A 288,358-nucleotide genomic window follows, 5' to 3' on the forward strand; every position below is an offset into this window, starting at 1 on the left:
TGCCGCTGGGATTGTATAAGGAAGTAGTACAATGAATGATACCAACTCTTTGAAAGTACGTTTTAGCCTTGTTAGAGAGAAATTGTATGCTATTAACAGTAATAAGATGTACTGTTAAGCCCTCTTCAGTGAAAGTTTCATCCCCAAAAAATAAAACAGTGTCAGTATCTACTTTCTCTACAATTTTGATGACTGGCCATTTAGAAAATACGCCGAAAACATACAGAGTATTGGAGGGTCCTAGGGGAGATAGTTTATAGACAGAGAAGGTACCTTGTCCCCCAACTAATACAGCAAAAAAACACGAGAGGTACTCAAAGTCTGGGAAAATAGAAAACTATTGGAACCTGATTGTGTCCAATATATGTGTTCAGATCACGCCGTTGATCTTGAGTAGATGACACTATTATGTTAAAGAGGTGAGAAGATATAGAGTCTAGGAGGCTAGAAAACAGTACCCATCAGCCCACTCAAAAGTGGAGTATCGTCATCTGGGTTGTTGGAAAAAAAGGTGTCCTCTAGGCTCTTCCTCAGCGAAAGTCTGAGGTTGCCTGATAATGGACCCTTAAAATTAAGGGTCCATTATCAGGCAACCTCAGACTTTCGCTGAGGAAGAGCCTAGAGGACACCTTTTTTTCCAACAACCCAGATGACGATACTCCACTTTTGAGTGGGCTGATGGGTACTGTTTTCTAGCCTCCTAGACTCTATATCTTCTCACCTCTTTAACATAATAGTGTCATCTACTCAAGATCAACGGCGTGATCTGAACACATATATTGGACACAATCAGGTTCCAATAGTTTTCTATTTTCCCAGACTTTGAGTACCTCTCGTGTTTTTTTGCATTTAGAAAATACATCAATAGCTGCAAGGATATACTTTGAATTTGGACCAACAGGACCCATGATATCCATAGAGATGGTATGCCATGGATCATCAGGAATTACATGATCACCCAAATTAGGTTTAAGAGTGACCAACGTCTTGTCCGCATTAGCACATGTGATGCAATTCCTAACCATGCGTTCAATAAGGATGTCCATACCTGGCCACCAGAAACCATTCTTTACTTTTTGCTTGGTCCTAACAATGCCACCATGACCTTCATGACCATGGGAAACAACACTGTGTCTGGGTTTACATGGGGAAATAGCTTGGTCACCTCTCTTAAGCAAATCATTTTCACACGAAAGTTCATTTCTTAATTCCCAAAAACATGTAAGATCTGACTTGATGTTTTTTTTATGGGGCCATCCCTCAGAAATGTATTTTTCTACTTTCTTTGATAAGGGACCTTTTTCAAATTCATCATGCCACACATTTTGATCAATGGGTAAGGAATCTTCACCATGTATTAAAGCAATCTGGAAATCATCCCACTCATTGTGACTACTTTCTTTGAGTGGTAAAGGCAATCTAGACAGAAAATCAGCAGTTACATTCTCTTTGCCAAGAACATAAACAACAGTGTAAATAAAATCTTGAAGATGCAAGGACATGCACGCAATACGTGCTGAAGCTTTCAACATGCCCTCTGTGGTTAATAACTGCACTAAAGGTTTATGGTCCCTTCTAATCAAGCATTATTTGCCCCATACAAATACTCTAAAATGCTCAAGAGCCCACACGCATGCCAATGTCTCTCTAATGTAGAATATTTTTCTTCTGCTGGTGTGAGTGCTCTTGACGCATGAGCAATGATGCATTCCTTACCAGAACTGCCCCTAAACCTTTTGAACTGGCATCAGTGGTAACAATACATGAAAGTGATGGTTTAAAACCTGAAAGAGCAGTAGCTGCACAAATTGCTTTCTTGACATCCACAAATTAATTTTCACATTCTTTAGACCAAAATAATTTATTCTTAATTAATTGTCTAATATTAAAAACACGACAAGACAAATTTGGTACATACCTCGACTAAAACTCAGTAAGACCTAAAAAGGACCTTACATCATCCTTTGAGTTAGGATTGGGAGCAGATCGTATAGCCTCGACCAAATCAGTTTTGGGTTTAATTCCTTCTTCACAAAGTTCATGTTCTAGATAGGTCACAGATTTCGCTCCAAATTTGCATTTGTAGTGTTTTATTGTCAAACCATGATCTGAAAGTACCTTAAGAACATTTTCTAATGCTGATAAATGTTCTTGAGCATCACCTCCAAAAACAAGGATATCATCCTGAAAACAGATTGCATTACTTCAATTCTTCAAAATGTCTTGCATGACACGTTGAAAAATAGCAGCGGCGGAGGCCAATCGAAAGGCCTTCTATTATGCCTGAAACACCCAAAAGGGGTAATGAATGCAGTGTAGTCTTTGCTGTTTTCATGTAGCTCAATCTGGTGGTAAGCTGCAGATAAATTGATAGTTGAAAAAAATGTTGCTCCACAAACACTAGATAACATTTCAGAAATGCGTGGTAACAAGAATTGATCAATAATGATGTTATTATTCAAATGGCGTAAATCTATTCAGAATCTAATTTTGCCATTGGCACGTTTGGCTACTACAATGGATGAAACCCATTCTGAGGATTCAATCCATTCAATGATGCCTTCTTTAACTAGAGAATCAAGTTCTCTTTTGACGTCATCACGCACAGCCAATGGACTATTTCGAGCTTTGTAAATCTTGGAACAAGAGTCTTTTTTTAGATGTATCTCGTGCTTGAAGCAATTTAATTGACCAATTTCAGTTCTGAAAACATTTGGAAATTTCTGTAACAAAATTATGCTAAGGCCATTAGATTAAAAATTGACCATAACCGGATCAGGGCAGTTGGGATTGAGATGATATCTAACTTACCTTGCTCAAACCAGCTTAAAACAGAAGGCCCTTTCTTTGAGACATAAAGTTTAGCAGTACATTCCCGATTCTTTAACCTAAAAATTAGAGTTCTAAACCCAAAAATGTCAATCCGTTCTCCAGAATAGCCCTCTGGACTGATGTCAGGCAGTTCCAGCTCACTACCTAATTTTTGTACAAATTGGGAATTCCACACCATCTCATTTACAATAGAGTAAGGAGATCCTAAATCAGCATACATGTTTGTGCTTACACCCCCAATAACCAGGTCACATACAGGTTTCCTTTTAACAACAGAGTTGTCAATGTTCAGAATGGAAAGCTCAGCATCCTTAATATTAAGAACAAAAGAACTACCATCACCACACTCTGTGTTAAATTTTTCACCATCACTATCTTCACTTTGATCAATGCATTTGACTTTGTTACTTTTACTCTTCTTATTGCAAGCCTTAGAAAAATGGCCAACCAAACCACAATTTGAGCACTTTTGCTTAATAGCTGGATAGAATGTATAATTGGCAAGATGAGACTTACTGTTGCACCTCAAGTTTTCTTCGTGGTCTTCATTTTTACCTTTATTAGAATTGGTATATTTCTTTTTTTTAAGATCTTCCTCCTTGAAAACATTTTTGAGTTAGCCTTTGCAACAATATCATTGTTATTACTGTTTATTTCACCTTTGACTTGACATCAAGCTTAAAAAATACTGTAGCTGCATCCCGACCGGCGGTGAAGAAATTGGAGCTTTTCTGCAGTCTGGAGTATTCTTTAGCAAGGAGCAGAATGAGCTGCCACGCCCCTGTACCTGGACGCTCTAACCGTTGAGGATTGATGGCGGCGTGAGGGTCGGAGAGAACTCGGCAGTCGGAGCGAATTCGGCAGTTACGGCTTGCTTCTCGTCTCGGATGCTACAGGCTGTAAGGAGGAAGGGAGTGCGTTGTTCCGGTCTCGTCTTAGTTTTTGGCCCCCGCTTCATTTCACTCGCAGCGCTGTTAGCGCTGAAAGACCTGGGCTGTGCTGGGGGTGGGCTGTTCTGCTCTGCCTTGCTCAGGACGGCTGTCTGACCCAGGCATCTCCCTTATGAGGCTCCAGCAGAAGGGAACTAACAGCCAGATTCATCATTGTCCCGTTTTGCGAGTCCTTAATAGCGATTATTAAGGAATCGCTATTAAGGACTTGCAAAACGGGATTCATGTAGGAATCGCAAAATAAATTGCGATTCCTACAGCTTCCTTATTTGCGATTAGCAAATTGCTAATCGCAAATAAGGATGCGATTTCAAGGGTGCCAGGGGTGTCCAAAGGACACCCTGTAGCACCCCTGAAATGAAAATGTAGACTGATGTTGCGCACACACATGCCCAAAGGACATGTACTTAGTAAAATGCACTAAAGTGCATTTTTCTAAGTTTTCGCTATTTACCACGAAGTCAGACTTCGCAGTAAATAGCGGCCAAACATTGCGAATTTGCAAATAAAAAATGGTTAATGAATTGCATTTAAGGAATCTCAAATAGAGATTCCTTAAATGCAATTCCTCGCAACTTAGCGATTTTGCTATTAGCGATTTTTGCATTTGGGATGATGAATCCCAAATGCAAAAATTGCGCTCGCAAAGGGCCAGATTCTCAGAATCTGGCCCTTTGCGAGCGCAATTTTCAATGATGAATCAGGCTGTAAGTCTTGGAGAGGGTTAAAGCGGCTGCCAGCGTGATTCCATTTCTTTTTGAAATGGAGAGCTCGCTTTGCTGGAGGCGACTGGTTGACTTTGGGACGCGCCGAAAGTTGGTTCTTCTGCCGTGAGGGAAACGGCCTCTATATTCATCCTGCCACTTTGTCCAGACCTCACCTGCCTTTCCTGGGGGCCATCTGCTTCGCTGTGCTGCACCGCACCGCCGTGAGGGAAATGGCCAGGCGGGTGCAGCCTATATCATCCAGCAGGCATTGCGGGGACGCTCAATGAGGATGTCATCAGAGGGTGCCGGAGGCCCTCTTAGGCAGCGTGGCCCTCCTGCCCGTCCTTGCCTGTCAGCACCAGGCAGAGGCAGGGCAGGGCCACCCCTCTAATGACCAGGACCCCGCGTGGAAAACTGAAGCTGGGGAAATTTAATGCTTCTGTGAGTGACTGGAGTTTTGGAATCTTATATTTGTCGTACCCCAGTACTGAGCGAATATTATTTTTAAATTGCATTTTGCATTTTACCCCTATTTTTAATAAACAATACTTCTGGACTTACTATCCATGCTAACTTTTAATACTGTGTGCCCTGGAACAATTTACTGTTTAGCACGTGCCACTTTATTTAAGGTTAAACGTAATTTGTATTCTATTTCTAGAGGGCCACTGAAAGCATTCAGCTTTAGCTTAGTGAGGACTCTCCCATTGCAAACTCAACAGTTCAACAAAGAGCAGAATTTATAAACACGACGGGGAAAAGGAAACAGGCCGCAAGCTATACTCCAAAAGCACCAAGTAAACATAGGAAAGTTAATATGAGCCTATTGAACTACCTAACAGGGGCTGTTGGAGAACTAGAAAGACAGATTAACACAGTGGAAGAAACACTAAACAATGACACGATAGGCCCGTCACTATCGCAGCAATAGTCCACAGATATTATAGAGATACGTGAAGAAATTGGCGCAAGCGCGTGTGAGAAAGACCCACCCAAAAATGTCACCGGTATTCAAGCAAACAATGGATGTGCGCAGATCATTTCAGACGGCAACCCTGAAGGGGAACCAAATAGTGATCAACCTTTATTAGACAGTCAGCAAAATCCCCCTAAATCAATGGCACCTTGTTAAACCTCATTAGATATTGTCCAAATCCATCTGACCCCAGTTACTATTTCGAAAGCAACCAAAATTCAACCAAGAAAGATTACGGGGAACCAGCAGGGAGCTAAAGGCAGTACACAGAAGGAAGCGGTCACCACACACACTTCAAGGGGGAAGAAAACTGGTCCAGATTCTTTTAATGTTATGATCAACCTGCAATCTGAGCTCAATGATCTTAAGGCGCTCATGATACAGTCCAATAATACTCTAGCGAGCAGGCTTGATAAAATTGAGTTGGGTATAGATAAAATGTTAGCGGACCACCATAAATCTGTAAAAGATTGTGGAGCTCCGCATCAGGCGCCGCTAAACAATCAGACATATCAAGAAAAACCAGCTTTGAACACTATCCCAGTACCTTTAAACAGATCACATACTTCAAAGGAACAGGGTGGGAGTAAGGCTTCCGGTCAAAACACCCCTATGATATATGGGACAGCCACCTTCAAAGCAGTTAAGGGAATCAGATCTAATGAACGGGGTGGGGAAGGCCTTGCACTAAGGAACGATTGACAGTGGGGGGTAGATCATTGACTGTATTTAACAATGATACCTGATTAAAACATAACACACAAACACTTAGCCTCCCACCAGCAGCCGCTCAATACACAATCATTTTAACAAACGTCCCTCGGATACCTCCATCAGTAACGGAATCCTGGCAAGCCCTTAGAAATAAAGCTATTCATTGGTTGGGAAATAGGTCAGGCCTACCAAGCACCCTTTTTAGGGAATTTAAGATGGCGAGAAGAATAGGCTGGGTGGCTGATAATAGAAAGCTATATGAAGCTGATTGCATAGTTCTTTCGCTGGGCTCTCCAGTGTTGGTGAGGCAAACTTTAACAAGAACTCATAATTTGAACTCACCAAATGCCGGTATTCAAGTTTACCCATTGGATTTTTTCTATCAACTGGTAATCACAAATTCGGGCATGTCCAGACACACATGAGATGGTCCACGTTATAACTTACCTGTGTCAAATAGCTTTTAACTTCTAACCACTCTGGATGAGAATGATTGACAACCAAAAAGAGTGAATTTACGTGGGAGCAGTAATATTGATCCTACTGAAATTATTGATCGACCTCCCCCAAATGTTCTGACCGCCGATGAACACATAGATGTAGATGTGAGCATCTTAAATGGTCACGAAGTCGCAGAGGGGGTTTCTAGTAAAACTAACATCCAACAGCTGGGGGCATGTCAAATTTTATTCTGGAACGTCGCAGGATTAAAAAGCAAAGGGACCGACATGGCCTGGCAGAACTTTACCTGTAAATTTGACATCTTATGTCTGCAAGAGACCTGGGTCGCGAACTGCATAGACATTAATGGGTATAAAACATATCACACCCCAACAGTAAAATCACTCAGCGGGAGGCCGAAAGGGGGGCTATGCATTTATATCTCAAATCTGCTGGGGGCACATACCACTAGGATGGTTAGTTCAGAAACATATTATCAAATTGTCCTGATACATATGGGAGGTTCCTGTACTCTAGCTGTGATCAACTTTTACAATAACGCGGAAAGTGCGCAGCTGGGTGAAATATTCAAGAAATTAAGTGGGGACATTGCCAGCGTAAACTTAAATGGTCAATCGGAGATAATTCCCATCTGTGGTGGGAATTTTAACTTAAGCTTGTGCCCGCTAGCTGAAATAGGGAAGTGCGGCCTTACCTTAGATAGTGACGATCCATAAATCCACTTCCAACACACAGTAAAAAGGTAACTACTTAATGAGATCATGTTTAAACATGATCTGGGATTTACTAACTGTTTGTGTGCACCGATAGTGGAGTTTTGACCCACCTTTATTGGAAGAGGTGCTAAATCAACTATCGACTTTATTATTATGCCAAATTGCCATGCAACCCTTATAAAAGCATGTGAAATCCACCAAAATGTCATGAGTGATCACTTGGCACTAAGCGTGAGTATAGCTACTCCAAACCTAGCTCCCGGCAAACTCCCAATAAAATCATGGGGGTTAAGAATATTGAGTTGGCCAGAAAAAACGGATATACTATGCGCTGGGCGAGTCAGGTTTCGACGGAGTTAAATAAAGCCATCATTAGTAAAGCATTAGACCAAATTCTCATTTGCCTAAGCAACCACCCCACCCATGACGAAGTTTTAAACTCCTTTAATAGTATCACTGAGGCGGTTAAAACTGTATTAACTTCAGACAGTAAAGGTCCGCGTAACACTAGGAAGGGCTGGTTTAATAAAGAGTGCACTAAAAGTTACTCATATCTAAAGAAAGCCCTGCATAGGGTGCTAAGGGATAACCAGGAGATTAGGACTTGCAGGAACACATACGTAGCAAGGAAAAACAGGATGGCCGAGTTAAAAGAAAAGGCATGGAAGAACCTTACTGAAGTAGCTGAGCGTAAAGATGCAATTTTTGGATGGCAGTAAACGCCCCATTTCTTAACAGCAATACAGTTGCACCTTCAATTGAGGTGGCTATTAAGGAAAGAGTATGGGTTGACGTTTTTTAGTAGCGTTTACTCATCACAGAGGGTAAATGGACTTACAACCCAAACCAACGATACTGATGAGGGAGACCAGCCTTTTTTGCCCATCGAGTTTAATATTTCACTTCAAGATGTTAAGACTGCGGTTAATAAAAGTAAGAGTGGCAAGGCTGCTGGTCCCGATGGGATACCTATTGATCTATATAAATCCAATTTAGAGGTCTGGGGCCCAATCTTAACTAGAGTCCTACAAGCATGCTGCGCTATAGGTTTTATAAACACCTGGTCCGAATCAATCATCGTTCCTATTTTTAAAAAAAGGTGACCGTGGAAATCCTGCGTGCTACCGTCCAATATCATTGCTGGATTCCTTAATGAAGGTAGCAGGCAGGATAGTTCTAGACAGATTACAGACATGGATTAACGATGAGGGCATTTTAAGTGATGTTCAGTATGGTTTTAGAGCCGGGGTAGGAACAAACGAGCAGATTTTAAACCTTAATATTTTAATAGGTAAATATACGCAGGCCAAAAAAGGGAAAATGTATTTGGCCTTCGTAGACCTCACAGCTGCTTTTGATTGTGTTGAACATCATAAATTGTGGGGGTTCTTAACGAACTAAAGGTTGATCCTGTTTTAGTTCAGTTTTTAAAGCAGTTATATTCCGGAGCTACAGCAAAAGTCCGTTATGGAATCGAGGGCGAGTGTACAGCCCCATTCAAGGTAGAACGGGGCCTGAGGCAGGGGTGTGTCTTGGCACCTCTCCTGTTCTCATTATATACTAATGCCCTGGAGCAGGAGTTGGTGTCACACACCAGGGAACCCCCGATAGTTAATACGCAACCAATATCATCTTTATTATATGCCGACGATGAGGTATTAATGGGACGTACTCAGAGCGGCTTGCAGAGGGCGCTTACCTTCTATACCTGTTTTATGGATAAGCTGGGCTTAAAACTAAATGCTAGGAAAAGCTTTGTATTGTCATGTGGGAGGGGAAAAATAACAAACAAAAGCCATCGGGCAGGAGGGTATAAGGTGGAAACAACCGATTCGTTCAGCTACTTGGGCATTTTATTTGATAGATCCGGCTCCTGGACCCCAGCAGTTAAAGCCAGGAGCTTACTTTTTATGAAGTCTACTGGGGCCCTAGCAAACTTCTCAAAGAAACTGGGGAAAGGCCACCAGAAATTTTAATGAAAATCTATCAAGCAAAATGCGTAAACATAGCAGTGTATGGGGCTGGAATATGGGGTTTTCAAAACAGTTTTTCAATCCAGTGCATAGAAAACGCCTTTTTAAGATTTGTTTTATCAGTCCCAACAAGTGCCCCGGTTTTTAATTGTCATGCTGAATTAGGGCTGGCATATATTTCCGATTTAATTAAGGCCCAACCTCCACTGCTTTGGCACAGAATCTGATCTACAGAGAGTACGGGCCTTAATAGATAAAAAATAAAAGAAGCAATGAGCCTAGAAAATGCCCATAAAATTACATGGCTAAACTATATTAAATTTTTTCTGCACAATATTGGTTACCCGGAATATTACACATCTCCTGATATCATGAGGTCTATCAGTCGAAAAGAGTTTAAAAAGCTTTGTATGAACCATTTGGAAGAAACTAGGCATACCCTCGAGTTGGTTAAACCTACGGTGACTTTACATCAAATCATCGTCATTACGTGTGATATTCAACCCTATTTGATACACGTTACGGACAGGTATGGCAGATATCTATTGACCAGATTTAGATTCGGTACCTTCCATCGTTTGATTTCCCTCCCTGTCATAAATAATTGACTTTGACTGGGGTCACCAGGTGTCTAGATCTGCCCTGAGACTTTCACAGATTACAGGGGGGATTGGGAAATTTCATAAAACTTCACAATTTAAACCAGTCGCCCCTGTTCTTGAAACTTATAGAGCCCAGACCAGGTCAGCAGCTATGTATGGGGCAGATCTATGGGGGCACAAGAACGCACTGAGTCTTCTAAAGGTGGAGCAAGCTTTTATGAGAAACCTGGTAGGTTTACCCCAAAGTACCCCTCTCATACCGTTGCAGCTAGATATGGGCCTTGAGTCCATAAAAGATCTGATAGCCGCACGGCCCTTGCTCTACTGGAGAAGGCTCTGGACTGTACCGGAGCTTGTTGATTACAGAGTGGAATTTTCAACAGTCTGGGGGCAGCTCAAGAACAAAAATATACCCTGGCTATCCCACATCAAGGTTCTTCTTTACCAAATTGGCTTGCCTCAATTGTGGGAGTCCCCGGGGGAGAGATGTCCTAGGTTCCAGAGGTCAGAACTGTTGGCTATTTTGAGAAACCACAGCCTTAACACGCTACACAGCTCGACAACTCTGGCCAGGCTAACAACTGAATTCCTGCAGGTGAAAATTGCGCCCAAGAAGGAGGAATTTTTAGATCTAGTGCAGCCTCCTCTTGCGAGAAAACTATATATCCAACGGAGGCATGGCGGCTTGCCCATTAGGGTGCTGACCTCTAAATGGCCTACCTCAAATGAGGGAACCTGCCCAGCCTGTAATAATAGCACAGAAGATATCGTGCATGTCCTGTTCTTCTGCCCGGTGTATAGCAAAATATGGAAATGCTGGTTGGCTCCACTGTGCAGAAACTTGGGACTTAGACAATGTGTACAGGCTTGCAGAATTTTAACATATGATACCTCCCCTCCTATTGTGTTTGCTGTTTCCCGCTTCTTACATGGTATATGGCGTAGAAGGACCACCTTTCTGATAAGGACCTAATTGAAGCAATCCCCCTCTATTATTCTTTTTTCCTTTTACTCCCCCTTTTGATAATTTTTGATAACTTGTTGTTTAATAACTTTTTAACCGCTTGTATTTATGGATTTTATTACCGTGCTTGTATGTATTTTATCTGCACTTTTATGGTCAATGACCAAAATAAAGTTATCAAATGAACATAAATGATTGGTCAAAGGAACTTTGCTGCTGTCCTTGCGATAACATCTCTGTGCAGAGTACTATACACACAACTCTGTTCTGCAAGTTCTACAGCAGTGAAAGGCGCAGATGGTTAATGCCCCTATTGAAACAGGGAGGGTGGAGGCAATGCCGCCCAGCTTTTATGCACTTACAGATGCTGGATAATTTTTACTGTATTGGATCAATGGAGGGCTACTTAAAGAGTGCGATGAGGGCCAGGACATCTTTAAATAGTTAAACCAATGTATTCGAAGTGTGATGGCCCTACATATTGTGAAAATTGATTAATTAGGCTAGCTTTGGCTAAACAGGGAATTATTGCACTTGCACTTTTTAAAGGTTTGATAAATCGCCTGCAACAACTATGTACAAATGAATATTGTATGTTTTTAATGATGATGATGTATTTTTATATGTATGCTTTTATGATTTTAAATCTTAAAATCGAATAAAGCTTGTTTCTGGTTCTGACTTGTTTGGCACTTCTACATTACTTTTCAGATTTTTGCTTTCAAGGTCAGAATCGCCATTGATCCACAACCTCTCTTGGATTGTAGAATTATTAACATGCATTACAACTTGATCTCTGATAAGATATTCCTGTAAGGCACCGAACTTACAATCTAAGGACAAAGTTTTCAATGCCGAGACATAACTGTCAACAGATTCACTACTAAGTTGTTTTGTTTGAAAACATTTGTACCTCGAAATACCTATGCATACTTTAGGTGAAGAGTAGCGATCAAAATCCGAAATGGCTTTATCAAAAACATTACTATCTCTACTACTTTCAGTTCTAGGTAACTGATTAAACGCCTTGAGACCTTCTGGACCTAAAGAATGTAGAAAATTCCTTTTTTTCATGTGGTTTCATCTTTCCATTAGAATCTAATGTTTCAATATAATTCAAGAAATAGGTTTCCATTCAACCCAAGGCATACAGTGGTGAACGACCGGCAGACCGATAAGGTTGTGGAGGTGCAAGAGTATAACCTTGTGCACACATACTGAAAAGAAAGAAAGAAAAAAAAATAAAGAAAAAAATATATAACCTCTTAACAATATATTACAAATTTAAAATTATAATTAAAGTAGTCACCTCTGCCTGAGAAGATGAATTCAAGGAGAAACAGTTGAATGATGGTCAGAATGTGATGAAGCACGAAGATTCAGTACATTAACCTCATGACTGCTTCTGACGGACAACGGCCGTCGCGTGCACTACCTTTGTAGTGCTGCGAACGTCCGTTGGCCGTCGCAGCCCCGCCCGCTCAATAGAACGTTACGCACTGGCGCGGAACGTACGAAGCAGTTAAGGGGTTAAGTTTGAAAGTAATGTTTCAAAGAAGTGTACTCATGTAAACCAGCAGATGGCGCTGTTGAACAGCACTTGGCTAATGATCCTTAATGTTGCGATATGTGAGGCAAAAGCTAATAGATTTGAAAATAGTTCTTAACATTTACGTCTGAAATTAGTCTTATATTAGCCAGGAGTTGAAAAAAAGCAATAAAAAAAATACGTTACCATAAGTTTCCTTCAGAAGCTCGACACTTTAAATCAACATGGAAACATTTTTTGCGTAGGAAAGACGTGACATCTAAATAAACTAAGTGTCGGAAGAAAATGGCTGCTCAACGTGTTACGTAGGATGTAAAGGCCATAAAATTACACCACTAAAGCAGTCAGAAAGACCATACCTGCTGGAAGCTCCAATTGAGAAGTTGGAACGAAGATGATGGTTACGAGGAGAATGACGTGAGTGAAACGTTGGTTATTTTTGAAACATAACAAGTTGAAAGATGCTCACTAGTGCAAATGCTCCGCACTTCTGATACAGCTGAGTGCTCGCACTGGCAGACGCTCCGCACCTTCAAAATAGACACCAAACACTTTACATAGAAACAGTACCTCTCCTCTATGATGCGTCCAGTCTCCAAATTTCACGTTAGTAAAGCAGTTCCCAGGCAGCGAAAAACAAATAGAAACTTTACACTCCAATGAAATTGGAATAAATTGTTAAGAACCTCACCAAAGGTGAATTATAAATCACATGAAGTAGTAAGTAGAATATCCAATAGACTTAAAGGAAAACAACATTTGAGAAAATAACTTTTCAATTAAGCGTGAAAAATAATAAAAATATCAAATAAGATGAATCCAAGTTGCGGGTTCGATAATTAGATGCTTCCTTAGATCGTCGCCAAATTGTTATGAAGGATTCGAAACTCAGGATTATATTTCAAGAAGTTTAATCCAAATAAAAAGGGAACACCACCGTTACAGGACTTCAAGCTCCAGCTGGCTCCAGACAACTGCCAGTCTTGATTCCAGGACCGATCATATGTTCTGTTCTAAAACATACTGATCGTGCCATGGATCAAGACTTATAAAATAACAAACATACAAGCTTGTGCATGCAAGCACGAGAAAGACATGTGAAATGCAAACGTAACACAGTCACTTCCAAAAAAGGTTATACTTAGGCATCTTGTGATTACTAGTGTTGGGGTGAGAGGTCCTACTCTGCACCGCTAGACCACCCACTCACTTCCAACAAGTATCATCCATGCCCCCCGCACTGCTCCCTGCACAGCGATCCCTCAGCTTTAATTACATTGTTTATGTGCTAATGTATTTTTGAAAAATATCATAAAATATGGTGGGGTTCTGCGGTGCCAAACTCACGATATACTGCTCCTCCTGGTGTGCAACTCTCTCCCCTGTCATCGTCCACCAGCAGGAAAGGGAAGGACTTCCTTCCTGCTCAGTCGGCACAAATACAACCAATCCTGGAGCTGCTCTCATGCTGACAGCAGCTCCAAGATTGATGGGAGCAGGCTAACCAGCATTCATTTTGAGGCTGGGGACCTGTGCCAGGAATCCCCCAGCTGTTTCACATCCTGGGGATTGCTAGGTTCACATGGCAACTCCATTCTTTTTGTTACAAATATGGTGCCTTGGTAAGTCCATTATTTGTCTAACTTGCAGCACTTTTGAAAGTTGGAGACTAACAGCAAGGAACTGCCCTGGTCTTTCAAAATCACTAAAAGGAATGTGGAGACTTCTCTTGAGACTTACAAACAACTCATTTTTGTTCCGGTCAGCACTGTATGGGTCTGATGGATTCTGGCTTTTATGGCCAACCATCTTGTTCTCACAAAACATTTGCTATGCTTTCCTATACCGGAACATGTTTGCATGCTTAACAGGCGTAAACAAGTTGTTTATTGCAGTGGAAAAAGTATCTGGTGCCTTATGATTTAAGTACTATTGAAAACATAAATAACTAAATAGTCCCTTTTCACTAATCTACATAATACAATTGTATTGAAATCAGTCACTCTGTCGTCCACGATACAGCGTTTATAAAGTTAGTGCTTTGAGAAACGTTAATTTATTAATAGTGCTGCAATGTTTATCACTGTGCATGCTTGCACTTTTAAAAGCCTCTGGTCATGTGTCACTGTGAAGAAAAAATTCAGTATGATTGCTAGCCCCTCTCAAAGTTTCGCAACAATGCAGCGGCCAATATGGGGCTGTGGAAATCGCAGATAATTGCCTTAGAATAAGCTGAAGCCATTTTAGTTGTGGCAACCATTTTATTAAGCCATGTGATTCTGCCGTCTTCACTGTTGCCTGCCTTTCTATTTTGCTTGAGTCATCAGCTTTAGTTAACTCCTTCTATTCTAAGCCAGAGCAAGGTATGAGCTCAGAAAGGCCTGTAGCTGCTAGAATGCACCTGTTTTAGAATGTAACTGTCAGGCTGTTCCAACTGAAGTAAGCAGTTCTGTTTCCCCTCCCACTCTGCTGACAAAGTGGTTTCTACCTGTCCATGTTAATCAGTATCTATTCCTGTGTAGGCCTGTACCTTCTATTTGAGTCTCCATGCTTACTGTGCAACAAACAGGGTATCTGTATTCCTTGAACTACCTCCTACAGTGCCTGAGGGTGTTGTATTGATGTAGTCCCACTCATGAGTGATTAATAAACTTGTTATTTGATATTCTAGCTTCAGTGCCAATCTCTATTTTGTTGGTTTAAGGACCAGTGGACAGATACGGGTGAACCCCTGCACCAGTGAGACCCTAAAAAGGCTAATTTCCACAAATTGGCGCCCGACTCGTGGGACTCATCGGAGACGCGGCCATCCGAAGGAGCGGTCTTGATGGAGGAATGGAATCTACTGAGGAGGTACCCTGCCCGAGGAGACCCTTTGTCTTTGCAGACCAATGTGTTTTCCGGTTTTCCTAATCTGACCCTCCGGGTGGTGGCAGGTCCCCGACTGAGATCTCTTTTGGCATAAGTATTACAGTGACCATTAGGTCAACCCAGAGCTTGGCAGGCGGGGGCTGGATACTTTTGTCATTTAGTAAACTTTATAAGTAGAGATACAGAGCGCTCTTGAGTGTTCCGCCAGCCCACTCGGTAATTCGGTCTCTTCTTGCAAAGGCTTGGGGGTTTTACCCTATCTTGTTTTGGGTGGGTCTGCAGACCCCTGTAATAGGCATGTCTTATGATTTGGTAAAGTCACAAAGTGTTTGCAAACACTCTGCCAGACCAACTGGTGATTCCGCGTATTTTGGAAGAGATCTGGGCCTAGAGCCTGTCTTCTTTGGTAAGGTCACTGAAGCGGCACTCTTGATTTTGGTTTTGCTTGGCCAAGATTTTAGTTTTGTTTGTTTCTTTGTTGCAGTAGACAAAGGCAGGTAATGAGGATATTTTTGTCTCTACTGTTGATACACTTGAAACAAGCATTGGCAAAGCCAATAGTTCTCGCCTAAGCGAAACCTATTGGCTTTGTCTATGTGTTTTAGCTATGTTAAAGGAAAAGAAGTCCCTGAGTTTAAGGATATTCCTTATGCCGTCATACAACCAACCAAAAGTTATTATGGATGGCTGTACTCGACTCAAAGAATAACCATGTAGTCCCGTTAGAACTAGGATTGCTCACTAAATAGTGATAAACGTCAGTTTAGGAACTCTGTGAAAACCATACAACAATTAAAAATCAACTACTAAAAATAAACAGTTAAAAACATCAATTTATTTCATAAAAATTAATAACATATCTGAAAATCACAGTACATGATTCAAAACATTTCATAATTACATAACACTAAAAAAAACAAGAGTCGACGCGGCGTTTCGGTGTCTTTTGTGGATAGGTACACCTTCTTCAGGACATTTTTTTTTATAAAAATCACTCGAAATTTGAGAGATTTTAGGTAATTGAATGCACACAGATGATAATGCTTCTTATTCTTTAATTGAAGTATTTTACAGTTTTGGTAGTGGATTTTGTTAAATTTTCCACCTGAATCCAAGTATTGCACTAGCAGGATATTTGCTGTACCAAGGGTGACCACTGTATAAGTTCAGACACAATTTTACTTTTTGTAAAATAAAAATTGGATGCAATCCCATCCCGGAGTCACTTTATAAATGAAGTCTTGCGACTGTGGGATCGATAAAGTTGGGAAACGTCTTAATAATTGCTTCCTTCTGCCGTTTTATTAATGTCCATATCGCGGCTTTGAATCTTCTTTAAAAACAGCGGCCTCCCTGTCACCGGGTCTTGGTACAGCTTACTGGTGTACCAAGCTGTACCAAGACCCGGTGGCAGGGAGGCCGCTGTTTTTAAAGAAGATTCAAAGCCGCAGAGTCTGCAGAGAGAGGGTAGCAGCAACCGAACTATGAAAGCAAGATTTCTGCCCGGTTAAAGGAGGGCCAGAAGTTGTTGCCATCTCGTTGGCAGGATCAAAATAAGGGAGGTCGGCCGAGCTGGCGCGCAGTGCACGCGCACGTGCGCATGGCGGCGTGCTTTCACTTTAAACTGCATTTAAAGTGAAAGCATGCTGTGTTTAAAGTGAATATATTTACAACAAGGGGTGGTGAGGGACAGAGTCTCTGAATTAAGCAGAAAGCTCTCACCCAGTCAAGAGATCAGGGCTAGATCCAACACCGTGTTTTAGCTCACTGCACCATCCCAGTTTCAGAACCTGGCTGTATGCAAATTAGTCTGTTCCTGTCCCAGTGCATGATGGGAACAGGGCAAACCAAACTACAAAAGCCAATTCTTACACTGGGAAGGAAACAAGCTCCCGGGGACCGGTTTCTGGCATTACAGCCGTCTTCGGCCCGGTTTGCTTGAATCCTGATGGTGCAATGAGCAAGGGTCTCACATCTGAAAATACCCTTCCACGCTTAGGGTGGACAAAAATATTTACAACAAGGGGTGGTGAGGGACAGAGTCTCTGAATTAAGCAGAAAGCTCTCACCCCCTTTTCTGAATCGTTTTTGGCCACTATAGGTGTGGCAGGGTATACTCAGACATGAGTCCCTTTCTCACTACACCATCAGGATTCAAGCAAGCCGGGCCGAAGACGGCTGAAATGCCAGAAACCGGTCCCCGGTAGCTTGTCTCCTTTCTGGTGAAGAATTGGCTTGGTAGTTTAGTCTGCCCTGTTCCCATGATGCACTGGGCCAGGGACAGACTGATTTGCATATAGCCAGGTTCTGAGCTGGGATGGTGCAGTGAGATAAATAATGGTGATGGATCAAGCCCTGATCTTTGGACTGGGTAAGAGTGGTCTGCTTAATTCAGACACTCTGTTCATCACCACCCCCTTTTCTGAATCGTTTTTGGCCACTATAGATGTGGCAGGGTATACTCAGACATGAGTCCCTTTCTCACTGCACCATCAGGATTCAAGCAAGCCGGGCCGAAGACGGCTGAAATGCCAGAAACCGGTCCCCGGTAGCTTGTCTCCTTTCTGGTGAAGAATTGGCTTGGTAGTTTAGTCTGCCCTGTTCCCATGATGCACTGGGCCAGGGACAGATTGATTTGCATATAGCCAGGTTCTGAGCTGGGATGGTGCAGTGAGATAAATAATGGTGATGGATCAAGCCCTGATCTTTGGACTGGGTAAGAGTGGTCTGCTTAATTCAGACACTCTGTTCATCACCACCCCCTTTTCTGAATCGTGTTTAAAGTGAAAGCACGCATGTTTAACAAGATGGCGGTGGACTGTCTACTGTCCTAACATTCACGCGCATGCTGTTAGGTTTGGACAAATGGCGAGAGCAGCCATCTTTGTCCATCCCTACGCGTGCATGTAAGGCTTTGGGAGAATCAATCGCAAAAGGTCCTCTCCTAGGCGAGAGCAGCGCATACGCTGCTTTCGCCAGGCGAGACCTAATAAAAACTATTTGATTATAATATTATACTGTATTATATTATTTTTGGCATACCTGTTCCTAGCACGTAGAATGTGTTGCTGTCTTAGAGGTACCGATATGGATCTGGAAAGTAATCAGCCGGCTCCCCCAGAGGGGACACCTAATAAGTTTATGTATATTAAATATGATATTTCTTCCATAAATGTATTGAAAACACTGTGGAACATATATACGAAAAAGGATCCGGACCTACAATGGCCAGTAAATGGGTCATTTGATTTAACAAGGATTCAGAGTGCTTATGTATGACATTTCCGTAATATTAGTGTAATTAGAAGTGATATTCGGGAACTATGACTGACACTTTTCCACCAGCAAAACCAAGAAATAAAGACGAGGGAAACCTGTAAATACGAGACATTAAACCCTCATTGCTGCCAAGGTTTCAGTGTACTTATGAGCGACATTGAACTACCAAAGCCGGCAGCAATTATTTAAAAAGGTACTCCTTGACTGGACTAAAATCATTATACCCTGAGCGTTTGGTTAAGATCCCCCCACCCCTGCCGACCAGCAGTAAGTGCGACTTCAGCTATGTCGTACAGCTCCTGAAAAGTAACTGTACACCACAGACTGAGACTGTGTGTGAACTCCAGCTGAGAGCACAGTAATAAAATATGCACAATTCAGGGCACCGGCACACTTACTTTTTCTGGCGAGCAGAGTGGCATTTCAGTTACTCCCGCGACAAATGTCCTATGGCTACACAATGGTGTTCTGAGCGCCCCGAGCAGCCGTGGTCCTTGGGATTGGTTCCAGGTCCATCCCGCAGTCACGGGTCTCAACACAGATTGTAAAAGTTTGTTTACTGTGCAGTGATGCGAAATTACACAGCCAGCCTCTTAACCCTGCAAACTTATTATGCATTGCATAATGCCACTGTGTTTGTTGAAGAGCGTGATACATAGCAGAATCCGTGGTACTGAGCCCCATCAAGTGTAGTTAAGCACTAGAACCTCCCATATTTGTTGGCACACAAACACAAACAAGAATTGTGTAGTCAGGCGGGTGCTGCTTGTGCTGTCTCTGCCCCCCATCATCAATTAGGTACGCCACTGTTTTGTTGCGCCTGCGTATGATGCAAGGCATGGCGCGCATGCAACATAAAGAGTGCGAATTACGCTACCAATCACTAGGCAAACCAACATTGAAAATGCAATAGGACTCAGATTTACCCGAGCCCTATTACATTTTAAATGGAAGAGCGGGCATGAATGAAGTCAGGAACGAGAGGGGTGGAGGGGTGGTTGTGACACAAGAAGTTACAGACTGCAGGAGGGAACGGGGAGAGACAGGGAAACCAAACGTTTTTCGAAGTAGAGGGGCTGATAGCCTCGGAAGTGCAAAAATGACGTCAGGGCAGTCAGGAGGCGGGACTAAAATGCCGAAAACCAATCAAAATGCATAATTTTTAATTGTAGCCAATCAAAGTCATGCCTGCAAAGTGGGCGGAGCTTCCCTCGCTATACTGGATACATCATCTCTCGTCGAGACAGCGCATGCGGGCCTAGGCAAAACCTAAAAGATGATATGTTTGATTGTGTACAAATGTGGGGATTTTTCTCCTTATGATATTCAGAACATGGACCAGTCTTTGGGCTGTTTACTTGTCTTAGTGCAGTCTCTGGACTACTTTTGAGAGCTCTTTTGTTTGTAAATATGATTTACAATTGGTTTGTTTGAGTACAGTCTGTGGGCTGCCTCTTGTTTTTGTCCTAGTGTTGATTTGTGGGTTGATTGTGTGTTTGAGTGTCTATGAGGTTTGTGGACTGACACCGGTGGTAATGCTTGTGAAGTACTTGTTTGAGTGAGTAGTCTGTGCTGTTTGTGTAAGGATGGCTTGCCTTTGCAAACTGTGTTGTGTGTTATGAGTGTGGGGCCCATTCTTGAAAATGTCTGGAATGAGCTCAATTTGGTTTGTTGTTGTCATTGTGTTCTGCAGATGCCATTGGAAGAATTATACTTTAAATTTCAAAGAATTAATTATATACAATATGTTAAGTAACTGCAGGCTACTATGGAAAGTAAAAGCAGTAACTAAGTATAGATGTGTGAACATTCAATTAATATATTGCCACAATCAAAAAAATGAGAATTAAAACTTGAAGCAGAATTGCCTAGCATTCCATATAAAAAGAGAAAATATTATCTCACAACAAATAAAGTGCTTTGAGACCTTTGGGTATAGCAAGAGCTATATAATCTTAAAACTAACTTTACCTAGAAAAAAGTACTCAATAGGAAAAAGTAGGCCTCACAGAGAAAAACAAATGTGTGTGTGTTATAGAACTAAATCTTTAAAAAATTAGAAATAGATGCCCAACATTTTGTTAGTACTGCCTATCAGCTGTGCAAAATGTTACAGCACTATCCTTAGATACATCATATTAAATATTAAAAGGCTTTCAAATTATATTAGTAATTGATTACTGCTAAAATAAAAGTGTCTTCCTTTTACCACACTGCAAACAATAGATTTTGACTGGCTTGGAATACCTAGTTTTTAGAATGAACTGAGCCTCAAGAGAAAGAGAGCTTTTAACAGCTGCTCAAGCTGTCTGTCCGAAGGAAGCAGTCTGTCAGAGCAGAGGGAGGTAATGAGTGTTTTTGGGGTTTCTGTGAGGACATTATAGTACAGCACATTGCTGTCATATTGGAAACAGATAGCATTATAAGGGGCCCTCTGCCAATAAATGTCAGACAGGATTTATCAGTCCTAGAGCACAAGGCCTTCTCGCCTGAAAAAGTGTAGAAGCTAACACCTGCTGGTCATAAAAACACAGCTAAGTAAATAAGATAGGCTTTACCCAGGCACAAGCTACAAATAAACACTGTGGCAACTAGGTTTTAGGTTAGTACAAAATGGCATAAAAGCACGTGCATTAAAGACTACTAATTTTGAAAGTTAGAAATACAGCTTCATTATTGTGGATAAAAGAGAAACGATAAAAGTAAGGACTTTCTTTCTTGTTGTTTTCCTAAGAAGCACAGCTGTGGATCTGATGGTAAATAATTACCTATTTTGAAAAAGTGAAACAAACTTTCTATGTTTCATTAAAGCGTCTGTGCTTAGCTTCAAAAGAAGTTTTGTAAGTGTTATAAATAAATGCATTTAAAGACAAAAGGAAAAGAATGAGGCTTGCTTTTCATATGTAGAAACAACAAAAGGGTTAGTGATCATTTTTCCAGAAGTGACTACATGAAAACAATTATTAAAAGTCATTGCACTAAAATTGTTTTTGCATTATTATAATCTTTATAATGCCTAATAACACTATTGTGAAAATTCACTAATATTTAGCACTGTAGAAAATTACCCTGTACAAATTGTGCATTAAGATTTCAATGTTTAAATGCTTCAATATATTGTGCATCCAAATAAAAAAAGGTGAGTATTAGTTTCTCTAACAATGACGATATTACTGTATCTTAGTGACAAAATTAAAATATGATTTCTAGTATGGCTGCAGTCTCAAATACAATTAAAAGTTATATAAGAAGAGTATCTCTAGAGACATGTGAATTATATTGCATGTCTTAATGCACAATAGTTCTGGGCGCATTATGGCATTCTGAAAACTAAAATTTTGAGCCAGATCTTTAGGTGCTAGAACGCACAGTGCATAAGGAAAAAAATAGAGAGAGTAAAAGTTACATGCCACCCTTAAATTATCAGCATACTGGCATGGAGCAGGGATGCCTTTAGTCATGCTTCTGGAAGAGTTACTTTGAATTGTAATGGCCACATGGGAATAGCTTTGCTTAGACGAGGGATAACAGGTTTAAGGCTCAGAGGCCAAGTTCTGTATTTGGCAAACTAGCACGGCTGAGAGTGTTTTTACTGACAGGCTTGCTCTGGCACTTCGACCCTGGAAGATTATCCGAAGGAGGGGGCCAGAGCGTAGAGAGAGAGAGAAGCTTTGCTTAATATTTTTGGCAAAAGCCCAGCCAGGTTCTATGACGCCACAAGAGAGAAGGAGGGGCAGCAGCACCTGTGGCCATGTGCAGAGAACAGATCTGCCATGCATACAGAAATAATGGTTTCAACTTAAGGTTGCTGTGCCAGGGCTAAGATAAGTATGCAATGAAATTAAGCTTGCATTCATGTGCCATTATGTTAAACAGTGCAATAGCTAAAGGAATTGGTAGTTAGTTATTGGATTAATGTTTTTAGTTAGCTTAATGTGCTTGTATAGCAAAATTCACAAAGTGGTACAGTCCAATAGTATTGGATATGGTCTCCTTGATATGGATTCTCCTAGCTATTTACCTACTACAAGTCTGTACGTGCCCAACTGCCAAAATGGGTAAATATTGTCGACAGAAGGTCACCTGCTTAGGTAACCTATTGTCGAAGGGGGGTAGGAGACCAGTTCCTGGGCAAATTAAGGGTAAGCACAATTAAGTAACAAACTGTATTTTGTTTTTTTTTGTTTGTTATTGTATCTCTCTCTCTCTATCTCTCTCTCTATTTTTCGAGCCTGTCTAAGCTGTCTAGGAACGGTCATGAGACAATTGGTTGGTTTCGCTTTAGTCATTCATTTCACAGGATGCTGTGAATATGTTCTTAAATAAATAGAAACAAAGCACCTCACCAGTGCATGTCTAATTGGCTATTAAGAAATACTTTATGAACAAATTGTTAGAATTAACAAAATTAATACGCCATGTTACTGTCCATCCTGTCCGTACACTGATGAAATTGGAATTAGATAAGGATGAAAGGATGGGTAGAATAGACTGATTTTCCCTTATTTGATCTTTAAGGGGAACTATATGTAAGGGTGTTTTTGTTCCACATTCCCAGGTGGCAACACCATTATTGTTGATGTTATTACAGCACTACATAAGTCACAGAGGCATCACAAGTCCCTCATTAGTTAGTCCATATAATTGAGCTGACAACCCTTGCAAGAGCTGGTGAATAGGTTTCTCCCCTGAATATGATATTACATGGCCGAGATCGTGAAAATTATGATGCATATGGTTCACAATGCTAGGAAAGATGCCCATATACCCGTAGCACACATTTTTAAGAACAAAATATTATTTTGCTTATTTTCTTGTCTGCCACAAACAAGTCCTGATGGAAAATCCATGTACCTACTAGGTTATGTTTAATTTATCAGTTATTCATGTAATATGGATCTCTGTTACATTCCCAGTTTTAGAGTTTCCCGCTACACCTATAATATGAGAGCATGGTCATAAGAGCAAAACATGGTTGTTGTTATGCGAGGAAAATAATTTTAGAGGTGTCTGCAGTTTTGCACAATAGTGAAGGTTCACAATATTAAATACAAGTTTGCTAAAAAGAATAGTTGTTTTGAAATTCCTTTTTTTAGGTGTAGGAGAATAGGGTCTGCTTCCTATGGTTACCCCCACTTTTTGCTGTGATTCTCTGTTTTTTTTTACTTTAGTGTGGCTGTGGACCTGCTAATCAGGCCCACAGCCCAGCTGTTCTCTCTCTAAATTGATACCATGTACTTTAGGTACATACCAGATTGGTTACTGGGTCACCCCTGTGAGGCCCTGTATAGTGTACCATAGGTAGCCAGGGCATAGGTGCACACTAGACCTACCAGGGGCTGCAGCATGTATTGTGCCACCCCTGGTTAGCCTTCCAAACTGACACCACATGGCTGTTCTTACAGCCTGGGCAAGGTGGTGTAATCACCCCTTACTTAGATATAGTATACCTATATCTATATACATATATAGACACATATACACATATAAGCCACTCCTAAGGCAGACCTCGACAATCCTGGAGGTAGAGCACTTGGTTTTATGTGAGAGGGTGCCCTAGCATGAGCTGAGCCCCTCTGCAGCTTTCGGAACCATCTCCTTATAGCTGTTCTATGATATAGACATACCATATACTCTAACCGCGAGGATAATGATGCACTTAAATGTTAATTTTGGTTTGGCTTTATCAAAACATGTTGTGTGAGGTGTCAAACACTTTGGAATACTACCCCCACCAGTTTTGGTGGTGGGGATAGCATTCCACCCCTCTAGAGGGAGACAACTTGTAGTTACTGGGTACCCGGTTAAAGTTAAACAGAGCCCCAGCATCCCAAATGGATGCTGCTGCCACAGACACGAGTCTGCCCTCCTGCTTCTGGATGAAAGTCCGGCAGAGGAGGCTTGGACAATAGGTTTCCTGTCCAGGGAGGTGCTGGCACCTCACCAGACAGGCTTTAGTGTATTGGGGCAGGGTGGGTTGCATTCAGTGAATGCTTTTCAGACACTGCCTGGGGAACACAAGGTGCTTCATGCATTTTCCAGCTCAAACCGGTTGCTGGGGCACTAAGCCCCAGCTCTGGTGCGAAACTGGACAAAGGGGAAGGGGTGTAACCACCTACTCCCCAGGTCCACCCATAGGAGGACTTTAGCGTTAGTCCAACCCCTAAACTTACTATAAGTATAGAACCCCAGTCCCTCGGACTTTAGATTACCCTGGACGAAACTCTTCAACATATATCCTGGACCTTCAACATTCCATTTCGACTGGAAGACAGAAGAAATCTCCCTTGTAGTCAAGGAGTCACCACCCTGTTCAAACAGGCACCAATAGCATCTTTACCGGTCTACATTTTGGAGGCTCCCGCTGGATCCTGAAGAATCTGTGATATAAGACACAGACTTCCAGACATCGCTGAACCCGACCTTCGCTACCCGCAAAGCTGGGACCAGTGGTGGACATGAGAGACGTGGGACCGGAACTCCTGGACATCCTACATTTTGCTACCTGCATCGACGTCCCGAGGTATCCTGAAGTTGTGCATTGGGGTGCTTGAAGCCCCAGCCCAGAGCACCTTTTGCACTGAAGCTCAGAGGCCCCCACTCCACGAGTGTCCCGTGGGCCTGCTGTGCGCATTTTAGCTCAACGGGTCTTTGCGGTTCCTAGTCTGTTGGCTAGTGAGCCCCCAGGAAGACCATCCTTAGTTTCAACTTGCTTTCCTGGTTGCTCCAGGCTTGCTCCAACTTCCCTGCAAAGGAGAAGTTCCACAGACCTTGCTGGTCTGTACCAAGGCCAATCTCGACATCCTACGTGGGTTGCGTTTACCAAGGCTTGTTCGGTCCAATCCGGATACCTTACTGCAGTCAACTAGATGCTTCATGGGACAGCTCGAATCCAGCTCCTGGTCATCGTCGACACCTCCTGGTTGTCGTGGCTGAAGAGACCTTCATTTTCACCTGAAATCACCCGACATCTGGTGGCATCTTTCCATCACGCCCTGGTCGCTGGCTAGTGGCCCAGACTCTGTCTCCTCGGCTTTCAGGTTCTTCACACCTCTGATCCACCCTTGGATCCACCTGGACACTTTTTCTCTGGTCGCCTGCAGCACTTCTTCGCAGCTCTCCATTGGAATCGACGACGAAACCCGACACGAAAATACACCTATGCACCCGGCTTTCCTGGGTGAGGTAACACGAGTACTCCAGTGCTCCCGCGGGTATTGACTCTCCAAGTATCGTAGTCTAAAAGGGTTCCATCGCAGTTCACCTCCTTGTACCCTTTTTCTTAAAAATTGTAACTTGTTCGTTCCCCAAAGAAACTCAATGGCAACACGCGGCTGTGTTTAGACACTGCACGCGTCTCCCGTGGGCCTCCTACATCCTAACCTTTGGTTGTCCTGAGTAGCCCCAGCGATTCCACAGGCCCCAGGCCTGCTTTCTATTCCTCAAGTGGTTCTTATACCACTATTTTAGTATATGGTTTGTAAGGCCCCTAGGGCAAAACTTATACTCTGCAACTTATCGTATGCTAATTAAGTTCCTTGTATTGTACTTTTACCTCAGACCTCATAAAGAGTCCAGAGGGGTTGTGTTTAGAACAAATACATATATATTTGATATATATTTTGTGTGGCGTGCTTTCATTTGGTACTCAAGAGATTATAAATGGTAAAACAACTTGCTTAACTTGTCTCCAAGTCTTAGCCTGAAGGCTGCTCTCCAAAGCTACCACTAAGGATAGCTTTCTATAAGGTTGACTTTATAACCTACCATCAATAAGGGTCGATTAGACTGGTGAAGGTGCCCACTAGAACTAGTGGACATCATATACCAGGCTAACATCTCACATTGGTGGCAGCGGTGAGATAAGAGCTTGCATTTGTTTTACCAAATAATCTTGAGAATATCATTTGAAAAATCATATCAAGGTACCTGTAGGCACATATAAATCAAGACTTATAATACATAAGTTCTACTGAACTTAGCAGTTGTAGGTGGTAAGGGCTTAGCACACCCTGACTACAACTTCTAGAGAGGTTCTAGTAGGGAACAAGTAGTGTAGGTGGGTGCACACACCACACCTCACTAGTCATGGCTTTAAGGGCAAGAGCTAGTGCCTCTCTGCCAGATGTCAGCAAAGAGCAGACATCTAAATATGACACATTCACATTCCAAGACTTAAGGGGATTGTGTGTCACAAGAAAATTAAAGCAAGGACAGAGTCCCACCACCCAACATCTGATAGATATCTCAGTGGCAGATGACTTAGCAAAAGCATCAGATCTAGATACACAGAGACGAGTAAGAGGGATGGGGGTCATCTATCATCAGAAGAAGATCCTAGTGGGGTTCCCCAACAGGATTCTGAAGATGATGAGGATGCAGACCAGGAAGTGGTTGATGAACCAGACCTGGGAGAGACAGGACTATCTGGAGATGGAGATGGCCATGGCGGGCCTTCCTTCAGTCCCTCAGGTAGGCCTACTGGTGTACCTAGAATACAGAGATCTCACTCATGTGAATCTCAACATTCTAGTTCATCAATAGGGTCCTCTACCTCATCTCACTGGAGGAAAACATCCCCTGAGAGAAGAGAGCATGAAGCTAGAATGAAAGAAGTCAAGCTTAGGATCCAGAGGCAACAAGTTGCCCTGGAGAAGAAACCCTAGCTCTTGAAAGAGAGAGAAAATTGTGTGGGCTAGAGCCCACTGGTGGCAGCAAAATCCCTAGTGGAAGGGATAGGTCCTATGACCATAGAAACCTAAGCAAGATTGTCCCTCCCAATCAGAGTGGGGATGACATCCACAAATGGATAACTGCTTTGGAGAGGGCCTGCAAAGTACAGCAGGTGCCCCAAAGTAAGTGGGCAACAATCTTGTGGCTCTCCTTTGCAGACAAAGATAGAGACAAGCTCCTCACTGTTAGAGAAGAGGATGCTGACAACTACAATGTCCTGAAGAGTGCTCTAATAGATGGGTTTGGCCTAGCCACTGAACAGTATAGGTTGCTGTTCAGGGATACCCAGAAGACACAGACACAGGACTGGACAGACTTCGTAGATTGTGCTACTAAGGCTCTGGAAGGCTGGTTACTGGGCAGTAAAGTAAGTGACTAAATAGGATTGTATAACCTTATAATGAGAGAACAGATTCTTAATAATTGTCAGAGCCAATTATTGCATCAGCACCTGGTTGACTCTGATTTGACCTCTCCACAAGAATTGGGTAAGAGGTCAGGCAAATGGGTCAGAACCAGGGTGAAGCAGAAGATACAGAACCAAGGTGGTGACCAGAAGAAGCTAGACCAAAAGGGTGGGGAGAAAGCAAAAGACCAGAAGTCTTCTCAAGGTCCCCAAAAAGCTTCTAACGGTGGGGGTTCCCAACAATCTAAAAATAAAGAAGGTCCAAAGAAACCCTGGTGCAAGATTTGTAAAAGTAATTCTCAATGGACCAGTGATTGCACCAAGAAGGAGACAGCTCCAACCACCATTGCTCCTAGGGCAACTGTTCCCCCTAGGTCAGCTCCAAGTGGTGGTTCTCAACAGAAGGGTGTAGTGGGGTTAACCCTGGGAACTGAGATGGACTCTGGCCTAGTCAGAGTACCAACTCAAGCTGTGTTGATCTGTGATGGAGGCATGGATATGTCCTTCGCTGTGAGTCCCAATAACTTGGGCAAGTACAGACAAACTCCTTTAGTCAATGAAAAAGAGGCTCAGACCTACAGGGACAAAGGGGCTAGTGTCACCATGTCGATACCTGACTTTGTGGACCCTCAACAGATCATACTAAGTGAAACTTACCTAGTGACCATTGCTAGCAATGTCACTACCACACACAGTATGGCAGTTGTTCATTTCTCCTGGGGAGGGGTAACTGACCTTAAGAAGGTTGTTATTAGTTCAGACCTCCCTGTAGAATGTTTGCTTGACCTAGAGACTTCAGCCTGGTCTGAAGTGGAGCTTAGGACACATGCAGAAATGTTGGGCATCTCAGCACATGTTCTTGCTGTGACTAGGTCACAGGTCAAAAATGGCAACACTGAACAGGTACTGGATTCTGGAATAATGGACCAGTTGCCTTCCAGGAAAAGAAGCAGCAGGGTTAAGGCTGTGCCTTCACCCCTGCCTCAGACTGAGGATCAGCCTTCTGAGGAAGCTGATTGTGAGCCTAAAGAAGGAACTGTCCTAGAAGAGCTTGAACCTGATCAGGTTGAGTTTCTTGGGACAGGAGGACCTTCCAGGGCAGATCTGAGGCAGGCGCAGTTGGACTGCCCTTCTCTTGAACCCCTCAGACAGCAAGCTGCTGATGAGGCTGCAGGGAATGCTCATGGAACCCATGAGGTTTACTGGGATGAAGGGCTGTTGTATTCAGAGGGTAGAGACCTTTGGCATTCAGGGGCTTCCTGTCAGGTTCTCACCATGTTTTCTGCGGAAACGCCACGGAACTGAAGAAAGGTCCACGACTTCCCCATATCACTTATTGGGAATGGCGATTGCCAGTCAACAATGGTAATCCAGGGGAAGAAGGGAAACAATCAAATGGAAAATAGGGAAATCCCTCGACGTATACTGACTTCTAGTTCAGAATTGCTAAAAAGAATGAACAATGGGTTAGAAGACAGTCTGAACACGATATGACCGGTACTCAAAAATCAGGATGCATAATTACCTTACTAATCCCTTCTCTAATGTTGAACTGAAGTAAATAGATGTCATACTGCACAATTATTTGACTGTGTGGACATAAAATAAAGTTGTGAGCCCTTCAACTATCTATATCTATCTATCTATCTATCTATCTATCTATCTATCTATCTATCTATCTATCTATCTATCTATCTATCTATCTATCTATCTATCTATCTATCTATCTCTTGGTAGATAATTAGTGTCATAAATAACCAGCCTACCTGTTCCAGCACAAATATCAGGGAAATATTTATCTCTGGTAGCGTGAGGTCCTGTGGCAGATTCAACATTCAGGAAATGAATAAACCTTCTTGGTATGTTCATGAAAGAGTTTTAAAAAGAGTCTTTAACAAAATTAAGTTCATAAAATTAATAACACAAAATGCAGCGCGAAGGCGCTGGTATCGTAACCAGGGTCTGTGACTGCTTTCAGAAATCAGGAGTCCAGGGGGGTTGAGTCAGCCCAGCTGGAAGGCGGAACAACAACAACCCAGACGTCCGGCTGACCAATGGAACAGGAGACAAATGTCCGGCCAGTCAACGGAACGCTGAGTTAAATGTCCGGCCCACCAGCCAGAAGAATCCTCAATAGTCCGGGTGGCTGAAGAGAAGCAGGGACTTCAGGAGTATCCCAGTCCACGTCGTGAATAGTCCGGTCCGACCAGTGCGGGAACAGAAGGTGGCGATTCCAAAGAAGTGGAAGCAGGAAGAACAGGAGTCCTGGAGTGGCAAAGGTGAAGGCTATGGCAAAGTTCCAACACGGGAGACGGGCATTCGAACTACGGCAAAAAACCCGACGTAGGGAGTTAAGGGGCCGCGGCGAAACCGGAAGTGAAAACGACCGGAAGTAGCCAAACACTAGAACGCAAAGCCCTGTGTCAGAGGAAAGTCAGGCTTTATGCTTGCCTGACTTCCTCGCGCATGTGCAATCCTGAGACACCATTTTGACGGTCTACATGCCGGCAACCGTGACACTTCCTTTTGACACTAGCCCATGATATTCCCTTAGCAGGACATCTTGGCCAGAACAAAACTTGGGACAGGCTTGTCCCTCATTTTCACTGGCCCCACATGTCAGAAGACACCAAGGAGTTTTGCCGCTCCTGTGTATCCTGCCAAGCCAGTGGCAAAGCAGGTAGCACTACAAAGGCCCCCCTTATACCACTACCTGTGGTGGGGGTTCCCTTTGAAAGAGTTGGGATAAACATTGTTGGACCAATGGATCCCCCAACAGCCTCTGGAGACAGGTTTATTCTGGTGGTAGTGGATCATGCCACCAAATACCCAGAAGCTAGACCTCGTAGGACCACTACAGCACCTGTTGTGGAAAGAGCCCTTTTGGGAGTTTTCTCAAGAGTGGGTTTCCCTAAGGAGGTTGTATCAGACAGGGGTGCAAACATCATGTCTAGTTACCGAACTGCAATGTGGAAGGAGTGTGGAGTGAACTATAAGTTCACCACACCCTATCACCCACAGTGCAATGGTCTAGTTGAAAGGTTCAACAAGACCTTAAAGGGTATGATTAAGGGTCTCCTAGAAAAGCTCAGGCCGAGATGGGATATCCTTCTACCCTGCCTTTTGTTTTCTTACAGAGAGGTCCCACAGAAGGGGGTTGCCTACAGCCCTTTTGAACTTTTGTTCAGGCATTCTGTAAGAGGACCCCTTTGTCTGGTGAAGGAAGGATGGGAGTTACCTCTCAAACTTCCCAAACAAGACATTGTGGACTATGTACTTGGTCTCCGCTCCCGGATGGCTGAGTATATGAAAAAGGCATCCAAAAACCTTGAGGCAAGTCAGGAATTGCAAAAGGCCTGGCATCACCAAAAGGCTGTACTGACTGTTTACCAGCCAGGACAGAAAGTGTGGGTGTTGGAGCCAACGGCCCCAGCAGCTCTTCAAGACAAGTGCAGTCGACCCCACACTATTGTTGAGCAGAAGGGAGAAGTCACCCATTTGGTTGACCTTGGAACTTCCAGGATCCCCCTCAGGGTGCTTCATGTCAACAGACTGAAACCATATGTTGACAGGGAAGACATGGGCTTGCTCATGGCTACTGATGAAGGACAGGAGGAAGAGAGTGACCCTCTCCCAGAACTGCTCTCTCAGAACCCTGATGATGGTTCAGTTGATGGTGTAGCCTTGGCAGGCGGCCTCACTGACCAGCAGCAGAGTGACTGCAGACAAGTTCTGCAGGCATACAGACATATGTTTTCACTGACTCCAAGTCAGACTACCTGGTGCACTCATGAAGTGGACACTGGGGACAGTCTGTCTGTTAAAAGTAAGATTTACAGGCAACCTGATCATGTCAGGGACTGTATCAGGACAGAAGTCCAGAAAATGTTGGAATTGGGAGTTATTGAACCTTCAGATAGCCCTTGGGCTAGTCCAGAAGTCCTGGTGCCAAAACCTCACACCCAAGATGGTAAGAGAAAGATGAGGGTTTGTGTAGACTACAGAGGTCTCAATGCTGTCACTAAGACAGACGCCCATCCAATACCCAGAGCAGATGAGCTCATAAGATAAGTTGGCCTCTGCCAAATATCTGAGCACATTTGATCTGACAGCTGGCTACTGGCAAATCAGGTTAGCTGAGGAGGCCAAGCCAAAGACAGCATTTTCAACCCCTAGTGGACATTATCAGTCTGTGGTGATGCCCTTTGGTCTGAAAAATGCACCTGCCACATTTCAAAGGTTGGTGAACAAAGTCCTCTCAGGCCTGGATAACTACTGCGCTGCTTATCTTGATGATATTGATGTCTTTAGTTCCACCTGGGAAGATCACCTGATCCACCTGAAAAATGTTTTGGAGGCCCTGCAAAAGGCAGAGCTAACTCCCAAGGGTACCAAGTGCCAGATAGAGCAGAGTCAGGTTGTATACCTGGGCCACCTTGTAGGTGGAGGCCAAGTTCAACCATTGCAGAGCAAAATCCAGACCATAATGGACTGGGTGCTCTAACCATCCAGACTTGGTCAGAGCTTTCTTGGGCCTGACTGGGGACTATATGAGATTTTTCAAGGGGTACGGTTCCATTGTGACACCCCTGAATGACTTAACTTAAAAAAAATGCCTAAGAAAGTTTAGTGGACAGTCAGCTGTCAAAGGGCATTTGATGATCTGAAGCAGGCTATGTGCACTGCTCCCATTCTGCAAAGTCCTAACTACTCCAAAGAATTCATTGTCCAAACAGATGCTTCGGAGTTGGGAATAGGGGCTGTACTATCACAATTGAATGAAGAAGGTCAAGACCAGCCAGTAGCTTTTATTAGCAGAAGGCTGACCCCTAGAGAGAAACGCTGGTCAGCTATTGAGAGGGAGGCCTTTGCTGTGTTTAGGGTCCTGAAGAAGCTGAGGCCATACTCGTTTGGCACTTACTTCACAGTTCAGACAGAGCATAAGCCCCTCTTGTGGCTAAAACAGATGAAGGGTGAAAATCCCAAACTGCTCAGGTGGTCCATTTCCCTACAGGGGATGGACTATACAGTGGAACATAGACCTGGGAGTAACCATGCCAATGCAGACAGACTCTCCAGATATTTCCACTTAGAACATGAAGACTCAACTGGTCAAGGTTAGTTTAATGTCCCTGCGTATGGGGGGGGGGCGGGGTTGTGTAGGAGAGTAGGGTCTGCTTCCTATGGTTACCCCCACTTTTTGCTGTGATTTTCTGTTTTTTTCGACTTTAGTGTGGCTGTGGACCTGCTAATCAGGCCCACAGCCCAGCTGATCTCTCTCTAAATTGATACCATGTACTTTAGGTACATACCAGATTGTTCACTGGGTCACCCTTGTGAGCCCCTGTATAGTGTACCATAGGTACCCAGGGCATAGGTGCACCCTAGGCCTACCAGGGGCTGCAGCATGTATTCTGCCACCCCTGGTTAGCCTTCCAAACTGACACCATAGGGCTGTTCGTACAGCCTGGGCAAGGTGGTGTAATCACCCCTTACTTAGATATAGTATACCTATATCTATATACATATATAGACACATATACACCTATAAGCCACTCCTAAGGCAGACCTCGACAATCCTGGAGGTAGAGTGCTTGGTTTTATGTGAGAGGGTGCCCTAGCATGAGCTGAGCCCCTCTGCAGCTTTCGGAACCATCTCCTTGTAGCTGTTCTATGATATAGCCATACCATATACTCTTAAGTGCATTATAATCCTCGCAGTTAATGCTAACTTTGGTTTGGCTTTATCAAAACATGTCGTGTAAGGTGTCAAACACTAACCCCCCCCCCACCAGTTCTGGTGGCGGGGGTAGCATTCCACCCCTCTAGAGAGAGAAGACATGTAGTTACTGGGTTACCCGGTTAAAGTTAAACAGAGCCCCAGCCTTACAAAATGGATGCTGCTGCCACATACACGAGTATGCCCTCCTGCTGCTGGACGAAACTCCGGCAGGGGAGGCTTGGACAATAGGTTTCCTGCCAGGAAGGTGCTGGCACCTCCCCAGACAGGCTTTAGTGAATTGGAGTACGGTGGGTTGCATTCAGTGAATGCTTTTCAGACACTGCCTTAGGGACACAAGGTGCTTCATGCATTTCCCAGTTCAAACAGGTTGCTGGGGCACTCAGCCCCAGCTCTGGCACGAAACTGGACAAAGGGGAAGGGGTGTAACCACCCCCTCCCCAGGTCCACCCATAGGAGGGACCTTAGAGTTAGCCCAACCCCTAAACTTACTATACGTATAGAACCCCAGTCCCTAGGACTTTAGATTACCCTGGACGAAACTATGCAACATATATCCTGGACCTTTGACATTCCATTTCAACTGGAAGATGGAAGAAATCTCTCTTGTGGTCAAGAAGTGACCACCCTGTTCAAACAGGCACCAACAGCATCTTTGCCAGTCTGCCTTTTGGAGGCTCCCGCCGGATCCCGAAGAATCTGCGACACTGGACATGGACATTCCAGACATCTCGGACCCCGACCTTCGCTCCCAGCAAAGCTGGGACCCGTGGCGGACACGAGAGACGTGGGACCGGAACTCCTGGACATCCTGCATTTTGCTACCTGCATCGACTTCCCGAGGTATCCCGAAGGTGTGCATTGAGGTGCTTGAAGCCCCAGCCCGAGCACCTTTTGCACCGAAGCTAAGAGGCCCACACTCCACAAGAGTCCTGTGGGCCCACCTGTGTGAATTTCAGCTCGACGCGTCTTCGCGGTTCTTAGTCTGTTGGCTATTGAGCCCCCTGGAAGACCAACCTTTGTTCCAACTTGCTTTCCTGGTTGCTAGAGGCTTGCTCCAACTTCCCTGCAAAGGAGAAGTTCTACAGACCTTGCTGGTCTGCACCGTAGCCAATCTCGACATAATGCGTGGGGCGTTTGCCAAGGCTTGTTGGGTCCAATCCGGATACCGACACTGCAGTCAACTAGATCCTTTGTGAGACAGCTTGATTCCAGCTACTGGTCATGGTTGACACCTCCTGGTCCTCGTGGCTGAAGAGACAAACTTCACCTTTTCACCTGAAATCACCCGACATCTGGTGGCATCTTTCTATCGCCACCCTGGTCACTGGCTAATGGCCCAGACTCTATCTACTCTGCTTTCAGGTTCTTCACATCTCCGATCCACCCTTGGATCCACCCGGACACTTTTCCTCTGGTCGCCTGCAGCACTTCTTCGCAGCTCTCCATTGGAATCGATGACGAAACTCAACACGAAAAGACACCTATGCACCCGGCTTCCCTGGGTGAGGTAACACGAGTACTCCGGTGCTCCCATGGGTATTGACTCTCCAAGTGTCCTAGTCTAAAAGGGTTCCATCGCAGTTCACCTCCTTGTACCCTTTTTCTTAAAAATTGTAACTTGTTTGTTCCCCATAGAAAGTCAATGGTAACCCGCGGCTGTGTTTAGACACTGCACGCGTCTCCCGTGGGCCTCCTACATCCTAACCTTTGGTTGTCCTGATAAGCACCAGCCATTCCACAGGCCCCAGGCCTGCTTTCTATTCCACACGTGGTTCTTATACCACTATTTTAGTATATGGTTTGTGAGGCCCCTAGGGCAAAACGTATACTGTGCATCTTATCGTATGCTAATTAAGTTCCTTGTATTGTACTTTTACCTCTGACCTCATAAAGAGTCCAGATGGGTTGTGTTTAGAATAATTACATATATATTTGATATATACCTTGTGTGGCGTGCTTTCATTTGGTACTCAAGAGATTATAAATGGTAAAACAACTTGCTTAACTCGTCTCCAAGTCTTAGCCTGAAGGCTGCTCTCCACAGCTACCACCAAGGATAGCTTTCTATAAGGTTGACTTTATAACCTATAGTTAAGACTAGCCTGACGGTTAGTCCAACCATGCACTGTTCACTCAGTGTTTTCCCACACCTATTCTGCTTATAACTTTAAATTAATTCATAATACCATCAGTATTCATGCTTTTTAATTTTCTTAGTTTTCAACAAAATTCATTTTGTATAACACAAATCATAAATTCATCATAATCATTTCAAAATTGTAAATCACATATACATTTATACATTATATTGATTTTCTTGTTTCATATTTTTTCAATCAGCATTAACATTTGACACGCCCGATGTATTTCGGTACCCCAACGGTACCTTCCTCAGGGGAAATACTAGAGGGAAAAAATAAGAATGTGTGTATTAACTCATGAGCCCATGGAAGCTGGTTATGTATGTACCTCATCGGATATAAATATGCATACCTCAATTGGAATAATATCTGCGAAGTCTCCCTATAGAGTAAAGAGATATCGGTCTATTATATTTCATCTCACAATTTAATAGTGAGTTTAAACGCCGTCAATTTATATTTCTTACCTAGAGGTGCTTTGAACTGGTTTAGTTTAATGCTGTAATAAAGACCACAGAGGTAACGTATTAGAACCGTACCTATATGTACATCAACAATCACATGAGACAGACTCTATGCAATGAAATTGCATAGCCTACCTGTTTTTGACACTTTATCGGTCGGGAACCTGTTAGTTGTTTTAAAAAAGCATAACGAGATTTCGTTACATCTCTATCGTTTTCCTTCTCGTTGTTACCATTCTTGTATAAGTTAGGGAAAATCCTACCTGAAAATGTGATAAGCTGCGTGTATCTGCAAAAAAACAGACACGAGTATAAATCGATCGTTATGACCAGAACTCCGCAGTCTGTTATAGACGCCAAGTTTATAATAAATAATGGCCAGAGTAGCGCTAATAGACGGTAAACATACCTCTTGATAGTGTTCTCTCAACTTGCTCACGAACGCCAAAATTTTCCGAAAGTTGTCTCCCTGCACGGTTGGTATGTTTATGCACGCGTCTGGGTGCAAATACTAAAAACGGACTGGGGTTCATACTTCGGAATGCTAGTGACGGGCACCATCTTACAATGGTGCAATGTTGAATCGATCGATTAAACATATTAGAGGATGTGCGTTATAATTTAACACTATTCATGATAGTGTGTTCACAACTAGCTCACGGCCGCCACGGTTTTCAAAGATAGTCTCCATGAGTAGCTATTATGTTTATACACGCCTTTGGGTGCAAATACTAAAAACGGACTAAGGTTCTTACTCCAGAATGCCCGTACCGGATCGGGCTCCATCTTACAATGGTGCGATGATAGATTAATAGTTTGAACTTTTTGAAAGATATGTGTTATGATCTAACGTTATTCAATTGTATCCATTTTAAAATAAAAAGTTTTGACTCTTGGTCAATTATTGCGTATCATCTTGACCAAGCTTGCACCTATATGAAGCTATCGCTTAGTATTTGAACGCTCTCCTATTCCTTATTAAATATATATACTCTAAATGTACGGTAAAGTCGCATTCTAAGTGAGACCCACATTAACTCGTTTGGTGCTCTACTTGTTGATAGCCTTTGTGTGATTTACCAATTGTGGTGGCTCCTGAGTCTGTTGTGTGCCTCAACTATAAGACGGCTTCTGAGTCTGTTCTCTGCCTCACAGTGGAATATTTAGAATCAAGTGTAACATAGTATAGGTTGCCTAGACCTGATTGTTTATGGTTATCTCCACTAGTAGAATTATATGGGTATACATGTATCTATATACTAAATACTAAATGACTCCCCATGATGGAGACTGATCAGTATCTTTAGTTCAAGACTAGTGTTGTCTCATGTGCGTCAAATGTACATTTATACATTGAGGAAACAATAAAGTTACAATAGAATAATGATTACAATGTGTAACATTATCTCAAAATACAACATCAGTAACAGTAATTCAATATATCAGATATAGTGCTAAAGCTGCTATTATTCATTTAGTATTGCCACTATACTCCTTAAGGAAAAAGTCAAAGGTCTATTGGGTGATCTTTTCTCAGTGCCAACTGTCTTTCACAGGTAGCAAGATAGGTCATATCTGTCACTAAGCCCCTTGGGGGACATTGTTTGTAAAGTCTTAATCCAAAATAGCTCTCGCTGGAGCAATTTCTGTCTGTTATCCACGCCCTGTTGCATTGCTAGTTTCTCTATAACAAAAAAACGTAATTGGGAAATAGAGTGATTAAATTCTTTCCAATGTTGTGCTAACGGTGATGCTAGTGCTAAGTTTCTAATCTTGCTCTTATGTTCCGTCACTCTGATTTTAATTTTACGCTCCGTTTTTCCCACATACATCTTCCCACATGGGCATTTAATGCCATAGATCACATTTTGTGTGTTGCAATCACTCGTGTGCCTTAATTTAATCATTTTTCCTGTTGTGGGGTGATTGAATGTGTCTCCTGTGATAACATTATTGCAATGTATGCAATTTTGACAGCGTAATGTTCCTTTGTACACTGTTGCCTCACTTTGTGGTTTTGGATGTTTTAGAATTTACAAAACCACAAAGTGAGGCAACAGTGTACAAAGGAACATTACGCTGTCAAAATTGCATACATTGTGGGGTGTGGCTTCGAGGGCGAAGATGGCGGACGCGGCTCTGTAGAGCTCCTGCCGGCCCGTTCACTATCCGCTAACTTATCCTGGCCCTGAACCCTCTTACTTCGCCCGCTGCAGTGGAGGTGCTTGCTGGTGGCCGGTGGAGCGCAGCGGTGTGTTCGTTGGAGCTCCGGACCTCCATTTGTGCGTCAGCTGGAGGGTGAGCCTGCTGGGCCTACTTGCCGCGTTGTGAGCCGGGACTTCGATTTTTGTCCCGCCCGCCGGCAGGCCTTGGATGCCGGGCGGACGGCGGGCGTCTGGACCCGCGAACTTGGCGCGGAGTCTCTGGAGGTAGGGGGACGACGCGCCCTGCTGCTGCTTCCTGCGGAGTAGTGTCCCGACGAGACGGCGGTGCAAATCCGGAAGTCGCCCCGTTCATACTGCCCTCACGGAGTCGTGGGGCTTGCTGAGCCGACTGGAGCGGGTGGACTGGAGGCGCCATTTCGGCGGCCCCGCTCTGGTCTCGTGATTGGCGACTGCTGCGCCTTGGAGGAGTGGTGCTGCCTGGGTCCCGGCCTGTGCTTTGGCGGACTGGTGGCGTGTGGACACTGAGTGGCTTGGTGTGCTCCGGGCGCCCCGGCCGGGGCCTCGTTGGTGGACATTTGCGCGGAGCGACCCTATTGCTGGTGCGTGCCGCCTGGCTGCCTCTGCTGCCGCCATGACTAGAGGCGGGGGTGGCACGGCCGCCACTAAGACGGGGCCCATTGACAAATTCACTGGCTCTGGTGGCGGTGCCGGGGCGGCCGGTGGGGACCAGAATGCTGGACCGGATAACGCTTCAGAAAAGGGGGTGGTGATGAACAGAGTTTCTGAATAAAGCAGAATACTCTTACCCAGTCAACAGATCAGGGCTTGATCCATCACCGTTTTTTAGCTCACTGCACCATCCCAGATCAGAACCTGGCTACATGCAAATTAGTCTGTCCCTGGCACAGTGCATCATGGGAACAGGGCAGACCAAACTACCAAGCCAATTCTTTTACTGGAAAGGAAACAAGCTTCCGGGGACCGGTTTCTGGCATTACAGCCGTCTTCGGCCCGGCTTGCTTGAATCCTGATGGTACAGTGAGCAAGGGACTCATGTCTGAGTATACCCTTCCACGCTTATGGTGGACAAAACGATTCAGAAAAGGGGGTGGTGATGAACAGAGTTTCTGAATAAAGCAGAATACTCTTACCCAGTCAACAGATCAGGGCTTGATCCATCACCGTTTTTTAGCTCACTGCACCATCCCAGATCAGAACCTGGCTACATGCAAATTAGTCTGTCCCTGGCCCAGTGCATCATGGGAACAGGGCAGACCAAACTACCAAGCCAATTCTTTTACTGGAAAGGAAACAAGCTTCCGGGGACCGGTTTCTGGCATTACAGCCGTCTTCGGCCCGGCTTGCTTGAATCCTGATGGTACAGTGAGCAAGGGACTCATGGATAACGCGGCTCTGCTGACGGCCATTACGCAGTCCCGTGATATGCTGGATGCGAAGATCGGCGTGGTGGGTGCCGATGTGATGCTGCTGCGTCAGGACCTTCGCAATGCGGTCGCCCACATCACTGAGGCGGAGACCAGGGTCACGGCGGTGGAAGGAGACGTTGGCGCCCTCAAGAAGAAGGTTGCCGACCTGGAGCAGACTCAGCGGGGCCTAGCGCTTCGTGTGAAACACGCGGAAGGGCGGGCGCGACGCAACAACCTGCGCTTTGTTGGCTTTCCGGAGGACTGTGAGAAGGGGCCTATGGACGCTTTGCTGTCCCGTTGGCTGGAGAGCTGGCTGCCTCCAGACACCCTGTTGCGCTGCTTCGTGGTGGAGCGCGCACACCGCGCCTTGTCGCAGAAGCCGCCGGCCGGGGAGCGGCCCCGCCCGATCATCGCCCGGATCCTCAACTTCCATGACAGGGACGTCATTCTCCGTGAGGCGCGGTTTAAGGACACCCTGCTCTATGACAATCATAAGATCATGATTTTCCCGGACTATACCAGGCTGGTCCAGCAGCAGAGGCATTCCTTCCTGGCAGCCAAGGCCAAGCTGCGAGGCCTGAAGATTCAATACTCGCTGCTCTACCCGGCCCGCCTCCGGGTGATCTTCAACTCTAAGACCCACTTCTTCGATACTCCGGAGGCCGTCTTCAGCTGGACCGACGAAGCGGTCAGGCTTCGACCGCACGTCCAACCGGGGTTGCACTCCGGGTCATCGCGCAGCTCATCTCAAGACCGGAGCGATCAGCCGAGCAAAGGGAAACGGCAGCGCAAGTCTCGGTCGAGACGGAGGTCCCTGTCCCGGGACCCCCTTCTGGGGGACACGCAGCCTGATACCGATCATTCTGGCAAGGGCCCCTGATCGTCGTCCACTGACTGCCTGCTCCTTGCCTTTCATCTGTGGCCGTACACTGCGGCGGCTGTGCTTTGGTCGGATGGACAAACATTGGCTGGTGCAGTATTACCTTGTTCCTTGGCGCATGCTTGGGACCCTTGCGAACTGATGTTTTCTATGATGCATTGCTTCTGGCCTTAATGTATGCTTAAGGAAGGGGTTTGGGGCACGTTCTATGGGCTGCCTCCTCCTGTTGGGGCTGGGGGGTGGTTGTGGGAGTGCGTTTGGTTGGTTGTAGGGGGGCTAATTGGGATCCTTTGGCATGGCTGGCTTTCGGCGCAATGTTCTGGGCCTGAAGTACCCTATGCCGCGACAGATACTTCATTGTTCCTTGAGGTATAGGGGTGGGGGTGGGGGTTATTGGGGTGTTGGGTTGCTTATGGGGTTGGTCTGGTTGCGAGGGGTTGTGGGGGTCGGGGTTGTGTTCTGTTGGGTGCATGTGCTTTTTGTGATCTTTGCAACTGGGGTGTTGAAGGCCTGGGTCTGGAGCTGGGGATTGCGGGGATTGGCTCATCGTGACAATGGCTGATGTCCCACGGCTAGCGTCTCCTGGCGCTTCCATGCTTATTCTGAGCTGGAATGTTCGGGGTCTCCTGGACAAGATTAAGCGGGGGCTGTGCTTCGCTGGGCGAAGGGGGACCAGGCAGATGTGCTCCTTCTTCAGGAAACGCACATGTTGGGCACTAAGGCATTGAGTCTGCAGCGGTTTGGCTTTCACCAGGTCTTCCATGCCGGGTTTACTAGGGGCTCGAGGGGGGTGGCCGTTCTTATCCACAGACGGTTGGCTTACACTCACGAGCGTCAGTGGCTTGATCCTCAGGGCTGATTTGTGTTTGTGCAGGGGAGGATTGGTGTAGAGCCTGTGGTGTTTGGTAGCATGTATGCCCCTCCCCCGCTGCAGTGGACCCTTGCGGAGCGGTTTTTTGCCCTATGGACTGAGCTCCCCCGTTCCCTGGCTGTGATTGGTGGCGACTGGAATGATGTGGTGGACATGGCGTTGGACAGGCAGAGGGGACAGGGGGTTGCGACTGTAGCCTCCACTACACGGTTGGGTGCAATGATTGAGGGTCTTGGATGGGTGGATGCTTGGCGACACCTGCATGCAGGGAGGCGGGAATACACATACGTCTCGGCTGTGCATGGCTCCCTCTCGCGCCTTGATTGTGTGTTTGTACCGGGGGCCTTCCTCGACAGGGTGAAAGGGGCATCGATCCGGCCGAGCGGGCTGTCTGACCACTCCCCCGTAGCGGTCCAAATTGATCTTGGTAGGGCGCGCCAGCCGTTCCGGTGGCGGATGTCTACGTGGCATCTGCAGGGTCCGGACTACTCCCAGCATCTGCGCGGTGCGATTGCCCGCTATTGGCAGGACAACCTTACGGGGGGGTAGACGCGGTGACGGTCTGGGAGGCTATGAAGCCCACTTTGAGGAGTATAGACATCGCCTGGTGCGCTTCTGCTCGCCGGACTACACAAGACAGCATTGTTACAGCTGCGACGCGGGTGGAGGAGCTGGAGGCACAACATAGGGAAGTGGCGGATGATATGACGCTGCGGCTTCTTTTACAGGCGCAGCAGTCTTACTCCTCGATCTTATTAGATGAGGCTCGCCAGGCGTGGTTGGCTACGCGTAGCAGGGTGTACCAGTGGGGTGACAAGTCGTGCACCATGCTCCACAGGCTTTGTCAGCAGACTTTGCAGCCGCTTACTCTTCCGGGGCTTGTTGACGACGCCGGGGTGGCGATTACAGACCCTGTGCTCCTTGCGGCGAGCTTTGCCCGTTATTATGGGCGTCAGTATGCCTCTCCGGAGAACCTTCCCCCCGACGGTATCGAGGGATACCTCGCGGCGGTCCCACCACTGGCTGTCTCCGATGAGGTGCGTGATGCCTTGGATCTCCCCCTGACAGCTGAGGAGTTGGGCGACGCACTGGGGCAGCTTAATGTGGGTAAGGCGCCTGGGCCGAGCGGGTTCCCCAGCAAATTCTATAAGAAATTTCATCTGCAGCTCGGGCCACATTACAAGCGGGCGTTAGAGCAGGCGCGGAGGCATGGCAGCCTCCCCCCGGACTGGCGTCATGCCGAAATCGTGGTATTCCAGAAGCCAGGCAGACCCCCTGATCGCCACGAGTCCTATCATCCCATCTCCCTCATTAATTTTGAGGTCAAGCTCCTGGCCAAGGCGCTCGCGAACCGCCTGCTTCCACACATCTCGGCCCTCGTCCACCCGGATCAGGCGGGCTTTATGCCACGCCGGGCGATGAGACACAACATCCGGCGGGCGCAGGCCGCGGTCGACGCAATTGGGTCCTCCGGGGATCAGGCGGCGCTTCTGCTGGCAGATATTGACAGTGCCTTTGATTCGGTCAGCTGGACCTATCTCTTTGCTCTTCTGCCATTACTGAACTTGGGCCCGGTCTTTATCTCCTATGTAAAGTTGCTTTATACGGATGTCACCGCTTCGGTGCGTGTTTCTGGGGCGATCTCCGCTCGGTTTCCTGTGACCAGGGGCACTCGTCAGGGGTGTCCCCTCTCCCCGTACCTATTCGTGCTAGCTATGGAGCCGCTGGCCGCCCGGGTGCGCAGGGACGCGCTTTATCGAGGCTTTGTGTGGGGGGCAGATCACTCAGACCGCATAGCCTTGTATGCCGATGACGTGCTCTTCTTCATGACTGATTTGCAGCGTACGGGCCCCCGTATCCTTGAGTTATTGCAAGAGTTTGGTCAGGCGTCGGGGCTCTTTCTTAATCCGCGCAAGTCGACCCTATGGGTGTTGGGGGGTGACGCAGTGTGCTGCCCGTGGGCTGCGTCCCTTCAGGTGGCTGTTGATGGCGTGAAGTACTTGGGCGTTTTCCTCTCTGCCTCGGCCTCGGTGGCGTGGGATCGAAATGTTCAGCCGGTGTGGGATCGGGTCCAGATGGACGTCAAGACGTGGACACGTATGCCCCTTAATGTTTATGGCCGGTCGGCCATCTTCAAGATGGTGGCCCTGCCTCGGCTTCTTTACCAGCTGCAGAACCATCCATTCAAGATCGACCCGCAGTGGTTCCGAAGTGTTAACTCTGTGCTGGGCCGGTTTTTGTGGGCTGGGGGTGTCTCCAGGGTTGCGCTGCGCACGTGCTTTCTTTCTACGTACTGCGGCGGCTTGGCCTTTGCGGATCTATTGCCTTATTATCAGGCCTCCCACCTCCTGATGCTCAACGAGTGGTGGTATGGGGACCGTAGTGATCCGGCCTATGCTCTGGAGCATTCTCTAATGGGTGGTGCCTCCCTTCACACCTTACTGTACTCGGCCAGGCGGCGGAGCCTGCTGCCGAAAGTCACCCAGGTGGTCTTCGCGGTCTGGCGAAAAGCCCTGCACCGTATGGGTTGGTGGGGTAGACTGACGGCCGAGACTCCGTTATGACGTAATGGCTTGCTCCCGGCGCTGGCGTCTCTGTCCGGGTTTGGCGGATGGGACGCAATCGGGATTTTGTCCCTCGGCCATGTCCTCACTGGTACTACACTTAAGTCCTTTCAGGACCTTAGTTCTGAATTTAACATGCCCAGGTCCCAGTTTTTCCGGTACCTCCAGTTCCGCCATGCCCTCGCCCCTAGCCTGGTGGGCTTGGAGCAACTCCCCGACTTTAGTCCCATTGAGGCAAAACTCTTTATGGGAGACCTGGGCGACAAGAAGGTCTCTCAGATATACCGTTCCCTGGTTACCCACTGCTCCTCTTCCCTGTCGACATTGAAGGCCTCCTGGGAGAATGATGTTGGCCCCCTGGATGAAGATGATTGGCGTGAGGCCCTTGAATCTCCCCGTGGTGCCGCCATAGCCATCCGCCTTCGCTTTATCCAATTCAAATACCTTCACAGGGCATATTATACTAGGGACCGTCTGTGGCGAGCGGGTCTTATAGCTGCTCCGGAGTGTCTGAGGTGCGGTGCTGAAAGGGGGACGCTTTTCCATACCGTGTGGTCCTGTGAGAGACTGACTAGATTCTGGGCTGGGGTTTGGGACTGCCTGTCGGAGGTATTGGGGTGGGATCTGCCCCGTACCCCTAGGCTGGACCTTCTTCATGTTCTTGAAAACGTTGGAGGTAACATCTACAAACGTCACCTGTTGCTACTGGGTCTGGTGGTGGCCAAGCGGGATCTGGCCCAGGCCTGGAAGAGTGAACGTGCCCCCCCGCTTGGTGCGTGGAGGGCAGGATTGGACTTTCTCATGGGTCTGGAGCAGCCTGTATTTGAAGCCCGGGGGTGTCCTCGCAAACATTACAAAATTTGGAAACGGTGGGCGGATTACAGGGGCCTGGCCCTTGACCCTCCGTCGGACATTGACGATGTACTGCCTCCAGATGTGGATCCTGTACCCTAAGCTGCTGGCCGACACCGCCTTTGCTTTTCACCTCATGTTGCTAGGCTGTGATCACGTGCACTGGGTTAGGGTGGGATAAGGGGTGGGTAGTTTGGGTTTCGCGTTGGTGGGCGTTGTTTGGGTTGGTTGGGATGGGGGAGGTTTGGGGTTTGTCATTCTAAAACTTTGGGTTCACTGCTGTGCCTCTATATATGTGTCATTGACAGTCTCCTCCTGACTGTGGAGGGCTGTACCGAATCTTGCTTGAACTCTTAATAAAAACGGTTTTGAAAAAAAAAAAATTGCATACATTGCAATAATGTTATCACAGGAGACACATTCAATCACCCCACAACAGGAAAAATGATTAAATTAAGGCACACGAGTGATTGCAACACACAAAATGTGATCTAGGGCATTAAATGCCCATGTGGGAAGATGTATGTGGGAAAAACGGAGCGTAAAATTAAAATCAAAGTGACGGAACATAAGAGCAAGATTAGAAACTTAGCACTAGCATCACCATTAGCACAAAATTGGAAATAATTTTATCACTCTATTTCCCAATTACATTTTTTTGTTATAGAGAAACTAGCAATGCAACAGGGCGTGGATAACAGACAGAAATTGCTCCAGTGAGAGCTATTTTGGATTAAGACTTTACAAACAATGTCCCCCAAGGGGCTTAATGACAGATATGACCTATCTTGCTACCTGTGAAAGACAGTTGGCACTGAGAAAAGATCACCCAATAGACCTTTAACTTTTTCATTAGGGAGTATAGTGGCAATACTAAATGAATAATAGCAGCTTTAGCACTATATCTGATATATTGAATTACTGTTACTGATGTTGTATTTTGAGATAATGTTACACATTGTAATCATTATTCTATTGTAACTTTATTGTTTCCTCAATGTATAAATGTACATTTGACGCACATGAGACAACACTAGTCTTGAACTAAAGATACTGATCAGTCTCCATCATGGGGAGTCATTTAGTATTTAGTATATAGATACATGTATACCCATATAATTCTACTAGTGGAGATAACCATAAACCATCAGGTCTAGGCAACCTATACTATGTTACACTTGAATCTAAATATTCCATTGTGAGGCAGAGAACAGACTCAGAAGCCGTCTTATAGTTGAGGCACACAACAGACCCAGGAGCCACCACAATTGGTAAATCACACAAAGGCTATCAACAAGCAGAGCACCAAACGAGTTAACGTGGGTCTCACTTAGAATGCGACTTTACCGTACATCTAGAGTATATATATTTAATAAGGAACAGGAGAGCGTTCAAATACTAAGCGATAGCTTCATATAGGTGCAAGCTTGGTCAAGATGATACGCAATAATTGACCAAGAGTCAAAACTTTTTATTTTAAAATGGATACAATTGAATAACGTTAGATCATAACGCATATCTTTCAAAAAGTTCAAACTATTAATCTATCATCGCACCATTGTAAGATGGAGCCCAATCCGGTACGGGCATTCTGGAGTAAGAACCTTAGTCCGTTTTTAGTATTTGCACCCAAAGGCGTGTATAAACATAATAGTTACTCATGGAGACTATCTTCGAAAACCTTGGCGGCCGTGAGCTAGTTGTGAACACACTATCATGCATGGTGTTAAATTATAACGCACATCCTCTAATATGTTTAATCGATCGATTCAACATTGCACCATTGTAAGATGGCGCCCGTCACTAGCATTCCGAAGTATGAACCCCAGTCCGTTTTTAATATTTGCACCCAGACACGTGCATAAACATACCAACCGTCCAGGGAGACAACTTTCAGAAAATGTTGGCGTTCGTGAGCAAGTTGAGAGAACACTATCAAAGGTATGTTTACCGTCTATTAGCGCTACTCTGGCCATTATTTATTATAAAGTTGGCGTCTATCACAGACTGCGGAGTTCTGGTCATAACGGTCGATTTATACTCGTGTCTGTTTTTTTTGCAGATACACGCAGCTTATCACATTTTCAGGTAGGATTTTCCCTAACTTATACAAGAATGGTAACAACGAGTTGGAAAACGATAGAGATCTAACGAAATCTCGTTATGCTTTTTTAAAACAACTAACAGGTTCCCGACCGATAAATTGTCAAAAACAGGTAGGCTATGCAATTTCATTGCATAGAGTCTTTCTCATGTGATTGTTGATTTACATATAGGTACGGTTCTAATACGTTACCTCTGTGGTCTTTATTACAGCATTAAACTAAACCAGTTCAAAGCACCTCTAGGTAAGAAATATAAATTGACGGCGTTTAAACTCACTATTAAATTGTGAGATGAAATATAATAGACCGATATCTCTTTACTTTACAGGGAGACTTCGCAGATATTATTCCAATTGAGGTATGCATATTTATATCCGATGAGGTACATACATAACCAGCTTCCATGGGCTCATGAGTTAATAAACACATTCTTATTTTTTCCCTCTAGTATTGCCCCTGAGGAAGGTACCGTTGGGGTACCGAAATACATCGGGCGTGTCAAATGTTAATGCTGATTGAAAAAATATGAAACAAGAAAATCAATATAATGTATAAATGTATATGTGATTTACAATTTTGAAATGATTATGATGAATTTATGATTTGTGTTATACAAAATGAATTTTGTTGAAAACTAAGAAAATTAAAAAGCATGAATACTGATGGTATTATGAATTAATTTAAAGTTATAAGCAGAATAGGTGTGGGAAAACACCGAGTGAACAGTGCATGATTGGACTAACCGTCAGGCTAGTCTTAACTATAGTTGAACCTAGGAGTGACAACCCTTACAACCATAGCACCAATTTACAAGAAGGTTTAAACATTTACAAGCTGGGAGTGCTCCTCACGCACCCTTCATTTATTTTTCTGACTTTATAACCTACTATCAATAAGGGTCGATTAGGCTGGTGCAAGGTGCCCACTAGAACTAGTGGACATCATATACCAGGCTAACTTCTCACATGAGGTTCTTCAGAAGAATAATATAGGGCCGTTTCTGAAATAGAATATCCTCTTTTGATTGATTATTTGTATGTTGTGTCTAATGATTTCTGTTCTGTTCACTAACAGATATGTGCTGCCCTACAACCATTGCCAGAGGGGTCAGGACATCAGACCCAACCAGGGAACAAAGCGAATCTAATTTGTAGCCAAGGTGAAGGAGGAAGACCGGCAGAAGCATGTACCCCTACCACTGCCGGATAAATCTTGGGTGAAAGACGGGGTCACAAAACAGGATGGAGAGCAGATCCTTCTCTTTGTTCCTGTTTTTTGATGCCCAGCTAAGAGAGGCACAGTCTGATAACTAGAGCAAGGAATTTTTGCCTGAGTGATCCCCTCTGAAACAAGGGTTACTTCAGATACACCGGGTTCTGTGTATCAGGCCTCTGAGTTCCGGTCCCCAAGTGAATGCAAGTCTGCACCTATGTTTGTTGATAAGGAGGTGCCTAGGCACACTGGGTACAATCTGCCGCCCCGACGAAAGAGCAGTGTGCCAGCGGAGCAACGCAGGACTTAGGGAAGGACTTGAGTTTAGGGTACAGGTGCGGTGTCTCTGGTGCCGGTTAGATTAGAGTGAAGAATACTGAAACACTGCCTGAGACACTGGACAGGATCGTTGAGTGTATTTGCCCTGGAGGGTGATTGTAATGATGTAGTCGAACTCTTAAGTGATTAATAAACTTGTTATTTGGTATTCCAGCTTCAAGGCCAATCTCCATTTTGTTGGTTTAAGGACCAGTGGACAGATAAGGGTGAACCCCTGCAGTGAGCCCCTAAAAAGGCTAAGTTCCACAGGACTATAAACTAGAACACTAACTAGAGTAAAAGTGTGCTTTATTAGGACCCGCAAGCAGTTGATCCTCTTCAAACATTACATAATCCAAAAAAAAACCTCACTAATACATAGAACAATCTATCTCCCACCACTCATAAACCTCCCCAACATAAAAAAACAACTAAAAATATTCAAACATTCAGCCCCTCCCCTTTCCCCTCACTCACCATCCTTCCACACCTGACCCCAGCTAGTTCCCATGCTCTCCCTGAACCAAGGTCCCCTTCAGCAAGGCCCCAACCCTTGGGGCTCACTGCCTGAGCCCCGTGACTGTATGCTACTTGTCCTAATGAGCAACAAAAGAAGTCCAAGCTACCGCCACTGACATAAAACTTAATTATGCTTAAAGAAGTGACCAAAATCACAGTGCTCAAAGTAAAAAACTAGACCAGACCAAAATAGTAAAAAACAGCTAACAAGAAAAAAGTGGGTAGGGGTAGGGGTAGGAGGGGCAAAGAAATCAGTCTACCTACACGGACCACAGCCCACTAGCTGACATATGACCCCAGCAATGTCTCCTAACTACCACACTAGACCCCACTAAAGACCCCACTTATATTATAATGTGGCCAATCCAGTGCCCTCAAAGGGCCCTGGATTGTCCCACCGGCTGAAGCTCTCAGGGTAGAAGGATACCTATTAGGCTGCCAAACCCCCATGGAATCATCAGCCAATATGGGACAATAAACCAGGACACCAACTAGAGTTAAATCCCAGTTTTTAGGACAGGTAAGCAGTCTTTAAATATTACATAATCTAAAAAAAACGCCTCACTCTTCGGGCTCAGTCCCTGAACCGTGTGACTGTCGGCAACCCAGGAAAACTCTGCTGAGGTGTTTTCCTGCCCCCAGATGGTAATCTTTGGATGTCGCCCTAACAGCCACACCAAGTTTCTATAAGAAAATAAATATTCTTTCCCCCTTTGTGTGCATGCTACTCGAGCAGCCATAGTAATCAGCACCATAGTTCCACTGCCAACTTCCATGCCAAACTCTCCCTCAATTCCAACAAGTAGTATTCATTCCCTCAAAGAGGATTGATAAACCCCATCCTGCCTGAACAATGTGACATCTTGATTATACTCTGTTGAATAACTCCAAACCTTTCTCAGAACGAAAATGATGCATCTATTAACTTTGTTCCTTCCAACTGCTCTGTCCTTAACCGATTCCAACTAGAATTGATCCCCACAATACTCTTCTTAGTACCGATTTTATCCAGAATATATGTGTCCCTGACCAGAAACTGTTTATAACAAATAAAATCATTCTTGATGACCTAAAACAGTCATTTGAATCAAATCGATGTATTCCAGGTATATCCGGACACGGCGTCTCACACTCCAATTCCGATAACCAGAGCAAATGTTTCTCCCATTTCATCCTTCCTCTACCCCATCATTCTCATGAAAAAAATGCTGTTATGAAAACCTAAGTTCCTTCCGAAAAGCCTATTGGCAGCTTGTTTAGCCGCCCATCTTATGAAAGAACGGCAGGTGATTCACATCAAAAACACTGGCAAACACGCACCTGCTCTGCAGCCTTATAGAAAGAGAAAGGGCAACAAGTTACACTCTCAAAATGGAAAGTATCCAACTTGCCTGATGTAACACAAACAACAATCTGAAGACCACCTTCCTAACCTCATTATTTCCCTCAGTGAAAAACCTAATCTGTTTGCTTCAATTGCTGCCCCTATTCTAGAAGAATGCGTTCAAAAATGCATAGGGCCTTATTTATGGCAAAGTGACGCAGCAAGTCACCTTGCTCGGCTGTATCAAAGAGAAAGGGCATTAATGCGCCATATTCATCCCAATATGGAACAGTCCTGTCCTTTCCCCTAGCGCCAAAACAGTGATTTGCGCTGTGTTGCATTGCTCCAGATTTATGAAGCCACTCAGGGTCACGCAAAGTGGCCTTGCGTGGCTACATAGATCTCGATTTTGTGTTGTGTTGTGCATGCACCACGTTGCATGGTGCAAGTACGATGCAACTGGCCTCCTAAATATGGCCTCAAGCATCCAGACCATTTTCAGAGCCAGAGAGCTCATGGTTAAGAAGGTTTGATATTGACCCTTGTCCCAAATACTTGGAAAACGTACATTTGCTGCTACCTGTATTATAAATGTTAGAGCTAACTAGCCTTCTCTGCAAAGCCCTTGATTCAGAAGGTTTAAGGCTGGGTGCTGTCCCAGTTTCCTGGGAACACGCAACAATTGTTAACCGCAATATTAGCCCTTAGCATCTCCACTGACCGTATGGTTGGATACTTGGCTGGAAAATACCTTGAATTATGTCGTAATTTGTATTTACTGATTCATTTCATTTGAATTATGTATCCACGCAAACATTATATTGTTCTGATGATGATCCCATATGTTTACTGGACCAAAACAGTGTCCAATGATTCTGACCCGTATGAATATGCAAAATTGATTTTTGGATGCAGTAGTGTTGTCAATAAAATAAGTGTGACTTTTTTTCTATCTAATTATTAAAATGTTGTCAGTGTGTTTGTGCAATACCTGTTCTGGTGAGCCCCATGGGGGTACATACTCCTACAAACACATTTTAATTTTTATACAAATAAACTACTGGTTAACTAATTGATTGAATTCTTCCTGGGCATTATTATTGTGTACCCAGAGCATTACTAACCTTTATGTACACTTAGGGACCCTTGTCCCTTATAGACCCAGTGATTAGGGCTACACTTTAGGCATCTTGAAGGGATCCACATTTTGTATAAAATTACTGCTGTTTCTTAGGAACATTCATATATTTGTTAATGTAGTAGACAAATGCCCTGAATAAAGGCATTTATAATGTACCCACACCACTGTGGTGGTCACAACTATAGTGGTGAGTGAATTTGATGATGAACCAGGCACCACCTTGGAAGTTAGAGTACAGGGTCCTTACACAATAGCTTCTACCTAGTTAAGTTATTACATATTACACATACATTCATATTCTTAAATACTAAGTCAACAAATTTGGAAACACTTGCTGAATTTTAATCCGTGGTTACATGGTGACAATACATTTTCTGTGAGATCCGATGGCAATTAACCTTATAATGGGTCCAGCAAAAACCAGTAGCTGAGACTAGTTTAAGCATTCTACCCATCACTTTCTTCTCTGAGTGGGGTGCCCTAAGTGTGATTGTTATACTCAAACATGGGCACCATGCTTACCAGTGTTCTTACTTGGTGAGGCCCAACAAGGCTGAAATAAGTATGGTGTTGCTTTTGTTCTTGTCTAGAGGAGACTTAACCTGGGATTTCAGGCTGAACTGCCCTTAAAGAGCAGGACAAAGTCTTATTTACATATGGCTGGTCACCGTCAAAAGTGGAATAGGAAGTAAAAAATGAAATGGAAAGCAGTCACAGGTAATTATCAGTGGTTGAGATTAATTCAAGAGTTTCACCCATCATATTTATGTTTTTTTTATGACAAAACGTATATGAGCATGAAAAAAATAGATAGCGAAGAGCGTGCTAGGTCCTGGAACTTCATTTGCTTGTGTAAAGTACTACTACTGATTGGTTTAGTGTTAAAAATATTGGTTTTGGTGTTAGTTGTCAATCTCATATTGATGATTATAAGACTGAAAGTAAAGTAGGCACCAATGGGTTGGCATGCACAGTGCTAAAAGAAACTATCAATGGAGAGAGGCTACCATAGAAAAGAAACGAATCCTGATTTGATATTTATATATTTTTTAATTTATTAACTATTTTACGATACAATATTTTACATACTAATAAAACCATTAAAACAATGTGTTCATAATATGCCATTTATGTATCTGATTAACAAACATATTCCACTAATATATTAATACTAGAAGCTCCAAATTAAAAAAAATACAGTTCCTAAATTCCAACTGAACCATTGATTCAAGTTCATAGAAAGGTTCATTGGTAGTCAGCAGCTATTGTGGTCATTGGGCACAGACAGAAAGCAAGATTTCCTACATTTGCAAATCCAACTTACAAACCCATCAATCATAAATATGTTTCTCCACCCCATCCAAATGTGAGAATATATTGCATATTTTAAAAAGGTGCCCTTTCATAGCAACACTAAACATAGCTCACATACTGCAGCACTCCATTTACAAGCAATGATTTCATTTAGAATTTTATTGACGTGAGATCAGGGAAGAAATTTGAACCATACTGACGGGAAAGAGTTGAAAATATGGATGATACAATTGCATTTGCATACACACTTAGTTTACCATTAGGCTAATTTAAGTAGTAGTCCCCACATTTTAGATTATACCATTATATGTATATTTAGTTTTCAACATGAGAGGTCAGTTATTTAACAAACAGTTTAATACTCTGGCATCCCATTCAATAAACCTAATTCGTTCACTATATTTTACCTACCCTTGATTAAATTCTCATGTGTTTGCCAGTGCCCATAACGCCAATGCTCTATAATAGCATTACATATAACAGAAAGTAAATATGTTTGATGTATTAGCTTGTTTCACTGCAATAACATACAAAATATGTTATGTCAAAGCAAACACTAATCAGAAAAAATATGTTTTCTTTACTATTCCCGTGATTGTTTGAAAGAACATGTAAGAAACAATATTTAAAGTGTGACGCATATTCTAACATATCTTTTTCATCAAAATACCAACTATGTGAAATAGGGATGATTCAAATATCATATATATTCTTCATCAGTGTTCACAGTACAGCTATTCTTGAATACTAAATCCCGGAAGTTCATTCAATATGTTTTACAATGTAATTTTTGTTTGTAACAACAGTACAATGTCATCGTACAAAATAAAAATTCCATCAAGAGTTAAGTATGCACGCAGAATTGTATTCCCTGATACAGACAAAACTTTGGGCAGTTCCCCATAATAAAGATCAAATAAAGTTTGAGCTAGGATAGACCCTTGCATATTTTGAGCCAGGATAGACCCTTGCATACTTAGAGCTAGCCATTCCACCGGACTTCATTGGACTGATCACAGCTGCGTCTACTTCAACTTCAGGAGAACCACGACCCACCACCACCCGCAACAGGCTCCCGCTGACCAGCTCGCCACCTCCCTCAGCCAGAACCCTCCCGCCAGCGCAACGGACCCGAACGAAGCAGCCCGCAACTTCACACAGTGGCTCTTCACCTGCGCCGACGACCTCGCACCTCTGAAGAACCCACCCAGCAGACCCGGCAGCAAGAAAGCCTCGTGGTTCACCAACGAACTCAAAACATCCGAGAAAAACTGCCGCACCCTCGAAAAAGCCTGGCGCCACGACCAGACTACAGAAAACATGACAGCCCTCAAGAACGCCACCCGCATACACCACCAGCTGATCCGCACCACCAAAAGAACAACATTCAAAGAACGACTGGACAACAACACCCACAACAGCAAGGAACTCTTCAGCATCGTCAAAGAGCTCTCCAACCCTATCGCCAGAAACATCAACATCACACCCTCGCAGGACTTCTGCGACTCACTCGCCTCATTCTTCCACCGCAAGATCGCTGACATACACAACAGCTTCGGCGCACAGACCACGCACCCAACCACTGAACCAACGCCTCCCACCACCACCCTCTGCAACTGGACCCCGGTCAACACCGAAGCCACCAGCCGCATGATGAACACCATCCACTCCGGATCCCCTACCGACCCCTGCCCCCACCATGTCTTCAACAAGGCCGACTCCATCATCGCACCCCAACTCAGGGACATCATCAACATCTCCTTCACCACCGCCACCTTCCCAGAGAGCTGGAAGCATGCCGAGCTCAGCGCCCTCCTGAAGAAACCGACAGCGGACCCCTCCGACCTCAAGAACATCCGCCCCATCTCGCTCCTCCCTTTTCCTGCCAAAGTCATCGAGAAGACCGTCAACAAACAGCTCGACGCCTTCCTTAAAACGAACGGATCTCTCGACCCCTCACAGTCCGGTTTCCGAGCCAACCACAGCACTGAGACCGCCCTCATCGCAGCCACCGACGACATCAGATCCCTACTCGACAACGGGGAAACAGCTGCCCTCATCCTCCTGGACCTCTCTGCAGCGTTCAACACAGTTTGCCACCGCACACTAATACAGCGCCTCAGCAACACCGGAATCCAAGAGACCGCACTGGAGTGGATCATCTCATTCCTCGCCGGAAGAACCCAGAGAGTCCGCCTCCCCCCCGTTCCGATCCGCAGCCACCGTAGTCATCTGCGGCGTACCTCAAGGCTCCTCGCTCAGCCCTACCCTCTTCAACGTCTACATGAGCCCCCTCGCGGCCATCGCATGCCAACACAACCTTAACATCATTTCCTATGCCGACGACACCCAGCTGATCCTCTCCCTCACCAACGACCCGCCACCGCCAGAGCCAGCCTACACGGAGGAATGAAAGACGTCGCCGAGTGGATGAAGAACAGCCGCCTGAAACTGAACTCAGACAAGACGGAAGTCCTCATCCTGGGATCATCCCCCTCCGCCTGGGACGACTCCTGGTGGCCCCCTGCCCTGGGCATCACCCCCAACCCAACGGACCACACACGAAACCTGGGCTTCATCCTGGACTCCTCCCTCTCGATGACCAAACAAGTCAACGCCGTCTCGTCATCCTGTTTCAACACCCTGCGCATGCTCCGAAAGATCTTTCGATGGATCCCCACCGAAACCAGGAAGACGGTCCCCCAGGCACTCGTCATCAGCCGACTGGACTACGGGAACACCCTCTACGTGGGAACCACAGCCAAACTACAGAAAAGACTCCAGCGCATACAAAACGCCTCCGCGCGACTCGTCCTGGACATCCCCCGCCACAACCACATCTCCGCCCACCTCAGAGACCTGCTCTGGCTCCCCGTCAGCAAGAGGATCACGTTCAGACTCCTCACCCACGCACACAAGGCTCTCCACGACCTGGGCCCCAAGTACCTCAACAACCGCCTCACTTTCTACATGCCCACCCACCAGCTGCGACCAACCAGCCTCGCCCTCGCCACTGTACCACGCATTCGCAGAGCCACCACCGGAGGAAGATCCTTCTCCTACCTGGCCGCTAAGACATGGACCTCTCTCCCCATCCACCTACGGCTGACCCAGGACCATCTCTCCTTCAGGAAGCAACTCAAGACCTGGCTTTTCGAGCAGTAACGGACCCCTCCCTCCCCCAGCGCCTTGAGAACCTAGCGGGTGAGTAGGGCGCTATATAAATTGACTGATTGATTGATTGATTGATAGACCCTTGCATAACTTAACTTACTGTGACTATTTTGATTGTCCTTCATAGGTCTTGACAATGACATATTTTCATAAATTGTTTGTGAATCAAATTTTATTAATCATTTAATTAATTCACTTCTGTCTTGAGCTCATGGTAGTGATCCATCGCATGATAAAATATGAACTTCAACTGAACATAGCAAGTCTCGACAATCTGGCCAATTTCATATATCTGTTGTCAGGTAGGAGGAAAGAGTGCATTCAGGAGCGCATTAGCAGAGGACTGATGAGGGAATAGGGCAATTCCCAACTTCCCACCTCTAAATTAATTATTAGATGTTTTTGTCAATATCTATCTCGCTCCTACTTTGTTCCACTACATTTTGTGCATTAATAAGCATCATATTGTTAAATAAATAGGACAACTTCACGTCACAATTGTATTAAAATTATGTGGCACTATAGTACATAAGTCTTGTAGGGCTCTATTGCTTTTCCTTTGGAACACAAGAGTATTGCTTTCTCACTGGAAAAGGGAATAATGCATTCCTTTCGATTAATCAATGAACAGTAAGTGAAATACGTTTTACCACCATTCAGGATCTAATTGTTTACTGCATTTCTGATCCAAATGCATATTCTTACCCACCATGGTAAAGTTTTTCAGGGATGTGTAATTTTATAAAATATCTTCTTCTCCAAGTACAAGATGCTGTTGAAATATATTGTTCTTGTAAAAAAAAACACTTAACCCATTTGGAATTTAGTAGGGAGGTGACAAATGATGGCAGTCTTCTCATTATATTATAGTGGTAGTAGCTTCTCAGATTATGCCAGGGCTCATTTGATGTCAGAAGTGTGAGTCCAGCAAAGTTCTTATAATTACACTTTTCTTAAAATACCAGACTTTGAACATACCAGGGCTCTCTTTTGCCACATCTCTGGATATTCACAGGCTTGGTTTATGAAAGAGCTCTGTTTAGGCCAGCTTTTTTTATTTATAACTGTAGGGCTTTAAATATACCTGCATTTACATTATGCTGGAGTTCTGATTATATAAAGTTCAGGGTATAGCAGAGTTAGGTATAAACAAGGGCCAGGATGGGTGACACGCACTGGCATTTTATGTCTGCTGAGGGATACAAATAAGCTGCACCGTTGCACCTTTAACAAATCAGGATAGGCTTGTCTGGTTATTTGATCTAACGTTTAACATTTGGAGAAAATACCTGGCAGGCTTGGGGAACCTACATTGAAATTCTGCCTTGACTGAGCAAGATCCCATTCCCCTGACTAGTAGCCACATATATATATTGTTCTATGTGTGATTAGGGGGTTTTGTCCACTCATAGGCAAAGACAGTCTTCATAACTAGAGCCATTAAAGGGGGATGTAGCCCCTGTATTCAACCCCTTTCAGTAAATCGCATATATATGTAGCCCCTTGTTTAACAAAGGGTAGGCCAGATTTATCATTGAAAAAGCTGTATTTTTTTATTTTCTTAATCACTTTGGCCCCATTTGTTGAATCTGCGCAAAACCTTCCCAAAAGTAGTACATTCAATTTGGGTTTAGCAGGGCAAGTTACATTCAGATCCGTAAAATGAGGGTCTAAAAAGGGGATGTCGAAAAAGTGACATTGACCACTTTAATTCTCATAGCATTCTTTGCTTTCCGATACACTAAAAAAAGCTGAATGGATTATATACCAAAGTTTCATGAAAATAGAACTTCCTCAAGGAAGTGGCTTGCTTGGTTTGGTGTAAATCAGTTCATTAGTTTTAAAGAATTTAGCATTTAACAAAATGTTTTGAGGGGCTTGCAAGTATTAAATTAAACACATACCTGGACCATTAATCAAATGAAACCAAGCCAGAGATTTGTATCCCAGAAACTGTACAAAAATATTAATAAAAACTCATTGGATGAGGAATTGATCTCAGCCACTGATGATTACTAGGTGGCCGCATTCCAGTCCATTGTTATTTTGCACACCATGCCACCTCACTTTGGACCCAGCCATATGCAAATCGGTCTGGACCCTGCTCCAATGGGAGCAGTCCAGCTCGAAGTGCTAGGTCAGGTTCACCCTGAACTGGAACACAAATGACCTATGACCGGTTTAGCCCTAGTTGCGATTCATCAGCCTGGTATTACTTGGGTCCAGTGGCACAGTGTGCACAGGACACACGTCTAGGCCTACCCATCCCACTTAGAGCGACACACTAAAGTATACAACACGGTGTTAGATGGAACGGTTAAATTAATCTCAGCCACTGGCACCTGGTCTCCTTCCAAACACTATAGCAAACGTATGCCCTGCACGCTTCCCAGTACTACAAGTACCTCCAACTGCGGCATGCCCTAATCACCCACATCCCTAACTACACAACATTTTCTGAGTTTAGTCCAGTCGAGGTAAAACTCCTTATGGGAAGCCTCTGGAAGGGGGGAAAATCCCAGATATACAGATCCTTAATAAACAATACCCTGTCCATCCTGGACCCCCTTAGAACCCACTGGGAGCAATGAGTTGGCCCCCTAGAGGAGGAAGACTAGAGTGACGTACTGATGGCCCCAAGGTATCAACTCTTTTGGATAGGCTCCACCTCATTCAAATGTACTACCTTCATGGTGCATAGCTTACTCCTATGCAGTTGTTCAAAGCTGGGCTCCTCCTGTAGACGCGATGCCCCGGTGTGCGACAGAGCCAGCATACTTTTACCATATGGTCTGGTCCTGTGTCCCCCTCTCCGAATATTGGGCATTAATTGTAGCAGAGATGAGGGACATCCTGGGTTGTATGGTTCTCCTCAGCCCCTATCGCTCTTCTCCTGGGAGTAATGGATGGGATGGATGGCTCCCATCCTGGTGGCAAAAAAGAGACATTGTGATGGCATGGAAAACTCTGACAGGCCCATCAATTGTAAAATGGAGACAGGAGTAGATTGGTGAGCCACTCAAGAAAACTCTGTGTTCGAGATGAGTGGGTGCCCTGCGAAACACAACTGTATATGGGGCAAATGGTTTGGTTTAATGAACTGAGTCAATGTACTGGGATGGGTGGGAACAGGGTTTTTTATTATTTTAATGTATCCTCTGGGCGATCGGCCCAGGTGTTCTCACGGGTCCATATCGAAGTGTCTTATATGTTGCAGTGAAGATCAGTTTTTTTTTGCTGCAAAACCCCATTAAAATTGTTTAGCAAAAGAAATCTCAGCCAATGGGTGGCATGGTGTGCACAATAACACTGGACTGAGATGCAGCCGCAAGCAATTACCAGTTGCTGAGATTAACTCAAGCTTTCCATCGATCACTTTTTGTATACTTTAGTGTGTCACCCTAAGTGGGACGAGTATTCCCAGACGTGTGTCCCATGCACTCTGTCACTGGAATCAAGCTATACCTAGCTGATGAGTTCTAACTAGAGTGAAACAGGTCTTAGGTTGCTTGATTTCTGGTTCATGTGGGACCAGGCCTGGCAGTTTGGGCTGGAAAGTTTACATCGGAGAAGAGTCAAGATTGTTTTGCATATGGCTGGGTGCAAACTGAGGTGATCTGTTGCTCAAACAATTGATGGACTGCAATGCGGCCCAGAGTAATTACCAGTGGCTGAGGTTAATTAAAGCATTCCATCCATCACTTTTTGTATACTTAAATGTTGAAGGATGTCTCCTCCACCCCATAATGTCTATATGGGTGGATTTCCTGTCTGCAGTATTTAGAGTACACACGGGCAGAAGACCTATCCACCATATTTAGAGACTATAGATTAGTATAAAATCCAAATTGGGGAGAATGTGACAACGTTAATTGTTGGTTGATGTAACACAATTGCCAAAAGATAAATAAGCCTTTAAGACACCGAATACAAGTTGTGTGGAGCAGATTACCCATGTAGATTTCTACCCCACAGAATTATAAAATGGCCTGAGTTCCTACACTTGACCAGAAATTTTGATCTGTAAAATCTTTTTGAGGAATGGGCCACAGAGCTACCTGAGTACATTCGCCAGACCCTGCCCAAAGGTATTTGGGAAATATATAGGCTCTCCCTGCTTGGTGATACCTTACCCTTGCCTCTCTCATCCGCCTCATCCACCCCCTGGTCTGCCATGCTCAGGCCTCCTGCAGACATTTAACACCTGCCCAGAGCAGGTAATAAATGTCTTCATTAAACAACATGAAAAGGTTAATTCCATGCCGAATTCCGGACGGTAAATTCAGTTGATCTTTATTTCGACAGTACTTAGGGGGTGTCACCCCATGGTACTGGAATTTATAGGTGTGGAGTTTTCTACACTGACAATACTGTGGGAATCATAATCTGGGCCTAAGTCTGCAATCAACTAATACTACCTATGGATATATTTTATTACACTTTGCACATTTATTCACTACACTTGGTACAGTCTTTCGTACCAACATAAGCTGGGTAGCCTGGTGAAACCTTTGACATACTCAGGATATTTATGGTCTGATTCTACCATTTGCAACCTATGGAGTTCATCAAAATGAAAAATGGTGGTAAGGATTTATGGCCATCTATAAGGTACTCACAGTTGTGTTTAGGTGGGTCTGCTATAATGTTTGACAGATTTCAAAAAGCTTCCTTACATTTGGGACACTGATATCATTGCTCAGGTGAGCAGATTTCCACCTAGAACATCAGCATTGAACTCTGAGTGGGCCATCTGTTACTTTTCCTGGGGCAGTAGGAGTTTCCGCTAAGTGAAACCACTCATGTATATTTAGTTCTGTTTCATAATCAAAACACTTCTCACATACAGTACAGTGGTATGGCATCTCCTCTTTGTATATTCTCTTCTTTCCTTGAATGAAAGGTTTCTTTTGGTTCTTCTCTTTTTTTATTGTGTGTCTGACAGTGAGCTACCAGCTCAAAACTAGCCCTAAACCTCTTCCCGCAATCCTTACATTGAAACAGCCTTGCCTCTTTGTGAAAATTCTGGTGTGCCTTAAGGTCTTGCCGACTTCGGAAGCTTATCTCGCATACTGCACACCAGTGTGGATTATCTCGATGGAAGGCCCAGTGTTTCCCCAGATCATCATCACTCTGGAAGCTTTTCTCACATTCTGTACAGTGATACTGATTCTGTTCTACAGTGTCCACCTGAACACTTGAGAGAGAGTCCTTTTGAAAGACTTTAGTTCCACAGTTTGGGCAGGAAATCATATCCCTTGAAGTGTGGATGTTTTGGTGTTTAGCACGCCATTCATCAGAACTAAAACTTATACCACATTTAGCACAAATAATTGAACTTTCTAGAGTGTGCTTTTTAAAGAACTGTGATGGATTCTCCTTCATGTTAAAGTTATTGCTGCAGTAATCAGATGCAATCCCTTGATCTGTCGTAAACTTCAACTGGGTCCTAGGAGTACTCAGAACTTCACTCTCAAACTTAGTGGAAACCCTTTTCAAATTTCTTGTGGAGCATCCCTGCTTGTATTCTGGGTTGTTGAGTCCCTTAATGGGTTCTTCTCTGCCAGAGGTCTCCTGACGTTCTTTTAATGCTGTCTTCTGCAGGGGCAGTATTTCAACATGTTCTTTCTGTATTTTTTTCATGGCCTTTTCATCTGTTAGAAAATAAAATATAAACATGCACATCAAAAAAAAGAGTTTTGGAACATGATTGCCAGGCGACAACTGACAATGGCTGGGTCTAGTTCTCTGACAGAATATCGGGGAAACAAATATTGTGTGGACAGAATATTTTGTCAAAAATATTGAGAACCAAAATATCTATAAAGTAAGTGCAATGAGGCAAGTATAGATTTACTATTCTGAACTCTACATCTACGTACCTTAAAGATATACAGATCTTCAAGGTACATATATGTGGAGTAAAATATAGTTAAAGTTTGCTTACCCATAGCAACATACCTTCACAAACTTTTTGTTCTCGACATTCTTGACACAATATTTTATCCACACAGTATTTTTTTCCGACATTCTGTACAAACACCTGGGGTCCATATCTAAATTTTGATACAGAGGGAAAAAATACAAATAGCGATCAGATAAATGCATATGGGTGTCAAAGAAGTGTTGATTTCAGATTCAAAGTTGTCTTACATGTGCTAATCACATATCAAAGCCCGATGAGGGAATATTTTACTGCAAAAGTGTAAAATGACTAGTATGCACTTGATGTACTTTGAATAGTTTGTAATTTTGCTAATAACTTGTGTTACACCAAGTAGTACTTTTTTCAGATTCTTTCAGTATCTTCATTTTATTTCTAACTGTATTTCATGTTATAATCAATAGCACTTCCTACTCTTCATTCTACAAAGACGCATGCCTTAAAATATATATACATTTTAAAAAAATATGAGCATTATGGTCTGGATATGTGTGTGCAATGCATCTCAAACTTGAGTCAGCATTGTGATATGGCTCAACATTTGGGATGCATTTCAAGCCCATATGGACAGCCCATCTAACCCATGTAGCCATAATTGCAAAAATAAAACATTTTGATCTACAGAAGTAGATAGGAGCAGTTGTTGCCACAATTACACTACTCTGGTTTGCACTGTGCATACGCAGAGGGACTGCAAGGAGTGACCCAACATGTGACTAGACCAGCACTCTCTGAAAAAAAAAACATGCTAGCAGTGTAAATTGGAATACCATTCCTGTACAGCCACCACTTCCCATGCCCATGCACATGTATTATCCCACCCAGAATACTCCACATCACCCTGTCCCCACCTGAATTGTCCTCATGGCATTAAATCTCACAGAACAGTACTGGGTGCTAACAGAATCTCACCAGGCAACGCAGCATCAACGGTGACATTGGGCAATTGTTCAGAACAAGTAAAAAGAATAATAGTTATGTAGTTGCCAATCTTAATGTGGATACAATTATTAATGGGATACTGTATATGTGTATTGAACTGTGACTATGTTAAACACTCAATGAAAAGATAATAAACAAAAGAAGTGACACTGAATATCAAGCTCAACGGAAATATTGTAACCAATTTGCCACAGATGTAGATTGTAAAAGGGGCTTCATTGTGACACAGGTATGAGTATGGTTGCACAAAGATAACTGGCAAGTTCTCATATAGAAGACAGATGATGATGCTCAGTTTAGAGAGAATTCTAAACAACAACTTAATTTCCTCTAAACTTCTGAACATCTGCTGAGGGTTCATTACCTGGGACACTGACTCTGCCTAGTTCCCCAGCAGGGCCTAAGATGACATATTTTGAATTTGCAACTGATCTTTGTGAAGTACACTCAATGAAAAGATAATAAACAAAAGAAGAAGTGACACTGAATATCAAGCTCAACGGAAATATTGTAACCAATTTGCCACAGATGTAGATTGTAAAAGGGGCTTCATTGTGACACAGGTATGAGTATGGTTGCACAAAGATAACTGGCAAGTTCTCATATAGAAGACAGATGATGATGCTCAGTTTAGAGAGAATTCTAAACAACAACTTAATTTCCTCTAAACTTCTGAACATCTGCTGAGGGTTCATTACCTGGGACACTGACTCTGCCTAGTTCCCCAGCAGGGCCTAAGATGACATATTTTGAATTTGCAACTGATCTTTGTGAAGTACATATGGATTTTAATTACCCCAGCAGCCCTTTCGATTGTGTAAACTGATCAAAATATGTGCCTATTTTATTAGCAATTGATCTTGACATGTCTTAAGTTACTTTTCTGCAACGTTTGCACATTAATCTTTCCACCAAAGTTACATTTGTGAGTAATGGGTTAGAGCACAGATTTCTTTTAAGGGGGATGAGGAGTGTGGCAAGGGTCTGTCCTTGCCCCAATTCTTTTTATTTTGTACATAACTGATTTGAAAGCTCATCTTATCTCCACTTGCCAAGACATGACACAAATGGATAACAGACCAATACTCTGCTTTGCTTATACAGACAATGCTTTTTTATTTTTACACATATCTAACAGATTGAAAAAGATAGTTGACACTTTCGTCAATTTTATAGGCTATCTTGATATAAATCATTCTACATCCTATGTGATGATTTGCGTTTCCAAGTCCACCAAGACTAGAAAGATGGTTATCAAGGGCAATTGTATTGAGAAGACTGATGTTTTCTCAAATCTTAGATCCACTTTTACCTCCATAGGTTCTTGGTCCTCTGTTTGTCTGTCACAAGAAAATTGTTTTTACAATCCATAGGTGCTGTTTTTAGTTTTTCCTGTAAACTAGGAAATCTCTAAAACACAAATGAAATTTATAAATAGAAATATGTACACACTATCTGCTACAGCTCAGGTTTGCGGGGCATATTAATTGTTGGTACATACTTAGTCTTCCCTTTATTAGCTGCCATTTTTCCTTTCATGAGGAATTGGGTTTGGATTATTTAGAAGATCTTATTAAGACAGCTCCTTGATTATTTTTGCTTTCCATCTGGTCCACCCCTGCAACTTCTTTCGATTAGGCCACTATTGATGATGGTCTCAAACTGGGAGACGCTACAAATATTCACTAGCCAAATTAGGTTAACAATTTATGTGTCAACGTCAGCAGGCCTAGTTTTATTACTGACCCAAATAGCATTGTACACAATTATAGACTACGAGCTTAAACATCTCTTGCTGAAATCAGGCGCATGCAGAAGAAATTTATTGAGATTCAAAAACCCATGTATAGCATTAAGAAATTCCAATTCTCTTGAATCCATTTCTGTGTATCTGCCTTTAGTCAATACCTCTTGGGCCTGTTTACGAGTTTGGCAGTGTGGGACTCGGACCACCACGCTGTTGGCCCACTACCACACCGCTAAACCTGTGTGTGCACGGCCTACGAGATTACGACTTTTTCTGTCACTGGTGGATGGTTCTTTGGCAGTCCCACGGTGGTGCCTATGAAACAGGCACCACAATGGGAATGTTAAAACAATACCTGCACGGTATAGATTGGTGCAGTCCATGCCATGCAGGTATTGGGGTACATGCATGCAGGCGGGCAGCACCACATGTTCCCCCCTGCATGCACCCCATGGGCACGAGGCACAAGGGGCCATTTAGGTCCCCCTTTGTATCCTCTCTACCAGTTTTCATGGAGTAGGAGCTGCCATGTAAACCATGGCAGAGATAAAACTCGTAATATGCTTGGCATATTGTGGTCTCAAGAGCGATGTGCCACCGCCAGGGATCTCAGATCCCTAGTGGTTGCGGCGGTGTAATAGCAGTCCGACTGCCCTAGTTGTAATAGAGTTGTTGGACCAGGGGTACAGCGGTGGCTGATCCTCCACAGCTGCCCCCCCCCCCCCCCAGAGTATGGCAGTCCTCGGACTGCCATACTGGTAAGCAGGCCCTTGGTGTAGCTTTGATTATGTAGCTTCAGGAAGGTGATTGTTCATCAACTTTTCTTCCTCAAAGATTGGTCTTCTTCTGAATTGTCACCATGTTGCCCCTGCAATGAAATTTCCACAGAATCGTTGATGCACTTTATCTCTTTTTGTAACTTTTTTTATACTGATGTGTCACCACTATTTAGTGCCCTTACTTAAGTTTTGTTGTTTTAACAAATGTAGACCAGTGTTGATTGGTTTTGCAAATTTTACCAGATTATTTTGTCTGTTTTGCTATTGATCACTTTTTAAAACCTATTGTTAAGTTCCATGATTTGATTTTCAGATATTGTAACTGATAAGGAACTCTTTTATTATGTGCAATGTATATCTTTTATGGTTTTACATTTAAATCGATTAAAGAATGTATTGATTGATTGACTATGAAGACTCTAGTACAAAGAAAAACAGACTCAACTGATGCTAGAGGATGTTTGAGACATGCTCTCATGTAAGACGTCTGCACCACAGCCAATCTGAGGATACAGGAAAAATAATGATGATGATGATGCAGGTTTGTTTAAGATGTTCAACGTCAGTCTATTGGTTGTAAAGTGCCCGTCATTACTATCAAGTGATAGTAAGAGTTCTTGCACAATAGCTTTAAACAACAGCTTCCCCAGTGATTAAGAGATGCAAAAACCATTTTATAATACAAACCATACCACGATGAGCTTACTGTATAAATGTTAGTTATCTCATCAGCACCTTTTGGGCCTCCATTGACTGCCAGTCAGACAAGTTTAAGGGCACCACTAGTCCACCCTTTTGATACTGCACAGCAAATTTATAGTACAGAAACCAAGTGTAGCCTTTGATAAATCATGTATGCTATTGCAATGTTGTAACTTGTAACTATGCTTTGAAACAATGCTTGTCGTCCTCATGTAAAGCGCTCTGATACCTCCGGGTCTAGCCAGCACTATATAAAACTTTTCAAATAAATAAAATAAATAAATAAATTTGACTCTTATGGCATATTCTTGGCTGTATTTGTAACTGTAGATAACACTCAAGAAATATATTTCTGTTCTGTTGATTCTAAGCTATGATAAAACACCTTAGTGAATGTGAGTTACAATGGTGCTGTAGATGTAGATGGTGAGACAGGAATAGGCTGTGGGAGTGCGGAGGTAAATGCATCATTGGTGTTGGAGTTTGGATTGAGGCTGTAGGTAGATATGTAAGTTATATAGTAAAGGTGGTTTATGGTATGAGCAATTTTTGGTTTATGTGCATTTACATCCATCACTCTGCCCCTACATCCACACCCAAAGAGTGATGACAAAAACCATGGACATTGCATTTTGAAATGGTCTCCACATTCAGGATCTGCGGCCATGTAATGCATTAGCAGTTGTTACGACAACCAAAGATGACAGATATGAAACCAGAATGCTATGGTCCTGTCTGTGATGAGCTCTCTGTGGCAGTAGCAGTGGGGGGAGGCCTCAATTCTGACTGTATGCAATTCAAGGGTAGCTGGATGCAAACCTGTCAGGAACACTAATGCCTTCTCTATTGGCTAAGCACATGTCATGACTCAAAAGAGATGGACAACTGGAGTCGATGGGAAAAGAGACACGGATTTAGATGTTAGCCTTTCATATTTAGAGTGCTTGATTTTGCTTCTCTATAGCTATGTTCAGCATTTTACATGCTAAAGATACCATATACCCTAAGGTTGGACTCCTCATCGGATGCAGCTGGTTTTGCCAAGAACAGACAAATAATAAGTGCCTATATAATACAGCAAACTTGTTCCCAGAATATAAGTTGGTTTTGTGAGATCCCAAACAAGAATTGGAATAGGGGCCATCTTGGTATTTTGGTAGTTTAGAGTGCCTGTACGAGCTATCTTCACTTCTCAGTCATCGCATTAGAACTGCTCAGCATCTTACCGAGTTTTAAGTCTTTTTAGGTCTCGGCTAGCTTAAGACTGCGCTTGCGAGACTTAATGAGATAGAGGTATTTTCACTAGTGAGGTTAAGCCCCGCCCCTCTTTTCCATTGGCTGACATCACTGTTCATGCTTTACGGTGGCAAGCCATTGGAAAAGAGGTTGCCGTGACGTACTTCTTTCTCTTTAAGCCCCGTACTTTTCAGACTGGGTTCCTTGACTTACTGCTGTGGTAAAAGGTTCCTCATCTTCTTTATGGGGCGAAACAGATGGCCCCATAAAGAAGATAATTAACCTTTTACTCCAGCAGTAAGTCCGGCTCTTAAAGAGAAAGCAGAACGTCGTGGCGAGCTACTTTGACTATAATCGCGGCACCCGCGCTTTTACTTTTATTGTTACAACTAAAGCGCGGGTGCCACGATTATACCAAAAGTGAAGAAATAGATGTTTTTCCTATTTCATTAATTTTTATATAATCGCGGCACCCGCTCTTTACTTTTAATGTTAAAAGTAAAGCACGGGTGCCGGCTGCTTGGCGAGCGCTTGTCTTGTTTCTAAGACTTCCTCTTGCTGTTGGTATGCATATAGTCTGGATTGACTGGTGTAGCGTGCTGACAGTGCCCACTAGCGGCTGCCACTGCAAACTCTCGTCATTGCCCACCTGAAGGGTGTCTGCACATTACCTCTCAGCCTAGCACCACCATGTTTGTGTGTCTGCGTGTGAAAGGGGTGGAGGAGAAGCAGCAGCTGGTATCATAGTCAACTGCAGAAACCACCCCCCAGAGCGCCTTGTGTCATAAGCAAAGAGCACCAAGCAGCCCCCAGAGATAATGCAACAATGCAGAATTATTGCCTGCACAAGCGCTACTAAAAAGGCAACGCACCATTTTTTTTCTACTTTGGAGTGCGTTACAAAAAAAGATGCTCCGATGTCTGGTGCACACCATACAGCCCGGCAGTTGTGGGTTCGGACGCTGTGCAAATTGAGAGGGAAAGTTTCTTTTTGTAGCGCCAAGTCTGCTGTGAATGTGGCAGATGGTGTCATGAAGGAGTTGCGCTGCCACACACCACACTTTCACCGGGTACTGGTGTTTTCTTGTGTGAATTCAAGTTGGGCCGCTCCCACCCTCCATGGCCCATACATGCTTTGCTTTCCTATATGAGGCGAGAGTTCGACGAGGAGACACACTGAAAGCGTTGTTTCCAAGTCTACAATAGTTCCGAGTAGTTAAACTGCGTTCCAAAGCCAGCGCGTTGAAAACGTGAGTTGGTGTGTTGTCGTGTTCCGGGCACCAGTGTATGCGTTGTTTGTGTTGGTATATTTTGTCTTATGTTTTTCATTTTGGTGTAGTGTGAGGTATATGTCTGTTGTGAATTTTATGTAAATGGGAGTTGACGAGTGTGGATATGTGTGTTTGTTATTATGACCATATACATTTTTGGGGTAAGGCCGCTCGTATTTGGGTGTGTGTATTGGTGTAATTTGTGTGCATATAAGACACTGGGAGTCGTTTTTTGCCCCTCCGGGTAAGCGTTGTCCTACGGATATTGCCATGTGTGCTCATGTCTGTTCTGCGCATTTTGTACATACGAGTGTTACTCCTGTGACTGTGGGGGCTATGCTTATAAATCTATAGTTAATAGTTAGATAGCGAGTTGTCTGCTAGATTTCACATATGTACTTGTGTATCGCTGCACGCTACCCGCGTGTATTTATTTCTTTATTATGTTACTGATATGCAAATGTATAGTTCTGTTCTAGTTTTCCTTGTGTTTGTATGCCAATGTGCATGTTAAAAAGTGCATATGTGATATATGATAGCATATGCGGTGCTTGTGTTACATTTGTGCTTGGGTGTTATGCGGCACGGGCAGTACAGTGGCACAAGCTGGCGTGTGCGCGCTAGGAAATATGGCATTCTGTTAATAAACGGTGCATAATTGTAGGAGATGTTCTCAGCTTCCCCTGAAAATCACGCACATAGATGCGTAATGTTATAATATTAAGTATTATTATTATTATTATCGGCATTATAATCATCCGGATTATTATTGTTACTAATATAATAATTATTATTGTTATTTTTGCATTCTTTATTATTATTGATGTTAGCGCCAGGATACCTGTAAGGTGATAGCTGCGCTCTACAAATTCACAAAATAAATAAATAAATAATGTGTCCTGGCGAGATCCCACTGTCTGAAACCAATACCACAGCCCTCTCGTGATGCATGCCAGATTATTTCTAAAGTGCACCACACCTCCTCACTGCCCTCTCAGTGCACAATACCTCCTCCCTGCCCCCCCAATGCACAATACCTCCTCACTGCCCCCTCAGTGCACAATACCTCCTCACTGAACCCTCAGCGCACAATACCTCCTCACTGCCCCTCTCAGCGCATATGCCTCCTTACTGTCCCTCTCCATGCACAATATATTCTCGCATTTGCAAGATTAAGCTGTTGGCATTGTGAATAACAATGCTATTTATTTATCTGTTTTCAAAACCAACACATAAATAAAAATGTTGTCATTTACAATGCCAATAGCTCTAACCTTTGCAAAGGCGAGACCGTTGCATCGTAAATGCTTGTTTCGAGGTTCCCAGCAGGATTACCTGCAGCTACATTCAGCTGTGTTTCGCCTCCTGCTTATGTACCTCACTGTTGATCTGCCCTAGGATGCAATGTTGTTGGATCTTCCTTCTGGCGGCCCTCATTTCTTATAAATTCAAGAAGACTAGAAGAAGCTGATCCACAAGATGGGTCGTGGAGATAACTGCCCTTAGTACTGTAATGCCACTGTCACCACAGTTGTAAAGTAGTAACTGAAATCTTACTTGTGTCCTACTTTAGCACAATGGAATCCTTGTATCACTATTTTATATGTAAACCGATATTGAATTAAATAGATATATTGCACACAAGGGTAAAAGAGTAATAGTTAGCATATCCCAATATTGAAATACCATTATTTGTATTTGTAGAATACTATGAGCACACACCTAAACATCACTTTAAACACATGCTGAAAAATAGCTGCTTTTCTGTAAGCTACTTAGCTACAGTCTTGAGTTACCCAGATTACTGATATATATTGTTGTTCCTTAACACAGTCACGCTGTCACATTATAACGAAGTGCAGATAGGCGAAGACAGATCTGCTCAAAGAAGAAGGAGTTTACTCAACTTGTGTGTCTTTTCCCCATTCCCTTTCCCTTGATTTTGGATGCATACCCAACCCTAGAAACCCATTGCACAATTTACCCCATCTACTGTGATGCCAGAGACAGAGACTTCTTTGACTTGTGAATTGCAACAGTGAACAGTGAAAGTGAAAAATGATTTATTGTATAGTTAGTTAAAACCATTACAATATTCCGAAACATAAAATACATTCAGCTAGATTCATCACTGTCCCGTTTTGCGAGTCCTTAATAGCGATTATTAAGGAATCGCTATTAAGGACTTACAAAATAAGATTCATGTAGGAATCGCTAAATAAATTGCGATTCCTACACATTCCTTATTTGCAATTAGCAAATTGTTAATCGCATATAAGGAATAACTCCCCATTCATTCCTATGGGCCTAAAGCCCATAGGAATGAATGGGGAGTTATTCCTTATTTGCGATTAGCAATTTGCTAATCGCAAATAAGGATGCGATTTCAAGGGTGCCAGGGGTTTCCAAAGGACACCCTGTAGCACCCCTGAAATGAAAATGTAGACTGATTTTGCGCACACACATGTCCAAAGGACATGTGTGTGTGTAACATACAACTGAGAAAAATGCACAAAAGTGCATTTTTCTCAGTTTTCGCTATTTAACACGAAGTCAGACTTCGCGGTAAATAGCGGCCAAAAATAGCGATTTCGCAATTTTTAAATGCTTCTTGAATTGCATTTAAGGAATCTCTAATTGAGATTCCTTGAATGCAATTATTCGCAAATATGCGATTTCTAAAATTGCGATTTTTGCATTTGGGTTGATGAATCCCAAATGCAAAAATAGCGCTCGCAAAGGGCCAGATTCTCAGAATCTGGCCCTTTGCGAGCCGTTTTCGGCTTGATGAATTTGGCCGATTGCCTTTGCATACTAAAATCAGTTAGGTGTAAACTATTAGTATCACATATTTAAAAACATTGTTTAAAACCAAGTGGAGTTTGCTGAAATGTAAATGTGGCCTATATTATCGTTTCAATGAGGTCTCAAAGTAGGTTACACATTTGATTATTTGACAAATGAATTGTGGGTCAGCTGTGTCCATAGTTTTTTGTATTGCTGAGCGACAGGTGCGAATGCCAAGAGTGAACAGGAAATCCTCCATACACCAAAATGATAGTTTCAATTCTGAGTGGATGTTGTGCGGGCTAATCAAAAATGTGAAGGACGCTTGCATCAAGCAACAGCTACAAGAGGCTGGACCTCTGTCCTTGTTACATATAATTGATTTCATAATGACTGATAAACTAAAGGCCTACCTAAGGAGAACCAGTAATCAATCCACTGCCTCAGTATGCACGGACACATGATGCACAGCGATGGATCCACACGCCAGCAGAGCAAGAAAATTTTTAGTGGATTGCATGGAATTATATTGGTAGGCATTATTTTCCTTAGCACGATACCTAGGGGTCGGGAGCAACAAGGCACCATGCTTACCAAAACAGGAAGAATGCTAGAGAAAGTTGGGAAACATTTCAGATTGGGTACAATAGTAAGAAAGGAGCAGTAAATATTCCTGCTTCTACGTCAGGGGTTGCGGTACCGGGGACTGTGATTTCAGGTCATCCTTAATTGTACAAATGCAATAGTTCACCCCTAGTTGCACTAAAGCCCATCTTTGAGAAGGCTAAGAAGGAATTAAAAATAATGTGAAATTGCAAAAATGACCATAGTTCAATTGGTCCCTGGGGCTCTGATTTTCTAGACCGCACTTAGATACAACATGAACAGCTGCTGCAGTGCATAACGCTAATTCTTATAATAAAAATGTGACCAGCATATGTCTTTGAGCTTCTAATTTTCATTGATAAGTGAAACGAAGTATAGAGACATATAGGAATTTGACCACGATGATACAACTTGGTGAAGAGAGGGCAGGCACCAGGGTTAGGACCAAGAAAACAGCCAAAAACAACATAACTTTACAGAACAACATACATTCTACACTATAGATCTTAGTCCTTCTTGTGCTCTGATTGATTGCCATATTTGTAAAGCACCAGCACATAGTTGAGCAAATTCGAATGGCATGTGGATAGATGGACAAAAGTATAGGCTGATTGTGCAAGTTGCACAAATACAGATTTTTTAGATTCCCTGAATGTAATTTTGCTCTAGGAAACAAGATCTTTATGCAAAACATTTGTTTTTGAAGGTAAGAGCATTAGTTTTTTGGCATTATGCTTGTTTATGTTAAACCCAGTAATCACTTGTGGACTATGAGAAATTCATTAGTGTGTACAGTGTAGTAAAAGCTAGATAGTAAAGACTTTGGAACCTGTTTTATAAACAATGAATGACGCCCTGTAGTAGGTGCGTGAAAATGCCAACTGCTTTCAGAGCCTGCGGGTTATTGTTACGGATGTTCTGTACAGTTAGAATCGTGGCAGCTATGTTATGACCAATTTGCAGGCTTGAACGCTTAGAAATCACTTCCTTTACAAGCCACGTACATCTAGCAAAAAGCAAGCTAAGGCAGAAATCAAAACTGCTCCTTTAACCTTCGTAAGCAGTTCCAGGAACACTTGGGCTCATCTTTAAGTGGTGCAAGATACCTGGGGCCTCATTTATGAAAAGTGACGCATCGCTGCGTGAAAACAGCGATGCGTCACTTTTCACTGCGCACTCCTTGCGACATTCCTGATGCGTCATATTTAATGTATGACGCATCATGTTGCAAGGAGTTACAGATACGTCAGTATTTCTGACGTATCTGTAAGCGCAAAAGTGACGCATTGCTGGAGTGTGTCACAAAAGTGACGCAACTCCAGCGATGCGGCCATTCACATGGGGAAAGCCCCATGTGAAAGGGCTTGCGTCAGTCTTACGTCTGCTGTGAAGCAGGCGCAAGATTTTGATGCAACAGCGTCCTAAAAGTGACGCAGTGAAATCTCATAGATTTCACTGCGTCACTATTACGAGGCTTTTTGCCGGGGAACGCAGGTATAATGTGGCGCAGGGGTTTAAAAAGTGACGCATCTACTTAGATGCGTCACTTTTTAAATATGGCGCAACAAGGCGCATTTTTTACACCGCTGGTGCGTCACAAAAAGTGACGCACCGGCGGCGCAAAACTGATGCAAGGCCTTCATAAATAAGGTCCCTGGAAAGGCCAGCGTCAATCGGGGAAAGGGTTCTGGTATGTAGAGACAGACTGAGCCTAGCATCATACCCTGGAAGTTATAACTGGAGGGCCACAGAACAATCATATGCCTTGAAGAAGGAAGAAAATACGCCCTGCATCTTCCTGCACTAAAGGGATTGTTCTAAGGCCCGAGAGCAGAGAACACAAATGTGAGTTAACCTAATAGTGTATCCTCTTTTTATGATGGCAGTTTTTCCTGTTTACAAAAACTTGTTTTTTGTCCGGTGAATGCAATAGTCTCCTTATTGTTGTTACGGTCTTTGGAAATGTTTAGTGTCCTTTGACATTCAAATTAGTTTGAGGTATCCGATCCACTGAATATGCATGCAGCTGGTACAAACATGATTAAGTAGACCAAAGGGTTATGCCACACATACATGTGAAACATATATGGGTAACCGCTCCAAAATCAAGAAATACACAGATGTAACTAGCACCTCCTTTTACCCTAATTGATAGGTGAACCAGAAGCTCCACTACAGTAGTCTCCCTTATTCCATCAGCCTCTGTGCTTCTGTGCTCTGCTTTAAAAAAAACACTCTGGAAAACCAAGAGGGTAAGTCCATATAATGAACAGGAATCAATAGAAGGGAAGCAGTTAGAATTTGAGGGCTTAGATTATTTCGGTACCCACTGATACCAAAGCATGCAGCCATCAAGAGTGGGCTTTATAAAAAATATTCAATTATGTGATGTGCTGATACATATTATTAATTCTAATTGGATCTCACTATTCTAATATCCACTAGAAAACCTCTTGAATACAGCTAGATTTGAACCACTTTTACAGATCACATTCTTGCTGTCTGCTGAATGTAGAATTAGGTTGTCTGCATACAGTTTAACTCAGATTTACCTGTCTCACCTTAAAACTGAGCATAGAACGGATTATGTCACTTACCCTGTAAGCATCTGTTCTTGGACTGTAGAGCTGTAGATTCACATGCTTTGCATACTCCTGCCATCTAGTATTGGGTCCAGGTGTTTGCAAGTTGTTTTTCTTCGAAGAAGTCTTTTTCTATGGGCCTCTAGGCCCATAGGAATGAATGGGAAGGCATTCCTTAATAGCGAATCACAATTTGTGATTTGCTATTAAGGTATTTGTAGAAATCACAATTTGTTTTGCGATTTCTACATGCATAAGGAATTGCGATTCCTAAATAGCGATTCCCTAAAACTCGGTATTTAGGAATCGCAATTTCATTCTTTGATGCATGTGGCCCAATATCCGGCATGTGTGCTCTAAATACACATGCATTACATAGACTGTATAGCAGTATTCTCCCAAAGCGGAGGCTAACGAGTGGGTGTTGTAGTTGTTTGATAAGGTTTTTAGCACTGCTTGTCCTACATCAGTTTGTTGACATGCTAATACATCCACACTATTATGTTTGGTAAATAAGCGTGGTTGTAGAACATGTAGCTGCCTTACATATGTCAGCTATGAGAATGTTGCGTAAAAAGGCCATAAAAGCTCCCATTTCGCGAGTAGTATGTGCTCAAGGAGGTATAACAATCCATCTAGAAATAGTGGATTTAGAGATAGGATTTCCTTTATGAGGTGGAGCAAAGGCACCTAAAAGTTGTTTTATTTTGCGAACATCTTTTGTCCTTTCAATATAATATAATGGTGTTCTTTTAGCATCAAGTTTATGTAAAGCTCTTTCTGCTACTGTAACAGATGGAGAGTAGAACACAGGTAACTCAACTGATTGTTTAATATTAAAAACAGAGAGCACTTTTGGGTTTGTGCGAAGAACCACTTTATCTTTATGAAGTTGAAAGAAGTGATCTTCTTATGCCTGTAGCTCACCAACACGTCTTAGTGAAGTGATAGCAATGAGAAAGGCAACCTTTCATGAAAGAAATTGTAATGCACTGTTGTGTAAAAGTTCAAAAGCTGGACCCATAAGCCTTGTGAGAACAATGTTAAGGTGCAGGTGGTACCCTATGTGGTATTACTCTTTAAAGGCCTTCCATAAAGGCCTTAATTACTGGAACTTTGAATAGGCATAAATGTTGTCTTTTTTGAAGCTATGCAGTTACTGATGCAAGGTTTTGTCGAATGGATGTGTAGGCTAAGCCAATTTGCTGTAGATATCAAAGATAACAAATAACATTTTGTATAGATGCATCTAGCGGATCAATTGTGTTATAACAATATATCGCAAACCTTTTCCACTTTGCTGCATAACATGCTCTAGTGGTGGGTTTTCTTGCTTCTTTAAGAATTGTCATACAATCTGGTGGTACGCTAGGTTGAGTTCCTTGGGGCTTGGATCTCTGATTTCTCCATGCTTCTGTGTGTGAAAATTATGTGAAGCTTCTGGTGGTGAACCATGTTTGACGGGCCCATGTGCGATCTACCAGAATGAATGCAAGAGATGTCTGCCTGAGTTTCCGAACCAGAAATGGTAGGAGAGGGAGCGGAGGAAAAGCATAAGCAAATATCGCTGATCAGTTGATCCATAGGGCATTGCCTTTGATAGAAGGTGTTGGAACCCGGAGGAGAAGTCTGGGCATTTTGAGTTCTCTGCTGTGGCAAAGAGGTCTATTTGTGGGAATCCCCCTTTTTTGGAAGTATGGAAGGAGAACTTGTGGCTGAAGTTCCCATTCATGTACTTGTTGCCTCATTCTGCTGAGGAGATCGGCAAAGATGTTGTCTGTCCGTGGAAGGTGTTCTGCCAGGATTTGGATTTTGTGATAAATTGCACAACACCAAATGGTTTAAGAGAGGTGTGACAGCTACAAAGAGTGTGTCCCCCAGTTTTTGTACATAGTAAATTTTTTGTCATATTGGCTGAACAGATTAGGACAACTTTATCTATCAGATGAGGTAGAAATGCTTTTAATGCTACCTGAACTGCTTGCAGTTCTAGGTAGTTGATCTAATGGTTCTGTTGGATGGTGTGAGAAGGTGGCCTGGTATATGCTGTCCACTAATTAAAGTGGGCACCCAGTACAAATCCACACAACCCTTATGATGCAGGAGGTCACAGATAACCTTATTGAAAGCTATCCTAGTGGTAGCTATTTAGAACAGCCTTCAGGCTAAATCTTGAAGGAATGTGAAACAGATTGTTTAACCAGAATATCACCCCCTAAATGACTAAATGAAAGGATAACCACACAGTGTTTATATTAAAAAAAATGTATTCATCAATTTATCAATATAACACTCTCTACTAGTCTCTACACGAGACTAGGGCACTAAGCACACAAAATGAATCAATAGAACGTTTGTAAATAGCTAAATACACAGCGGGCTCCAGGGGGAGACCGAACCATATACTAAAAAAATGGTATGACAATCACAACTTGACTAGACACAGTGCCTAGAGCATGTAGAATCGCTGGGAACCAAAGGAGCCACCCAGAGAAGTGACACTGGGAGCCCACAGAGGATGGGTGCAGTGAGGAAACACAAATGTGTGCTCCGTGCAACTCTATGGGAAAGTCGCGGTTAGAAACTTACAAGTTAAGGACACTTCTAAGAGGACTTCGCACAAACCCTTTGGAACTTAGGAGGTTCTAATGCCAACCCACCAGTGAGTACCGAAGTACCCGTGTTACCTATCTCAGAGGAGCTTGGTGCATAGGGGTCAAGTGGTGTCGGAAACCTTTGTTGTTTTCAATGGAGTGCTGCAAAGAAGACCTGCTGCCAGGAGGGCGAAGAGTGTGCGGTGGAATTCAAGACTGGATTTGAGGTGAGAAGAACCTGAAAGCAGAGGGGACAGATGACCAGGGGCTCGGTAGTCGAATGCCCACTGATGTCGAGTGCTTAGGAAGTGAAGAAAGGTTGCTTGACTCTGCAGCCACCGGGACCAGGAGACGTTGAGGATGACCAGAGTCTGAAGGCGAGCTGTCCCACGCAGGATGTCGATAGCTGAGGGGTTGATGTCTGGCTGGAGCACCAACAAGCCTTGGCAAATGCAACTAACACGGTCAGAGGAAACCGGTTACGGTGTGGGGCAGCAAGGTCCACGGTACTCTCCAAGCAATGGAGAGTCAGGGGACATCTGGCGCAACCAGGTAAGCCCAAGAATTAACAAGGCGACTCTCGCCAGGACCCACAGGCCAACTGACCAGGGATCGCGAAGAGACCTCAAGCAAATTTACAAAGTATCAGCTCACAGGACACTCGTGGAGATCTTCGGTGCAAATACTGCTCGGGCCAGCACTACACGGAGTCCAATGTACAGGCTCGGGAATCGTCACTAAGCATATGCAACTACCATGGTGCACAGGGGTTCGGTTTACACGGTCCCCCGAGGGATACTGGTCTCAGAATTGCTGAGAGGGCAGATCGACCTCAGGGACCTTTGGAAACCCACCTCCCGTGTCTGCAAAATATTTGGAGTCCTCAGGAGCTCAGATGCGGTCAGGTGCGTTTAGGTGCCTGCTTTTGCAGGGGAATAACTCATTTACTCCAAGGGAGATTCTTCAGTCGTTCAGCATCATACAGGCAGTCGAAGTACTTGGTTTCTTCTTAGCAGAATCTTGTCCAGGTAAAATCTAAAGTCCTGTAGCTAGGTAACCCACTTTATACCATGGGAAGGGGTGGAAAGATTCTGTGGACCCTTCTAGGGGAGGGGCAGGACAGAGGGGTGGCTACACCCATGTCCTTTGTCCAGTTTCGCACCAGAGCAGGAGCCAATGGCCCCCAGAACTGGTCTGAGCTGGACTATGCACAGGTACACCAAATGTGCCTCCAGTGCAGACTTTCTGGCACTCTCAGAGTGCACCCACCCAGCTCCACTACTCTAAATCCTGTCTGGGAGGTGGTCAAACTTCCCTATGACAGGATGCCTATTGTCATGCCTTCCTCTGCTCGAGCTTGGCTCAGCAGCAGGAGAGCAGAATTGTGTCTGTGGCTGGCAGCGTCCATTTTGTGCTGCCCAGGTCAAGAAAGCTGGTACCAGGTAGACTGGTGACCCATGTATGTCCTTTTGAAAGGGTGGAATCATACCTCACACACCAGTTACTGATGTGGAGCTATGATTCCAAGGAGTTTGGCACCAAACACAATATATTTCTAAGCAGTCCTTTTAAAGTTAGCATTTACGGCGAGGTTATAATGCACTTAAACATGTATGTCTGGCTGCATCACAGACAACCCCGAAGAATGGTTTTCCAAAGGCTGCAGAGGGGCTCTGCTCATGCAGGGGCACCCTCTCACATAAAACCCAGCACTCTGCCTTCAGGATTGTTACGGCCTGCCATAGGGGTGACTGATAGGTATTTAAGTGTAGTGATTTAGATAGATATAGGGAACTAGATCTCAAGTAAGTGGTGCAAGCACCAGCTTACACAGTCTGCTGTAGCAGGCTTGTCGTGTCAATTTTGATGGCCTCTCAGGGGTGGCATAATACATGCTTCAGCTCATGGGAGGCCTCCGGGGTACCTATGCCCTGGGAACATGTTGTACCACATACTCAATCAATCAATCAATCAAAGACATTTATAGAGCGCACTACTTACCCGGAGGGTCTCAAGGCGCTTGGGGGGGAGGGAGGGGGGGGTGCTGCTACTGCTCGAACAGCCAGGTCTTGAGCTTCTTCCTGAAGGAGAGGTGGTCTTGGGTCAGGCGCAGGTCGTACGAGAGGGAGTTCCAGGTCTTGGCGGCCAGGTAGGAGAAGGACCTTCCTCCTGTTGTCGCTCTTCGGATGCGGGGCGTGGTTGGTCGATCGGAGGTAGCGTTTGGGAGCGTAGAAGTTGAGGCGGTTGTTGAGGTAGCTCGGGCCTTGGTCATGCAGGGCTTTGTGTGCGTGGGTGAGGAGACGGAAGGTGATTCTCTTGTTGACGGGGAGCCAGTGCAGGTCTCTTAGATGTCCGGAGATGTGGCTGCGTCGGGGGATGTCGAGGATGAGTCTGGCTGAGGCGTTCTGGATTCGCTGGAGTCTCTTCTGGAGCTTGGCGGTGGTTCCGGCGTACAGGGCGTTGCCGTAGTCCAGTCGGCTGGTGACGAGGGCCTGGGTGACCGTCTTCCTGGTCTCAGTGGGGATCCACCGGAAGATCTTCCGTAGCATGCGCAGGATGTTAAAACAGGACGCAGAGACGGCGTTGACGTCTGGTCATGGAGAGGGAGGAGTCCAGGATGAAGCCCAGGTTGCGTGCGTGGTCTGTCGGTTTGGGTGCGGTGCCCAGGGCGGGGGGCCACCAGGAGTCGTCCCAGGCGGAGGGCGAGGAGCCCAGGATGAGGACTTCCGTCTTGTCTGAGTTCAGTTTCAGGCAACTGGTTGTCATCCACTCGGCTACGTCTTTCATCCCTTCGTGAAGGTTGGCTCTGGCGGTGGCGGGGTCGTTGGTGAGGGAGAGAATCAGCTGGGTGTCGTCAGCGTAGGAGATGATGTTGAGATTGTGTTGGCGTGCGATGGCCGCGAGGGGGCTCATGTAGACGTTGAAGAGGGTGGGGCTCAGCGAGGATCCTTGAGGGACGCCGCAGATGACTTCGGTGTCCTCTGACTTGTACGTGGTAGACGGACTCTCTGTGTTCTTCCGTCGAGGAAGGAGATGATCCATTCCAGTGCCTTCTCCTGGATTCCGACGTTGCTGAGGCGCTGCACTAGGGTGCGGTGGCAGACAGTGTCGAATGCCACGGAGAGGTCTAGGAGGATGAGGGCCGCTGTTTCTCTGTTGTCCATCAGGGTTCGGATGTCATCGGTGGCAGCGATGAGGGCGGTCTCGGTGCTGTGGTTGGCTCGGAAGCCAGACTGTGAGGGGTCGAGGGATCCATTCGTCTTGAGGAAGGCGGCCAGCTGTTTGTTGACGGTCTTCTCGATGACTTTGGCTGGAAACGGGAGGAGCGAGATGGGGCGGTAATTCTTGAGTTCGGTGGGGTCCGCTGTAGGTTTCTTGAGTAGGGCGCTGAGTTTGGCGTGCTTCCAGCTCTCCGGGAAGGTGGCGGTGTCGAAGGAGGTGTTGATGATGTCCCGCAGGTGGGGTGCGATGACAGCGTCGGCCTTGTTGAAGACGTGGTGCGGGCAGGGGTCGGTTGGAGATCCGGAGTGGATGGAGTTCATCATGCGGACGGTGTCTTCGGTGCTGATCGGAGTCCAGGCACGGAGGGTGGTGGTGGGGGGCGGTGGTTCGGTCGTGGCGTGCGCCGGTTGAGTGCTGAAGCTGTTGTGTATGTCCGCGATCTTGTTGTGGAAGTAGGAGGCGAGGGAGTTGCAGAGGTCTTGCGATGGGGTGATGTCGTTGTTTCCGGCGTTGGGGTTGGAGAGCTCTTTCACGATGTTGAAGAGTTCCTTGCAGTTGTGTGCGTTGTTGTCCAGCCGGTCCTTGAATGCAGTTTTCTTACATACATACATACATACATACTGGGTGGGGACTGATTAGGGTACCCCAGAATCCAATCTGAAGTGTACTTAAAGTACATGCATATCAATTTAAGGGAGAAAGCAGATAGACTGGGTCCTGATTAGCAGGCTCCTAGTCACACTAGGCCAAAAACAGTGAGACATCAGCAAAACATGGGGGTAACCATAAGAAGCAGATACTACTTTCCTACAGATGGTATCCCAAAGACCCTGAACTGTTAAATGTTGCAAATAGGCTCCCCACCCTGTGAGAGATATGTCCGTTGTGAGCACGACTTGTGCAATAGGGTCGATCAAGGGCCGCTCTTTTGATACATTTTGTGTGTTTCAACACTGCAGAGAGAGATGAGTGCGGCAGTCTACCAACACTAGATCTGTTAGCAAACCCTGTGATTGATTCCACTGACGTACTAAACATTCTTGTAGAGGAAGCATATTTAGTCTTGCATGAGGCACATACACAGAAGGTGGGACCGCAATCAAAAACAATACCGCCTTACATGCATATGGCAACGATGGGCAGATTATAGGGGTACGGTCTTAGCACAGCTGACTGCACCCACCGCGCTCTTGGATCAAGAGATGCTGCCTCATGTATAGCCTATGTTGAGTACTAGTGGACATGGAGTTGATGAAACAGAAGAGGGCGGAGAGGGTATCCAGGGACATGAAGATACTACCTAGATTCTATCCTCTTTGCTTCAGAATTAGAGATAAGCTTGCCTTCCTGCACTATTTTCTGCCCCTTTTTCTTGTGTTCTTCTAGGAAATATTGTAATAGTTCTTACATCTCATCCCAGTGTGCCCTATAATACCTAGCCAATCGGCCTTGTGTATTGGCTATGCAACAATGGTTGGCTAATGGAGCAGTTACTCTTTACCCCGAGGCATCTAATAAATTTGATTCTTTATCAGGAGGTGGTGCCTCTCCTGATGTTTGTGAATTTGCCCTTTTCACTAGGGGTGTCTTGTGGTGGTTCATCGAACCACGGGTGATGTGGGGCGACTTGACCACAGAGATTGCGGTAGCTTGAAGTCCTCTACGTTGCAGTAGTCAGACAGCTGATGCTGCACTACTGATCATGCTGCACTATGGTTGGATGCAAACTCTTTTGTGAGAGCTGATGTCCCTTGAGTATGACAAATCCAAATTTGGACAGCACTCGTGAGTCCACCAGACTTGGGTACAGGTTTTGGCTTTTTGGGATTTTTTTTTATCGTGCTCGGCAATTGGAAACAGCAAAACTGCTGCAGTGGCTACCACTTTGTTGTTTTTGGCTCTTTCAGCTCTTGTGGTCCTAGAGCTTGTTAGGGGATCAGTCGAATGATCCTTGGAGTCATTGGTCTTGATAAAGCTGGGAAACAACTTTTCCTAGGGTTATGAGCCACAGGCACAGTCTTAATTGCACTACCCCAAAAATGCAGCAGGTGCATTATTCTGGATGTTACAGCCTTTCTTTGCATGGTTCAAGGGCAGCAGGGCAGTCCTTCTTTGGTCCTCTCTTCTTTTCCAGTGAGAACTAAGGGGTAGGGTGCCAGGGGGGCGATATTTATCCCAGAAACAAGCGCTGAGGGGACCACAGAGTCATTAGCCAATAGGCTACTGGGTCCCCTCCTCTCTAGTGACCAAGTTCCTGCAATGCATAGCACCTGGCTATCCCAGAGTACCCCATTCTTGCCCCTTTCAAGATGGCATACCCTTCCTCTGTCCTGAGGAGCAGGGTGGCCCACCTAGAGGTGTGGCTACCGCAGGGCTACACACCCACAGGAAACTGGTTTGGACACTTTTCCCTCCCTTAACTCTGTGCCCTATTTGTTTGCAGGAACAAAAGGCATCCTGCTCAGGGATGTTGTCACAAGCGGTCCTTCAAAGTCGGCTTCACCTTTGAAGTCTGCCTTTTGGGCTAACACCCCGAGTGGCCATCCTGGGGAGGAGGTGACACCTCACTCTGTAGCAAATGCCATTTTTTCCAGGCCTGGGATTCGTTCACGTCTCCCCAGGCGGTCAGAAATCCATCTATGTGGCAGTGCCTTTGTGAAGCTACTGGACTAGCTGGGCTGCAGAGTGGCAACTTTCTAAAAGTTGATAATCCTAAATAGTGACTTTATATCTTGCCTAGGCATCAGGTCGGGTTTAATGTCAAAATTAATTTGATACCTTACTTGACTTTGTTAGATGGTCCCGTTCAGAAGATAGCTAGACTAGGGCGTCAGCCGGTAACCCTGAATCAACCAATGGGGTTCCTAACCTTTCCACAGCAAAACAATTATGGAAGGGTTGCTGCTAAGACATATAGAAAATCATATGTCTTACTTAGTAATATACAGCTCCCGGTCATAGGACTCTATAGGCCTTCCTTGGGGGAAACTTACATATATTACTTAAGGAAAGTGGTGGCTTTGACATGAGGTGTAATGGCAACGTCAAACCGGCAGGGTCACACGCTACCTTGTCAGTCTGCAGTGGCAGGCTAGGGTCCATTTTGTCTCTGTCACCTGCAGAGTGGCACAAACAGTGTTGCAGCCTTGGGTGAACACTCTGTCTTACATGCCCTAGCTACCTGGGGTACCATATACTAGGGACTTATAATTAAGCCAGTACTTGCCAACTGGGTGTATTCAATTTAACATAACTTTGGTATTGTGTTAAAACACTGGCACTGAGGTCTGGTTAGCAGACCTCAGTACACTCTCAAAGTCGAAACACCGGCAGTTAATAGTTCAAATGGGGGCAAACAGTGTGGGAAAAGTTGCAAAAAGCCTGTTTCCTTTCAATACTGAAAAAAGTTAACTTACAGAAATTTTACCTTTGTGAATTTTATTTATTCCAATCAGCTCTCTAGAAGCGACAAGGTAGGTCATCAAAAAAGTTTGACAGAGGCAACATTTTGCATATGCTAGCTTCTTACAAACTCAGCAGGAAAACTAGTATGGTAACTGTAATGTAGTATCCAAAAACAGTAATATATTACCCAAAATAAACAGCCCTGGATATTGAAGTAAGCCTTTTATTGATAGTCACGATCATGGAATGCTGATTGTCCCCAGGGATACCAACACAATAGAATGGAGCGAAGGAGTTTTAAAATAAAATTCATGAAGATTATGGTGATTCAGATAAACAAAGAACTACAGAGAAATGGCATGTGTTGATATGCAATTGATGGTTTCAGTTGTGAGAGTAAGAAGTCATGGGTGTGAGTTTATCCTGAGTGCCCAGGTGGTTCCACTCTAGTCTCATTATTAAATGTACTTGCACTATAAGATCTCTAAACATCCTTCAGTGTTCAAGGTGCTCTCTGGGAGGACAAATAATGTGTGGTTGAGTGAAAATGGCCTGATGGACTTGTGCTTTTCAGTTCAGTCGTTACTTACCAGGGTTGAATCTTGAAAGTGCTTCTCCTACTTTGGGAACATAATGATCTTTCACATTAGTCTCTTCCTCTCCTTCAGAATTGATTATTATTTCATGGTTAAAGATTGAAGAATCTGATGAATTCAAAAGAAATTCTCATTATGTTTAAATGTCAAAGTTGGCAGCCCTAAAAATGAAATGTTAGCATATTCCTAACAACTCTATGAAATGTGCTTCATGTTACACTTAATGTTATTATTACGGCCTTTACAGCTACTAAACTGTTTATAACTACCATAGTAATCAAAGCAAAACATTCAACAATATTAACATAAATAATTAATCTTAATATTTTAGTTACTGAGCATTAGAAATCATTATCTGAATCATCACCATTACCTTCCAATAGAAAGCTAGACACCGATCAAATTTCCTGTCCACCACACCTTGTAATGCAGGGACAGCCATGCAGTGCAGTAAAAGAAGTGGCGTCCAAGCTGTCCCATAACATGAATGTCACGCATCTAGGGACATATGTGCACAGCTTGTGTGCTCTTTCCTCTTATTAAGATTTGAAATCAAAAATGTCTATGTAAATCAAAAAATCGTATTTTTCAATAAATAAGAGATAGGAGTCCCTGAACATTCATATTTGGTTGGGCATACTTAAAGATATTGTTTTATTAGTTGGAAGCATGGGCTTCCTTGACAAGGGCTGAAATAGTATTATTCAAGAGAAATGTAAAAACTTCCACTGGTTTAGCCCCAAATCAGAAAACAATAAGCCCTAAACCACAAGAGAACCGCACAAAGGTGCTTTACAAGCTACTTGCGCCGCCGGTGCGTTACTTTTGATATTGGAAAAAGTAATGTAGTGGCTGTGCAAAGGGCTTGTAAATAAGCCCCAAAGATTTTAATTCAGCGGGTCAAGACGGCACTAGCCTGTATGGGTTAATTTCCAGCCCCCCCTTATTTGATTCAAAATGTTAGAATACTGGGGTGCGTGGCTAGCGCCGGTGGGAGATGGCGGCGGCTCCGTAGAGCTCCCGGAGACGGCGGCGCTAACGAAGGCACCACTATGACTTCTGCGTGAAGAGAGCCGGCGAAACCTGCAGTGCAGACGTCAAAAACCAGCTGCTCCCAGAGGTGTGATTCTCATTGAGGAAGTCACGCTACGGGGCTTGAAATCACCCATTCTTTCTCGTCATCTGATGGCGCCCGCCATTTTAAAACGCTCTAGGAAACTGAGGTGACTCTTTTCTTTTCGCTCAGTTTAACCATGTGTCACTGCGTTTTTAACCACAACAGGCTGAATGATGCATAGCTCTTGAGCAGTTTTGGCCAGTTTTGACCCAGAAAGTAATTAATTGGCAAAGTATCAACGCTCAGAACCGGAATTCTGTTCTGTTCACTTCAACCATCAGCGGCCATTTTGGATTTACGTAGCCTACACGTACAGGACTTCTAATGAACACTGTTTGCTCAAATTATTATTGCATGTATTTCGGTGACATTAATTATGTACACTCCTAGCTTTTCTTTTTCTCTTTTAATGTATTGCTGAAGTGTTTCTAACTTTGGTGCTGTGTTTTCTAGCACATGTATATTATGTCAATGTCATCATGTGGGTCATTATATTCTGGCTATAAGGCTCGCTTTCCATAATTAAGGTCTCTTCATTTCTCCAAAGGCATTATAGGTGCTTATCCTCCATGTGAATTATTTATTTAATTCTTTATATCCTAATATTGCTATTTAATACAGTTTATTTTCCTCTGTCTTTGAGCAAGACAATCTTCTCAGTTCTAAGTGCATTTTTTTTCTTCTCATTAAGCTCGGGAGAGTCTCAAGTGCGGCTTCTCCTTGTTTGCAATAGGAATTGTATCTCGTTAACCTATTTTTTCCTCAGATAAGATTGTTTTTGTATCTTATTTATATGGACAGATTGAAAACAGTTAAAATATTGTTGTCACCGGCAAATCATTCATCTATTTCTCGTGCTCGTCTCTACGTTCACAGCCTCAAAATGGACGACTCTCTCGACTCTTCTCCAAAGGGTGCTTCTGCCTCTTCCGCTGCAACTACCAAGGCTTCAACCAAGCTGTTGAAAAAAAGATCGTCCAAAGCATTCTTCGTCTCTCTCAATTTACATTCTTTCGGAAGAAATACAGGCATTACGCCCATTTGTAGAGGAGACTAATTCGAAGATACAAGTCTAGACTGAGGGATGGTCAAAAATGGAAGAGAGAATCACAGCAGTTGAACAATGTGTGGACTCTTTGAGTTTGACCTACGCTCAGGTGACAGCTCTTCAATCACAGGTTGCAACTTGTCAGAAGCTGATCGAAAACCTTGAAAACAGGAATAGAAGGAATAATTTACGCATTTACGGAAGGTTCAGAGGGGTCGGATTCTATAAGTTTCTTCAAATCTTTCCTGCCGACAGTGCTCAAGTTGCCAGAAATCACAGTCTTGAACATTCAACGTGCCCACAGGCTAGGCCCCTTGCATTCTTCGCTATCTGCACCACGTAAACCACGAGGTGTGATACTATATTTTCTGGAGTACACAGATCTCCTCAAGGTACTGGCTGCAGTCCGTTCACTAAAGCGGATTTCATCCTCAGGAAACCAACTTTACTTCTCGCAGGAATATGCAAAACTTACAGCAGATAGAAGAAAGGAGTTTTTGTCTATGAGACCTGGTCTGGGTTCTATTGGCGCACAGTTTGGCTTATTCCACCCTTGTTTGTTAAAAGTAACCTTCAACAATAGCCCCGTTACTTACGATGACCCGAATAAACTCAAACGTTTCTTGAATTCTCATTGCCCTGATAGAATGGAAATTTCTAGATCCCACCTTTGATGGTTGTTCTCTTGCAGAATATCTAAGCTCAAACTTAAATGTTTACTCCGCTGATGCTGTTTTTGTAGCTCATAGACTACCCATTCATTTATATATTGTTATGCTCTAGTTATTGTGATTTTACTAGTTTGTTAAGTAGATTTATACTTATAAAGTTTTATTAGTCATTTACATGTTTATAGTATCGCAATTGGTTAATTAACTTTTTTTCCTTACAGATTCCTCTTCACGTTGTCCTTCCCTCATGTTTGTAATTGCTTTTCCCGAAGTTGTGACGTCTCATCCTGTGGAGTCCGGACGTGTGGGCCTCATCCCTCCCCACCCTCTTTATGTTTTAGACTCCTTCTAGGTATAGTTACTTTCTTCTCCTTATTCTCAAAAAAACCTCTACCATTTTGTATTCATTCGTTGCCATTTGTTTTCAACTTGTATCGGCATAATGTTTCTTCTTGTTACTCCTTATCCTTTACTCTTTATCTTTCTGATTATCTCATTTTCCTTAGCTTACTCCTAGTTCATTTTGCTTATCTTGATACTCTATACAATGTTTTTCTTTTTAGCATTTTCCATTTGTCACATGCAAGTCCTTTTTACCTTTCCTGTATTTATCTCTTCTCTATACAATGGGTTATTTTTACAGTTAGTTGGTCTGTCTTCTGGTTCATACCTCTTTCTTCTTTTTTCCTAATGGTTATTTGTTACATACTGGTCCTCATATTTCTATATATGTCTTCAAACATTGTCTCTTGGAATGTGAAAGGTCTCCACTCTCCCATTAAAAGACAACGGGTCTTGACCCACTTGGCCAAGCTTGGTGCATATATATCATGTTTACTGGAATGTCATCTAACAGCAGAGGAATCTATTAAGCTGAGGAGAGGTGGGGTTGGGGAGGTTTTCTATTCGCCAGGTGATGGCAAACGGAATGGAGTTCTCACTCTTTGTCGTAAATCACTCTCTGTTAAAGAATTATCACAAAGCTCTGATGGTAATGGTAGATGGTTATTTACTAAGCTTCTGATTGATAAAGTTCCAATTTTCCTGTTAAATGTTTATGCACGGACTACTGGGGAACCCTCCTTTTTGTCGACCTTAGCACATCAACTGGCAGATTGTATTGATGAAAACGTTATACTCACAGGCGATTGTAATCAAGTACATAACCCCTTTCTAGATCATAATTCTATGATCTGCTTTGTCCCTCACAAAGCCCACAAATCATTTGTACAAAGTATCAAACAATACAAGCTTATCGACGCCTGGCGACTATGCAACCATCCTACTAAAGAATACACTTATTATTCTCCAGCTCGCCATACCCAGTTAAGATTTGACTATTTTTTCATCTCTCATAATATATCACAGTCATTAATGGCAGCAGAGATTGGATCTATCCTACTTTCTGATCATGCTCCCATTATTATGAAATTAGACATTTTACATGGACCCAGTACCCCACAGAAGTGGTGTTTCAACAATTCCCTCCTATTGGATAAGACTTTTGTTTCTTCTTTCACTTCATTTTTCAATGAATAGTTCTCAATGAACCAGACAAATGACCTTCCCTTTCATGTGATTTGGGACACCTTCAAGGCAATAGGCAGGGATTTTATTATTGGCTATGTCTCTAAAAAATGTAAAAAGTCAAAAGAATTCCCCAACTCTCTTCTAGCTAGGATAAAAAAACTTGAACACTCTTTCTATTCATCTCGATCAAAAGAATGTTTGTCAGAACTTATTAACGTTAAATTTCAATTTAATTAATGAATCAACAAATAACGCCTCTACCTACCTTTTGAAGTCCAGTGCAAAGTTTTATGACGGGCAGAACAAAGCTGGCAAGGTCTTAGCCAATTACTTGAAAGTTAAATATAATAAATTAAATATAGAATCTATAATGAATGCTCAACAGGAATTGAAATATAAAGATGATGACATTTTAAACACATCTTTTAATTTCTATCAAACCCTCTACGCCTCAGAAGCATCTCCTACAAAACAGCACATTTCTCAGTTCTTATCTGACATAAATTGAACCTCCTTAGCTCCACCCGACCTTTCCAATTTAGAACTAGACCTTTCACAAAAAGAACTCCATGCTGCACTCTTGGCACTTAAAAAAGACAAAGCCCCTGGCCCGGATGGGTTTACAGTTTAAATTTTTTTTACACACTTTGCTTCCTTATTAATTCCAAAATTAAATTTACTGTTGAATTCCTTTCTGTCTTTGGGTAAATCTTCCTGCCCTTTCTCTGAAGCTCTCATATGCCTTATATCCAAAGAGAGGAAAGACTTGAAATACTGTAAAAACTATAGACCAATCTCTCTCGTCAATGTTGATTATAAAATTTTCTCTAAATCTTTAGCTTTCCGACTAGATTCACACCTTTCTGACTTGTTGGGACTGGAACAATCTGGTTTCGTTAAAGGACAATATATCACAGACAACACCCGTTTGTTTTTTGATATTTTATCCAAATCCTCCCATGTTACGTATTCTCTGGCTGCCACAGCATTGGACGCTGAGAAAGCAATTGATAGAGTGGAATGGCCATATCTTTTTCAAACCCTCAAGTGGTTTGGCTTTGGACCTAAGATAATCTCCTTAATTTCGCTTCTGTATTCGAACCCAAAAGTAGCAGTGAGCCCCAATGGTATGTCCTCCTCTTTTTTTACCCTAGGGAGGGACGTCCTCTGTCTCCGTTTCTATTTAACCTGGCCTTAGAACCGTTTCACTTGCGAATTGGCAGCATATGCGGATGATATATTGTTATTTATGTCCCAATCCTCTATTCCTGTATTTCTAAATGAAGTTGATTCCTTTGCAGCTGTTTCTGGGTATAAATTAAATAAAGATAAATGTGAAATATTACCCCTAACAAAGAACACCTTTAAAGATGATTTTGCCCTTTCAACCTTTGCATGGTGTCCCCATTATATTAAGTATTTGGGCCTATACTTCACTTCCTCCATCTCAAATACAGTTTCCAGATGCATGGATAACTTTATTCAGAGAATATCGACTTTAACTGCTAAATGGCATCCTTTGTACTTATCCTGGTGGGGCCGTCTTGACACTATAAAAATGATGTTGTCCCTCATAGTTCTTTATACAATATGTAACATTCCACTATCCATTCCTTTAAAAAATTAAAAAATTGAAAAACTCTTTGTTATCCTCTTTTCTTTGGTGCAATAAACAAATCTTGCATGTCTACATCCAAACTGATACGCCTAAAGTCAGAAGGGGGTGTTAAATTTCCCTAACTTCACCATATATCAAAAATCTTTTTTGCTCCGACAATGATCTAGATGGCACTCACAATCCTCTACAAATCACCCCCTGTGGACTAAACTTGAGCTCTCCTTTCAAGAGCATCTCTCTTTCTCCTGAAAACCACAACATCTGTCGACCCCATAATTAAATATACATCTAAGATTTTGCAACCTGCACGCTCTAATGTGTCCATAGATGGAACTCTTCTCTCCAATTCCACGATATGGCATAATAATTTGATATTGATACGTGATAAACCTTTTTACTGGAAAATGTGGCGACAATAGGATCTAATATGGGTTTACCAAATATATAAACAAGACCAATTCATGTCTTTTCCGCAGATTAAAAATCTATTTGGGTTACCATCCTACTTCCATTCTAAGTATATACTTCTAAAGCAAGCTATTTCCGTTGCATACACTCGCTGCACACCACCCACCTCCTTTAGTACTCCTCTTACTTCTCCGGTCGATAAATTACATTCCCTATTACAAGTCAATCCCGAAGCTTCTGCCATTTATAATTACTTACAAGTTTAATTTACTCCACGCGACAAATCCAAGATAGAACTCTCTTGGGAGCAAGACCTGGAAGTTGAATGGCCAACTACTCTTTGGAATAAAATATAGAGTAAGATTAGGAAATCCTCGGGAGCTGCTAACACCACGCAAACACTTTTTATTTACAATAGGTTATTATTCTCTCCAGTTGTTCTGCATAAACAACAAGTTTGTGTTCCGGAAGCTTGTTGGTCATGTTCCTACCCTCACGCAGACCTTCACCACTTACTTTTTACAGGTCTGCCTGTTCATATGTTTTGGGGAAAGGTATGGACCCAAATCAATTTAATTTTCAACTCTCATTTTCATTTTTCTGTGCCTAATATATTTTTAGGTAGTTTATCCCCGATATGATCAGATCAAACATCTAATATAAAAATTATAGACCTATTATTGGCAGTTGCCTTTCAACAAATTACTAAAAATTGGAAAGACCTCACCAAATATTCTTATCAACTTGGTGGCATGCTATTTGTTATAACCACAGACTAGATACAGCTTTTGTGTACCCTATTATCATGGCTAGGAAACGTCTGGGTCTGTGGCTCCTTGTTACAACTTTTATTGAAGCAAGTGCTAGGCGTTCATCCTCTCTAACTCCTGTACAACAAGAAGTTCTCAAACCTCCATCATTTTCTGCTATTGTAATTTTTTATATGCTTAGCTAATCCTCCCTATATTTTTCTGCTATTGTAATTTATTATATGCTTAGCTAATCCTCCCTTGTATTACTGTTTACACATTATGTGACTTGGTTTTTCTATTGTTACCAATCTCTTTTGCTTTGATAGACCATTTCTGATTGCTTGTACACCTAACTCTTCCTTGTATTCAAAAGGTATTTCATGTGAATATACAATGTTACTTTGTTTTTTGTATTGAGATTTGCTTTTTCTTCAATAAACATATTTTTGAACTTAAAAAATGTTAGAATACTTGCAGCCCTGGTTTGGTTGGTTGAGGGGAGGACTGCAGCCTTTCAATAAGTATCTTAATCCTGGAGAGGGAAAAAATTACTTGTTAAAACTTTGGCAGCACTGTGTATTTCCCTTTTGTGAAACCCACACTCTCGTGCCTTTGTTCATTTCTCCATAATTAAGGTCCGAAGCTCTCAAGAGGGTAAGGGGACGTGGGGTTGTTAGTGGACGGACCTATTCCACATTTTTAGCTTTACTTGATGTAGATTGGCAGGTATGTGTATAGGGTTTCAGTGGGTGCAGCCCTACAGCCAAGTTAGTAGATTGAAATCTAGGATTTCCAACACCACCGAAAGTTTCAGTTATAAGGAGACATCGCAATTCATTCGGTGTGAGAAGTATTTCCTTTTTTATCTAATTTTTTGAAAAATAGAAGACATGTTTTGCTCCAGCGGATTGGCCCGAGAGATTTCGCAAGGCTCCATTCCAGTAATTTACATTTTGAGGAAAAAGCCATAATACGAAGTTGCGGTTTGAAACAAACAATTTTTTTTTAATTCTACTGGTCACATTCATGGTTACCATCTGTCAAGTATCAAATCACAGAGTAAAGCATCATTACTGTTTCCTATTTGTCAATTCAGCAAGTAAGGGGCTTGACCAATAGCAACTCTCAACTTGTTTGTGGCTCCAGTCCGAGCTCAGTCCATCCTATGCACATGAGTTCTCTCCTCTGGTCTTACTCCGTCTCGCTAGGTATTGAGTGCCGACCTACCTGCTCCAGGGACCCTTCTGTTGTGGCAGACACCACAACTGACATCCTGCCCACAGCATACTTTGCTTTTGGCCACTCTTTCACTCGTTGTCACTTCACACATGGGCTTCTGGCAAGCCATGATATCGTTGTAATCACTGCAAACATCCAAAGGACACACATAGAGGTGAAGAAATTCACTAAGGGACATGCCTGCCAGAGAGCTGGTGACTTACTGGCAACTTTTTAATTTCTCGACCCATCATTCCAGAATGTAGAAATCTGTCTTTACCAAGAGATAGTACATTTGGTAATATAAACGTAATGATAATATTAAACTAATTTCTAAAGATTAAAGTAGTACGTAAATCAAATCCAAACTCTACATTTTAGCATTACTATCTGACAGTTAACTACTAGAAACAAGGATTTTACCGAGCTGGTCTTGTAGATGATTGCAGTCTTTGCTTGGGGCACCATGAAGTGCCTTCTGCCAGTCTTCAGAATCCTCATCCTCAGAAAAATAGAGTGTGCAGTCTCTTAGCACTACTGACACCTGAAACAAAAAAGCCCTTGATTAGATCCTTAAAAAAATCACAGATCTAGAAAATCGTAACATAAAAGATCTCAAACCCGAGACAAGAAATTGCACAAAAAAAGCAGAAAGTTTAGAGAAGCTGAAGGGTAAAGATGAAGGGATTAATTCAAATTATCAGATTGGGCCAAGCCTGTTTAACCTTCTCCTGATAAAAGTTTACCTTATGTTGTTTGATGAAAGGAAGAAAAACTCTGCCTGTTCTGTTCAACCTAAAAATGAAAAAAAGGGTGGGCAAATCAGGATGGAAATAGGCCAAATAAATATTTGTTTTAGATATGGATGCTAAATTCATAGAAAAGGAGGGAAAGCCGGTACTGCAAAAAAACATCACATGCAGGATGTGTAACAAAGTTGGGCGTTTCACCAAGGTGTGTCGAAAGCCCATGGGTCCGGTTGCTAGTTTCTTCCTGCCGTGAGGGGAATGGCATAGTGCTTTTTACCCACGCCGTGAGGGGAACGGCTGAGCTCAAACACTACAGCCTCCAGCAGACCCCTAAACCCATGACGCTGCACTCGTGCCCGGAGGCGCTAGAAAAGCACCGCCGACCTCCCGCAGTGCAGGACGCCCTGGGTCCGGTTGCTGGTTTCTTCCTGCTGTGAGGGGAACGGCATAGTTCTTTTAACCCATGCCGTGAGGGGAACGGCTGAGCCCAAACACTACAGCCCCCACCAGCCTCTGCACCCGCAAAGCTGCGCTCGTGCCCGGAGGCGCTAGAAAAGCACTGCCGACCTCCCGCAGCGCAGAACGCGCGTGGGCGTGCCCGGGCAAAGAGTGGGCCCGTCCTTACCTGTCATTGCCAGGAAGAGGCAGGGCAGGGCCACCCCCTTACTACTATGGACCAAGACCCTCCTGCTTCATCAGAGGCGGCAGAAAAGGTACTGGGAAACTTTCTTTTTCAACAGCCCTTACACTTTTAACTGCCACTCCCCCTTGCATTTCTGCTTAAAGGGTCCCAACATTGCTAGCCCTCAGCACCTTGCACTTTATGGTCCATGTTCACATTTTCTTATTGCTGCTAAACAGATAATCAAGTTGTCCTGTTTTCTCTAGGGCCCTAACATTGCTAGCCCTTTTGTATGTTGCACTTTATGGTCTAACTGCTAAACAAGGTTTTATGCTTTTGACTATTTATTAAGTGCAATGAGCATTAACTAGATTGCATATTTTAGTTTTAAATATATCTAAACCATTTTTTATAGCAGTGTTATCTGCAAGTGAGTTTCAAGTACCAGCCAGCGAGTTTGCACGTTTTTGGGCCAGTAACCAGGTAGATTGTACTTGTTTGGTTGAATTAATGTTTTGAGCTCTCATGTACTTGGTCACTTGAACTAACCATAGTTGTACCGCTATTTTGAGTTTCAATACAATTATTAGTACCTAAATTAAAGTCATCCGAAGTACCTAAGATAATCGGCCTAACCCAAATAGAATGGGGAAACGAGCATGCACAGAAAAGAAATTAAAGGCCCCTCCTATTTCTATATCTAAAACCAAGCCGACCTCCATAGATAGGATGTTGGAAAAGGCTCTAGGAGCAGTTGCCACTGAAATTGAACGGACAGAGAGACGATTATCCCTCACTCCCAACTTGGAAATTCATACAATAGATTCCCATACTTCGCAATCACTAGGAACCCCAGGAGTCCCGATAAAGGAGTCTCCTAGGGTCCAAACTTCAATTGCCGAAGTTAATATTCCTGACCAATTCAAGGTGGGATCTCCTTAACAACCCATCACAAGGGGGAGACCTAAACCTCAAGTAAAAACGATGGCAAGAAGGAAGAAAGCCGTGGTAAAAAGAAAGACAATAAGAATACTATGATGGGAGGGGTTGACAACAGTATTGAAACAATCAATTAACAGCCAGTGTGGGTTACTAAGCTAGTGGTGAATCTTCAAATCCAAGTGAGGACATAGTCAAGGACGAACTTAAATCACTCGTAGGTAGGGTTGATAAATTGACCTCGCTTATTAACTGGACAAGCTAGGGGGCAGTTTATGGGACAGTTCAAATGGATACTGGTCCCGGAGACCAGGTAACTGCGAACTCTACAAAGACCATTCCAACCCCTAAACACAATGACCGCCCCGCTACCCAACCATTAAATTTAGAGAGACAACAACTATTAGCCCCACCAAGACCCAACATAGAGAGATCTTCTACTGCCACCACTAGTAGAGCAAGCCCACGCCCTTACTTAAACAAGCCATTAGACCTTGGCAGCCGAATAATCAAAGGGTAGGGTTAGACTTACAAACAGGCACAGAGGCTTTCAAGGAATATGCCCCACCCCCAGTTATTAACATACCACTGGTCTCAACCCCATATGTCCTCATCCTGGCTGGTATCCCTGAGGTTGGATAGGGCCAACATTAATTACACCAAGAATTAAAAAAATAAATGCATGCATTGGTTAGCGAATCATAGGTACGACGATGATGAAGAGATTATAACCACACTTAGAGTGGGATGGCTAGGCTGGAGGCCAAAGGACAAGACAGGCGATTGCAGAGTGATTAATTATAGAAATCCCCACGTTGTGCAAGAAATTCTAAATAGAGAGGATGGGAGAAAAATGGGTTCAATTCTAGCCCTCCCTCTGGGCTATTTGTATCCCCCTGAGAGGGTCTGCGATGACACAAGGCAATATGGGTGTGACCGGAGACATGAAAACCATAGTTATAACAAAGCTGCTGTAGAATATTATTGGCCCAGGTAACAGATGTATAATATTCCTACAGCAAACAGATTTATTAGCCTAGAAGGAGTGGGTTGACTCGAGGCCCAAGTCATTGGCCTCGAAGTGCAGTTGGGTGAAACTCCTTTGGTAATTGAGTCCTGAGAGAACGAGGCAGGGAACTGTACGATGTTAGGGGAAGGGGAGACCTGTGAGAGCATGAGCGGCTCACCAGGGAATACCCATAAAGGCTCAAACATGACTTTGATTTCTAATCAACAACCTCCATCGTTCCGTGGGTCTCCCCCACAGTCCTCCCTACCAGTTGCCAAAAAAAACAACTCTCCTGACCGCCCAAGGCTATGTGCTTTATCCTGGAACCTAGCAGGCCTGAACAGCAAGATTGACGACCCCGAATGGGGCCACTTCATTGACCAACATGAGATCTGCATGTTCCAGGAAACGTGGGCAAGGGGGGATGTTTCAAAATTGGGTTATGCTATATTCAATATCCCTGCAATATCAGGTGGGAAAGGGAGACCTTCTGGAGGCCTGAGCACATGGGTGGCTCGGCAGAACGGATAGAATCATCCTCAAATGACATTCTCTGTGTTCTTCTGCATTTTTCCGCCCAAGATCTCCATTGCCCTTTTAAAGGTGTAGTCCAGACCAGTTAGCCAGGGCCAGGAGTGAAAAACTATTGAGGAACTAACATCGTTTCTAGCTACCATTGCAGATAACCACATGGTGATTGTAGGAGGGGTTTTTAATTGTCAGTTTGAGCCACTAGATGGCTTACAAAAGGATAGTCTCTGTGAGGAAGATGAATTCTGGGCCATCCCGGAGTCTTCATGCCTTCTAGTTAAAATTTGGTCCCCTCTGGTGATCCAGATGAATTGGCTTGTTTTAAAATACTCTTTAAGGGCATGCAATGGAAGAACACAATCTGCATGTCCTTAAAGAGTATTTTAAAACAAGGCAATTCATCTGGATCACCAGAGGGGCCACATTTTAACTAAAGGGCATGAAAACTCCGGGATGGCCCAGAATTTGTCTTCCTCTTTAAGGGAATGCAATGGAAAAACACAATCTGCCCCCGCCAGATGTGCGAAGAGGCAAGATGGCCGCTGACTGATTGCAGCGAGAAGTCGCAGTTCTCCCTCCCTCCTCCAAAGCCTTGAATATGATATACTTCGGGAATGCTGGAGATCCCCTACCTAGCAAATCCTTAGATAACGGCTTGGATTCATGATTTTTCCGATCTAAGGTGGGTGCTGCGGATCATGGCAAATTTTGAGTACTGGCTCCCTCAGCGGTGGCAGAGCTTTAGAGGCAAGGACAGCATGGCACAGAGGGGGCCGAAGCAGCCAAAAGACGCCGATGTCCAGAAGGGGCAGCAGGTGAATGCTAACGGCAAGGAGTCGTTGAAAGATACAGTAGCCTCTAACCAGCGCGGCTCAACACAACCACAGAGAGGCATTACCAAGAAGCCCGAAGACCCGCGAGGCAATGGCGGTAAAGATCCTAACGGAGCTACTTGTAAGTCGACATCTGTGAGGAGTGGCGTGGATGGGGGTAAATCTAAGGACCCCAAGGAACCTGTCCTACGGCAACCTACCTTGCAGGAATCCTTTTCTGCAAAGGTGCCGGAGACAGCAGTGATCAACTCTGGAGCTGCAGTGTCGGAGGACGCTGGAAGCACGGTTGCTGGGCAACAAGCGGAAGTGGAGATGTAGGCAATTCCCGGTGTGAAGCAAGGCAGTTCGAGCGCTGGCTCAGCTGAGCCAAGAGCAGATGTTTAGGACATACAAAGCATTGAGAAAGGCAAGTCTGGGAGCACGATCTTGGCTGAAAGCAGAGTGAGTGACTGTAGTGGTGCTAAACCTGAGCAAATTACTGGCACCGCTGGGGGGGCCACTGGGAGCAGAGAGTCTATCAAGTAGTAAACTGATTAGGCTTCAGAAAATTCCCCCTGAGATTCCTGCTGTGTCTGGAGAGGGGGGGGCCGCGGAACAGGCGCTCGTGTTACTACAAGACAGGGGGATACCTGGCATCCCGGATGGGGAATGCTTTTTCTCTCTCAATGATGATACAAACTCCCTGTTAACAAGCGAGGGAAACTTGGTTAGCAGCACCGACTTGGACTCTGCAGTAAGCTCGTCAGTTCAGAAGGTACCTGCGTTTCATAGGAGCTTTCAGGAGAAAAGAAGGTCAAAATCAAAATCTAAACTCCCTCCCAGTCCTTTAGACGCTGAAACAAATAGGAAACTTTGGTGGGATTACTCTGCGACCCCACAGCTTTATCAGGAGGGTATGCTAGTTGACTCACAGCTGGTCCAGGACAATCTAAGTAGCCCACCTCAAGCCACTTCACTGGATCTTTTGTACACCACCCTGAAGCAAATGCAGGGAGAAGCTAGATCAGAAAGATGGAGAGCCAAGCAAGCGGCAAAGAAAATCTAGAACTCCATGAGAAAGATGAATAAATGGTATCACGAGATGGCAGATAGGGTTGCACATGTCGAGGAAATAACGGGGAGGCTGGAAGACGAGGTCAGCAGATGGAAATCCTTCAAGGAGGCACAGGAGAAGATGACAGAGGAAGTCCAATGGAAATTGGAGGATTTTGAGAACCGCCAAAGACAAAATAACATAATACTCTTGGGGTGGTGGAAGGGGCCGAAAGGCAGGATGCCAGGTCATTTGTTGTCAATGTGTTTAAGGGGGCTTTTCCCGCGTTGACATACTGGGGGTGGGAGAGTGAAGTACAGAGAGCACACTGCTTCTCACTGTTTCCCAAAAAAACCTATGGGGCATCCCAGGTTGTTAAACCTCATGCAATCCTTATTTATGTCGGCAATTTTCTTTTAAGACAGGAGATTATGGCGAAGGCAAACCCAGAGGCTAGACATACGTTTGATGGGGTCACCTTCTTTGCCCGCTCGGATTTCTGCCATGCCACAGTAGAAAGAAGGTAGAGGCTTAGACAGTTGATTGCGCCCCTTCAGGCTCTAGGACACGAGGATACCTATTGTATCTGGCAAGGCTTAAGATCATTGTTAAGGGGCATGTTAGAATCTTCTTTTCTGAGATCAAGGCCCAACAGTATCTTGCAGAATTAGAGGAACAGAAGGGAGGATAGGGGGGGAGGTTCGGTTTTGTCTGCTGTTGCTTCTTTTTTTTCTGGGAGACACGCTCATAGAGGGGATCTTCTCTGGGAATCATTGGTATTAAAGGGTCACAAAGGGTGGAAGTTCTGGGAGGAGGGAGGGTTGCAACTGCTACAGTCCAAGTCATGCAGAGGTCATGAGTGACCTATTTGCCTGTAGGGGGGTGTGGGGGAGAACTGGGGGTAGTTTTAACGGGGGTTGAGGGTGGGGGTGGGACATGGGTTTACACGGTATAGCACAGCACTACGTTTGAGACGGTTGAGCAGACATAGGAGGTGTATAAACAAAAGAATGAAACAGCTCTCACTGGAGATGAGGAAAGCACGCAGTGATATATTGGCTATCTGGATGGGACAGGTATATGATGTATTCTAAATGAATTAAAGAATTGCTTCTCTCAATGTGTGCGGCTTGAATGACCACATGAAAAGACAGCGTGTTGCGGCTGCCCTGAGATTAATGCAGTTGGATTTCGTATGTCTCCAGGAGACACACGTAAAAGGGGTTAGGGGTTATCTAATAGAGTAGATGGGGTTTAGCCTACTTGCACACTCGAAACAGGGGACTAAGACCAGAGGGGTGGCTATTCTCTTAAAAAAAAGGGATGTTAAGGTTAAAAGAAAAAAGGAAGATCAATGGGGAAGATGGGTGTTGGTGGAATGTACAATAAATGATCAACTAGTCACTATAGGGTCGGTATACGGTTCAACGGAGGAGGATCCGGATGTTTTTGAATTTCTAGACTTAGTACTGGCCTTTTGGCCCAAATCGGTCATCTTGGGTGGGGATTTTAATATAAATGAGGTAGGGGGTCTGGGTACAGAGTATGGGCAGCTTTATGAAGGCCGTAAGAAAAAAAAATGTCGAGCAATTCTTAATCTGGCACGCCATAACTCCTTAACTGACGCATGGGCACGGCTGAATCCACTAGACGACGGAATTTATTTATTTATTTATTTATGAAATTTGTTAAGCGCAACAAATACCCTAAGGTGTCTCTGCGCTGTTCAGATCAGGTGCGTAGGCACTGGACTACTGGTTAAAGAGCCAAGTCTTTAATTGCCTCCGGAAGATCATCAGGGAAGGACATGATTTTATGTGTAGGGGGAGAGTGTTCCACAGCCTGGATGCAGCGACCGTGAATCGCCTGTCCCCCCAATTCACTTTTTTGGTGCGGGGAATTGGTAGCAATTTAGCAAAGGAGGAGCGCAACGCTCTTTTGGGCGTATCGGCAGAGAAGGCTTGCCTTAAGAACTCTGGGCCTGTGCTGTTCCTGGCCTTGTAGGTGATACATAAGGCCTTAAATTTGATATGGCTCCTAATCGGAAGCCAGTGCAGGTGCCGAATGATGGGAGAGATGGATGAAAATTTTGAGGTGTGAGTTAAGATTCTAGCAGCAGAGTTCTGGACGAGTTGTAGCTTATTCAGAACTTGTGCTTGAGCGTTTAATAGTAAACCATTACAGTAGTCAACCTTGGATAGGACCAAGGTTGACATCAAGGTTTTACCTGCATTGGCTGGGAGAAACGGCAATAGTTTCTTAATCATCCTCCGGGTGAAAAAGGATGCCGAGACAACCGCGTTAGCGTGGCTTACAAATGAAAGTTTATTATCAAATAGGACACCTAGGTTCCTAACTTTGTTCACCGGTGTGGGGGGAAGGCCTAAGTCAGAAGGCCACCATGATGGAGACCAAGACGGGGTCAGATTACCGAAAATCATGACCTCCGTCTTGTCTGAGTTTAACTTTAAACAGTTATGGTCCATCCAGGAGCTGATGGCCACCATACCGTCTTGGAAGTTAGCTGCAACCGCTCTTCTGTTGTTATGAACGGCCAGTACTAACTGGGTGTCATCAGCATAGGATGTTAAACCTATACCGTAGGATTTAATGACCCTCGCCAAGTCCGACACATAGATGTTAAATAGTGTCGGACTTAGCGAGGATCCCTGAGGAACACCACACGGCAAGGTAAAAGTGGGGGAGAAGAAATCACCCAGTTTGACGGACTGCTCACGGCCCGAGAGAAAGGAGGTTAGCAGTGATTTGGCCTTGTCCTGAATGCCGATCCTTCCAACACGGTCGATCAAGATGTTGTGATCAACCGTGTCGAAAGCAGCAGACAAGTCCAGTAGTATCAGGACTGCTGCCCCTCCTTGATCCATGATTACTCTGACCTCATCTGCTGCCTTTATGAGAGCGGTTTCGGTTCCATGGCCTTTCCTGAACCCGCACCTACTATTCTGCTCCACATAAGATCTGTGTTAGTTTAGAATATTTCTTCATATCAAACTATCTGCTGTCAAAAAGTCAGAAAGAGAAATTTCCTCGCATCGTCTCTGATCATAATCCACTTGTTTTAACACTGAAATTGGTAAGCGGGGACAGGCAGGTGCAAACATGGACTTTTGAAAGAAAGCTGCTAGTGGACGATGGGTACCTAAAACATATGAACGATTGGATACCAACTTTATGGGAGAATAAACGTGGTAGTACTTATTCAGGGGTTATTTGGGATGCTTTTAATGCCGGCATTTGTGGCGAGACATTAAGTTATAGTCTGCATAGACAAAAACAAGAGGAGGTTAGAGTTAATAGGTTGGTCAAAGCAGTCTCGGCGGCAGAGGAAGAGCGGACTCTGGCAATCCAGTCTGGCACGTCGCCAGACCCAGCATTTTTAAAAATCTTACATACCAAGGCCAAGGTGAATGAGGGATTTGCCATCAAGGCAGCTGCGACCTACTTAACAAAAAGGGAGCAATGCCACAAATTGAACGAGCGAGTGAGACACACCCTTGCAGTTCGCACAAGACAGAGAGCGGCTTTGGGGGAAATCAAAGAAACATCAGATGACCAAGGTGGTACAGTTGTAGATGCTGAGGGTGTTAGGGAGGTATTTAGACAGTTTTATGCTAAACTGTACAGCAAGGATCAGCCAGGAGACCCCTTAGATATCCAAAGGTACCTCAGGGATGTCTCTGCTCCTCAGCTCGCAGTAGGAGACAGAGAGGTGCTTGTTGCACCTCTCAATCTTGAGGAAATCCCTGCAGCACTTAACAGTCTTCCGCCAGGCAAGGCGGCGGGCCCGACGAGATCCCCATCAAATTTTATAAAACATTCCAAGCTGTGATTTGCCCTGAGCTAGTGGATGCAATCTTGCAGGCACAGTTTGGAAATTCTGTGCCGGATTCTTGGGCAGGTGCTGACATCGTTGTGATCCCTAAAAAAGGGAAATCACCTTTGGAACCAGGGTCATACAGACCTATCACCCTTATGAACTCGGATGTCAGGATCTTCTCCAAGGCATTGGCTCTTAGACTGTGTAAGATTATAGGGCAATTGGTTAGTCCTACCCAACATGGTTTTATTCCCGGCAGGGGTATTGCACAACACGTCCGTAAGGTTATTACACTTTTTGATGCCATGGAAGTCCCAGGAGACCCCGTGGAGCGGTTATGTTTCTGGATGCAGAAAAAGCATTCAATCGGGTCTCCTGGGACTTTCTCTGGACAGCCGTAATTTGGGCTGGTATTGTTGAAGGGTTCATCAGGGCAATCCAGGCACTTTATCAATCCCCTACAGCTAGGCTTAGACTTAACGGGGGGTATACTTCAGGAGTGCAGATCGAGCGGGGCACTCGACATGGGTGCCCTTGTTCACCTTTGTTGATTGCGGTATACATAGATCCGTTGATCCACAGGCTTGAAGCAAATGATCAGATCCTACCAATTAGGGCTCAGGGCCAAATTTTTAAAACTCTGGTTTATGCAGACGATGTGGCGATAGTGACTCCTTCTCCTGTTAGTGATATCCTGGAAGTAGAAAGGGAGGCTACGATATTTGGTAGGATCTCAGGCTATGCATTAAATGGTCCAAAGACACAGATTATTAAGAATAGCCAGGTGGTATGCGATGATGTACGGGTGGTTAAATCTGCTGTGTACTTGGGGATTAGCATTTCAGCAGATCTGGATAAGATTGTGGAGCAAAATATTGAACCCATAATGGCTAAAAGTAAGAAGGACCTTGATAGAATACACAACCTCCACCTCTCTCTGGTTGGGCAGGCTAATGTTGTAAAAATGATAATTTTGCCTAAATTTCTCTATCTATTCAGGACAATCCCATTGATTTTTTAAGGCAAATAGTTTGTCGCAATTGAGCACCTAATTAACAGATTTATTTGGGCACAAGGGAAGACCAGGAGAACCCTTCGTTTTATAACTCTCCCCAGGAACAGGGGAGGAGGGACGGTTCCCGATTTTAAGTTGTATTATTGAGCAGCAGCCTTCCAATACATGTGTGGGCTAATGGGGGGAAATATATCAGACCGGCAGGTTAAGATGGATTTGACAAATATTTACGCAATACTCATTGGTGAGAATGCAGAAAACTGTTTTTTGAAATATACTGACTCCAGTTACTTTAAAAGAACTAGGTTTAAGACACTTATGGCAGCTTATAAAATCTGGGCCGCATTTTGTAAAAAACTGGGGCTGGGAAGTAAGCATGGGCGGAAAATCCGTTACGCTCGCGGATTTTGCGGATTTCTGGGAAATTCGCAATCCGCGAGATTTGCGAATTTCCCGCAAAATCCGCAAATTCGCACGCAGTGGATTTTTTTGGCGGCGCGCGGCGTTGGTGATACAATTTTTGCGGCGCGCGGCGTTTATCATCGTTTGCCGAGTTGTTTTTCTCGATAGTTTGCGAGTGCTGCGCCATTTTGGATCTTGCTGTGTGATCCCGCGGGAATTGGCGAGCGCGATTACGTCATCGCGGCTTGCCAGCGATAGTTTGTCAACGAGAGTACGGCGAGATCACGTCTCGCGGTACTTCGCAATTGCGAGATTTGAGATGCGGCGAGCGAAAATATAAAATTTGCAATTCTGCACAAGAAATCCACCAGCAAGCAGCATAAACCTTCTAGAAATGATGATTTTTATCTGAATAACTCCTTAGTTTGACATTTGCCTGCACTTTTTTAGCGAGGAGTCCATTTTGGGGAGGGGGGCAGGGGGTGGGAGGAAGGAAGTGTCCCACAGTCTTCAACTTCCTGTTCCTGTTCAGCAGGCTCCTCCCAGTGCTTTGTCCATCTCCTGGTCACTTTTCATTTGGGTCTGGAGCTGGAAGGATTACTTTTTGTGGATGCTGCTGGATATTTGGATTTGAGGCCTTTTTGACTTTCTTTGGATCACTGTTGGATTAGAAATTTTACAAGTAAGTTTGTTTGGGGCATTACAGTTGCTGCAATTAAAATTTTGGAATTTTCGATTTTTGGGCTGTTTTGGGGCCTTTTGCCCAGGGGTACTCAGTGGTGGGTGGACTGAGTCTTTCTGTGGGTTGTCTTGAACTTAAACATCATGGAGGGCATGGATGGAATGGGATTGTGCTGATTTTTCAGTGATTTTCGTTTTTTGGGCCTGTACTTGTGGCCTTTTCACCAGGGGTATTTGAGTCTAGCATGGGCCTAGTCTTTCTGTGGGCTGTCTTGAACTTAAACATCATGGAGGGCATGGATGGAATGGGATTGTGCTGATTTTTCTGTGTTTTTCGATTTTTGACCTGTTGTTGGGGCCTTTTGACCAGGGGTAGTGAGTGGTGCATGGGCCTAGTCTTTCTGTGGGGTGTCTTGAATTTAAACATCATGGAGGGCATGGATGGCATGGGGATTGTGCTGATTTTTCTGTGTTTTTCGTTTTTTTGGATTGTTCATGGGGACAGGCCATGTGGGTGGGGGCCATTTTGAGTGCTGGTACAGGCAGGCCCTGGCCATGTGCTAGGAGGCAAGTGGCCATTTTGAATGCAGGCTTTGTTGTTAGGCCTCCAACCATTTTGCCTACTTTTCAACCTTTATTTATGCCCAGGGGTAGTGAGTCTTGCATGGGCCTAGTCTTTCTGTGGGTTGTCTTGACTTTAAACATCATGGAGGCCATGGTTGGAATGGGATTGTGCTGATTTTGCAGTGTTTTTCGATTTTTGGGGGTGTTCATGGGGAGGAACAGGCCATGTGGCTGGTGGCCATTTTGAGTGCAGCTACAGGCACTGGCCATGTGCTGGCAGGCAAGTGGCCATTTTGAATGCAGGCTTTGTTGTTAGGCCTCCAACCATTTTGCCTACTTTTCAACCTTTATTTATGCCCAGGGGTAGTGAGTCTTGCATGGGCCTAGTCTTTCTGTGGGTTGTCTTGAATTTAAACATCATGGAGGCCATGGATGGAATGGGATTGTGCAGATTTTTCAGTGATTTTCGTTTTTTGGGCCTGTACTTGTGGCCTTTTCACCAGGGGTATTTGAGTCTAGCATGGGCCTAGTCTTTCTGTGGGCTGTCTTGAACTTAAACATCATGGAGGGCATGGATGGAATGGGATTGTGCTGTTTTTTCTGTGTTTTTCGATTTTTGACCTGTTGTTGGGGCCTTTTGACCAGGGGTAGTGAGTGGTGCATGGGCCTAGTCTTTCTGTGGGGTGTCTTGAATTTAAACATCATGGAGGGCATGGATGGCATGGGGATTGTGCTGATTTTTCTGTGTTTTTCGATTTTTTGGATTGTTCATGGGGACAGGCCATGTGGGTGGGGGCCATTTTGAGTGCTGGTACAGGCATGCCCTGGCCATGTGCTAGGAGGCAAGTGGCCATTTTGAATGCAGGCTTTGTTGTTAGGCCTCCAACCATTTTGCCTACTTTTCAACCTTTATTTATGCCCAGGGGTAGTGAGTCTTGCATGGGCCTAGTCTTTCTGTGGGTTGTCTTGAATTTAAACATCATGGAGGCCATGGATGGAATGGGATTGTGCTGATTTTTCAGTGATTTTCGTTTTTTTGGGCCTGTACTTGTGGCCTTTTCACCAGGGGTATTTGAGTCTAGCATGGGCCTAGTCTTTCTGTGGGCTGTCTTGAACTTAAACATCATGGAGGGCATGGATGGAATGGGATTGTGCTGTTTTTTCTGTGTTTTTCGATTTTTGACCTGTTGTTGGGGCCTTTTGACCAGGGGTAGTGAGTGGTGCATGGGCCTAGTCTTTCTGTGGGGTGTCTTGAATTTAAACATCATGGAGGGCATGGATGGCATGGGGATTGTGCTGATTTTTCTGTGTTTTTCGATTTTTTGGATTGTTCATGGGGACAGGCCATGTGGGTGGGGGCCATTTTGAGTGCTGGTACAGGCAGGCCCTGGCCATGTGCTAGGAGGCAAGTGGCCATTTTGAATGCAGGCTTTGTTGTTAGGCCTCCAACCATTTTGCCTACTTTTCAACCTTTATTTATGCCCAGGGGTAGTGAGTCTTGCATGGGCCTAGTCTTTCTGTGGGTTGTCTTGAATTTAAACATCATGGAGGCCATGGATGGAATGGGATTGTGCTGATTTTGCAGTGTTTTTCGATTTTTGGGGGTGTTCATGGGGAGGGACAGGCCATGTGGCTGGTGGCCATTTTGAGTGCAGCTACAGGCACTGGCCATGTGCTGGCAGGCAAGTGGCCATTTTGAATGCAGGCTTTGTTGTTAGGCCTCCAACCATTTTGCCTACTTTTCAACCGTTATTTATGCCCAGGGGTAGTGAGTCTTGCATGGGCCTAGTCTTTCTGTGGGTTGTCTTGAATTTAAACATCATGGAGGCCATGGATGGAATGGGATTGTGCTGATTTTTCAGTGATTTTCGTTTTTTGGGCCTGTACTTGTGGCCTTTTCACCAGGTGTATTTGAGTCTAGCATGGGCCTAGTCTTTCTGTGGGCTGTCTTGAACTTAAACATCATGGAGGGCATGGATGGAATGGGATTGTGCTGTTGTTTCTGTGTTTTTCGATTTTTGACCTGTTGTTGGGGCCTTTTGACCAGGGGTAGTGAGTGGTGCATGGGCCTAGTCTTTCTGTGGGGTGTCTTGAATTTAAACATCATGGAGGGCATGGATGGCATGGGGATTGTGCTGATTTTTCTGTGTTTTTCGATTTTTTGGATTGTTCATGGGGACAGGCCATGTGGGTGGGGCCATTTTGAGTGCTGGTACAGGCAGGCCCTGGCCATGTGCTAGGAGGCAAGTGGCCATTTTGAATGCAGGCTTTGTTGTTAGGCCTCCAACCATTTTGCCTACTTTTCAACCTTTATTTATGTCCAGGGGTAGTGAGTCTTGCATGGGCCTAGTCTTTCTGTGGGTTGTCTTGAATTTAAACATCATGGAGGCCATGGATGGAATGGGATTGTGCTTATTTTTCAGTGATTTTCGTTTTTTGGGCCTGTACTTGTGGCCTTTTCACCAGGGGTATTTGAGTCTAGCATGGGCCTAGTCTTTCTGTGGGCTGTCTTGAACTTAAACATCATGGAGGGCATGGATGGAATGGGATTGTGCTGTTTTTTCTGTGTTTTTCGATTTTTGACCTGTTGTTGGGGCCTTTTGACCAGGGGTAGTGAGTGGTGCATGGGCCTAGTCTTTCTGTGGGGTGTCTTGAATTTAAACATCATGGAGGGCATGGATGGCATGGGGATTGTGCTGATTTTTCTGTGTTTTTCGATTTTTTGGATTGTTCATGGGGACAGGCCATGTGGGTTGGGGCCATTTTGAGTGCTGGTACAGGCAGGCCCTGGCCATGTACTAGGAGGCAAGTGGCCATTTTGAATGCAGGCTTTGTTGTTAGGCCTCCAACCATTTTGCCTACTTTTCAACCTTTATTTATGCCCAGGGGTAGTGAGTCTTGCATGGGCCTAGTCTTTCTGTGGGTTGTCTTGAATTTAAACATCATGGAGGCCATGGATGGATTGGGATTGTGCTGATTTTGCAGTGTTTTTGCGATTTGTTTGTGCTGTATAACTGAACTGATGTTCCTCTGTCTTCCATTTTTTTTAGGTGCACAAGACTCAAGAGAACCACCAGTGCCAGGAAGAAGTCCTGCAGCGGTGTGTGTGTGCAGCATAACGTCACGCGACGTCACGTCTGGCCTCAGACAACTCTACAATTCGTGCAACTGCGGCCTGCTGTCTGACCTGCTCTGAAGAAGATGGCCCCAAAGAAAGGTCTCCGTAGCTCCTCTAGCAAGAAAGTTGCTAGTAAGGAGCAGAAGAAGCAAGTTACCAAGGAGGCTGGTGTGCCACCCGCCACGTTTTTTGGGAGAAAAAAAAAAGTACGCCTGCAGCAGCAGGATCTGCTGGGGACCAAGCTGGGAGCAGCACCCCTGCTCCATTGGGTTCAGTGCCTCCACCACCACGCCAACTTAAGTCAAAGCCCTTGAGTGCTTCAGAGGCAGTCAGTGTACTTCTCCAATCACCATCGACCAGTGATGTTGGCTCATCGCAAGAAAGTAGCAGCAATGTCCCTGAATCAACACAGGTTGTTGTAACTCATCTGACAAGTGTTGAACAACCACAGCCGCAACAACAACACCATGTGCAAGTACACGCCCAAGTACATGTGGAAGGAGAGGCAGCAAAAGGAGATGCGCAAGCAAAGGTGCATGGAGGTTCACAAGTGCCCACAATAGTTGTTCCTCCCGAAGTAGGGGCACATCAGGAAATCGACAATGAAGCCGAGGTATCATTGGAAGCCACTCCTCCTGATGATCATTCATTGTCTTCCACATCCCTAGCAAGGAAATGATCAAGGGGGGTGTCTACATCTTCTTCAAGCCCACCTCGTTCTGATGCAAGTGATCTGTCTTGGGAACCACAACTGCGGTCTGACAGTGAGGCACACCATGATCTGACACCGGTACCTAAGCGTAAAAGGAAGGTCATCCAAAAACTCAAACCTATGGAGTGTGATGAGGCTCAACAAGAAGTGACAGATACTGCTGGTGATGAAGCCTCTCACGATGACGACGAGCCAGTCATCACAAAGGTCACTGCAGCCCCACCGGGCATGCAGCAAAGAGACATTTTGACCCTATCCGGAGAAGCTGCTGAGCGTGATGATGATGTCGGCGAGGAGGCAATGGAAATGGAATCATTAGATTTGGAGTTAAGTAGTACACCAAAACCTACCGCTTCCATATTTCTTCCTCGCAAGAAGGTACCCACCTCGTCCTCGACCTCAATTCGTGGTGGTGAAAGTGCAAAACGTACTGAAGTTCGGCAATCCACATCCTCCACTTCATCTGGCATTAGCAGCAGGACCACCACCACCAGTATCGCCGCCTCCTCCGGCCCCCAAAGACATTTCAAGTCTCCAGTTTGGGACTTCTTTAGTGTTTGCCCAAAAATGGAAAACGTAGCCATTTGTAGCATTTGTAAGCTTCGAGTTAGTCGTGGTAAGTTTGGTACCAACTATGGTACCGGAGGCCAGAGAGGTCATCTTAGGAGAACGCACGATGTCCAATGGTTTGCGCACCTACACGCGATCAAGGAAGCCCGAATTGCACGCAATGAAAACGTTGATTTTTCATCTGATGATGACGAGGAGGAAGAAGACGATTCAAACACTTCACTTACACCCAGTACCCCTGTCAGCAGCACACCCCATGTGAGCCACACTAAGAGTGTGGGAGAGAGTGAGACATCAATGCGGAAAAGTTCATCAGCGAGCGTAACTGGGTCGAAGATATCATCATCATCCCGTAAATCCTTGGTCCAGGGCAACATTAAAAAGATGTTGTTTACAGAAGCGCAATATGAACGCAACCACCCAATGACGCGTCTATATAACACTAAGCTGGCTAAAATGCTAGCTCTGGACCTTCTCCCTTTTTCTTTTGTAGAAGGGGTTGGTTTTCTAGAATTAATGGCAGCGCTCTGCCCTAAATGGAAGGTTCCTAGCCGGTTCTATTTTGCCCGAGTTGCGGTTCCAGCACTACATGAAGATGTTCTGAAGGTGATTGGGGCAGCTTTGCAGAAGAGTGCTGTTCACACTATACATCTGACAACAGACATGTGGACCAGTGGCGCAGGCGCTGATTACATGTGCATCACTGCACACTGGGTCTCTTTTTCAGGGGCTAAAGCAAAGCTAAACACAGGTGTTGACACGAACATTGTTTTTAAAGCTGCTCGGAAACATGCAACACTAGCCATGTTTGGTTTGGAGAAACGTCACACAGCAGAAAACATTTTGGATGTCTTTAACACAAAGGTCCTTAACTGGCTGTCCCCACTAAAACGCCGGGTTGGTTATGTTTCCACGGACAATGGCGCCAATATAGTTAAGGCCATGAGGGACGGTGACTATTTCAGAGTGCCGTGTTTGGCGCACTGTATAAACCTGGTTGTCCAAAAATTCTTGGCTAATAAAGCCAGTGCAGCGTACAGTGTATTGGACAACTGCCGAAAAATGTGCAAGCATTTCAGCCATTCTTTTAAGGCCCGGAAGCAGCTGAGGAGCCTGCTATATCAACGTAAAATGCCAGTGAAAGCACTCATCCAGGAGGTGGTAACACGTTGGAACTCAATCTTCTACATGCTTGAGCGTCTGTATGAGCAGTATACGGAACTCGATCAATATTTCCTTACAGAGGGTACAGAGGAGCTGAGGATGGGTGGGCCGCAATGGAACATAGTTCAAGGCCTGACACGCATGCTTCGTCCTTTTGAGTTCTTCACGCGTGCAGTCAGCAAGGAGGACTCTAATTTGGGAAAAGCTATCCCATTGTTGTACATGCTGGAGGACCAACTGAAGGAGGTGTGTTCTGTGTTTGAAAAAGATGACAAAAACCAAGACTCTTTGCTTCTGGCTGAGCAATTATTAGAGCTCCTACAAGGTGATGAACGTCTTAAAAAGATCCTCTCAGAACAGCATTACATTTGTGCTACTATTCTGGATCCACGCTACAAAAAGGCGCTGGCAGGCCAAGCATTCTTTCCTTTTGATGATGAACATGTTCCAAAGTACAAACGTTGGCTAGCCTTGTCAGCCAAGAGGTTTGAAAGAGAACGGCTGGAAATTGAAGGAAATGGCAGTACATCAGCAGGCCATCCCCAGTCAAAACAATCCACTTCTGCACCTGTGGCTGTGGCACAAGTGACCTCTCAGCCGTTAAAGACACCGGCAACCGGATCATCTGCACGAAACACAACAGAAACATTGGAGGCTGAAGAGGATTGGCTAGCTCTGCGTGGGTTTGGTTCTCAAAAGGTCAGAGGCACAGCAAGAGCTAAGCAAAGTGGAGGAACCTTGGATGAGGACCTTGAGTCGATGGTGAAGGACTATCTGAATGACTCAACAGAGGTCTATGTTAATTCTGACCCATTGGCGTATTGGCATGGGAAAAAAGAATTGTGGCCACAGCTCACCAACCTGGCTTTAAACTACTTGTCTTGCCCACTCGCAAGCGTGTCTTCTGAACGGGTTTTCAGTGCTGCTGGTGGCATTGTAACTCCCAAACGGAGCCGCCTCTCACCCAAAAATGTGGAGAGGTTAACAATGATCAAGATGAATCAGCACCTCATACCACCAGATTTCAGAGTACGAGAGAGCATGCCGGATGAAGAGGAGGTGGCCTGCAACATAGATGAGGGAATTTCTACTCTGTCAGGTGACACTGAGCTCACCCTGCCTGAATTCGCAGAGTATGATGACGAAGCCTTATTCTCATTCCTGGACCGTGATACCGAGCCCTGAAAATGAGACAACGAATCAATAACTTTCTTTTTCGTCCCTATTCACTTTTATTCCTGTGTGTCTGTCTTTCTTTGTTGTGCACAGTTAATATATTTCAAACTTTAATCAGATAATCACAAAATCAAGCCCACCAGCAGAACTGTCTTCGCTGGTTTGCTAATTGATTTGAAGTTGCCGCAGTCTGCATTCCTCAGGTTCACAAGTTCAGAAGAACATGCTCCTCTATCCTCCTCCTCCAGACTCCTATTTCCATCAAACCAGAGGGCTGGTTTACGCCCAATGAAGAAAGACTCAGCACTTGTGGGGGTGTTGTTGTACCTCTTTGCAGGTGAGTTGACGGCTCTGGGACCATTGTTGGGAAGCTCTAATACCGGATAAAAGTGTTTTGGACCAAATCCCAGGCGGAAAAATGTTTGTGTTTTTGATGACTTGCTTGCCTTTGAGGTGCTCTTAGGGGGGGTTCCGTCTGTTTGTGGGTGAGTTTCGTGGTCTGGGAGCACTGCTGGGACACTCTAATCTTGATTGCATTTGCTTTTCAGGAAATCCGTCGTGGCAACCCCGACTTATGGCCTAGCTACGCAGCGCGTTTGGACCGAAGGCCGAGAAATATTGCAAGTATGAGATTTTGCTTTTGGCCTGTTTGGGGGTGTTATGCTTCTTGGCGGGTGGGTTGGCGGGTCTTGGGGCATTCCTGGGAAGGTCTAATACCGGGTAGAAGTGGTCGGGACAAAATCCAGGCCGATTTTTTTTTTGGCTATTTCTGACATTTTGCTCAATGTAGCGTTTTCGGGGGCCTGTTTGGGGGGCTTCCTGGTGTTTGTGGGTGGGTTTCGGGGTCTGGGAGCACTGCTGGCTATATATACTTTACTTTGCAAGAGGTTTGAAGCAAATCCATGGTGGCAGAGGGGAGTTAGGGCCTAGCTGCAGAGCGCGCGCGGAGTGATTTGTGAAATTTGTGAAAAATTTACTAAGTCCCCATTTTTGTACTTTTGCTCTTTGGCTGTTTGGGGGTCTTCTACTCGTTTTCTCCTGGGTTGACGGCTCTGGGGCCATTGCTGGGAAGCTCTAATACCGGATAAAAGTGTTTTGGACCAAATCCCAGGCGGAAATTTTTTTGTGTTTTTGATGACTTGCTTGCCTTTGAGGTGCTCTTAGGGGGGGTTCCGTCTGTTTGTGGGGGAGTTTCGTGGTCTGGGAGCACTGCTGGTACACTCTAATCTTGATTGCATTTGCTTTTCAGGAAAACCGTCGTGGCAACCCCGACTTATGGCCTAGCTACGCAGTGCGTTTGGACCGAAGGCCGAGAAATATTGCAAGTATGAGATTTTGCTTTTGGCCTGTTTGGGGGTGTTATGCTTCTTGGCGGGTGGGTTGGCGTGTCTTGGGGCATTCCTGGGAAGGTCTAATACCGGGTAGAAGTGGTTGGGACAAAATCCAGGCCGATTTTTTTTTTGGCTATTTCTGACATTTTGCTCAATGTAGCGTTTTCGGGGGCCTGTTTGGGGGGCTTCCTGGTGTTTGTGGGTGGGTTTCGGGGTCTGGGCGCACTGCTGGCTATATATACTTTACTTTGCAAGAGGTTTGAAGCAAATCCATGGTGGCAGAGGGGAGTTAGGGCCTAGCTGCAGAGCGCGCGCGGAGTGATTTATGAAATTTGTGAAAAATTTACTAAGTCCCCATTTTTGTACTTTTGCTCTTTGGCTGTTTGGGGGTCTTCTACTCGTTTTCTCCTGGGTTGACGGCTCTGGGGCCATTGCTGGGAAGCTCTAATACCGGATAAAAGTGTTTTGGACCAAATCCCAGGCGGAACTTTTTTTGTGTTTTTGATGACTTGCTTGCCTTTGAGGTGCTCTTAGGGGGGGTTCCGTCTGTTTGTGGGTGAGTTTCGTGGTCTGGGAGCACTGCTGGGACACTCTAATCTTGATTGCATTTGCTTTTCAGGAAATCCGTCGTGGCAACCCCGACTTATGGCCTAGCTACGCAGTGCGTTTGGACCGAAGGCCGAGAAATATTGCAAGTATGAGATTTTGCTTTTGGCCTGTTTGGAGGTGTTATGCTTCTTGGCGGGTGGGTTGGCGTGTCTTGGGGCATTCCTGGGAAGGTCTAATACCGGGTAGAAGTGGTTGGGACAAAATCCAGGCCGATTTTTTTTTGGCTATTTCTGACATTTTGCTCAATGTAGCGTTTTCGGGGGCCTGTTTGGGGGGCTTCCTGGTGTTTGTGGGTGGGTTTCGGGGTCTGGGCGCACTGCTGGCTATATATACTTTACTTTGCAAGAGGTTTGAAGCAAATCCATGGTGGCAGAGGGGAGTTAGGGCCTAGCTGCAGAGCGCGCGCGGAGTGATTTGTGAAATTTGTGAAAAATTTACTAAGTCCCCATTTTTGTACTTTTGCTCTTTGGCTGTTTGGGGGTCTTCTACTCGTTTTCTCCTGGGTTGACGGCTCTGGGGCCATTGCTGGGAAGCTCTAATACCGGATAAAAGTGTTTTGGACCAAATCCCAGGCGGAAATTTTTTTGTGTTTTTGATGACTTGCTTGCCTTTGAGGTGCTCTTAGGGGGGGTTCCGTCTGTTTGTGGGTGAGTTTCGTGGTCTGGGAGCACTGCTGGGACACTCTAATCTTGATTGCATTTGCTTTTCAGGAAATCCGTCGTGGCAACCCCGACTTATGGCCTAGCTACGCAGCGCGTTTGGACCGAAGGCCGAGAAATATTGCAAGTATGAGATTATGCTTTTGGCCTGTTTGGGGGTGTTATGCTTCTTGGCGGGTGGGTTGGCGTGTCTTGGGGCATTCCTTGGAAGGTCTAATACCGGGTAGAAGTGGTTGGGACAAAATCCTCGCGGAAAAGCCTTTTGGCACTTTTTGTAACTTAGGGTTCGTTAGGGTTAGCCCTAGCAGCAGGATTGCATGTGTTTCGGGGTGTTCTAGATTTTTGCAACTGAGTTCTGGGGTCTTAGAGCACTCGTGAGAATGTGTAATTTTGGTTGCAAGTCATTTGAAGAAAATCCATGGTGGGAAAGGGGGGATTTGGCATAGTTAAAGAAAGCCTTTGCCACTATTCTTAACTTAGGGTTCGTTAGGGTTAGCAGTATTTCTATTGCATGTGTTTGAGTGGGGGGGATTTCGAGTCTTGGAGCGATGCTTGCTATGGCTACTTTTGCTTGGTTGCTTGCAAGTGGTTTGAATGCAATCCACGGTGGGTAAGGGGTAATTATTAGGAAGGGGGTACTTCGGCCTACTTTTACTTTCAAAGTAAGTTTTGTCACCAGTTTTCTGCTAGGCCTCGTTTTTTGAGATTTGATTGGGGGTCTTCTACATTTTTGCGACTGGCTTTAGTAAGGGTCTGGGTGGGAGCACTGCTAGGAAGATCTAATTTTGTTCTAAAACACAGTTTACAGTACACCTTGCTTGAGGGGCAAGATCCGCTACATTAATTTGCCCATACTTATTTATTCTTCAAAAGGTGACTCAGAGTACGCACTTTCAAAAATATTGTACTGTCTACTAGGAAAATCAAATTGTGACTTTTTGCACTCCACAGCCTACATACCTTATATTTATTTATCAGTGGTGTTGTAATAGTATATCACTTCCTGTTTTTCGTTGAATAATTACAGGCCGGGTTTAAGTCTCTGCAATGGGGAAAAAAGGATGGAGTCAGGCTTCACAGTAGCGAGCCACAATTCAGCATCAGGCAGGCAGTGGACAGGGTGTCTTCTGGTGACCAACATCGATGGACGAAGCGTCGGCTGCAATGGAGGAGTGCCGCTAATAGGAGGATTTTTTTTCTGCAGGCAACTTACTTACCGCTTCCAACAGGACCACTACAACCACATAGATACAGTATCCCTTGCCTTTTTCTCTGACTGTGACTGCATTTCTTGGATCTCTCTCTGCTTCTAAATTGATCCCTTAACACATCACTTAGTCCACTCCACTATCACATCTGCACCACACATAGTCATTTGTAAGTGCTCCTACGTAATTCGCAAGTCGCAGCACGCCCCAGGCCGTAGAGGACTGGGATGGCCCCAATGATGAAGCATGTCACCAAGGGGCAACCCTGGTGAGTGAGGGGACACCTAGAAAACAAGCAATTTCTCCTTTTCTATCTACTATACCTTCCAGACCAACCCCACTGAGTGTTGTTGTGAATGGATTTATAGTGACCAGCAAGGCTCTCGGGTATCTGGCTAAGTACAGAGACCTTATGTTGAATATCGTTATCAATAATTCCACACAGGCCCTGTACTGTCGCATTCTTTCTTCCACAGTTGTCGAATGTACTACTTACTTTTCACTGACATGCATGCAGTACTGCATGCACTTTCAAAGATTGATGGATAGGTTTGTACCCAAAGAATTGTTTATGTTCCATTGTTTGTCTATGCTGTGCTTTTTTTTACAGGGTGTCTTCTGGTGACCAACATTGATGAACGAAGCGTCGGCTGCAATGGAGGAGTGCCGCTAAAAGGAGGATTTTTTTTCTGCAGGCAACTTACTTACCACTTCCAACAGGACCACTACAACCACATAGATACAGTATCCCTTGCCTTTTTCTCTGACTGTGACTGCATTTCTTGAATCTCTCTCTGCTTCTAAATTGATCCCTTAACACATCACTTAGTCCACTCCACTATCACATCTGCACCACACATAGTCATTTGTAAGTGCTCCTACGTAATTCGCAAGTCGCAGCACGCCCCAGGCCGTAGAGGACTGGGATGGCCCCAATGATGAAGCATGTCTCCAAGGGGCAACCCTGGTGAGTGAGGGGACACCTAGAAAACAAGCAATTTCTCCTTTTCTATCTACTATACCTTCCAGACCAACCCCACTGAGTGTTGTTGTGAATGGATTTATAGTGACCAGCAAGGCTCTCGGGTATCTGGCTAAGTACAGAGACCTTATGTTGAATATCGTTATCAATAATTCCACACAGGCCCTGTACTGTCGCATTCTTTCTTCCACAGTTGTCGAATGTACTACTTACTTTTCACTGACATGCATGCAGTAGTGCATGCACTTTCAAAGATTGATGGATAGGTTTGTACCCAAAGAATTGTTTATGTTCCATTGTTTGTCTATGCTGTGCTTTTTTTTACAGGGTGTCTTCTGGTGACCAACATCGATGGACGAAGCGTCGGCTGCAATGGAGGAGTGCCGCTAAAAGGAGGATTTTTTTTCTGCAGGCAACTTACTTACCACTTCCAACAGGACCACTACAACCACATAGATACAGTATCCCTTGCCTTTTTCTCTGACTGTGACTGCATTTCTTGGATCTCTCTCTGCTTCTAAATTGATCCCTTAACACATCACTTAGTCCACTCCACTATCACATCTGCACCACACATAGTCATTTGTAAGTGCTCCTACGTAATTCGCAAGTCGCAGCACGCCCCAGGCCGTAGAGGACTGGGATGGCCCCAATGATGAAGCATGTCACCAAGGGGCAACCCTGGTGAGTGAGGGGACACCTAGAAAAAAAGCAATTTCTCCTTTTCTATCTACTATACCTTCCAGACCAACTCCATTGAGTGTTGTTGTGAATGGATTTATAGTGACCAGCAAGGCTCTCGGGTATCTGGCTAAGTACAGAGACCTTATGTTGAATATCGTTATCAATAATTCCACACAGGCCCTGTACTGTCGCATTCTTTCTTCCACAGTTGTCGAATGTACTACTTACTTTTCACTGACATGTATGCAGTAGTGCATGCACTTTCAAAGATTGATGGATAGGTTTGTACCCAAAGATTTGTTTATGTTCACAATTGTTTGTCTATGCTGTGCTATTTTTTCTTGTCTCCCAAAACCTTTCCCAAAAACCCCCGTACCCATCCATTTTTCAAACCCTAACCCTCTTCCCCCGGGCTGTGTGGTTTTGATTGATGTGTGACTAAATGACAGCAATAAATCCACACACTTGCTGGGGAGGATAAGGTGATAGCAACAGGCTGGTGAAGAAATCCGAGGATATATTCTTACTCTGCTTGACAAAGAACCATTGCTAATGTGAAAGAACTTCAACCGAATTAGTAGTTATACTTTACCATTTGTTAGGCTACAATGTGGCACTGTTCTACTGTACTTCTGTCACCTGCTATATTCTCAGTTGTACCGTTGAATTGCTCAGGAGGACAAACCAGATTTCATTTTCTTTTTTTTCATAGGCATGCAACTGCCACTGCGTCACACCACTAGTACCACCGCTATGAGGAAATTTTATCCGACCAAGATTGCCAACCATATTCGCTGTTTCCCGTGGAGCCAGCCCTGGGTCTAGCCCTACTTTCAAACACAAATTACAGGTAAGATAAGCGTTTGGTGGTTTGGGGGTATAATGGAGTATTAGTACGAGAGACGAGAGACTGAAGGTAGTACTACTAAAGTCCTAGGACTCTTGGATTCACTTCGTCTGTGAGAGGCACTTAGTGTTGAAAACATTTGGGCATTTACACTTAAAGGAAGAAAATGGAACTAAACTTTCAGGAAAACAAAGTCAACGTTAAACCCCCACCCACCAGGCAAGCAGTAAGAAACGGGTATGCTCAGATAAAGTTTGAAAAAGTATATTTATATCGCTAACAAAATAATCTCCCGCAAGACCCTCCCTAACCCCAACGACTGTCCTTCAAAAGTCCCCAAAAACCCAACTCCCAATTCCCACCCCCCAAAAGTCTCTAAAAAAGGGGCAAGGGACACTATGGGCGGATGCTGTCAACTTTTTGGGCCAGGGCATCATGCTCCTGGCGGAGCAAGGCGTGCTCTACGCGGAGCCCCTCCAACTGGTTGGAAAAGTGGTGGAGCTCCTGCTGGAGGCGGGACACCATCAGGGTACTGCGGCGCAGGCGTGCCTTCAATGCCTTGTAGGTGCAACGGCTGTGAGAGGAAGCTGTAGCTGTTGTCCTTGCTACTCGGCGGTGGCGTTTGGCTTTGGCAGCCCGGCTCTGTCTGGGTGGACCACTGTGCTGGGTGGCACTGGCAGCCCGTGGGGGAACGGAGGCCGATGCAGACGACGTAGTTGTTGTGGTCGACTGCACACTTTCTTCGTCCTCCAGGGCCACCAGCCGCCGATATTCGGCCACAGTGGCATCGATCCTCCGTTGCCGGGCCGCTCTAGCCAGCTCCTTCCTCCTTGTTCGTTTGGAAGGAGAACCTATATGAAGAAAGAAAGACATAGTCTGTAACCAATGCTCCTTAAGATTAACTCAATCATTCAGCAGAAATTTGTGTTGCACTACAACTAGCAACTTGCAAACGCATTACATAACTATTGAGGCCAGTATCTATCTAACCTCACACTTCTTCATCCTTGCTCTAACATTAGTGGGAGTTTAAGGAACAAATTCTACGAGCACTATGGACTTCCATTGGAGTCGACTATGAAAGTACACCAGTCTTATTCTTCTTCTTGTCTCTTGTTTTGGAAAATTGGTACGTTATCTTCTGCAAGCCGGCATAATGCCAGCGCAGTAAACTTGCACCCGAGAAAAAGAGACGCACGCCATGAGGAGTGACCTAGACTTGCGTTGCGTTACTGTACCCGTCCAGTACATGCAGGTGGTGAAGCTCTTACTTTTCTATTACGGGTGGCACTGAGAATACTCTGTTACAACTCAAGGGCTACTGCTTAATTAATTTAACTTTCACCCTACAGTGGAAATGAGTACTAGAAATGGAAAATTGAAGAAGATAAATAATCTGATTATCTATCACTTCACATGGGATGTTTTTGCTTATATATGGGATGACTTTAGGTGCTTTGCTTTTTATTGAGTGACCAGTGATACATCCACACATGAATGACTGAGTACTACTAAACTTATTAAGAGAGGTAGGGAGTGGCCACCGTAATAACCGGATCTATGCAGTGCTTGCAATACAAACTACTGCTACTATTGATGGTAGTATTTGGACAAAATTAAAAGTTCTTTTCCTTGCCTTTCCTACACTGGAACGGACGTGCGGGTGCAGTGTTACATGCTCTTCAAAGTTACACTTAGTTCATCCACTGACCTTCTACTCTCTCTAGATCATGGGTACTCACAAACTTTCTCTCAGGGGCTACATTTACAGTGTAGTTTGGGGCCGAGGGCCGCACTGGTGGGGGCGGAGTCAGAGGGGGCGGGGCTAAAGCAAAACGATAACTTGTGACCATGAGGTTGCACACAGGTCCCTGCAGCAGATGCCCTCACCCACTGAGCCACCAGACCCAGCATTTACATACATCTCTCTCCCTCCTGCTCTCCCTCCTGCCCTCCCTCTCCATCTCTCTCTCCCTCCTGCCCTCCCTCTACCTCCCCCTCTGTCATCTCACTGTGTGTGTGTCTATCTGTGTCAGCCTTCAGCCCGGGTTGAGACCGCTTCCTCAACGCGCACACACAGACAACAACACCAAAGTACTTAACAGGTCTTTAAAAGACCATTAACATATTATTGAGGCTTTGTTTGTTGTAGCGCCCCTGCTTCTCCACCCTGACAATCACTGCTTGCCCGGCCCCACAGAGGCTTTGTTCTATTTCACCTCTTTGTGGCCTTGCATCTCCACTCTGCTCTGTGGGGGCCGGGGGAGCAGTGATTGTCAGAGTGGAGATGCAGGGGCGCTAACAGGTGAAATACAAAAAAGCCTCTGCTCTGTGGGGGCCGGGGGAGCAGTGATTGTCTGCAAGGTCTGCGCACCGCCAAGGAAGGCTTGCCGGGCCACCACCGGCCCGCGGGCCGTACTATGAGTACCCCTGCTCTAGATACACATATGCTATCTAAGAGTCAGATAGTAGCATGATCCAGGTATATGGACACATACAGTTTCTGTGTCACCCACCCAGGCTGTTGTCCTTCCACCCATCATTGCTTCATCATTCACCCAGCCATGCATCTCATATTCTTGCCTTCCTAGCTAGTCTTCAATCTCAATAAGTAAGGAATATATAAGAGCTTACCTCTGGCCGCCACCACCACTGTCTCAACTCTCACAGCCGCCGCCTCCTCCCCTGAAGAATCGCCCTCCGCCTCCGTGTCGAGCACCACCACCTCCACACTGGCCCCGTCACCAGATGTTCCACCTACAAAGTACATTTAAGAATGTTAGAATAAAGCACTCACTAGTCTTTGGTCTAGGAATGAAGACATGTGAAAACAATGTAATTTGTGACTGTCTACGTTAAAGTTAAAAAAAATGTCCCTTTTTCCAGGGAAGGTTGTCTTGCTGCACTTTTTGGCACAACTGATGAAGGCTGTTTTTTTAACACGCACCATTTTTCTCCACACAGACAGAAGATGGACTTCTAACAACAAGATCAAGTTGAAACCAGGTGAGAGCTCGGCTCGACCACAACAAATGTCTTCAATTAATCGTCAGCACTAACCACTTTTCCATTATCAGTTAAACGTTTAGTTTTATTATGACTTCATTTTAATAAATGTGTTTACTTTTAATAAAGCTTTTAAACTTAAATACAATCTGTGTATTTTGGTCCAGACTAGAGTGACTGAGCGAGAGGTTTTGCAATTTTTGCAAGCATGAGTCCAGATAGAACACTTCAAAAGACATTATGGACAATCCCAGAGGACTGCACTAAGTTGATAGAGCTATTGCTGACTAGAATCATGGGAGTTTCGCCAACCGTGCAATCTTAGTTAGCTACACAGACAGACTAATAAGAATAATCTAGTAATACCACAGGGAGTCATAGTAGAGGCAGGATAAGAATTTAGATACAGTCTACAAGAAGAGCAAAGACAATTTTGAAAAAAGTCAAATGAGGAACGCTAGGAAAAATAGGTACTAGTCTAAAATGAAAACTTACTGGGGCCAGCAGAGGAGCCCTCGCCTGCCCGATCCTGGCCCTGTTGAACAGCATCCGCCGCCTGCTGCTCCTGTGTCCTCCTCTCGCCCCTGGGGGGAGCTGACGTACAACATGAAAGAAAGAACAGAAAACATGGATGATTGTTGCTTGTCAATGTCAACCAAATCAAACATTTCAAAAGAACAATAACAAAATATTTCCGCGAAATTATATTGATTAGGGTTAGTTTTCATTTATTTGCGGACCTGTGACTTCGAAAGTCACGTAACTCACTAAACAAAGTACTGAAACGTTCACCTAGGACTGGCAGGCAGCAGTCCGCAGGCAAGACGCAAAGTGACAGACAAACTCCATTGTGATTTCAGTCAGATCAGTGACAACACTAACAGTTGCCTGCTACATTACCAGTCATTGAAATAGTCAAACTATCAATCCACCGCCACTATTTTTCTTATTGTCAGGGGTACAAAGGAAGGGGCAGATTTAAGCCCCTTGCGGCTCTTTTGCGCCGTTCTTGCGTGACTTTTGTGACGCAGCAGCTAAACAAAAAAGGGCGCCATGGTGCGGCGTATAATATTATAACAACGTGACGCATTTGGGAGATGCATCCCGTTATAAAGCCCTGCGCCATCAGGGGGCGTTCCGGCGCAAGGGAGGGCATTCCTGCGCTGGAACACATCCTAATAGTGGCTGAGGGAAATCTACAAAATTTCAATCAGTCACCTTTAGGACAATGATGCGTCACACAAACCCTGCACCTGCTTGAAGCAGACGTACGGCTTGACCCAGCATTGGGGAGATAGGGTACCCCAGAGCATTGCTGGAGCTGCGCCATCGTTGTGACGCAACTCCAGCAGTAAAGCTTCGGTGACGTTTTGGGCCCATGGTGCGCCGCATTGCAAATACGGCGCACCATGTTTGGTGGTGGTAGCGGGCCGCACAATTAATGGCGCATCCCTGCTACTTTGCAGGGATGCGACAGTAATTGCAATTCTGCCCCTTAGGGGCATACTTACTTACGCGTTCTGGCGCATCTCCAGAGATGCGCCAGATCAAATGCGTCACACAAAACTACCCTTGCGACACGGCAGATGCGCCTCATTTACAATGCGGCGCGCCCTGGCGCAAGGGTAGGCACTTGCGTGACGCATCTCGTCACGTAAGAGCGGCGCATCGCTGGAGTCACGTCGCCAACGCAATGCAACTCCAGTAATGCTCAGGGCCACCCAATACTTAACATGCTGTGTTAGTCCTTTAGCCTGCTTCGAGCAGACATAAGGAATTGAATTGACGTAGCAGCGTCGCAGAAGTGCCTGCGTTAAATCTTGTAGATTTCACGCAGGCAATTTTGCGAGGCGCACAGCCGCCGGACCGCCCACCCTGCGTACTAGGAACGCACCCATTGTGGTGCAGGCCCATGGCTTTATAACGTGACGCATCTCCCTAGATGCGTCATGCTGTAAATGACTCGCAGGGATGCGGCATGTTTACGCCGCTGTTGCGTCACGCAAGGCAACGTAAACGTGGCGCAAGGGGCTTGTAAATGTAATCTGCCCCCTAGTGTCTAGCATTACGCAGTTCTGTAAAGTACACTCATACATAATAGTTACTCAGGCCAATGAGACCACGAAATAGAAAACAAATAAGCATAGTAGCAACGCCACTGAGAAGGAGAGCAGTGCACCTGAAATGCACAGAAGATTTTGAAATATAATTTAACTACAATGTAATCGTCATCAGCGGCATTATTGGCTTGCTCCATGTAAAAAACAAATATTTGCAATACAACAACACAGAGCAGGAGAAAACATCATAGTAGTGAGTGATTAAATGGCTACTACTACTCACCAAGCCCGGGGATCTCCAAGCCGAGCTGGTCCAGCAGGTCGCGCTCGCGGTCCAGGAGGTCCGTCCAGCGATGGGTGACCTGGCTGTAGGTGCGCTGGACCCCGTAGAGGTGGGATATGGCCCAGCACACCTTCTCCCACCGCTTCCGGCGCTCCCGCATGTTGTAGCCGCCGGCCGCGATCCTGCCGCCTCCCGCGATGGTCCTGGGCAGGCGGCGCTGGACGAAGTAGACCAGCGCGCCCACTTCCTCCGGGCTGAATATCTCCCGTCGCGTCACCTGCTCCCCCCTCAATCTCCCGCATGCTGTCCTGGCACTGGGTCCAGCACTACTCCCCGCCGCCGCTGCGGCCCTCAAGTGCCTGGGCAGCTTCACGGCGCCTGGCTTGACCATGGTCTGGGCAGGTAAGGTAGGAAGAAGTAGAAAATTAAGAAAGAATAGGATAGGGAAGAAGAAAAGAAAAGAGTTTAAAAAAGTAGTTTAAAAGTAAAGAAAAATAGCAGAAAAGACAAAAATATACAGCTAGGAAAAGAGAGGGATAGATAAGAAGCAAAATCGTAAAAAAAAAACTGAAAACAAGCAAAGGATGGCAAAGATACCAAGAGGATTAAACACCATGCCCAGACACAGGAAATGAATGAAAAACAAGATGGCCGGCGCCCGTTCACGAGCGCGAAAGTAAGTTCGCGCGAGATTTTCCTCGCGATCTCGTGCGAACCTCTAGATTTCCCGCGCGATCTCGTGCGAACCTCTACTCGCAATGCGCTTACTGCGCGAGATTATACATAGCGGGCGGAAACGGAAATACGTCACGCAAACAAAATGGCCGCGCCCGTACTCGACCTTGGGGTAAATTCGCGTGTTGCGCTGCAAGCGGCTCGCGAATACTGCAAAAAAACTCGCGAAACAACAAGCCGCAAAAAAATAAAATGCTCATTCGCACGAATTGGCGGCTTCCGCGGTCGGTTTCGCACGACGCCGCGCCCCGCGAATAGCGCGAAAAAAACCGAAAAACTATTTCAGCAAAAGCAAAAGCAATGAGCAGGTGCAAAAGGTCAACCTCATGATTTGTAACGATTCTTTGTAGTGCTTCCTGAGGGGGCCCTCCAGAATTTGGTTGCCTGCTTGCAACTATTGTGTGACCCTGCTCTGACCTTAACTGTATGCCACAAAGGTCCTGATTTACAGCTAAAGGAGCAGACAAGCAGGTGCCAGGCTGGAACTTGAAATTCTTTCAGTGACACATTAATTAGCCCCTAATTCATTATTGTCAGTTGGGGCAGGGCAGGTGTTGTTAATAAACTAACCCCAAATTAATTCATGTCAGTTCAAGCAGGGCAGGTGGGCTTGCTTTTCCCCCCCATCTTCTACAGTGATGATGAACCAGAGGGTGGCATTGATGTAACAGAGGGTGGCATGGGTCAAAGAGAGGGTGCCAGTGGTGAAACAGAGGGTGCTGGGAGGCTGTGATGATGAACCAGACGTAGAAACAACATAGTCGCGACCGTTGCGAGCCGACAAGTAAGTTCGCAATTGCGAACTAGTACCAAATACTCGCGAACTGGCAGAAACAATTGCGAACACACAAAAAAAAAATCCGCAAATTCGCGGGAATTCGCGGATTTTGCGGATTGCGAGTTCGCAAATCCGCAAAATTCGCGAACGCGAGATCCGCAAAATTCGCCCATGCTTACTGGGAAGATTTAATGCTTATACTCGGATCGATAGGAACTCTTCTCTCCCGGCAGAAATATTCGCAGGCTCTGTTATGGCCGACTGGGGGCGACGGGGAATTCGGAGGGTGGGCGACCTAATGGGTTTAACGGAGTCCTCTAGTTTGCTGATATCCAGGAGAGGTATGGCGTGGCTAGTAGTAACTTTTTCAAGTTCTTACAAGTGCTGAGTTATCTAATAAATAAACAGGGAGGCTCTGCTGGGTTTGGGAAAAATAGGGTCTTGGATGTAATCGAGGGTGGGGCAGAGTGATCCATTAGAAGGTTCTATTCAGAGCTGTCTGCCTTAAAAAGTGATGATTTGGAAAAACATGGAAGAAAATGTGCAGATAAGCTTCAGGTGGACCAGAATTGTTTCCAGGACTCTCTTGAGTTGGGGCACACTATACTCTGCTCGGCAGCATTGCAGCCCCAACACTATAAAATGATATACTCCCTGTATCATACACCTGCTAGGATTGCACAGTGGGGAACAACAGAAATCACCTGTCCTCTGTGTAATGGTAACAAAGCGAATATTATTCATGTCTTTGCATTATGTCCTCAATTACATTTGCTGCATAGAGCCATTGAATCCTTTCTGGGTCAAACTTTAGGAATCAATGTTACCCTCATCCCAGCATGGATCATTCTTGGGGTAGATGGTGACAACGAGCAAAGTAGCTTGTATTATTTTTTGTTTATGGCCATGTCAGTTTTAAGAATCTGTGTGGCAACAGCCTGGTTGGATAAGGTAGCCCCAACCTTCCATCAATGGCTGGCTAGACTGCTCTCGGTGTATAATCTGGAAAAAGGGATTTATGATAGGAAGGGGAAAAAAGGTAGAATGCTAGGGAAACGCATTTGGGATCCTATTACGAGGTGGAAGGAGAATGTCTGAAAACAAATTCTCTTTGAACCTACATTTCTTTGTTTTGTTTGATTGTCAATAATGACTGTTCTTTTCTTTTTCTCATCTGTACACCTCGGATAAGTGACTGTGCTATATGTAAAATCATTTGATTTATTGTTCGGAAATGGAAAAACTCAATAAAACATTTTTAAAAAAAGGAAGAATACAATCTGACTCATCTAGTAATTAAACTTCTACTAGAAATGAGAGAGGCTCCTTATTGGATTACATTCTACTCGACTCCAAATCCTGGCATAGGGTAATTGATTTTAAAGTTATAGCACGTCAAGATAGTGACCATAACGCCCTCGTGCTAGAACTATACGAACCCAATCCTGGGAGTGCAATAAGTGCCTATTTCCCTATTGATGATTGGCTGTCCCTCTCAAACTGTAGTCGGAGAGTACGTTGGGCAGACATAAGCCAGTCCCAGTTTAAATTAGGCTCCCTGTACGAGGCCCCTATCCCGGTGTTCTTCTCCGCAATTAATTCTGTACCTACTAATGGTGTCAGAATTGATCTCCAGATGGTCTCCCAGAATCATACCAGGCTACTGTCTATTGCAGTAGATTTTTTTTTCCTACTAAAAATTTTAGGCCCAATAGGAAATCTCCCCACCCTTGGTATAATGATGAATGTCACAAGGCCAAAACAGCCCCAATTGCCTTTATTAAAGCTAATGATCGTCCCTTAATTAAAACATCTAAAGAGGGCTATAAGGCCAGTGTTACGGAGGCAAAAAAAGGGCGGGAAAGCGACAAGTGGGACACCTTGAGAAGCTCTCTGGGTGCCCGGGACATGGGGACCTTTTGGAAAGTGGTCAATACAGGCAGTTGTGAGGCTAAATCTCCGATAGAACCAAACTTGGAGGCAGGCGTATGGCGGGAACACTTCGAGTCTCTCTATTAAAGGGTGGAAACATCGGATGAACCAGCTCTCAAAATCTGGGGATGGTCCCACGGACTACATTTACTTTGGATTTACATTCAACTTTGGATGACAGCCATGTGATATCCCTTAATGAGATAACTGGCGCTCTTTCCAAAATAGCACAAGGCAAAGCCCCCGGACTGGACAAGATCCCTGGGGACCTTTTCCATAGTGAACCCACTGTCTGGACACCATACCTCTGGGCGCTATTTAATGCTACACTCCAAGATATGGAGATCCCTGCTAGTTGGGCCGGAGCCGAAATAATTCCCATATATAAAAAGGGCTCACCGCTGTTGCCAATAAATTACAGGCCAATAACCCTTATAGATATCACACAAAATCTTGGCACGCGTGTTGCTGCTCCAGCTGCAGAGCTGAATGGAGGACTACAAGATACTCACTCCCCTGCAGGCAGAGTGAAGGGAAAAACTGTCCACAATGGACCAAATCCTCAGGCTACAAATATTACACTGGAAGATCGTGTGTCTGGAGGGTGGCAGCCTCTACCTAATATTTGTAGACCTGAGGTCTGCGTTTGATCTGGTCCCAAGAGAGAAGTTGTGGGCAGTTCTCCATGAGATGGGGGTTCCGCCTTACTTGTGCCAAGCCATTAAGCAGCTGCACGAGAGAAATTACGCCCAAATCAGATATGGGAAGGAGGGAAACCTTACAGCCCCTATCCCTGTAAATAGAGGTGTCCGCCAGGGATGCGTACTCGCGCTGACACTATTTAGCCTCTACATAAATGGCCTAGCAGATTATCTGCTCAGCGAGAAAGATTTGAACACCCCTAAGCTGGCATCACGCAAAATTCTAGCTATGATGTTTGCCGACGATACTCTACTAGTGTCTAAGTCACGCAAAATTCCAGCTATGATGTTTGCAGACGATACTCTACTAGTGTCTAAGTCACCCACGGGGATACAGAGGGTATTAAATAGGTTTGATGCGTTCTGTAGGGAAAGAGGGCTTGAAATCAACCTCCAAAAAACCCAAATACATGGTGTTCAATTCCCCCAAAAGCACTCGTCCAAATCCATCTCTGCATGGCAAACCCCTTGAAAGTGTATCCTCATTTGACTACCTAGGCGTCACTATTACAGATTCCATGGATTGGGGGCTCAAATTAAAAAATCATCCCTTAAACTATGACAATCATCTGGAGGACTGATGAAGGTTTTTCGAAAATCAAGCTACAAACCTGTGAGCCCTGACAGAAATCTACAAGATGCAAGCAAGGGGAGTGGCGTTGTACGGAGCAGAACTATGGGGACACTGCTTCTCTGAGAGTCTCACACAGTCAGAAAATATTTTCCTTAGACAATTGTTTAGTCTCCCACAGATCACCCCACTCACGCCGCTACGTCTTGACTTGGGGGTTAGGCCCATAGTGGATTAATCTAATCCTAGACCCCTCCTATTCTGGCGGCGCCTGTGGGTTACCCCTGAACTTGCAGCATATAGAGACGAATTAATAGAGATGATGAGCCTTCCAGGGGCGGGCAAATTACCCTGGCTCTCTTATGTTCGTCACACGTTAACGAGTTTGGGACGGGGCAACCTATGGGATGACCCGGAGGTTGCTTGTGCCTCAATCTCAAGGAAAATGCTAAGGGATTGCTATGGGGAATTCAAACTGGCCCAACTCCAATGCAACCCCCTAGTAGGTAAGATGACTGCAATCTTCCTAGAGTCCAAGGATAGGTAAAGCCTAGAGCCTTCCCTGAATGATATCAAGCCGGCAACTACAAGAAAGCTTTTTTTTACAGTTTAGATACAAGGTCTTGCCCCTACGCTCCTTTACAAATAACTGGGGTGGCTCACAAACTTTGGGGTGCCTGGCTTGTGATTGCCCAATAGAATCTGACCTACATGTCTTTTTTAGCTGCCCTGGTTACTATAAAGTGAGAAAACGGTGGCTGGTTCAGATTTGTAGAAATCTAGGGACCAGGCGCTGCAGCGAGGCTTTCAGGAAATTTAAACATGATACCAGCCTCCCGATAGTTTATTCGGTAGCAGGTTTCTTATTCTCCATGTGGTGCACTCGCAGAGTCTTTTAAAAAACCTAACCATAGTAACAAACAAGGGCCATTGCCATTTTACAAATGAAACCAGGAATTTAATTGGGCTAGCTATTATTTTAATTTAACTGTGATCACCTGCATTGATACACCTAACCCATATTTGTTTTCTTTTGTTACCTTGGTTTTCTGTCCCCGAATCTGTATCTTATGACCTAGACCAAATTCTGATCTTATACACCTGGCTTTGTTGCCTGTTTTATATCTCGCATCGATGCAAATGCACTTTGTATTGGCAGAATTGTCTTCAGCTAAGATCAATCAATTGTTTTACATGATTAGACTCTTTCATAGGTGAAACTAGTCGAATAGATTACTCCACATATTGGTGATAGGCCATACTTGTGTATGTTTTACCCATCTATGTTTATCTTATGTATCCAGCCTTGCTCCATCTTTTTTATTCTTTTTAACTACTATCGATTTCAAAAGTAAATGAATTGTAAGTAATTTTAGTTGTACTTTTGAGGTCAAACTGACCGAAATAAAGATATTACTGACTGACTGACTGACGAAAGCCCATGCTGGAAACAGAGTAACGATGGTAGGAGAGTGTGCTTATCCCCAACCCAAGCTAAATCAGATTGATGAAGTGCTGGATGACATTGTTTAGTTAATAAGCGCATGAAATGTGAAGGGAGGTCATCATTACTTTGTGGTCCACTATGCTGACATAAAGGTAGGGGAGAACATACTACATCTTATGGTTGACTTGGGTGCGATGATTACCTTGGTAATTGAAAAACTGATAACAACACCTTGGGAAGCGGACTGCTTCAACCACCAGAACAGGTTTTTGTTTGGAATGAAGACTGATAAAGCTATTAGGTTTCTTTGAAGACATACTTGAATTCAAGGGAAGGAAGTTTCAAAGGAAGATTTATGTAGCAGTTAAACAGTTGAAATTTTAGGGTGGTTCCCTCAGGTTTTCTTTGTAATATGATTTTAAGGCTACAGGCAAGAAAACAAGTCCTGGTTAATAAAAAGATAGAAACAGCAACAGCTCCTCCGCTAAGGCATAGGAGCATTGCCCCACTGCTTCAAAGCAGTGCAAAGGAAAAAAAAATTATAATGAGGGAGCGTTATTATCATTTTATTTTCTGTATTGTAGTTGCCACATGGTTAGGGTGGGCGGGGCAGAGCTCCACATGTCACACCCTAAAGTATTTTTTAGAAAAACTAGGGCAGGTCAAAGGATTCAAACACAGAATCAGAGTCAAGGAGGGTACCATCTCCATAAAGCATAATAAGAGGAATATACTCTTTAGTATTTATGATGATTGGAAGAGGGAACTGGACAGTATATGCGGACTGGAGATCATTGATCCAGTGAAATCCGCTTTATGGCTTTCGTCGTTGGTTGTCTCACACAAACACAATGGCGAACTCGGGATAACAGGTGACCTCCTCAGTCTAAACAGAGAGATATGGGTGCACTTGCATTCCCTTACAAACATAAGTGATTTTCAGACACATTGGGTATTGGGTGGGCCACATGTTTTTCCAAGCAAAACCTAGCTTTGGATTACCATTAAGCTGAACTGGAACAGGAATCCCAATATTACACTGCTTCAGTCTCCCCTTTTGGCCTGTTTCACTACAGTTGTATGCCTTCTGGTTTACGTTGGATGTTTTTGTTTTTCAGCGCATGGTGTAACACATGTTTAAAACATCAAGCGGTTGTGACCCTTCACGATGATGTACCTGTCTTTGCACAAGATAGGGATGAACATGTTCATAGTGGATAAGGTTTTGGACATGTTGCAGCATAGGGGTGTGGTGGTTAAGAGAGAGAAATTGGAGTTCTTCAAGACCAATGTTGAGTAGTTGGGTTATGTGGTCTCTCAAGGTGGAATCTAGCCACATCAAGCTTTGCAAAAAACTATCCAGGTTTGGCCACCACCGAAGGACAAGGTGGGCCTAAAGTCTTTCCTGGGGCTATGCAACATCTATTCACATTTCAGTCCAGAATATGCATTCTGTGTATAGTGTCTGGCCAATATGCTTAAGAGGAGTGTTGTTTTTGAGTGGGGAGTTTGAATGGGTTAAAGAATAGTTGTTAAGTGAGAAAGCGCTGATTGTTTTTGATTCTGTATTGCCATGTTCTACAACAATTTATGCTAGCAGTGTGAAATTGTGGCCAGTTCTCACACAAAGAAGGGAAACAAAGAACATATGCATACCAGATTCAAGCTAGCCTGGCTGACGAGGGGGATACCCCGAAACCGGTCCCAGGATGCTTGTTTCTGGTCCAGGGAGAACCTGGTCTGACAGTTTGGGCTGTACTTTTCCCTTGGCAAGCAGGGTCAAGACTGATTTTCACAAGGCTGGATCTAAACTGGAATGGTGTGGCATGCAAAAAACTATGGATTTAATCCAGATCTGTGACTGGAGTGAATGTTTGATTTGTTAAGCATTCGGTCCATCATTTGATCTTTTGCTTCACAGGCCCTTGGTGAATCTGAGTTGTGTTTTTCTGTGACAGAGAAAGTGCTCTTAACGTGTTTGTGGATGAAGCGTTTTGCGCATATTTGTGGGGAGAAAGGTCACCAATATGTCCGACCACAAACCATTGTTTTAAATACTCAGTGGTGGTAATGGTACGAATAACATACCGCTGATCATGAGGTTGTTCATTAGTTTGCCTCAATACTAATTTGACATTAAACATATACTTGGGAGAGGAATGGGTGGATACACTATTTGTACAGCTTTCCAATAGTTAAGGATGGGTATAGTAGAGAATGAGGTGGAATTGTAATGTTGATTTCTTGCTGTGCTGGATGTTGAGCATTTGATTGCTAGCTCAGACAGAGACAGTTGCAGGAAGAGTATGAAAAATATACGGTGTTGAAGACATTGGTGCAGTTTCTAGTGTTAGGTTGGCCAAAGGAAAGAAATTGACATTTTGCACCACAGTCATATGTCAAGGTATCTGATGAACTGATGGTGGAAAAGGGAATTCTGATGCACTATGACATTCATTTTTACAGAGAAGTTGAGGTTGGTGGGTATCAACAGTGAGCATAAGGGGAATCTAACTTAACGAAGTGCAAGGTTAGTGCCACGCTCTGGTGGCTAGTTCTGGACAAAGAGGTGGAAGACCATGTGAGCACATACTCTATTTTCCCAAGCAATGAAAAGAACCTCCTCAAAGTTTGTGCCCCTCTTGTAGAACCAGTTGATTTCCCCTCGGTACCTAGGGTAAAAGTCAATTCACCCGCCCTTCTCCTCTAACAGGTCTCACACCACAGCTAAGTCAACCTTTACCTACAGACCCACCACCTGCATCTCTTGACACGGTGCTGCAAGCAATAGCAGCCCACGCGAAGAAACCTCACAGGATGGACGAAGGGCACAAGCTGCCCTACGCAAAGTACAAGGGGTGGTTCAAAAACTAACAAAATCCCGTAGCTCTTTCGGAGACCGATTGACAGAGATGGAGTCTAGGATGCTCTCGAATGAATCAGAACTTGCTACAAACCAAGAGCGGGTTGAATCTCACGAATCAGAGCTGGCGGACGTTAGGTGGAAACTAGAGGATTTTGAAAACCGTCCAGACTTTTGCCACTCAACTGTGGAAAAAAGATGGAGGCTACGCCAGCTAATTAAGCCGTTCCAGGATAAGAAGGCACTGGCGTATTTAAACAATCCTGCACGGCCTAAAGTTGTCTATGGGGGCCAGACAAAATTCTTCCTTTCTGAGATTACAGCAAAGGAATATCTGGATGGATTTAAATAAACGTACTATCCATAGATATTGCCATTAAAATATACAATCTATGGGGATGTTGGACTATTTGACTGTAAGGAGGATAATGATATAGTAATGGTATAGGTTTAAACTTTTATCCGCACGAATCCGGGTAGGTAGGGGGTAAATCTTATATATGTTTCAAAAAAGAAAAAAAAATGTTAATGTTTCATTCTGTCTACATCGGTGTTCTCTTTTGTTTTATATACATGGTGTTAGGTGATTGGTCGGGCTCTGGTAGCGTGCTGGACGTCCTTCACTACCAGACTCTGATGGAGTCTGTTTGCCTTATTTTGGGTGCGAAGGGGGAGGGCGGTAGGGGGAGGGTGGAGGGTGGGGAGGGAGCAAAAACTTTTAAAACGAAAACAACTCCAGATTTGTAAACAAGAAAAGAAACTACAAGTGTTAGAAGTGCTAGCAAGTACAACAGAAGAGAACACAGCACATCAAACAATAAAAATCACTAGAATATTGCGGGTAATCATAGAATGAAATATAAATCCCCATGGGGAGAATAACTATATGTAGCTGGAATGTTGCAGGACTTCACAATAGGAATAAACGGGGACGGATGACTGAAATAGTTAGTCAAAACTCCTTTGATGTATTATGTCTTTCAGAAACCCACATGCCCTGGGACAAAAAAGATCTAATAAAAATCCGGGGATACAACTTGCTAGTAAGCACTACGCAAACTTCAAACACCTGCGGGGTAGCTATATTAGCTAAAAACTTTATAGGTCAGCCCATACGTAAAGCAGCAGACTCCCAGGGCAGATGGGTTATCATTGAACTGGCTCTGGGCCTAACACTTTGTTCAGTTTATGGGACAAACCATGATGACCCCTCAATTTTTGAGGGTCTGGAACTCGAGCTGGCCTCCTGGTCAGGAGCAATTATATTTTGCAGCGATTTTAACATTTCACTCGGGCCCACATTTAATAAACCAAATAAACATAAATATCTAGGCCGAAAACCCAAAGTATTTAGTGCTATTAGCCTACTTAGAGACAGCTACGACCTGGTTGATATTTGGACTCTTAAAAATCAATTAGACCCAGGATATACATACTTCTCCTACCCCTATAATAAATATGACTATATATTTACAACAAGGGAAATATAAAACCAAGCAACAGTTGCTAAACATCCTAAATTAGTCTTTGATCATAATGCTCTCGCTCTCACAATTGACCTACCCAATTTTGCCAGTCAGTGCTCCACTTGGACATTTGATAGGAAACTCTTGGTTAATAGGTACTATATTGAATACATCAAGAACTGGGCTCAGGGTTTTTTTTACATCAACCGTTATAGTGCCCCTAGATGTGTGGTATGGGATTGTTTTAAAGCTTCCCTTAGGAGGGAAACGGTTAGCTATGTAGCCAGAATTAAAAAACAACAGGCCGCCGAACATAGTCAAAGGATCGCTGAGCTCGCTAGGCTAGAAGAGGAACACACGGCACTAATAGCTCAATGGGCTGATGGGAAAGACTCAATGCGCCGAATGCTATTATTAAAAACGGACTTCATTAATGGGCTGACCCAGAAATCAGCAGAGATCCTTAGAGCCCACCAAAGAAAGGTGTACGAAAATGGTGAAAGGGTAGGTAAACAACTGGCCTTGCTTACTAGACAGAAAATCTCTTATAATGCGATCTCATCCATTAAAACAAATGACCACATATATACACAAACAGATGATATAGTTGAGGTGTTCCAGCACTACTATCAAAAACTCTATCAGAACAATAGTTCAGTCAATGGAGAGGAAGCAAAATAATTTTTAAAAGAGTTTGTCACAAATATGAGCAGGGGGTTAGATACAATTACTAAAGAAGACCTTGAGAAAGAGATTACTCTTACAGAGCTACAATTGGCCCTATCCGAGCTATCGTCTGGTAAAGCCGCAGGCCCAGACAAAATTCCCCTAGAACTTTATAAAATCCTAGGCGAGTTTATTTTGCCTCTCTTACTCAATCTATTTCTCGGGATTCAATGGAACGGTATCTCACCCGAGTCCTGGAAAGATACAAACAATTATTTTTCCCAAAAAAGGCAAACCTACCGATTTACCATCATCATATCGCCCAATCTCACTAATTAACTCAGACTCAAAACTATACGCCAAGATTATGGCTAATCGGCTCCGGAGGGTTGTTGAATATCTGGTCTCCCCGTGGCAGCACGGTTTTATCCCCGGTAAAGGTACCACGGACCACACTTGCAGAGCCATCTCATTATTTGAAATCATGTCCGTGACGGGGGGGCCGGATGTCAATGATCCAACAAGATGGCGAGAAGGCCTTCGACCGTGTGTCATGGGAGTTTTTGTGGGCAGTGCTGGAACACCACAATTTTGGGCCTAATTTTGTTAAATCTATAAAAGCAATGTAAAAAGATCCAATGGCTAAACTTCAAATTATGGGGTGCGAATCAGGTATAATTAGAATATCAAGAGGTACTAGACAAGGATGCCCTTGCTCCTCGATCTTGTTTGCTCTCTATATCAATCCCCTGATTTTGAGACTTTTAGAAAATCAAATAATTAAACCAGTGGTGGCGGGAGTATATGAAACTAAAGTATTAGCTTATGCTGATGACGTTGCAGTTTTAACATCTGATCCGGCGGAAGCTATTATAGAAATTGAGGCGATTGCACAAGTGTTTGGCTCCTACTCTGGATACTCCCTTAATAAGGAAAAAACTGTTATTCTCTGTACTGATAACATCGACCTTATAGACCCTAGGAAAGCCGAAAAAGCCACAAATTTAGGGGTATGCATAAGTCCTGATGTTCAAAGTATTTCTAAAATTAACTATGAACCTCTAATTAATACCATCAGAAAAGATCTAACCCGAATTAATAGTTTACATCTGTCAATTGTGGGAAGGGGGATTTTTTTTAAAATGAATGTACTCCCAAGGTACTATATTTATTTCGTGCCATCCCCTTGATAATCGAGGATAATCTTATTAAGGCTCTCGAATCCCAGATCTCCAAATTTATCTGGCAATATGGTAAAATTAGGAGGTCACTAAAATATCTATCCCTCCCACAGCATAGAGGCGGCCTAGCGATTCCTAATATGCTGCTGTACTTTTGGGTGGCTTTCCTTCAACAACTGACACCACTTATTTATACTACTCCATCCACCCAGAATGCAGAGGGCTTAGAAATACCTTCTATCTTCGAGCTAGCTGTGGGCAACAAGGCCAAAGGTCTCCTGCTGAGGCAATTAGAGCCTAGCTATTTTAAAAAGGTTAAATTTAAAATTATATTTAGTGCTTGGAAAGTCTGGTCGAAAATCGCTAAATATATGCTAATCCCTAAACTTAATCCTTACACTCCTCTGTGGCGCTCCTCATTGCTCCCAGAGCAGGCCAATGATGTCATTGCAAAAAAATGGGAAAGACTAGGGATTGCCACAGCCTGGGATTTTCTAGGTGAGGACATGCATGCAACCTTTCCAATGCTGATTATTTTACATTTATTCAAGTAAACACTATAGTAAGCTTAAAATTGCCTAGGATTAATTGGGAAAGGGTGCCACTTATAGAAAATATCTGTAACACTACTACTAGAATTGGTAAAATGTATGCAATGCTTCTTGAAAAACTACAGGATGATCTAGAGCGCACCGAAATACTATGGGCTGGTAAATTAGCTAATCCAAATGTTGATATTGACATGATGTTGATATTAGCTTCGCGCCTGCTTCTTTCATCTAGTTTAAAAGCAAAATTATACAAAACAATTTATGATTTATATTACACACCAGCAAAACTACATGCTTGGGGGAAAAGGTTAAGAGATGAATGCCCAAGATGTGGTAAATGCCCAGCTACGTTATTACACATGTTTCATGACTGTGAAAAACTGTTGTCATTTAAGAAGATGATATTTGAATTTTGGGAGGAGGTCTTAGGGCATAAAATACCAGATTCCCCCACACTATATATACTGGGCTATGATAGCACGCTAGAATTAAACTTGGAGGAGGAGTCTATTCTCTTTATTGGAACAGCAGTATAATGAATAATACTTGCTGCTAGCTGGAAAGACATTCACCCCCCAAGCTTTCAAATGTGGCTAACTCGCTTCTTGGGTGTATACAATCTTGAAAGAGCAATTTACGCCACCAGGGGTAGACAATCTAGACTGTGGGGTAAAAAAATCTTGTCTCCTATTACAGCTTGGAGTGCGGCATTAAGGTTAATTTAAGACTTCGTTTATCATTCTAGCTACTTTGTGTATAATGAAGAAATGTTCTTGGGTTTGTTTTCTAATTCAGTCCTAAGCATAAATTGTATGTGTTCTCTGTGTTTCATCTTTTTCTTTTTCTTTTTAATTATTGTCATATATGGTCTAAGTATGTTTTCGTATATTGATTTGTTTTGTTTTAAATTTTAATGTATTATCTGGAGGTGTTTAATAAAAAATAAAAAAAAGACCGTTAGTAATTTGGTTTAAGAATAAATGTTAAAGGTGACAGCAGTTAGTGGCCCTGTCACCAGAAACTCGACCTCACTGGACTTCATATGCCAAAGTCAATCAAATGTTATCAGTACAGATTTGCCCCGTCATGGAGTGTCTATTTTGAATCTCTATTATTAGAATTTTCGATTTTTTTTATTTAGTCCCTTTCATCTTGTCTAATTGTGAGCATTCCCAACTTCTTGTTCAGCACAAAGACACCCTTCCTCTAGTTTTGCAGCATGGATTGCCCCTGTGCTGCAATCAGTTCTTAAATATCCATATTTGCACAAGCAAATCCAGGCTTGTGCAATGAACATTGCTAAGAAGTGTGCAGAGCAGACTCAAACTGAGGCGCTAAGGCAGAAACTGATGGACATTGCTAGGGGAAAAGCAGGGAAGACATGATTTGTATTAACTTCAACAGTCTTTGGGTCAAACCCAAATATATCAGGCAAAACAAGGGTCATGTAGCCATAGGAACCAATCCTACGGGAACTATGCACAATGTAGATCCGAAATCTTAAAACCATTTTGGATTTAAACTAAGGGCAGCTGGTTGGCTTGTGAGGAAAAAGGTAAATTGATGTAGACAGCGAAGAAAGACAAGATGGCTGCTAGGTAGCTCAGAGGAACCACCCACGAAAGGACTCTGGTTGCCTCCATAAATTAAAAGTTAGGACAAACAAGTGTTCTGATGGTACAGTGAAGAAGCTGCTGGCGCAGGCCCCTTCCAGAAATAATAAAAATGCCTAGCAACACTAGCAGCAGTGGGGAGTTTTGAGGTTGCCTGGTAAGTAGTGACGATTCATACATGCCAGATCTATGTCACTTCTGTGTCTGCACTACTATGAGATTTGGACTTGGAGGTGTGAGTTTTGCTGAAATGGGAAAGTCATAGAAAGATAGCAGAGAGAACAGCTACATCTACGACAGCCTGGTAAGTATTATGTCCTCAATGGAACACACATGTTGGCCCTGATGCACAAACCTTATAGGAACACTGGAGCACTGTCAACAAAACATGGATGCGTTTACCGTGCTCACAGAAATTGAGCTGGAGAAGTGTGCAAATGAGATGAGAAAATAGAGGAGCCCACAGAGACACAGCAATGATCGCAGTAGCAAGGAACCATGACTAAAAAGGTGAGACATGGGGACAGGAAACAAATTGAGAAAATTAAGATAAGACCTCAGGAAACCCCCAGCCTCCTACAAGAGATCATTATTACAGGGGAAATTGAGATTTCAGTGAGAAGAGGTTGGAACTAGTATAGGAGATTAAAAGACTTGTGGAAAATTGAAAGCAAAAAGACTATGCTGTGTTTGATAAGGTGAGTAGAATCCAAATTATATATTAAGGTGGCTTGTGGATGCCAAGAGACTGGAAAGCACCCCATTAGTGATAAGGATCACAGAAAGGAGATACGTCAATTTATGCATTCAAGTGCACAACTTGTGCTTTAACTCCTCTTCTTGCACGGGGTCTACAGTCCATATTGCCTATAATATAGCTACCTGAAAATGTGCTCCGGAGTGGACTTTGCTCAAGAAGCTGTAGTAATCAGAGATAAAAATGTCGAACCAGACACCCCCCTGATTACTCGACGAACCAAGTATGTTGTACCCATTTCCATTCTCGTCCCTACCCAAATTGGTAGCCCATTTAGCCTGGTCCATAGTAAGTATTTCAAACCCTCAGTTATTATTTTCAACCCCAGTAAAATTCGAACAGTTCCAAGAAAATACAATATGCATACCATATTGTATTGGTAAAGTGAGCCCTTGTTAGTGATCCACAAACTATAAAGGGAGCTACAAACATACACAGTGATGACCCCAGAAAGTGTTAGCAGAGGCAAGAACTTTAATCTCAACATATTCCATAACCATCTGGCCTTCTATAAGTCTCTGAAAATGTGCCTTTCCATTTTTACCATGGTTATATAACTTCCTTTACTATTTACCACCGTTTAAGTTTCCTACTCAAGCTCTGGGACACCTTTTTAGTTCAAAGAGATTTTTAAGTTGTTGTCATTGTCATGTGCTGATTCAAAGGATGGCAAACTTTGAGAGTTCATTTCCCCATTTTCCACATCTTTGGAAACTTTTTAAACCTGGCCTATTTTGTGAAGTTTAACAAAAAAACGGAAGGAACAAAATCCTAAAAATGTACGTTGTGTGGGGAATACAACTTAGCAATAACAAGGGTAGGACCCAATTCCGAGTTTGGTGGACCAGTATGCTAGAAGGATACTGCTCCGCCCAATACCATCAGGCATGTGTTCCCACACATGAATTATCTAGATGTGGGAACACCGGTCCAATTTTACTGTCAGAAAATCCAGACATGAGTATTGGGCTGCAAGAGCAGCCTGTCATAGGGCCCTGGGTTCAGCTAACCCCAGTGGCGGCTCCTCCACTAAGGTAGAGGAGCGTTGCGCCTCTGATTTGCAACAGTGATGTAGAGGAAACATAAAATGATAATAACTGGTGTTTATTGTTCCCTTCTGCAGCAGCTTTGCATTTGGGGTAGGGCTGCTCCGAAGACAAGGAGCAGGGGAGGGATGGTTTGCCCTCTCCTAAGTGCACACGACTGTTTGGCCGGCCCTCTCGGGCCAGCCAAACATTCATACCACTTCGCATCTTCTCCATGCAGGCTGCATTACAGCCTGCATGAAGACCATGCCCAGGCCCCAATTCCCTGGCTGAGTGACGATCCACGGCATTGCAGCGTTGTGATTGGCTATTAGGAGGATGGGAGCCAGGTGCCACCTACATCCTGCTGCGGGACCGGAATCAGGAAAAAGAGGAAGAAGGAGAGGTAGTGGCCGGCCGTAGTGGCCGGCCGTCACAAGTAAGTGTTTTTAAAAACAAAATTCACTCTTCCCCCCCCCCCCACGCGCCACCTCTCTGCCCCCGGCTCATCACCCGAGTCTGGCAGCAGCCGCTACTGGCACGGGGAGAGGCAATCAATGGTCCCCACTGAACCCTGCCACACTTTCCACTCTCCTCCCACACCACTACAGTTTGCCACTTGCTCAGAGCAAAGTGAGTACCATGCATATTTTCGCCACAACACACCTGTTCTGTATGGTTATCCCCTATTCCGTGGGATAAACTCGGAACAGATGGAATTAGGAGTGAAGATACTTTCTGAAATCGTAATTCCGGCAACTCAGTACCTCCACACCGAAATTCCCTTAACTTGTAATCGAGGCTGTGGTAAAGCATTCGTGATAATATGTTTCTACTAAAATATTTTTTTCAGTTGTTTTCGCTTCAATGTGATTTTCTGTAAAGTTACCGAAACTTTTTAACTTTTGTGAAATGGAAACTTTCCATAGTAGGCAAAACATTTCATATGACATTTAAATGTTCACCTACCCAAGAGGTTAATCAGGTGTCCAGATCCCAAATAAGCAAAACCCCATATCCATTAAATTAGCCCTCTCCCCCACAAGAACCCAGAGCTGCTGATAGGCATATTCCCACCTTTTAGCTAATGATCGTTTTTTTGTCTCTGACTCTGACCTCCGACACAGCTTATACATTTTTCTATAAGAGCATGCAGGAATACCAGCATAAGGCACAGTGTTATTTGTGTGAAAATATGCTTTTTGCAGCTCCATTTTCATATGCTTTCGGTTGCATTCCAAAGATTCGTAAGGGGCATTAATGAAATATCAAAACACTTTTGTAACGTCCTGGCAAGTGTTACCTTCCCCAGATGTGTTGTAACTCACCCTCTCCAAGAAAACTTTAAAAGACCAGTGGATTCTCAACAGAATATCCTTTATCCGTTGTATGTGATATAACAGGCGGATTAGAAGCCGTGTTCATGGAAGGTAATATGGTCCAACAAAGGTTATACAAATTACAAGCCATACACATCAAAGGCAGGCAAAAACCTATTGGCCCAGGGAGCAATGCCATTACTCAAAAGATAACAGGGCCAGAGAGATTACATCTGGGCAACCATCAGACACCAGTTGTGACAATATCTTTAAAGCGTCATCAATAAATATGACAAACTGTCTCTATTGATATTATGAAATAGCCATGGCAGTGCCCTCTGATACAAATGACCTAAAATCAGATCTCCTCATACACAAAGGATCTCGGGCCTCCTTTATGAATCATGTTGCATCGCTGCGACAAAACAGCGATGCAACAGTTTTCACTGTGCCCTCCTTGCGACACAATGGATACACTGCATTTAATATACGGCGCTCCATGTCGCTAGGAGTTGGATACGTCAGCATTTCTGAAGTATCTGTAGTCTGAAAAGTGACACATTTCTGGAGTGTGTCTGAAAACAGACGCAATTCCAGGAATGTGTCCTTTCACATGAGACAAGCCCCATATGAAAAGGCCTGTGTCCGCCTTACACCTGGTATGAGGCAAGCACAATGTTTTGACTCCTAGAAGTGGGGCAGTGATCTGATAGCTTTCACTGCACCACTTCTAAGAGGCTTTTTGTGGGGGTACTTCCTCCCTGCATAAATTATACCTGACACAGGTATAATGTAGCACAGGGCTTTACAAAGTGACACATCTGCTTAGATGCATCACTTTGTAAATAGGGCGCAACATGGTCGACCTGTTAAGAGAAGAAGACAAATTCTTTTTTTGTGGTGGTCTACTTTTCAAAAACCATAGGTAAGGTGACCAGTGGTTACAGGTGTCTATCAATTTCTGCCACCTGTAACCACTGGTCACCTTACCTATGGTTTTTGAAAAGTAGACCACCACAAAAAATGTTTTGTCTTCTTCACTTAACAGGTCGACTATTAAGCGGCGTTTTGTTAGGTACATTGTTTTACCTGCACTATAGTTCTCACTTTTATTAGAAATTCTGATACAAGTTAGAGAAACGTGAGTAAGGTGGGGATTTGTGTACCCCGTCCTGAAGAAGGTGTTTTTACACCGAAACATGTTGACGCACACAGAGAGGAGGTAATGCACATTGTTTGCGTTATTAACCTCCCACACTTTATTTTAATAGCACCAGCCCGGGGGCCCATTAAAAAAAATTGTCACCCCACGAGCTAGGTACAAACTTCACTCACTTAGATCTAAACCCCACCATACACTCACATTTAAATTCCCCATCCACACCACACATAGTCATTTTGAGTGCTCCCGCGTATGCGTAGGTCGCAGCACGCCATACCCCGTAGAGGGGTACGAGGACCCCAATGATGAAGCATGACACCAAGGGGCCTGTTGGTGTGTGAGGGGACCAAAAACAACAAGGGTGTTCCCCAATTTTGGAGGACACGCCCTACACTCAAGGAGTGGATTCCTTTTGTTTATGCTAAATAATAGATATGTGTGTATTTTTGTGTAACTCGTGTTATTAACTAGCATTTGTACAACACTCAATCTACCACTGGAAAAGCAGTGTAGGGCTAAGGGTTACGCCGCATTGCACACGGGCGCTGCCTCCAGCCCCTGCCTCTCAATGGGAAGCACCATCAGCAGCGTTCCAGTCACCTGCCCCTCAGGCTTTGACATGCGCTCGAGCACCCGGGTCAGTTTAACATTGACACCCTAACAGAGAGCATGCACAGTGCAAGGCAGCCATGAAACACAAATTCACATTCCTCGGTTTCCTGCAGTATATTACTAAATACACTGTGTCAACCGATGTCAATATTTGAATTCCTTCAGGAAATTGGGAAGAACGCCTACAGGTTGCACTTCTGGAGCCATAGAATGCACTGTTTCTTTGCATGATGCATGTTACAATAGCAGAAACAGGAAGCTACGTGCATCAGATGTTCCAAAACCAATTTGCTATTGACTACATTTCCGGCTTGCAACTGTCACTGCTCCGTGCCCTGTGATAGCGTGCTCCGCAATGACCTCTTAGCGTTTGTCTCCTTCGATTTGCATATGGGTGTCAATACCGTTCGGGTTGGCTAGTTTGTACCTTGAACCCTGACCTCATGCACATCGCGAGTTCTGATTGGAGAAGAAGTCAGTAACTTGAGAAACTGGCCTGGCAGCTATGTTATGGACTTACTGCTTTTTTCAGTGCCCACCACCTCATGTAGTTGTAGATTCACATTTTAAATCATTGTAAAAAAGACAGGACTTGCCGACCTTGTCACATGAACTGCACCACAAAAGTCTTTCCAGAACTTAAGGGCAAGCAGAAACTGCTACAGTTTATCGAAATCTATTAGTTTAGTTTAGTTTAGTTAAGCTTAATTTCATATATTTGTCATATCATAAAAGCATTTACAATAAAAGTAAATAAAAATACAATACAATCTAGCAATACATTCCTCACAAACAATATACATTAAATACAATCTAACAGTTAGAAGTGTCGTAGAAAAATAGCATTATTGCCAGAATAGTAAAAACAAGCTAGGGGATTGGACATGCAAAACATATTACTGGAGCCACAATTTCTTCATAGATCTAATCCTCCATACCCAACCCAGGAATTTTGCCATGCAGCAAGCGAACAGAGGGCGAGCATCAGATCGTAGTATGCGTAGAGCCTCCAGATGTGATCTAGTGCCCAGGCTCCTGCATAATGGTTTCAGCCATCTAGACCTGGGCGCTGCATAAGCAGGGCACTCGAACATTAGATGGGCAATAGACTCAACCCTTGATTCACAGAAAGGGCAAAACGGAATGGTTTGCAGCGGTGGCTTCCAACTCGATGTTAGATGCCCTATAGGTAGAACAGAGACGATGAAGAGAGGGGCCAGGCGCACAGCGTGATAAGTTTTTTCAAAGTTGGTTTGTGATTGAGTTGAGTTTAAAGGATAGTTTTGGGATTTTTTGGGTGCTCCAACAAGTGGCGTAACCGTCCCAATACGCCGGAAATTGATGGCTGGTTGAGTGCGTTAAAAAATATGTAAACGTATCCTTGTATTTGGGCACACCGTTAGGTTCGTCGCAAAATACGACAGACTCCTTTTGAATTTTAACAGTGGTTTGCTTTTAATTAGAACTCATGTTTCAGAAAGCTCATTCAGTTGCGTTTTACAAGTTCATTTAATCAGTTCATTTTATCCATATTGATGCATATGGTGAAATGGTTCAATGCTGTTGTATTTCACATAACACAAATGCTCCAATGCATTTCGGGCGGCAGAAGCCCTTTCTCAAGGAGCGCTGAAAACGTAATATTAAACACTTTTAGCATTTCAGGACTAACTCAACAATAGGCATGCATACATTTCAAAACGATGTATCTTTAGTGAATCATAATGCAACATTGTTTGAAAAAACGGGATGTGTAACAGGTAGAAAACGTGTACCTTATAAACCGTGAGGGGATGGTTGGGGCGGCGCAGTGGTAAAACTAAGGGAGTGTCCGAAATTATGGTGAAGGGGGTGCTAAAGATCCAAGAACACTTACGTCTGGATACTCGGATTGTGAAAAAACCTAAGGAAACATGACAACAACGGGATTAGCGGTTAGCGGTATTGCTTCGAGCCGGCTGGCGAGGCAATGGTTTAGTACTGGTCGGCGTCCCGACTTACTTGTTAATTAACGCTTGAAAAACATGACGGTGGGGTCATCGGTTGTCTGGTTCTGGAGCGGAGGTGCCGCGTAGTTGAATCGGGTGTGTTCACTAGCGGAGTTAAACGGAGTTAAGCGGAGTTGAATGGCGGGTCACGTGATGGGAAAGTAAACAAAGTTAAAGGACTAAGGAAAGAGGGATAAGGGATGGCCATGTTGGAAAGGGGGAAAGTAAGAGGCGAAGATGTAAAGGTAGTGTGCAAATTCGCTTCAAAAGTATAAACATGCAAATAAATGCACAGTTGATACGGAACACTCAAGTACATATTACCAAGTTACAGTGTGCAAAGAGTACCAGAAGGGTACTATAAGAATGCGCTCAGTTCGATTCGGTCATTGAGACCATGTGGCTTCATCGCCTGAAGTCTGTAAATCCAGGCGGTTTCTCGTCTGAGGAGGGTTTTATTGTTGTCTCTACCTTCCTTTTTTTGTACAGTTTCAAGCACCATGTACTTCAGTTGGGCCACATTGTGATTGAAGTCATTGAAATGAATGGCTACATTTGACTTTTGGTTTTTAGTGCGTATATTTGATTTGTGTTCGTTAAGGCGAACTTTAATTTTCCTTGTTGTTTTTCCCACGTATATCATACCACATGGGCATTTGAGAAGGTATATGAGATTAGAAGAATCACATGTGGCGTCTACATTAAGTTTGATTCCGAAACCTCTCATGGGGTGGTTTATGCTGTTTCCAAGGATGACATTGTTACAACTATTGCAGTTGTGGCAGGGGCGTGTTCCGGTATGTGACAACTGTTTGGGTGGTGGTTTGGATAAGAGTTCTTTTAAGTTTTCCGTCCTTGTGTAGGCAAAGAGTGGGGGTTCTTTAAAAAGGTCTCCAAAGTCGGGTTCCGATGACATAATGCGCCAATGCTTTAGGATGATGCTTTTGAAGGTTTTGCTGGCTGTGGAGTACCTTGAAACAAGTACTGTTCTGTTTTGATCTTTTTTAGTGGTGGATCCTCGGAGGGCTTCTTCTCGTGTGATGTTGGAGACTTTGGTCATGGTTTTGTTACGAATTTCCTGTGGGTATCCTCTGCTTTGAAATCTTTTGCTAATTTCTTTCATTTGGTTGATACACACGTCGGGGTTAGATACTATTCTTTTGACTCTTAGCATTTGGCTGAAGGGTAAATGTCTTTTTAAAGAGTCCTGGTGGAAGCTGGTGTGATGAAGAGTGTTATTGCGGTCGGTTGTTTTGCGGAAAAGATCCGTGTCTAAACCTGTTTCAGTGATTGTAATTTTGACGTCAAGGAATGTTATTTCTTTGTCACTTATATTCCATGTGAGTATGATGCGGTTGTCTTTGGTGTTTAAGGAATTCAATGCTGTCTCCAAGGACTGTTGTGAATTCTTCCAGATGAAGAAAAGGTCATCGATGTAGCGGACGTATAATAAGATATTGTCTGTCCAGTCGGTGTCAGTGTAGATGTATTTTGATTTGAATTCGCCCATATACAGATTCGCATATGTCGGTGCTGAGCAATTGCCCATTGACATTCCGGACATTTGTAGGTACCATGCATGGTTGTACACAAAATAGCTGTGGTAGAGTGTGTATATCATGAGTTCCATGAGGAATGTTTGGAGGGATTCTGTAAAGTTGCTGTTCAGTAAGGTCTTTTCAATGGCCTCAATTCCACCGCCATGAGGGATGGAGGTGTATAGGCTTTTGACATCAGCTGTACAAAGGATCAATTGTTCAGAGTGGGTTATGTCGATTTCTGAGAGTTTTTTCAAAAACTCAGTGGTGTCTTTGATGTGGCTTTTGAGTTTGGTAACGTGTGGTTGTAGATAACGATCGAGAAATTTTCCTATAGGTTCATGAAGCGAACCTCTCGTGGAAACAATGGGTCGAAATGGGGGGTTAGTCAAGTTTTTATGGATCTTAGGTAACATGGTTATCGTTGGGCTCCTGGGGTAACCCCCCATTTCGACCCATTGTTTCCACGAGAGGTTCGCTTCATGAACCTATAGGAAAATTTCTCGATTGTTATCTACAACCACACGTTACCAAACTCAAAAGCCACATCAAAGACACCACTGAGTTTTTGAAAAAACTCTCAGAAATCGACATAACCAACTCTGAACAATTGATCCTTTGTACAGCTGATGTCAAAAGCCTATACACCTACATCCCTCATGGCGGTGGAATTGAGGCCATTGAAAAGACCTTACTGAACAGCAACTTTACAGAATCCCTCCAAACATTCCTCATGGAACTCATGATATACACACTCTACCACAGCTATTTTGTGTACAACCATGCATGGTACCTACAAATGTCCGGAATGTCAATGGGCAATTGCGCAGCACCGACATATGCAAATCTGTATATGGGCGCATTCGAATCAAAATACATCTACACTGATACCGACTGGACAGACAATATCTTATTATACGTCCGCTACATCGATGACCTTTTCTTCATCTGGAAGAATTCACAACAGTCCTTGGAGACAGCATTGAATTCCTTAAACACCAAAGACAACCGCATCATACTCACATGGAATATAAGTGACAAAGAAATAACATTCCTTGACGTCAAAATTACAATCACTGAAACAGGTTTAGACACGGATCTTTTCCGCAAAACAACCGACCGCAATAACACTCTTCATCACACCAGCTTCCACCAGGACTCTTTAAAAAGACATTTACCCTTCAGCCAAATGCTAAGAGTCAGAAGAATAGTATCTAACCCCGACGTGTGTATCAACCAAATGAAAGAAATGAGCAAAAGATTTCAAAGCAGAGGATACCCACAGGAAATTCTTAACAAAACCATGACCAAAGTCTCCAACATCACACGAGAAGAAGCCCTCCGAGGATCCACCACTAAAAAAGATCAAAACAGAACAGTACTTGTTTCAAGGTACTCCACAGCCAGCAAAACCTTCAACAGCATCATCCTAAAGCATTGGCGCATTCTGTCGTCGGAACCCGACTTTGGAGACCTTTTTAAAGAACCCCCACTCTTTGCCTACACAAGGACGGAAAACTTAAAAGAACTCTTATCCAAACCACCACCCAAACAGTTGTCACATACCGGAACACGCCCCTGCCACAACTGCAATAGTTGTAACAATGTCATCCTTGGAAACAGCATAAACCACGCCATGAGAGGTTTCGGAATCAAACTTAATGTAGACGCCACGTGTGATTCTTCTAATCTCATATACCTTCTCAAATGCCCATGTGGTATGATATACGTGGGAAAAACAACAAGGAAAATTAAAGTTCGCCTTAACGAACACAAATCAAATATACGCACTAAAAACCAAAAGTCAAATGTAGCCATTCATTTCAATGACTTCAATCACAATGTGGCCCAACTGAAGTACATGGTGCTTGAAACTGTACAAAAAATGAAGGTAGAGACAACAATAAAACCCTCCTCAGACGAGAAACCGCCTGGATTTACAGACTTCAGGCGATGAAGCCACATGGTCTCAATGACCGAATCGAACTGAGCGCATTCTTATAGTACCCTTCTGGTACTCTTTGCACATTGTAACTTGGTAATATGTACTTGAGTGTTCCGTATCAACTGTGCATTTATTTGCATGTTTATACTTTTGAAGCGAATTTGCACACTACCTTTACATCTTCGCCTCTTACTTTCCCCCTTTCCAACATGGCCATCCCTTATCCCTCTTTCCTTAGTCCTTTAACTTTGTTTACTTTCCCATCACGTGACCCGCCATTCAACTCCGCTTAACTCCGTTTAACTACGCTAGTGAACACACCCGATTCAACTACGCGGCACCTCCGCTCCAGAACCAGACAACCGATGACCCCACCGTCATGTTTTTCAAGCATTAATTAACAAGTAAGTCGGGACGCCGACCAGTACTAAACCATTGCCTCGCCAGCCGGCTCGAAGCAATACCGCTAACCGCTAATCCGTTGTTGTCATGTTTCCTTAGGTTTTTTCACAATCCGAGTATCCAGACGTAAGTGTTCTTGGATCTTTAGAACCCCCTTCACCATAATTTCGGACACTCCCTTAGTTTTACCACTGCGCCGCCCCAACCATCCCCTCACGGTTTATAAGGTACACGTTTTCTACCTGTTACACATCCCGTTTTTTCAAACAATGTTGCATTACGATTCACTAAAGATACATCGTTTTGAAATGTATGCATGCCTATTGTTGAGTTAGTCCTGAAATGCTAAAAGTGTTTAATATTACGTTTTCAGCGCTCCTTGAGAAAGGGCTTCTGTCGCCCGAAATGCATTGGAGCATTTGTGTTATGTGAAATACAACAGCGTTGAACCATTTCACCATATGCATCAATATGGATAAAATGAACTGATTAAATGAACTTGTAAAACGCAACTGAATGAGCTTTCTGAAACATGAGTTCTAATTAAAAGCAAACCACTGTTAAAATTCAAAAGGAGTCTGTCGTATTTTGCGACGAACCTAACGGTGTGCCCAAATACAAGGATACGTTTACATATTTTGTAACGCACTCAACCAACTATAGGTAGAACACCCACCCTGAATTTAAAATACAACGACCTGTCACCCGGATTAAGAATCAGGTCCAGGTAAGGTTCTCTGAAAGGGAGCTCCTTGATCGATAGAAACTCTACAAGAGATTTACATAGTTTGGAGTTGCTCGTTCTGTCATTGGCCGCCCATGTCCAATATAACTTCTTGAGTATCTGTTTGGATGGAGCTGTTCTGTTAACCCAAGCGTCTCCTAGACCCAATTTGCAAAGCAGTTGCTTGACTTCCCTAAGCCAACCGATCTTGTGCCAGCCGGGAAATGAAGGGAGTTCTCTTAGGGCATCAGCATAGCTGGACAATTCCGGTACATTCCAAATCCGAGCCCATATTAAAAGGGGGCGAAGCCTGGCTTGCTCACATATTGGGCGTGTACCTGCATCCAGTGAAACAGGGAGTGTAGGGGTGCTGTGTGGTAGCTTCATAAGATCCTTGTGGAAATTGTTTTCGAGGTGAGTTAGGGTGTCAACTCTCTGTCCACCCCACAACTCTGCACCGTACAGAGCCGCACTCACCACCCTTGCCCTTTAAATGTCTAATATTGCCACAATAGGTTTGAGGGATGAGGCACGTTGTTCTTTCAGCAGGACCCCTGTAACCCTTTTATGAGACAGAAAGACTTTTTGGTGGTGGGCCTTCCAATTCATGGAGTCACAGAGTCGAATGCCCAAATAATCAAACTCCTTTACCCTTTCAAGTTGGACTGCATCTAGAGTAGGAGGGATTACAGGTTTCCGAGGGGGGTTTAGAACAAGGAATTTGGTTTTGCCTATGTTAATAGCTAGGCCCTTGGTGTTACAAAAGTCCTTAAAGCTTGAAAGCAACTTTTGGATGCCTGCTGGAGTTTTTGAGATTAGGAGGGTGTCATCTGCAAATAGGAGGGTAGGTATTTTTCTGCCAGCCAGGGAGGGTGCATCTGATGGATGTTGGAGAAGATGCTCCACCACTCTGTTAACATCAACTGAGAACAGAGTGGGGGCTAGCACACAACCCTGGCGGACCCCCCTATCTACAGGAATGCGAGATGTTTTTTGCCCCTGGTCACCCCACCTAATCTGTGCAAAATTGCTTTCCTGAAACTTGATAAGCAATCCCAACAGATATGGAGGGATACCCAACCCCTCTAAGACATTCCACAGTTGGTCTCGTGGGACCAGGTCAAAGGCAGTCCGTAGATCTATAAAAACTAGATACAAACTACCTTTGCCCAATACGACCACTATCCAATACAGCATTAATAGGCTAAATGTCTGTTCGATGGTGCCAGTTCCTGATCTAAATCCGGCCTGGAAATCTGACAACACCTGATTCTCTTCAGCCCAGTGCAAGATCCTGCCTAGGACTACTTTGCCTGCTACCTTTTGGGTGGAATCAAGCAAACTAATTGGGCGGTAGTTAGCTGGGTCGTCACGGCAGCCTTTCTTAAAAATCGGTACGACCTCAGCACCCCTCCAGGAGTCCGGTAGACAGCCTCCCAACACAGCCTCATTCAGGAGCAAGGCAATTAGTCTGCTCCATACATATGTGTTTTCCCTCAACAGATCGCCTGGAATGCCATCTGGGCCTGCAGCCTTATTAGCAACAAGGCACCTAATTGCCCCTTCTACTTCCTTAGCACTGAAGGGGTAATCATTGATTGTGGTGGCAACCGGCAGTCTGGATGGAAAAGCCGTGTTTGGTTGTAATTCATCTGTTGGGATGGAGTAAAGCTTTGAAAAATGGGCAAACCAAGCCTCCCCCGGGATATTACAGGTCAGTTGTGTGTCAATGGGCTTGTCCCTGGCTCTCATCAGATCCCAGAACCCCTTGGAGTCCTTTTTAGAGCTCGCCTCCATTAACTCACTCCAGAAGTTGGAATCATGTGCTTCCCTTGCCACAACAAGAGTTTTTTTATATAATTTCCTGGCAAGTCTGATTTTGTCTGGGTCTTTGGATTTTACAGCCAGAATGAGTGCCCGTTTGGCTGCCCGACATTCTGAAGAATACCATTTGTCTCTGGCCTTGTGTACACCTCTTGTTGTTGCCCTTACCCTATTTTGTGAAATTATGAACAGCTCACTTAGGGCCGAAATAGTTTCTGTAAAGGCCGCAAGAACAGCATGGTCGGTGGGTTCTGGTGTGTCTAGACGCAACCTCACAGCTGTCAATATGGTCCTTGCTTGGGCCATCCTTCCCTCGTCCGCTGCTACCTTAGCCCATTTTAGCCGCCTACCACAGTTTGAGGGCACGAGCTCATGGGATGATTTCAATGTGAGAGTAGACTTGACTAAGTTCCTATCGTGCCACGGGGGTAAGGGTTATGATCACTGTCGCAGGTCGATAGGACTTCCATATCTTGGAGGAACGGCCACAAATTGTGGTTCAACAAAATGTAGTCTATTCTGGATGAATGTCCCACCCTGTTGTAAGTGTGCGCTCCCCTGGGGTCTGACTTTGAATGACCATTAGTTGCTCTGAGGTCGTGTTCCATACAGAGTGAGTTGATATCTATGGCACTTTGCGTCCATTTTTGGATCGGGTCTAGGGAGAGCATAGGAATGCCTCTCTTTGCATCATCTTCCCAGGTGTCCAGAATATCCTCGCTGGCCAGAGGCTCGAAGCAGCAATTAAAGTCGCCAGCAAGGACTATGAAGGAGTCAATGTTACAGGATTCAAGTTCCATATTTAATCCTGTTGAGGATAAAGTTGTAGCCCCTCCCCTGGCCCCCCTTAAGTAAAGATTAAACACTTCTACCTTCCTACCCCCCTGGCACTGAATTGTTATTCTCTGGAGGTCCGGTGATTGAGTAGGTTTGTGCCTTATACTTAGACCCAATGCAATACTGACCCAAATGAGAAGGCCGCCAGAAGGGCGACCTTTGCTGCCCTGATGTTGGGAGGCAGGAACAAAGTAAGTTGTATAACCTACCCTGTGCCTAGGTTCCAAGCACCAAGTTTCCTGTAATAGACAAATACCAAAGGGCTCCACGAAGGAAATCCACTCTGGATTGTCACAATTGCGTGCAAGCCCTGCCACGTTCCAACTTAGTATCTTTAGCTGCGTTTTACCTGGGGTATCCTGCTTCGGCGAGGTGACAATGATAGGGGGATCAGGCTCCAATTCTGACACCACTGTGACATCTCTATTTAGCACTTGGGGGGGCTCATTCTGGGTTCGGGTAATTGCCATGGCTGCGATAGGTCGCTTCCCATCGGACATGGCCATCTTATGGGGTGAAATGGGAGTCATTGGGGGTTTAACTAGCTCATGCACTACTGTATGGATTCCTAGATTGTTTGAGGAGTTAAACCCCCCCTTTGTTAGCGGGGCGTGTATCGTTGGTTGTAGGATTGAGATGAAGTTAGTATCGTCAGATTCAGTTGTCAGGGATGAAGAATCTGAGACCCCAAGGAGTGGAGGAGCCTTCTTAGGCGATGTAGAAACAACTTGCCTTAGGAGTCAATCAACTTCATCAAGACATCCAAACATGTTCGTGGTTGGCGCCCCACGCCAGTGTATAGTTGGAACTAGATCCTTTTTAAAATACCCCCTCCGTGTCTGTTGGTTTACCAGTGTCCATTCGCCACCCGGGATATGTGTAGAGCGCGGCGGGTAGAAAAAGGACAGTGGCCTAGGTACAATGGGTGAGCCTTCGCCATCGATGGACCATGAACAAATATGGTGGGCCGTGTATGGATCCTCGAATGTTACCACTATGCAGTCGCCAGGACTAGATTTCCTTGAAGTACCCACCCAGGGAACCCGTCTGACCATTAGGACTCTACTTCTCCGACCATTTGGAATCGGTCTGTTTACGTTGAGCCAGTGCATGATCTTGTTCTTCAGGGACCAGCTGGTCATTAGCGATCTGGGGCACACCCGTCAACACAACCACATAATCGTTGGCCTCTGGAGGAAGATCAATGTAGCCCCCTCAGAAATTGTTCTTATTGCGTTGTCCCTGGGTCGATTGGTGAACAGTTTTGCTGGTATTTGGCCTTAAGGGAACACCAGCATTGATATTTACAGGAGTTTGGTTGGTTCGTTGTTTAGGTGTCCTAGGTGGAAGATCAGGGGTGTTTCGAGCAACCCCCTTGGTTCGAGGTTTGGGGACAGGTCGTGTTATGGCAGGTGCTGGAGAGGGAGGTTGTAGGGTCTGTGGGGCTGGGTCTTTCTCTAGGAGACCTTGGTTTTCTAGACCTCTCAGGCCAAGAGTAGCTAAGGCTATAATGCTCTTTTCCATCTCTAACATATTGTTTTCAATACGTGATAGTCTCAGGTCTAGGGGAGAAAGAAGCTTCTTTAGGGTTTCCCAAACTATGCCTATAAATTCCCCATCTCTCCCTTCCTGACCCTCAGAATGTAATCCAACTTCCTCTGCACTTAAATTAGGGATAATAGATGCAGAGGATGCACCATCTTTATCTTCCTCTTGGTGTACCTGTGGTATGGAGGCGCACCCTCCTGAAGTGTTAGTCACAGGTACAAGTCCAGCGTTGAACTGGTGTGTCACAGCTATTTTGGCCTTTTTACGAGAGTAAGCGGACCTAGAATTACGTTTCCTTTGTGTAGTTTGCCTTTGGAAGTGGTGCATGCAGGTTTACCCGGTGTTGCCAGAGTAGGGGATTTGATAGTAGTGTACTGTTCGGGGATGGCCACGGGTGGATTCTGGGTATCAGACTGGGTTATAGGACACAAAGACAGAGGTAAAGCAAGTGACGCCGGAGTGTAATGGACATCTGCCTGCGTGATTACGCAGCGCGGAATGGCCAGACGCTCCGGAGTTATAGCAGATGCGATATGACCCAAGGAGGATTTTTTAGAGTTAGCAATGTCCTGGGACAGTCTCCTAGCAGCAGCCAAGTCTAAGGAGACACGAGTTTGCAGTTTGGAGATTTCCTTGTCTATAGCTAGATTTGTGCGTGTAATGAAATCATCCATGGGGCCGTTTGTTGGCGGCCCCCCCTTAGCAGCCCTACTACGGGTTGCACGAGTGCACATATCTAGGCAAGGTAGGCGACCCACTTAAGCAAAGACGAGCTTTAGGAGTAAATCAAGTGGTCGAGCAAGGGGCGATAAGGGATGGCCCAGTCCAGTCCTCTCTGTCCTCGAACGGCCTCAAACGGCCCGCTCTTTGCCCGGTCTTCGCCCCGAGCTGTTTCCCGCGCTGCGGGAGTTTGCGACTGTGATATATGGGGTGTGTTGGGGAGGGGCGGGCCAGCAGGGAGAGTGGACTGGATGCTGGTTCCCGGTCTCGCAGGGACTCCTGGTTATTGGAGTCCCCGCACGCACTCAGCCCCGCCGAGCCTCACACCCAGAACCGCCTTGGAGATCTTCACCTTCAGCTGCCACGCACACCTGGGCGATGCGGCACCCGCGGAGCGGGTGCGGCGAGATGTGGGCTGAGTCCGCTGAGTCCGCTTCAAACACGCCGCCTGATCAAAAGTGCCTCCGTGAGTAAGAACTGGTGTCCCAGGGAGGGAAGGTGGAGGGTGCCTTTAATGTCCTGCGATGGGCGGGGGGGCGAGCCAGCAGGGAGAGCGGACCGGATGCTGGTTCCCGGTCTCGCAGGGACTCCTGGTTAGTGGAGTCCCCGCACGCTCGCAGCCCCGCCGAGCCTCACACCCAGAACCGCCTTGGAGATCTTCACCTTCAGCTGCCACGCACACCTGGGCGATGCGGCACCCGCGGAGCGGGTGGGGCGAGATGTGGGCTGAGTCCGCTGAGTCCGCTTCAAACACGCCGCCTGATCAAAAGTGCCTCCGTGAGTAAGAACTGGTGTCCCAGGGAGGGAAGGTGGAGGGTGCCTTTAATGTCCTGCGATGGGCGGGGGGCGGGCCAGCAGGGAGAGCGGACCGGATGCTGGTTCCCGGTCTCGCAGGGACTCCTGGTTATTGGAGTCCCCGCACGCTCGCAGCCCCGCCGAGCCTCACACCCAGAACCGCCTTGGAGATCTTCACCTTCAGCTGCCACGCACACCTGGGCGATGCGGCACCCGCGGAGCGGGTGCGGCGAGATGTGGGCTGAGTCCGCTGAGTCCGCTTCAAACACGCCGCCTGATCAAAAGTGCCTCCGTGAGTAAGAACTGGTGTCTAGAAAAAAATATGATGTAGGGGATGGTTGTTGAATGAGCAACCATAATGCCTTGTGGACTATACTGCCATACTTGTGAATCGTTTGAACATGTGTGTTACTGTGATCACAGCACCATCCGGAGAGTGGGTGTGGTGTTAGAGGCTTTGGAGCTGAGGAACCAGATTCGAGTATCAACGTAAGCTCAACGCACTGTGATCCAGAGCAAATTGTTAAATCTCCATGCCTAAAAAATAAATCTGAGTTTGTGTAATGTAACTGGTGCTCCTATAAATCCACCAATACCTAAGGGTGGAGTTTGACCTATATAAAAACCCTGCAAGAAACAAATTCCACTTAATGATGACAATGCTGTCACAGAGGAGAGGAAGGCAGTACTAAATCTGAGCAGACTGGAAATGGGATGCCTTTACCAGAGAGTCGATTATGCTGGGTGTTTGTTTGAACTCCGATTTAAGCACTCATCCATTCATCACTCTTCTAGTTGTCCCTCCCTCTAAGATTTTCTGTCATAGGGCTTAGAAACATTTTTCATAGGGAAAAGAGCTGCGACTGTTGATCCATGAGGTTATTTGTTTCTACTGTGGAACTGCAGAGTTCTACCCAAGAGACCCTCGTATGTCATGTCCGCTGGTAACATCACAGCTCTGTGAGGCGTGCTAAAACTTCCAGAATTTGGAAAGTTCCTACCTTTCTGTAAAAGCATGCTTCTCACCAAATGAATGCCATGTTTAAACCCCCCCCCCCTCGCCCCCCAATAAGCACCCTGCATCTCAACCAGGCTCATGCAGATCCCCTGCAGAAATGAAGCTTTCTCCCAATTGCTGTGAGAAAGGTGTGTACTTTACAATTTCGCTAACTGCAACCTATCATGGTCCACGACAAAGGAGGGCTGATCTTTAAATGGTAACAAGACAGCCGGCATCAGACCTACAGCAGCTAACTGCAGCGGCTGCTCAGAACAGCTGATATTTACAAACAATATGTCGGGATCTAATTGACTTGTCAGCACATCAGGCACACCATTGCAGCTCACAGCACTCATTTGGAAGATTACGATTTTTGCTTGACATTTCACCTCTGTACAGTAATTGGGAAAATGAGTACATTAGCGTTAGAATAACCCCTGATGAGTGACACTTAGTAGGGCTGGTCTAAGAGAGAAAGAAAGATGGGACAGAAGATCAAGAGCTGATGGGAGAAGAGGACTACAGTAACAGATATGAAGGGACATTCAAAGTACTTTATCTAACTAAATTCCCACCTCATATTCTCATAGACTGACAGTATCAAGGGTCAGCCAGTCAGAGGAGGAGACACGATCACGGAAGGCCATACTCAATCTATGTAACAGATTTGGATGAGCCTATTACTCGACCGAAGCCATGGAAAAACTGTTTTTTAGGCAGCACTTGACTGGCCTCACCTCTGCCTCACAGATGAATGATGCACATGTGAGATTTGTGCATTATTGTAGGCGTCCATCTCAGACGTACAGCAGGGGTTTGTACACTGCTGGGCTGCACTGCTACTTCCAGACTGGGCAGTAGGAGTGCCACAGACCAGTCTTTTGAGTGCCTTCGTTCCCTTCCTCCAAGACTGCTGGTGCCCGCCCCCAAAGCCCTCATACCGCCCCTGGATGCAACATCTGTGGATGAGGAGGTCTATACACCACATGCAGTGAAGAATCATGGCCTCTAATCCGAATCCTGGACTGTCATCCCACTAATGCCTCCACATGTCACAGCAGGTGCGGCCATTCCCTGAGGTGGTGTGGGTCTCTGCAGCCAATCCAATATGCCCGGTGAGCCGCATGGCTCCCTTCCATTGAGGTGCCTGTTTCCCCCCACAAGACAGTGCTCCTGGAACCACACAACTGCATAGTGCTTTCGGCCTTCATAAAAGAAAAATGAGAAAGGAAATAGGGAAAACGGAAACACTAATTCCAAGAGACTACCTCATGTAGTTGTCGCAGTTAGAAAGTAGCGCTCGAAAGAGGAGAGTGTGAAAGACTATCAGCCAGATTCATCAACCAAAATTGCGATCGCAATAGCTGCGAATTAGCTATTGCGATCACAATCAACAGAAAAGCAATTCATGATTAGAAAAAGTCCAAAATTGCAAATTCGCAAAACAATTCCTGCGAAATCGCAAAATAATTAGCAGAACCTAGGAGGAACCCCTGTAGCGAATTGGATTTTGTGAGAATCCATGGATTCTGTGAAATATTTTGCGAACTCGCTAAATAATCGCTAACGCAATTCATGAAAACTCGCAAATAGCGAAAAATGAGAAAATCGCTATTTGCGACGCGCAATTTAAGGAGAACCCAAACCAGGTGGTAACCATGAAGAAAAAAATAAATAAAAAAAAATAAACTATCCACAGGTGCAGGTGCAGGTGACCAAACACACTTAAGGAGACACAGTAGGAGCATGACTCTCACAATGCTAGGACTCTACATGGTGGTCAAGCGGCGAAGGCTTCAGGCTGCAGCAAGGAACAGACGCAGGATCCAGGAGCGAATATTCCGCCAGCGGATCACCCTTCTGGGCCAAACTGCGGAGCAAATCTACTCCAAGTACCGCCTGAATGGGGCAATGATCACTAAGCTGATCCGGGACCTAGACCCCCTGATGCAGCACCCAACAAGGAGGACTAATGCTGTGCCCATCCATGTCCAGGTCTTGTGCAGCCTGCACCTCCTGGCCTCCGGAAGCTTCCAAGGGGTAGTTGTCGTTGCAGGGGGGATATCCCAGAGCACCATGTCCCACTGCCTAAGGAGTTTCCTGGAGGCAATGCTGACCCGGCTACACCATTACATCACATTCCCGACCACCCAACAGGACTTGAAATCTAATCAAGCTTCATTTTTACAACATTGCGCAATTCCCACATGTAATAGGATGCATTGACTGTACCCACATCCACATCTGCCCACCTGCACAAACAGAACACATGTACCGGAACTGCAAGTCTTACCACTCCCTGAATATCCAGATGGTGTGCAACGCTGAGAGAATCATCACGGACATAGTGGCACAATAACCGGGGAGCACACATGACTCCTTCATATTCCGGCACAGCGGCATGCACACACGACTGGCCAGGGGAGACTTTGGCGAAGGACACCTACTAGGTAAGTACACATGCCACCAAATAGTACATTGTGACCATGCAGCTGCGCATAACAGGCACTCACCCTTTGCTCCTTTCATTCAGGTGACAGCACCTACGGTCTCCGTGAGTACCTCCTCACCCCATACCTCAACACTGCCACACCACAGCAACAGCGTTACAATGCTGCACACATACGCACAAGAAATTGCATTGAGAGGACATTTGGGCTTTTGAAGAGCCGATTCTGCATACTTCACAAGACTGGTGGGGCCCTCAAATACAAGCCTGAGGTCTGCTGCCGCATCGTGGCCGTGTGTGCAATACTCAACAACATTGCTACCAAGCGCAGGATACCTGTAGAGATCTCTGGCAGTGAGTTGGAAGGGGACAACCGCCAACCTGCACATGTGCGTCATGCAGGCGGGGAGAATCCTGCTGAAGGACAAAGGCACCGCAACCAAATCGCAATTAACTGTTTCTAGTGCACCCACTCCCCTCACCCAACACTTCACTCATGCATGACAATTGAAATAATGACATGAATCAGATTGAGTGGTACTGATTATATATTATTGTTTTTTTCACAATAATGTTGCATTTTTACTAACAGTTACATGTGAGCTGTATTGAGTCATACTTGTGAGGAGGGCATGCTTGTCTCATCAGCATGGCCCTGCATGGTACGAAATAAATTGTCAATGGCGCCTACGGACGGAAGCTCCCAGTCGCCTTTCCACCTCTTCCTCAGCATTTGCCCGTGAGACAGCAATGGGCCTGGTGCTGCGGCGGGGTACTGTCACCAGTGGCAACGATTGGCTGCTGTGGCTTGAATTGCCCTCACTTGCGTCATCCCCCCCCACCTGCCTGGCCATGGCCAGTCGCCTGCAGACCCTGCACTGCAGTGGTGACTTGCTCCAGTGCCCTAGTGACATCCTGGCAGCATTGCACCATTTGTATTTGCATGGCCAACGAGCGTCGTGAGAGTTGAGAGGTGGCATTCCCTATGATGTGGTTCTAGCGTGTGTACGCAGACAGGCGGGTCAGCAGCTGGTGGTGGCGGTGCCGGTTGACGTCCCGCTGGGTCAACATGGTCTGGGTGTTTTCCTCCACTGCAGCGGTCATCCTCTCCATTCTGTCAGAGAGCTGTCCCACATTCCTTGCAGTCTTGTGCAGCTGCAGGTGAATGGCTGCAAGATGATGTGCCTGCATCTGGTGTATGCAGAGCATACGGCCCTCAATTGACAGGCCCCCTCAAATTCACCCCCCTGCCGGCACGTGGTGTTGTGTCGCGCGGTTCCCTTACCAGTCTGCTGGACTGTGTTCTCACAGTGGCTGTGCGCCGGGTTTGTTTCCGTGCTGCAGCTGTTGTTGCCAGTGCCACTGGCATGGGTGTCACACGGAGCGGTTGTGGCGCGCCTGTTGTTGCTGCGGTGGCCCTGTCCACAGGGGCAGGTGGTGGTACTACTGCTGGTGCTTGCCCTGATGGTTCTGGTTGAGGGGAAGGATGGACGTCTCCCTCGGTGTCCTCAGGATTGTCATCTATTTGCAGGGCCTCACTATCAGTGCTGGGTTCTTCAGCACAACCTGTGATGTAAAGTGGACGTTGATTAATGACATGCATCTTGCACATGGAAGGTTGCTATGTGCATGCAGGCTAGCATTCCCTGACTGGCTGTAGGATTGACTCTCACTGGACAGGTCTGGCTGTTTGGGGCTAGATGGAAATTGTGGTCAGACTACATGTCCCACAATGCAATAGGGCTTTTCTGGTGTGCATGGACTGCATGACTGGGGTTTCTAATGGGTAGCTCTGGGGTCATGGCCATTGTTAGAGGACAGGGTCGCAGTCGCATGGCACTTACCTTGGGATTCTTAGGTGGGTCGGGAGGAGTCCAGCCGGGTTACCCCCACGCATGCCTCAGGATTGAGGGTGTCCTCAACAAGGTCCTCCAGTGGGGTGTTGGGTGGTACAGTGGGCTCTCCTCCTCCTGTTGCGACACGCTCCCCCAGCCTCTCTGCAATCCTCTCCTTGGCACGCCATCTGAGGTCATACCACCTCTTCTTCAATTCTTCAATGAAGCGCTGGGTCACTCCCACGGAATTTACTTTGGAGCGAATGCGCATCCAAATGCGTCTTTTGTCCGCCTCAGCCACCCTCCTTGAGTCCTTCCCAAAGAGCCGGTCATGGTCTTTGCTGACTCCCTCAATTAGGTATTCCAATTATTGCTCTGAGAATTTGATTTTTCGTTTCCTTCCTGAGGAACTGCTCCCTGCTGCTTCCTGGAACATTTTCTGCTGTGGGGTGTCTCCTGAATTTGAGCTGGATGTGTTCTGGAGTGGAGCTCTGGACAGTGCTGCTTTCACTGCAGGCACAGGATGCAGAATGAGGGAGGGAACTGCCTGCTTCCTGGTTGTGATGTCATCACTGTGCTCGAAATGCGACTTCCCGTTTTTGCAATCTCGCAATTAACGATATCGCAATTTGCGATTTCGGTAATTGCGAGATCGCAATTTCAACATGGAAAACGGCCGATTCTGCGATTTTTATGCAATTTTGGCAAAATCGCAATCGGCAATTGCGGCCGATTGCGATTCGCATTTTTTTATCGCATTTGTTCATGAATCCCATTCTGCGAATTCTAAATTGCGATTCGGTATTTCTCGCAATTTACAATTCGCAGAATTTGGGTTTGATGAATCTGGGGGTAGTAACCACTGCCTATGTGGCTATACAGCAAAACACACAAGATGATGGGCGTAATGTTGCACAATGGCAAAACATTCATCCCCAGTCACAGATCTGGGTTTAATCCATCGTTATTTTGCTCACCAAACCACCCCAGTGCAGACATAGCCATATGCAAATCAGTCTTGAGCCTGTGCCTCATGGGAACAGTCCAGCCCGAACTGCCAAGCCATGTCTTCCCTGGACCGGAATCAAGCATCCTAGGACCGGTTCAAAGAACTATCTGAAGACAGGGCCTCACATATGGAATCACCTTCACAAAGGCCAATAAAACAAGAACCAAAAAATGAAATTTTCAAACGTCCAACCAGGAAGGGAATGCACCAATGCACACCACTGTTGGAGCAGGGTTAAGGCTGATTTGGAAATGGCTGGGTCCAAACTGAGATGGCATTGTGGGAAAAAGTATGATGGGTTAGAATGCCACACCAGGCGATTGCCAGTGGTTATTCTTATTGCATACATTCCTCCCATCAACTATTGTTGTATTTGACACAAACACGTCATACCTGCGGACAGTGTCAAGGGTCATTCCCACACATCAGTCGTTGTCCGGTAAAGGGGGAAAAGTGCGTATTGTGCGGCAAGCTTGTTTTTTTTTATAAGACCTTTTATTGCTTTTTCCGTAATGCAAAACAAAACAGTTATTAGACAGTGCATTGGAACCGTGAAGTCATAACATTGCCAAATATTTGCACACAATTTTGCAGCCTCAATAAGGATTGTCTCTCCCTGATCCCCCTTACCCCCGTCTAGGCAGCGTTAGGCTCAAGTGTGTGAAGAGCCGGGTCAAGAGACCAGGATCATCCTCTACAGGGTTTGAGTTGGTTTTCGCTACACAAGCTCCACCCCTCCCATATCTCCTTATGCCTTGGAGGCAGTCCCGAGCCATATAGACGGACTGCTCAAGACTAAGGCAGCAGTCTAGCCCTCTCTTCCATCCCTCAATCAAAAGTGCTGTTGTATGTTTCTAGGGTTAAGAAATATCCCAACCACAAGATTGCTCTTTTGTGCCATAGCCAAACCCAGCCACTAGGGTGCTCTTTTGTGTCCATTGCCAGCTATATCTTATGTTATGTGTAGCAAGGGAGTTCTGTAGTATCTATGGGGACGCCAGGCCAGGACCTCCTGGAGGCATGCAAGTACCCCATCACACAAGGGCTTGAGCACAGTACAGATTCAGAAAGTGTGTAAAAAAAAACTCATATGTGAAATGCATCGCAGGCACAGCTGTGACCAAACTACCCCCAATTTCCACAGCCTCAGCCTCGTGAGATATACTATCTGGAAATATTTCATTTTAATATCACAAGATATAGACTACGGCAGCGTCTCTAGGGGATACTGTAGCCTCCAGCCAGGTGTCACTTAGTTCACCTGGGTCCCCACCCCATTTCTCTCTTAGGTGGTGAAATATATCCAGTTTTTGAACCACAATTGATTTATAAAGAAAAAATGGCTCTTTGAGATTTGTCAGTAATACCTTGGCCTCTAGTGGGATGTATGCTGAGAGCACTTCCAAGATCTGGATGTGAGGAGAGAGCGTGTGCCCAACCTGCAAATACTAGTAAAACGGTTTGTGGTGGAGATCATATTCAGTTGACAATTCCAAGAAGGATCTCCATAATGGCCAAGAGAGTAAGGTCAAATGCCTTTGAGATCCCATTAACTGAAACCCAGCAGATTGAATACTTGTCGGAGCCAGGTGCTCAGTCGTAGGGGATCTCTCTCCGTCAAGTGCCAGGGCCAGCCAAGGGCCCAACCAGTGTCACCACAAATCCTGAGTACCAGTTGTGTGGCCAGAGGAAGCTCCTGTGGAACTGTCCCCTTTACAGAAAGTGGGAGAGTTGTGTTCCTTTGCATCGTCCATCTCTCAGTCTCATAAGCTGGGTGCTCACACCCACCAAACCGCCACTCATTCAAGCCACAAGGTGCGAAGCTCTGGAGTGTGACCTAATGTTCTGCGTGATGGCCGGCGTTGCCATGCCGCTATTGAACGTAGCTTTAAAACATTTGGTCAATGCGATCCTCGGAGGCCGACTATTCCGGAATATACCTTGCTGTTTTGCATGGAGGTGAGCAAAAATGGTTTGGGGGATATGGAGCATTCTGAATTTGGTATAGCAGTAGCAGGAGGGCCACTATGTTAAAGTTAGTGTGGGGCAAGCTTAACCATTTTGTCAAAATATTTTGATAAAGCCAGCCATAGAAACCACTCACATGAATATGGTGAATGCTGTCACCCAGGAAGTTGAGACAAGCACCAAAGATGATGCTAAAAAAATGGACAACAGCCATTGGGAGATGGTGCACGTACCACATGCAGTGGAGCTAATGAGAGTGGCCCCATGTTCACCCCAACATGTCAGATACTAGCAGGGGATAGGTCCATCACAGCTATCATTGATACTGAAGCCTGCATTAATGTGATGGCCAGGGAACTATGTGAGCGACTGCTGGATCAACCTTCTACAAAGCCCATTAAGGTGTGAGTATTTGCCTGTGGGCATCCTAAACCTCCATCACTGGCATGTTTTTCTTAGCCAATATCTCACAAGGGACTGCAACTCCATGGAGATGATGTATGTTATCACAGGAGGGACCAGCATGCTGTTGTACTGCCTGACTGCTGAACGTCTAAGACTCTTCCGGCTAGCATAACGTGGGAATGCCAACAAACTTGGTGGTCTTCTAGAAAAATTCCATTATGTTTTTTTAAAGGCATTAAAAGCCAGGAGGAAAAGACTATGTATGGCTATACATTGACAAATATGTACAACTAGTGACCATCAGACACTGCAAGATAGCATTCCACCTTCGAGTGAAGATGAAAGAGGAGCTTTGCAAGCTGGAAATGGAAAACATTATCAAAACTGTTGGAGGATCAACCTGCTGGGTGTTGTCCATAGTTGTCACTAAAAGGCCAAAACAATCTGGGGCGGTGAGATTGTGCGTGGATTTGGGCCTCCCAAACTTGGCCGCGAAACATCAGAGGCACCTCACCCCATCCATCAATGTCCCTGTATGTGAAACCAGCGGCCCCAGTGGGTTTCCAAAAAATAGGGCTGCAGTTGGGATACCACCAACTTTTTCTATATCCAGCATCTAGTTACTAGTGCAGGTGACACGGACACGTAAGTCTGTAAATAAAGTTGGTGGTGTTACAGTTACTGAACTTGTTCAGAAACCACGTCTTGTTCCCTGCAAGGGTGACACTTTTTGCTGATGTTGTAAGCTCACATACCGAGCAATTCCCACATGGGAAATGGCCCTGTGGCACATTGGTCTCTCGTGCTTCTAGTTTCGGCCGCGAGTGGACAAGGCTTTCTCGTGGGTTGGCAGATCGCTTGAAGACAAAGTGAAGTTGTGGCATTTTCATGTTCTTAGTGCTCAACAGATGCCAATGTCTCCTAATGATCTGCCTGATTTTGGTCGACTAGGGTCCAAAGGTAGTGACCACTGGAATACAATGCCTTTGAGTTTTAGATGTCCTCTCAAGCAAGGCCAGGCGTGGAGTGTTAAGCGCTCATTTTCTCGCTTGTTTGATCACCTTTTTAGGGTACTCTCGTGTTTCCAGTTGAATCGTGTGGTACATTGAATTTTCCGCTGTTGTACTTGCAGTTTTCTATATCCTAGCACCAGAATTCACTTTGTTTTTCTTCTTCTTTACACTACACACATTTATGTTTAGGTTGGGGATGCTGATGCTGAGAACCTGAGGTAGTAGGCGAGTACCTTCCTACTTACCCCCATGATGTAACTTCCGGGAGGCACCACCAACCGTTTCACACATTTTGTGCATCTCCCTGTCACCTTTCCTTGCACTTGGGGAGGGAGAATATGGGGAATACACTATTTGGAAACAACGCAACAATCTATAGAATACATTGTTTTTAAAGTGGTGACCCAGATCTGGTAAATATAGACGGTGTATTGTTAAACCACTGTCACCCGTACATTTGAGAAATTGAGGTGCGGATCTGATGATGAGTTTCACTGTGTGAACAGGTCGTTTGTTGTGTATAAGATTGAGAGTGGGGGATGACCTGTTCACTACCCCTATAGCTCCATTATATGTATGACAATTACCTCTCTTAACATCCAAGACTAGACACCCATGAAAACGAAAACACACCCAAGTACAGCGAAGAATACATTAGGCTTGAATTAAAGAGTTCTCAACGTCTGCTTATACCGCAGGAGGAAATAGTTCAAGCTACTGAGCACAATGAAGGATTATTAATGGCAATGGAAGCTGTCTCCACCAGAACCTGGACATCCATAAAGAGACTCCTGACCTGACCAACTGCAGAAGCCAAACAGGTGTTAGAGTCCATCCATCACGTACAACAATATCTGGCAATCTCTGAAGATAAGTGCTTCTTGAGGGGACACAGACTAGTGATACTCCAGGACCTCGCCAAGGGAACCATAAAATTAGCCCATGTTGGGCATCAATGATCATAAAAACCAACAGCTTACTCTGATGGAAACTCTGGTTCTTCCAGATGACCAAGATTGTAGAGAAAGTGGTAAAGGAATGGCATCTATGTCAGGCAACGGAAAATCCTGATCTTTCGTCATCCGTCATTGCCGAACCCATACCAGCCAACTGATTGTGAGAGCGAGCGTGGACTTCGGGAGTCTTCTCAACAGAAATCCCATCCTGTGGATGACTTCTCAAAGTACCAGGAGACTGACATTGTCAACATTACTTCAGCTGAAGAGGTGATACCAAAAAAGCAGGAAATAATGGCCGTGCATCACCTCCTCAAAGAAATCTTAACAGACAATGGGCCACCCTTCCAAGGACAAGAAATACCTGAGTACCTAGAGTCCATAGGAGTCAAGTACACCTGGATATTTCCCCACAGGCCAATAATGGGATTTATGCGCACCATCACCAACGCGATCTGCATTGCCGGACCTAGCCATGAGAACACTGAGTGGGTTATTCACTCATTCATGCAGAGTACTGCCAAACTCCTCACTCTACAATAAGACAACCCAGAGCCTGACCTGCAGAGTCAGAACTGTCAGAGAGACTATACTACACCATCCCAACTGAACACCAGAAGTTATAGATAATGACCATGTAACCCAGCATTAACACCAGACTAATGACTATGCAAGTCATGAGCACAAAGTCACACCAGACAGGTGGATGATCCAGTATTTATAAGCAACACACATCCTGGGAGCATGTTCCAGCTACATTTCACACTCCTACCACGATACAGATAAAGGGCACCATGATTACCGCTCAGAAAAGTGTAGAAGAGGAAAAATGTATCTTGTCATTCTTCAAACAATTGACAGGTCCAAATCTTTGGCCCTGAGGATCAAGATGAAGAGCTCTGGTATATCAGAGGCCCTGGGAGAGTTGCTCCCAGGGGAAGTGCGGAGTTTGTATGATCTGAACAATCTCAAGTTGAGAGACTATTGGACCCAGGTACACGAGAGGCTTCGGACAGTCCACCAGTTGGTGCCCACTCCCAAAACTTCCAGGGTAAGGGGTTCCCACTCGAGGTTCCACCTCCCCACCTATCTGGCACCTTTGAGAAAGGTACCAGGGCTATGTGGTGAGATCCGACACCTGACAGATATTTGTATGTGTTTGTCTGTCCAGGTTCACTGTGCATATCCTGAGTGTTAAGGCATTAAGGCAGGATTGCAACCTTTACACGCACACATACACTAGAGCTGTAGCCCTAGAGTAGGGCTCATGGCCAGCCTCCTCTCTGTTTTACATGGACCAGGGTTGGATCCGATTGACATCAGTGAACCTAATAAATGGGCCCGAGCAGTTCGGGTTAGAGACCTGAAATGAGAGCCTTCTCTGTGCGGATCCTTGCGCTACCGTGCTGGTACAGATCAGGGCCTACTCGTGAAGCAAGAGGATGCTGGCCGGGCTCTTACAGCAACAGTTAACATGTTCTTTGTTATCTAAGAACAAATCAATGAACATGTTAACTGTTGTGAAAGAACATTGCAGAAACACACACATTGAAAACTTACCAGCCGTCTCATATGCAATAGCCCCACAAACCACTATTTAGCTAAAGGGTATCCTAACGGACTGGAAACCAGTCCATTGATCTGAAGATGTGTTCCTCATGCCTGGATGGAGGAACTGAATATTGAGAAGGGGAATGGAAAACAATATGTTCATCAGGGGCGGCCATCACCAGTTTGAACAGATGCAACACTAATGCTAGGATGCTAGGATTGCACAGCACCAGGTGTGGATGCATTCAAAACCTTTGTTAAAGGGGTTGGCACCTGTGTGCCTATATTACTTAAGCTGTAGCTGGACGGATGAAGGACAATGACCTATTGAGTATAAACTTAATACATGGAAACCATTGAAATATACAAATAGCAAGTCTTCGAATGACAGTAATAGGACTATGTGGACTATCAAATGAGTATGGTGTTAGAACTTGCATTTACATTCACTCTTCCACCTATACATTCCTCTAATGAATTGAGAACAAGTTCCAGAGATGTGGCTGTAACTTACCTGCCACTCATGTCTTAATACAACATGTGCTGTGAGCGATGGAAGCTTGTACTACTCTAACATGCTGCATCTGCAGTGAATGGAAGATTGCAGTTGCTGCCTTCTGTGAAAGAGGGATACTTACTTTGTTACTGCAATGTTGTACCTGTTCTGTAATGAAGCAGGGATTACCCTCCTGCTACTCCATGCTTATATGTTCTATGATTGGGAAAGGTTCAGCTGCTGTTGCCCTACCTACATTTGCCCTCTGAAGGAGAGAAGCTTCCACTATTTCTGCCCAAGATGTACCTGTTCTATAAAAAGGTAGTTTCTAGTGCTATAGTGCCATATTATGAGAAAACAAAGGATATATTGAATGCATGTACACAACATGCCCAATGAACCAAGGACTGTTTCACAATATTTGATGTGAGATACAGAGATTCATAGTCCTGAGGAAGGCGCCTCACCTCACAGGGGAAATATTCACGCATCAAAACATCTCAGTGGAAAAGAGAGGTGGTTCCACTCCTCCATCATTCTATTTTTAATCGTATGGGAGTGGGACACGATAAAAACATTTTGAGCTCACCCACACTCAATTTTAGTAAAGCTCTGACAGTTTAACAAAGGGTGAACACAAATAATGACATAACTTCACCAAAACTAGGAAACCTAAAAATGAGAGATTCTACATGAATAGTAGTACTCTCAGATGCTTCTCAATGCAAGATGTGGAACCTACAGATCAAGCCTATCACACTACGCAGGAGAGGGTTCATCATCCTGCTTGGATATATGAATGGATGATAATTCCATAAGAGATTTGGATATTTTCGCCACGAGTTCTGTACTTCTTGCAAGTTTATGACTCTTTACGGGGAGCCAGCAACAGTCCTTTCAGTCATCTCACTCCCTCTTTAGTGTGCTAGCTACCAGTGTTGTTCCTGTCCTGTATGAGAATCGTGCTATGCTCCTTCTGCTACTGCCACCTGGTCTTCGATTATTCTTTGTGTTAGGAAGGTTGTGCGTATGCTGTCCATGCTAAGCCTTAATTGTAAAATGAAGATCAGTATAAAATGTTCCACTATACAAAAGACACACCAATTTACATTGCTATTGCTAGTTTTAATGCATGATGTAAATGAAAGTGTGAATCCTCGCAGAGTTTGTTTTTGGTTTGATCAGTGAAAACCAGTAATTTTTTTGATGGATTACACAACTTTGTACAGTTTAAAAACATAGCTGAGAAGTCACTCCATGTCAAATATCTCATCGTTGGCTGGTTCTAGCATTTCAGCCTACAGCACTTTGCTGGCTAGGTTTTGGAGTCCATAGTGACAACATGCTGAAATACTAAGGATTTCAGCCATGTCATATTTTCCACAGTGGGGAAAGGGAAAAGGCTTGGATCCTGTCACTGACTGGCCTGAACCACTCAAATTCAATAAACAACAGCAATGGCCAGACAGGTTTGATTTCATACGTTACCACACCTAGTATGCAAATTACTAGATTGGACGACTATTTGATTTAGTCATTTGTACTTTATAAAAACTTTTTTAGAATTATTTCATATGTCAAAGAAAAAACACACAATTACTAGCACATACAAACATTCAAAAATTGTTCAAAGAAGTGTGATACATAATATACAAAATACATGTGACAGATTACTATACATATCAAATAGACAACTATACACTGCCTCAAATTACTTCATTGTGAGGCGCCAGTCCTTCATATTATATATATACAGACAGGCGGACATTGAATTTGATGCAAAAAGTCTGCTTGTCTAAAAGAGCCAGAGACTGTTCTAATCAAAGGGGTCTGTTTCTAGGGGAAATGGACTTGATGAATTTTTGTTGTTGCCCTAGATGCGCCCCTTCTTTTTGTCTCGGGCTCAGAGTCAACGCGTTTCGAACCTCTGTATTATTTAAGGGTTCTCCTCAGGACACTTCACCAGCCACCGGGATCGAGAAATTTGTCAAAACAACTGTCGGAATTCTTAATGTGCGTGCTATGTCTCCCTGTTTTTTTCAAGCGAGCTGCAATACTTTAATCTTGGTTGAAAGAGGGACTGTTCTCTCCTATCCGCCGCTATCAGTTTCCTCACGCAGTTGCAGCGACATGCATCCAAGACAAGCATCTCCGGGGAACCAGTCCCCAACACAGTGTTAAAAAAAAACAGAGTGCCGAAGTAAAGTACGCCGTCCCTTCCTCCCTCCTATGTTGCCAACACATTAAGAATTCTCACAGTTGTTTTGACAAATTTCTCGATCTCGGTGGCTGGTGAAGTTTTCAAAAGTGACAGCCACCCCCAGTCCGTGTCCTGAGGAGAACCCTTAAATAATACAGAGGTTCGAAACGCGTTGACTCTGAGCCCAGGACAAAAAGAAGGGACGCATCTAGGGCAACAACAAAAATTCATCAAGTCCATTTCCCCTAGAAACAGACCCCTTTGATTAGAACAGTCTCTGGCTCTTTTAGACAAGCAGGCTTTTTGCATCAATTTCAATGTCCGCCTGTCTGTATATATATAATATGAAGGACTGACGCCTCACAATGAAGTAATTTGAGGCAGTGTATAGTTGTCTATTTGATATGTATAGTAATCTGTCGCATGTATTTTGTATATTATGTATCACACTTCTTTGAACAATTTTTGAATGTTTGTATGTGCTAGTAATTGCGTGTTTTTTCTTTGACATATGAAATAATTCAAAAAAGTTTTTATAAAGTACAAATGACTAAATCAAATAGTCGTCCAATCTAGTAATTTGTATATTAGGTGTGGTAACGTATGAAATCAAACCTGTCTGGCCATTGTTGTTGTTTATTGAATATATTCCACAGTGCCACTTGGTAGATAACTGAAATACAAAATGCAATGTATTTCCTGAATTTCAGCCTTTGTTTCTTGTAGGTGATTAAGGGTCAAACAGCCCAGACTGTTGGAGTGAAGAGACAACTTTCCAAATGAAAATACAAGCAACTCACTGCTAATGGTCATTAACACTCCTTAGAAAAAACAAACAAACATACTAACAAACATTTGCAAAGTCAATCGGTCTTGCCCATGCAAGAGCTGTTGGTGTTACCAATGTCTCTTAGCCATGTTGCACACCAGTGTTGCAGTTGTACAGCATAGCTTAAAGTTAGTTGCATAGATTATGGTGGTGTGGAGGGAACTAGAGTGTCAGAGAGTAGAGTTTTGTAGAGTGGAATGATGTAAAGAGTTGTGAAGTGTCGTAGAGTGGAGTGTCATGGAGTAGAGGGTTGAGAGTAGAGTGGAGTAGAACTGAGTGTTGCAGAATAGAGTAGAGAGTCATAGAGTATAGTACAGTATTGTGGAGTAGAGTAGAGCAGTGCAGAGTATAGCAGAGTGGTGTAGAGTGGAGCAGATTTGAGTAGAGTGGAGTAGAGTGGTGGGGCACAGAGTGGAGTCGAATGTTATAGAGTGATGTGTTGGTGAGTGGGGTGGCATAGAATGACAGAGAGTGGAGTGGCATAGAGTGGAGCAGTGCAGTAGAGTGGAGTCGTGTGTCAGAGTGGAGTGTCATAAAGTGGTGAACAGGGAGTTGCATAGAGTGCAGTAGAATGTCATAGAGTGAATGGGTGTAGAGTGGTGGGGTATAGAGTGGACTAGAGTGTTGTAGAGTGGAAAGCCTAGAGTGAGTAGTGTCCGAGTGGAGTGGTATAGAGTGTTGTAGAGTGGAGTAGAGTGTTGTAGAGTGGAGTAGAGTGTTGTAGAGTAGAGTAGAGTTGTGTAGAGTGACATGGAGTGTCATAGAGTGGAGTGTGGTAGAGTATGGTGGAGGGTTATAAAGTGCAGGGTTGTAGAGTGTAAGGTCATGGAGTCTCATGGAGTGGATTGGAGTCGAGTGGAGTGGCGTAGAGTGTTGTAGAGTGGTGCAGAGTGGCGTAGAGAAGGGTGGCAAAGTGGTGCAGGGTGGAAGGGCATAGAGTGGAGGGGCATAGAGTGGAGGGGCATAGAGTGGAGGGGCATAGAGTGGAGGGGCATAGAGTGGAGGGGCATAGACTGGAGGGAAGTAGACTAGAGGGGAGTAGAGCCTTGTGGCACAGAGTGAATCAGAGTGTTATAGACTGGAGTGGCACAGAATGGAGTGGAGTATTGTAAACTGGAGTGGTGTAGAGTAGAGTGGCGTAGAGTGGAGTGGAATGTTGTAGAGTATAGTGTCATAGAGTGGGATTGAGTGGAGAGTCGTGGAGTGGAGAAAAGTTGGGTGGCGTGGAGTGGCATAGCGCAGAGTGGAGTACAATCTTGCAGAGTAGAGTAGAGTGGAGTGATGTGAAGCGTTGTTGAGTGGCATTGAGTATTGTGGCATAGAGTGTTGTAGAGGATTGTAAAGTAGGAGGGTGTAGAATGGAGGGGTGTAAATTGGGGGGGCGTGTAGAATGGAGGGGTGGCGTAGAGTGCCAGTGCATAGAGTGGAAGGGGGTAGAGTGTAGAGGCGTGGAGTGTCATAGGAGTGCCTTAGAGTGGAGTGTTGTGTAGCACAGTAAAGCTTTGTAGAGTGGTGTATAGTAGAGTGGTGTATAGTAGAGTGGCATATAGTGTAGGAGAGTAGAGTGGCATAGAAGAAAGTGTCATAGAGTGGAAGGGCATAGAGAAGAGTGGTGTAAACTATCATATAGTGGAAGACCATAGACTGTAGTAGAATGGATTGGGGTAGAGTGAAGGGATGTAGAGGGGAGGGGCGTAGAGTGTGGTAGAATATTGTGAAGGGTCGTAGGGTGGAGTGTTGTAGAGTGGAGTGTCGTAGAGCAGAGGATGATAAACTGGATGGCCATAGAGTTATGATGTTGGGTGGAGTAAATTGTCTTGGAGTGGAGTAAAAAGTCGTAGAGTGAGGCAGAGTGGAGTTGAGTAAAGTGTGGTTGAGTTGAGGGTAGTAGATTGGAGGCACACAGAGTGGAGAAGGATAGAGTGGAGAGGCATAGAGTTTAGGGGAGTAGAGTGGATAAATTATTGTAGGGTGGCGTTAAGTGGCATACAGTGTGGTAGAGTGGTGTGGAGTGTCATAGAGTAGAGGGGTGTAGAGTGGAGTGTCATAGACTGAACTGTCAGAGTGGAGTTTCATTGAGTAGAGTAGAGTCGTAGAGTGGAGAGGCATAAAGTGTAGTGAAGTGGCCTACAGTTAAGTGATACAGAGTGATGTAGAGTGGAGTGGCAAAGCATCAAGAGTCTTGGAGTGGAGTGAGTGGCATAGAGTGTCGTAGAGTAGTTGGAAAGCCGTAGAATGAAGTAGGGTGGCGTGAAGTGGCATAAAGTGGAGTAGAGTGTTGTAGAGTGAAGTGGCATTGAGGGGAGTAGAGTGGCGTAGAGTGGAGTGTCAGAGTAGTGTGTTGTAATGTGGAGTGGCATAGATTGTAGTGGAGGAGAGTGGAGTAATGTGGTGTAGAGCACAGAGTGGAGTAGAAGGAAGTAGAGTGGCATATAGTGCCATAGAGTGGGGTGATGTAGAGTGTTGTTGAGTGTCAGAGTGGAGTTGAGTGACGTAGAGTGGAGTATGCTTTTGTAGATTATTTCTAGAGTGCAATGGTTTCTCCAAGGAGTGTCCTGGGAATAAGAGGGATGGACTTAGGGACTCGAAAAGAGACAAGTCTTGAGCTGATTTTTGAAACCCGGGATAGCCTTGATGCATCTAATTGACAGCGGAAGTTTATTCCACAGAGAATAGCCTAGGAGAGAGAGAGAGAGAGAGATCTGCCCCGGACCTTGCCTTCCTAACCCACGGACGCTTAGCAAAGCAAAGGTTTGCAGTTCAAAGGTTTCTCTGGGGGGTATAGAACTTAATTATAGCTCATAGATAGCCCAGGCCTGATCCGTATAAAGCTTTCTGGGTAAAAAGCAAGACATTAAAGATGCACCTTTTCTTCACCAGGAGCTAGTGATGACCATGAAGAAGTCGTGTTGCATGGGAATTAGGGGATAACCTGAATATTGTTTGTGCTGCTGCATTCTGGACCAGCTGCAGCCTATCCATCAGGTAGTTGGGTAGGCCCATGTAGAGTCCATTCCCATAGTCCAACTGTGATGTGATCAGGGATTGGATCACTTGTTGTCTAGCCGTAAAGGACAAAAGAAACAGAAACTTTCGCAATGTACGTAACCGGGCAAAACAAGTACCTAACACAGAGTTGACTTGTGAGCGAAACAGTAGTTGTCCTTCAAATTTAATGCCCAAGTTTTTCACGGATTCGTTTTGGGTAAGCGGCGGGGGGCATCAGATGGCCAGAGAGACTGCCAAGATACCTCTGCTTCCTGACTGAAGAAGAGGAGCTAGTTCTTCCCAGCACTGCATTTGAGTTGATTTAAAGAGAGCCACCTAAACCCTGCACTCAGGCAATTATGGATGTTATCACCTGGGAATGCCTCCTTATTTTTCCAAGAGAATAGCAGTTGGGTGCCATCAGCATATGACACAATTTTGGCCCCAGTAATTCTGCCAAGGGAGTAAGATATACATTAGATAGTGTGGGTCTCAATGCCTAGTCCTTGGGCCCTCCTACCCTCACTATACAAGAGTTGGCAGAGAAAGGGGCACACCACACCTCTTGTCCTCTTTCCTCCAGAAAGGATGCAAGCCAGTTCTGGGCCTGTCCTCTAATTCCTACCAAGCTTAGACGGGCCAGTAGGACATGGTTAGAGATCGTATTAAATGCAACCAATAGATCTAACTAAACCAGCAGCGCCCTATCACCTACATCCAGGCTAAGTCTGATGAAATAGACTACCTCCAATAATGCTGTCTTAGTGCTGCAGTTGGGGAGAAACCCTGATTGACTAGCATGTAGCAAGTTATTGATTTCTAAGTGAGAGGATAGCTGTTGATTTACATGTTTTACAACATTTTCGAGAAAGCTGGAAGGAGAGAGATCGTCTGCAATTAGTCAGATCCGTGTGCAGGGCCGGACTGGCCATAGCGGGCCCCGGGCAATCCCCCGGTGCGCCGCACGGGTGGGGGCCGGTTTTGGGCCCCTGGAGGCCATTTTTGTTACAGGGCCGTTTTTGCAGCATAGCTGCAAAATCGGCCCTGTACCAAAATCGTCCGAAAACCGGCCCCGGCAAAGAGCTCGGCGGCACCTCCAACCGGCCAAGCACTTTGCCAGGGCCGGTTGTGGTTCCCAGTCCAGCCCTGTCCGTGTGGTCGGCCTCGGTTTTATTAAGAAGAGGAGCAATATTCACCTGCTTCCATTTTTTTTTGGGGCATATTAGCTGAAGAGAGGGAGGTTTTAACAGCTGATTCACCAGTGGGTTAGAAGCCTCCTCCCACAGCGTAGGATAAAGGTGGGACCTGGATCCGAGGGAGAGCCAGATGTGAGGCTCCTCAATGCTAAAAGGGAGTCTTCCATGGGGATCGTAGAAAACGACTCAAGAGAAATGACTTCATCTTTAATAGAGGAGACTAACTGAGCCAGCTCTGGACTGTACACTTCCACATTCTCCCTGGGGGCTACCTTATCCGTGCCATAACCCAAGGAGTCGCTTTCATCTCCAGGTGGGAGGATGCTACCCTGGATAGTAGCTATTTTCTCATTGAAGAAAAGGGCGAGTTCTTCACACCATTCCTGAGAAGGTAGTTTATGATTTGTACATGCTTCAGGAGAAGTGGAAAATTTAACAATTTTAAAAATGTCCTTGGAATAATTTCCAGCAGTAAAGATTTTAGCTTCAAAATAGAAAATTTTTGCTCATTTAATTTCAATATGATATTTTCCTAGAGGTGCTTTATACTCTGCTTTTCCTGTAGGGCAGTAGGTCACCCTCCATGCTCTCTTTACGTTTGCATTCTAGTTTGGTTATTTTGAGAGAGTGATTATACCATGGGTAAAATGGCTCAATCCGATGCCGCTGTTTCAGTCTTTCTGGAGCTAAGGCTCGAATGGAAGACTTTATCCAACTATCAATAAGACTAACATCCTCATCGACCTTGCTGGAGAGAGAGGTCTTTCCCTCTTCCAGCCTACTGCAGAGGGCTTCAGATTGGACTTTATGATCGGCTCTTACCGTACGGGATAAATTGCCTTTATTAGCAGGTGGGCCTCTAAGCCTGGCTCATCTGAATCTGAGCATGTGATGGTCTGACCAGACCAGAGGGATAGGAATGTCGACTTCAAGAGGTAGAGTAGGATGTATGACGGTACGACACGTACCGTCACAACGCGTGCTTTAACAACGCGTCCCGTACAACGCAAGTAGTTACCACGACTTGCGTTGGGGGCGCGGATTGAGAATAGTATAATTTACTATTCTAACACCAGTCCCCGTGGACACTAGGGAAGGTGTTCGAATAGTAAATATACTATTCTTAATCCTCTAGCGCCCTCCAGCGCAAGTCGTGGTTACGACTTGCGTTGTAATGGACACGTTGTTAAAGCCTTGCGGAGTAAAATCTGCGTGGTAAAGGATGTTTCCTGGTAGAGTATGTATGGTATGCCATTACAGACAACACATTTTCATTTGAAATGGCCATTACATTTGCACAGACATACAGTTTTACTAACATAGCTATACAGCATACAAACAAAAAAGTGTGGAAATGGCATTACCTAGTTTATTGATTTGTTTTGATCCTATTAAAATGTTTTACCACACTTCAGAATTACAAAAAATTGCATAATTTGTGCTTTTCTAATTCTTAATATTTTCACAGTTCATTTACAGACATTTCAATTTTGTGCTGTGCTAGAAAAGGCCTTGCCTTTCACACACCATCAGACTGTCCTCTCACTTTGAAGTTAGAGAAAGAAAAATATAAATCAAACTCCCTCTGAAGACAGAGCCTGACATTTGGCCTCTTCCTTTGAATGCACACTCTAGGAAGGTGCAATCGGTGCCATGGCACCGGGAGCAGACATTGGGTGGGGGTGTCATTTTTTAAAGGATATTAACATCTTAAAAGCACCTGCTGCCGCATTCCTGGCCTCCAACAATTTTCAGGCATCAATTAAAAGTCCAAGATACCTCTGGTGATTAATCGTCTTCCTGGATAGAGACAGAAGGTTTGTCTAGTGGAAGTTTTGACTCATGGAACGGTAGCTCAGAGGGTTAATGTGCCTGCTGCTAAGAACGTGTACCTTGCAGATCACAAAGTGCATATAATGTAAATAGGACAGTGGGTTTCTGCTTCTATAAAAGAGCTCTTTTTTTACTTGTAGTTTATAAGTCAAAATCCTAATATAGAACATTGAGCTATTAACTGTCATCAAAGAGCTACATGCAACTGCAAGGTATACAGTTAAAGCTATATGATTTTTTGTCCAGTCTTTCACTATACTAATCTTCCCCAAAGGGCTCGTTGGGTAGAAAACTATTCTTATTATTAAAGAGAACCCCTAACAATGGTGTTACGTTTTAAATTCAGAATGTGTGCTTTTCCAGAATATGTACCCTTAAACTATATCAATGTCAACAGTATCAATGACATGTTACTCCTAGACTACAACTAGTAGGCCTCTCTGATGTAACACTTCCTATACAATACACTGATTTACGCACATATGATTGTCTCTGTGCAATGTGTGATTGGCTGCCCCGGGACACCAAAGGTGGCCACCTACGAGGGCGGCCACCCTTAGTGCCATAAGATGGCACAGACCCTGAGCGGTCTAGTGGTTGGGGGGATCTTGGTCCCCCCGCGATGTCACTTCCCGTGTCTGGAGGGGAGGGGTGTCTATATAGCCCAGGGGGCGAGGGTCAAGCGCCCTCTTTGTGCATTGGCCGCTGTTGCGTTGACCCTCGCCCTCCCAGGCCAGGACCATGAGCGGGTACTGCCCGTTGCCTTTTTGTGGATGAGACAGGTGGGCCTTTTGGTTTCGGGAGTGGGGGAGAGAGGTGGGCAGGGGGTGCGATCGGACGGGCGGGGGGTGATTCTTTCTGGGGCGCGGGGCGATTTCTCTTTTGTGCTGCCCTTTGGCCTGGGGCAGGGCGGGCTCTTCTTGGGGGCAGGGGGTTGGGGTGTTCTGGTCGACTCTTGGCGCTGCCGGCTGGGTTTGGAACGAGGCGGGGGGGGGGGGGCTTTGGTCCCGTGATCGGCGAGTGCGTGTTCCTGGGGTCGGGTGCTGTTTTGGGGAGGGGGGGTGTTTGGTGCGAGTGTTTTGCAAAGCCTTGGAGGGGGACTCACCTGGCTCCGGTTGCTTGCTGTGTGGCTGGCGGGTGTCCCGGGAAGGGGGGGGGGGGGGGGGGGGCGGGCCTGCGCGTTTTCCCGGAGCAGCGCGCCCTTGGCCGGTGGAGTGAGCATTCTGTCCTGGAGCCCGTTGGGGGAGTGGGGCTTTGCTTCCTTGTGGAGCGGCTTGCACTGTGCCCTGTGCAGCGCACCCTCCGGTGAGGCTGCACGCATGCTGCGCTTGTCCTCGGGGTTTGGGGCCCACGTGGGACAGGGGGTGGCAGTTGTCCTTGTCTAGGCTCCCTTTCTGGTGAATCTCTTGTGGGCGATGCGGGTTTCGGGCTCGGGAGTGTCGGTCCTCGTGGCTTGGGTGCGGGGGAGGAGTTTCATGGCTGCCGTCAAAGTGTGTAATTTATATTTTATCGCTTTCATTTGATATCTTGCTTCATTTTACTCGCGAAAAAGTGCCACTCAAAGAAGTGTCATACATACATTTTGCAGTTTAATGTCTCTCATAACCACACCGTGACCATGGATATGGCACACATGCTCCAAAAATCGGGACGCGCCTGCCTGATTCGGGTTGCTGGCATAGGTGCTCACATGTTCCGTTTAAGCCAATCCAGGGTTCCAAAAAATCATAAAACATGCTGCTCTTCGTTTTCCCTCAGCAATTTCTTAACCTTTACTTTAACAACATTGAGAGCACTCCATTGATTGGTGCCTGTTCTTCGGCGGCTATCTTCTATTGGGAAGCTACCGTATTCATTGCATCGCGGGCCCGCGCATGCGCAGTAGGTTGATAATTGGCCCACTACCTCCGTCGGTCACATCCCCTGCCCCTCCACCCCCCCAAGCTCGCTGCGGTTTGCGCTGCGGCGGGGAGGGGATTTATTCCTTGGCTTTCTTGTTACGGGGACATCTCCCAGAGGAAGTAAGCTCACGTTAATTCAATTGTAGTTTTTAGAGGGGTACAGCGAGTTTATACATGCATGGGACTTGAGATGCATCAGTGCATCGATGATGCGGGTGGGGGGGGGGTTTGACGTTCTGTTTTGTCTTCCTGCAGGACAGCTGGATGAGAAGAGCGGCACGCGCTAGGATAGGCTCAAATTATGGGTTGGAGGCATTGACGATGCATACGTGGGGTCAAGAATATTCTGGTGTTAGGAGTAAGGGGGGGCCTTGGGGAATTTCATTTGTTTGTTTTGTCTTACTTCAGGGCAGCTGCAACAGAGGATGTCGTCGCATGATATATAGCACACACACGATGTGGCTCAAGAATTGCGATGTATTAATTCAAACAAGCTAGCGTGTTATTAAATTTTAACTTTACCTGGATTGCAATTGACAACCAATTTTGTGCAAGATTTAAGTAATTGATCTTGGGCCATAATTAACTGGACAGGGTTGAGTTGAGGGGGATGCTGGCATTAATTGGCGGCAGACCTGGGGAGTCTGTGTCATGGGTGTGATCTGAAGGGATTGATCACTTGCATTTTATCACTGCAGGATTTCAGCGAGAGGAATATGTAGGATCCCACATCGGGGCGGAAATCGCATGGGTAATTTGGTTTGTCCCAATGTTTCAGTGGGCCGGCTATATTGGACACAATTGCTGCTTGATTGTTTGCTGGGAAGTGCGTTTGCTACTGGGAATTTGTCATGTTATTCTTACTTTGCTTGTACAGTTGTGCTTGCTGCGCTTGAATTTGTGTGCCTGCTCCCTGTGTTGCCTCATCTCTAGGACCTGCTAATTTTGTTTATTTATTTCTATGACAGTTCTCTCATACGTAATTTTAGGTTGATCATTTTCAAAAAAGTGGGGAGTTGGCGTAAACATATATTTATGTATGCAGGCTATTTCTACAGTGGCCAGTGCGGCCTACTTCACTCAGCAACTTGAATCTCCCTTTGCTTCCCCAGTTTTTCTTTGTGGGTTTTTACCCATACCATGGTAAACACATACCCAGGGAGCTCTTAATATAGCGGATGGTACGTTGGCAATGTTACCTTTTAGCTGCAGGTATCAACCAATTGTTCAGGTTGACATGAGACCTCCCACTCCTCATCCGCATGATATATGGCTGTACGATACAGAGTAACCACTTGGGGACTGACAATGTACAAGATTAAAAAGCATTCTTTATTGATGACATGAGAGGGCAATAGTACTCTTTTCTACATGCGTCTGACACTACGCATGTAAGATGGCAGGAGCGTCTAATTGTAGTGTTATTTCATTACATAGCGTTTATTGCTACTAGGGAGAGCTCCTTAAACTGGGCAACACATTGCCGCTGTACCCAATGTTAACATGATTCCAGTGGTCATTTGCTCATCGAGATTAGTATTGCTGTTAAGGAGAACGTGGAATGCTTCACCGGGTTTCAGTTGGTGTTATTAAATGAATAGGCATCAGGCATGCCTTAGGATCCTTTGCATATGGGGGCGGGTTGGGTCATTTATACGAGTACACGCCGAAGGTAACTCAACACCATGGGGTTTCTCGAGCACGGCCAGCGGGCTTGGATGTCTGTTATCTATTTCCATGCAGGTATTCGTCAGAGGAGGACGTCGTGGATCACTGCATGGCAGCCATCTAAGCGACCTGTGTTGTGGTTTGGCACGTGTACAAAGTAGTAAATTGATGGTGGGGCGTGTATTGTTGCAATTTACTTAACGTCATTGTCCATCATGGCGTGTAGGTCCACACAAAACTGTCTAGGTGGGGTGTACATAGCATATCCTACAAATTACATCGTTAATAACTGATATCTATTAGCATCAATGATCAAAATGAGCATATTCCTGGTGTTTCGGAATTAGTGTCTTCATCCATCATTCCTGACATATTATGCTGGTGCGAGGGGAACCATGCTAGCAAGGAATTAAAAGTTTAACAAGAACATTGCGGGTCTACCAGGAGGAATTGGGCTAACACCTTGGAGCCGAACTCTTGGGGAAGAAGAAAGCTTCTACGAGAGCTGATAGTAGAAGAAGTCTGCACTTGGCATTACAAGAGGAGAATGGATCTTGGGTGTCTATTACATTAGCTTATATAGTACAAGTGAGGTACATTCTAGGCAGTCAGGCTGACGTAATATTCAACGTTATTTAAGCATTGGGGCAACTCGTGCAAACTTCGGATCAAAACAGACTGTTAGCAAGTTGTCTGTTTCCAGAAGTTGGTAATGGGCGCATGCGACAACAGAGGATCCACTCAGTTAGAGGGATAATACTGCAAGCATGGGCAAGCCTCTCTTGGCATCAGGATACTTGGGTAGACACCTGCAGAGCCAAAGAGAGGAGTGTTTCGTTTATGAATGGACTTTATTCATTATTAAGACAGGACAACTTATTGTGGAAGGGTGCAGGTAATGCTGACCAATTAGTGCTCGTAATCACAAATGGCCTAGGTAGCGTGTGGGGCATTGAGGGCCATGTTTCAGTGCAGAGAAGGCAAAGCGTGGATCGGGGGGGACAATTTAATCAATGTTTTCTGTCTCTATGCAGGAACCGCGCACGAGAGCCGCCCCACCGACTTGGCTGCCACCTGAATTATCAACAGGTATAAGGGTCATAGCACACTGGGGACAGTGTGTTGGGGTCTGGGATTCCCATGCTCTCCCCAGTTGTCATTACTATACGGGGTGTGGGTCACGTGCTGGTTTCACTCATGGGAGTAATACATGGATAGTAAACTGGGAGCAGGGACTTATTAGGCAGCCCTGTGCAGAATTGGATGTCCTCTCTCACTTGGGTCTGGGCAATGTGTTTTACGGTACAGTGAGTGGGGTGTTCGCTTGCATTTAATGCGAAAGCAAATGGGAAATGTGTTTTCAGCTCAACAACGGGTTGATTTGGGCATATAATGCATCTCTTTGGCATTAATGGTTTGTTGTGCTGTTTGTTCTCTTATCATTTATTAGTAGTTTGAACCTACGGGGCCCCATCCACTGGGGGACGGGAGGGGGCTCTGATACCTGTAGCACATCGATAAACCCTTGTTGGGACCACTTCCTTGGCGCAGGCTGGTCAGTTCAGGATGGTGGAATTTTGTTTTATTCCCCGATACCCACAGTGATGGTTTAACAACATTAGGCATTGACCAAACAGCGACAAAGGCTTATTTGCCTGTCGGGCTACAGCTCCTAGGTGAATGGACAAATAACCTCATGGGTAGAACGGTAGACGACTGGGCGGGTCCGCATTGTGGGTATATGGAGGACTTCTCTTAAAATCTCCGGTCTCACGGGGCCAGGCAGTTCTGACTGACTGTGTAATTTTGTGATACTCTGTTCCATTTGAGCTACGCAGTCTCATTCAAGACCAGGCACTTTTACGCCCAAATTTTCGTGCATAGGTTACTGCCTCACACATGCACACTCCAACCTATGGAGTGTCTGACAAAAGCAGCCTGATCCTTGGTCTGCTTAGGATGCTTGCGGGTCTGAGGGGCGCAATGCTGCCATTGGGTCTCCCTCAGCTTCAATGTTGTGTGATAGCAAGAAAGTGTTTTTCTTAGTCCTTCAATGTCACTCATCATGCACTGTAATATGAAATGTCACACATAGCAGTTTCACGCGTGCACCTCCGAAGGGGTGGCTAGTTCGTGGTTGGCTATGCAAGAAAGCTTTAACTGTGGCTTCCTCATCTTGGGCAACTAAGCAATTCGACTGTTGTAGTGAAGTGTTCCTTATGTAAATTACAGGGATGCAGTTGCCACAGCGGCTATATACCAGGCAATATTCAGCACTTTACCTGAACGAGCTGGATAGCCCTGCAGATTAGTGGGCCGGCATAGGCCTCACATTAACCGCTGCATCTTGGCCCGCGCTGAGACAATCACCAGTTGGACCACAGCATTACCAGTTTACTTTACTCTAGCCCTTTGGCACCATGGGGATGCATTATCAGTTTGCACAAAAATTTGGGCCTGCATGAGCCACTCACATACCTTCTACAGTCTGATCCCACTAAGACCTCTCAGCTCGGCAACCACTTTGGATCGGGCTGTTACAGTATGCCTCTAACTTGTAATTCATGGGTCACATGTTGGCACTTAGTTGGCCATGTAAGCGTTTGGTTTGGCTGCTTTTACGTGCAGGGTTCGTTAGGGGCCAGGCAATTTTAACAGCTAAAAATCAACAACAGGGGTTGTCACGCAGTGGAGGGCCCGTGGCTAGGTGTTAGGGTAAGCTTTCACCTAGATAGTATCTACTTAGTTGTTTTCGGGTACTAAAGTAAGGATTCCTTTGGAAAGGTGCACATGCCAGGAAGTAAGAGCGAGGAAGGATTAATTCTCTTAGTTGCACAACTTATATATACAGTTGTATAGGCGGCTTGTTACAAGCTCCATAAGGGTCCATTGACGGCCAAGCACAGGGGGAAGTCTTGTACAAGTGTCAAACATGAGGAGATCCTCTACACAGTGTTTTGAGCCAACACCAGAACGCAGTTGGCAGGCATGGTTGAGAGGTGATGGTCTTACATTTAGGTTCCCATGGGTTTGGAAGTGAAGTGTCTTTCCAGTGAGGCTAAACATGAGAGGAGTTGGTTAGCCTACAATAGGGTCGGCGTCAGGGGAGTGAGCCACCTGGCGTGACCTTGATGGTGAATATGTCCCCAGGAAGTATAAGTAAGCGGGGAAGGCCACTTGCTAGACAGGGGACACCATGCTAGTGGCAGTGGTGTTGTTACCTGATAGGGGCTTGTTGGTTGCTGGTCAGCCAGCGGTACAGAATAGGAACAGTCTTGGGGATGGCACACTTGATGGACACCTGTATGCACAGTTGGCAGTTATTTGCACAGTTCACAGTTATTTGGGAGTTCATGGACATCACTGTCACAGTTCCCTGTCCAGAGGGCGGCAGAAGTGAGAAGGAAGTTTGGTTGCGTGCCAGCTTGGCGGTGCTGAGGAAGAGAGCAGACTTGTCCTTGCCTGTGCTGAGGAGGCCGGGGATTGCAAGTGTGATGCAATAGGTCCTTGGCGCCAACGAGAGGTGGATAATGTCACCCGACTACTTGGGAGTAGCCTGAAACATAGGAGAACTTTTTTCATCAGGCTTGGGTCGCTACTTGCCAAATGCACTGTGTGCTTTGATGTAGTCAGGGTGCATTTACCCGAAGTGGATATGACGAGCTTGGGGTGATATAGCGGAAAGCACTAGGAGCAGCAGGTTGTACTAATAGGAAGCTAGTAGGTGGGGGCCTCTGGGGCGGCGGCGGCCACACCCAGAGCCATGGCGGAGTTACAGGGCGATCCAATGCAGAAGGGTACAGAGGGATACCCTCTACAGGAGCACCGGTGGGTGCGAGAGCAGAAATATCCCCAGGGAGTTCCACGCTGGGTTGGACCCTGCAGGAGCGACGGCGCCCCGTTAGTCCTTCGGGCGGTTGTAGACCTGAGCAACCGGGGGTTGCCACAACGCTCCGCCCCACCCGAGGGGGTGGGCATGGGCAAGGGGCGGAATCGAGGTCCGCCAAGGGGAGGGGTTAGACCTTCCCCCCCAAACTGACAATGCCCCCGCGGTTAACACCCTGGGGGGGTTATGGCTCATCAGGTGGGCAGGTCGCGAGAGGCGCCTGCTCTGGATCGACCCGTAAGATAACCCAACATGCGCATAATGTATATGCTAATAAAACTGCAACAACTTTTCGCCATCAAACTTGTGTTGTGTTGGTTATTGGTGGAGTGTTGTGTTGTATGATGGAAGGGCTGGGCCGATATTGGCACTATGATTGGCTGCCCCGGGACACCAAAGGTGGCCACCTACGAGGGCGGCCACCCTTAGTGCCATGGGATGGCACAGACCCTGAGCGGTCTAGTGGTTGGGGGGATCTTGGTCCCCCCGTGATGTCACTTCCTGTGTTTAGAGGGGAGGGGTGTCTATATAGCCATGGGGGCGAGGGTCAATCGCCCTATTTGTGCGTTGGCCGCTGCTTGCGCTGACCCTCGCCCTCCGAGGCCTGGACCATGAGCGGGTACTGCCCGTTGCCTTTTCCCTCCCTTCCGCTTACCCTGCTTTCGGGCAGTAAGTGGGGGGGGGGTTTGCTATTAATATTACTGTCTTTGTGTTGCAGGCGGAGTTACAGGGCGATCCAATGCAGAAGGGTACAGAGGGGTACCCTCTACAGGAGCACCGGTGGGTGCGAGAGCAGAATTATCCCGAGGGAGGTCCACGCTGGGTTGGACCCTGGAGGAGCGACGGCGCCCCGTTAGTCCTTCGGGCGGTTGTAGACCTGAGCAACCGGGGGTTGCCACAACACTCCGCCCCCCGAGGGGGGGGGGCGTGGCAAAGGGGCGGAATCGAGGTCCGCCGAGGGGAGGGGTTAGACCCCCCCCCCCAACTGACAACGCCCCCGCGGTTAACACCCTGGGGGGGTTATGGCTCATCAGGTGGGCAGGTCGCGAGAGGCGCCTGCTCTGGATCGACCCGTAAGATAACCCAACATGCGCATAATGTATATGCTAATAAAACTGCAACAACTTTTCGCCATCAAACTTGTGTTGTGTCGGTTATTAGTGGAGTGTTGTGCTGTATGATGGAAGGGCTGGGGCTGGGCCGATATTGGCACTATGTGTGATGTAAAGTGCTCTGACGCCTTACACTGGTATGAGTGGTGCTATAAAACTAAATGAAGCTGTGAGACAGTGGTTTTCGAGACTTGAGGGGCACTGTTAAAGGGTGCTAGTGAGGGAATTCATGGCAGAGGTAGTCACTGGGGGGCGCCAACAAACATTGTCGCACAGGGCGCCACCAGTGCTAAAGCCGGCCCTGAATGCACAGCAAATATGACAAGATAGGAACAAAATCTAAAGGCCCATTCACAGAAGGCAAACACTCGTGGAAGAAGACAGTAAATGGGAAATATTCCACATAAGTAACAAATACATGGGACATCATAAAACAAATAAAGCCAGCAAATAGAAAGCAAACAAATGTGAGTTACAAAACACATGGCCAATGAGTGGAATGCATTCCAAGGGAAACTTTCAAAATTTCCCCAAGAAGTGTTTACAAACCGGAACGCATAAGCATCAACCTAAAAAGACGTTTTACCCGAACAACGTGAGCAGCAGCAGCAGGACATGTCTGAATAGACAATGAAAAAGAAACATTGTGTCGGCATTAAACTTCCACAGCCCTCGCGGGCTAGCTGTTTTATGGGTGTGACGTAGTCGAAGCACTGCAACACCACTGTGATGTGCACTGCCTTGAACAGCGGCCGTAGGTGTTCATCTTACAACATGCAATCACCCCCTAAACAGGAGTTAATTAATTGCTGGGTTGCGACTCCGGTGGGCAGTCCAGGAACTCCAAGGACTCTGTGTGATCTTGGATACACAATGTTATATCTCTACGTCTGGCTGTAAAATAAGTGTAAGTCGATGCCTATAGCCTTAACTGTGTGGCGAATGTCCTCAGGGTGAACTGGAAGTGTTCCCACAATTGCGCGGAAATCGTTATACCCCATTACTGGATAATTGCATAGCGGAACGAACTGGAGCGTTCACCCTCCTGAGTGTTTTTAAAAAACAATACCATTGGAAAGTAGAATGGTGTACCTGTGAATGACACGCAGTGCAATGTTGAGGGTTTCCCGTTGCGCATAGCAGAAACGTTTATTTTCAGAAGCTAATTAAAATAACCCATTTGAAGAGAGAAGAGAAGTGGTAAATAAAGTACGTTATCCTACATTTCACAGCCACTGACTGAACATAAAAGCTCAGCAGACCCTTGAAAGGGTTAAGCCCAGAGGCAACTGAAAACGGCAAGGTTGAGGGGTACAGCAATTCCATATCATGATATCATGCACAGAAATGTGTGTAGCCGGCTCTGTCCCAGCACCGCCAGACTGGTTCTCTGACTTGTTCTTCTGACTGCTTGCCCCAGTCGTCTTACTTTTCACTGGCGACAATAGCTAAATCTCTGGCTTGACTTAATCGGCATTTAAAGAGGTGGTCTGGTCTGACAGGCACACTGCACGAGTCCTGCCAGTGTTTCACCGGTCGCCTGACATGTGACATGTGCCAAGGCCAGCATGACACGTAAGTTCCTGCTGAACTTTCTGCGACCCGCCCGCACGTCACTAACTTTACTACTGGGTTTTGTTTGGGTCGCATGACGTGGCTGACTACTGCTTGTACCTTGCCACGCGTGATTGACTTCCTCACAGTGTATCAGCCAGTTAAAGAGATTACGCATGACAAGCAGCTGACTCGGTCTGCCCCAGCCGTACCAGGCTATTTGAGTGGGCGGACCAGGTGACGTATATGCATTTACTTGATATTTATGTGGCAGGCTGAATGTGACTGACCCCATCCTTGTCCTACCGGCCTTTTGGGGGCAGGCAGACCTCACGTATAAATAAATGGCTATGCAAGCAATGAAGGCCCGAAGTCCCGAACCCTATAAATCACCCAGAGGCATATAATGTTGTGGAACGTTGTTTTCCTGTCCCACGACACTACAAGGCATCCCACATAATATTCTATATTCTATTTATTACACCCCTTGAACAATTAATCGCGTACCTGTTTCGAGCTTGCTTTGGACATCTTCTTTCCTCCTTTCTGGATCAAATGGATGAGAAATGCGCGCGGTTTAATAGCTGGATTTTGTACACATAACAGCACTCCAGTGAAGACCTCCGGGAAGCCGTTTTCCGCGATCCACGCAAAATATATTTCGTTTAGTCTCATCTAGGGGCAGCCATTTTCTTCCTCTTTAGACGAATTTGAGGTCGGATTTCGCTCCATTCATTTTGCTTTTAATGGCTGAGGGGAGGGGGATGGGTGGGTATTCTTTGTTTGAAAGACAGCCCTGGAAGAGGGGAGGGTAAGTGGGAGGTGGTGGGGGAGGGTGTATTATGCACAGCAAATGGGAACCACAGATGCTCTTCTGCTATCAATTTATTTCAGAAAAACCAAGCACATTTATGTTTAAATCTCATCAACAATGGATGTCCCTCGTAGGCGCAAGGAAGACAGATTATTATAATTTCAACATCAAATACAATTTTATAAAAAATAATTTAAATGGAACTCATTGGGTTCATATATAATTCGCATAGCGATGATATCGTAATCATAATGCAAAATGGCATCCATTTCCGGAAGATATACATGAAGTCTGCATCTCTGTCCGAAATGAAGCGTAGTATTGCAATCTATTAAAAGGAGCCCATAGGTTTTATGTTGTTATCCGTATCTCAATAATTTATTTATTTATTTATTTATTTATTTATGCATTTTTATATAGCGCGGACTTTACCCGAAGGTGTCAGAGCGCTTCACATAAGGACCAATAATTATATACAGGAACGAAATACAAATACAAACAATAAGTTACATTGATCAAAAGTGACACTAGTGAGCAACCAAAATACATGAGGTAGCAATCGGTGCATTACATGACAAAAAAGTGAATGGGTGCAGGTTACAAGATGTACAAAAAAACAAGTCGAAGAATAGTACTGCAATAAAGGCAAACACTCCATCACAAGAACAAACTTTACGTATGCAATGGAGGCACTTGTGCAAGTATCTAAAACAAACAAAATGTGTGAGGTAGCGAACAGTGTGCTATAAAACAAAAGTGACGTGTGCAAGTTCCAAAAGGGTACCATACACAGGTATTGGGATATTACTAAATATTTAAACTACCAGAACACACTGGGGAGGAAGACCATACTCCTGGCCAAAGGACTTTCCAGTAATGGGAGTACTTCCTTCAAACGAAGGCAAGGGTGTGAGTTAGACTTGGAGGTGTCTTTGGAGGAGGAGAACTTTAAGGTCCCGTTTGAAGGCCTGAGAGGAGGAGGTAGTCCGGAGCTGAGGCGGGAGAGAGTTCCAGATTCTCACTGCGTTGCCTGAAAAGGATTGGGCCATCGATCTTTCCTTCTTGAAAGTGGGGGGTTCAAGCAGAAGATTTTCCGCATTCCGAGAAGGTAATAATGTAGTTTCGCATGTCATTCACTGCACAACACTGCCAAAGGGGCCTCGTCACCGGTTAGCTATAATAACTAGTCATCTTTTTAGACAATGGGACTTGTAGTTTTGCTGCTCTCATAAATCCCGTGTGGGGAGTCCGGTTGCATCAATAGGAGATGAAGTGAGAGTGAGACCAGTCAGCAAGACTCGGATATTCCCTCGAGATGAGGGAGTCGTGAATTGCTAATGAATCCAGGGGGCGGAATCCTGTCCGCTCTCGGAGGAGGCTTGCGTCTGCTCAGCTGACAGATGAAGGTTATTGTGTAACTCCTTTTCCGTTGTCGCACACCCAGACTCATACACTTTTTGCAGTCATCTGCTCTAGGGAAACAATACAGAGATCACGCAATTGCTTAACGGGGAAGTAATGAGCAGCCCTTTCGACTAGGTGGGGTATATCCATGTTTACTGTGTCATCTCAGAGGCGAGTGGCTAATCCGACCCTTGCCTTTTTTGTTAGTTTCAGAGGAACACTGTGTCAAGCACAATTGGAATAAAAATAAAGATATGGACTATGTACCCGGCTGCAGGGTATAGGGCCGGCCTTAGGCATGTGCAAGCTGTGCTCCTGCACAGGGCCACCAAACTCCAGTGGCCTCCACGCCAATATATATCCTTAATATAATAATCCTCTGAGGATGGATACATATTTGCGTGGCGGCCCTGGCAGGGATTTGGCGGCATCCGGCTCTGTTCCACTTCCTAACACCCTGACACCCCCTCCTGAGCTCCGGTGGGCTCCACCCCGCCTGGACCCCCTCTTCCTGCTCCCCCTACCTACGCTCCCTGCCCAGGGCCACCATGAGCCTAGAGCCGCCCCTGCCGGGTAAATTGTGAATTTTCTCTGCTATTTACTTGTCCGCTGGCTAAATTGTAGAAATGATTTTCTCTTTGGCCGGTGGTCCTGGAAATAGCAGAGAAACTTCACTATTTTCCCAGACATTGCTTTAACAATAGAGATTGCGCACTGTTTGACCGTTGGCCACGCAAATAGCAGAAAAAACTTCTCTATTTACCCTGCCCCAGGCTAAATAGTAGAGATCCTGCACCTGGTGACTATGCTTGAAGCATAAAACCTTTACTGTTTACCTGACTGCTGGCTAAATAGTAGCAGTGGCGTAGCAAGGGAGGGGGCGAGTTTCGGTAGTCACCCGCTCTTATATGCAGCCTCCGCGGGGCAGCAAATGCAGGAATCGCCAGCACCCCTCCCCATGCTCTTCAATGTGTCGTCGCGAGGAGGTAAATGTAGGGACCGCCACGGGCAGCAAAGTGTCTAGCTACGCCACTGAATAGTAGATACTCTGCACTGTTTAATTGTCAGTTGTAAAATTAACAAGGCAACTTCAGTCTTTACCTGGCCACTGGATACCTGAGGTTTTGTCCTATCTGGCCAGTAGTCAAGCAAACAAAACACTTCACTCATTATCCAGCTACTGGCAAAACAGTAGACATGTATAATTAGGCCAGCAGACATGTAAATGCATATAAACTTAATTATTTGTGTGGCTGCTGGTTCAAATAGAAGAAATTATATAATATTTGACCAGGAGCCTAGCAGGTAGCGAATACATTTTAATGGTTAGTAGTGGCTGACTAAATAATAGAAATTATGTACTGTATTGTTAGTGGCCTTGCAAATAACTTGAAAATAAACCTCATGTTTTACCTTGTGAGTGGATAAATAGAAGACAATGTGCACAACTTGGCGAGTAGCCATGAAAATATCAGAGGAACTTCTCTATTCACCCAGCGGCTGTCTAAACAGCTTAAATGTTGCTTTATTATGTCTTATGCAGATTGCAAGAGTTTCAAGGTAGACATCAAAACAAGGAGTGAACACAATTTGCACACATCTCCTAATAAAACCTAGAGCCCTGATAAATTATAATTTCATTAGCAAAAAGTTGTCGCAAATTCCCCACATTTCTTTTACGAATGAATTAGTATTTTACAAACCAACAATGCACTGTGTGGTCGGTTTACAAAATACTGCATAATATGGGATTCCAGAATGATCTGCCTAATTAATTAGACAGGTGCCAATTTGCAACCCTCTGTGCTTGGCTTTAATCATAGGGTGTCAGCCGTCAGGCCTCTTGCACCCTTTCCTTGTCCAATAACCGACAAAGAACGACCAGTCCCAGAATGCACTGTGAGGGCTATCGCCTTTGAATGCTTTCCCATGCTGCACTAGTGGCAGTCAGCTGACCTGGTACAGCATATAGGCTGTCAGCTCTTGGTATCAAGTGCTTAGCTTTCCTTCCTTTTTTCGTCCCTCTTGGGACTTCTTCAGGGCAAGAGGAGGTTTGTCTTCCAGGTGTAACCAGCAGATCAAATAGAAGCGACGAGTCAAAATTAATGTCGAGACTGCGCCCAGAGGTCAGAATTCGGCAGGGGTATCTATATCCCAAGATAACAAAGTAGGAGCAATGACTCAGACTTCTGTATCAATTGTTGAGTGTGTAAAATGGTCAGGACACACTGTAGGCACTCTCACCTGCCTCTTAACCCCCTCGTGGCCCCGTTCCGCCCCGGCTTGTGCCGTTTGCGCGGAGGGTCAGGTCGAGGCGCCGCACTTCCTGGCAGTGTCATCACTTCCGCCCTGCACTGAATCCTTGCAGGTTAGCGGTCTAGAGCTCCCTCCCCTTCAGTATTTAATGGCGGCATGGAGGACGCGCAGCGGACGAGCGCAGCGGGAGCGCCGACTTCGCGCCAAAGTCGCGCACAAGTCAAGCCCGTCTGCGCCCGTCCGTGGCCGACCAGGCCCATGGCCCCGTCGTAATGCCGATCTGATTTCTTATACCCCTGCCGACCTAAAGAGTCTCAATCTCGCTGGCCCCATCCCCGCCCGCGCCGCTAATGCGGCCCTGACATGTGGCATTCTCGTCCCCTCTGACCTTCCGCCAACGGTCGATCTTCACGACCCAACCCCCCCTGCTCCTCAGATCACCACCTCCCTATCGATCTATTACCTCAACACCCGTTCCCTCATTCGACATCAGTTTGAAATTTTTCAACTATTGCATCAAAGCTCTGTCGATATCCTTCTCTTAGCAGAAACATGGATTACAGAAGATTCTGCCCCCGATATTCTTGCTGCTATCCCTACGGGATATTATATCATGCACGCCAACCGGCCTGCTGGAAAGACCGGTGGCAGAGTGGCGGCTATCATTCGCTCTATACACACCTTCTCTGAGATCACGATGGCCCCCATTCCTAAAACAGAACACCTGGCGCTTCAATTCACCTCCCCTAAATCTTCTTTTGCCTGTGTTATCGTCTATAGACCCCCTGATCCCATGCCTCTCTTTCCCAAACTCTTCAGCAACGCTATCGCTCAACTGACTATTAACCATGCTAATATCATCGTAATCGGTGATTTCAACTACTGGCCAGCGGATGTCCATGAAAGCCATTTGTCAGTGGAATTCACTGAACTTCTCAAAGGCATGAACCTTTCCCAACTTATTCACTCCCCCACCCATCTGAAAGGTCATACTCTAGACCAAGTCTGGACATCCAACCTCGACATCTCACCCCCCTCAGTCTTTCCATGTTCCTGGTCCGATCACCATTTCATCTCCTTTTACCTTCATCTTCATACCTCGTGTCCTTCCATTCGCACTAAGAACAAGATGGCTCGCAATTGGAAAAGGGCTAATCTTCCTGACTTCCACGCCTCACTGGCATCTTCGGCACCATCGCCGCTATCTCAGTAGAGCATCAGGCTGAGAAACTTGATGAATGGTTACGCCTCGCTAGCGATAAAGCTGCCCCCCTGAAAACTATCAAAACAATGCGCCCCCATGATGCTCAACGTTGGTACACGGACCAACTTAAAGCAGACAAAATCGCCCTGCGGCAAACAGAACGCCGTTGGCGTCGCCACTACGACCCTCAACTTAAACTCATATACATTGAGTCCTTAAAAATATATAAAAAATCTATTCTGGAAGCCAGGACGGCCTACTTTTCACAAAAAATTCTGAACTCGAACAATAAAACGAAAGACATCTTTTCAATTGTAAATGAACTCTCCCTTCCAGACCGAGTCACCCCCCAACCTCAGCCGACACAAACTCTATGCGACTCACTCAATTCTTATTTTATAGAAAAAATAACAACCATAAAACATAATATCCCTACCCCTGCATCTCCTACGCCTCCTTCTCTGCCTCCCCCAAATACTAGCACTTTGACTAAATTCCCACCGATCTCTCTACAAGAGTTTTCATCACTTCTTCATAAAGTCAGTTCGGGATCCCCTAACGACTGCTGCCCCCCGCAGGTTCTTAAAGGAGCCCTTCTTGCTTGCCCGGGCCCCCCGCTAGCATTACTCAACAACTCTCTTGCTACCGGAGTGGTCCCATCCTCCTTCAAGCAAGCTGCCGTTTTACCAATTCTGAAGAAACCCAATGCAGACCCTACAATACTCAGCAATTACAGACCCATTTCCCTCCTCCCCTACTTAGGCAAGATTCTGGAAACTTACGTGACCCGCTGTTTGAGCTCTTTCATAGAGCAATCATCGTTTTTAGATCCTCAACAAGCTGGATTTAGACCCCTCCATTCCACCGAGGCGGTCATAGCGGCAGTCATGGACACCCTCAGGAAAGGAGCTGACAAAAACATCGCTCAAGCCCTTGTCCTATTGGATCTCTCTGCGGCATTCGACACGGTCGATCACACCATCTTGATCGACCGTGTCTCCAATGCCGGCATCCAAGGAGTGGCCCTTGACTGGCTTAAATCCTTCCTCCACCAGCGCTCACAGTCCGTCCATCTCTCCACTTTTTCCGCATCCTACACCCCCCTTCACTGTGGTGTCCCACAAGGCTCGGCACTATCCCCTCTCCTTTTTAATTTATATCTCCAACCACTGTTAGCCACCCTCCGTAACTTCCCGGTCACAATCTATAATTATGCTGATGATTTGCAGCTAATTTTCCCTGTCGACTCCCTTCCCTCCTCCCGCACCAACTTCCAGTCCACCATGCTAACCATAGCAGAGTGGATGTATCACAGCCACTTAAAGTTAAACTCCACCAAGACCGAGCTCGTCTTAGTGGGTGGCCCCAATCACCCTTGGAATGCCTCCTTCTGGCCTACATCTCTGGGGACGGCACCCACTCCTGTGAGCTCCGTCAGAAGCCTGGGGGTGATCATCTCCCATGATCTATCAATGAGACCCCACATCAACGCGGTAACCTCTGCCTGCTTCTTCCACCTCAGGCGAATTCGCAAGATCAGCAGGTTTCTTAACAAAGAAGCCCTGACCCAGGTTGTCATTGCGCTCATCACCTCCAGGCTTGACTACGCCAACATTTTGTACGCAGGAATCCCTGCATGTCACCTCCATCGACTTCAGCTGGTGCAGAATCAAGCTGCCCGCCTGATTTTCTGCCAGCCCAAACACCAGCACGTCACCCCCCTACTCCGTAGTCTGCATTGGCTCCCTGTCTCAAAACGCTGCATCTTCAAACTGGCATGTACAACCTTTAGGGCCCTCGAGGACGCAGCTCCTAGGTTCATCTCATCAGCTTTGTCCCGTCATATTCCTGCCAGAGCTCTTCGCTCAGCATCTTTGAACCTCCTTGAGGTCCCCAGAATTAAAAGAAAAAGGCACGGTGGCCTGAGCTTCTCCGTCCTGGCTCCCGCCACCTGGAACTCCCTACCCCTCTCTCTTCGTCTCTGCCCAAAGTACGATAGCTTTCGTACTCTCCTAAAAACTCTGCTCTTTCAAGCGGCATATGACTAATCCCCTTCCTGGATCACCGCAATTTTTATCAAGAGCGCCAAGAAACCGATGGTGATAGTGCGCTGTATAAATAATTTAATAGAATAATAGGAGGCGACTGGAGTTAAAGGCCGGACCACAGGCAAAGGTATGATGATTCACTGTATGTATGTATTGAGATTTATATAGCGCACGTATCACCCGAAGGCATCAAGGCACTTGCCTTGGGAACCCGTCCTGGTATTCCCCTGTGAGATAACCCCAGCAGGGTATCCACAAGGTGAAAGCCAGGCATCCCGCCGCGAGGGGCCGTAGTGGAGATTAAGCAAGCTATTGCCCAGAGTTGCAGAGTGTAAACCCGTGAGTCGAATAGGTACCGGAACGAGAATTATCGAGTCTGTGGAATTTTTGAGCCCAAGACCCGCCAAAGCGGGGAATTGAACCCTGGTCCAGGACCGATCTCAGCTTCCGGGTCTGCCGCCTCTAACCCCTGAGCCACACTTCTCCACTCTATATCTATCAGTATGAGAAGTTCTATGAGTTAGACGTGCAATATCTTGTCCGTTATCTCCATAGGGCCCTATATTGCTAGCGTGTGTTCATTGGCCCATTAATAGTCGAGGATTTCCCACATCTCCTGTCAGCAGTCAGCTCGCGAAGTGATCATCCACGGCCCGACACATCTTCCTTCATTAAAAAATAACTGCGGTTATCCCCAAGAAGGTTTCACTGTCGTTTTTGCCTCTACTTATATCATGGCAACTTATTTCTCCTAAGCACTGATACCTTTATTTCGCTGGAGATAAGCTGGTCAGCCTGATTCTTCTGTGGACTCCTTCTCATTGGGCGTTATAAAGGAACATTGCTTATTCTTTTTTTCTTCCTTTTTTTCCTTGGACAGACATATTCGAAGTTCACTACTGGCAATGTGCATGTAAGTATGGGCAAGCATACAATGAGACCACTTGACCTGTATACGTTTAAAATTGCATGAAAACTCATTCTTATCTAACCTTCTTTCTTCTGTCTCGCTGTCCATCTGCAGATTACCCGAATTTCAAATAGTCCTCCTTGAAAGACGCCCAGGTGGTCCTTTCCGGTCTCTCCACTCCTTGGGGTTATCAGTATATCCTCAGTGTACATCATTCGTTTGAGGTAGCTATACCCTACAGGAGTGAAGAGGCGTCATCTTCGCTCCCGTGGATCTTGGTCTGGCTGGTCTTGACATTGGAAAACCCGACACAGGGAGGGTGCCCTACAAGGCACAGCACACCACCTCCTCGTAGACTGCATTTCAAAGCAGCCTGTATTCCTTAATGGAACCATTGCCAGTGTTGGTAAAAAAAAAAAAAACGTTTTTGGTTTTGGAAAACTTCACCCCCTGAAGTTGCCAGCATGATTTCTGGATTTCTGAAGGGAGAGGGGTCCAAAGGGGACCCCTTCCACTTTGCAAATTAGTATTCACCCCAACTTGAGGATTATTAGCTCATCAATGGTTTGCACCAGCAATTGCAGTCATAAACTATCAATAAATTCCTTTCTGAATTGAAAAGTGGAGGGAAGAAAGAACTTTTATAAACCTTCCTAGTTGCAATTCGGAAACATTCTGTCCCCTCTGCTTTCAGGTACTCTACAACTTCGATCCACCCTTGGATCACACCGGACACTTCTCCTTCCCGACGCCTGCAGCATCTTCATCTTCAGGCACCATTGACCTGAGTGACGAAACCCGACACTAATTCGCACCTGTGCACGCGCTTCCTGTGGGTGAGGTAACTCAGCAACGCCGGTGTTCCCACACTGGTACACACCTCTAGTGTATGTGTCTTAAGTTTTGTCCTTCTAGGTCAATCGGAAGGTTCCTAAAACAGTAACTTTATAACGTTTACGCACCATTGAATTTGCATTGGTGCATGCGTGTGCTTTAAGCGCTGCACCCGAGTCCCGGGGGCTTTTCCCGACTTCAGCATTGCTAGTCCCGATTGGTCCCAGCGATTCCCTAGGCCCTAGGCCTAACCACTGTTCGATTGGTATCTCTTATACCACTTTTTTAATATATGGTTTGAGTGGCCACCCGGCCTCATCCATAATTGTGCAACTTTCATATGTTTAACTGTGCTTTTGTTTAAACGCTTGTGCCTCTAGACTCATAAAGAGTATAGAGGATTATTTTAGTAAAAAATACATATATTTTTATAATATATAACTTGTGTGGTGTCCTTTCATTTGATATTACAGGATTGTGATTGGTAAAACAGCTCGCTTAACACGACCTCTTGAGTTAAGCCTTTAAGGCTGTTTAGTTCATGCTACCATTAGGATAGCTTGTCTAATAAGGTTGACTTACAACCAGACACCATAAGGGTTGTTTGGACTGATACAAGGTGCCCCCAGAATTGGAGACATCATAAATCAGGCCAACTTCTCACATTGGTGCGCAGCGGTGCGGATTTGAGCTTGCTGTTGTTTTACCATTGCAATCTTTTATCAAATTGAAAGATCACATCAAGTACCTTAGGTACATATAAACAAAAGCTTAGCATATTTAAGTTCTACTGAACTTAGTAGTTGTAGATCAAAGGGCTTAGCACACCCTGCCTACAACTCACTAGCAAGGTACAGTAGGAAAACACTTAGTGTAGGTAAGTGCACCACTTGCACCTCACTAGCAGTCATGGCTGGCACAGAGGGAGCGTCAGGCTCTTCACCTGTGATGGTTGACCTTACCAAGGCACCTTCCAGCTATGACAACCTCAGTCACAGAGACTTGAGTGCCTTGTGCACTTCAAGGGGGCTAAGAAAGGGTCACAACACTACCATTCCCATCCTGATAGCCATCCTGGAGAACAATGACCTTGAGAAAGCTAGTGTAGCTCCTTTAGGATCAGGAGATTGAGTGACTCCCCTAGAGAATGAGAATAGCACCCCAGCAGATGAGGTGGACCCAGAATCAGAAGGTAATGAGTCAGATCATGACCAAGGGGATATCCAGGTACAAGTGGGGAGGCTTAGCCAAGCCAACTTGGACCTACTTGGAAATGGAGAGGGCCAGCACCTCCCCAGAGTACATGCTAGAATTGTTCCAGGCAATAGAAGATTGAGATCTCCCTCCAGGGACTCTCACATTTCTAGTGCCTCAAGAGAATCTCAAAGGGGAATGACTTCCCCCCAGAGAAGAGAGCATAAGGCCAGGATGAGGGCTGTCCAACTCCAGATAGAGAGGGAAGAGGTAGTCTTGGCCCAAGCAAAACTTGTTTTGGCAAGGGAACATAAATTGTGTGGATTAGATTCCACTGGTGGCAGCAACATAATTCCTAGAGAGAAGACCAGGTCCTATGATAGTAGAAACCTCACAAAGATTGTGCCCCCCTATCAAGAAGGGGATGACATCCACAAATGGATGACTGCTCTGGAGAGAGCCTGCATGGTACAGCAGGTTCCTCAAGACCAGTGGGCTGCAATCTTATGGTACTCTTTTTCTGAGAAATGGAGGGACAAGCTCCTCACTGTCAGTCAGGTGGATGCTAAAAATTACAATGTCCTGAAGAGTGCTCCAAAAGATCGGTTTGGCTTAACCACTGAACAATACAGGTTAAGGTTCAGAGACACCCAGAAGACACAGACACAGGACTGGACTGATTTTGTAGATTGTGCTACTAAGGCTCTGGAGGGTTGGCTAAATGGCAGCAAAGTGCATCACTATACAGGATTGTATAATTTGATTATGAGGGAGCAGATCCTAGGCAATTGTCAGAACCAGCTCTTACACCAGCACCTGGTGGACTCAGATTTGACCTCTCCCCAAGAATTGGGAAAGAGGGCAGATAAATGGGTCAGAACCAGGATTAGGCCTAGAAATCAGGGAAATGGCCAGAAGAAGGAGTCTACCAAGCCTCAAGACAAGGGTGGGGATAGATCAAAAGAAAAGACTTCCCCAGGGCCTCAAAACTCCAAGGATGGGGGTGGGTCCCAAGACACTTCATCAACTCAGAAAAAGTCTTATTGCCATGCCTGTAAACAGGTTGGCCATTGGAAAACCGACAGCTGTTGTCCAAAGAATGGCAATAAAGATAATATACCTCCAAAAACAACTCCAACACCTCCTGTTAATGTTAGCAGTAATCCCCCAGGAAGTGGGAGCACCCCCAGGAATCTGGGAGGGTTTACATTTGGAGCACAGGTGGACTCTGGCCTACCCAGGTCCCCAGCCACTTCTGTCTGTGAAAATGGCATGGGGTTTGCCAACTTCACTGATTGCCCAAATACTTTGAGCAAGTACAGACAGGAGCCCCTCATCAATGGCTTGAAAGTTGAGGCCTTTAGAGACACAGGGGCTAGCATCACCATGGTGGCTGAATGTCTAGTCCCCTCAAGGCAACTTTTACCTGGTGCCACATACCAGGTGACAAGCATTGATGGAATACAAACCAATCATCCCATGGCAGCAGTAAGTCTCAGCTGGGGAGGTGTCACTGGCCCAAAGAGAGTGGCAGTGTCAGCAAACTTGCCTGTAGACTGCCAACTTGGAAATGATTTGGAAATCTCAGCCTGGGCTGAGGTTGAACAGAAAATCCATTCTAGAATGGTAAATGCCCATGGAAAGGTTAGTGGGGCTGTAATGGCTACAGCCCCAATTCAAGATGTCCTTCCTGAAAAGGTTTGGTAAGGCTGTGCAAGACTCAGTCCCATCTTTAGTAGAAGCCCTTCCTGAACAAGTTAGCAGAGCTGTTATGATAACAGCCCACACCCAAACTGAGTCTCCTCCTGAAAAGTTTGGTGGGGCTGTGATGGCCACAGCCCAAACTGAAACTGATATATGTGTTGTGAAGCCTGAAATAATGGATCACTCCACACAAACTGAGAGCATTGAGGAGGAAGAGAAATCTCCCTCTCACCAGACTGTAGGACAGGATCAGCCTCCTCAGGGAACTGATCTTACCCCTGATGAAGGAACTGCCCCAGAGGTGGTTAGGCCTAGCCTGACAGAGCCTCTGATGTCAGTGGACCCTTCTCAGGTGGGACCCAGTCTGGAGCAGGTAACCTGCCCCTCTCTACCTTGCCTTAGTCAGCCCAGGGCTGCAGAGGACAAGAAGGACAGTGAGACCCCAAAGGGCCCCTGTCAAATAAAGCACCCCCATCAACAGATTAGGGGCACCGAAGCTAGCAGCCCCAGCCAGGTGAAAACTTTAAAAACTCCTGAGGGACCCCCCTTAAAATCAGTTAGGGACCTCCCACAGGTGGATTCTGTTGGGCACAGCCAAACCTGGGACCCAAAGGGCCCAAACCTGAACTGTCCCTCCAGTAAACCAACCAGAGGGACCCAGTCTCCAGCTTTAGGTAGCCAGAGGTTGACCCTGAGAGCACAGTGCAACTCAGTTGAAGAAAGAAAGGCACACATGGTGGAAGATAATTGGAGGAAGCTGAGCCCTGAATTAGTGGAGCCTCACTTCAATACTCCATATCAAAACCAGCCTTTTACTTTGCATAAACACACCCAAGGTAGTGATTCTCTATGGTGGAGACCCTCTAATACCCCAAGCGTGAGGGATTGCTTAGTGGACCATGCTAGTGCAGGTACTTCCTTATATGGCCACTCAGGCAATATAGGCTTACCTGGTAAAGGATAGCCTTATCTCCTTTCATTTGGGGGGGGGGGGGTTGTGTAGGAAGGTGGCTACCTGACTATGGTTACCCCAGATTTTTTGCCTTGTGTTTAGCTGGTTTTCGACTTAGTTGGCCTGGTTCACTGCTAATCAGGGCCCCAGGCTATCTGCTCTCTCTGTAAAATGGATTCCATGTACCCTAGGTGCATAACTAAATTGGCTTGGGTCACCTTATCAGCCTCTGTACAGAGCACTATAGGTGCCCAGGGCATAAGTGCATCCAAGGCCTACCAGGGGCTGCAGCATATCTTTTGCCACCCCTGGCTGGCTATCCAAAATTGACACAACTGGCTGATCACTCAGCTGGGGCCAGGTGGTGTAATCACCCCTTGCTTAGATATAGTATGCCAATACCTAAACCTAAATGGACACATATATACCTATAAGTCACTCCTATGGCAGGCCTTAACAACCCTGGAGGCAGAGTGCTTGGTTTTATGTGAGATGGTGCTCTAGCATGAGCTGAGCCTGTCTGCAGCTGTCGGGACGAATTCCCTTACCTGTTCCGGGATAATGCCATACCATATACTATTAAGTGCATTATAATCCATCGCGGTTATATGTTAACTTTGGTTTGGCTTTATCAAAACATGTCGTGTAAGGTGTCATACAATTTGGAATACTATCCCCTCGACAGTCCTGTCGACGGGGATAGCATTCCACCCCTCTAGAGGGAGAAGACATGTTAATTTGCTAAAACGCGGTTGATTTTAAAAGAGCCTCAGCATCACAAAATGGACGCTTCTGCCACAGACACAAGTCTGACCTCCTGCTGCTGACCGAAACTCAGCTGAGGAGACTTGGACAAAGGCTTTCCTGTCGCGGGGAGGTATCACACCACCCCAGACAGGAGATAGTGGATTGTAGCAGGGAGGTTTGAAAGAAACCAGAGAGTGCCTGGGGAGCACAAGGCTTCCCCTTGCATAATCCGGTCAAACCGGTTCTGGGGCTCACCAGCCCCAGTCCCAGCGCGACCCTGGACAAAGGGAAAGGGGTGTAACCACCCCCTTCCTGGGTCCCATCCATAGGAGGGACCTAGCAGGTAATCCAGCCTACCAGATTGGTATAAGAGTGGGAGCAATGCCCAAGCAATCAGATTATCCTGACTGAAACGTATGAAACGAAACTCTGGATCCTTCGACATCCTACTCGAGGTAGAAGACTGAAGAATCTCCCTTGTGGTCAAGGAGTGACCACCCTGTGCAAACAGGCACCATCCAGCACCTCAACGTTTGCTTTGTTGCAGTTCCCGCCGGAAATCGAGCAACAGAATTCAAAAAGACTCAGCGTTCCTGCCTTCTAACAGCCCGATCCACAGTCCCTGCAAAGCTGAGACCCATGGAGGTGACCTGAAGCGTGGAGCCGACCATCTTGGAAAGACCACGAGGCACTGACCGTGCAGCTCCTGAGGCATCCTCGAAGCTGTGCATTGGGGTTTGAGAAGCCCCAGCCCTGAACCACTTCTGCACCGAAGCTCACCCCTCTACACTCACCAAGTGCTGCGTGGGGCCCTTCTGCAACTTTTGGCTCAACGCATTGGTCCAGTCGCTTGCCCGTTGGCTTGTGGCCCCAGTACTGAAGAACTTTCGAATTTACACTGCCAGTCCGGTTGCTCTGGACTGGCCCTCGCTCCCCTGAAAAGGAGCACCCTCTCTGACTTTGCTAGTCCAAGAAAGAAGCGATCTTCCAGTCCTGCGTGGGTTGCACTTGCCAAGGCTTGTTTGCTCCAACCTGGAAGCCGACACGGCCAACAGCGAGAGCCTTCATGGGACAGCTCATGATCCACTCCTGGACATCCTCGGTGCCCTAGAGTCCACGTGGCAGCGGAGACAATCTTCTCGACAACCACCTGATTGCGCCCGACATTGCCTGGTTCCTTCCTGGTTCCACCCTGGTCACTGCTGAGTGACCCAGACTCTGTCCCCTCTGCTTTCAGGTACTCTACATCTTCAATCCACCCTTGGATCACACCGGACACTTCTCCTCCCGACGCCTGAAGCATCTTGTCTTCAGGCACCATCGACCTGCGTGACGAAACCCGACACTACTTCGCACCTGTGCACCCGCTTCCTCTGGGTGAGGTAACTCAGCAACGCCGGTGTTCCTACACTAGTACACACCTCTAGTGTATGCGTCTAAAGTTTTGTCCTTCTAGGTCAGTCGAAAGGTTCCTTAAACAGTAACTTTGTAACTTTTACGCACCATTGACATTGCATTGGTGCATGCGTGTGCTTTAAGCGCTGCACCCGATTCCCGCGGGCTTTTCCCGACTTCAGCATTGCTAGTCCCGATTGGTCCCAGCGATTCCCTAGGCCCTAGGCCTAACCACTGTTCGATTGGTATCTCTTATACCACTTTTTTAATATATGGTTTGCGTGGCCCCCCGGCCTCATCCATATTTGTGCAACTTTCATATGTTTAACTGTGCTTTTGTTTAAACGCTTGTGCCTCTAGACTCATAAAGAGTATAGGGGATTATTCTAGTAATAAATACATATATTTTTATAATATATAACTTGTGTGGTGTCCTTTCATTTGATATTACAGGATTGTGATTGGTAAAACAGCTCGCTTAACACGACCTCTTAAGTTAAGCATTTAAGGCTGCTTAGTCCATGCTACCATTAGGATAGCTTGTCTAATAAGGTTGACTTACAACCAGACACCATAAGGGTTATTTGGACTGATACAAGGTGCCCCCAGAATTGGAGACATCATATATCAGGCCAATTTCTCACATATTGCATTAAATAGGGCACTACATTCTCAGTGACGCAGGAGTTTCTTCCCACCCGGTGTGATCAAAATCGAGGGTCCATAGATTGGATGCCCAAACAGAAGCTTGGTTAGGCTAAATCAAACCCCCTTCTGTCATATCTCCTGCTAGGCAAGAAACAGACAAGGCAACAGAAGATCTCACTTGCTCCTGATGCTCCCAGGTAAAGAACCTATTATGCTGTTAAGAGTCTAGCAAAACTGCTCCACAAAACCACTTGTTTATGAATGGTACTCTACAGAAAGTGTTAACTCGCACATATCTCTCATTAGAGGACACTACATTTTTCCTCTGGTGAAAATCACAATCTTGGAAAATATAACACTACAAAGATTTCAACGAGTGCCCTTGCTACCACATTGGAAGTTCTGCTCCTCATAGTTCAGTTCAGTTCAAAAACCAAAGTTTATTAAGACACGATGTCCATAAAACTATTACATATAATAAAACATTACAGGTTATATACACAGTCTTACACTGATATAAAAACCATCTGGCCCTACTGCAACATCTAAAAAAAAGAATTTCTAAAGGTACCTTGAATGCTGTGTCATATGTTTAAGTGCTATATTTTACAAGTGTTTACAAACTTCTGAATACTTTAAAAGATTGGACAGTCCATTAACAAATTAATGTTTCTATATTTAATAAGGTTCAAACACATACAGCACCCATAACTCAGTTTCAAATTCAATATAAATTCGATTTTGTAAACAGCGGATTGCAGCCTGTTTGAAATCTTAGCACTTCGGATTTTAGTTGGCGGTCACATAGTCTCTCTGTATATTGAAATAGATTTTAATTTCCTAAAGAAACTAACAGCGAGGTAATTGATGGTTTATTAGTCGGATAATCAATATCAAATTTGATTGATAAGCTTATGGCTGATCGGATCTGATAAGCCTTAGATGGGAATGGGCCCGGAGTACTTATTTCACCCCGCATTTTGTGTTGTTCTTTAAGGTTTTTTTATATGACAACATTAATTTCTCACCCACAGTCTTTCTCTTGAGATCGCCTCTTTCCAACAAAAGTGAGAAACGTTATTTGAATTCTCCTTGTTAGCTAGCTTGTTAAAATATCTCAATAGACAAACACCCGCCAGGAGGGATGTTTATTTCGCATCGTGGACCCTTGATCATGCTTCCTGAACTTAAATATCCTCTTTAAACCGTTTCTCTCTATTGGTTCCTACCTTACTTTAGGATCCACATGTAATAATTTGGAACCATGAGTCATACTGGGTACGTTGCCATTATAGGCTGTAATTAAAGGGCACAGAGAATGGCCATAGTATTCATTATAAAATGTACTAACCCCACTCAGAATTTAGGGTACACCTAGTTTACAATGAGCCCTAATGTTCCTCCGATTTTACATTTCTCAAAAACGAAATACCTAATTACTTAGAATGTACTGTCTTAACGGTTTAACTTCCTAAGTGCCATGAAAAATTGGGTTGATTTTTCTCAAACATCATGATTTTAGTTTTCTCAACATTAATTGGTAAGTAACTTAATTTACAATGTAAATGTAAATGTATAGGCATTTATATAGCGCACTACTTACCCGGAGGGTCCCAAGGCGCTTCGACCGCTGCGAAACCCTTCCTGGCTTCCCTGGGAGATGGTCCCTTAATGGGTATCTCCAGGGTGAGACCAGGCATCCCCGGTGGTCTGGTGGGGCCGTTAGTGAAGATGAGGCAAGCTAATGCCCAGAGTTGCCGAGTGTGATCGCTGATCAGAGTGGGCACCGAGGCGAGAGAATTATCGAGTCCGCTGACCCTGGTCCAGAAACCTGCCGCGCCGGGAATCAAACCCTGGTCCCGGGCCGTCCTCTGCTCTCGGGTCTGCCGCCTCTAACCAGTGAGCCACACTACTTCATAAAATGAGAGGGTTCCCAATTTTCTTTGCAGGCCCTCTGCATTGTAATGCAGAATCAAAAGGCTGTCTGCATACAAAAGAAAGGGAATGTTGATTCCTCCAATCCTACAGGCAAATTAATTCATTTACCTTAACATAGTTGGAAGATCGGACTGGTATAAACTGAAAAGAGCATGGGCCACTACTCATCCTTGTCTAAGATGTTTGAAGGCATTCTGCTCTGGTAGATGCCCAGTCAGATAAATCTCCACTAGTGCTCAGCAGAGGTATTGCCTCTGGGTACCCAGTGACATGATTCTCCACAACCAAGTATACTTGTTATATGATGCAGCTAGCTATATGAATTCCTACCCATTCCAATGGCACATCATCACTGAACTGTACCTGGTAAAAACTATTTTGGGATAGTCCTCCAGAAACTCACAAACCTTTCAGCTCTGATATTGCTCCACAATTTAACACAAGGGGGCATATTTACACCATCAGTGACAGGATGCAGAATTAGACTCCTTGGCTTAAGGCCATGCTTCGCCACTTCTGAAATGCAGGGCTGCACCAAATTCACAACGATATGATGCAGCCCTGCGTTTCCCCCTGCGCTGACGCTAAATCCAGCTGCCTAACGCCAATGCAGGCACAATTGCGCCATAGTGCAAGGATGTCTACATTGCTGGGGAAGATTGTTTATGTGCAGGAAGGTAACCCTTCCTGCACATAAACATTCTTTAAATGGCACTTAATACAGCACGTATTGAACTTGCAAATCGTCATTTTTTTAATGATTGTTTATGTGCAGGAATTGACACCTTTCTGCACATGAGCAAGCAATGGCGTTTTGCTGTTTCTATGTGTGCTGCACAACGCTGCACATGGAAACAGCAAAAACGAGGAGAAATTGAACATTTCTTTTTGTTGCGGCAGGGGAAGACCAGATTTCTCCTGGTCTTAATTTTGGCGCTGCCCTTAGTTATGCCATCCTTGTAAATATTGGGCAGCATAAAAATCAATAGGTGTTGTGGGGTGGAACGCCCACTGCAACACCCATTACTGGTCCCTTTCACACTAAGTATAGGTTGAAAGGGGGCCTTATTTACAAGGCAGCATTGGGCTACATTAAGTGGCTTAATACTGCTTTGTAAATAAAGAGAAGCCCCTATCGCCACTACAACTTTGTGAAAAGTGACGTTGTGGTGGCAATAGGAGCTTGTAAATATGCCCCATGGTCAGCCCTGGGGCACCTGTCTGGAGCAGGTGTGATGGGCACCACAGCAAATATATACTCAGAGGCCGCCCTGGTCTGCAGTTCATTTCCTTCTCTGGTGGGAAACATCCTTTACCCCGCAGACAGAACCACTACCTGCCTTTACGCCACAGCCTCTACCCCGACTGCAATGTTATCACACAAGTAGTCACAATGACTTAGATGAAGGGCCTCATGGTTGGACTGGTGTTGGATTTTAAGTCCAATCACTTCCCTACAGATACACTGACTGGAGTTGGAATAGTAATTTATACTATTCAAAATTCTAGCGCCTCCCCCTAAACCAAATCATTGTAATGACTGGCAAGGTAAAGGAATGAGTGATAATGCCACAGTTGGGTTAGTGACGGCAAAGAAAAGGCATGTCTGGCAAATACATGCGAGGTTCCATCATACATTTTTACCACCTTTGTTTCTCAGCCTCTGATGTTTCCGTCACCTTTTTCTTAAGGGCCCACAAGCTGCAACAAAGAATGACTATAGAGGCCCTTGCTTGAAGCCGCTTTGCTCCATAGGGACCATATCATTGCACGGTACACTGACAAAATACCGACAATCAAAATATCCCCATGCAAAAATATCATGACCAAAATATCGATGTAAAAAAGTACCGTCATTCTGTACCATAAGGGTCAGTACAAAAATATTGTAAAAAATATTGGTCATTAATATGGTTGTATAAAGTATCGATTTTGGAATATATATATATATATATATATATATATATATATATATATATATATATATATATATATATATATATATATATATATATATATATATATATATAATATATGTATATATATATATATATATATAAAATAAAACAATAAATGTTACAAAATGCAAATAGTAAAAATAATGTTAATTTTATTTGAATAAATATCTTAACACATATAACAAATAAACTTAATAAAAAAAAAAAAAGTTAAACCCACATATATAATCATTCAAATATATTCACATGAATCGACTTACAAAAAAAGTTATGAACCTAATCATTTTAATTTAAATTGTAATTAAAATAATATAAAATACATATATATATATATATATATATATATATATATACGAAGAAGCACAATCGCACTGCACCAGGTACGCTGAGATTTTTCTAATCTAAAGGTATAACTCAATGCGTTTTCTAACCATGTGACGCGTAACGGCAACACACCATTTGACCTTACTGTTCTGAGCCGTTTTTATCCACCTTAATAGCGGCACCTCTCAGCACATCACCACATTTGTATCGCACAAAAACCGCATTCACACGATTATGTATTGCTGCGAATTTCAACATCACAGCACCATACTCTGAGTGCTATTATGTCTCATTCCGATTTTTCATGCGCGACACAGCACGCATGCCCACCTACGAAAAACCTCTTCGTTAAGCACAATACCGCATTTCTATCACTGATATTGGAGTCCACTACACACCAATATAACTAACATCATGGCACCATACTCTAAGTGCTCATATGTTTTATTCCGACTTTTCATGCGCGACACAGCACGCATGCCCACCTACGTTAAACCTCTTTGTTAAGCATAATATCGCTACTTTCCATCACTGATATTGGAGTCCACCACACACCAATATAGCTCGATTTACATAATTCACGTTATCTCGCCTCACCAGAACGATATGACCGGTAATTTTCATGCATGCCATCACCACCACCAGGCATGAGACTGTATGATTTGACACCGTCGAAGGAGCATGTATCTGTGCTAAAGTATTGCCATTTTAAAGCTGTTTAGAATCCAGAAGTGACTAACCAGTTGTCAATTTTTGTCTATGTCTTTTGTGTCCCTGACCCTTTCTGTTTACCCAACTTTGTTCTATATGTCAAACTTTTTCCAACAGGTACAATGTTACCGTGGATTGCCTAAAGCAAGTTATTTATTTACTTACATTCTTTCACTTCACCTTTTCACCTAACACTGTTCCTGAAGAAAGCCTACCGACCTACATAGGCATCAAGGCTGAATTATGTCGACCATTTTTATAAACAATCACTCATTAGTGTGCTTGAATTCCTTAATATTCCAGAGCAACACGTTCCATTATTGTGTACTATTACCCGACTCCAGACTTAATAAAACTTTGATTTCTGGCCGTACGGGCATTTTAATCCCCTTTCACGTCACTTATTCACGATCACTACTGTTTTAACCATGGGTAAATCCTCCGGGTGGAGGTTGCATAAAAACTGACCCAAGGATTATGCACACACGTGTTTCAAAGCGGGGAGACAACATATACCGCTACGAATTCCTACCAAAAACACGTGCATGAGGGTCTTTTAACTTTGTGAGACACAACGAACCAACCTGCATACCCTGGTTATGCAGGACCAGTGATCCTTCCCCCTTGATATCTTGACTATCCCTAGGAGACTGAACGGATCAGTACTCTACCTCCCTCCTCTTGATTCTAGGTGGAACCAACAGGACAACAGTTGAGAGGCTAGGTGGGACCCACTCAGGTGCATCTAGTAACTCTGCCCAGCGCCCTTGCACTCTACACTTGCCACCAGAGTCAACTCCATTCGTGGTGGTTTTAGCCAATGTCCCTCAACTTCTTCCATGTGCAAAGGAAAACGTTGATCAACTGAAGAATAAAGCTGCGCACTGGTTCCAACATTGCCTCAGGGTTGTGGGTGGAAAGTCATATCATCTTGCTGGGTAGAACATCTTCGGTGGGTAGAGTGAAGAAAAACCAAAATGGGGACTGATTATTATCAACTGCAATAGCCCCTATGTGGCAAATAGCATCCTTATCACGGCCTCCCAACTTAACCCTAGGGGTCGTATTTGGCCATTGCGTTTCTCCCATTGGGTTATATTTATAGGCCCTTGATCCACCCACTGTTTTCATTTGGAAGAATTCATGGGCGGCCTCTAGAGGTGGGTTAGGGAGCCAACTAAGGGCAAATTCAGGCTTAGTTACATCTAATAGGTTTGTGCCTCTGAGCTCATTAGAATGTTATGATTGACTGAGCGTAGTCCCTCCCAAGCCGGATGCCCCTTTAACACACTGCATGCGTGGCCACTGGGTCTGGGTCACCCAGCTCATAAGGGTTGTAACTTTATTTCCTGGAACTTAGCAGGGCTGGTGAGAAAGTTTGATGACCTAGAATGGGTGCTGTTCCTAAGAGGGTTTGAGGTGATCTGTCTCCTGGAGACATGGGCCACTGAAAATAGATATCATCTGGAAGGATATGAAACCTTCTTTGTGCCAGCCACTCCCTCTATCGCAGGAAGAGCCAAGGGGGGGCCTGGATAAATCTTTTTTTAATTATAATTTTTTTTAAAGAGTTTTATATAGCGCGAACTAGACCCGAGTCATCGGGTATCAGAGCGCTTTAAATGAGTACCAATTTCGTTACAGAAGAACACATACATTTTTTTTGTTGGGCACAGGAAGATTAAGTGATTTGTCCAGAATCACAGGATGTTGAGCATCATTGCCAAGACTCAAACCCGGTTCCCCAGCTTCGAGGTAGACAGCTCTAACCGCAAGGCTACATCTTCTCTAACAGTCCAAGGCAGCTCTGCTATGTTGCCCCATTACTCTACTACCTTGCAGGTGTTGCCGGTATCTAGTTTGAGGCTGATTACGATGTCAGTCGGAAACTCGTAAGACCGACTCAGTTTTGGAAATGGTTCTGACCGACTCAGGTTCGGCGAGTCTGACCGACAAATTATGATATTCCAAACACTGTTCGGCCGGACTCCCATAGACTTCAATTGGTGCCTGTGTTCCAAATGGGAAAACAGGCTCCCATTGAAAAAAGGGGTAGTTGTGGAAAACCTTGCACCCTGTCGCAGGCACCCCATGTTGCCTGCCATACTGTGAATGGTTATAAAGGGGTGTCCCTAGGGTACCCCCTTTGACCCCAACGAAAGGCCTCAGGATGAAGAGGGGCCTGCGACGGGCCCCAAACGTCAGTTTCTGACAGCCGTTTTGTGACAGGCAGACCGACTTGGGACGGCTGTCAGAATCTGACATTGTAGTCACTCAGTCGGAAACGGTGTCCATAGAGCTGTACGAATCAACTCAGACAGACTCAGGGTCTCCGAGTGCCGATCTGAACCAATTCAGTCAGCCAGAATCGTTAACGTCTATCATAATCGGTCGGTCGGTCAGTCAGAAAGTTTGCAGAGCCGGTCTGAAGCATAGCTTCCAAAACTGTTAAGGAGAATCTGAATGCCTTTCGGAGCCTTTCCGACCGACATCGTAATTGGCCCTTGCATGAGCAAGGTACTGCATCTAAGTTTCTATGACGCAGTAGCTGGCACATTGGAAACATGTAATATTGAACGGTTGGGCTCCTTCCTGAGAAATATGCTCCAGAGCAAGCAGATCTATTCTAATGTATTTAATGCAGGAGATTTTAATGTCCATATGTGTGGGGATCCTAGGTTTGGGGGGTGAAAGACATGGGATGTGCACGTCATTCCAGAATAGACAAGGAACACACCCTTCAGGTCTCCACTCTTAATAGTATTCTGTATGAGTTTGACCTAATGTCCACTATGAACAAGCTACCTCTAGACAAGATAGATGTTGCCCCCACCTTGACCAGGAGAGGGTGCAAGTCCTTGCTTTTATCTTTGTTTCCATGCCTTTTTAATCTTACATTTTTGACTTCACCATTATGGAAAGTATGTAAAGTGATCACAACCCGGTGTGTGTATCTCAACGGATGGCCCCTGGTAGTAAACCCAATCAAGGATGGAGCATGGAGGTCCCTGAAAGCTGTGGAAAGGGGAGGAGACTCAAGTGGGGTCAGATCATCCCTGACCAGTTCCATGAGTCACTTTTAACCCAATGTAGTAGGAAGTTTTCCACCTGCTTAGATACTGTGGCAATACCATCAGATATCTTAGAGTCTTTTAGAAGCATTTCTGGAGTTAAGTTATAGCTAACCTATTCCGGGCTCTGGGTAGGCAATCACCTCATACAGGTCCAAGATGGTTTGCCTCTGAGTGATTCCGCACCTCCAGGAAACTGAAGGAGGCTTTGAGTGTTACGCCAAGAGACCTCCTTGTTGTCAAAAGACATTGTAGACAACATAAGGCTGCTCTGGCAAACCACAAGGCTGTTTTGAAAGAGGAGGCCTGGTCAGAATTGTTTGAGGCTAGTACATTGGATAATAGTTCCAAGTTCTGGAGCATTATTAAGAGTCCCTTTTTGGCAGGCGATAGTGCCAATTTACTGGATGCCCATATCACTGAGGATGAGTGGGTAAGCTACCATGAGGCTATGTTTCAGCTGGCTTCCATTCCAAGGGATGCCCTGGAAACTGTTGAGGGCAAATCCAAGGATATATTCACAGTTCCGGAAGTAAGAGCAGGTATTTTGGGGTTTGTCTAAAAACAAAGCCCCAGGCCCTGACGGAAGCCCCCTAGATCTCTACATTTAAAATTTGGACTTCTGGTCAACTGTACTCACTTCAATCATCAACGCCATGGTTAAGACCGGCTGCAATGTCACTTGGGCTTTATCTACCATCGCTGCGTCTTTAAATAGGGAGATCGAGATAGCACTCATTTCTGTAGGCCAATCTCTCTTTTGGATTCTGTGGTAATGGCGGTGGGTCATATGGTACAAGAAAGGTTATTGAGTTGGGCAGATGACAATAACATTCTGATAGAGGTCTAATATGCTTTTCGCCCTGGTTGCTCAATGGTGGACCAGTGTCTGAACTTATATATGGTTTTGAATAAGTACACTGTTGCTCGCTCCAGCACCATCTACCTAGCTTTCATGGATCTGTCTTCCATATTTGATTGCGTCAGCACACCCAAGCTCTGGCAGATGATGCTTTCTATTGGTATTGATAAAGATATTGGCCTGTTTCTAAGGGACCTCCATCGAGATACTAAAGCCGTAGCTCGTTACTTCAAAGACCTTAAAATGACACAGGAGGTCTCCATCCAGAGGGGGGTGCGCCAAGGGTGCATCTGGGCCCATTTTCTTTTTAATTTGTATATCAACAATCTAGAGCAGGTCCTTATGAATATAGAAACTGATTGCCCCCAGGTGAGTAAGCGAAGTCTACCGGACCTCTTGTATGCTGAGGACGCCGTCCTCATGACAAGGACAGCAAGGGGTTTACAACTCCTGTTGAATTACTTTGTACAGTTTATGGAGGACATGGACTTGTTGGTCAATTACAGCAAATCATTTGTAATGCAGGTGTGTCTTCGACCAACTAAGTCCTACACTTTTATGGTAGGGGCCATGCCGATCCCCAAAACTAATGTTTTTTCCTACCTGGGGGTACTGTTCGACGAGGCCCTGTGACAAGTCGAAAGAAATGGGTCCTTGCCAGGGCAACTGCAGCTGTTTTGAATTTTGCTGCCAGGTTGGGAAGTAGGCCGACTGGGGCACTCTTGCAGATCTATAAACCTAATTGCATCTGGAAGATTACTTATGGGAGTGAGATCTGGGTTCACACCGAGAAGGATGCATTGCAAATTATTGAAAATACCTTTTTGAGGTGGATACTCTGCTTACTGTAGTACTCCATAATTTGTAATGCACGAAGAACTAGGAATGGCCTTCCTCTCGGATTTGTTGCGTTTTCGCCCCCATCGTTATAGATAAAAATTTGGAAGAAGAAGGAAAATGCCCTTAGTAAGGAAATTTTAAGGGATTGCCTCTCCCTCAATCGCATGAATCGCATCTGCTGGCTTAAGTATGTTAGAGAATGCTTCTCCTGTCTGGGAAGGGCAGATCTATTTGAGAACCCAGAAGAAATCTGTAGTAGGGATATGGCTTGGGTGAAGGAGAACTTTTTAAAGAAGCGTATGTGGCCCAGGGAAGAAGCAGAGCTGAGGAAGTCTAGTGTACGTAGGTACCTCTTACTGAAAACTGGGCTACCAATGGAACCTTATCTTGTATGATTTGAAAGTAACCATGACCGTTTTTTATTGACCAGATTTCGATTGGATCTTTTTCATTTTCTCCTGGCCCATCCTCATTAAGTTTATAGTGGGAGTGCCTCCCACCCTGTGGCTGTGACAGAAAGTTTCCACAGGATATGATGCACTTTTTAATGTTCTGTAGTTTTATTGAGGTTCCTAGAAAGTTTTTTATCACTCCTTTTCCTGAAAACATACGTTTTAGGCAGGTTAGACCTGCCTTTATTTTTTTACAACTGCTTTCTTGCCATTCAGTTTAGCAAGTGCTTAGCTTTTTTAAGCACTGCCATTTGGCTTAGGTCAAGCTGTGTTTAACCCTTAGGGCAATTACTCAATACCGTGAAAATAGGAATTTAGTTTTAGTAGTCCCCTAAAAGGAAATTAGGGGGCCCTGGGGCTCCCGCCAAATCTGTCAAATCCCTCTGGGTCTCATTCTGGTTTACATGGATGTTGACAATTATTAAACTAGTAGGTTTATGGCTCTAGTCATACAAGTCCAGAGAGCATGCCAGGAGCCACCCACTGCCTGTCTATATTAGTCTTGCTCTTATTCCATCTGCTCCCGGGGATGCTCCGAGTGATGTGAAGGTCTCGGTGTCCGAAACTTTGTCCACCTTGCCGGCCATGTCCAACGGGGTATTCGACACTCTGAGCCTCAAAATTAAATCTGGCTCCCCCTTAGACCCACTGAAGCCGGAGCTTTTCACCCGTCTCCCGCCTCTCTGTCGTGAGCCCATTTTGGATTTGATCAATCTCTCCCTCAGTGAGGGCGTGGTTCCGCCATCCTGGAAGCAAGCTGTGGTCAGTCCTATTTTGAAGAAATCCAACTCTGACCCCTTGCTCCCGGAGAACTATCGGCCCATCTCCCTCTTACCTTGGACCGCCAAGGTCACTGAGGCGCACGTGAATTCCATCCTGTCTGCCCACCTCTCTCGTAATAACATTCTTGACGAGAGCCAAAATGGGTTTCGCGCTCAACACAGCACTGAAACTGCTCTGCTCTTTATGATCGAGCATTTGCGGTCGGTGCTGGATGCGGGGCAGACTGCGGCACTCCTATTGTTAGACCTGAGCGCCGCGTTTGACACGGTGTCTCATGACATTCTGATGCGGCGATTGGAGGAAGTGGGTATTGCGGGGAAGGCTCTTCAGTGGTTCCGCTCCTTCCTCTCGGACCGGTTTTTCAAAGTAGCCATTCCACCTGGCCAGTCCACGTTCCACCCTCTGGAACTGGGAGTCCCTCAGGGCTCTGCCCTTAGCCCCACTTTATTTAACTTGTATGTGAAGCCGCTGGCTGCTGTCGTCAGGCAATGTGGCCTTACCATGACATCGTATGCCGACGACACGCAGCTGGCGGTGACACTCAGTGGGGACCCTGAGGTGACTGCGCCCAGATTCCGGGCAGGACTCATAGCTGTGGCTAGCTGGATGCGTAATAACTGCCTACAGCTTAATGCCAAGAAAACCGAGGTCCTGATCGTAGGGAAGCAGGCGGAACTCTGGGGAGATCAGTGGTGGCCTTCCGAACTGGGGGTGTCCCCCATCCCAGCGGCCGAAGTTAAAAATCTGGGGGTTTGGCTGGATTCTAACCTTTCTTTTACCAGCCATACAAAGAAGACAGCAGCTACCTGTTATGGTATTCTGCGAGGACTGAGACCAGTCCTCAAATTCTTCGACCCTCCCACTCGGCAACTGGTGGTTCAGGCCTCTATCCTTTCCCGGATAGACTACGGGAGTGCCTTGCTGCTTGGAGTCAACCAGGCTGAGGCCACTAGGCTTCAGAGGGTGCAGAACGCTGCTGCACGGGCCATTGTTGGCCTTCCGAGACGTTGTTCGGTCTCGACTGTTCTGACCTCTCTTCACTGGCTTCCGGTCAGACAGAGAATCAAATTTAAGGCTCTCTGTCTGACATTCAAGATTCTGAAGCTTTCTTCTCCCCCTGCCTTGGCGGGCCTCATTTCTTCGTATGTCCCCACGCGGTCCCTCAGATCTGAATCACTCCATCTGGCGAGTAAGCCTAGGTTCAGGCTGAGCAGGATGGGAGGACGTTCCTTCCGTGTTCTGGCGGCTGAGTTATGGAATTCCCTTCCTGTTCATATTCGCGCCCTTAATAGCCTGACTCTTTTTAGACGCGCCATCAAAACCCACTTGTTTTCCCCTGTTATCTGATCTCTCTTCTTTTTAGCTTTGATCTGTTGTGTTGTGTACATGATCTGGCGCCAGGACGCCCCTTTGCTGGGGCAGCTGTTGTGCCTAATAAATGTTATTAACATAACATAACATAACTAATGCATTTGATTGATAACAACGTTATTAACCCTACCCAGGTCCTAATTTTGTTCCCCCTTTTACAATTTGCATAAATCCACTCAAGTGAAATTGATCACCTGCCATTCAGGTCTTCTGTAAACAGATAATCCCATTTTCCTCCCACATTTTTGTGAGAGCAACTGTTCTAATCAAATTTCCTAAAACATGAACATTCCAGGATAAAACTCCCCAGGTGGCGGGAGGGGCATCTACCTATTCCACCTCTCCCCCATGATCTTACGCTCTCCTTATCTACACTTGTGAAGTGGGATTAGGTCTAACATTACTTTTTCTTGAGTGGAATGGGTCGGTTACCTCAAGGGAATCCCTGTTATAACCCACCAAGCAGGAAGGAGACATGTTTATTTCTGCTCCATTTCCCATGTTTAGTTGCATCGAAATAAGACCCGCATGATTAGCCATTAGGGGCACCTCTACTTGGCTGTTTTCAACCTCTGTTATAGGCACAATTCTTAGGCCAGGTTTATTAAGGTCCTCACTAGCCCCCAATACCAAGCGCACGAAAACTGGGGAGTGGAAAGTAACTTTTGTAATTTCTTTTCCTTCTTTGGTTTCTCTAAAGGCTACTTGCACCCTATCCCTTGCCGTTATCTCCTCTAATGCCTTACAGGCCGAGAAAGATCTTAACAAATTTGACCTATTTAATGAGTTCCATTTGCTTGTTTTTTTTCCCCTTCCGGGTCACTTCCATGTCCAAAAACTTTACTCTTGGGTCCCTAAGGGGGACTTGGGCCTAACAAAGGGCATTTTCTAAGTCTATGTGATTAATGACTAGGAAGTCCTGGTACTTTGTTGTCTTAGGGCTCCTATCTGTGTACGGGGAGGGATTTCCCATGGCTATATGAGCCAGATTCCCAGTTCCTTTGGGGCCCTTAATTGCCTTTTTATTGCCTCGAAAACTACTACCTTTGCTTAGGGACCTTAGTCCTGACTGAAGCTTAGGAGTATCCACCTTTGTACTACCCTTCGCTCTTTTTATCACACCCTTTTTTCCCTATGCATGCTCTCCATTTCTCTCATTGATTCTTTGCAGATTTAGAGTGGATCTCTTGATCTACCTCTAGCCTAGGGTTCTAAGGGAGATGGTTGAGCATTTTCCTTTACCCCTATGATTCCTCAAATGGAAACAACCTAAGCGCCAGTCCCAGGCTCACCTTTGAATCTATCTTTTCACTAGCCTAAATCCTATTGAGACATACTTAGTAGTGTAACCCTGATGTCCCCCTTGTGCCGGTACCTCCTCAAAGAACTTCAAGATTTCCAAGGCTACTGGTCTCACAAGCGAAGGCATACGGGATTAAGAGACTTTTAGCTGACAAAATCTCCTTAAGTGAACCCGCCTCTGATTTTAGAGACTTATTTGTGGCTAGGGAGGATTTTAGAAGGCCATGTAGTGTTTTCTCTATTAATAGGAGCCCATGTAACATCGTTGAACTACCAAGTACCAAAGAATCAATGTTCTTCGCTGAAGAGGCCAGTGTCCTTTGAACCCCACCATAAGGCAACCTATCAGCCATGCCAGCATAGCCGTCAACAGACTCTGGGGGGACTGTTAACAGGTCCTGCCCTATTACTTATACTCTGCTTGGAACCCTCCACTACTCCAGAGCCCTCTACAGAGCTCGCAAAGATCAGCTCGGATGGTGGAACAAACAGGGAGAGGAGGAAAGAAGTGGGCGTTTTGTTCCAACATTTCCAATCAAATTCAAAGCCTCATTTCCCTCGGTATCAAATGTCTCCAACAGCCCTCCCACCAAGGAGGCTGTATGACCCCCTTTTGCAGAGTCCTGTATAGTGTTTCACTTTCACCTGGGCTACCTCAACATGGTGAAAGGATACAATGGACTCAGGGCCTTGGAGTCCTTGGTTTCCAAAGTGTTAATTGTTGCCCCACCTTTTCTTTTGCTTTTTCTAGCCACTGGGAACTTGCGCCCTTTTCCTAGGAGGAAGCATCACTGTCTGGCCTTGGAAGAGAGCGCAACTGAGGTTTCAGCTAGACTAGATCTGCGCTGCTGCACCCTTGCTTTAACCCTATACTGGCAATTCCAGCTGCTTACTACCACTATGCTTCTTCAAGATCCCTCTCCAATGTTGGAAACTATAGGCTACTGCTTCTAATGCCAGTAAGGACACAGAGCTTCCTTCAGATTATTGCCAGTTCTGGGGCACATAGGGTGGTTAAACATTTAGCATCTAGGGTGGTAAGACAGAAGGCAATACCCTGCCCCTAGCAGTAGTCTCCTGACAACCCCTGCCAGCATAGAGCTCAGAAAACAAGTTAATTGCTGCCAGCAATATGTAAAATATAATGCAAGTCCAATTGGGAGGCCCCAAGATTCCCCCAATCTCACAATAAGCATCCAGGTCCCTCCGAGGCGACATTCTGGTAGCGTTTCAACACCATTCCAGTCACAATTCCTGCTGATCCCAAAGTTCCAGCGAGGACGACGAGTCAGCTCCAGCGTCAGCAAACAGGTGGGCTTGCATGGGCGCACAGCACGTTGCGTTGGCGTCAGGCATCATGAGGAGTCCCTTGACCTCCTCTTCTTCTTCAGCCTTTTTTTGTTGAAGGGTCAAGGTCTCAGGTAGATTTCAGCAACTCAAGCTGGCGTCTCTTGTGACTGGTGAGAAAGGAATCCTGGATACTGGAAATTCTTTTGGAAAAAAATCATACATTAACCTTGGTCATATTGTAATGGAAAGACGAGGGGAAAATCTGCACTAAAGGACAGTGAAATCATACCACTACAGTGCCTTTCTACGTTCTCACTTCCAGGGAGTGAAATCATAACACTACAGTACTTTTCTACTGGCTGACTTCCAGGGAGTGAAATCACAATCATTCCATTTCATTCCAACAAACTTTATTTCAGTCAATATGGACCATAAAAGTGGATACATAAAACATTTGCACACATACCATAAAATAGTCCACATGGATAGCTATACAAATTAAAAAGTTTAGCAGCATTAAAGTGCGGCACAGAATTAAAAGAATGGTAGATTCTGGGAATCCGTGCCTTCAACCCATCCTCATCCAGCTACCATAACTGTTTCCCTAATGTAAAAGCCACAAGGACCATAAACAGGTATGCATTCAATGTTATCAGGCTTGGAGTTAAAACATTAAAAAGGATTAGAAATAAGTAAAACGTGAAAAAAAGTATACATTCATTATAGACTTTTAAGGTCGCTGTGGCGAATTTAAAAACATCCGGCTAATAAGCCACATCGCGGTTAGAAATTGAGATACAGCAAAAACAATGGGTGTGTAAGTATCATAGTTCAGGACTTTAAATGCCTCCTCACAGTGCATAAACCCTAAGTTCCTGCAGAGCTGACTAAGCCAGCGCTGCCTGGCTGGTTTATAGTCAGGACAGAAAAAAAGAACGCGAAGCTCTGATTCTTCCTCATAATTGCAGCCGAGGCACCCAAGGGGTGTGATTTTTGACAATTTGTTAGTAAAGGCACAGAGTGGCAGGATCCCAAATCTGAACTGAAAGTATAATATCCTAGCCAAAGTTAGTTGGACATAATCCAGAAAAGACTCAATTAGATTCTTGTCTTTGATTTTTAAGAATTCTGTTGTCAGGTGACCTAAGGCTGAACACCCCTGGATATATGCTAGTTTATGCGACCTATAAATTCTTACTAGTTCTGGCTGTGAGATTGCCAGACACATTTCCTCAGGATTATTCCATAAACTTGGTTTACCCAGCCTACAACACATGTCCTTTATATACACAAACCATGGTATAGCTCCTTTAATTCTGACTGATAAATGTCCAGTTCCGGAGTCACCCACACTCTGCGCCAAAAGGTTAGGGGCCTAAATCCAATCTCATCCCCGATTGGTCAGAACACTACAGTACTTTTCTACCGGCTCACATCCAGGGTTTCCTTCTCACTGTCTGCTATGGTGGTATTCAGCCCCTCTCCTTGCTTCTTAAGCTGGCACTTCACAAACTTCACAAGAACTTTCCTTGATTCTTTGAGCTCTTCACCCGTTAGCGTTGTACAACTCCTTTCAGTGATCTAGGCTGAGGTTGTTCAACTCTACTTCTTTATAGCTTGTACTTGCCAACTTTCATATTTGTTCAAGCTATGGCAACCACATTCCGGAGCCCTGGGATTAAAGGGGCTACTAGAACACAACCCTGGAGGTTACAGCCATTTACCACTGCTATCCCTGGGCCTTACTTGTTATGGCCCTGCAAATCAAGCACCAAACATGACCCTGTAGCACTTGAATCTCAAGAGAAGACATAGCCGAGCAGACCAATGCTTACTCAGAGAGGTGGCATGGAGTTGGAGGCTCAGAGACCAACAATACATACTATAACTAATCAGTGATTACAATGTCCGGGCAATACTTGATTTTAAGAAAACATTCGCATTTTATTATTACATTCAATCAATATTTCCAGGATCATAATGAATAACTGACACAACACAAGCACAAAAGGCTACTCTACCATGGTATAACTATGCTCAGCTGGCATACTCCCTCAAAAATGTGTAGGGCACGAGTGGAGAATAACATTTTCAAGCTTGGCATGAACATTGCTAGTGCTTAGGCTATCTACCCTTTAAGTCAGTGGTCATCAACTCAGTTTGTTGTTATCAATGTTCAGCAAATTCTACCCTCCCCTTCCTTTGTTCAGCTGGCTCCCAAGTAATGAAAGCTTTGCCTGAGTCTCAGATGAGCTCAGTCACCACTGTGCTTCTGATGGTCTTTGCTGCCGGGCATCCAGTTCGTCCTTTGAGCCGTTGGTTGCAGGTGGTGCCCATCAGCACTTATTTCTGGGCACTGGCACTTATTTTTTCACATGAGACTTTGACCCAGAACACGAAAGAAAAAAAACACAAAAATGGGAGGAAGAAGAGGAAAACAGAAAAGGAGTGGCAAAAGGAAAAAGCAGGGACGAAAAAGGAAAAGCAAGAGTGAATTTGAGAGGCAGGGTGTGTTTGGTCATGGATTAAAGATGCACAAGCGAAATATTAAGACTATGCAGCCTTGGTATTTGGTACAATGGCCTTCTGCAGTGTGTGTCCCGGCACTTATTATTTTACTAATTATGCCCTTCTTTTATTTGCCGCCCCCCTCCCTGGGTGTCTTTGGCAGGAGAGGAACTTGGTCAATAATATTAGGGGGCGAGTCTGAAACATCTCAAGAAGCGACAGAGTGTACCCAATGAAAAAGAACATGTGATGGACTGGGGCATGGTTTATGGTTTGTAGGGTTAGTAAAATCCATTTGGAGCTCAGAAATTAAGGAATATTCTTGGTAGCATTAATTTATAGAGAGAACTTTCTGCTGACAAAACAACTTTGCATAATAAACAAATGTTGTACAATACAACAAGCACATGACATAGTGCTGTATTAACAAAGGGGTACAATGGAATTCCACGTTGACATGGCATTCACTAGTATGAATGGACAGAAGCATTGCATTGTGTCACTTAAATACTATGCTGTCTGCTTGGGTTGGTTCATTGAATTTTCCATTTATTTTTAACTGGGTTCTTTAAAGCAGGTCCTAGCTTAAAAAATTCCCAATGCAAGTTTACAGACCACATAACTGTAAAATGCATTTATGAGATCCAGATGTGTCTTGAATCAAACTTAAACAAATGCAGTAAGTACAAGTGGCATCTTATCTCTGATGCCCTCACTCTAGTTCCTCCATCTCCTGTAGAGAACCTAGGAATTTGCTTAGGCATTCAATCATTCTGTCACCGTAGTTGTATTTTCAGGCACTAAAGTGGACTGTTCTCTTCCCTAAACTCAGTCAGTTTATGGGCAGTCCACATTCAAGATCCTAGGTTGATGGTAGGTCAGCCAATCAGTAAAAGGCCGCAGTGAACAGCAGATGATATCTCAGGCAGACCAGGAGGCCCAGAGCACCCGACAGGCTTCTACAGCAGACCTAATCTCACATATTTTAGTTTCAAACAGCACTAGTGCAATCATTTTTCCACTAAATATCAGCTTTTCATGTAATAAAAATTCACATATTTTGCTATGAAATACAATATTTTAATTTTGACAAAATAAACTCAATTACCCTAAACAATAGCTTCCCACATTCAGAAAGAAATCATTGTAACACTTTTTCATCTTTTGCTACTACGTTTAGTGGCCCAACATCAATAATATATTCACCTTGCCAAATAAGGGTGCAGTCCATCCAGTCCATAGTCTGGGGTCCACCCCGACTGTATTCTTTCGTTTTAGTGATGAGCATAAGGCTTGTTGATCAGCCAGCCCTAAAGAGTTCCTTTCACAGCAGGGCAGCTCATCTGTCCTCTCAGTGGTAGTCCAGAAACAAATGTGACATTCACTTTGAGCACTAAAGAGGAACACTCAGCGGCCTTGAGGTGTGAGGTACATTACTGTCTTGAATTCAACAGTCTCTTCTAGACAGTACATGTTTCGTAAGGCTCATCCGCCTCAACTTCTTCTGGGTTAGAATAACACATACAACAAGTATATTCAGTTTCCTTATTCTAATACTCACATTAATCTACCATGACCACAAGCCCCCCAGTATGGCAAAAGCACAGCTGAGTCTCCCACCATGAACAATCATATTACTTATCAAAAGAGAAGAGGTTTCTAGACTGATCAGTCCAAGTGAAATTAGACTTTTACAGATATTCAACTCATCATGCATTAGTATCTTAGTACAAGTCAATCGGATTGGGTGAGAGCGGTCCCATTCTAATCAATCCATAGACCGACTAAAGAAGCAGACTACGAGAATGTAATCACTAGATGAAGGGTGTAAACTGCTTTCAATAAGACTGTACAATCTGTAATATACCAGTGTATTACTCAAAGGAATGAGTTCAAGGAGGAACTATCTGAATAGTTACAGTTCCAAGAGAAGTACATGGAATCTTGTGCTTTTTTGAGTTAAATATAAACACAATAATTCTAGTTCTAGAAAACAAAAATGATCATATGGCATCGCACAATATCACCCATTAGGCAATAGAATACTTAATTATCCGTGCTATTCTTTAAAAGATCACCGTTCCCTATTCACCAAATAGTGGATTAAATGTAAATAGGAAAAACAACTCCCTACATGCCATGCCATTGCACCATACAATCACCCAACTTCATAGGGAGGGTTTTCAAGTTAAATCTCGTATTTAACCACTCTACAGTACCCTCTAAGGGTGTATACATAAGAATCGATAACCAGGCACGTTCACCCATTCAACATTGAAATAGGCAGCTAACCATGTTATTCTTCCAAAAACACAATTACCTATCAGCACATAGTAGATTAAATGCATATAAAAGAGAAAGAGTCACTAGTTAATATATACATGTTGAATCTGCATTGAGTAATATGGCCATCGTGTGGGCCAGTCAGTCAATTATCTCTGTGGCGGAATAAAATCCAAAGTACCAAACAAAATTCTCATCAAGAATGACTAGATCGGATCATACCATAAACCGGAACATCCAATTAGAAAGCTGGTAATACTTCAAGGATAGTAGCTTGAAAGTGACCAGTAGCAGTTGAATTTTTCAGGAAATACAATTCGGGAATCTATCAAAGATTACCAATTAATCTATCTGTTGAGCTCTAGGAATTAGGGCACCCTCAGGGTTTTAATAGGGATAAACAAACTAGGGGGGTGTCTCTCAAAGGGGCGTGACCGATGTAATTAGGGCATGGCTTAAAAAACATAGGCTAAAATTACGTTTTTAGCATAGTGTGCCGCCCGACTGGTAGTTTGCTGCCTATGTCATTCCATCCAGATATATAATACAACAAGTAGAATTACACCTCTAACAAGCCAGGACTTTTGGCTTTGCCAATGGTTGTTATTTGCATAAGATAAATAAGCTACAACTGTGGCTTCATTGCATAGCATATTGAAAATGCTTCAGTTCTGAAATGATGAGGCTGAAAGAACTATAAAGAGTCTCATTGAAGTTACATCAAATCAGTGAAGGGTGGTACTGCGGCAGAGTTAAGATGTATTTTCCAGCCTGAGGGTGAGGGCAAAAATGGAGAGCCCAACAGGGACCCGTCTCAGCACCTGCTTTTTCGAAATGGCAGTGCTGAGCACCGGCAGCACCCAGCCCACTTAAAGCCCTGGGCACCCTTCTGAATATGTTCAGTTGCTTCTAAATCAGGACAGCAATCACCCTGATGGCAGTCCCACCTCTTCATGTTCCAGTCAGTGAGCTACTGCACTTTGTATGTATTTACTTATTAAAAGTATTGGACACTTAGATCTCAGTGGTATATACGAACTGGAAAAAAGGTTACACTAGCGAAAGATAATAACATCGCTTACGATATGAGCTCGATGCAACACATACATTCAGGTGAGCACAGCAACCGTGTGTTGACATCAATTTACACAGATGGCAAAAAGCTAGGAAACGCTTCAGAGAAGAAATGGCTTTCTAAAAGTACATTTTAGATTGGAAAAGAAATAGAAGAACGAACGACAAAGGCGAGTAGAGCCCAGTACTTGGGGAAAGAAAAATATTTGAAATAGAGTTTGGCTTTGTGTGGAGGGGCCGGGCAAGGTACTTTTGGGAGCTAGAATGGTGGATCCCGTGAAGCGACAAGAAGTTTAAAAGAGCAGATAAAGAGCTGAAATGCACACATTTAAACAGCAAACAAAGCGAATAAAGAAAATGGAAGTCACAGAGGTGATGGAGAAGTCAGGCATGATGTGAAGAAGAAGACTGTTTAAATAAAAAGGAAAATCTATACAGTAAAAGCAGACTGAAGGGAGCGAAAAAGTAAAGAGGAGCTGTAATGTAGATGAACCATAGCTCACGTTAAAAGAACATATATTCGGAACATAATACTCAAAATGAAAACATGGAGGAAACAAAAGATGCATGGTGGCAAATGGAAAGAACAGAATCAAAGATGAAGAAGAAGGGGAGACCGCATCATAAACCGCCTACCACCTAAAGCATTGGAACAAACTTTTTTTAGGCGGATTTGCACATTGTTCCAAAACTAACTGCTGTCACTCAATCTGAAGATAACCAATGAGTGTAGTATGCTGTACGTTGAGGTGGGTGGGAACACAAAGCCTAATCATGAGGCCCCTTGCACCTAACGTCATTTTTTGAGACTTTCCATGACTCAGGAGCCTGCTCCATATATACGAGGCAGCACTAAGCCACTTTTTTTGGTTTAATGCTGCCTCATAAATATTGTTCCCTTTAATGCAGTCCTCTGCGTTAAAGAGTCATGCAATGGGTGTTGCCGGGGGCGTTCCAAGCAACATCCATGGCTTTTCGACACTGCCCCTGTAAATCTACGAGAAATCAAAACTTTGAAGCAGCTCCAAAAAAACCACGGAAATATCTTTATTTCGCCTCGTTTTTTATTTTTTAAAGTGTGCTGCATTCACACATAGAAAGAGAAAAAAAGCCTCTTGTGATTGTTGTTGTACAGTAAGGTACCCCAGCCTGTTCAAAAATATTGATCCCAGCTACGCAGGCGCACTTGCACCATGGTGCAAAGGTGCCTACGCTGGCACACGGCAGCCCATTATTATTATTTTTTTTTTAATTTGTTTTTATTGCAGAATTAGAAACCAATGCATACAATAAATCAACCAGCACACACATGGTGTCCCCCCGCATGGATCAAGTAAGCACATATCATACACAGCCATTCAGCCCGTATCCCGGGGGCCGGGCGGCGCAATGTTCCAAACTTCCAGCAAGAACATCATGTGGAGCATCCCTGAGGGACATTTGGTCGATAATCTCGTCATGTATCTGCATTTTACCCCCTTACCACCTAACCCCCCCCACACTGTCCAGCATTTACCAACAGCCCATCCACATGGCGATATTGCGATCCCATCTTCCAGTCCCTCCAACGATGGGCCTTAACATAACAGTCCCCCGTGTCCTTGCCCCTCCATCGCCATCTATCCAATCTCTCCAACCCCTTTAGGACAGTTACTGGCCCAGAACTACCGTCGCTTCCCAACCTGGAACCCAGGGCCCACCCCGCTCCTCAACAACCCCACAACAACCCCCATCCCCTCCCCCCCCAGCAACCGCTGAAGATGTGGACCATTTTCCTAACGCCATAATGGGTCCCGCTACAGATCTACCTATACCTCCCGTACTCGTAAGCCTCACGGAGTCCTCATGCACTATCCAGTCAACCCTCTTCTTCCACCTGGGAGTCACGCAAAGCCTGCACTATCAACTCCCACGCGCGCGCTGATTCTAGGCTCTTCTCATTGTCGAGCTTGACTGCTTGTCTCATACGGAGCATACTCTCGCAATCAGACCATCTCAGCAATTCATTCGTCCACCTCCTCACAGACGGTCCCTCCCTGGACTTCCAGTGCCAGGTGATCTCCCTCTGCGCCAGTATCAGCCCCAGGTCAATAAATTTACTTGTCACCTTAGTATTCTTCGTGTGCGGGAACCAGAGCAACAAGCACGCCGCCATAACAAACTCCACCTCCCTATCGGTCACTACATTTAGGAGTTCCCCAACCTCCGCCCAGTAAGCCTCCAATTTCGGGCAACCCCATAACAGATGATCCAAATCCGCCTCCAGCGCCAAGCATCTCGGGCACCTCGCTTCCTGCACCTGGAAATACCGTTTGATCTTCTCCGGGGTCAGGTAGGCCCTTTGCAACACATAAAAGTGCACCTGCTGAAAGCGTGCGTTCCGTGTGCCCTTCCATGTACGCTTAAGGATGTGACCCCACACCGTGTCCGGTATGGGCCTGCCTATGCTAACTTCCCATTTCTCTTTCAGGCCCAGGAGCGGGTCCAGCCCCTCATGCAGCATCCTGTTATGGAGGCAGGTCACCGCCTTAAAGGTGCCAGCGGCCATCACTACATATTGGCAAGCCATAGTTGTTTCCAGTTCAATTAGCCCCCTCTCCAATGCTTCTGCATTGCCGACACCACGGCCGCATGCAAGAGGAAGCTCCCCTCCGGCAACCCAAACTGTTCTTGCAACGTCTGGAAGGGGACCAGCGTCCCATCAATATACAAATCCCCCACCACTTGCAGTCCTAGCTCCTCCCATTCCAGTAATGGGGACCAATCGCCCCCATGCGGCAGCGCAGTCAGCATCCCTATCGGTATCTCCGGGGCATACGGTCGGGACGCCCTCGCTCTCCTCAGGCTCCTTTGCCAACATAACCTGAGCGTCTTCTCCTCCATGGTGAGGCCTCGCAACTCCAGTTTCTGCTGCATAATAATGTAGGCCAGGACATGGCGTTGTATACCCTGCTCACGGTCATGCTCCGGCCCTCTAAACACCCTGGCCACATGCTGTGTGAGAACCTGAAGTTGCGCGGCCAAGTAATACAACTCAAAGTCAGGGACCGCCATCCCCCCCTCAAGCTTGGGACGAAGCAACGTGTTCAGTGCTACTCTACGGCGACCATGCCCCCAAAGGAAATCGATGACCATCGTCCGCAGGTCCCTAAAGATCTTCTGAGGAATCCAAATGGGCAGCGTGCGAAAGTAATACAAGAGCCGCGGGAGCGCCACCATCTTCAGCAGAGCTACCCTGCCCAACACTGACAAAGGGAGGGAGGCCCAAAAGGACATGCAGCCCCTCAGTGCCCGTATGCACCGCCCAACATTACCCTCTAATAAGTCCGCGACCTCGTGGTAGATTCGGACGCCCAAATAGGTAAAGCAAGATGGCTCCCAGACCACCCCTATCTCGCGAGAGGGACATGGCGCGTCCGCCCTGAGCGGAAAGACACAAGTCTTCGTCCAGTTAACCCTGAGGCCCGACAACCGACCAAACTCAGACAGCATATCCATCGCTCCTCCCAGGGCCCGCTCCGTATCCGCCATATAGAGCAGCAAATCATCTGCATACAATGATATGTAGTGTGACTGCCCGCCTCTATCAATCCACGCGTAGATGTCTCCTGACCTGGCGCGCGCCGCCAGTGGCTCCATCGCCAGCGCAAACAAAAGCGGGGAGAGGGAGCACCCCTGTCTCGTCCCCCTACCAACCGGATAGGCCGCAGACACCAGAGTGCCCAGACGTACCCGCGCCGTAGCCGAAGAATACAACACCTTCGTCCATCTACGAAACCCCTCACCAATGCCGAACTTTACTAGGACTTCGTCCAAATAGTCCCACTCCAGACTATCAAAAGCTTTCTCAATGTCCACAGATAGCACCGCCTGGGCGCCGTCCTCCTCCGTTGTACCATCCAATATCCCAATCAGACTGCGGATATTAAGGGCCGTGCTCCTCGTGGGGATAAACCCCGCTTGGTCCCTGTGTACTAGCCCGGTCATATGCGGGGCCAACCTGGTGGCCAAGATTCGGCTTAAAATCTTATAGTCCACCGTCAACATGGACAATGGCCTATACGACTTCACATCAGTCGCCTCTCTGCCGGGTTTCAGCAACGGCACTATCAACGCCTCCCTCATTGATCCGGGCAAACTCCCTAGCTTGTGAGCCTCCCCATACACCACCAGTAGTCTGGGTGCCAAGCTATCGACATATTTCTGGTAAAATTCAATCGGCAGGCCATCCACCCCGGGTGTTTTATTCCTCGCCATATGTTTAATGGCCGCCCTGATCTCAGCTAGCGTAACAGGGCCACCCAGATCCTTCGCATCGTCCTCGTCAAGCACCGGAAGCTGCATCGATTCCAAATATTCAGCGATCTCCCAGGCCTCCGCCCCCAACCGACTCTCATACAACTCAGCATAGTAGGCCCGAAAGCATTCCAGCACCGCCGTTTGTGAATAAACCGTCTCCCCCAGTGTGTTCTTTATGCTCAAGATCGGGCAGCCTCTGAGTTCAGGATTAGCGAGCCTGGCCAGTAACGTGCCTACCTTATCCCTCTCATCATGCGCTTTGATGGCATATTGTCTGTAATCATAGCTCCGCAGCCGTTCCGTTTCGGTAGCCACCACCTCTTTGGCTTCCAATAACCGGGCCTGTAGGTCCGGTCGGTCCCGCCTGCGCCGTTCCAGATCCCTCAGCTTCTCCTCCGCACTGGCAAGCGCATTCAGCACCGACATTCGAGCATTCGAAAACCTACCCATACACACACCCCTCACCACCACTTTCATCGCGTCCCATTCAGTGGACCTACAAGTTGCTGTCCCCTCATTCTCATCAAAATATTGATCTATGCCCCGTTGGACCGCTTCACTAAACACCGAGTCCTCCAGGGTGTCGGGACGGAGCCGCCATGTTGGAATCGCAGATCGCGCCCGCTGCCATTGAATGTGCACCAACAAAGGATTAGTATCCGAAATGGTCCTGGCCAGGTACTCCGTATGGGAGATCAATGGGGCCAGGGACCCGCTGCATAGGACCGAGTCGATCCTAACATGTAGAGCGTGGAGGGCCGAGAAAAAGGAGTAATCCCTGCCACCCTGGTGTTGTTCCCGCCACACATCCAGCAGTCCCCACCTCTCCTGCCAATCCTTCCTGTGTGCAGCTAGCCTACGTACCGGGGAATCGACCAGTGGTGGGTGAGACCTATCCAAGGCTACATCTGTAATCGAGTTAAAGTCCCCCCCCCAAAATCACAGGACCCGCTAAGAAAGAGGCCAGTGAGCAGGATAAACTATCAAAAAAGCGGGCCTGATCAACATTCGGGGCGTATACGCAGCATAAAACCACATCCCTACCATACAACCGTCCCTCCACCGCCACATATCTACCCTCTGGATCCACCAATTGATTCGACACCTGGAACGGTACCCCCGCTCGTACCCATATCAGTACCCCTCTAGCGAACGCAGAGTAAGTGGTACCAAAGACCTGGCCTCGCCATCTCTTCTGTAACGCAGTGCATTCCTGTTTAGGTAAATGAGTCTCCTGTAACATGGCAATCTGGACCCCCCGCCTCACCAAATAAGCATGCACTTTGTGACATTTGACCATAGTTCGCAGTCCTCGGACATTCCATGTTAGGCATTTTAAGTTAGGTAACGTCCCCATACCAGCGCAAAACGATCCAGTACAAGTGTAGCCATTCATTGCCCACATCACAGCAGTTGCTCCCCCTCAAACGAACCATAGAAAAAACTCCCCAAACCCCACTCCCCAGGACAGAGCCTACAAACCCAGTTTCAGCCCCGTTCCAAACCTTAAACAAAATACACATCTGACTAACCTGTGGTCGCCACCACAGAAGGCCTTAAGGGCCCCGAGGGGGTGAGTTATCGCCGACCCCGGGCAGGCGGAGCCCGCGCCCCGCGTCTTCCATCCCGCAATATTGATGCCACACCCTACCTGGCAGCCCATCTAGTGCCAACAGGATACCTCCCCACAAGAGAGACAGTGTCCCAAGTCCCATACATAAGTCAGCCATGAAAAATCTCGTCTGAAGTCTGTGGGGTGACCACCGGGCCCTTCGAGCTCTCCGCCTCCGATAAGTCCTCTCCAGTCCTGCCGCCGTCCTCGCCAGAGTCCGATCCAGCCCGGTCACTCTCCTGTTGCGACCGTGTGATGCTCGCCGTCGCTGCCAGCGCCCCTCTTTTGTCCGCAGCCATTTGAGCCTCCCGTTTCGCTCGCTGCTGTCTGTTGCGGGAGCGAATCCGTTGCGATTTCCGGACCTGAATCGGTTTAGGCCTCTCTCGCTGGCTCCTGCCAGTCCTGTCCGTGCCAGCGCGATACAGTTCCAGCCAAGACCAAGCCTCATCAGGAGTTTGAAAAAATTGAGTGTTCCCATCCATGATTATCCGCAGCTTGGCCGGGAAGAGCAACGAGTACTGGATGCCCTCCTCTCTTAGCTCCTTTTTCACCGCCAAGAAGGATGCCCTATTCCTCTGGACCGCCTGAGTATAGTCCGGAAAAATCGTGACTCGGCTATTTTCCACCTCGTACGGACCCGAGGCCCGAGCTTTCTGGATTAGGAGGTCCCGATCTTTACAATGGAGGAGCTTCACCACCATCGGTCTAGGGGGGCGGCCAAGCGCTGGTGGGCGAGCCGGTACCCTGTGTGCCCGCTCCAACGTGAAGAAGGAGGTGAGACCCTCCGGTGCCACCACCGTCCGGAACCAGTTCTCCATGTAGGCCACCGCGTCCTCCCCTTCAATTCTCTCCGGCAGGCCTACGACCCGCACGTTATTCCGTCTATTGCGGCTTTCGGCATCCTCCGCCCTTCTCTCCAGCATGTCCAGCCGGCTCAGGATGTCCGTGATCTTGTGTTCCACGGTCACCACCGCAAGTTTCAGGTCTAAGAGCATCTGCTCATGGTCCTTAACCTTATCTGCCAACTTGGCATGATCCGCCCTCAGGAGACCGAGCCCCGTGGCGACCTGCGCAATGTCTTGCTGCAACGCCTCCTTGGTCGAGGTGATGGCATCTAGAATAGCATCCAGGCGCCGGTTCAGTCTCTGCTCCTGTTCCAGCATCGGCCGGGCGTCCTCATCGGCCCTGGATAGTGGGGTGGAATCTTTCCGGCCCTGCTCCGTGATGGCCGTTCCTCCCGCGGCCGCCATCTTAGGTGCCTCTGTCGTCGTTGCCCAGGCCGGTTCAATCTTCACCAGGACCTGATATCCTCTGCCCGGGGGACTTACGCACCAGCAGTGATCGTAGTGGAGTGCCTCGGCAGTGCCTGCAACTCTAAAATCAGGAGTTCCAGCACCGTCCGCCCCACTGTCGCCAGATCCGGAGGGGGGGGAAGGTAGAAAGAGTGCGCACCCCCAGTGCACCAGTCCAATGTCAGTCACCAAGCCCCCGGCTCCTCAGGTCTGTGCCAGCGGCCCCCGGAACTCCAGTCTCACAGAGACGGGCCACCTCGCACGCCGATGCCAGTTCTCCTCGGTCTTAATTCAGAGACCATCGACCCTCACCGCCGCCATTTTCTTCGCACTCCGGGCAACACCTCGGGCATCGTCTCTCAAGGTTTCCACGGAACTAGCGGTCCCCACAGAGCTCCCAGCCGCTCTCCAGTGGTTCCCCAACACCTCACAGGCCAGATGCGCCGTCCAGGGGTCTCCCCAGGTGTAGTTTTCAGGAGAAATAGCGGGACCCTGCGCGGAGCTGCAAGCTCACGCCGCCATCCCGATCGGCGTCCAAGCCACGCCCCCACGGCAGCCCATTATGTGCGGGTGCAAGGGAAAAGAACAAGAAGGCGACTTATCTGAGAGATACAGTGTATTCCTGCCCTTTTTTTGCCGTAGGGCAGTGCAGCTGGAAGGCCTCTGGCACTGCCCTACAGTAAAACCTCATAAATGAGGCCCAAAATGTGAATGAGAGCTGAACAGACCAAGTGACGAAGAGGGCTGAAAGTCCCTGTATGTTTGTATATATTTCTGTATTCTTTATAGATGTATTCTTAAAAACAAAAAGTCATGCCTGATATCAGACCTAAAAATGATAGACTGAGTAGGTGGTACAGAGAGCGAATGAGTTATTGGAAAAAAGAGAAAGCCAGACTAGGTATAGTTGAGGTGTAAAGAGTGAGTGGAGACCCAAATATTAACTGTGGAAGGCATTATGGAATGGTATACTGGAGAGCGGATGCAAAAGTTAAAAAGGAAAGAACGAGCTGGTAATCACTTGTATATATATGAATGACTAATTGTAATAAATAAGAGCAGAGGAGTGGTGTAAATAACGAAATATTTAGTGCTCCCAATGGAGCTTTGGAGTATTCTATATTGGAAATGGTGGGTGTGATGCCAAGCATTAGCTCAGCTGCCTAAATAAGAACTGCCTGATAATCAGGAACAAAAAACAAAGAAAGCAGAGGTAAGAGCATGAAGAATGATACTGTGATTCAAAGTTGAAAGCATCCAAATATTTAGAAAGATAAGAAAAAAGAAAGGTTTAGAGTAACAAGAAGATTGCAAGTGGTTATTTTAGTTTAATAAACTGAGCTGAATAGAAACCAGGTGATTGTCTTTAAATGATTTGTGACTATGAGCCCCTTAATTATCAATGTGCACTGGCTTCATCTAATTCCAGCAGGTGTACTGTGCCTCCAGATGGGGGCACAATTTGTAGGAGACGTACTTAATAAATTGCATCTCCCACCCCCTTATGTACCACAAGCAACAATATCATGCATGAGTAGATAGACAATTGCATGAATCACAAACAAATTCACGATGTACCCACCACACCTCTACCACATCATTTGCAAGTTGAACCAGAACATTCTTCTTTCTGTACCTCGGCTTCCACACACATTTATATAATCTACTCTCAAAAATTGGGCTAGGACACATCAGATTTTTGTCAACATTAGCTGCATGTAGCTTATCTTTACCACTTTTAACCATAACTATGACTGTACTAGAGAGCACAACCATGATGTAAATGATTCCTTTCCTGGGTGTGTCTGTTTGTGTTGCATCAGACGGAACATTTCAGCAAAACTTTCTCCACATTCATCACAAGTGAATTGTTTGTTTCCCTTGAATGTCGACTGATGTTGAGGGAGATCACCCTGATCATGCGTCAGTGTTTTCTCTTGGGGCTTGGTTTTTTGAAGCTTTGTTTCTGTTTTCTCTTCGGTGTGGGTCAATTGGTGCTGGTTTAGTTGGTCCTTTTGAGCAAATCTTTCTCCACACTGTATACAAGTATATTGTTCATAAAAAGGGTGTTTTGTTTGATGCTTGATAAGATGGACCATCAACCTGAATCTTTGTCCACATTCCTTGCACGTGAGTTGATTCTGCCTGGTATGGACTGCTTGGTGTTGGACAAGAATAGCCTTCTGTTTGAAGTTTTTTCCGCATTCATTACATGTTAGTTGGTTGTTTACCCTGTGGGTGCGGAGGTGTTTCACAAGGACTGATTTCCACAAGAAGCTTTGCCCACACTTGGGGCATACATATTGACTTGATTTCAGTTGGTCTCCCAGACCCCCAGGGGAACTACTGGTAGAACTTTCATTTATGGTACTGTCCAACCCTCCCTCAGATTGATGGTCTGCTTGGCCTTGCTGCTTTCGAGGTGTCTTATTTGAACTTCTGTAATTTACGTTTTCCCCCAATCTCTTGCTAGAATAGATAACTGATGTGTGTTCTTGTTCTTTGGCAGTATTGGACAAAGTTTTATCAGCAGCGCTCTTATCAAGAAACGGTTTTGCATAGGTTTTTGAACAAGTTCCTTTTTCTTCAGTATTTTTGAGCTGTGTGTTGTTATCTAAACTTTTCAAAGAAGGCTGTGATAATTGATGTCTCTTTCCTGCAACCCCGTAAGTTGCATCACCATAAATGGAAATCTTATCACACTCTTCCCAAGGGTCTTTTCGTTCTCTAAAGGTTTCATTTTGTGACATACCAGGTAAAATTCCCTCTGAAGTTTGCTCATTGGGCAATGCTGATTGACCTGTCTGTTCTGTGATGGTGGTATTCACAATCCCATAACTGGATCCCTCTCCTATAGGATTAACATTTCGACAAGTTAGTATAGTCTCAGAACCTTTCCATGAAGGACTTGTTATTTCATATCTATGCTCTACCACTGTGTCAACCACAGCTTTGTTACATGTGTGAAGCTTTGACATTTTATCAGGAGGATGTATTTTCTCTTCACTGGTAGGGTCGTTCACAGCACTATCAATGGAGCTCTGTTCTGAACTTTTGCCATCAAGAGGTGTTGATCTGCCTTCTTGTTCACTAGTCGTGCCATTTAAGGTTCTATAAGAAATGTTCATCTTCAAGTTTATCCCACCTGGGTGATTATTCTGGTCTCTGGTTGTGTCAGTCACAGCACTATGCTTGGATGGGCTCTCTGAACTTTTCTCAGCAGAAGGTGTTGATTGGTGTGTCGCTCCTGGTGTGGTGTTGGTAACACGAATATAACTAGTTGCCTTTTCAGACCTTTCCTCAGCAGTGGGGTCTTTCTGTACTATGGTGCTGTGGTTCAGAGCTCTATAACTAAAGATCTTTTCCAAACTATTTTCAGCAGGAGATTTTGACTGGTTGTGTTGTTCTCCTGTGGTTTCCTTAACTAGACTATAATGAAACTCCTTCAGTGAATTTGTCTCAGAAAGAGGTATTGACTGTTCTTCAGCGGTCCTGATCTCTACACTATAATCTGCGGTTTTCTCAGAATTTTCCCAAGCAAAAGAGAATGATTGACTTTTTTCTTCTCCAACATTCTTCTCTAAGTTGTCCCTGATAGGCCATGTTGCTAGTTCTTCCTGTGCACCACTGGAGCCTTTCATAATAGAACAATAGACCCTTTTCTCTGAAAATGTCCCTACTTCTTGTTCAGTGTCATAATTTGTGGCTTTATAAGGATAGTTCCTCTCCACACTTTTCTCAGCAGACAGGATATTTTGAGTTTTGTTGATGTCATTTGAAGCCCCATAACAGTATATGTTCTCTGAACTGTTCCGTGCAGAAGGTGTTGGTCTGCATCTTTGTAGTCCAATTCTGTAATTTGTAGCATTATAATCTGTGTTCATTTCTGAAATGTTCCTTACAAGAGGGCTTGCTCTTTCTTTAGTTTCAACAGGGTTGAATCTACAGCTTTTCTTTAAAGTTATCCAATTAGGATCTGTTGTTTGCCCTTTGAGTTTGCTAGCCGTTTCCATTGCAGTATTAGGGTGGAAGCTCTTCTCTAAAACATTCCAGGTGGGACACAATAGTTGGTCTTTCTGTTCTTTAGAGATGGCATTGGCTACACTATAATCATGGCTTTCTTCAGGACCTTTCTTAGCAGAAATTGTTGCTGGTTCTTTATGTTCTCCACTGTTGATATTAGCCACTCTATAGCTGGAGCCATTCTCTGAACTTTCCCCATATAGAGATGTCGAGCTGCCATTCTGTTCACCAGTGGTTTCATTTACAAGACTATTTTGGATGTCCTTCACTGAACTTTTCTCAACCTGAGGTGATTTGTCGTTCATCTGTTCTCTATCGTTGTCATTTAAAGTTCTGTAGATAGTGCAGCTATCTGAATTTTGCCAAAAAGGAGATGTTAGCTGATTGCTCTGCTCGTCAGAGCCATTCACATTTCTGTAACTGTGGCTCATATCTAGATAATTTCCAGCGAGTTGTATAATTTGTTCTTTTGAGTTGCCCAAACTGTTGATGGTACCTTCTTGACTCAAAGACTTAGAAATGTTAGGTTGATCTCCAATTGTTAACAAATTGTGTGCTTCCCATTTAGCAGCCAATGTCTTCTTGTATGGGATATACTTCTCATTTCTGGGCTCTTCGCTTACTGGAATAAATGGGAAACAATTTAATGTTGATAGCAATTTCATTACTTACTCCAACCGGAAGTTACCAAATAATCACCAGATTCATCAAGAGCTCCAGATAGTATGGAGAAAAGAGACTGGTTAGGCATAATGTGATAAAATAAGCAAAACAGAGATATAACGAGGATATTTCAACATTATAAATATTCATTTTGTAGTCTTGCCATATATGTTTGTTGAAAACAGCTTTGCATACAATAATGCATAAAGCCAATCCTTGATCCTTTCGTGTTAGTCTCAGTTGCCTTGCTCTTATGTGTGGCTTTCCACCATTTCTGTGTTTGAACAGCCCACAGGAGCTTTTTAGGTTCCTCCTGAGATTGCCATTGCAAAATCTTTCATAAACTAAATTTAAAAAAAAAAAGCTTAAAAGGGTATAGAGCCATTTGTATACGCTGAACCACCACTGTGTATATTGTACTGTTTTTATGGAAATATATGTTTCATGGTTAATAAAGAGAATAAAAAAAAGAAAAAATGCCATAGAGCCTTACATTTACATACCGTCATATACTTATAGATAACTCTCGTTCCTTTGCTTCTGAATGGACATCACCTCCTTGCTTTCTGCTGCTTTCACTTTCTCTCCAGTGTTTGACCCTGCCATGGGCCATGAACTACAATTTACTGTGTGTGGCCAGTGCCCTACCCACAGTCTGTGGTCTTGCCCAAGCCTCCCTCCTTCATGTTAGTTTCCCATCTCGCCCACTGTCTTTTGTGCCACCATGTCGCCCTGTCCTGCCCGTCTCGCATACACGAGGGTCCTGGAAGCCTCTTGTGCAGTGGGGTTCATAAAATCGTGGTCAGAGTCAATTCTGGTCACGATTTGCAAGAAAGGAGATCATCAGAGCCCATCCTGCTATCGTCCCATATCCCTGTTAGTTTCTTTGGGAAAAGTGGCGAGACGTATCATCCTCGATCGACTACAGCAATGGGCAGCTGACAATAAGATACTGCCAGACCTCCAATTTAGGTTTCGGTAGGGTCTAGGTACCACAGAACAAACCCGTAATTGGACCCTGGTAATGGGCAAATATGTGAACGCAAGGGGGGGGGGAAATCTGTATATGGCATACGTAGATTTAACTGCAGATTATGACTGCGTAAGCCATTCTAAACTATGGACAGTCCTAATGGACATGGGTGTGGACTGCCCCTTGGTAAATATTTTGCGAGAATTGTATACAAATGCTTCCTCTAGGGTGAGGTTTGGCTTAGGAGGGGAACTTACGGCGCCGTTCAGAGTGGAGAGGGGGGTAAGGCAGGGTTGTGTCCTGGCGCCCTTCCTTTTTACACTCTATACAAACGGCCTCGAACAAGCCATGTTGGAAGGGTCCCAGGACCTGCCATATCTGCAAAAACGCCCAATACCTGCCCTACTCTACACGGACAACGCCGTAATCATAGCACGAAACCCTTTAGAATTACAGCGTGCCCTTAATAGGTACCACAGCTATATGGTTAATTTAGACCTAACAATTAACATCAAGAAAACTTTTGTGATGTCCTGTGGACCTAGAAATAAGAAAATGAGGGACACCTTCATTGAGAATACTAAGTTGGAGGGTACTACTACGTATCCCTATCTAGGAATTTTAATTGACGATAAGTGCTCATGGAGACAGGCTATAGAGGTTAGAAAACTGTTCATGAGGGCTACCACTGCTCTAGTTAACTTTGCGCAGAGGCTAGGCAAAAAACCACCAGTGGAGATGCTCCAAATTTTTCAGGCTAAATGCATCAGGACGGTGATTTATGGAGCCGGGGTGTGGGGCTACAGAAAAGTAGATGCCCTTCAAAAAGTCCATAATAGCTTCCTGAGGTTTCTTCTGGTGGTTCCACAAGGCACCTCGACTTTTAATTGCCATTTGGAATTGGGTTTGCCTTATGTAACTGATATAGTGAAATTACAACCGATTCTCTTATGGCATTGTATATGGTCCTCTTCTAAATTAGTTTTTAACCAGGAGCTTTTAAATGACTGCCTTTCCCTTGAGAACAAGCATATGATTGGTTGGTTGTTATATGTTAGAAACTTTTTGTATGATTTGGGCCTGGCACGATATTACCATAATCCCTCACAAATATCTGAGATCTCTAGAAAAAGGCTCAAAACTTTATGCCTGACACATTTGGAAGAAACACGATTGGCCTCAGAGGCAAATAAAACCTCTGTCCAACATATCCTTTCAGCTCAAACAACCATGTCTATTCAGCCTTATTTAACCTTCAATTTGAGTGGTTATGACAGATTCGTTCTGACACGATTTAGGATGAATATATTTCATTCTTTGGTTGCATTTCCGAAAATAAATGATTGGTCAAAAACTTTACCAGTCTGCCCCTGTGATGAAGAATCTACACAATCATCTAAGCATGTGGTCTTGTTTTGCAAATTTTATAATGAATTAAGGAAGCAATGTATTATACCCATACTTAAAATTCTCGGTTTGCGACAATGCTGCCCAGCTTATCTTCAAAGGCAATTTTGGGATGCAGAATGTTTCGCAAAGAATATAGCTACATTCTTGAAGCTCTGTATTAGACATAAGTTAAACTTAGATTAGGAATACTGTTGTATATACTGTTTAGACATTCAGTTGACTTTTTATTTCCTGTAATTGAATTAATTTGCGTCCTTTTTAATATGGAGCTCTGAACTTAGCACTTTAATATTGTAACTGATTGTATTTGTATATATTCCCTTTTGTAATTATTTATTATAATGAAGATGACATTTTAAACTACTTTTTAATGTAAATTGTTTTTAAAAATATTGTACTTTTATGTTTTTTCTATTTCATGAAAACCGAATAAAGGAACTTTGATTGATTGATTGCTATACATTCCATTTCAACATAAAATGGGCTCAGCATTTACAACTATTGACGTCCCTTGTCTTAAAAAATAGTTATTTATTTCACGACCTCCACTCCAATACTTTTTCTTACTCTGCAGTTGCTTAAAATAATATTTATTATTTCTTCCTAATGTTCGCGGGATATTTAGAAAAGCAAACGACTTTCATCACAAAATGTTTTGAATTGGAAAAAAAACAAAGCATTGCCAAGCTCACTGAGGTTTTGCTAATAAACAAACGTTTAAGATAAATTTGCGAATAATGAAAATGCGGTTTAGACATTTGCCCCTTCTTTCTGTCTGTCTGTCCGTCTCCAACGTGATCCCAGTGTAGATTTCCTTTTCTTAACTCTCTTTCTTTTTCCTCCGTCTATATCTTCAGGTAACAGTTATTTAGGTCTGTGGAAAAAAGGCAGGCGTTCGAGACTTTACACTAATTTGATACAGTTGGAAAAAATAAACTCCCACAAAATGTAACTTTGCGTTACATTTTCTCCCGTGAGAAAAAAAACCCACATTTTTTGTGGGCAAAATCTTGTGCAAAAACTCTCTTGTGGGAAACTTTCACCCAAGGCAAAGTTGTGTGAAAGCTGCAAACTTCGCAGCTTCACGATTTTGTGAAAATTGTCAACTTTGCTAAATGTGGCCAGCTAAAAAAACAGGCAATTCCACCCAAAACGCTATTGTCTCGCTGGATGGAGTCCAGAGTGTTGGAGGAAGATGCTAAGGCGTGACAGTATGCAAGGAAAAAAGGTATTAGGAGGGCGGGAAAAAAAAGAGCGGGAAAAGGGGAGACGTTGGGGGCGTAAGAGTGATAGTGAGGAATCATGACCAGTGAGAGTTAGAAATCATGGTGTGCTATAAATGTGTGTAAAGGTGCAAAGTTGAGAGACACACAACTTTTCAATTGTTTTTTGAAGTCCGTAAGGGTGGGTTGGGTAATGCAAGCTTGCAAAGGTGTTTTTTTTTAAGGCGTCTTCCGTGACCATGGAGCTGTGAGGAAACATTGATTCTGCAGTAATACTTTAGGCAGGGCAACAGGTTAATCCCTTTTCCACTACTCCGAGCTTCCATCCCATGGCACAGGTGTGAGAGCCCCCCACCTCCTAGAATGTCCCTGCCTGCTGCCTGTGCACCTAGCCCCCAGATGGCCCTTGCTGCAGACCCTTCTTCTGCCACACTCTGTCTCTTTCTTCCTCTTGGAATCAGACGCTGCGGGGGATGGGTCGCGGAAATCGATCCTCCGCTTCGGCTTTAAAGGGCTGAACTCAACTTTTCCAGACTGCAATGAATGTACTAGAGCGCTAGCTGAGACTACAGGGCAAGGCGCTGCAAAAGTATATTTAATTAAAAAAGCCAAAGAGATTAGCACAATGACTGACACTTACTCTGTATCAGAATTGGCATGACAGTACTGGGCGGGGCCAGCCACGACGACCCAGGGCATACACTTCCACTTGTACGAGGAAGTGGAGTGGCTGACACAGAGCGGAATCGTACGCAGCTTCAGATAAAACGGCCTCAGAGGGGAACCGAGTCCTGGACGGAGGGCAAGTTGTGGCCGCCAGGACAAGGCACATGAGAGACGAACGGAGGTGGCAGCCGCAGAAAGCTCCCTAAGCCGGACCGCATCAGTGGCTAAGCTCCCAGAGTTGTGCTCCAAAGCCTAAGCGCTAATTAAACATTATTGCCTGAAGATGCATACAACAAACAGTTTTCGCCATGTGGTTCACAGACAGCTTTCCTGAAATGTTGCACTTCAAGAAATGTAAAGCTATGGAGGCATACCAAAGAAGAGTAGTCAGGTGGGTGATCTGTGTGTGAGGAGGAGGGAGTGGAACCCGCCGGCTTCACTTTGTTATGCTGTCTCTGCCTTCCGCCCTAAATTGGCCCGTGTATGACATGTAAATACGTTGTATGCGAATGTGTTCTGGACAGGATAGGACAGGTCAGTCAAAATATAGTGTGAACTTGTGCAGCCAATCCCAGCAGAAAACAAGCATGTACAAATGCAACAGGACTCGTATTTACGCGAGCCCTATTGCATTGTAAAAAAAAATACTGACATTCAAGAAGGCATGAACAGGAGTGGGTGGGGGCTGGTGGTGAGCAGAGAATTTACAGACTGCTCGAGGGAACGGGGGAAGCAGGGGTACAAAAGACTTTTAAAAGTAAAGGGGCCAATAGCTATGGAAGGAGAAAAATGCCGACATGGCCGTCAGGAGGCGGGATTAAGTTGCCGAAAACCAATCAGATCGCAGCATTTAGGAATTCAGCCAAACAAGAAGATAGGCGGAAAGTGGGCGGAGCTTCCCCTGCTATACTGTATCCATCATCTCTTGACGATACAGCGCATGCGCTGCCTAGCCGATACCTAAATGTGCTATGACGTTCCCACTGTTGAACGCGTCTTACAGCTTTTTTCCTTAACTTTCAGCCAAGTCTAAACAATATCAGTTTGCTGCATTTCACTGAAACCTAGTGGTCACTGAAAAAGTGCAGCAGAAATGTGGAAGCTACATCGATCTTGATAGATGCTGAAGAATAAAATCAGCAAGCATTGTCAATACCAATCGGTCTAGGTTGTATGTAGAGTTAAATGAGAATGATTGACATTGCCAATTATTGTTTCAGTATGCAGTGGGTTTACAAAGGGCAAAATATTTTAAATGATCTTTTATCACCAGTAGATAGTTATAGTTAGCGAAATGTGTAAAACGAATGGCCCACTTACTTCAGCTGTTGTGTTGAAAGTTTTGGGGGGATTCGTCAAGCAGGGACTGACAAAAAGAGGATCTCAAAACACTATTTCTTCATGTTAATTTCCATAGGTAACTGTTCATGCAGCTACAGCCCAAACTGCTGAACTTAATTACACCAAATGTAGCAAAAAGGTAGCTCTTGGTCCAGAGTGCATTCTTTTTGGTACATGATATACAACTGTGGCCGCGGTGGATCAGTGAACTGTCCCGATATTGAGCCTGCGATCTGACAGGCTGTCAACACTTTAAATCAGAAAGTGTTAGCAGCCATCTTGTGACTCGGTTGATCCAAGTCACAAATAAAAAGGTCACAAAACATAAAGAAATAAGAAAAGGGGTTAGGGTAGAAACACCCTGACCCCCTAGGCCTGTTCAGATGGTCCCAGATCATTTTTGTTTTGGCAGGGTTTGTGTTGAATCCACAAATCTGGCTGACATTTTTAAAAAAAGGAAGAGCGGGCTCCGGCGCTTTGCTTTCTTTAAGCCATTGGGTGGGCCAGGTCCCAGGGGCAATCATTAAAATAGATGCCCCCAGTGACCAGGGACCACTACCTCCCTGGGGCTATTTACATTAACAAATGGGGGGCCATGTGCCCCCACTGCCCTGGGGACCACCACCTCCTGGAGCTACATTATTAATAGAATGCGTGGGGCTCCAGCCCCCCATGCAGCCCCGGGGACCAGCATCTCCCTGGAGCTACAATACAACATGTGTGGGGGTCTCCTGTCCCCCAACACAGCCCAGGGGACCGCCACCTCCCGGGGAACAAATTAAGTAAAGACAGGGGTCTGTTGCAGACCCCTGACCCTTGAGACCACTATCTCCCTGGGGCTACAAAGGAGATGGGAGGGGGGCCTTGCTGCCCCCCTCCAGGAACCCTCTATGGCCCTGGGGACCCCCCCCCCCTAGGGCCGCCTCCAGCAATGTACTGGGTTGCCCACCCCTGGGTCATTGCAGTCTGCTATGGCATGGCGGGAGCAGTGCCATAGCAAACTCTGCTTTGCTTCATGGAAGCGAAAGCATGGAAAATGCTGTAACTTCCATGAAGTGAAGCAGAATTGGTTTTGGGCAGAGGGAGCTGCATGTTTGCAGCTTCTCCTGCCCAAAAGCAATGCCAGCTCCTGCAGGAGGCAGAGAGCCGACAGGGACCACAAGGGCCTCGAGGCTCCCCTGCAGTCCCCAACAATGTGGCCATGCCCCAAGGGATGTAGTCCCCTGGGCAATATTGACTGGGGTAGGGACACTCTTCCTAAAATAGAGGACTTCATCCCTCAAGCAGGAGTGCACCAGGAGGCATGTTTGCAGAGTGGTGGAGAAAGGGGGCATTACCTCTGAGCACCTCTCAGCAATCCAGCTGTGTGGGGCTTATTAGAGGTAACAGTAGGGCTAGTTGACCCTGAAAGACTCTCAAGAGGTAAAGGGACTTCATCCCCATCCAAGAGCCTGCCAGGAGGCATGTTTGTAGAGTGGTGGGGAAAGGGGGCCTGGCCTGCGACCACCTCTCAGCAATCCCACAATGTGGGGCTTATTATATGTAACAGATAGGCTAGTTGCCCCCTAAGGTTTCCCAGCAGCGAAGGGGACTTCATCCCCAACCAAGAGTGCACCAGGTGGCGTGTTTGCAGACTGGTGGGGAAAGTGGGTGTGGCCTGCTATTAGAACTCTGCAATCGTGCTGTGTGGAACTTACTGAAGGTAACCGGAGGGGTAGTCGGCCCACAAGGACGTCCTTGGGTCCAACTACCTGTCTTGCTACCACCTGGAAGTCCTACACAGCGGAATTCCTGAGAGCTGATTGAAAGCTCAGCCCCCTTTCTCTACCACTCTGCAAACGCGACAGATAGATAAAAAACCTTAGATATTCACTAAATAAAACAAAGGTTTCAGAGACGTTATAGTTAGGAATTACAATTTAAAAACCTTTGAAATTCACTGAAAAAAACACAGGTTTTAGGGATGTTATAGTTAGGAATTAGCATTTAAAAAACCTTTGAAATTCCCAAAAAAAACACAGGTAGCAGCAACGTAATAGTTAGGCGGTCATTTCACTTGTACAAAACCTGTGAAATTAAGCCTTTATAACTCACACCACAGCAATGCACTGCTGATGTCACATATTACATCACTATATTAACTCCCAAAGGAACTTTGAAAACGACTACAGCCCAAACTGCTGAACAGAATTTCACCAAATTTGGCAGGAAGGTAATTCTTGATTAGGAAAACGATCTTTTAAAATTTTGGTGTAAATCTGTTAAGCAGTTTTGGAAATATTAAGCAAAACTATAGAGTCAAAAAGTATTCTAACAATATCACAACATTTCTATTATTAAAATGTCAAATATCGCACAGCTTCAAACTTGTCCACAACTCATGACTACAACCCCAAATATCAAATTTAGTGCCACAAGGTGTCTAGCTGTGGTGAATATTTAATATAAAATTATTATTGCAAAAATCAATGTACATATAATCTGATCTGATCCTTCATATACATAGTTTGCATTCCAGAAGTAAGTTAGCTAGATTAAAAATTGTTAAAACATTTGGGGGTTTTCTGTTATACTTGTGTTAAAAATACATAGCATCAAGACAAAACACAAATCAAAGAAAGAGAACCCTCAAGACAATACAATCTGTCATTAAAACATCTGCTAATGTGTCACATAATCAATATGGGCACATAATCGTTACAGGGTTCTCCTCTAGTGTGCCAGTAAGTCCCACAAATTTAGCCTCATATATGCATCAATGGGTTTTGGAGATATCCAATCAATTCTAAACACTTTCTTCAGGACAACTAAAATACCTCTTTTGTGTCAATGCTTATCATTAGCACCTGCATATAAGCATATGGACACTATTATTATCAAACATATATCTATATTAATTATCTAATCATAAATATATTACCTATTCATCACCTATCATATTAAAACCAATTATTTTATGGAAAGGTTTTTATAGAAAGCATTTCACAGTCTTGGAGAAGGGTGAGGGTGGTTTGTTGCCCATAGTCCTTACCATCCTCCATTGAACACAAGAGCCCGTGAAGCGCATTTTACTCTCTAAGTAACGTCTAACGGGTGAAGGTGTATCATACTGATACATTGCTTAGCCGGCAATTGCTTAGCCAATGTTAGGAGCCTTTTAATTGGCATGTACTTCCGCGACCACACATTACCCCATGGTGGGACCATTGAGCAATTTTTATGAACTAATTTCTTTTTTACATAAGTGCAGCCTGCCTGGCTGTGACCCAATGCGTAATATCATAGTTTCACATTTTGTTTAACAGTACGATCAGTTTACAAGGGCATTAGGTGGTTTACAGCAGTTTTAAGATCTGCTTGGATTTTTTTGGTGCTGAAATGGGTGTAAATTCTGATATCTATGTTTCCCTTGCCTTCATTACTTTTGCTAGCAAGAAAGTGTCACTCATAGTCGTTGAAATGTTACTAATTACACTGAAATTATGAAAATGTCACACATTGCAATCTGAAACCTTGGCAGCGATGACCATGGTTCTCTCTTTAAATACCCCAAGTATGCAAATGCCCAAACTCCATAGCACCACTCAGACACCTGCTCACAGAAACAGGCACTCACACACCCACTCACAGATCTACACAGGCACCCACAGACCCATTCACTGACCCCCACATCCACTCACAGACCCACACAGGCACTCCCACTCCCACTCAGGCACTTACAGACCCACACAGGCACTCAAACACCCACTAACACATGCACTCAGACTCCCACAGGCACTCACAGACCTACTCATAGGCACTCACATCTACTCACAGACTAGCTCAGGCACTCACATACCCTCTCACAAACCCACTAATACACCCACTCACCAACACTCTAAGAGATGCACACACCCACTAACAGACCCATACAGCCACTCACACACCCAGCCACGGACCCTCTTCCTTTTCCCTTTAGGGCCAGCGGGTCCACCACCCCGGGGTGGGTTGCAGCAATTTTAAGATCTTACAGTTTCTTGTTACACACATTTGTGTGTAATTTCTGATATTTATATGTTTCCCTCATCTTCATTGCTTGATTTTGCTCATGAGAAAGTGTCACCCGTTGTTGAAATGGCACTCACAATTACACTGAAATTGTGAAAATCTCACGCATTGCAGTCTGAAGCCTTGGCAGCTATGCCCATGGCTCTCCCTTTTAAATACCGTAAGTATGCAATGCCCAAAATCCATAACACCACTCACACACCTATTCACAGATACATACAGACACTCACACACCCAACAGGCACCCACATACCCTCTCACAGACTCACACACCCATTCACAGATCCATACAGGCACTCACATACCCATTCACAGACCCACACAGCCACTCACAGACTGACTTGCAGATCTACACAGGCACTCACACACTCACTCATACACCCAGACAGGCACCCACAGACCCACTAACAGACCCACACAGGCACTCAAAGACCTACTTACCCACTCACACAGGAACTCACAGACCGACTCACAGACTCACCCAGGTACTCACAGACCCACATAAGCACTCATACACCCACTCACAGACCAGCACAGGTGCTCACATACCTACTTACAGACTCACAGACATTCTCACACACCCACTAAGACACTTACAAGCCCACTCACAGACCCATACAGCTACACACATCCAGTCATCGACCCTACAGCTACTCAAACACCCACTCACAGACCCATACAGACACTCATGCATCCACTCACAGGACCATGCAGCCACTCACACACCCACTCATAGACTCATACAGCTACTCACACACTCACTAACTGACCTATACATCCACTGACACACCTACTCACTGACCTATACAGCCACTCACATACCCATTCACACAGGCACTCATAGACCCACTCACAGACTCACAGAGCAACACAGGCACTCACACACCCACTCAGACTAGCATAGGCACTCGCACACCCACTCACAGTTCAGCACAGTTACTCACACACTCACTCACAGACCAAACAACACACTCACTTACACACCAAGACACTCACACACTCACTAACACACCCACTCACTGACGTAAATAGCCACTCACACACCCACTCTCAAAGGGGACAGCTTTCAGTTAGGAAATAGAATTTAAAAAAACATAGATATTCACTGAAAAAAACAAAGGTTCATGGACGTTATAGTTAGGAAATAGCATTAAAAAACCTAAAAAAAATCACTACAAAAACCAAAGGTTACAAGGAAGATATAGTTTGGCTCAGATTTCACTCATACAAAAACATGGAAATTCAGCAGTTATAGTTACTTGAGCTAACTATGACTCACACTGCAATGCACTGTTTATGACCTCAAATATTACATCACTCATGACATGGTCAGTGACATCTCAAATTACATCACTCATGGCATCATCCATAGAATCACTCATATACCCACTCACACCCCATACAGTCTCTCATCCACCCACTCACATACCAACATAACCACTCACATACCCATTCATAGACCCATACAACCACTCACTCACACACTCACTCACTCATCTATAGAGCCACTCACACATCCACAGAGCTACTCACACACCCACTCACACAGCCACTCACACATTCACTCACTCACCTATACAGATACTCACAAAACCATGTTCTAAATGCTTATCTGAGTACAGTGGAGAAGTGTGGCTCAATGGTTAGAGCAGCAGACCCTGATGCAGAGATCTGGCCCGGGACCAGGGTTAAATTCCCCGCCTCGGTGGGTCTTGGGCTCGAAATTCCACGGACCTGATAATTCTCGCCTCGGTGCCTATTCCAATCATGGAGTCCCACTCTGCAACTCTGGGCAATAGCTTGCTTAATCGCCACAACGGCCCCCACAACGCTAAGGATGCCTGGCCTCCACCTTGGGGTGCCCAGGAGTGGACGCCTCTCAGGGAAAGCCAGGATGGGTTCCACAGTGGTATTCGTACAAGCGCCTTGAGACCCTTGCGGGTGAGTAGTGCGCTATACAAGTATCAATTTACATTTACATTTACACATGGGTCTCTGAGTGAATCTGCAAGTGGGTGCATTACTGTCTTAGTGGGCATGTGTAGAATGTTTTTATAGAGTTATTTAGATAGAGATTTATCTAGTGTGATGGTTAGAATGAATTATATAGTTGTATATGGTGGTGGCCATTGAATTTTTGCTTTTGATTTGTGTTTTCCCCATGTATTCTTGGTGATCGTGTGCATCAACGTCATTGCGAGAGATGATTTGTTACAGACAATCACTAGAAAAGCATGAGTTTGGGCTGGACAGTAATAAACTTGAGTACCAAAAATACTATAATATGTGTGCATATATGTGTTTTTCAGTCTATAAAAAAGCGTGATCATCACAGTTACTGATGTCATTGTGGCTTTCCGTAAACACCCCAACACGGACAATAGGACAATAGGAGTTAGAGACGGTTTTTATAAAAACTCACTAGAAAAACATGTCTTTCGACAATACAGTAATAAATCTCTATTGCCATCAATACTATAATATATGTGTTTTACACTTTATAAAGAGATTAAATCTTTGTGGTTAACAACATTGTTGTGACGCCCTGCATAACTGCAAATACACACTTAGAGACTCATGCACCTATTCACATACAGTCAGAGACTTATATACACAGACCCTCTCAGACACTCATGCACCCAGTCACTGACCCACTCAGACACTCACACATTGACTCACAGATGCACTGATACATTTATGCTGCCATTCACACAACCACTGATAGACAGACCCGCTCAGACACTTATGCACCCACTCATAGATCCACTCACAAACTCATGTACCCATTCACATACACAGACATTCACACACCCACTCACATTTCCAGAGACTTATACACCCACATACAAACTCACTCAAAGACTTATGCGCCCATTCATATTCACACTCAGAGACTTATGCACCAACTTATAGAACTAGTGAAGGACTCTTGCAGCCAGTCACAGACCCACTTGAAGACTTATGCACCCACTCACAAAACCCAGTGAATCATTAATATACACTGTTATAGAAATATTGAGAGACTGATAAATGTTTTTATGGAGTTATTTAAATTGTGATTTATCTAGTGTTTGGTTACAATTAATTACATATTTGTATATGGGGCCAGCTATTGAATTCCTGGTTTTGATTTCTGTTTTCGTGACATATTCGTGGTGATCGCAGACACCGATGTCATCGTGAGTTCCTTCCTCACAGCGAAAATGGAAAATAGGTTTTAGTAATGAGTTTTATAGAAACTCACTGGAAAAGCATGAGTTTGGGCTGTTCAGTAATAAACCCCTAGAGCCAAAAACTATAATATGTGTGAATATATGTATTTTTCAGTCTATAAAAAAGGCTCAATAGTTGCTGTTACCGATGTCATTGCAACTCCCAGCATCACCTCAAACATGGAAAACAGGAGTTAGAGATGTTTTTATACAAACTCACTAAAAAAACATGTCTTTAGACAATACAGAAATAAACCCCTATTGCCATAAATACTATAATATGTGTGCACATATGTGTTTTAAACTTTATGAAATAGGAGCGATCGTTGCGGTTAACAACGTCATTGTAACACCCAGAATAACCGCAGAAATGGAAAATAGGGTTTAAAGATTGTTTTTAAAGGAACTTAGTACAAAAACATGAGTTGAAACATGTTTTTTTAAAGAAGCATGTATGTAGTAATATGTGTAGTGCAATGTTAAGAATGGATTGTTTTTAGTTATGATTTTTGCATGTGCTGGTGGCCGTTGCAGTCCTGCTTTTGTTTTGCGATTTTGTAATGTATTGGCTACTATCTTGATGTTTTTGTGGCACTACCCATGTACTTATCTAATTACCCAAGCACAACCTGTTCGCTCAACCAAAAACACACGGCAGCAGTCATGTACTCATCCAGTCACTAAAACTCTACTCATGCACTCATCCAATCTGTTGGGTGGTATGCATGCACTTAAACAATCATGTACGCACTATCCATGCACTCTATAAATCACCTATATTCTATGTATGCACTCCTGCAATCATCAAGGCACTAGAGTTGCCACCATTTAATCATCCAACCACGATCTATGCATGTATTGAATTATTGAGGAATTAGTCATGCACTTATCTAATAATTGAGGTACTACTCATCACTACAATTTGGGAGTGTGGATGAGTGACATCCAAACTCCCAAGTTGTAGTGATGTACTTATGCAAACATGAAGGCAGTAACTATGCAGATATGAAACAACCTACGAACCCTGGGCGGAGTTCGCGGAGTGGGGCTTCGCGGAGCTACGCGAAGTGGGCGAGAAACTACGCCCACCTCCGCACTCCGCGTAGCCCCACTCCGCAAAACCACTGGCCGCCAGCCCCGCCACCCGCCTCCCTCCGGCCCTCCCTAAATACTTTAAAATAAAGGAATGCTATAATTTAAAAAGCACTTACCTTGCCGCCGCGTTCCCCGGGGCTCGTTATCTTCCGTCTTCCGTATTTATCAGTAATGCGCATGCGCGGGCGGCCGCGCATGCGCATTTTCTCGTGAAAATGCGCATGCGCGGCCGCCCGCGCATGCGCATTACTGATAAAGACGGAAGACGGAAGATAACGAGCCCCGGGGAACGCGGCGGCCAGCGGCGGCAAGGTAAGTGCTTTTTAAATTATAGCATTCCTTTATTTTAAAGTATTTAGGGAGGGCGGGAGGGAGGCGGGTGGCGGCCAGCTACGCTCCGTCTGCGGAGCGTGCGTAGTGCCGCCTGGCTCCGCCAGCTCCGCAAAATGCGGAGTGGGCGGCACTACGCACACTCCGTGCACGGAGCGTAGCTGGCCGCCCACCCCTAGTTCTCAGATACTCAGGTAATCGCCCAGATACTACCTGTATTCTTAGGAAATCATCTAGGCACTACCTATGCACTCTTTCAATCATCAATGGAGTATTGATGTTCTCAACCACAAACCCAGGCATGCACATGTTTTAGTGAGAAATGTGTAGTCTTTTAGAACCATCTAGTAAATTATATATGCAACCTGTCACACACTCTTTTTGCTTGTACTCTGAGTAATTGGTGAGCTATATGCGCCAATAGAGATTAATGCGCAGATTTTTATACGCACTGTTTCTCCAAATTTAAATCTAATGCATCTAAGTAGATAAGTACTGAGGTGCTAAACCCACCAGTGACACAAACAGCTCTTATGTGGTGTTTTCAGATTTACAGGATTGACACACTGTATGTACTTCTAAACTTTGGTTGATGTTCATTATAAAATGTATTACAGAAGGGTTAAACTGGGCTTTTACCATGTATAAGTGAGAACTGGTATATGGTGCAGTGTTGTGTAGGAGAGGGTGCTATAATGTTACACAGTAACTAATAAATAAAGTTTTGTGCTTAGCTTTGAGTTTGTGGTTGTCTCAGCCACTGTACATGCGAGTGAGTTTATGTATCAGTATATGTATAAGTAACTGAGTGGCTGTGTGAGTAATTGTATGGGTAAGTTAGTGGCTATGTAAGTGACTGTATTGGTGAATGAGTGAGTGAGTAGGTATGTGAATAGGCATATGGTTAACTGATTTATTGTGTCAGTAGCTGTATCGGTGCATGAGTGGATGTATAGGTGTGTCTATGTCTCTATAACTGAATCTGTGACTGGCTGCATTGGTAAGTAAGTAGGTGGATGAGTGGCTCTATATGTAAGTTAGTGGTTACGTTAGTGGCAGTATGGGTGAGTTGATGTGTTACAAGCTATATGGATGAGTGATAAGATGTGTGAGTGTTTGTATGGGTTCTGTGAATTGGGTTTGCTAGTGATTGTGTGGAAGTGGGAGTATGATATATTTTATGGAGTGTAAGTGGGTGTGCCACTGTTTCTCTGGATGATGTAATCAGTGATGTTATTTGAGATGTCATGAGTGATGTCATATGAGATGTCACGAGTGATGCCACTGACCATGTTTCGAGTGATAAAATATGTGAGGTCAAAATAACGGTGTATTTGTAATGCACATGAGTGTGAGAGAGGTAATATGAGAAAGTATGTGGTTTGGTATATTGAAGTAATTTCACGTAGTTATAGAATTAAGTTCAACTGTAAATTTAAAACTGCAACATAACATAAAAACCGTTTTTGTATTATGTGTAAGTCAATAGTAAAGTATTTGGTACATTGGCTAGAGTAAAATTTTCAATATACTTATTTTTTTATAGAACATTATCTACACAAATACAGACAGTTAGAATGCCTACAAAAGCTCGGAGGAGAAAGAAACAGAAGCAACTACAGTATCTATGCAGAACTGACACATAAACAGGGCAAATTGCAGAAAAAGTGGTGAAAGAAAAAATAGCTGCTGGTAAGAGGACAAATACATTTCTTAAAAATATATGTAGACACCTGCAAAGATTTAAAAATAATGAAAATAAAAAGCAAATTATGGGAAAGAATAAGAGTGGACACAATGTATACTACAAGAACAGGAAATAATGTAACAAAGATGAACACTCCTTAACCAGGAGACAGAAGCAGTTTAAGGAAATCAGAGCCAATATGTTTCGCAGTAGAGTGGTTGCAGATCTTCTGAGAAATTTGAAGAAGTATATATGGAGGAGAGAGGCACTAAAACAGAAAGAACGAGTTGTGGGAGTAGTTGATAAAGCCTTTGCTTTGAACAGGGACATTTTTATTTTGATTATAAATAGAAGGAAGACTCTTGACCAAATGGTGTTATACATGAAGAGACAAAACCAGAAGAAAAGATTAGTGAATAGAAGTAACTTTTGTACAGTTTTTAATGAAGAATGGATTTATAAGTCAACTACAGAGCCTCTCTTTAATGAAGAAAGCTATCTCCAGGATAACACATTAGTTCATGGTATTGATGAAAGAGAAAGATGTTATGACATTAAGAATGACACTCCTGTAGTGAAAGAGGTTGCTGGTATATACAAATGTGGCAGAAGAGGTACAGTGAAGGCATGGAAGGCCGTGTATACAAATGGAATTGTAGTGGTGTTTGTTGTATTCGCCAGCAATCCATTGATATATCAAGAACATATCAAAAACAGGCAGCTTTCAGCTTCAGCCAGCTAGTTCTGGAACCCACTCATCAGGCAGGCCACACTTTAGATAGCATTTTCTCTAACAATTCAGAGACTAGTCTGTCTAGAGTGGTAGCCCTCCCATGGTCATACCATAATGCGATTTATTTTAAAATCAGGGTCACATCTCCAACTCACCAAAGGCAAACAAAACCAGTGAAAATAAAGACCAGGCACTGGAATAAAGTTCAAGCTGATGATCTAGATACAGCTCTGGGTCAAGTCTCCTTGTCACTGGCTAAAGATAATAATGAGGCAGCATCCGGGTTTAATGAATGGCTCCTGGCAGCAGCCAATTATGTGGAACCTGAAATATGGTCAACAGTTAGGTGATTAAAGCCTTCATCACCCTGGTACAGCCCTGAGCTGAAGGGCCTAAAAGTAATCTGCAGAAAAGCAGAGCATTTATGTAGACAAGATTATAGTAACAATAAGAAAATAACCTATAATCAAATAGTATAAAGCGGGAATAATTGCCACTAAAAGACTATTCTATACTACCAGGATCAAGGAAGCTGGTAATTCCTCTAAGGAACTCTTTAAACCGGTTACCGTGCTTTCCAAATCTCAGCTGGCTAGTTCCTTCCAACCAGATCAAAACATGTACAACAAACTGGCAAACTTTTTCCAGAATAAGGTCCAAGTCATTTATGATGACCTTTCGAATGCAATAACAGGCCCAGATAAGCTAGATCTATCACAGGCGGAGGCAGATAAAATAGATGCTAGGTTAGAGAGTTTTCCTGGAATTGTGAAAGAGGATGTCTGCAAACTCCTCCTTTCCATAAAATCTGGTTCACCCAAAGACCCTTGTCCGTCCGTGATCATGCATCTGGCCGCTAGTAGAATCGGAGATGAACTGACCCCATTAATAAATCAAGTGCTGGAGTCCGGTAGCTATCCAACTTGCTGGAAGAATGCTACGATCAAGCCTATCCTGAAAAAGCCCACCCTAGATCCCACTGAGCCCAAGAACTACCGTCCGATAGCTGGTCTGCCTATAGCAGCCAAAATCCTGGATAAGTCGCTGAATAAGGCACTAACTGACTATCTGGATACCAACAATCTGTTGGACTCAACTCAGCATGGTTTTCGATCACACCTTTCCACAGAATCTGCCTTGATTGTAGCGGCTGAGGAGATCCGAGGAATAGTGGATGGAGGAGGCAAGGCAGTCCTTGTATTATTAGACCTGTCAGCTACGTTTGACACCGTGAACCACATGGTTTTAATTCAGCGGCTGCAGGAGGTAGGGATTGAGGGCTCTGCTCTGTCCCTCCTATCATCATTTTTGGAGGGAGGGAGCAGTGCTTGCATTGGGAGGGTGTGAAGTCTGATAGTTTCCATCTCCCCTATGGGGTCCCACTGGGTTCAGCATTGTCACCAACAATGTTCAACATCTATGTTATGCCCCCGGCCAGACTTGTTTGGTAGCATGGTTTTGCCCTGGTGTCATGCGCAGATGATTCTCAATTTATAATCTCGATAGCTAAACAGCCTGAAGATACAGCTATCAGGTTTCATGAGTGTCTTGTTGAGATCATGTCCTGGATGAACCATAGCTTCCTAAAAATCAACACTGACAAGACGGAGGTCATTGAGTTTGGCCAGGGGCAACCCCTGTGGAATGACTCCTGGTGGCCATTGAGTGCAGGAGAATGCCCTAACCCTGTCCTTAAAGTCAGAAACTTGGGTTATTTTTGATAGTCAGTTAAATTTCACAGCTCAGGTAAATAGTCTTACTTCTTCTGCTTTTTCTTAATAAAAACTCTGAGAAGGATATTCCCTTTAATCGCCCAGGAATTACAAAAGACAGTAGTGGTGGCTCTACTACTATCAAAACTTGATTATTGTAATGGCCTGCTGCTGGGGATTAACAAAACCCAGATGAGCAGGCTGCAGTCACTGCAGAATGCTGCCGCGAGGTTACTGCTAGGTATACCTAGAGGACAACTAACCTCTGCTGGAATTAGAGCACTCCACTGGCTTCCCATTCAACAACGGGTGGAATTCACGGCGCTATGCCTGGTTCACAAAGCATTTTATGGGGAGGGAGCCAATGATATCCAGAAAATGTTCAAGCCCTATTCCCCGTTTCGTGCATTAAGATCCAGCAACCTGGGTCTTCTCCACATTGATAGGATGAGGAGAGTGAGATGGGGTGGCAGAACCTTTTCTCACTGTACAGCAAAGCTGTGGAACAAAATGCCAATAGCCATGCGATTTCAGTCAAACAGACAATCCTTCAGGAAAGATCTAAAGACCTGGCTGCTTGCCTCAATATAGCTTCTGTAATGCTGGCTGCACCACTCTTCACATACACCAGCGCCAAGACGCTTCGACATTCGAGCGCTTTATAAACACATATCCTATCCTATCCTATTTCTATATATTAAGGCAAAGTTTAAAAACACAAAAAAAGTACTTTACAAGGATTGGATCTTTGCAAGGTCAGAAAGCATACAAATTGTGAGGGACACGTACTAGCTTGTTTATCAAAGAAAGTGTGCAAAAGCACCTTTCATCATTTCAGGATGTTAGCTGCACACCAGTCAACAATGCAAACTTTAGTTAGGTAGCTGTACTATGTCAAAACTTCTGCTTTATGTTTAGGAGAAATCAATGGAGCAGTTTCACATGGTACTGTGAAAAAGGTTGAAAAGGTTTGTTTCTTTTTTCAGAACAGGACTCTATGGAAAATGCAAGTTGATAACAGAAGAAGTTGCAGAACAGTACACAGGTTTTATAGTTAATAGTTTTGAAGAAGAGATTACAAAATTTAACACAGTGTGCTCTGAAAAACTAGAGTAGGTTTGTGTATGTTGTTGACACACTAACTACACGATTCAACATGGAGTGTTGACTGGTAATTAAAAAGTGTAAAATAAAATAAAAATAACTGGCAAAACTTTGCTGTGTACTTATTTGTAGAGGAGCACTTCAACTTGTCCACATGGCGTGTTATATGTAAATAATGCTACAATAAATAGGAGGATAATAAAATGCTAGCTAGAGTTGTGCATAACAAGTTAGTACTGGTTCCCATTCCAGAGCCACTGCAAGGTTTTAAATGTTTATGAGTGAATTCTTATCCAAAGTATATATCCGTTTCAGGCTAAAGTCCTTATGGAGCCAAAGACAGACAAGTTACCACCAACAGAGCTTCCAGCAGGTCTAACAGTTAGAGTATTGTAGTGGATTAGTATTGTTTTCTGAAAAGGTTCAGTAGGATGCTTGAGAGATTTTAATGGTAATGCTAAGACTATTAGAGAAAGAGGATGTGAATATTAATTAATTTAACTTTTAAATGGTACCATAACTGAGAACATTGTGAATTAATCTCTAGTACTGAAATCAATTCGGAACAATTCCTCTACTTGATGCTACCAGATTGTAAAGCTCTGGCCTTTGAAAATCTAAGCAAAAAAGCTGATCAAGATATGACCTGTCCAAACTGCAATCCAAAACCTAGGTCTATTGTTGTTATAACAAAGGTATGGAAAAAATGTCATAGTCAATTCAATTCACGAAGCTTTATTCGGTACATGTAAATGACCATAAAAGCACAGCAAAAGAAATTCAACATTTCATAAAAGATTTACAAAGTTAAGATTAAATGGTCAGAAATCATTAAAACATATATTAATTCATGAAATGGTTTACAGTTAATGATCTAAAATTCATTAAAAGCACATACTTTTCCTGGAGTTGATGCACCGATTTAAAACGTTGCAGTATAAACATCTGCAGATTGCAGGTTAAAAATTAACGCCAAAGCATGTTTAACTGTATGTACACCATATTTAACAAACATGGCTTTCAAGAAGGTAGTGCGAACATTTGTGTACAGTTTACAGAACAGAAAAAGGTGCAAGGTACTCTGGGTAGACACACCATCACACATGCATGGCCCTGTCGGGTGTTTATTTATATTTGGGTGGGCCACTAGATAATGTGCCATACCGAATCTAAGTCTGGTTAGCACAAATTTGTGTGACTGTCTAGTCTAGTTACCATAGTCAAATAGGTAGGGAAACCTTCCCCAGAGTTATATCGATTATAGAACAGGACAGTGTTCCAGTTGCAAATGCCTGCTTCCTTTCAGCATATAGCAAAAATGTAATTTTCATTTCAGTTTTACGTATACTCAATGCTGCACCAGGGTCAAGTAAAATGTTCAAATTATATATGTCTGAGAAACATACAATGACATATTTAACCCAGGGTATCTCAAGATATTTATCCAGCAATAAACAATCCTCAATAATTGATCTGTTAAAAGGCTTCTCGTCCTTAAGCCAAATAGACCGCCAGATCATCAGTGGCCTAAGGTATAACAGATCAATTAGATAATTGGTAGCTAATTCTCGGTGGATCAATTCAGTTGGAGCGGAGTTTGGCAGAAACAGAAGCTTTTTTAGAAATAAATTTTCCTCCAACTCAAATTGTGGGCGCACCTATGGCCCCATACTCCCACCCCATACAATGCTACGCTGACACATCTTGCCTGGTAAATCTTGAGCATATCCCTGGTACAGCGATCCCCGACCTTTGCAGCGAATCTATAGATACCATAGGCATTCTTTGCCATTTTATTCCGGATATTATTAAATTCATTAGTCCATTTCCTGTCTTTAGAGAAAGTAATACCCAGGTAACAAAATTTGTCAACCTGTTGCACCTTTTCCCTGTCAATAAAAAGGTATTTTTTATTGACATTTGGTCCCACAGGTCATTTTATATGTTTTCCCTTTATTAATTACTAATTTTCTATCTTTAATAAAGGAAGAAAAACTGTCCATTAGTCGCTGTAGACCGACAGGGGTTCTGGGGAGTAAAACGGCATCATTGGCGAATAATAACACCGGCACCGGAACACCTTTGACCTGGGGAGGCATCTGCATTAACTCTTTTTAAAATGGCATCAATTCCATTGATAAATAATATAAAAAGGTGGGGGGCCAGAATGCAGCCCTGTCTGATTCCTCTTTTAACACTAAATTTTGGGTTGCATTCTCCCCTAGTTCCAAAGCACACGCTGGTTTGCAATTGCTCGTACAACCTTGCGAGAAAGAAGATTATGCCTTCGGGTGCTCCTAGCTTCAACAAGGTTGGCCGTAAGATGGAATGGTCCACCATATCGAATGCGCTACTAAGGTCTGCGAAGCAGAGGTACAAAGAGCCAGGTTTCGCCTCAGTATATTTCCCGATCAATAGATCAAGATTAATACACTGGTCGAGTGTTCCCCGGCCCTTCCTAAATCCATACTGGCTGTCAGCCAGAATACCATCCTGCTCTGCCCATTCCTCTAATCTAACAAGCATCACTCTACTCATAATCTTGACAGAGGAGTCAAGAAGGGAAATGGGGCGGTAATTTTTAGCATCAGACCTACTTCCCTTTTTATAAATTGTCACTATAATCGATTCTCCCCAGGTGCAGGGTCCTCAGTACACATTGCTGCATTAAAAACAGCGACCAAAAGAGGTCCCCAAACCTCTGGTGCGGCTTTATATACATCAATCGGCACCCCATTAGGGCCCTGGGCTTTCCCTCCCTTACTTGCCCTTATGCCTTGTTCGACCTCGCTAACTGATATATCCAGCGACAAGACGGCCCATCTATTGGGTTCATTGTCTACAATTCTATTTGTGTCAAAAATATCAGAAAAGTGGGCTATCCATCCCTCGCTCGAGACATTAGAGGTTAGCTCAGGTGTATTTTCATCCTTAAAAAAAGAAGAGTTAACCGTGGCCCAAAACAAGGTACTGTTTGATTGCTCTGCTGCTTGATTAAGGGAATCCCATGCTTATGTTACCTCGATTCTAGGGGGAGCACAGCAAGTGATAATGTTAGAAGAAACAATCACATGATCAATTACAGAACTAGTATGCCAATTTTTAAATTTAGGGATGGGTACACCATTTGCATCCTTGCTATACTCTAAAATTTCCATGTCATAACTGCCCATGAGCTTATGCAGTGCTTCCCCATAGGTGTTATGCCCGAAGTGCAAGACCTCCCATCCGGCATTATTAGTAACCCCACAAGCCTCTTGTGATGACAGTTCGCATAAGGTAGTGTTAAAGTCCCCCACCCATATGAAATAAAAAACAATATTCCCTTCCTGGCATAAATTTTCAATAGCACCGGCTAAGTCTATTACTACTTTAGCCCTTGTGACATCAAAAATGTTATTATAATAGTTGATCAATGAGATATTATGGTCTTTATCCTCAATAAGCCAGAGAATCTGGACAAGATTGCCCACAGGTATATACTTTTTTACCACAATTGGGCGAAGAATTGATACAAGTATCAGAAGACCGCCTTTAGCTCTACCTGGTCCCACACCCAGCGCCGGTAATTTATAGGAAACATATCCCTCAAAGCTAACCTCATCCCTACACCATGTTTCCTGGAAACATAAGATGTCGTAAGTATTAATACAATTTAACCAGTCCGGGTCCTTCCCCTTAGATTTCAGTCCTGCCACATTCCAACTGACAATCGTAGTACCTTTACCTCTAGTACCACTAGTGCCAACACTATCAAGCATAAGACAATCATTTTGGCCCCCACCTTCATTCAGGTTTCCATTCCCTGTGTCCCTACATTCCATATACACACTTAAATCCGCCACCGATATTAACTCAGATCAGCTAGCCAACTCAGGGGCCATAGTAATGTCTTCTATAACATCCACATAGGAGCTAATGGTCTCCTGGGGTTGGGACAGGGCGGCCTGAGAAAGTCAGACGTTCGTATCCAAGGAATTTAAAGCTTGGTATTGATTTTGCGTAGTAATATCAGGAAATGGCCCATGAACGAAGGGGTTGGGTCTATTTGCTTTCCTTTCTCTAGGGGTAGTATTAAAGTGACTATAGAAATAACCAAGGGAGCGGGCACACACATTATTGTCGGTGGCCGGTAAGGAGGCTGCTCTAAGAAGTACAGTGGCAGCATATTGTAGGTATTTAAAGTTTATTATGACACAATCTCCCCTACACCTCTTTCTGGAATTCCCTATCCAGTTGACCCTTCTAGTAGTTAAAACTTGATCAGAGAATGCAGTCGGGAAACCACATTGTCTCTGCAGCCAGGATATGGTTTTATTTTTTAAAGATTCATTTGATTCCTGATGACTCTCATTCTCAATAGGAGGTACATTAGTTAAAACTACTACGTATGGTGCACAGTCAGGTGGGAGGTTTGTAGAGTGCCTTCGCCTTACTTCAGTCCAAACCTCCTCCCTCTCTGTCGTTGTTACAGCCTGTTTAGCTTGGGGAACTGGAGGTGGTGAGTTTGGTCCCACATTCTCTCTAACACATGCACCATTCCCAAGGGGGGGTCTTGATTATCACTGCTTTTCTTAGTTAAAACATTTAGACTACCTACTGCATCCATAAACTTATTCAAAAGTCCACCCAATCTGTTAACCTCCTCAGACATCTGATCCAGTTTTGCCACTAGAGGTTTAATTATGCCCTTTATCTTTGAATCGATAATACTAGCAAGGAGATAAGTTGTTCATCATCCATTTTTACAGTGCCTACTTCCACTGGGACATCGTCTTCCTTATCTAGATTTTTAAGAGGTGTGACTACTTTTTTCCTAGTGGTACGAGTGGTACGAGTACCCCCACGTTTGGTCTGGGCTTTCCTGCATGCTCTAACCACTCTGGTTACAGGGGTCGGAGGGTGCTGTGCTATAGAGTCTATAGAATCATTCAGCACAATTTGGGTAGGGGTAGACTGCTCAGGTATCACCCTGTCAGATACATCAAGATTATTAGGATTACTACTGTTGTCCTGCGCTGGCACAACGGGAGAGGTGCGCATAATGGGCGGTAAGGGATCACTACTCAATCCTAGCGACTGTCGCTTATCACTATTGATTTTGTTGACAACCTTAACTAAATAGTTATCCAAGGTACCAGGCATATGTAGAGCATTGTTTTTGGACATATTTTTAAAAAGTAATTAAACACAAATATAGAAAGACCGAATAATGCTTCTCATGAATTGCACAATATACCCTAAACCACCAGCTAGTGGCTCAATTCCTTAAAGGGAACACAACAATTTTAGACGATCCAGATTATGAAACAAAGTCTCACTGTATATGGAGCAGGGGGCCGCGTCAATGTCTATAGGCAAGGGATTATGGGCCATCCCTGCCTCGTCTGTCCCGGACTGTCACAGATTGTCCCGCCCTTGTCCCGGGCTTCTCCCGGGAAGATCCCGTGCGCGACTCGCGGGGCGAGAGGCGTTCCGCTCTTTTCAAATGCCTCTGGGCGCGTCTGCTATTGTCAGTGGTGCGCCCTGGCCCCCGGGGCACCTGGGAGTTAGAGTCCTCTGCCGTTGCCCTCACGGCTTCAGGAGGACAGGAGTACGAGACGGACAGGAGCCTTTCCCCTCATGGCTGAAGCTGCGGCGTGGAACGCGGTAATTACTGCTGCTGTCCGCGTTATGTCATAGTCATGCTACAACGATGCAAAGAGGATGGTACTAAATTAGAAAGTAAAATTACAAACTTTGTGGCTGGACCAATTTCCATTTCAAAAAGAACTTTAACAACTATAGCAATCATACTTTATGAAGGAGTTAATATACCCTCTACACATTATATTTCTTTAGGATGTCAAAGAGGATGGACAGAGTGAAATGATATAGAAAATACATTCAATTCAAGAGTACCTAAAAAGTTACCAAACTCATATCTGCTATTTGTAGAACCAACTTTCTTAGGGCAATTTAGGATAACAAAATGTGGTATTGTGTTGTCAGGTAAATGATTTATATATTATTCGGTCTATTAGGGGTATTGTGTACAGCAAGCTGTTAGAAATGAAAGAATCTTTCTAACTGCAGGAAAGGAATTTATAAAAAAATTACAGGACTGCATTCTCTTACTACAGATACAAACTAAATGGAGGTACTATTATACCAGCAGTCTTAAGTTGCATCTAAGAAGTCTCTTCACTGCTTCGCCATTGTATCTTTTTTCTTTGCTGAATGCTCAAAATGAAATCTGAATACAGTATTCTTTGTTTATATTTTTCACAGTGGTTGAACTGCTGCAGTAAAAAAGGAAAAATAATTAATTAATAAGTATAGTTTTTCACATTCTGCAAAATTACATCCGCAGATTGCTCCCTGGCTGTTACAATGGTGCTACAGTCCATGCAGAGTATAGCAAAACATTATAGTTCTGAGAACATTTCACTGCATCTTCTCTCCACTTCAGCTTGAACTGGGTTTCCAGGAGCAGGCTGAAAATCCCTCTGCTTCTCTCTCTCTCTCTGTGCAATTTTAAATTGCTTCTTGTGGTATGTTTTCAAGTGGTACAACATACTTGTATCACATGAATTTTGTTTGCAGTGCCCCGAGATAATGCCTTCTCACATATGCTACACTTCACCAATTTAGCTGTAAAACAGGGTAAACCAATAACATTTCTTTGTTTGACAGTCATGTCCTATTCGGAGTTCCAATGTTGAAAGTTATTTTTTGAAACTATTGTTTTTAACAAATGCGTTATTAAAATAGATTTAAACCAATATTTTACTAAACAGCTTGACTCAAACTTTGTGTAAAATACGTCTATATATCTGTTTTACTCTTTGCTATTTGTATTTGTGACCACTGACATGATTGTGACCTCTGGTGTTGCCATGCAGAAGGAAAATGCATTTTTGATGTTGTTTTTTCAACAAATGAATACAAATGGAAAGGTAAATTAGTATCTTACTAAACAAGTAGATTGAAACTTTATGTAAAATAGGTCTATATGTGTGTTTTACACTTTGTCAAAAACACACAGAATTTGCAGTGTGTCCTCGGCAATCACAACATCATTGTGAAAATAAAAAATATCTTGAAATAAGGTGATTAATGTACTTATTAAATAAATAAATAACAAATACAATAAGTGATGCACCATACAGATGTAGCGTTCAATATCTAATTGTAGAAAAAATACAGTGACGTTATAGGTTTTAAATTAAATTAAAAAAAAATTAGAAATTCACTGAAAACAACAAAGGTTACAGGGACATTATAGTTAGGAATTAACATTTAAAAAACATAGGAAATTCACTGAAAGAACAAAGGTTACAGGGATGTTATAGATAAGCTGACATGTCACTCCTACAAAACCAGAGAAATTCAGCAGTCATAGTTAGATGTGCTAACTATGGCTCACGCACCGCAATGCACTGCTTATGGCCTCACATATTATATCACTCATGACATGGTGAGTGACATCACTGAGGACATCTCAAATGACTTCACTAATAACATCACTGACAATGTCATCCACAATATCACTAATGCACCCACTAACACCCCATAGACTATTTTCACACACCCACTGCCACTCCCACACAACCATTCACAAACCCATTCACAGATCCATACCAGTACTTATACACCTACTCAATGATTTATGGATATACACACATATACTCACTCACCCATACAACCACTCATACACCTACTCACCAACCAATACAGTAGCTGACATATCCACTCCTAAACCCATACAGCCACCCACACACTGAGTCAGTCACCCATAGAGCTACTCACGCACTTACCCATACAGTCAATACCAGCCACTTACTCACCCACACAGCTACACACACCCCCACTTAGTTACTCATAAAAGTTACAAACATGTACTCACTTGCCTATACAGTCACTGACACAAATGTAAATGTGTGTGTGTGGGTGTACTTGTAAAGCGCACTGTGACTCCAAGGAGTATCCTGGCGCTGAAGACCGCTGGGGAACCCGTCCTGGTTTTCCCTGTGAGATGGTCCCATTCCGGGCATCTCCAAGGTGACACCAGGCATCCCCGGTGTCTGTGGGGGGCCTTTGTAGAGATGAGGCAAGCTTAATGCCCAGAGTTGCAGAGTGTGTTCCCTGGTTGGAGTAGGCACCGAGGCGAGAATTATCGCGTCCGTTTGACCCTTGTCCACGACGCTGCCGCGTCGGGAATTGAACCCTGGTCCCGGGCCGTTCTCTGCTTACGGGTCTGCCGCCTCTAACCAGTGAGCCACACCACTCCACAGGCACACTCTCACCTATACAACCACTCTCACATTCACCCTCACACTCATACAGTCACTTATATACCCCATCACTCAATTACACTGCCTTTCACATACCTAGTTACTCATCCTTATACTACTGACACATTCATACACTCACCCGCACAGCCATACACACACTCACTCACCCATACAGCCCCTCACATGCACTCACTAACTCATACAGCCATTGACTCACTAAACTCACTTATCCTTACAAGACACCCACAAGATCACCCAGCCACATAGATACTCAGGCACCCATACAAGTACTCAGACAACCAATCACTCACCCATACAGCCACACACATACCCACTAACAAACCTATACAGCCACCTAGACACCAAATGACAGACTGTTACAGACATTCACACAACCAGACACTCTCCAATAAATTAACCGAGACACCTAATTGCTCACTTATACAGTCAATCACATACCCACTGAATCATCCACACAGCCACTAATACACCCACTGATTCACCAATACACCTTGGTATTTATATTTAACACTCATAAACTTTTCAAAAACACTCTCAATCACTGGATGATGTAATCAGTGATGTCATTTGAGATGTCATTAGTGATGTCTTCAGTAGTGCCACTAATCATGTCATGAGTGATGTAATATGTGGGGTCATAAGTAGTGCATTGTGGGGGGCACAAGTTAGCTCACTGCTGAATTTCTCTAGTTTTGTATGAGTGAAATGTGAGCCTAACTATAACGTATCTGAACTCTTTGTTTTTTTAGTGAATATATATATATATATATATATATATATATATATATATATATATATATATATATATATATATATATATATATATATATATATATATATATATATATATATATTCACTGAAAAAACCATAGGTTAGAGACCATATATAGTTAGGAATTAGCATTTACAAAACCTTGAAAATTCACTGAAAAAACCATGGGTTATAGACCATATATAGTTAGGAATTAGCATTTACAAAACCTTATTTTACTCACACAAAACCATTGAAATTCCATATATAGTTAGTTGCACTAACTATATATCGCGCACCCGCAATCCACTGCTGATGATGTCACATATTACATCATTCATGACATGGTCAGTGACATCACTGATGACATCTCTGATGACAACTCAAATGACATCACTGATGACATTATCCAATGACTGTATGTTTCTGTAAAGTTAAAATATGTCTTACATATTGAAGAATGAGTGGATGTATAAGTGTCTGGATGAAGGATTTAGTAGGTGCATGACTGACTGTATGAGAGAGTGATTAAATGTGTCTCACTGAGTGCATGGGTTAGTGATTAAACTGTCTTAATTTGTGCATCATTATGTCTGTTGTTCTGTAAACTGCTGAATGTGTTAACCAGTAGCTATATGAGTAACTATATGGGTTATTCATTGGGTGCCCAAGTATTTGTATGGGAGACTGAGTATGTGTGTGAGTGGCTGGGAGGTGTATGACTCTGTGCATAGATGTGTGAGCGGTTGATTCACTAGATGTATGGGTTCAAAAGTGCATGTGGAAACAGCTGCATGGGCAGTTGACTGTGTGCATGAGTGTATTGGTGAGTGAATGGATATCTCAGTGCTACATGTCAAAGTAAGTACATATGTAAAACACAGTACATGTGAGAGTTGACATATATAAATCACTGTGCATAAGAGCCAGTGAATGTGTGAGTGGCTGTATGGATCATTGTGAACTTGTATCAGGGATTGTATAGGAGAGTAAATATGTGTTAGAATATGTTTGAATTAGTAAGGTGTGTATAACTGTATAGTTGAGGAAATGGAGGTGTGATTGATTCTTTGCATGACTTACTAGATGTATGAGTAATTCCATGGATGAGTGACAACCTGTGAGTGTCTGTTTACACTGATTGTATCTAAGGTTATATTAGAGTCTGAAGAGGTTCATCGTATTATCACATGAATGATATTATCAGTGATGTTGTCAGTAATGTCATTTGAGTTGTCATCAGTGATGTCATCAGTGATGTCACTGACCATGTCATGAATGATGTAATATGTGACATCATCAGCAGTGGATTGCGGGTGCGCGATATATAGTTAGTGGAACTAACTATATATGGAATTTCAATGGTTTTGTGTGAGTAAAATAAGGTTTTGTAAATGCTAATTCCTAACTATATATGGTCTATAACCCATGGTTTTTTCAGTGAATTTTCAAGGTTTTGTAAATGCTAATTCCTAACTATATATGGTCTATAACCTATGGTTTTTTCATTGAATTTCAATGGTTTTTTAATAGCAAATATCAAAAGCTGTAAAATGTCAAGTACGTGGTAGGTAAAAACATTTTCGTGTCTATGCACGCTGATGTGCTTTGAACGCTGCCCCCCCCCCCTCTTTCCTTTTAGGAGTATTCTCTCTTTGCAGATAGTGAAGGGTAGGTAACGCAGGCCTTTTCCCCCATTGTAATCCGTCGTGCCTGCTTCCCTCTCCATTTGATTGATTGTTATCCAAGCATTTACTGTTTTGGAATTGGTTCTCTTTGGTTCATTCTCTATTTACAAACAAGCACAGAGTCGCAATACTCTGTTTAGTCTTTGCAGATAGTGAAAAATCGCTAGAAAAAACAAAAGGAATCAAGCAAAATCAGTAGGCCACTAATGGGATCTCTTTTTGACCTCGCTAAAATAGAAACATTAGGAACAACCCCTCATGAGAAATATGAAACTAGTGAGAGGAACTGAGCTCGACGCCATGATGGCTGCAAGACAGCTCGGCTCCGCCGCCCACCCCGCCCAAAACAACGACAAACCCTATGCAAATATTATAAATATATACAACACACCAGCAAAGTAACAGGGTAAAACGTTTTATTAAATAACAATTTACATGGCAGCCTGCTGCAACATCGATCCAAATGCATGCCGCCGTTCCCGGGATTTCTCCCCGATTACTCTGCGGCCTACGAGATGGAGAGGCCGGGGCGTTGACTAGGCGGGGCCTCCGGCCGCAACCACAGCGCCAACGATCGCTGCTGACGGAGGGGAGCCTTGCCGGTGACACCCACTGATCTGAAGAACCGCTGCCTGCGGTGCCTCCCTGAGCCGCTTGACGGAGGCCCCCGAGGGGAGGTGTGCTGGCGCAGACTCGGAGTGGGCGCTTGACTCCTGCCCCCTCCCCAAGTCTTGTTGCCCTGGTGTGGCCTGAGATCGCCCCCGACATAGGCGGTCGGCTCCTGGGGTCAGGCGGAACTTGCTGCCTTTTGGTGACTCTTCCATTCTGGACCTTGTCCCACAATCCGTTTGACCTGAAGACACGTCCTGCGGTGCCCTGGTCCAACCATCACATATACCTGCGCCAGGAGACGGCGTAGGGTGCACTGGAAGGGAGAGGCGGCGCGAACGAGCCTCCCCCACCTCCCCAGGTGGAGGTTTCTCAGCTACACCCCAGCGCTTCACTCGGCCACCTGAGTTGCGCCCGCTCCTGCGGCACAGGGCCTCGCTCGGCCAGCTGAATTGCGCCTGCTCTTGTTATTACAGCGTCTCACCCGCCATCCGGATGAATTGCACCCACTCTTGCGGTACACCGACAGGCGGCTGCCACGGAGCTCAGGAAATGGCGTTCGGCTCTACAGACTTGGGCCTGGCCTGCAAGGATGGCTCTGGGCAACCCTGGAACTCGGACGCTTGACTGCTAGGGCATGGGCCCCATTCCCAAAAGCGTCCCCTCAGCCTTGAAGATTCTACAAGAGTCACCGGGGCCCCCGACTCCCGCAGACTTCCGGTGGGGAGCGACTGCCATGATTGCTCGCGGAATGGCCACGACGTAGCCACGGAATGCTCTCATGCTGACGCCAGCTTCAGTCTGAAACATCCAGAAACACTGTAGACTACCAATTCGATCAGTTCCGGTGGAGCCCCAACGTGACCCGGTAGAGAAGAACTTGCCCTCCCTCTTTGACTGATGGTTCTTGTTGCCTGTCCCTTCTGTCATATGACGTGCCGCGTTAGCGCACCCGGAAGTGCTCCGGTGCGCGAGGCGCGAAGCGCAGCTTCCCGGAAGCGATCCGGGGCGCGGCGCGGAGCGCGTAACGTAAGCATAACAGGTCATTTGACTTGTTAATACAACTTTTCATTGGTTCATTTCACTTTTGGGTTCCTAATGATGTAAGACTAGGTCATGTGACCTTTAAAATAACACTTTTCATTGGTTGAGAACTATTTTTTGTCCCAAATGATGAAAACCCCTCCTTGTTTCCTCACTCTGACTTTCATCTTTGTGAGAGGAAGACATTTTTTTCATCACTTAGCAATAGCAAGTGTTGTAGCTTCAGCTGGTGCATCCCCACCACCACCACCACCTCCTAGGAAGAGAGTACCACCTCCTCAGGTGGTGGTTGAGCAAGAGGTGCCCCCCCCCCACACCTTCTTGTTGCCTGATTCGGCCAGCTCAATCGATCGAGCATGAGACTCTGTTGTGATCTAAAGAACCGCTGCCTGCGGTGCCTCACTTAGCCGCTTGACGGAGGCCCCCGAGGGGCGGTGTGGTGGCGCGGACTGGGAGGGGGCGCTTGGCTCCTGCCCCCTCCCCAAGTCTCGCTCGGCCAGCTGAGTTGCGACCACTCTTGCAGCCTACGATATGGAGAGGCCGGGGCGTTGACTAGGCGGGGCCTCCGGCCGCAACCACAGCGCCAACGATTGCTGCTGACGGAGAGGAGCCTTGCCGGTGAGAGCCACTGATCTGAAGAACGGCTGCCTGCGGTGCCTCCCTGAACCGCTTGACGGAGGCCCCCCAGGGGCGGTGTGGTGGCGCGGACTGGGAGGGGGCGCTTAGCTCCTGCCCCCTCCCCAAGTCTCTCTCGGCCAGCTGAGTTGCGCCTACTCTTGCTATTACAGCGTCTCACCCGCCATCCGGCTAAATTTCACCCACTCTTGTGATACAGTGACTCTTCCATTCTGGACCTTGTCCCACAATCCGTTTGACCTGAAGACACGTCCTGCGGTGCCCTCGCAATGCGGCCTGGTCCCTGAATGTGTGCAGGGGGACGGTATTTCTCGCTCGGCCAGCAGAGTTGCGCCCACTCTTGCGGCCTACGACATGGAGAGGCCGGGGCGTTGACTAGGCGGGGCCTCCGGCCGCAACCACAGCCCCAACGATCGCTGCTAACGGAGGGGAGCCTTGCCGGTGAGAGCCACTGATCTGAAGAACAGCTGCCTGCCGTGCCTCCCTGAACCGCTTGATGGAGGCCCCCGAGGGGCGGTGTGGTAGCGCGGACTGAGAGGGGGCGCTTGGCTCCTGCCCCCTCCCCAAGTCTTGTTGCCCTGGTGTGGCCTGAGATCGCCCCCGACATAGGCGGCCGGCTCCCGGAGTCCGGCGGAACTTTTTGCCTTTTGGTGACTCTTCCATTCTGGACCTTGTCCCACAATCCATTTGATCTGAAGACACGTCCTGCTGCCTGGTCCCTGAATGTGTGCAAGGGGACGGTATTGATTGGATCAAGATGGCGGCTTCACACAAAGCTGACTCAAGTGTTGCTGCTGATGCTATGCAGACAAAAACTGGTTTTCAGTTTGTACATTCTTCAGGATTTTTCCATCCAAGGCTGGTTGAGAGTTTGTAGAACGATGGCTTCAGATTTTCAACATACTACTCTTCAACATTCTTCATAAATGTAATTCTGGTCCTGCCGCTACTTATTGGAGATATTAAACTATACTCTGTACCTGCCTGGCCTCGACCAAAATGGCGCCAGTATGGGAGCGACTTGCAACTCCTTATGACGTTCTAGTTACTTAGCCTTGACGTTATGGGGGATGTATGCGGTCTTTGTCCACATGGCGGGCGGGGAAGGGTACTGACTGGGAATACGGACAACCCTATTGATGTCGATTTTTCATTATTGATTATTGTATTAATAAATCTTCGAAGTAATGTAACCCATGATACTCGCCCATGGTGTACGTATGGACGATTTTATTGTAACTGATCCTGTTATACTTTCAATTAAAAAATCAACCTTCACTGATCCTACAACCGTTTATCACGTTTAGTTTTTTCATTATTGATTATTGTATTAATAAAGCTTCGAAGTAATGTTACCCATGATACTCGCCCATGGTGTGCGTATGGACGATTTTATTGTAACTGATCCTGTTATACTTTCAATTAAAAAATCAACCTTCACTGATCCTGCAACCGTTTGTCACATTTAGTTTTTTCAATTAAATGGCTCGCTTGTTACATACTCCTATACCCCTGGCTTTTGAAAGACACCATCTTGTAGAATAAAGGGCTGCGTCAAGGGTAGTATTGCCCAGAATGTCTTGTTTTCTAGTGCTCGTAATAACGAAGCCAGAACTGCCGAAAGGGATTGTGGTCCTGCCGCTACTTATTGGAGACATTAAACTATACTCTGAACCTGCCTGGCCTCGACCAAAATGGCGCCAGTATGGGAGCGACTTGCATCTCCTTATGACGTTCTAGTTACTTAGCCTTGACGTTATGGGGGATGTATGCGGTCTTTGTGCACATGGCGGGCGGGGAAGGGTACTGACTGTGAATACAGACAGCCCTATTGATGTCGATTTTTCATTATTGATTATTGTATTAATAAAGCTTCGAAGTAATGTAACCCATGATACTCGCCCATGGTGTGCGTATGGACGATTTTAATGTAACTGATCCTGATATACTTTCAATTATAAAATCAACCTTCACTGATCCTGCAACCGTTTGTCACGTTTAGTTTTTTCAATTAAATGGCTCGCTTGTTACATAGTCCTATACCCCTGGCTTTTGACCCTTTCCTACGCGCGGTCTGTACTACCGCCCTCGGGCGATCTATGTAATGAACAGACTACCATTGCCGAAACACAAGGGTATGCATCTCAGAGAGATAAGTCAAGTACGTGGTAGATAAAAACATTTTCGTGTCTATGCACGCTGATGTGCTTTGAACGATGCCCCCCCTCCCTCATCATTTAGATTACCACCGCCCATTGCACAAAAGCGTACCGGGTGGTCCCCACGCAAAAAAAAACGTTTGGTTTTTTTTTGCCCCGCGGGGCCCTTTTAAAGCCTCCACATCAAACCTAGGGGGTCAGGGAGGATCTACTATGCCCCCTTATGGTCATTTCCCCCTTCGTTTTGGCCTCCTCCTGTCTCTCGATCCTACCGAGAGACAAGATGGCGGTCGCTCCGGACTGTTTAGAATGTTGACAGACACCGGAGAGCCAATCAGCTTCGCGAAGTACCGTTACGCGTCAAGTACGCGAACCGGAGCGCTACCCGGAGCGCTGTCACGGATATATATATTTATTTGAACGTTAATTTATCAAAATCCACTGGAGCACATATATTGAGACCTAGCAAAGGCACATCGGGCTAACAGTCCCTACAATTTTGCCAAGTTTCATGCAAATCCATTCAGCCGTTCGAGCTAAAAGTGAGGCCAACCGCCCTATGGAAATTAACATGGGAAAAACGCGTTTTGGGACCCGCCTTTTTTCTCGGCCCCCCCCTTGACGGACCCCCCCCAAATTTTCAGGGGCTGCTCAGAAACAAAATGTGCAATTTTCCTGAAAATTTAAGCCAATTCCGTCCACAAACGCCAAAGTTATTAGACATAGAATTTTCAAAAATCCCATAGAGAAAAAATCCTAACTATATATACCTACTGGAGACCGCCAGTAGGTAATATATATGTAGATATAGATATATAGATACATAGATATAGATATAGATATATAGATAAAGATATATTCACTGTAAAAATCAAAAGTTACTGCAACATTATAAAATTCAAAAAACCTTACACATTCACTGAAAAAAAAAAGGCTACAGGGATGGTATAGTGAGGAAATATAAATACAAAAACCCTATGCATTCACTGCAAAAACCAACACCACGCCCATATACCCACTCACATCCCCATACAACCACTCACACAATCACTCACCTACTCAGAGATGCATGAGTGTGTAATGACCATGAGTAGAGTGCAGATGGTGGTCACTTCTTGCTGCTGTCCCATCCTGCTCACTCACTTTTCCATACACTCACTAATGTATACACAAGTACAAATGTGACAGTGCTGCTCCAATGTTAGCTCATGGAACAAGACATCCTGTAATATGGAGCTCCCACTAGCCGGGAACTCCAACATGGACCCCAGCGTCATTTCTCCGGAGGCGCGGCCGGCGGTCTAGAAGAAAGCCTTCGATGACGTCAGACGCTGAAGGAAAAGTTCAAGAGGGGGAAGAGCCGGGGAGCGAAGGGAGAAAGGAGAGCGGAGAAGGAGACCAGGATCTAGTCAGCCATCAATTGGTCATTAACTCACCCACGCAATAATTCTCCCATCCAAGCACTCAATCATCCATTCACCGACCCATTACCTCATTCTTACATTCATCTCCCTATTCACAATACAGCACACAGATACTAGTCAATCAATTAAGAAGCACTTCTAGAAACAAAAAATCCAACCTACTTTGTCTGTCAATCCATGATCAGATGTTGGCTAAACTATGAGGGGCTCTTGCTTCCAATCCTATAGGTGTGTGGATTTTGGACACCCTCTAATCCGCCGAACACCTTCACTTCCAGATACACACGGACCCCAAGACCACACTCAGAGGGGCACCCTCATTTACAGACCCCCCAGGACCCCGCGCACAATTCAGCGATGACATCGCTGACTTTGTCAGACCACACGCCCTCCCCTCCGATGACTATATCCTCCTAGGGGACCTCAACTTCGATCTGGAGAATAATAACGACAACAACACCACCACCCTGCTGGATAACCTCACTAATCTCGGACTCAAACAGCTGGTGAACACCCCCACCCACTACGCCGGGCACACGCTCGACCCAATCTTCTCCTCCAGCAAGCACATCTCCCTCAATCACGTCATGGGACTCCACTGGACAGACCACAGCTGTGTCCACTTCAGCTTCAGAAAGTCCACGAACCACCACCACCCGCAACAAGTTCCCCGCAGAAGCTGGAACAAAATTACCACGGATCAGCCACCGAAGTCATATGCAGCGTCCCACAAGGATCATCGCTCAGCCCCACCCTCTTCAACGTCTACATGAGTCCCCTCGCATCCATAGCACGCCAACACAACCTCAACATCATCTCCTACGCAGACGACACCCAGCTGATCTTCTCCCTCACCAAAGACGCAACCACCGCCAAAACCAACCTACACGAAGGGATGAAGTACGTAGCCGAATGGATGAAGAACAGCGGCCTGAAACTGAACTCTGACAAGAAGGAAGTCCTCATCCTAGGATCCTCCCCCTCTGCCTGGGACAACTCATGGTGGCCCCCGGCCCTAGGCAACGCACCCAAACCAACGGACCATGCTCGCAACTTGGGATTCATCCTTGACTCCTCCCTCTAAATGACCAGACAAATCAACGCTGTCTCATCATCATGTTTTAACATCCTACGCATGCTCCGAAAGATCTTCCGTTGGATACCCATTGAAACAAAGAAGATGGTCACCCAAGCACTCGTCACCCTCTATGCCGGAACAACTACCAAACTGCAGAAAAGACTTCAATGCATTCAAAACGCCTCCGCTCGACTCATCCTAGACTTACCTCGCCACAACCACATATCTGGTAACCTAAGAGACCTGCACTGGCTCCCCGTCAACAAGAGAATCACGTTCCGCCTCCTCACCCACGCACACAAAGCCCTCCACGACCTAGGACCCAAATACCTCAACACTCTCCTGACCTTTTACACTCCCTCCCGCCAATTACGATCGTCCGACCAAGCCCTCGCCGCGATTCCACACATCCGAAGAGCCACCATGGGAAGAAGATCCTTCTCCTACTTGGCGGCCAAGACCTGGAACTCCCTCCCCACCCAACTCCGTCTTACACAGAACCACCTCTCCTTCAGAAAACCACTCAAAACCTGGCTGTTCGATCAAAAACGAACCCATCTCCCTTAAGCGCCTTGAGACCCTCGGGGTGAGTAGCGCGCTCCCATAACGCATTTCGCACACTCCAGTTTTGGGAGTATTTTAAGTGAAAAACTATTTGCCCTAGGACTGGGGTTTGCGAACGAACTTGTTGAACCCCAAATTGATTTTTCCCCCACCTTCTATGGTAGGGGTTGTAACACTACAATTGATTTTATTTTGATATCCCTACCCATGAAGGAGGAAGTGATCACATTTAATACGGGTAACGACATTAGTAGTGATCATTTTTCTAATAGTGTTACCATTTCAATTCCAACAGGGCGACATCTGATAGGTAACCCAGGATTGTTAACCCAAAAAGCCTTGTCTTTAGATAAAATCAATGGTTACTCTGTAAAGTAGGCTAGAGTTGACCCAGATGCCATTACATCAAATGTCGTTCACAAATCACTTCCCATGTTGGAAACATGTCTAAACCCCCACTCCACCGTTGATGACATTCTAACTAATTTTATTAATATTACCAAAGTAATCAGTAAGGAGCTGCTCTGTAAACAAAAGCAGACCGATTCCCAAGACAACGGGTGGTTCAATTCGGAATGCCGCAGAGATTTTTTCTAAATTAAAGGAGGCACTGCACAAAACCAAGAGGGACCAGCAAGAAATCAGGAAGTTGAGACGGAATTATAACCTGGCAAAGAAAGAATGTAGAAAGGAAAGGAAAAAAGATCTATGGGAAAAAATCCACGATAGTTGCAATAGAAAGGATGGTAAAATGTTCTGGAGAGTGGTTAACTCGCCCTTCTTAAAAGACGGGAATAATGGACCAAGTTTAGAGCTAGCAATCAATGCAGACGGATGGGTATCACACTTTTCAAAAATATTCTCAGCAGCTGTTGGTGATTCAATTCCAAGTATAAATACCTCCCCATATCCAATTGATTTAACTTTTAGCCTAGAGGAAGTAATTGAGGCCCTGACTTCGTCGAAATCTGGTAAAGCCCTGGGGCCTGATGGTGTACCGCTAGATATTTACACCCACACCCAGGAACTCTGGGCTCCAGCATTAACCAGGGTACTCGAAGCAGCCCTAAAAGGGGGTCTTGTAAAATCATGGTCAACCTCCATCCTGCTCCCCATTTTTAAGAAGGGCGATCGTAATAACCCGGCCTGCTATAGGCCCATTTCCCTCCTGGACTCCTTTGGTAAAGTTGCGGGTCGGTTGACTCTAGACAGACTTCGGATCTGGTCAGAAGATAATCACATTCTGACCGACCTGCAATATGGTTTTTGGGAGGGACTGGACACAGTGGAGCAGGCCTTGAATCTCTCTCTCCTAATGGGGAAGTATACTCAGGCAAAGAAAGGTAACCTTCACCTGGTCTATGTGGATTTGACCGCAGCTTTTGACTGTGTCTCACACTCAAGGCTGTGGTCAATCCTAATAGAACTGGGTGTTGACCTCCCTATAATATGCTTTTTACGTGAGCTGTACCAGGGAGCAACGGCCAGGGTCAGATTTGGAGTGAACGGGGAGCTTAATCATCAGTTCCCTGTTACAAAGGAGGTTAGACAGGGATGTGTACTGGCTCCCTTCTTATTTAATCTCTATACAAACGGGCTTGAGAAGGTCATGTTAGAAGGGAGCCAGGACTTATCTGCTATTGTCCGTCGCCCTATTCCCGCGTTACTTTATGCGGATGACGCAGTGATTATGGCGCGTACTCCAGTGCAACTCCAAAAACAGTTAAACTCCTACTGTAATTTTATGGCCTCATTGGACCTCAAGGTTAATATTAAAAAACTTTTGTTATGCACTTTGGGAAAAAGACATCCAAAAACAAACCGATATCTATTGAAGAATCTAGGTTGGAGTGCACTAAAACATACCCCTACTTGGGTATATTATTTGATAGTGCTTCATCTTGGAAACCTGCAATTGTTAGCAGACATCTCCTATTTTTAAGAGCTACATCTGCCCTAATTACGTTTGCTCGCAAACTAGGGAAGCCCCCCTAAAAGAACTCCTACAAATATACTATGCAAAGTGCCACAGCGTAGCTGTTTATGGCGCTGGGGTATGGGGCTATGTTCCCGTTTGATATTTTGCAGAGGGTGGAGAACACCTTGATCTGTTATCTGTTGGCCGTCTCCCAACGTTCTCCAACGTACGGTTGCCATGTTGAACTGGGTATGGACTGCATAGCGGATTACATAAAACTTCAGCCTATTTTATTGTGGCACCGCATTTGGACAACAGAACAATGTTCTTTAACTCGTGCTTTAATTTTAGACTGTCTGGTCTTACATAATTGGTCAAATATTCCGTGGCTGTCTTTTGTACATGATACCTTCAGGGATTTGAACCTTTCTATATATTTTAATGAGCATTTGCTTTTAACTGGAATCACAAGAAAGTCTCTGAAAACAACATGTCTGTCACATTTAAGAGAGCTACGTTTAGCCCAAGAATCTAATAAAGCTTGAAATCGACACTTGCTAAGCATTCAATGTAACCAGGGTATCCAACCGTATCTAATGTATAGCTTGACCAACTATGAAAAATATATGTTGACACGGTTTAGATTTAATACTTTCTTTCGCCTGCTTACATTTCCGAAGAGACAAGATTGGTCTTCCTCTATCACTAGGTGCCCATGCGATGGTATCTTGGAACAATCTAATATTCACGTAGTACTGTTCTGCAAGTTCTATGACTCACCACGCAAACGCTGGTTACTGCCAATTTTGTTGACCCAAGGTTTAAGGAGATGCCGACCCGCGTTTCTGGCTTTACAACATCTAGAAACTGTATCAACTGCAAAAAGTATTGCTATGTTTCTTAAAAATTGTTTTAAAATATGTTGATCTTACGACCAACCATACTTCCAAAGTGGTATTATAATATTTTTCTCTGGAGTTTTAAACGATATAATTGCTTTTGGTGCTGAAAATATACCATTAACCGACGGTACCCAATCCCTTATAATCTCTTTATTTTTTCATCTGTAGATATAATAGTCTCTATTCGGCAATTGTGACGAAATTGTTTAATATTAATTTTAGCCTGTTTTATGTTAAGTACGATGAAACTGTATAATATGTTGAATGCTTTTATGATTTTATCTAGTTTTAAAATCGAATAAAGCTTTATACTACTACTACTAGCGCGCTATATAAATTCCTAACTTGACTTGACTTGACTTTTCATGATTTTAGTTCCCTCGGGTATTGAGAATTAGTGGCACAGAAGGAATTTCCAACACTGATTCCATTTATGTTACAAGTCCTCTTTTCAGTCTTGCATAGTTGAAGAGCCAGCTAGCCTAGCATGTTTTCAAGGTTTGGTTGCCGTTGATGCAGCTTTCCTTCTGAGAACTGCTGAAAGAGTGGATATTGAAACTGCAAGCTTTACTTGGTTAGATCTATCCAGCCCTACTCCCACACCTCAGGAGGAAGAAGTCAATGGACTACTTGTGGCAGAATGAATGAAGGTAACTACTTGGGTGAGAAGTTAATGCTTCCTTGTACATTGTATGGTTTTATATCCACCATCATAAGGGCATAAATACAATCTAGGAGACAGAATGAAACTAACTAGTTGTCCCAGAAGGCAATGCTGTCTGCAACAGTGGAGGGCTCTGCTACCTTTAAGCCCCTGGACCCTTTGCTATCTAATCAATGCACACTTCGAGAGGTGGAACAGGAAGGACTCCTTATGTCAGCAGGCTATGGCTCCCACTACTCCATTCGCGTTGATCCGCAAATTTGGCTCAGGGATCAGCGAGCAGGAGTGTCGTGTAGGCATATAAGGACATTGCTTAAGCAAGCCTTGGCAAAGGGACTACATATGTGCACAAGTGCTTATTTTGAGCCGATGGAGCTTACTGGCACTCAGGTCACACCACCATTTCCTGATCTCTGTTATGGTCCTCTGGGTGACCCCAAGGGAATTGGCTTTCTCCAGGATGCCGTTCCATATTTTTGTCTTCTGGGATTCTGGAACAGTAAATGATGCCTTCCCCCATGTGTGGCACACATTATTCAATTAGAAGCTTCAACTCTTTTTCTGAAAAATGTACTGTTAGAAATGGCGGTCTCTAGTTGGCATAGGTATGCACCTTGTCCAAGTAGGGACCCTTCCTTCTGATCAGGGTAAGGGGATTACACTTCTAAAATAACTCCTGCTCACCCTCTTGGTAGTTTGGCACAAACAGTGAGGCTTATCTCAGAGGGAATATGTAAAGAATTTGCACATGACACACAGTAATACAGTGAAAACACTACAAAAGCACAACACACCAGTTTTAGCAAAAGAGCCATCATTTATCTGCATAACCCAAGACCAAAATGACAAAAATCTAACATACAGAAATCAAAATATGAATATTGCAAAATTAACCTTGAAATACAGTTCCTTGAAGTTGATAGCTTGGTCCGAAGCCATCATGGCATGGTGACCAAACAAATCCAACAGTTCAAGCCAACAGCACTGTCACAGGCCAGCTACAGTGTCTGGAAGACCAGCAAACAGTACCTTTGAAATGCAGGGCATCATGGACCTTGCAATGAGCTCCGAAGAGGCGGCATCACCAGGCATCAGTCCCTGAGGTTGGTGCAGGAGTCGTTGGGCCTTAGAAGTCACACACGTTGCAGATCAAACTCTGTGAGGTTGAAGCCAGGAGCATTGGCAGGCATTGGGGCTGCGGTGGGCAGTGCAGCTTTGCGGCATGCGATGGCTCCAGCTTGCGGTGGAGGCAGCAGCATGGTGATGGTGTTCAGGGACATTGGTCAGACCAGAGCTGTGGTGCAAAGAGGGGGAATGCTTGTCGTGGTACTGGCTGGTCATGGTGTAAGCAGTGGTGTTGCTGAAGCACTGTGATTAGTAAACGATTTGGAGTCGATAGTGCAGGTGTTGTTAGGCCAAGACTGCGGTCTAGGACGGGCGTTCATGGAGTAACTTACGAGCAGTGCCCTCAGGCGACAGTGCAGGTAGCGGCGTCAATGTCGGCGTGGAGTGTCATCGTCAAGGATACCAGGAGGCAGTGTCAAGTGAGGTGCCCTCAGGTCACAGTGCAAGCAGCGGCTCTGTGGTGTCATCGGTGAGACCAAGATTGTGGTTTGAAGCAGGTGGTGCTCTCTGCTAACTGGTCATGGAGCCAGCAGCGGTGTCGTTGATGGTGTCTAGTTGCTTTTTCCTCTGTGGCAGTTGAAACATGCAGTTCCGGAAGCGGGTACCCAGAGAATGGTGAAGTAATTGCTATTCCTGAGAATTCTTGAACAGGAGGCAAGCTCTACATCAAGCCCTTAGAGAAACTTTGGAAAATAAGTTGCAGAAAGTTCAGTCCTGTCCTTTCACTGCCCAAGACAGAAGCAGTCACTGAAGGCCAACACAGCAAAGCACACAACAAAGTGGCAGTGCACCCCACAGCAACTCCAGCTCTTCTTCTTGGCAGGTTCCTTAATCCATACGAGTTCTAAAGGTCTGGATTCAGGGCCCCAATATTTTTACTTCTTTTCCCTTTAAAGCTTTAGGCAGAAAGTCGCTGAGTTCAGTGGAAACCAGTTCTGTCCTCTGCAGTTCAGCTTCACTACAGGAGGTAGAAACAACATTGTGCAGAGCAGACACAGCTTATTTAGGTGCTTGTGAAAACTCCTCCAACCACTTTCAATGCACAAAAGGCCTATTCGACCTGTCTATGAGTCACCCAGGAAAGGCAGGACATATCTCAACTCCACTTGTGACTGTCTAGTGTGCATGCACATCCCCAGCTCCTGTCACTATAAAACCAGACGGTGTACAGAAAAATAGGCAAAGACACACAGGATAAGTAAGAAAAATGCCCACTTTCTAAAAAACTGCCTTTTCACACAACCAATGTAAAAACCACCTTCGCTAAAATATGTGTTAATAAATTCTGAGTTCAGGGAGCCTAAACTTCATTTCTCTTTTTTCCCAATTGAAAGTTACACAGGTACAAATGTGACAGTGCTGCTCCAATGCTAGCTCATGGAACAAGACATCCTGTAATATGGAGCTCCCGCTAGCCGGGAACTCCAACATGGACCCCAGCGTCATTTCTCCGGAGGCGCGGTCGGTGGTCTAGAAGAAAGCTGGCACCCTCTGATGAAGTCAGATGCTGAAGGAAAAGTTCGAGAGGGGGATGAGCCGGGGAGCAAAGGGAGAAAGGAGAGCGGAGAAGGAGACCGGGATGCGGAGGCAACGCCTGGCCGGACCGGATCCAGGACCACGGAGCTGAGCGTCGGGAAAACAGGAGAAGGTTACGGAGGGGGCCCGTTTTCAGATTGAGAAAAGGCAGAGTATCCGGACGTCCCAGAGGAGCACAGAACACCCCGATACCACTTGCTGTGGTCCCGCAAGACCGTGGCTCTAGGCAAGTGCCCTGGTTAAAATATTTTAAGAGGTTGACAGGGAGGGGGGAGATGAAAAGCGAGCAAGCATAAAGAAAGGGGGGGAAGAATACACTCATATAGAACCCCTCACTCCTTTTCCTTCACCCCTGGTGGCCTAAAGCATGCTGGTGATGATAGCACTCCCTGAACACTAAGACTGACCCCACTATTGTTGTTCGTTTTTTTCCTCCTTTTCCCTGGAATGGATGGAATAATATGCACTGAACCCGAGAGAGCCAGAAAGAAGAGGAACCTGACATGAAGGCCCTTCACTGGAACTGGGAATAATAGCGACTGTCCTATGTTGCCCTAACTTCTATACTCATAGTGGGATAAAACCCAGGAGTATCTTTTAGTGCTTAACTCTGTTTGCCCTGTTCTTACTGACCTTAGTTTTAATCATTTACTATTTAAACCAGTTAGGCCTAAACAGCCCTATAACCTGACATCAAGTTGCCTTGCATCTTCCTTGAGAATCCTGTAACTGTGGTGCCTCAACCCACTCTTTGGAACAGAACTTACAACACAGCCTTTCAACAGTGAAAAACGAAATACACAGTGTTTAACCATCAAGACATGTAAAACACTCCAGTACAAGTCCTACTTTTCACATACATTGCACCCTGCCCGGGGCGGTACCTTGGGCCTACCTGAGGGGTGCCTTCCAAGTAAAAATAGGTGAGGGCCTGGCAAGTGGGTGCATTGGCAGGTCTACATGGCAATAAAAAATGCATGCAGACACTGCACTGGCATGTTTGAGACACCTTTGAAAGGCTACTTGTCTGGGTGGTACAACTAGTGCCGCAAGCCCCCTAGTAGCATTTGATTTACAGGCCCTGGGCACACACAGTGCACAGCTTACTAGTAAATAAAATATCCCAATCATGGAAAACCAATAATAACACCATTTACAGTAGGAGCACTTGCACTTTAGCCCTAAATAGCAGTGAAAAACTGAGCAGAGATACTAAACCAGCAAAAATGAAGTCCAGCATACCATCAAAAACAGGTGGTGAGAGGGCAAAAAGGCAGGGGAAGCACGCCAAAAGATGCCAGTTCCAACATTTACTTTGTGCTTTCTGTTGTCAGAATTTTTGCTAATTTTCTGTTGACATTGTGTTCTCCAGGATTTGCCAAAAACAACTTCCAGTAGTGGACCAGGAGCACTCTCCCTCCCATCACCTTCCTAGTTTCTGGGTTGTGTCAACACCCTGTATTTCTAAACTTCCTGGTCTGACATCATCATTCTGCATCCAAAATGCAAATTTACCTTAATTGCGATTTCTTTATTTGGACATCACAATTTCATGATTTCCAAAAACAGCTATTTCCTATTTGCGATTGCGAATCACTAGAATTGGCTGTTAGAGGAATCCACTCTTACGCACATTTCAGTTTGCGATTCCATAATAGCGATTTCTGCTAGTTCCCTATTAGGAAATCACAAAGCTAAACTTTCATACATATTGTCCCAAAACTGTTGAAGCAATGCCCATGGATGTAGTTGGTTGTTTCTATTGACTTGGTAAACATTTACTCTTCCGTCTTCTTGAGAGTTATTGCACATTTTATATTGAACAAGATTTGACGGAAGCCTGGAAAATGAAAGCATCATTTCTTGTGCCCTCTTCACCACTGACAATGCACTGGTTGGTCAATCACTAAGGCACGCCTACAATGTCAGAAGAAATAAAGGGTGGTAGCAGGGGGCCCCATACCAAATAAACTTTACAAGAGCATAAATATAACACCACCAAAAACTTGCTCACCTTACTCTTATGAGAATATAGCTTTCTGTAGAGTTGCAAAAAAAAAAGCACGTCTTTTCAAGCTTGTTTTCTGATTACATTATGATTTGAATGTTTTGATGCAGTTTAGGTCATCCTTCTTCTTCCCTTTTTCTTTCAGCCGCATTAACCTTTTATTGCCACAGCCCTTTGGTTTTCCTTTACTATTTGACTTCCAAAATTATGCGGCCATTTGTTTGCATGTATGGTGTTATGTCCAGTCTTCATTTAAGGAGAAGAGTGTCAATGAAGTTGACATCAAAGATAGTTATTGACATACAGATGGCCATCAAATGGCTAGATAGGAAGACATTCATCCCAAATGATCTCCAAGAACATTCCAGGATTAGCCCTACTCTTAAGTACAAACTATAAAATGCTAAACATAAAGTGTGTTCTGGCCTTGGAAATACATGAAGACCAAGAACTATGAGAGTCGAAGGTGACCCCCAAGTACAATAACTCAAATGCTCTCAGAATGGGCTTATCACCTATCAACAACTGCCTCATTTGGCACTCCTTGCTCAAAATGCCATTACATAAGTTTTAGTGACATTTACTTTCAACTTCAGGTTATCCATAAATGTGATATAGCTCTCTAATCAGATTTTGAGCCTCAGTGGTGTCCTTGAAATCAAGATTGCGTCACCCGCATAAGTTAATGCTTGACTAGGCCTATTTTTTATGACTGGCGCATCTCTGCCCTTAGTGGACAGTGCCTCCTTTAACCCTGTGACATATAATAAAAATAGTATTGGAGTAAGCACACAGCTTCGGGGTACCCTTGACCTAGGCCAAAAAAAAGTCAGTGCATTCCCTTTTTCCCTGTATCTGACAGCAGCATAGCGATCATAATGCAGCACCCTCACAAATCCCAGGAGCCCCTAATCAATCTCCATTGTCGCCAATTTAACCCACAAAATGGATCGCACCACAAAATCAAATGTGTTAGAGAGGTCTGTAAAAGTTTAAAATAATGGGCAACTGCTTTGTAATAGTATATTTATTGATCATAAGATATAAATTGAGACATTGTTTCAATGTCCCTAGATTAAACCTGGGGGGTGAACTCGGAGTGCAGAAACCTCCAGACTGAAACCCATACTTTAATTTAGAAAGAACCCTCTTATCCTCAACCAAGGTGTCCAAGAGCAATCCGCCCCCCTATCTTCACTGTGTAAACTAAAAGAGATATTGTTTGATTGCAGCTTGGATCGTTCCACTTCTCCTTTTTAAAGACTGGCACTATATTGGCTATTTACCAGGACTTTGGCAAACAAGTTTAATAAGCCTTGTTGATCTAATTATGATTAAGGGGCCGAAAAATCTGAGTTGTATTTATATAAATCCATTGGGAACCCATTAGGCCCAAGTTCTTTATTTGCAGGACTAACAGTAATGGCCTCAATCACTTCATCTGACAAAACTTCAATATTCAAAAGATGTAGCAGCAGAAAATGCACACAAATTGCCTTAAAGGACTCACCAGAGCTATACATCTTGCTGCAATGGCTAACCCAGTGGTCAGGGCTTATAATAACACCTAAAATGTTCTATGGCTATCTTTTTACAGTTATTAGCAGCATGCCAAATTAATGTGGTGGCTTTCAGCTTACAGGCGTTAATTTATTTTACCCAGGCTTCACACTGAAGTTCTGCTTTCCTTTTCTTCAAAGTTACCTTCTTGGACTTGGTAATAGCAATGCAATCCTTAGGGTTGCCCTAGAGAGCCCGATGGAGTTGAACACAGGACAAAATCCCTAGGGATGCCTGTAGAGCCAGATGCAGTTGAACATAGGACACAATCCCTATCGACGGTCTGGAGAGCCCGATGAAGTTGACACAGGACACAGTCCCTAGGGACGGCCTGGAGAGCCCAATGGAGTTGAACACAGTACACAATCCCTAGGGACCGCCTGGAAAGCCTGATGGAGTTGAACACAGGCTCTTCTACATCTACCATCAACCAGTAGTAGGACCCATCCCTGACCTCTGGTTGGTTTTATTTAAAGATCTCTAATAACGTAGCCCATCTCTACAAACACTGAAACTGACTGGAGGGACTCTACGTTCAGTGTTAAGCAACTGTTAATTAGCGGCAGATGCGCTGTACAGAGTCAATGCAAATCACAGCTTATATCAGCCCTTCCCCATACTAATTTACGGCCGCTCTTCATTATTGCTTGTTTCCCTTCTGAATTTGCCACAGCAATTGTTAGGCTTGAGATCACTGTGCACAGTCCATTCAATGACCTCATCAACTACTTGGGTCGCAATTTTGCAAGATGCACAGAAACAAATATATAATGAATCAGAAATTGGCGGTCTCTGGAAGCATAAGTAGGGGTATTCTGGTGTGAATTACCCATGTGCTCCATTGCGTCACACAAATAACACTTGGTGATATACGGAGAAAAACACTGCCCACAACAGTCTTGCTACTGGAGGCTAAATCCATACTCACTACCCTCAAACAAACTTTTGTCGAAGGTGGTGGATTCACTACCAAGCTTAGCTCTAACATTGCTTGCTAAAATGATATGTGATCTCCCTGTTCTCAGACCCGGTCGGCATGACTCGGCGGTGGTGTGGGGGTGCTGCAATGGCAAAGTTGTGATTGGTTGGAACGCTGACCACACAGGCGTCTCTGGGGAGGCCATTTAATCCATGTAGGAAAAGGGAGAGTGTGCATGACTGGTTTGGTCAGCCCCAGGTGGCTGACGAAACAGTCACGGCCCGCATCATTGGGCTAGCCACTCCTCCGCTGCCCTTGAGTAGATTCGGTCACCCACCTGCCTGCCCCAAACCAAACCATTCTGTTTTCTTGCAGTGCGAGAAGCAGACACATAAAATATAATACCATTTTATGTTTCTGCGTCTCACACTGGAAGAAAGCAGTGGGGTAGCGCTCCTCCACCCGCATTGAGGAGCGGCCCATCAATGGAATGATAAAATAAAAGCATTAAAAAGCTGAATAAAACTAGGGTTAATGGCAAACGTAAAATTGTTCTCCAAAAAATCTATAATAATTCAAATTCGCTATCCCAAACCAAATAAAATGCCTGGATTTGATAAGAACCAGTGTTGATCAGTTTTATAGGGCATCCCAGAATAGCCTTGAGCCAGGCATTGAGCACTGCATGTGCTCGTCCTGCCCTCAAACAAGCTTTTGTTGAAGGTGGTGGATTCACTACCTAGCTTAGTGGTAACGTTGCTAGCAAATATTGTATTTGACCTCCCTGTTGTTCGTTAAATGCCCATCAATGGAATGCTACATAAAAATAAAAAAAACTGAAAAAAATTTGAATTAATGGTAGACGTAAAATTGTTATTCTAAAAGTTGATAATATATCAAACTTGTTATCTCAAATCAAATAAAATGCCTGAATCAAATCAGAACCATTGTTGATCAGTTTTATGAGGCATCCCAGAGTTACCTCGAACCAGGCAGTGAGCACTGAACGCGCCCATCCTGCCGTTGAGGGAACTGCTGAACTTGTAAAGCAGGTATGACCAACACAAAAAACCTCTAGGGCAGACCAGGTTTCCTGGAGTAAAACTACATCATACTCCCTAACATATTCAACCAGCTATGGTTGGTCAATTTGTTGGCTACACATGCGATAATCCAGTTGAAAATCAGTAATACCCTTGGTCCCCTAGCAGAATTAAAAAGGTCGGTAACATTGGCATAAAATGGCCCCAAGCTGCAACTTATACATTAACACAGTGGGTTTCCCCTTCAGAGCCCTCACTAGCTCTCGGTGGTAAATGAGGTGACTTAAATCATGGTTTCCCTAAGTCTGGCACCCAAGTCAATCACACTCCTGTAAAATACTAGGAAAGTGCTGTAGAAAGTGCTTAGTATTGATTTTAAATTACAAGTGCCATAGCCCTTTCAGATGGGACAAGGATACACACTGAGTGAGACCGAAGCTCATATTTAAAAAAACAACAACAAAAAAACAAAGGAAAGGCTTTAACTTGGGGTAGCCATCTCAAAATGGAACATTTACAACTATATCTCCACTAACTGTGGCTTTTTAAAGTTCACAATAACACAATCACCCTAAAATTCCATATCCCTGGGGTCTACCCAATCCAGCTTGCAAACAGGATTTCATCAAACATCGTACTCGGTTATTAATATTCCTATGCAGCTAATGTGCCATTTTGTTCATAAACTGTTTAGTAGATTCAGGTTTGGTAACGAAAACATTTGGCACATTTGTCAGGACAAGGACATAATGGTAGGCTGCAAGGGGGAGGTGGCGGACTGATACAATTTAATATCTGAGCATGAAACTCCCCGCCCCCCCCCCCCCAATATTGGGCCAACCCACGTCATCAGCCAACTGGCTCGCTCAGTTGCCATCAGGACTGATTACAGATGGAAATGCAGGAGGCACTGTGTCCAAGGAAGGGGCAGTGAGGGATAGCAGCCACTCTGCTACCTGGATCTCCTTACCAATAACCCCCATGGCTCATACAAAAAAAACCTCCAAGGACGTACTTCCCACTGCATTGCTAGGATTCATTTTACTGATTCCCCATTTTAGATTAACACAGCTCAGAGAGGGAAGAACGAACAGAAACAGTCCCTTAGTAAAATAGAACATAGTTGACAGACTATTTAAACAGGGGGGGCCCGGCCGGGCTCTTATAGGCAGTGACGGGTGAAGACAGACCCGTTCTTGGCCCTGTCCTGCTCCATGGGCAGAGATTGTGGATTATAAATGCAGTTGATGTGAAGAGCATTGTCCTGCCTCCTGGCAGTGAAGTCGGGCCTTGTAGTCCCAAATGTCCACATCCCATGCCGTGGGCAGAGAGTGCTGATTATAAGCGCTGCTGGGGCAAAGTGTGCCTCGCCTCCTGGCGGTGAAGTGTGGGTCTTGTGTTCCCAAATGGCTGCGTCCTGAACAGTGGGTAGAGTGTGCTGATTATAAGCCACCCTGGGTGCAGACCGTAGCCCAGCCTCATTACATTGAATTCTGGGCCTTGTGGTCCCAAATGTCAGTGTGATAATTTGCAACTTTAGGGCCATATTATCAAGAACAGCGATAACATTATCGCCGCTTTATCAGCAAGAGACTTCTGCTAAAGCGGCGATAAGGGGCTTGATAATATGCCCTTGTGAATTCCCTTAGAAGCCCAGGTTCTGGTGTGAACCTGGACTTCTATGGGAATTCACAAGGGCATATTATCAAGCCCCTGATTGCGGCTTTAGCAGCAGTTTCCTGCCGCTAAAGCGCTGATAATGTTATTGCCGTTCTTGATAATATAGCCCTTTGCTTATATTTTATTGTGTTTCAAATTCACAGTGGGTAGTCCCATTGATCCTGGTTTCATCTGTTTGTGCCATGGACACAAGACCCAGCTACACAAGTGGGGTAGCATTTTTATGGGGACAAGTGTTGAAATACTAGGTAGTAAGAATTTTGTAGATCCGTGACACTGCCGATTATGGTAGTTTACATCAGAGAAATGCAAGGGAAATTTGAAATTTTAAGTAAAGTTTAAGGTTTGCAGGGCATTGTGGGTAAGAAAAGAGTGTGGGATCCATGTGAGGCACATCCCCTCCCCCCCGGACTCACCGGGTGTCTAGTTTTGAGGAATGTTTAGTTTGGAAGATTCCCCTGGGTGCTAGTGAGCTAGGACCCACAATACACAGCTACCAAAATGTCAAAGCAAAGTTGTTTTCGAGTGGAAAAATTGTATGTGATTATGTTGCATGCATGCCGTGGCTACTAAACCCACCCACACAAAAGTGAGGTACCATTTTCTGGGGGAAAATTCTTCGATAGGAAATTTGTGGCTTCCCGCAGATTACAGAACTTTCCCTCACAGAAACCGTGAGGAAAATGTATTTTTAACCAAAGTTTGAGATTTGCAGGGGGTTCTCAGTAAGGCCTTCCTGAACTCCCCTGGATATCTAATTTTCAAAAATGTGTGGGGTTGTGTCCTGGGTGTCGGCTGAGCAGCTAGGTCCATAAATCTTCAACTAATCAAATTTCTATAAAAGGGTTGGGTTTGAGAGAGGTACCATTTTTATTGGGAGACATTTGGGAATGCTGGGTGGTAGGAAATGTGTAGCTCCCAACTGATTCTAGGACTTTCTCTCACATCTGTATTTTTAGACAAACTATTGAGATCCACATAAGTCATACAACCCTGGACTGTCCACACAACTCATATTACCCTGGATTCCCCTGGGATCTAGTTTTCAGAAGTGTCTGGATTTGCTAGATTTTCTAGGGTGCTGGCTGAGCTAGGGTCCAATTTTCTCAACCACCAACATTGCAAGAAAAGGGTAAATTTGGGTAGAAACATTTGATCACATTTGTGCATGGGCCCCTTCCCTGACTCGTAATCTAGGCCCACCCACACATGTGAAGTACAATTTTTATTGTGAGACATTTGTGAACAACGGGTGGCAAGACATTTGCGCCTTCCGACAGATTCCAGAACTTTTCCGCGCAGAAATGTAAGGAAAAATCACACAGAAATGTGAGGAGAAATCAACATTTGAGCTTTGAAAGGGGGTTCTAGGTAAGGAAACCTTGTGAGAACCACACAATCCCTCCAACCTGGACACCCTGGAGAGTCTCGAAATGTCTAGGTTTGCTAGATTTGCCTCGGAGGAGGCTGACCTACAGCATTAAATCCACAACTACCCACGGTATAAAAGTGTAGATTCTGCTGGATGAAATATGTTTCCAGGTTGTGTGGTATTTT

General features: G+C 44.9%; 1 pseudogene across 1 annotated transcript; it reads right to left on the reverse strand.

Moving 5' to 3' along the window:
- Nucleotides 1-60,542: 60,542 nt before the first annotated feature.
- LOC147685048 (uncharacterized) lies at nt 60,543-187,645 on the reverse strand (annotated as a pseudogene). The gene is made up of 4 exons (XR_015300751.1): nt 187,405-187,645; nt 93,147-93,267; nt 84,356-84,469; nt 60,543-61,602 (listed from the first exon to the last, which is right to left on the reverse strand). The product of XR_015300751.1 is annotated as an uncharacterized LOC147685048 (transcript).
- Between the last annotated feature and the right edge of the window lie 100,713 nt (nt 187,646-288,358).

This window comes from Lissotriton vulgaris, chromosome 10, assembly GCF_964263255.1.
Source record: "Lissotriton vulgaris chromosome 10, aLisVul1.2, whole genome shotgun sequence".
Taxonomy (NCBI): domain Eukaryota; kingdom Metazoa; phylum Chordata; class Amphibia; order Caudata; family Salamandridae; genus Lissotriton; species Lissotriton vulgaris.